The sequence below is a fragment of the Oncorhynchus nerka genome, linkage group LG3 (assembly GCF_034236695.1).
Source record: "Oncorhynchus nerka isolate Pitt River linkage group LG3, Oner_Uvic_2.0, whole genome shotgun sequence".
NCBI lineage: Eukaryota > Metazoa > Chordata > Actinopteri > Salmoniformes > Salmonidae > Oncorhynchus > Oncorhynchus nerka.
The window spans coordinates 50,848,609-51,069,836 of record NC_088398.1 but is presented as its reverse complement, the minus strand read 5'-3'; the positions used below and the strand labels follow the sequence as shown (position 1 = coordinate 51,069,836).

The following is a 221,228-nucleotide window of genomic DNA, read 5'->3' as shown; positions in this document are numbered from 1 at the left end:
TAGTGTGTCATATGTTTATTTTCATTGGGTACTAAGTACAATTGTTGTTTTCATGTACAGTATGCTTACAACATTTTTGTTTGCTGCCATACTGAGACATTTCTCTTGTGATTTAAAAAAAATGTCCATGGGCTCACCTGTATGATACAACAGACCCTCACAATTCTTTGTTTGATATAAGTACCAAGTTTCCTGACTGTTTCCTGACTGAGATTTGACTTTGCTATCCCCAGTTCAAGAAGGTGCTGTTACCATACACCAGCACACGGGTAGCAGTGGCCAACACCAAACTACAGGAGCTTTACACTGCTATCCCCTTCCCTGACAAAGAGAGTAACTCATACAGCCTCTGTGAGAACCCAGTAGAACAGCCTGTTACACATTAAAACATTTCTCATGGTGTGACTTTGACCCTGTGTCTCTGAGTTTCTATTTGAGAATTAAATATATATATATATACAGAAGTAATGCACTCACACTAGTGACTCACAGGTGGTCAAAATCAAATGTTGTTCTCAATAAACTGCAGGAGTATTCAATATTATGACTTACTTGACTTAAACCTCGTGGCCCCCCTGGGTAAATAGGGCATCCACTATGACTCTCCTCTCAATTCAACAGTGTGTGGGTATCTGTTCTTCTTTCAGAATTGAGTGTATCCCACTGAAGCAGCAGATCTCAGTGAGGAACATAGTGGGCTTCATGGAGTCCTTCTCCATGTACCAGGCCTTACAGAGGGCCGAGCCTGATGCTGCCACCGCACTGCTGCAGAGAACACTTGACAGGTAACAACCCTGATCAATCAACGGATGAATGAATGACTGAATGGATGGATGAATGGATTATGGGTGAATGAATGAACTAATGAGATTATTTAAACAAATGATTGAACAAATACAAACGTCATCCATGTCACTTTTATGGTCCATCCGACATGGAATTATTTTATCAAATATATTGACGTCATATTGCAGGTTTCTGAAGGAGATGGGAGTCACATCACCAGACACACTCATGGAAGTGACGCTGGAGTATTTCTGTGTCCTGGCGTCTAAACCGGAGTGAACACTCTTTACAGTGTGAATGTGTTTGTGTGTAGACAGATGTTTCTTAAGCTTGTGTTTAGGCTTGTGTGAATCATGTTCAAGCTGTTACTAGGAATGTTATTCTGTTCACATAAGATGTCATTGAAGTCCCTTTGGTTTGTCTGCTCTTTTCTATTATACATTGTAATGTAGAGCAAACTATTCACCTTAGTCACATCATTATCAAAATGCTTGCCACATTTAGTATCTTCCTTGCCTGAGATTGACAATAAAATGTGTCTGTAGACACAATTGTAAATGTTGAATATTATTTAACTTCAGGGCCGTATCAAGTGTCTCAGAGTAATATTAGGGTGTGGGATTTTAGGATCGGTTTTGCCTTTTAGATCACAATGAAAAATATAACATGGACAACAGGATCTGATCCTGGTCTGAGACACTTGATACTTAGGCTGCATTTAGACAGGCAGACCAATTCTGATACTTTTCACTAATTTGTCTTTTGAGGAATCAGATCAGATCTGAAAAAGACCTGATGTGAAAAGATCTGATGCGAAAACATCAGAATTCGGCTGCCTGTCTAAACGTAGCCACACTGCCCCAGATGTTCTTTAAAAATAAAAATAAATGCTGTATGCATGTGTTCAACCAAATTCACAACATCATGCAAACTTTGAGAAGACCTTTAATCGGTTCTTGGACCAGTCCTTCAGACATTGACTGTTTATGATTAACTCTTTCAATGATCTAGTGGTAGTGCAGCTCAGGATAAAGCCTGTTGTTGTTGATCTATGGCTCAGTGATCAGTTGGAATAAGGTTTTTATCTGAGTAAGGAGACTGAACTCATCAGGCTTTTGTATTTTCCCACATCAATCACAACAAGGAAAGCATCTCATAGGAAAACAATTTTATGATCCTTCCCCCATCCCATCTCCATGGGACTTCTTATTGGTTCTGACACAGCACACAGCCCTCTTTGACCCCATGAGCCCAGCCTCATTCGCAAACACACATTCCATGAAGCTGCTGCTCTGCCCCTTCCTCTCTCTATCTGGGGCCTGTCTCATACTAGCCTGGCCAAGCACCTAGTGGTTTCCTGGAACTGGCCCTATGAAGAAAGATAATCTCCTGCGATGAGTGAGGTAGTGTGTGTGTGATCACATTCCTTAACGTAGCCTCCACAACCCAGTGAGAAAGAAAGCTTGCATGAGTTTAGTAAAATCTGTAAGAGAAACAGGTCTCTTTCTGGGCTGGAGAAAACCTTTTTGTATTCCTGTTTTCTCCTGTAGTATAGCTCAGTGGCATGGCACGACATCTGTTTGAAGGTAAGGTGCATGTTGCCTCCTACTGGAAATACAGAGTCTCAGCTCATTGAAGAGGCCTTGTCCTTCCTGAAGAGAAGGTAGTCGTGACATATACCTGTTACACAGGATACAGACCGTTTGTTTTTCTTAAATCAAATATCATGGAATATGCATGCTCAGATGATATGGTTACAGTCTTCTGTGGACATAAAATATAAACGCATCAAGTAAAGTGTTGGTTTCATGAACTGAAATAAAAGATCCCAGAAATATTTGATACCCACAAAATGCCTATTTCTCTCAAGTATTGTGCACAAATTAGTTTACATCCCTGTTAGTGAGCATTTCTCCTTTTCCAAAATAATCCATCCACCTGACTGGTGTGGCATAACAAGAAGCTGATTAAAGAGCATGGTCAGTACACAGATGCACCTTGTGCTGGGGAAAATATAAATCCTCTCTAAAATGTGGAGTTTTGTCACACAACATAATGCCACAGATGTCTCAAGATTTGAGGGAGTGTGCAATTGGCATGCTGACTGCAGTAATCTCCACCAGAGCTTTTGCCAGAGAATTGAATGTTCATTTCTAAACCATAAGCTGCCTCCAATGTCATCTTAGAGAATTTGGCAGTACGTCCAACTGGCCTCACAATCGCAGACCATGTGTAACCACGCCAGCCCAGGACCTCCACATCTGGTTTCTTCACCTGCAGCCAACCGGACAGCTGATGAAACTGAGGAGTATTTCCGTCTGTAATAAAGCTCTTTGTGTGGAAAAACAAATTCTAATTGGCTGGGTCTGGCTCCCAAGTCGGTGGGCCTCTGCCCTGCAGCCCTTTGACCTGGAAGTAGATGTAGTCTGTGGGTCAGGGTACTGTGCTCCTGGCCTCCTCACTTCTCCTCAGTGTTGGGGACCGCCATGAGACCTGCCCAGCAGGAGGTGGCCCTGGAGCATGTAACCGCCCATAACATCTCTTACAGGTCAGAGTCACCACCCCTAACATCTCCTACAGGTCAGTCACCTCCCCTAACATCTCTTACTACAGGTCAGAGCCATTCGCCCCTAACATCTCTTACACGTCAGAGTCACCGCCCCTAACATCTCCTACAGGTCAGAGTCACCGCCCCTAACATCTCCTATAGGTCAGAGTCACTGCCCCTAACATCTCCTACAGGTCAGAGTCACCGCCCCTAACATCTCTTACAGGTCAGAGTCACTGCCCCTAACATCTCTTACACGTCAGAGTCACCGCCCCTAACATCTCTTACACGTCAGAGTCACTGCCCCTAACATCTCCTACAGGTCAGAGTCACCGCCCCTAACATCTCTTACAGGTCAGAGTCACTGCCCCTAACATCTCTTACACGTCAGAGTCACCGCCCCTAACATCTCTTACACGTCAGAGTCACCGCCCCTAACATCTCTTACAGGTCAGAGTCACTGCCCCTAACATCTCTTACACGTCAGAGTCACCACCCCTAACATCTCCTACAGGTCAGTCACCTCCCCTAACATCTCTTACTACAGGTCAGAGCCACCGCCCCTAACATCTCTTACACGTCAGAGTCACTGCCCCTAACATCTCCTACAGGTCAGAGTCACCGCCCCTAACATCTCTTACAGGTCAGAGTCACCGCCCCTAACATCTCTTACAGGTCAGAGTCACCACCCCTAACATCTCCTACAGGTCAGAGTCACCGCCCTTAACATCTCTTACAGGTCAGAGTCACCGCCCCTAACATCTCTTACAGGTCAGAGTCACCGGCCCTAACATCTCTTACAAGTCAGAGTCACCGCCCTAACATCTTACAGGTCAGAGTCACCGCCCTAACATCTCTTACAGGTCAGAGTCACCGCCCTAACATCTCTTACAGGTCAGAGTCACCGCCCTAACATCTCTTACAGGTCAGAGTCACCGCCCCTAACATCTCTTTACAGGTCAGAGTCACCGCCCTAACATCTCCTACTGGTCAGAGTCACCGCCCTAACATCTCCTACTGGTCAGAGTCACCGCCCCTAACATCTTTTACAGGTCAGAGTTACCGCCCCTAACATCTCTTACAGGTCAGAGTCACCGCCCCTCACATCTCTTACAGGTCAGAGTCACCGCCCTAACATATCCTACAGGTCAGAGTCACCGCCCCTAATATCTCCTACAGGTCAGAGTCACCGCCCCTAACATCTCTTACAGGTCAGAGTCACCGCCCCTAACATCTCTAACAGGTCAGAGTCACCACCCCTAACATCTCCTACAGGTCAGAGTCACCACCCCTAACATCTCCTACAGGTCAGAGCCTCCGCCCCTAACATCTCCTACAGGTCAGAGTCACCGGCCCTAACATCTCCTACAGGTCAGAGTCACAGCCCCTAACATCTCCTACAGGTCAGAGTCACCGCCCCTAACATCTCTTACATTTCAGAGTTACCGCCTCTAACATCTCCTACAGGTCAGAGTCACCGCCCCTAACATCTCCTACAGGTCAGAGTCACCGCCCCTAACATCTCTTACAGGTCAGAGTCACCACCCCTAACATCTCCTACAGGTCAGAGTTACCGCCCCTAACATCTCTTACAGGTCAGAGTCACCGCCCCTCACATCTCTTACAGGTCAGAGTCACCGCCCCTAACATCTTTTACAGGTCAGAGTTACCGCCCCTAACATCTCTTACAGGTCAGAGTCACCGCCCCTAACATATCCTACAGGTCAGAGTCACCGCCCCTAACATCTTTTACAGGTCAGAGTTACCGCCCCTAACATCTCTTACAGGTCAGAGTCACCGCCCCTCACATCTCTTACAGGTCAGAGTCACCGCCCTAACATATCCTACAGGTCAGAGTCACCGCCCCTAATATCTCCTACAGGTCAGAGTCACCGCCCCTAACATCTCTTACAGGTCAGAGTCACCGCCCCTAACATCTCTAACAGGTCAGAGTCACCACCCCTAACATCTCCTACAGGTCAGAGTCACCACCCTAACATCTCCTACAGGTCAGAGTCTCCGCCCTAACATCTCCTACAGGTCAGAGTCACCGGCCTAACATCTCCTACAGGTCAGAGTCACAGCCCTAACATCTCCTACAGGTCAGAGTCACCGCCCTAACATCTCTTACATTTCAGAGTTACCACCCTAACATCTCCTACAGGTCAGAGTCACCGCCCTAACATCTCCTACAGGTCAGAGTCACCGCCCTAACATCTCTTACAGGTCAGAGTCACCACCCCTAACATCTCCTACAGGTCAGAGTTACCGCCCCTAACATCTCTTACAGGTCAGAGTCACCGCCCCTCACATCTCTTACAGGTCAGAGTCACCGCCCTAACATCTTTTACAGGTCAGAGTTACCGCCCTAACATCTCTTACAGGTCAGAGTCACCGCCCCTAACATATCCTACAGGTCAGAGTCACCGCCCTAATATCTCCTACAGGTCAGAGTCACCGCCCCTAACATCTCTTACAGGTCAGAGTCACCGCCCTAACATCTCTTACAGGTCAGAGTCACCGCCCCTAACATCTCTTACAGGTCAGAGCCACCGCCCTAACATCTCTTACAGTTCAGAGTCACCGCCCCTCACATCTCTTACAGGTCAGAGTCACCGCCCTAACATATCCTACAGGTCAGAGTCACCGCCCCTAACATCTCCTACAGGTCAGAGCCACCGCCCTAACATCTCTTACAGTTCAGAGTCACCGCCCTAACATCTCCTACAGGTCAGAGTCACCACCCCTAACATCTCCTACAGGTCAGAGTCACCACCCCTAACATCTCCTACAGGTCAGAGTCACCGCCCCTAACATCTCTTACATTTCAGAGTTACCGCCCCTAACATCTCCTACAGGTCAGAGTCACCGCCCCTAACATCTCCTACAGGTCAGAGTCACCGCCCCTAACATCTCTTACAGGTCAGAGTCACCGCCCCCAACATCTCCTACAGGTCAAAGTCACCGCCCTAACATCTCCTACAGGTCAGAGTCACCGCCCCTAACATCTCCTACAGGTCAGAGTCACCGCCCTAACATCTCTTACAGGTCAGAGTCACCGCCCCCAACATCTCCTACAGGTCAAAGTCACCGCCCCTAACATCTCCTACAGGTCAGAGTCACCACCCCTAACATCTCCTACAGGTCAGAGTCACCGCCCCTAACATCTCCTACAGGTCAGAGTCACCGCCCCTAACATCTCTTACAGGTCAGAGTCACCACCCCTAACATCTCCTACAGGTCAGAGTTACCGCCCCTAACATCTCTTACAGGTCAGAGTCACCGCCCCTCACATCTCTTACAGGTCAGAGTCACCGCCCCTAACATCATTTACAGGTCAGAGTTACCGCCCCTAACATCTCTTACAGGTCAGAGTCACCGCCCCTAACATATCCTACAGGTCAGAGTCACCGCCCCTAATATCTCCTACAGGTCAGAGTCACCGCCCCTAACATCTCTTACAGGTCAGAGTCACCGCCCCTAACATCTCTTACAGGTCAGAGTCACCGCCCTAACATCTCTTACAGGTCAGAGTCATCTCTTACAGTTCAGAGTCACCGCCCCACATCTCTTACAGGTCAGAGTCACCGCCCTAACATCCTCTTACAGTTCAGAGTCACCGCCCCTAACATCTCTTACAGTTCAGAGTCACCGCCCCTAACATCTCTTACAGGTCAGAGTCACCGCCCTAACATCTCTTACAGGTCAGAGTCACCGCCCCTAACATCTCTCTTCACAGGTCAGAGTCACCGCCATCTCTTAACATCTCCTACAGGTCAGAGTCACCGCCCCTAACATCTCCTACAGGTCAGAGTCACCGCCCTAACATCTCCTACAGGTCAGAGTCACCGCCCTAACATCTCTTCAGGAGCCACACGCCCTAACATCTCTTGCAGTCAGAGTCACCCCCTAACAGGTCAGAGTCACCGCCCTAACATCTCTTACACATCTAACATCTCTTACAGGTCAGAGTCACCGCCCTAACATCTCCTACAGGTCAGAGTCACCGCCCCTAACATCTCTTACAGGTCAGAGTCACCGCCCCCAACATCTCCTAAGGTCAAAGTCTCTCCTACAGGTCAGAGTCACCGCCCTAACATCTCTTACAGGTCAGAGTCACCGCCCCTAACATCTCCTACAGGTCAGAGTCACCGCCCCATCTCTTAACATAACATCTCTTACAGGTCAGAGTCACCGCCCTCACATCTCTTACAGGTCAGAGTCACCGCCCCTAACATCTCCTACAGGTCAGAGTCACCGCCCCTAACATCTTTTACAGGTCAGAGTCACCGCCCCTCACATCTCTTACAGGTCAGAGTCAACGCCCCTAACATCTTTTACATGTCAGAGTTACCGCCCCTAACATCTCTTACAGGTCAGAGTCACCGCCCCTAACATCTCTAACAGGTCAGAGTCACCGCCCCTCACATCTCTTACAGGTCAGAGTCACCGCCCCTAACATATCCTACAGGTCAGAGTCACCGCCCCTAATATCTCCTACAGGTCAGAGTCACCGCCCCTAACATCTCCTACAGGTCAGAGTCACCGCCCCTAACATCTCCTACAGGTCAGAGACACCGCCCCTAACATCTCCTACAGGTCAGAGTCACCGCCCCTAACATCTCTTACAGGTCAGAGTCTCGGCCCCTAACATCTCCTACAGGTCAGAGTCACCGCCCCTAACATCTCCTACAGGTTAGAGTCACCGCCCCTAACATCTCTTACAGGTCAGAGTCTCGGCCCCTAACATCTCCTACAGGTCAGAGACACCGCCCCTAACATCTCCTACAGGTCAGAGTCACCGCCCCTAACATCTCCTACAGGTCAGAGACACCGCCCCTAACATCTCCTACAGGTCAGTCACCGCCCCTAACATCTCTAACAGGTCAGAGACACTGCCCCTAACATCTCCTTCAGGTCAGAGTCACCGCCCCTAACATCTCTTACAGGTCAGAGCCATCGCCCCTAACATCTCTTACAGGTCAGAGCCAACCCCAGAAGGGAGAGGAGAAACGTGGACTGGACTGGAGGGTCATGTTTTGTTTTGAGGAACACTAACATGGACTCAAACTCTCTTTACATTACATTCATAGAATACAAAAAGAGCAGAAACAGATCTGAGACTAGGCTAGCAAATATCTTTACAGCTCTGAGACTAGGCTAGCAAATATCTTTACAGATCTGAGACTAGGCTAGCAAATATCTTTACAGATCTGAGACTAGGCTAGTAAATATCTTTACAGATCTGAGACTAGGCTAGCAAATATCTTTACAGATCTGAGACTAGGCTAGCAAATATCTTTACAGATCTGAGAATAGGCTAGCAAATATCTTTAGAGATCTGAGACTAGGCTAACAAATATCTTTAGAGATCTGAGACTAGGCTAGCAAATATCTTTACAGATCTGAGACTAGGCTAGCAAATATCTTTACAGATCTGAGACAAGGCTAGCAAATTACTTCAGTATAGCCTGTATTATGTAGCCCTGATTTTTATGTCTCTCGTTTCTTTATATTCAGTCTCTCTTGTCTCTGTCTGTCAGACAGTGTCCGGCTATAGAGCTGCCCTTCGCAGCTCAGTGGACCTGGTGACGGCCATGACTGCCTGACCGGCCGCAGTTCCTCCAAGGAAGCCCTTAGGATCCTGCATCCTAAAGGCCGTCTCTATCCGCTCAACTGTACCATGGACATGGAGATCCATTATGGCGACTGCTACCACACACTCAACAGTCCTCAAGAAGGTCTGGACAACTCTAGAGAATTTAATAAAAGTATATTATCCATAAACAGTGGAAATGTACCATTCTAAACACTGTAGAAAACAAAACGCAATGCACATTTTTGATAGATTGACGATGTACAAATTCTCAATGCATACAGTAGATTTGATGTGTGTTTTTCAACAGCATTTGTCTTTTTTTATCTCATCAGTTTTATGCTGCCCTCCTGCCCTATCGTAACCTCTGCCTGGGCACCCAACTCTGTGGCTCTCTACAAACAGTCCTACAAATCCATCCCCTACACAGAGAAAGAGTGGTGAGGCCTGAGTACCATTGCATCCACTGTTATATCTGCCATTGTTACTATTGTATTCCCATGTACAATAATTGTTGAATTGGTTCACAATTCAATGCTAGCCTCGATTTCAGGGTTCCTCCAGTAGCCGATTGATTAACAACAATTGGAAGGATTGCATTGCGAGACTAACTCATTGCTCATTTTGTGTTGAACAGATGTGTCTAGGCAGGAGTGTGTTTAGATGAACAGCCAGGTCTCATAGACTAGACATAACATAGTAAGCCTACTCTTCCCTAACCCTAACCTTACCCTTACAGCTAACCCTAACCCTAGCCTAGCTAACATTAGCCAGCTAGCAAATTTGTAACTATTGTACGTTTTGTAAATTGCAACATATAATAAGAAGTGTAATTTGTAACATATCATACGAAATGGGTGATGGACATCCACAAATTAATACATACCATATGAAACGTAACATATCTTACTAAATGGAGCTTCCCCAGATGTACGTACAGAATAATATGAAATGTAAAGGCATCATTTAACGTTACATCTGACATCTCTCTGTCCTCTCCAGACTGTTGGCTGTGATGGAGGTGAGCTCCCCAGAGACTGAGGTTGTGGTCAGAGTCAGGTATTTCTACCTGCTAGCCTGCAAGCCAGAGGACTAGCTACAGATAACTGAGACTATGATGTTTCCCCTGTGGAAACTTAAATATTTAGTTAGTGATGAACAATTAAGGAAGTTGTTATTACTGTTGTCACGTCCTGACCATAGAGAGCTGTTTATTCTCTATGTTGGTTGGGGCGTGACAGTGACTACGGTGGGTTATCTAGGTGATTAATGATTTATGTTGGCCTGGTATGGTTCCCAATCAGAGGCAGCTGTTTATCGTTGTCTCTGATTGGGGATCATATTTAGGCAGCCTTTTTCCCCATTGTGCTTTGTGGGATCTTGACTATGTATAGTTGCCTGTGAGCACTATTGTAGCGGCACGTTTTGTTCGTTTATTGTTTTGCGGTTCACATAGCAATAAAGATGTGGAGCCCAGATCACGCTGCGCTTTGGTCCAGTTATTATGACGATCGTGACAACTGTGTACATTTATATTACTAAAGCTTGCCAATGAGTGGTATCTTATCTAATATAGTTTGTCATTCTGGCTCCAGTTTTACGTACTTCACAAGCAGACAAACACAGCCCGTGATATGAGATGTGTGTGTGTGTGGATAGCATAGGATCCCTCAGAGGAGTGATCTCGAGAGACCAAATTACCCAGTTTGTCACTGAGACAGGAGGACATTGATTCCTTACATTGGGACTCAAAGCAGAGGGAATAGTATATACAGGGAAAAGTACCTAGCATAGCACTTTCAGTCTCTAAAGGTTTTGCTTCATGGACACAAGTTTGTTTAGATAACTTTCCAGCATGGTTTCTCATTTTGTGTGAGTGTGTGTGTAAGCCTGCATGTGTGTATCTGTGTGTGTGGTAAGCTGTAGAGAGAGTGGATGTCACAGGAGCTTGTCCTAACTGTATGGGCATAGCAGGGGACATCTGTAAAACAATCACAGAAGAAACAGTAAATAACATTGCCTTATGAAAATATGCCTCTCCATACCCCTTGAGTCCATCACAATGTTTGGTAAAATATAGCCAACCAGAACATTCAATAGAAAGTGGGTTCCACTCCTGGAACAAAATAAGCAGCTTGCTGTGCCAGATTTCCACCCCCACAAGTCATGGAAAGTGTGTGTGTCTGTGCGTGTGTGTGTGTGTGTTTGTGTGTGATATAGGGCAGGGAACAGCAGGTTGTTTCGCATCCATACTTTCTCTGAAAAAGGGGGCCAAACTGGGGCAAAAGAGGGATGAACTCCTATCCCTCAGTCCCACATCACTTCTGGAGACACTGTCACACCAGGTGATCAGAGTCCAGACCAGGACCAGACCACAGGAGTAAAGAATGTATAGATACACCCTCAGTTCTGGGATATTTATTGCGTTCTGCATTAGCATCGAACAGCCCCCGTGATATGCAGCTGTTCAGGGAGGCTAGAAACCATTATACACAGACAGTTAGAAAAGCCAAGGCTAGCTTTTTCAAGCAGAAATTTGCTTCCTGCAACACTAACTCAAAAAGGTTCTGGGACACTGTAAAGTCCATGGAGAATAAGAACACCTCCTCCCAGCTGCCCACTGCACTGAAGATAGGAAACACTGTCACCACTGATAAATCCACCATAATTGAGAATTTCAATAAGCATTTTTCTACGGCTTGCCATGCTTTCCACCAGGCTACTCCTACCCCGGTCAACAGCACTAAACCCCCCACAGCATCTCGCCCAAGCCTTCCCCATTTCTCCTTCTCCCAAATCCAGTCAGCTGAAGTTCTGAAAGAGCTGCAAAATCTGGACCCCTACAAATCAGCCGGGCTAGACAATCTGGACCCTTTCTTTCTAAAATGATCTGCCGAAATTGTTGCCACCCCTATAACTAGCCTGTTCAATCTCTCTTTCGTGTCTTCTGAGATTCCCAAAGATTGGAAAGCAGCTGCGGTCATCCCCCTCTTCAAAGGGGGGGACACTCTTGGCCCAAACTGCTACAGACCTATATCTATCCTACCCTGCCTTTCTAAGGTCTTCGAAAGCCGAGTCAACAAACAGATTACCGACCATTTCGAATCTCACCATACCTTCTCTGATATGCAATCTGGTTTCAGAGCTGGTCATGGGTGCACCTCAGCCACGCTCAAGGTCCTAAACGATATCTTAACCGCCATCGATAAGAAACATTACTGTGCAGCTGTATTCATTGATCTGGCCAAGGCTTTCGACTCTGTCAATCACCACATCCTCATGGGCAGACTCGACAGCCTTGGTTTCTCAAATGATTGCCTCGCCTGGTTCACCAACTACTTCTCTGATAGAGTTCAGTGTGTCAAATCGGAGGGTCTGCTGTCCGGACCTCTGGCAGTCTCTATGGGGGTGCCACAGGGTTCAATTCTTGGACCGACTCTCTTCTCTGTATACATCAATGATGTCGCTCTTGCTGCTGGTGAGTCTCTGATCCACCTCTACGCAGACGACACCATTCTGTATACTTCCGGCCCTTCTTTGGACACTGTGTTAACAACCCTCCAGGCAAGCTTCAATGCCATACAACTCTCCTTCCGTGGCCTCCAATTGCTCTTAAATACAAGTAAAACTAAATGCATGCTCTTCAACCGATCGCTGCCTGCACCTACCCGCCTGTCCAACATCACTACTCTAGACGGCTCTGACTTAGAATACGTGGACAACTACAAATACCTAGGTGTCTGGTTAGACTGTAAACTCTCCTTCCAGACCCACATCAAACATCTCCAATCCAAAGTTAAATCTAGTATTGGCTTCCTATTTCGCAACAAAGCATCCTTCACTCATGCTGCCAAACATACCCTTGTAAAACTGACCATCCTACCAATCCTCGACTTTGGCGATGTCATTTACAAAATAGCCTCCAATACCATACTCAACAAATTGGATGCAGTCTATCACAGTGCAATCCGTTTTGTCACCAAAGCCCCATATACTACCCACCATTGCGACCTGTATGCTCTCGTTGGCTGGCCCTCGCTTCATACTCGTCGCCAAACCCACTGGCTCCATGTCATCTACAAGACCCTGCTAGGTAAAGTCTCCCCTTATCTCAGCTCGCTGGTCACCATAGCATCTCCCACCTGTAGCACACGCTCCAGCAGGTATATCTCTCTAGTCACCCCCAAAACCAATTCTTTCTTTGGCCGCCTCTCCTTCCAGTTCTCTGCTGCCAATGACTGGAACGAACTTCGAAAATCTCTGAAATTGGAAACACTTATCTCCCTCACTAGCTTTAAGCACCAACTGTCAGAGCAGCTCACAGATTACTGCACCTGTACATAGCCCACGTATAATTTAGCACCAAACAACTACCTCTTTCCCTACTGGACTTATTTTATTTATTTATTTTGCTCCTTTGCACCCCATTCTTTTTTTGCACATTCTTCCACTGCAAATCTACCATTCCAGTGTTTTACTTGCTATATTGTATTTACTTTGCCACCATGGCCTTTTTTTGCCTTTACCTCCCTTATCTCACCTCATTTGCTCACATCGTATATAGACTTGTTTATACTGTATTATTGACTATGTTTGTTTTACTCCATGTGTGTCATTGTATGTGTCGAACTGCTTTGCTTTATCTTGGCCAGGTCGCAATTGTAAATGAGAACTTGTTCTCAACTTGCCTACCTGGTTAAATAAAGGTGAAATAAATAAATAAAATAAAAATTGTCATTGGGGCCTCAGTCTACAGAATAATGCTGACTCATAAGAACAAAAGTATAATAAATCTGACCCCTAGCCTGCTCTGTGGCTGTATATCGTGGAAGGGGATGGCCATTAATCAGACACTGACTTGTCGTGTTGTTTGAGAGAGAGAGCAGACCCTCATTGCACCAAGACGTATTTGCTTTGTGAGAGGGCCAATTGGCTAGTAGCTCTATCATGGAACTGATGATGACATAGAGGGGAAAGCATTGACATCTCATTCAATGTTGGTGAAAATATGACGCATTTAAGAAAATAGATTGAAATGCATTTTTATGTTTTGTTCACAGCAGCAGATTTCAACAAACAAAAAGTATGAGTTCCTCACTTCAGCAATGACTGAAATGCCTGAATACTGCTGAAAACCCCATAGATGCTTAAATGTTCATGTGCCAGATGTGGAAAAATAGGGATTTTAGTGATAAGAAGTAATAAGTTATTTCAGATACTGCCCAGAGGCCCTTCTTATCATTATTCCCCAAATGTAAACTAAGGGTGGCAGCCTTGCTGAAGAAATAATCCCTTTGGAAAGGGTGGGTAGCCGAAGACCATTGTGTCATTGTTAGAATGAGCGGTTCAGGATTGAGGGATTCTCTGCTGCAAATGCACTATGATATAACATGCAAAGAGGAACTGGCTGGCCAGCCTCCTGATAACATCTTTCCAATTATAACAGCACTTCTCTCCAACATCTTCGTCTGATTCCAACAAGTGGCAAAAACAACATAGAAAAGCAGTGCTGGTTCGCAGAACTTTTTATTTTAGGTTTATTTGGATCGTGGATTGCTCCTATTCTCTCATGCTCATAATTTCTGAGTTTTTATTTAGCTCTGCTGCCTGTAACATTGGGTAAAACAACAAAGGTATCACTTGGCACTAACAGACAGTGAAGCCCCATTCATGATACACCAAATGCTGGCCTTGACAGTCAGAGCAAGAGGGCACTGTTGCTTGGGAATCAGAAGGCTAATTGGTACAGAAACCCGAACACTGCAAGTCTTGTGTCAGTGTGTGTGAATATAGTAGGCTTATGAAGCATTGTGAGGATTGGGTCATTTCTAGTGTGTAGAAGTTAGCTGAGGCTGTAAGATTTTGTGAATGGGTGAGGAGAAACAGGTTTTTTTTTCTAATAACAAAAAGTATAATGTTGTCTCTTTGGTTTGGCTTTTAATTTAATCTAATAGGAACTTTTACATGGTATGTAACTAGAAACCATCATTTCCAAAACAGTTCTTAGGGCGATTTCACCTAACTGAACATAATAATGTGTTACTTATTTTGACCAACTGTGTTGCCTATTTTCTTTGCTTTGTCTAGCAGAACTAATGTTTTCACGTGATATTTGGCCGGACAACAGTAACAAACGGAACAATCCCTCACCTCCTTTAACGACACTGGCAGTAGAGTTGTTACAGCTGGCTTTACAAGTGGGATGCACTGTTGAGCGCTACATCCCAAGGGGTTTATGATTGTATGGAGATTGTGACAGCTGGTTAAATGGCATCTCTTGACAAGGCAAGAACAAGATGTATGTCAGAAGAAGTGCAGTATTATCATAAGGAGAATTATACTTGGAATACAGAGGAGGAATGGAGGCAAGAGTGGCAGAGGAGGTCTAAGAGAGAGAGGGAGGGTGAAGTATCGAAGGTGGCAGGTGTGAAGTTCTCAGAGCCTGAGGCTTGCACTGAGGGTCAGGATAAAGATGAGTCTGTGACAGTAGGTGAAGTTGTGGAAGAAGTGTACCCTTGCCTTTTGGCAGATCCATGTGTGGTTTCAGGGTGGGTGAAAACAGAGTTGGGTGCTGTGGAATCAGTATAGGTAACCAGAAGTGGTCTTGTAATAATTGTTTGTGTTTCTGCTGGTCAGAGGGAGCAGGCGCTCCGTGTTAAACAAATGGGGGCAAGAGATGTGAATTGTTTTGCTCTCAAGAAAAGGGTGCCATTGAAAGGTGTGATTACTGGGTAGAAGTAAATGTGAAAGCTGACCAACTGAAGGGGAAGATTCCCGGTGTTTTTGATGTTTGTCGTTTGGTGTAACGCAGAAAGGGTGGCATGAGTGGAGAAACAGAATAGTCATTGTCTTTTCTTTTGAGTTTTAATGTAGAGTCTTTGCCCGACAAAGTGATATTGGGATATATCAATTATCCTGTACAAGCTTTTGTGCTGAATACATTACGTTGTTACAGGTGTCAAGCTTATGGGTATGTGGCAGCAGTGTAGGAGGGAGGTTCCTAGGTGTGAGAAGAGTGCAGAAGGGCATGAGACAAAAGAATGTGTAGCATTGGGAAAAATAGTGGTATTTGTTAATTGTAGGGGTGCCCATGGCGCTGGGTATCAGAAATGTCCTGTGCGAGAGAGGCAGGTTGAGGTTTCCAGGGTTAGAGTAGTGCAGAAGTTGTCATATGCTGAGGCAGTGAAGAAAGTAGAGGAAGATGGGTCAAGGGATCCTGAGAGGAATGGTGTGAGTAGGGAAAGGGGGATACCTAGTCAGTTGTTCAACTGAATGCCTTCAAATGAAATGTCTCTTCCGCATTTAACCCAACCCCTCTGAATCAGAAAGGTGTGAGGCGCTGCCTTAATTGACATCCACGTCTTCTGCGTCCGGGGGAACAGTGGGTTAACTGCCTTGCTCAGGGGCAGAAAGACAGATTTTTACCATGTCAGCTTGGGGATTCGATCCAGCAATCTTTACCAGTACTGAGGGATAAACCAACAAGTGATATACGTTTGACATTTATAGCAATGGTTATCAACTGTACTGCAGGGATGGACCGTAAGTCGCAGAAAATAGAGGTTGTGGCTGTTGACACCAGAAGAGTTACGCAGGTGTGGGCATTTCCAGTCCTCGAGGGCCTGATTGGTGTCACAGTTTTGCCCCAGCCCCAGCTAACACACCTGACTCCAATACTCACCTAATCATGATCTTCAGTTTAGAATGCAATTTGATTAATCAGCTGTGTTTGCTAGGGATGGAGAACAAGTGTGACACCAATCAGGCCCTGGAGGACTGGAGTTGCCTGACAGGGGTGTGTCCTTTCAGGCTGTTGGCTTGAAGTAGGACTAAATAGTGGAGTATGGTATTTTTTCTGAGTGTAGCGTTAGATGGTAGGGTGTATGTTGTATTTTTTTTAAAGAAACGTATGAGCGTTATACTCCAGTCTAGTAGGTGGCGGTAATGTAACATTTGTTGGATGCCAATCGCCGTTAAACCTCATCGAATAAGAAGCTGTTACCGCTGTTTGGCACCTTTTTTACGTTTCAATATTAACATTTGTCTTTATATTCGTGAGGTTGTTTGGCGACTGAAGTTTACTTCCAGAGGCTTGCTTCCGAGTGTCGTTGATTAGGGTGTGGACGGAGCGCTTTCTGTGAGACAGCAGGTAAACAACCGTGCCGACATTAACTCGTTTATGTGGTTTTTATGTCACATAACTAACCGCATCAACGTAAAGTATTTTCTAGTTATGTAACTAGGAATTGTTTTCGCTATCTGTTGCAAGTCTCCCTATCCTTGCCACGCTCTACTGTAACTACATCCACATAACTGAGGGTGTATTTGTAAATTCAATCTGGAGTGCCAGAGTGCGCTCCTGACGTTCTAATTTTCAGAATGTTATCAGATTGTCGGTTCGTAAATTCAGAGCATTTCGCTCTCTGTGTTCAGAGCGCACACTGGACGCTCTGGCCGAGTAGTAGTGTTGATCTGAGCGTTCTGCCCAAACAATGCAGTCAAGTACCCAAGCTAACTGTCTAGCTTTCTAGCTAACGTTAGACACATGAGAGAACACATCTGACCATTTTACTTGCCCTAACAGAACTGGTTAGGCTGTTTTCATGTTATCCAGAGCATTGGTTACTGTGCTGCTGGCAACAATTTAATTACGCCTTTTCACCGAGGTTTACTGACACCGGCCATATTCAAGGGGTGTTGAGCTTTCGTAAATGTGTCAGTTATGTCTGAATGTGAGACGATACATCCGCAGGAAGGTATAATGAAATCAACTTTTCAATGTGTTGGTAGTGTATTCAGATTTGTCATCTGAAGGATGTGCAGAACCATGTAAACACGTGCACCATCTCGGCAAATGTCCATGCATGACTTACATGTATTTTCATTCTGTTTGCATTTTTCAGGCACTACCAGGGGTTTGAAAATGATTTAATTATACTTTCGTGTGGATGTATTGTCTCGCATTCCTACCTGCAAAAAGACCAACCAGTCCTGGCAATGTTCGTGGTGAAATTTTCAGATGAGAGAAACAGTTTTACAAGCTGCATTAAAATTGTGTAAGGTGATTTTGTTATTTGACATTACAATTGCGTATAACTTCATTGCAGACTTTCAGGAGACTAATTAAATGTCTGTACTTGTTCTTCTGTTTTGCTATTGTTTAGAAAATGTTCTGTTCATTAACCTAATCGCTGCATCATAGTACCCAGTCTAGTTTCACAATTTGTCTTAATGCATAATCTACACTGAACAAAAATGTAAACACAACATGTAAAGTGTTGGTTTAATGAGCTGAAATAAAAGATCCCAGACATTTTCCGAATGCACAAACTTGATTGCATCCATGTTGGTGAGCATGTCTCCTTTGCCAAGATTATCCATCCACTTGCCAGGTGTGACATATCAAGTAGCTGAATAAATAGCATGATCATTACACAGGTGCACCTTGTGCTGGTGACAAAATGTGCAGCTTTGTCACAACACAATGCCACAGATGTCTCAAGTTTTGAGGGAGTGTGCAATTGACATGCTGACTACAGGAATTTCCACCAGGGCTGTTGCCAGATAAGTTCATGTTTATCTTCCATAATCCTCCAACGTCGTTTTAGAGAATTTGGCTGTACAACCGCAGACCGTGTGTGGCGAGTGGTTTACTGATGTCAGCCTTGTGAACAGAGTTCCACATGGTGGCGGTGAGGTGATGGTATGGGCAGGCATAAGCTACGGACAACGAACACATTTGCATTTTATCAATGACAAACTGAATGCACAGAGATACCGTGATGAGATCCAGAGGCCCATTGTCATACCATTCAGCCGCCACCATCACCTCATGTTTCAGCATTATAATGTACGGCCCCATGTTGCAAGGATCTGTAGACAATTCCTAGAAGCTGAAAATGTCCCAATTCCTCCATTGCCTGCATACTCACCAGACATGTCCCCCATTGAGCATGTTTGGGATGCTCTGAATTGATGTGTACGACAGCGTGTTCCAGTTCCCACCAATATCCAGCAATTTCGCACAGCCGTTAGTGCATCCCACGATCAACAGCCTGATCAACTCTATGCGAAGATGTCACCCTGCATGAAACATGGTCGTCACACCAGATACTGACTGGATTTCTGATCCACGCCCATACCTTTTGTAAGATACCTGTGACCAACGGATCCATATCTGTATTCCCAATCATGTGAAATCCATATATTAGGGTGTAATACATTTATTTCAATTGACTGATTTCTTTATGAACTGTAACTCAGTAAAATCTTTGAAATTGTTGCACACATCACACACAAATCAGTGTTTTGCAATTTGTCAAGAGGTGACAAGTTATTATTACAAGCACTAACCAAGATGGCATAGCAGTTCAGATGTCTTTTGTCCTCGTCTTGTGTCCTGTATATATATATATATATTTACAACTTTTTTCACATATTTTATTTTTATTTTCCATCAACTCATCTTCAAAACACTCTCCTGCAACCCGCCTCACCAATTTATATTTATAAAAAAGTATTATTTACCTCAAATCTGTAATCCTCCAAGAAGCTAGCCAGAAACTCCAAGAAGCTAGCCAGAAACTAGCCAGAAGCTAGCCCATTAGCTAATCAGAAGCTAGTTCAGAAGCTAGTTAGCTTCTTTACTGGCAAATCGTTAGTATTCAGCTAACCACGGTTTGTGGTCATCAGCTATCCTTTAGCTCGAAAATCTAGCGCCAGTTTTGTACGGCGCGGCTCGAACGGAACATACCGGACCAATTTTTCTCCATGTCCCTGGATTTCAACTGCTCTCTGGACATTCATACCCGGATCTCACAGCTAGCTAGCTGCTATCCGTGTGACTATCGGCTTTCGTCGATTCCGAGCAAACATCAATTATTCCGGAGCTATCCAGCTCCGTCAATCACTCCTGAGTTCCATCAATCACTCCTGGGCTGCAGTCACCTATCCGGACCCGTTTTACTGCCTACGCGGAGCCCCACCGGCCTTCACAACTGGACTGCCGACGTTATCTACCCGAAGGAGATCCGGGCCTCTATAACTATATCTATTGTTTTTATTTTTGTTGTTGTTGTGTGATTTGGATTAATCCCCTCTACCACACGGAACCCCACTAATCTACTGACGGAACGCAAGAGGTGGCTAACAACAGACCTCCATCCTATGCTAGCTTGCTACCGATGGCCTGGCTAGCTGTCTAAATCGCCGTGACCCCTACCAACCTCTCCACTCACTTGACCCTTTTAATCACTCGACTAAGCATGCCTCTCCTTAATGTCAATATGTCTTGTCCACTGCTGTTCTGGTTAGTGTTTATTGGCTTATTTCACTGTAGAGCCTCTAGTCCTGCTCACTATACCTTATCCAACCTATTAGTTCCACCACCCACACATGCAATGACATCTCCTGGTTTCAATTATGTTTCTAGAGACTATCTCTCTCTTCATCACTCAATACCTAGGTTTACCTCCACTGTATTCACATCCTACCATACCTTTGTCTGTACATTATACCTTGATGCTATTTTATCGCCCCCAGAAACCTCCTTTTACTCTCTGTTCTAGACGACCAATTCTTATTGCTTTTAGCCGCACCCTTATTCTACTCCTCCTATGTTCCTCTGGCGATGTAGAGGTGAATCCAGGCCCTGCAGTGCCTAGCTCCACTCCTATTCCCCAGGCGCTCTCTTTTGACGACTTCTGTAACCGTAATAGCCTTGGTTTCATGCATGTTAACATTAGAAGCCTCCTCCCTAAGTTTGTTCTATTCACTGCTTTAGCACACTCTGCCAACGTGGATGTTCTAGCTGTGTCTGAATCCTGGCTTAGGAAGACCACCAAAAATTCAGAAATGTTTATTCCAAACTACAACATTTTCAGACAAGATAGAACTGCCAAAGGGGGCGGTGTTGCAATCTACTGCAAAGATAGCCTGCAGAGTTCTGTCCTACTATCCAGGTCTGTACCCAAACAATTTGAACTTCTACTTTTAAAAATCTACCTCTCTAAAAACAAGTCTCTCACCGTTGCCGCCTGCTATAGACCACCCTCTGCCCCCAGCTGTGCTCTGGACACCATATGTGAACTGATTGCACCCCATCTATCTTCAGAGCTCGTGCTGCTAGGCGACCTAAACTGGAACATGCTTAACACCCCAGCCATCCTACAATCTAAAATTGATGCCCTCAATCTCACACAAATTATCAATGAACCTACCAGGTACCTCCCCAAAGCCTTAAATACGGGCACCCTCATAGATATCATCCTAACCAACTTCCCCTCTAAATACACCTCTGCTGTCTTCAACCAAGATCTCAGCGATCACTGCCTCATTGCCTGCATCCGTAATGGGTTAGCGGTCAAACAACCTCCACTCATCACTGTAAAACGCTCCCTGAAACACTTCAGCGAGCAGGCCTTTCTAATCGACCTGGCCGGGGTATCCTGGAAGGATATTGATCTCATCCCGTCAGTAGAGGATGCCTGGATATATTTTTTAAATGCCTTCCTAACCATCTTAAATAAACATGCCCCATTCAAGAAATTTAGAACCAGGAACAGATATAGCCCTTGGTTCTCCCCAGACCTGACTGCCCTTAACCAACACAAAATCATCCTATGGCGTTCTGCATTAGCATCGAACAGCCCCCGTGATATGCAGCTATTCAGGGAAGCTAGAAACCATTATACACAGGCAGTTAGAAAAGCCAAGGCTAGCTTTTTCAAGCAGAAATTTGCTTCCTGCAATACTAACTCAAAAAAGTTCTGGGACACTGTAAAGTCCATGGAGAATAAGAACACCTCCTCCCAGCTGCCCACTGCACTGAAGATAGGAAACACTGTCACCACTGATAAATCCACCATAATTGAGAATTTCAATAAGCATTTTTCTACGGCTGGCCATGCTTTCCACCTGGCTACTCCTACCCCGGTCAACAGCACTGCACCCCCAACAGCAACTCGCCCAAGCCTTCCCCATTTCTCCTTCTCCCAAATCCATTCAGCTGATGTTCTGAAAGAGCTGCAAAATCTGGACCCCTACAAATCAGCCGGGCTAGACAATCTGGACCCTTTCTTTCTAAAATTATCTGCCGAAATTGTTGCCACCCCTATTACTAGCCTGTTCAACCTCTCTTTCGTGTCGTCTGAGATTCCCAAAGATTGGAAAGCAGCTGCGGTCATCCCCTCTTCAAAGGGGGACACTCTTGACCCAAACTGCTACAGACCTATATCTATCCTACCATGCCTTTCTAAGGTCTTCGAAAGCCAAGTCAACAAACAGATTACCGACCATTTCGAATCTCACCATACCTTCTCTGCTATGCAATCTGGTTTCAGAGCTGGTCATGGGCGCACCTCAGCCACGCTCAAGGTCCTAAACGATATCTTAACCGCCATCAATAAGAAACATTACTGTGCAGCTGTATTCATTGATCTGGCCAAGGCTTTCGACTCTGTCAATCACCACATCCTCATCAGCAGACTCGACAGCCTTGGTTTCTCAAATGATTGCCTCGCCTGGTTCACCAACTACTTCTCTGATAGAGTTCAGTGTGTCAAATCGGAGGGTCTGCTGTCCGGACCTCTGGCAGTCTCTATGGGGATGCCACAGGGTTCAATTCTTGGACCGACTCTCTTCTCTGTATACATCAATGAGGTCGCTCTTGCTGCTGGTGAGTCTCTGATCCACCTCTACGCAGACGACACCATTCTGTATACTTCCGGCCCTTCTTTGGCCACTGTGTTAACAACCCTCCAGGCAAGCTTCAATGCCATACAACTCTCCTTCCGTGGCCTCCAATTGCTCTTAAATACAAGTAAAACTAAATGCATGCTCTTCAACCGATCGCTACCTGCACCTACCCGCCTGTCCAACATCACTACTCTGGACGGCTCTGACTTAGAATACGTGGACAACTACAAATACTTAGGTGTCTGGTTAGACTGTAAACTCTCCTTCCAGACCCATATCAAACATCTCCAATCCAACGTTAAATCTAGAATTGGCTTCCTATTTCGCAACAAAGCATCCTTCACTCATGCTGCCAAACATACCCTTGTAAAACTGACCATCCTACCAATCCTTGACTTTGGCGATGTCATTTACAAAATAGCCTCCAATACCCTACTCAACAAATTGGATGCAGTCTATCACAGTGCAATCCGTTTTGTCACCAAAGCCCCATATACTACCCACCATTGCGACCTGTACGCTCTCGTTGGCTGGCCCTCGCTTCATACTCGTCGCCAAACCCACTGGCTCCATGTCATCTACAAGACCCTGCTAGGTAAAGTCCTCCCTTATCTCAGCTTGCTGGTCACCATAGCATCTCCCACCTGTAACACACGCTCCAGCAGGTATATCTCTCTAGTCACCCCCAAAACCAATTCTTTCTTTGGCCGCCTCTCCTTCCAGTTCTCTGCTGCCAATGACTGGAACGAACTACAAAAATCTCTGAAATTGGAAACACTTATCTCCCTCACTAGCTTTAAGCACCAACTGTCAGAGCAGCTCACAGATTACTGCACCTGTACATAGCCCACCTATAATTTAGCCCAAACAACTACCTCTTTCCCAACTGTATTTAATTAATTAATTAATTTTGCTCCTTTGCACCCCATTATTTTTATTTCTACTTTGCACTTTCTTCCATTGCAAAACTACCATTCCAGTGTTTTACTTGCTATATTGTATTTACTTTGCCACCATGGCCTTTTTTGCCTTTACCTCCCTTCTCACCTCATTTGCTCACATTGTATATAGACTTGTTTATACTATATTATTGACTGTATGTTTGTTTTACTCCATGTGCAACTCTGTGTTGTTGTATCTGTCGAACTGCTTTGCTTTATCTTGGCCAGGTCGCAATTGTAAATGAGAACTTTTTCTCAACTTGCCTACCTGGCTAAATAAAGGTGAAATAAATAAAATAAATAAAAATTTGATCTTAGCAGCCCAGGTGTCTCTTTAAACCTCTCTGTGACTGAGTGACTACTACCAGTAGCCTCCTCTGTCCTACTCATGTGTATCCTCTTTTTATGTAATGATTAAAATGTCCTAAGTGAAGGAGCAGGTCTGTCTGCTGAGTCACTGCAAGCAGGAAAGAGCACTAGGCTAGCGGAGCAGACGACCGCAGAGCACCATGACCTACCGGCTGTTTGAGGAGAAAGACCATGCCTCCATCTACCAGAGGTACCGCTTTGTACCCCCAGAGGAGATCAGAGACATCATCCTGCATTACCTGGAAAGGAAGGTGAGCCAAGCAAAGACAATATTACTGTTATAGACTTTGTCTTTTACATGACGTTAGATTTTTACAGTTGAGAAATCTTAGGTTGTCTAAGATAAATCTTTGGTGTAATGCTTCCACACAGTGTCTGAGAAGGGCATTTTTTACTTTAATTTCTATTGCATAATATTTCAGGATTATGACATTTTAAATCAGATATAAACATTATCTCAACCGTTTCCTGTTTCTAAATGCTTTTGAGTATTGCGACAATAGGTCACTAAACACTGTCATCCATTATCTTACGTTATTACCGTAAGCTTGAAATACCTATTTAGCAAAGACCAGAGTGTTATATATAATAACACACACACTACCGTTCACAAGTTTGGGGTCACTTAGAAGTTTCCTTGTTTTAGAAAGCAATGCAATTTATTGGTCCATTTTAAAATAACTTCAAATTGATCAGAAATACAGTGTAGACATAGTTAATGTTGTAAATGACTAATGTAGCTGGAAACGGCAGAATTTAAGGGAATATCTAGAAAACCCTTTAGCTGTGCTAACATAATTGCAAAAAGTTTTCTAATGATCAATTAGCCTTTTTTAAATTATAAACTCTGATTAGCTAACTCAACGAGCCATTGGAACACAGGAGTGATGGTTGCTGATAATGGGCTTCTGTACGCCTATGCAGATATTCCATTAAAAATCAGCCGTTTCCAGCTACAATAGTCATTTACAACATTAACAATGTCTACTCTGTATTTCTGATCAATGATGTTGATGTTATTTTAATGGACAAAAAGGTGTTTTTCTTTCAAAAACAAGGACATTTCTAAGTGACCCCAAACTTTTAACTGGTACTGTATATTATCTGTATTGAACATCACATTTACACTCACTAGCTATCACTCTCCTTTAGTGAAGGCTAGATATATAGTGTCTCACTGGTCCCCCCTCTTTAGAAAGTCCAGCCTCATGCCCTAGCTGTGGACCTGGGCTGTGGGACAGGACAGAACTCACGCCTGATGGCCCCACACTTCCAGGAAGTGGTGGGCATTGACATCAGCGAGTGCCAACTGGAGGAGGCCAGGGCAGTGACAGGGTTCAACAACATCACCTACAGGTATTTGAATGTGTCTATGTGTGTTTAACTTTACTATCCGTTTGAGGTCCAAAAGTCCTCACACGGATAGTAAAACAAGGAAAATGTGACAAGTGGGGACATTTTGCCATTCCCCATACATTAAGAAAAACTGCTATTTTAGAGTTTGGTTAGGGTTATTTAGGGTTTAGGGATAATATGATTTTGAATGGGAATAAATGTTTTGGTCCACACTTGGCTCGTAAAACCAACGTGTATGTTGTTTAAAAAGAAACAGTGATGACAATCTGCAGAGACGGTCAATTACACTCAGGACAAAGGTCAGCAGGAGCTTCCCACTTTCAATAGGCCCCTAGTTAATATGTTAGTTTATGTAGAAATCCTCAATGTTTGGTGCTGTGTCTTAATACTTACTATACAGGAAAGGGACAGCTGAGGAGCTGCCGTTTCCGGATGCTTCTGTGGACCTACTGACTGCAGCCTCAGCGGCCCATTGGTTTGACCAGCAGCGGTTCCTCTTGGAGGCAGGCCGGGTCCTGAAGCCTTGTGGCTGCATGGCTCTGCTTGGCTTTGCTGATAATTTCAGACTCCATTACGGCTCATGTGGGGACAGACTCACTGACATCTGTGATGAGGTGAAAAACACAGAACTAGAATGACATTCTATTTTTATGGGGACAAACCAATGCCACTTAATCTGTTTAGTGTGTCATGTTTATTTTCATTGGGTACTAGGTACAATAGTTGTTGTCATTTACAGTATGCTTACAAAATGTTTGTTAGTTTCCTGACTGAGATTTGACTTTGCTATCCCCAGTTCAAGAAGGTGCTGTTACCATACACCAGCACACAGGTAGCCGTGTCCAACACCAAACTAAAGGAGCTTTACACTGCTATCCCCTTCCCTGACAAAGAGAGGTAACTCATACAGCCTCTGTGAGAACCCAGTAGAACAGCCTGTTATATATATATATATATATATATACACATACATACACAGAAGTAATGTACTCGCATCTAGTGACTCTCAGGTGGTCAAAATCAAATGCTGTACTCAATAAACTGCAGGAGTATTCAATATTATGACTTACTTGACTTAAACCTCTTGGCCCCCCTGGGTAAATAGGGGATCCACTATGACTCTCCTCTCAATTCAACAGTGTGTGGGTATCTGTTCTTCTTTCAGAATTGAGTGTATCCCACTGAAGCAGCAGATCTCAGTGAGGAACATAGTGGGCTTCATGGAGTCCTTCTCCACGTACCAGGCCTTCCAGAGGGCCGAGCCTGATGCTGCCACCGCACTGCTGCAGAGAACACTTGACAGGTAACAACCCTGATCAATCAACGGATGAATGAATGACTGAATGGATGAATGAACCAATTAATGAATGGATGAATTAATGAACTAATTAGCTAATTAACAAATTAACCTGGTGGAGTCGCTTGATAAACCGGTGTGTCGGTCTAAGTTGCATAACAAAAAAAAATCCCCATCAAAATCTGTCAGTTTACGCTAGAGATACGCATCCGCAAGTGTCACACTTCCGCATCTGCAGTGAAAGGTGACAGAGCTAGAGCGATGTTTGTCAGACCATGAGACATCCCGAAAATCATCTGTAGCGTCCGAACAGTTTGACCTACAAACTATTGACCATTGTATGTATAGACTCTCATGAACACGATGGTGTTCTCTTCTTTGCTCTACGATCCCCACAAGTGCCAGGAGTCTCGTCTGAAGTCAGTACCGTTGATGTGCTAAATTCTGTTTGGTAACGTCCGGACCGTTTGGGCTACAATCTAATGGACGCCCACAAGTGTCACGGGACTGGTCTGAAGGTAACCAGTACCGGTTTAAAAAACGGATGGAAGTGTGCAGGTAGTTTTGTGCCTACCCCAAAAAAGGGGTTAAATATGTGTAAAAAATATATATATTTCCAGAGTTTTTAAATTTATTGTATTATTATTATATTATTATTCTGTTTTTTTGTATTTTACACACTTTTCCCCGTCTCATCGCTGCAACTCCCCAATGGGCTCAGGAGGCGAAGGTCGGGTCACACGTCCTCTGCAACATGATCCGCCAAACCGCATTTCCTTACAATCTCCCGCTTAAACCGGAAGCCAGAAGCACCAATGTGTTGGTGGAAACACTGTTCAACTGACGACCAAGATCCGGGAGGCTGCCTCAAGCCTTAGACCGATGTGCCACTCGGGAGGCCCCATACCTGAGTTTTTATTTATTTATATCTCCTAGATTTAGGACAGACACTTCAAAACCTTGTTTCTTCTGATACATTTTTTGACAGTCCTTTTAGCCATTTATGAATGTGTTATTCAATGCATTTCTATTGGTTTTAGTAGTCATTTTCCAAAATAAATACTTTAAAAAATCATATATATATATATATATATTTTTTTATACCTAAAGGGGTCCTAAAATTCTCAATCAAATAGCTAAATGATCCATAGGTATGACCAATTTAAAACAATTCCATCTGTCAGTCTTAAACTAAAGATTAAATGAACAAAAAAAATGTGTGAGGAAATGAACAAATAATCAAAATAATTAATTCTATTTACTTGTATGCCACTTATGGTCCATCCCACATGGAATTATTTTATCAAATATATTGACGTCATATTGCAGGTTTCTGAAGGAGATGGGAGTCACATCACCAGACACACTCATGGAAGTGACGCTGGAGTATTTCTGTGTCCTGGCGTCTAAACCGGAGTGAACACTCTTTACAGTGTGAATGTGTTTGTGTGTAGACAGATGTTTCTTCAGCTTGTGTCAATCATGTTTAAGGTGTTGATAAGTAGTATTCTGTTCACATAAGATGTCATTGAAGTCCCTTTGGTTGTCTCTTTTATACATTGTAATGTAGAGCAAACTATTAGCCTTAGTCACATCATTATCAAAATGCTTGCCACATTTAGTATCTTCCTTGCCTGAGATTTACAATAAAATGTGTCTGTAGACACAATTGTAACTTTTGAATATTATTTAATTTCAGGGCTGTATCAAGTGTCTCAGAGTAATATTAGGAGTGTGGATTTTAGGATCAGTTTTTCCTTTTAGATCACAATGAAAAATATAACATGGGCAAGGGGGTATCTGATCCAAGATTAGCACTCCTAATCTGAGATAATTATACTTACACAGCCCAATTCTGATTTTTTTATTTTTTTTCACTAATTGGTCTTTTGATCAGGTCTGAAAAAGATGTGGTTGTGATTAGTAAAAATATCAGAATTGGGCTGACTGTCTAAACGCAGCCATACGGCCGCAGATGTTTTGTTGGTTTCTTTTTAATATGCTGTATGCATGGGTTCAACCCAATTCATTACATTATGCCAACTGAAAGACCTTGGGTCGCTTCTTGGATCATTCCTTCAGATATTGACTGTTTATAATTAACTCTTTTAATGAGCTAGTAGGAGTAGTGCAGCTCAGTACAAAGCCTATTGTTGTTGATCTATGGCTTAGTGATCAGTTGGAATAGGGTTTTTATCTGAGTAAGGAAACTGAACTCATCAGGCTTTTGTATTTTCCCACATCAATCACAACAGAGAAAACACCCTTTGGGAAAACAAGGTTCTGATCCCTCCCTCTCCCATCTCCAGGGGACTTCTTATTGGTTCTAACACACCACACAGCTCTCTTTGAACCCATGTAACCCTGGCTCCCTTCATAAACATCCTCATTAGCAAACAACCCACATTCCTTATGAAGCCGCTGCACCGCCCCTTTCTCTATCTCTCTCATATTAGCATGGCCAAGCACCTAGTGGTTTCCCTGAACATGCCCTGTGAGGTAAGGGAATCTCCTGATCACATTCCTTAATGTGGCCTCCACACCCCAGTGAGAAAGAGTTTTCCTGAATAAAAAAAACAACTTATGAATAGCACGTCTATTTCTGGGTTGGAGAACACCTTTTGTATTCCTGTTTTTTCCTGTAGTACAGCTCAGTGGCATGGCCAATCGTATGTAAGGAGCATGAAGGTAAGGAGCATGCTGCCTCCTACTGGAAATAAAGAGTCTCCCTCAGCTCAATAAAGAGTTTGTGTCCTTCCTGGAGAAAAGGTAGGATCAGTTGTGTGTATTCATGGAAGCCAAGCTTCCCCCACAATTGTACCTAGAAAAAAATCTAAATATAGAATAATGTATCTTTCGCCTCGGTTTCATAATTTTCCTTCAATTCGCTAGAGGCTGAATGAATCTCACAGAAGAAAGAATCCGAGCGGGCGAAACAGCGTCCCCTGTCTTTACGTGTGAATTGTCCTGGCTGAAGGAAAGGGAAGCGAGTTTGGATTTGTCGTATTTTTCAAATCGCATTGAGGGCATACGTCAATGACAGAAACAATTTGAATTGTTGCATCTCGTTGTGTTACTGTTCTTCAGTGTCTCGCTAGCTAGCTAAATTTGGGCCTTTCCAAAATTAGTTATGGATGTAGATAGGGATTTGGACTTGTGGTTTTACTTAATTCTCCGTACTGGCCAATGATTTATAACGGCGATTCTGAACTAAACATGAATTCATACATTGTTGTACTACTGACCTGAGAGGATGGAAGTTCAATATGTAGCTCGGCGTAGAAGGCTAACGTTAACTAGCTAATGTTGCCCATTGATGGAAGATAGGCTAGCGAGCAAGCATTTAGCCAGGTAGCCTAGGATAACAAAAAAACTAAATATTGTATTGTATGACATAGTGATAGACCGTTTCGTCAACATGAGAGGTGGATTGCATTGGCGTTTCTCTACAAGTAGGGTGAGAACATGTTCTATTTGCACTCACACACACATATAGAAAGCAGAACCATGTAACCATATTCGGCTTACGTTCATTTGACCAAATAGTTTATGGTATCTTTTAGTTGTCACTGTATTAGACTTGGCAGAGATTATTTGATGTTGAAATGGTGCTGGCATACAAGAGGCAGCTCCTGTTTTCTTTGCAACTTTCGGTAACTGTGGTTCTACATCAGTAGTTTTTTAGTGGTCTGAAAACGGCGGAAACATTAACTTGCGTGACCATGCTGTAGGTCATGTAACTGTCTGTTACATGCAATATTCTTTGTGGACTTCACCGGACTGAGGTTGGTATCCGGTTTTGTGATAAAACAAAAAGGTGTAGTTGAATTTATTCTGCCACTGTTTTGTCTCCGCCTTTAGGCCACCAAGGTAAATGACAGTTTCAGGTTGGATATGCGACACATATTCGCCTATAGTTTTCCTTATGTCCACCAACAGCAGTTAGGGACCGTCAACATAGTGACAAATCACATTTTTCACATTTCAATAGCTCTTTAACCATTACTCCAAACACTTTCAAAACTGGTTGTAGCTAACCCGATGGCATAGACACACATTACACACCCTTTAGTTTGTCCATTGTTTTTTCATTTTTTAAAAATCTCACATGGTTTTACATTAATTTTTCTAAATGTAGAATTTCAATAGCTCCTTGGTCATCTGACCTAGTGACTTCCAACAAGGTTCAGAATGTCCACTCAGTGGGCCTACACATTGTTCACCCGTTAGTTTGTCCATTTTCATCTCATGTGGTTTTACTTGAATTTTTCAACATTTTACAATAACTCCTTGATCATGTGACCTAATGTCCGCTGACTACTCTTCTATATTGCACACTCTTGTTTGTGTACTGTAAAATCACGCGGTGTAACGTACATTTTCATAGTTTCAAATTTGCAATAGCTCCTTGGTCATGTCAATTACACACCTAAGAAGCGTGCAGTGGATATACACCCATATTGCATAACCTCTAGTCTATATTGTTGTACATTAATATTAGTTTGACAATTAAGGGGTTCAGTCCAGTGTTGTTTACCCTTTTCTTTAATATTTATCTACAATAATTGGTAGTTCTAAGTACTTATTTTTAACAATAGGAGAGCGACAGATATCTCCTTTCGTCGTTAATATCAACCATAAAGGAAAAGGGCAAAGTACGAGAGTCATGCTATTAATTGTCCAAAGCAGGGATGGAGAGTGAGGTAGGCTGGTCAATACATATACTGAACATGTAACCACAGTAATGGTGGCCAGTAAAACAATGAATACAAATATAATATTGACAAATTAAACATTGTAGAACTTTAATCTTTTCCAACATGTCAACAGACACTTAACTTCAAATAAGTATGAAACATTTCACAGTGTTAACTTTCTCTTTATCCCTGGTTGATGTACATGTCAGAGCCTCTTCAGTATGGATGGGGTATAGAATACATTTTCAACAACAACCGACTGCACTTCCAGTTTGTGTTCTTTACTCTGTTGAACTATTTTGTCTTCATTCCTAGTTACAGCACGTGGAACCACCGTTGGCATGCAAAACAAAGTGTAACACGTTATAAATAATATCAATGCAGTATGACGAATTAGTCATCCATTGTGTTATATCATAAATTGCCATACATGCTGTCACTGTTGTCAAAAGATTTTAAGTATGTTAAATAAAGTTACTAACCCAGTCAGTCTTTGGGCCACATCCAGGTTCTTTATCAGTGACACACATGAAGCAGTTGTTGGCTTTGTTGAACTCTGAAATCATAGGCATGAACTGAATATATGGCTCTCCCACACAACTACATAAAAATAAAGAATTTACATTCACTTTGAATTAAATGTCATTACCAGACATTTTTAGTATATCCTCAGCAATTTCTTTTCGCAGTTGCTCCGTGTGTTTTTGAAGGTTCTATATCAATTTGGGAGGGGATGTTGGAGAAGTTCTGTTCAACTTCCTTGGCCTTCTACACCACAAAATAAAATGTAGTTTTTTTAAACCTAATTCTCACATAACAGCTAACCATTCATTATTGATAATATAACTACCAAACCTGCATTATAAAGACCCCACAGCTGAAGGTGTCCTGCTGCATGGTGTGAGTTATTTCCCCTCCTTTCCACTTTATGTCCACCCAGTCGTCTTTTCCATGGCAGGATCTTCTCATTTTGAAGTATTCTCTTTTTTATGTCAAAATAATGGAATTATGATTAGTTATAGGCAAATGAATACACAAGCCACATTTGTATGCTGTTTTCCTTATCACTATAATGTAGTAGTAATTTATTAGAGGTCATTTCCTTTATGCCCCATTCTACACACAGCCTAAATTTTAGGCACTGAACCATTTACAGGACAATAAAAGTAGCATATGGGATCCAACCCTATCACAGAGTGAATAAATGTACAGTCGTGGTCAAAAGTTTTGAGAATGAGACAAATATTAATTTTAACAAAGTCTGCTGCCTCAGTTTGTATGATGGCAATTTCCATATACTCCAGAATGTTATGAAGAGTATTCAGATGAATTGCAATTTATTGCAAAGTCCCTCTCTGCCATGCAAATGAACTGAATCCCCCAAAAACATTTCCACTGCATTTCAGCCCTGCCACAAAAGGACCAGCTGACATCATGTCAGTGATTCTCTCGTTAACACAGGTGTGAGTGTTGACGAGGACAAGACTGGAGATCCCTCTGTCATGATTGAGTTCGAATAACAGACTGGAAGCTTCAAAAGGAGGGTGGTGCTTGGAATCATTGTTATTCCTCTGTCAATCATGGTTACCTGCAAGGAAACATGTGCCATCATCATTGCTTTGCACAAAAAGGGCTTCACAGGCAAGGATATTGCTGCCAGTAAAGATTGCACCTAAATCAACCATTTATCGGATCATCAAGAACTTCAAGGAGAGCGGTTCAATTGTTGTGAAGAAGGCTGCAGGGCGCTCAAGAAAGTCCAGCAAGCGCCAGGACCGCCTCCTAAAGTTGATTCAGCTGTGGGATCGGGGCACCACCAGTACAGAGCTTGCTCAGGAATGGCAGCAGGCAGGTGTGAGTGCATCTGCACGCACAGTGAGGCGAAGACTTTTGGAGGATGGCCTTGTGTCAAGAAGGGCAGCAAAGAAGCCACTTCTCTCCAGGAAAAACATCAGGGACAGACTGATATTCTGCAAAAGGTACAGGGATTGGACTGCTGAGGACCGGGATAAAGTAATTTTCTCTGATGAATCCCCTTTCCGATTGTTTGGGGCATCTGGAGAAAAGCTTGTCCAGAGAAGACAAGGTGAGCGCTACCATCAGTCCTGTGTCATGCCAACAGTAAAGCATCCTGAGACCATTCATGTGTGGGGTTGCTTCTCAGCCAAGGGAGTGGGCTCACTCACAATTTTGCCTAAGAACACAGCCATGAATAAAGAATGGTACCAACACATCCACCAAGAGAAACTTTTCCCAACCATCCAGGAACATTTTGGTGACGAACAATGCCTTTTCCAGCATGATGGAGCACCTTGCCATTAGGCAAAAGTGATAACTAAGTGGCTCGGGGAACAAAACATCAATATTTTGGGTCCATGGCCAGGAAACTCCCCAGACCTTAACCCCATTGAGAATTTGTGGTCAATCCTCAAGAGGCTGTTGGACAAACAAAACTCCACAATTCTGACAAACTCTAAGCATTGATTATGCACGAATGGGCTGCCATCAGTCAGGATGTGGCCCAGAAGTTAATTGACAGCATGCCAGGGCAGATTGCAGAGGTCTTGAAAAATAAGGTTCAACACTGCAAATATTGACTCTTTTCATCAACTTCATGTAATTGTCATTTAAAGCCTTTGACACTTATGAAATGCTTGTAATTATACTTCAGTATTCCATAGTAACATCTGACAAAAATATCTAAAGACACTGAAGCAGCAAACTTTGTGGAAGTTAATATTTGTGTCATTCTCAAAACTTTTTGCCACGACTGTAGAGCGTTTGTAGACTTTAAGAAAAATAAATTAAGTGACAGTTTCATCAGTACATGCTTAAAGAAAGTCATATCACAAAGATTACAGATGACAGTGCCCACCAAATCTATGACAATAGAGAATGAATTGTAAGCACCAAAGTGTGTTTGTCAAAATAATATCTGAAAATGTCAGTTGTTGAACATAATACTTCTATTTACAATAGCAATTTATGATATATGCAGTTGAGGAATATAACATGTACCAACACTAGATGTAGGACGGACATACCACATACAGTATTTTAAAAATATTTTTTTAGATAAAGCAAAGCAGTGACACAAACAACACAGAGTTACACATGGAATAAACAAATGTACAGTCAATAACACAATACAAAAGTCTATATACAGTGTGTGCAAATTAAGTAAGATTAGGGAGGTAAGGCAATAAATAGGCCGTAGTGGCAAAACAATTACAATTTTGCAAATAAACACTGGAGTGAGATGTGCAGAAGATGAATGTGCAAGTAGAGATACTGTGGGGCAAAGGGGGAAAATATATATATATATGTAAGTAAAATAAATAACATGGGGGTGAGGTAGTTGGATGTGCTATTTACAGATGGGCAAGATACAGGTGCAATGATTTGTAAGCTGCTCTGACAGCTGATGCTTAAAGATAGTGAGGGAGACATGAGTCTCCAACTTCAGTGATTTTTGCAATTCATTCCAGTCATTGGCAGCAGAGAACTGGAAGGAAAGGTGGCAAAAGGAGGAATTGGCTTTGGGAGTGACCAGTGAAATTTACCCCTGCTGGAGCGTGTGCTATGGGTGGGTGCTGCTATGGTGACCAGTGAGCTGAGATAAGGCAGGGCTTTACCCAGCAAGGACTTATAGATGACCTGCAGCCAGAGGGTTTGGCAACGAATATGAAGCGAAGGCAAGCCAACGAGAGCATACAGGTCACAGTGGTGGGTAGTATATGGGGCTTTGTTGACGAAAAGGATGGCACTGTGATAGACTGCATCCAATTTGTTGAGTAGAGTGTTGGAGGCTATTTTGTAAATGACATCGCCGAAGTCAAGGATCGTCAGTTTTACGAGGGTATGTTTGCCAGCATGAGTGAAGGATGCCTTGTTGTGAAATAGGAATCCGATTCTAGATTTAATTTTGGATTGGAGATGCTTAATGTGAGTTTGGAAGGAGAGTTTACAGTCTAATCAGACACCTAGGTAATTGTAGTTGTCCACATATTCTAAGTCAGAACTGTCCAGAGTAGTGATGCTATGCAGGTGGGCAAATGCGGGCTGCGATCGGTTGAAAAGCATGCATTTAGTTTTACTTGCATTTAAGAGCAGTTGGATCCCACGGAAGGAGAGTTGTATGGCATTGAAGCTCGTTTGGAGGTTAGTTAACACAGTGTGCAAAGAAGGGCCAGAAGTATACAGAATGGTGTCGTTTGCGTAGAGGTGGATCAGAGAATCACCAGCCGCAAGAGCTACATCATTGATGTATACAGAGAAGAGAGTCGGCCCAAGAATTGAACCCTGTGGCATCCCCATAGAGACTGGCAGAGGTCTGGACAACATGCCCTTCCATTTGACACACTGAACTCTATCAGAGAAGTAGTTGGTGAACCAGGCGAGACAGTCATTTGAAAAACCAAGGCGGTTCCTTCTGCCGATAAGAATACTGTGATTGACAGAGTCGAAAGCCTTGGCCAGGTCGATGGATAAGGCTTCACAGTATTGTCTTTCGTCGATGGCGATTATGATATCGTTTAAGACCTTGAGCGTGGCTGAGGTGCACGCACGACCAGCTTGGAAACCAGATTGCATAGCGGAGAAGGTACGGTGGGATTCGAAATGGTCGGTGATCTGTTTGTTAACTTGGCTTTCGAAGACCTTAAAAAGGCAGGGTAAGATAGATATACAGTGGGGCAAAAATTATTTAGTCAGCCACCAATTGTGCAAGGTCTCCCACTTAAAAAAATTAGAGGCCTGTAATTTTCATCATAGGTACACTTCAACTATGACAGACAAAATGAGAAAAAAATATCCAGAAAATCACATTGTAGGATTTTTAATGAATTTATTTGCAAATTATGGTGGAAAATAAGTATTTGGTCAATAACAAAAGTTTATCTGAATACTTTGTTATATACCCTTTGTTGGCAATGACAGAGGTCAACCGTTTTCTGTAAGTCTTCACAAGGTTTTCACACCCTGTTGCTGGTACTTTAGCCCATTCCTCCATGCAGATCTCCTCTAGAGCAGTGATGTTTTGGGGCTGTTGCTGGGCAGCACGGACTTAAGCAGGGGGACAAGTACTGGCTTAAGCAGGGGGACGCGTCTGGCACTGCAGGATTTGAGTCCCTGGCGGCAGAGTGTGTTACTGATGGTAGGCTTTGTTACTTTGGTCCCAGCTCTCTGCAGGTCATTCACTAGGTCCCCCCGTGTGGTTCCGGGATTTTTGCTCACCGTTCTTGTGATCATTTTGACCCCACGGGGTGAGATCTTGCGTGGAGCCCCAGATCGAGGGAGATTACCAGTGGTCTTGTATGTCTTCCATTTCCTAATAATTGCTCCCACAGTTGATTTCTTCAAACCAAGCTGCTTACCTATTGCAGATTCAGTCTTCCCAGCCTGGTGCAGGTCTACAATTTTGTTTCTGGTGTCCTTTGACAGCTCTTTGGTCTTGGCCATAGTGGAGTTTGAAGTGTGACTGTTTAAGGTTGTGGACAGGTGTCTTTTATACTGATAACAAGTTCAAACAGGTGCCATTGATACAGGTAACGAGTGGAGGACAGAGGAGCCTCTTAAAGAAGAAGTTACAGGTCTGTGAGAGACAGAAATCTTGCTTGTTTGTAGGTGACCAAATACTTATTTTCCACCATAATTTGCTAATTAATTAATTAAAAATCCTACAATGCGATTTTCTGGATTTTTTTTCTCATTTTGTCTGTCATAGTTGAAGTGTACCTATGATTAAAATTACAGGCCTCTCTCATCTTTTTAAGTGGGAGAACTTGCACAATTGGTGGCTGACTAAATACTTTTTTGCCCCACTGTAGGTCTGTAATAGTTTGGGTCTAGAGTGTCTCCCCCTTTGAAGAGGGGGATGACCGCGGCAGCTTTCCAATCTTTGGGGATCTCAGACGATATGAAAGAGAGGTTGAACAGGCTAGTAATAGGGGTTGCAACAATTGCGGCGGATAATTTTAGAAAGAGAGGGTCCAGATTGTCTAGCCCAGTTGAACATCAGCTATCTGGATTTGGGTGAAGGAGAAATGGGGGAGGTTTGGGCAAGTTGCTGTGGGGGGGTGCAGAGCTGTTGACTGGGGTAGGGGTAGCCAGGTGGAAACCAAGCCCAGCCTTAGAAAAATGCTTATTTAAATTGTCGATAACCGTAGATTTATCGATGGTGACTGTGTTTCCTAGCCTCAGTGCAGTGGGCAGCTGGGAGGAGGTGCTCTTATTCTCCATGGACTTTAGTGTCCCAGAACTTTTTGGAGTTTGTGCTACAGGATGTAAATTTCTGTTTGAAAAAGCTAGCCTTAGCTTTCCTAACTGCCTGTGTATATTGGTTCCTAACTTCCCTGAAAAGTTGCATATCACGGGGGCTATTCGATGCTAATGCAGTACACCACAGGATGTTTTTGTGCTGGTCAAGGGCAGTCAGGTCTGGAGTGAACCAAGAGCTATATCTGTTCCTGGTTCTACATTTTTTTAACGGGGCATGCTTATTTAAGATGGTAAGGAAAGCACTTTTAAAGAGCAACCAGGCATCCTCTACTGACGGAATGAGGTCAGTATCTTTCCAGGATACCCGGGCCAGGCCGATTAGAAAGGCCTGCTTACTGAAGTGTTTTAGGCAGCGTTTGACTGTGATGAGGGGTGGTCGTTTGACCGCGGACCCATTACTGACGCAGGCAATGAGGCAGTGGTCGCTGAGATCCTGGTTGAAGACAGCAGAGGTGTATTTAGAGGACAGGTTGGTCAGGATGATATCTATGAGGGTGCCCAAGTTTACGGATTTGGGGTTGTACCTGGTAGGTTCCATGATAATTTGGGTGAGATTGAGGGCATCTAGTTTAGATTGTAGAACGGCCGAGGTGTTAAGCATGTCCCAGTTTAGGTCACCTAACATTACAAACTCTGAAGATAAATGGGGGGTAATTAATTCAAATATGGTGTCCAGGGCGCAGCTGGGCGCTGAGGGGGGTCTGTAACAAGCGGCAACAGTGAGAGACTTATTTCTGGAAAGGTGGATTTTTAAAAGTAGAAGCTCGAACTGTTTGGGCACAGACCTGGATAGCATGACAGAACTCTGCAGGCTGTCTCTGCAGTAGATTGCAACTCCACCACCTTTGGCAGACCTGTATAAACATACATAAAGGCATTTTTCAGCTATGATTTTACCACTCAGAATCCAGAATGGATATGACAATGGGGCCAGCACAGGACATAATGGAACATTTGTTGCCTTAAAAGTTTTTTTTTTAAATCACCCATGTAAAATGAAGGCCTGCAAAGCTTACAGATTTAAGTTTAATAGCATGAGATGAAAGTAGACAAACATCAGAGTGTGCAATATGAAGGTATAATCAGTGGTCATTCTGAACCTTGTTTGAGGTCAGTAGGTCACATGACCAAGGAGCTATTGAAATTCTAAATTTTGAAAAATTCATGGAAAACCATGTGAGAAAAAAATAGACAAACTAAAGGGTGTGCAATGTGTAGGCCCACTGAGTGGACATTCTGAACCTTGTTTGAAGTCACTAGGTCACATGACCAAGGAGCTATTGAAATTCTACATTTTGAAAAATTCATGTAAAAACGTGTGAGATGAAAATGGACAAACTAAAGGGTGTGCAATATAGAAGAGTAGTCAGTGGACATTCTGAACCTTGTTTTGGAGTAAGTATGTCACATGACCAATGAGCTATTGAAATTTGAATGTAAAAAAAGTTTGTACTTTGTTCACGCTCCCTAACTAATTCAACTAGGAATACAAGACGCTGCTCACATTTCCACATGTTTATTAGCTTTGGAAAGCAAATGCATGTCTAAATCGTGAAAATAAGACCTGTGCAATGTTGTGCGCAATTTTTCCAACATCATGACACTTATTTGGAGTCTGTGGCTCAAGTGGTTTGAAAGCTATTGAGGTTTGAAAGTGCGAATATCCGTCAAATATCGAACTTGAAACTGTTTTTACCTCGGTCTTTAGGCCTATATATCACGGTCGCAAGGCTTGTTAATTAATTACACTGCTTGCTCTATAACCTGTTATCACAACACAGATTTTAATACAGGGAGGGCCTTGGCTTCCCCAGTGATTTTACCAACGCACCGCTACAGGGAAGCAGACTGTTTTTTATTTTTTTAAATCAAATACCATGGAATATGCTTGCTCAGATTATTTGGTTATGGTCTTCTGTGGATGTAAAATATAAACGTAACATGTAAAGTGTTGATCCCGTGTTTTATGAACAGCAATAAAATATCCAATTAATGTTCCATACGCATTTCTCTCTTGTGCACAAATTTAGTTCACTGTTAGTGAGCATGTCTCCTTTGCCAAGATACTCCAGCCACCTGTCGTGACTTTGTATTAGTTAATGTGATGACTGTTGCTCATCGAATGATTACAAGTTTCTAAATACGTGATTAACTGAATCAAGCAATTAATAACTCATTAACCTGGGGCACCATGGGAAAACTAGTTTTTATTGAGTTTCTATTTTCTAGAATATCAGAATATCGATTTTACAGCAGCTGCTAATTAACCAGTTGCCTTTAACAATCTCGTTCTGAGCGTCGTATAGCCCGTGAATCTGCACGGACCTGGGTCTCACTAATGAATTCGTACCACACCAATCTTAGTTGAATATTTATTTACTAAAAAGCTAAAATGATGATAAAATATACACATAGACAAAACACATTATAGGCTTGATTAGAACTTAGTATAACGGGCACACACACTGTGGCACGTGTTACCCACAATGGGAATTTCAAAAGAGAGAGAGAAAAAGAAGTACACGAGAAATATACATTTGGGTGAATTTGTCAGCTATGCTATTCTAACCCTAGCCTTGCCCAAACTGCCACTCTTATGGGTCAGAATATTGTTAGAGTTTCGTCAATTCGAATCTGGTATCAGGATAAATATGACAATGAGTCACCGATTGTATACTATGTATTTTTTATTAGCTAAGCAATAAGTGGTAAATGCAATTTTCGTATATACGGGCTCTCTGTCCCACCTCGCAGGGCAAAACAGAGAACTGACAAGATGTATGTAAACAGTACTCTTTATACTGTGATAGACAGTTCCAACCCGTCTGTTGGCCTATCACAGTAGAGACTGGGCGTGGTTTAAACTTGCTCAGCCTATTGCAGGCGCTCAGGCGGGTCCCCGCCTCTTGGCGCTTCTTTGATAGATGTAACTTGCTTGTGAAGAACATCCAGGCTCTCATGCTCCATACCGTTATCTCGCACCTGGCTCCTGTTATCTAACAAAAGACCGCTTGTTCTCACCCCCCCCCCCTTAAAAGATTTAGATGCACTATTGTAAAGTGGCTGTTCCACTGGATGTCATAAGGTGAACGCACCAATTTGTAAGTCGCTCTGGATAAGAGCGTCTGCTAAATGACTTAAATGTAATGTAAATGTAAACACCCCGCTCTGAATGTGCCCCCCTCCCAACTCATTGAACAGTTCCTGTCTTCATGCTACTTTTCCATCATGAGAAAGGCCCATGGCCTTGAAACAATGTTTCAAGTCAGCTATGTTGCATAACACATACATACATCCACACAAGCAAACAGCAGATAATATTTAATGATATATATGGTAATGGCTATAGTGTAAAACACAGAAACCTCATAATATAATGATGTAATTACGTGGGGAAGATCTCCGGGGATTCTCTGCATGGACCGTTCCGTTGTTCAATGACGCACTTCTCCTGCGCACCTCCCTGCTCATCCTCCCGGTGTCAGTGTCCTTTTTGGCTTAGGAGTCTGTTCCCTCACCCCTTTCTCTGGAAGGGGTCTTCTGAGGACAGACAGCTCTGTAGCTCAGAGCTCACAGCATAGGAATGAAACCCTTTAGATACCACGATTCGATGGGAGATGGAGGCCAGGTGGTTCAACTTAAATTCACCCGCTTAGACCGTAGCTTGGGTAGAAAAGGATGTCTTTGTCCTCAAACTTGCTTTGTGTTCTGGGTTGGTTGACCTTTTCAGATCCTGCTGCAGCTGGGGTCACGTAGTCCTGTCGTAAATTCTATACTCACAGGTTTTATACCCTTGGGTCAGAAGTGGGCGTAGCCGCCTTTAGGGCAATTCTCTGGGCGTACCAAGTTAATGAGGCAAGGGCTAGGTTTTTCTCAAATCCCATTTTAGACAACTAACTTAACATTTCATCTTCCCCAAAACATTCTCTTTGATTTGGATATTTTCCATACAACTTACAATGTATAAACATCAAACATATACTAGGAAAACCCTCCACATTTGTTAAGGGATTTTTTTTAATCTATAATGACTAATTATGTATACATTTCAATCAGGATGTACTAATCAGAATACTATTATGTTACTGTATATGTACTAATCAGAATACTATTATGTTACTGTACATGTATGGATTTTCTTTCTTGATCCCAGTACTGAATATAATGTGTGTGAATGTGGTCAAGAGTTAGAACAATGACGGTCTGTTCCTTGGTACAAATGAATGAACGATATCTTCAGACTGGCTAGAATGCTTATCTACACGAGAACCTTGACTCGTAAATTATATTAAATTGGTAGGGAGACGGATGGTGGAAGGCTTGAGATACAGCCTTTGTACTGGAACGGAGATGGCACGGGTTGGTGTTGAAACTAATGACGTAATTTTCAGTTTATAACCTGTGGTAAACTGTATCGTATTCAGTACTCTCGTGAATAAAGGCTGCTATTTGACTTTAAGACCGGGCTCTGTCCATTTCTATAAAATAAGGGTCTTACAAATTCTTATGAATTGACAGAGTGTTTAATTTTAATTGGGTATTAGAACAGAGGAATTAAATTCCTGTAACAACATTACAATGTTTTCGTAATAACGTCATCTATTAACCTTTAATAACAGAACAAAAATGACATACATTTTCATATTCCATCTATCGTCATGACCACCATTGTGGCTGACGAAAACCATTGTTCCAAAGTCCCTTTAGTTCATGTTTAATGTTCTGAGGCTGGTTCTCCATAGTGACGGGACAAAGGAATTTGTCTGTGGCCTGAGATTTACCAGGGGCGTGGGGGGCCATAAAACCCCACACATCTTCAGACCCCTAGATCTCTCCTCTTTTTTTAAATTTATTTTTATTTCACCTTTATTTAACCAGGTAGGCTAGTTGAGAACAGGTTCTCATTTGCAACTGCGACCTGGCCAAGATAAAGCATAGCAGAGTGAACAGACAACACAGAGTTACACATGGAGTAAACAATTAACAAGTCAATAACACAGTAGAGAAAAAAAGGGGAGTCTATATACAATGTGTGCAAAAGGCATGAGGAGGTAGGCGAATAATTACAATATTGCAGATTAACACTGGAGTGATAAATGATCAGATGATCATGTACAGGTAGAGATATTTGTGTGCAAAAGAGCAGAAAGGTAAATAAATAAAAACTGTGGGGATGAGGTAGGTGAAAATGGGTGGGCTGTTTACCAATAGATTATGTACAGCTGCAGCGATCGGTTAGCTGCTCAGATAGCTGATGTTTGAAGTTGGTGAGGGAGATAAAAGTCTCCAACTTCAGCGATTTTTGCAAATCGTTCCAGTCACAGGCAGCAGAGTACTGGAACGAAAGGCGGCCGAATGAGGTGTTGGCTTTAGGGATGCTCAATGAGATACACCTGCTGGAGCGCGTGCTACGGATGGGTGTTGCCATCGTGACCAGTGAGCTGAGATAAGGCGGAGCTTTGCCTAGCATGGCCTTGTAGATGACCTGAAGCCAGTGGGTCTGGCGACGAATATGTAGCGAGGGCCAGCCGACTAGAGCATACAAGTCGCAGTGGTGGGTAGTATAAGGTGCTTTAGTGACAAAACGGATGGCACTGTGATAAACTGCATCCAGTTTGCTGAGGAGAGTGTTGGAAGCCATTTTGTAGATGACATCGCCGAAGTCGAGGATCGGTAGGATAGTCAGTTTTACTAGGGTAAGCTTGGCAGTGTGAGTGAAGGAGGCTTTGTTGCGGAATAGAAAGCCGACTCTTGATTTGATTTTCGATTGGAGATGTTTGATATGGGTCTGGAAGGAGAGTTTGCAGTCTAGCCAGACACCTAGGTACTTATAGGTGTCCACATATTCAAGGTCGGAACCATCCAGTGTGGTGATGCTAGTCGGGCAAGCGGGTGCAGGCAGCGATCGGTTGAAAAGCATGCATTTGGTTTTACTAGCGTTTAAGAGCAGTTGGAGGCCACGGAAGGAGTGTTGTATGGCATTGAAGCTCGATTGGAGGTTAGATAGCACAGTGTCCAATGACGGGCCGAAAGTGTATAGAATGGTGTCGTCTGCGTAGAGGTGGATCAGGGAATCGCCCGCAGCAAGAGCAACATCATTGATATACACAGAGAAAAGAGTCGGCCCGAGAATTGAACCCTGTGGCACCCCCATAGAGACTGCCAGAGGACCGGACAACATGCCCTCCGATTTGACACACTGAACTCTGTCTGCAAAGTAATTGGTGAACCAGGCAAGGCAGTCATCCGAAAAGCCGAGGCTACTGAGTCTGCCGATAAGAATATGGTGATTGACAGAGTCGAAAGCCTTGGCAAGGTCGATGAAGGGGTTGAGAGATAATCTGTAAGGTAGTGGTCTCCTATAACCTGACCTGATCAAGACAGTCATGACCCACCTGAAGCTGATTAAACAGCATGATCATTACAGAGGTGCATCTTGTGCTGGGGACAATAAAAATGCCAAACTAAAATGTGCAGTTTTGTCACAATGCCACAGATGTTCCAAGTTTTGAGGGAGCGTGCAATTGGCATGCTGACTGCAGGAATCTCCATCAGAGCTGTTACCGCAGACCACATGTAACCCTGCCTGATGAAACTGAGGAGGTCCGTCTGTAATAAAGCCCTTTTGTGAGGAAAAACTCATTCTGATTGGCTGGGCCTAGCTCCCAAGTGGGTGGGTCTCTGCCCTTCCAAGAGCACCCATGGCTGCACCCCTGCCCAGTCATGTGAAATCCATAGATTACGGCCTAATGAATTTATTTAGATTGACTGATTTCTGGATTTCTTTCCTGTAACTCAGTAAAAAAATTGAAAATGTTGCGTTTGTATTTTTGTTCAGTAAAGTTACAATGGCAAAAATTATTGCAATACATTACAGTACCAGACAAAAGTTTGGATACACCTAATAATTCCAGGGTTTTTCTTTATTTTTTACTATTTTCTACATTGTAGAATAATAGTGAAGACATCACAACTATGAAATAACGCATATGGAATCATGTAGTAACCAAAAAAGTGTTAAACAAATCCAAATATATATTTTAGATTGTTCAAAGTAGCCACCCATTGCCTTGACAGCTTTGCACAGTCTTGGCATTTTCTCATCCAGCTGCGTGAGGTACTCACCTGAAATGCATTTCAATTAACAGGTGTGCCTTGTTAATTTGTGGACCGTCTTTCCTTCTTAATGCATTTGAGCCAATCAGTTGTGTTGTGACGTGACGAGGTAGGAGTGGTATACAGAAGATAGCCCTATTTGGTAAAAGACCAAGTCCATATTGTGGCAAGAACAGCTCAATTATGCAAATAGAAACTACAGTCTATCATTACTTTAAGACATGGTCAGTCAATCCAGAAAATTTCAAGAAGTGCAGTTTCAAAAACTATCAAGTGCTATGATGAAACTGGATAACATGAGGACCGCCACAGGAAAGGAAGACCCTGTGTTACCTCTGCCGCAGAGGATGAATGCATTAGAGTTACCAGCCTCAGAAATTGTATACCAAATAAATGCTTCATAAAGTTCAGGTAACAGACACATCTCAACATCAACTGTTCAGAGGAGACTGTGAATCAGGCCTTTATGGTTGAATTGCTGCAAAGAAACCACTACTAAAGGACGCATAACAATGGACATTAAACCAGTGTTTTTTATCAGTGATTTACTTAGAATTCAAGGCACACTTAACCAGCATGGCTGTTTTGATGTCTTCCCTATTATTCTACAATGTAGACAATATTAAACATAAAGAAAAACCATTGAATGAGTAGGTGTCCAAACTGTGGACTGATACTGTATATCAATGCATGTTTCATTCCTGCGTTTACATTTTTTTGCTGCAGAAAAAGATGATCTATTGACATTCTCATGCCTTTAAAAATGTGTGCATGTACTAACAATGTCACATACATGTGTGTGACGTTGATGTGTCCTGTTTGACAGAGGGGCATGCAGGCCTTTGACCTGGCAGTAGATGTAGGCTGTGGGTCGGTTCAGGGAACTGTGCTCATGGCCTCCTTACTTCTCCTCTGTGTTGGGGACCGATGTGATCCCTGCCCAACTGCCCTGGAGCATGTAACCGCCCATAACATCTCTTAAAGGTCAGAGTCACCGCCCCTAACATCTCCTACAGGTCAGAGTCACCGCCCCTAACATCTCTTACAGGTCAGAGTCACCGCCCCTAACATCTCTTACAGGTCAGAGTCACCGCCCCTAACATCTCCTACAGGTCAGAGTCACCGCCCCTAACATCTCCTACAGGTCAGAGTCACCGCCCCTAACATCTCCTACAGGTCAGAGTCACCGCCCCTAACATCTCCTACAGGTCAGAGTCACCGCCCCTAACATCTCTTACAGGTCAGAGTCACCGCCCCTAACATCTCTTACAGGTCAGAGTCACCGCCCCTAACATCTCCTACAGGTCAGAGTCACCGCCCCTAACATCTCTTACAGGTCAGAGTCACCGCCCCTAACATCTCTTACAGGTCAGAGTCACCGCCCCTAACATCTCTTACAGGTCAGAGTCACCGCCCCTAACATCTCTTACAGGTCAGAGTCACCGCCCCTAACATCTCCTACAGGTCAGAGTCACCGCCCCTAACATCTCCTACAGGTCAGAGTCACCGCCCCTAACATCTCTTACAGGTCAAAGTCACCGCCCCTAACATCTCTTACAGGTCAGAGTCACCGCCCCTAACATCTCTTACAGGTCAGAGCCACCGCCCCTAACATCTCTTACAGGTCAGAGCCTCCGCCCCTAACATCTCTTACAGGTCAGAGTCACTGCCCCTAACATCTCTTACAGGTCAGAGTCTCCGCCCCTAACATCTCTTACAGGTCAGAGCCAACCCCAGAGGGGAGAGGAGAAAGGTGGACTGGACCTGAGGATCATGTTTTGTTTTGAGTAACACTAACGTGGACTCAAACCCATTACATTACAGTCAAAGAATTCGTTTTTTTACAAGTAGGCCTACTAGACTTGTAGGTACAAAATAATTTTATTCAGTGTGAAATTGACATGGATTTACCAATACCGTCTGACGGGTGGTCAAAACCACAGTGTGATGGGGACTGTAGGGTTAAAGTCCTTTCTTGATGGGGACACAGTGAAATTAGGCCAACGGCCAAGCTGGACAATGGGACTCTTGTCTGCTCAGACTCGTGCATGTTTCCCTCTGGTGACCACATAAAGCTACAACTTCCAATACTATTCTGGAACAGTGCCATCTGAAATACATCTCAGGAACCAAACCAAATCACAAAGTTGTCTGCAAATGCTGGCCTGGTTCCCAATCGGTTTGTGCTCTTTTGCCAAGTCCTATCGTGAACTACTAAAGAAAGTCGCAGAGGAGACCAGGAGACTGTCCACAGACGTCACCCACAGGTTGGTCCCTCACAACATAACCTCCCAAGGCCTTGTTGATGCTGGTTGTGCTGTTATATTAACTTTTATACCTAGTAATTGTGTAAAAATGTCAAGGTGTCAGTTAACATGATATCACAGAAACAAGAGGACATTGGGCCTCAAAGCAGAGGGAATAGTATGTACAGGGAAAAGTACCTAGCATAGCACTTTCAGTCTCTAGAGGTTTTGCTTCGTGGATACAAGCTTGTTTAGATGACTTTCCAGCATGGGTTTTCATTTTGCGTGTGTGTGTGTGAAGTCAATCACACAATTCTCTATTTACAATTGCTATATTCCAATGATGCAGTGTCTTTAACTACAAAATATTGTCATGACATTTTATTGTTGCCATTATTGAATGTGTCTTTTTGCGTCTGCTTCCATGCCATTTGTATAGCTGCTACCTGCGCTCTAATAATCTCTCCTGAACAGATCCCCTTTTACATAATCATATGCAATTATGTGAGATTTTAGTTCTGGGTGTTTCAAATTAGCACTCTACTGACTATGGTGCCGTTCCAACTATGATCAGTAGAGGTCAGTGTTTAATCACAGTGATCTACAGTAGCTACACAACCTCTGATGAAAGTGGCATGTTTTCCCCCCACACACACAGACTGCCTTGGAGAAGTATATGTCCACATATTCAGATTATGAGCCAGATCATACCATTACTTTCCACGTCGTTGCATTTGATAAGCATTAATGGAGTTTCTGTGGGGCCAAGTGAAGATGCGCTGACCTAGAGAAACAGAATAGTCTGTGGTTTGTATTAGCTCTACATATCAAATATCCTAGTGATTCATTCTCTTTTTTAATTTTTTAAAATTTAAATCACAAAATATGTGAATTCCGCTAGAGAGGTATTGTAATCTGAAATAATGTGGCACCAGGTGATATAATCGTAGTAATATTTAATGGCAATATAAATGTTTCTTTACCCAAGTATACATTACTGTCACGTTCTGACCATCGTTCATGTGTGTTTTCCTTGTTTTAGTGTTGGTCAGGACGTGAGCTGGGTGGGCATTCTATGTTGTGTGTCGGGTTTGTCTATTTCTATGTTTGGCCTGATATGGTTCTCAATCAGAGGCAGGTGTTAGTCATTGTCTCTGATTGGGAACCATATTTAGGTAGCCTGTTTTGTGTTGGGTTTTGTGGGTGATTGTTCCTGTCTTTGTGGCACCAGATAGGACTGTTTTGGTTTTTTCACGGTTCTTGTTTTGTAGATTGTTGTACTTTCATCTTTATTAAAGATGCACAAAACTAACCATGCTGCATTTTGGTCCACCTCTCTTTCCCCGGAAGAAAACTGTTACAATTACATTGATCTCTCATGACACTAGTGTCAACTTTCCCCATGGCAGAGGAGCTGGTCATTTCAAGGTTCTTTTGGTGCTCTATCCATTACCTGCGATAACAATACATATGTATTTTCCATATTGTGTGATATGCATAAAGTCTACATTTTTCCTGACATATAACATTTGTTTCATTGAAAACAATTATATAACAAGGTTAAATGAAATATCATACACCCTCAATGTTTTCTGCAGGATATATATGATAATCCACTGTGAATATCAGATGAATAACTACAGTGGCTTCACAAAAGGTGCTATGTTGCAAGCCCACTTCAAGGCTGTATACTAATTACTATCATTCTCAGTAGTAGAGAGATCAGTGGCAAATGGTAGTGCAGTAAAAAACGTTTTACTATTCAGTGTGATAACACAGACCCTGTACAGCACTATTACAGTGGGGAGAACAAGAATTTGATACACTGCCGATTTAGCAGGTTTTCCTACTTACAAATCATGTAGAGGTCTGTCATATAAAAAAAATCATAGGTACACTTCAACTGTGAGAGACGGAATCTAAAACAAAAATTCAGAAAATCACATTGTATGATTTTTAAGTAATTAATTAGCATTTTATTGCATGACATAAGTATTTGATCACCTACCAACCAGTAATAATTCCGTCTCTCACAGACCTGTTAGTTTTTCTTTAAGAATCCCTCCAATCATTACCTGTATTAACTGCACCTGTTTGAACTCGTTACCTGTATAAAAGACACCTGTCCACACACTCAATCAAACAGACTCCAACCTCTCCACAATGGCCAAGACCAGAGAGCTGTGTAAGGACATCAGGGATAAAATTGTCGACCTGCACAAGGCTGGGATGGGCTACAGGACAATAGGCAAGCAGCTTGGTGGAAAGCCAACAACTTGGTGCAATTATTAGAAAATGGAAGAAGTTCAAGATGATGGTCAATCACCCTCGGTCTGGGGCTCCATGCAAGATCTCATCTCGTGGGGCATCAATGATCATGAGGAATGTGAGGGATCAGCCCAGAACTACACGGCAGGACCTGGTCAATGACCTGAAGAGAGCTGGGACCACAGTCTCAAAGAAAACCATTAGTAACACACTACGCCGTCATGGATTAAAATCCTGCAGCGCACGCAAGGTCCCCCTGCTCAAGCCAGCGCATGTCCAGGCCCGTCTGAAGTTTGCCAATGACCATCTGGATGATCCAGAGGAGGAATGGGAGAAGGTAATGTGGTCTGAGACAACTAGAGCTTTTTGGTCTAAACGCCACTCGCCGTGTTAGGAGGAAGAAGAAGGATGAGTACAACCCCAAGAACACCATTCCAACCGTGAAGCATGGAGGTGGAAACATCATTCTTTGAGGGTGCTTTTCTGCAAAGGGGACAGGATGACTGCACCGTATTGAGGGGAGGATGGATGGGGCCATGTATCGCAAGATCCTTTCCTCAGTAAGAGCATTGAAGATGGGTCGTGGCTGGGTCTTCCAGCATGACAACAACCCGAAACACACAGCCAGGGCAACTAAGGAGTGGCTCCATAAGAAGCATCTCAAGGTCCTGGAGTGGCCTAGCCAGTCTCCAGACCTGAACCCAATAGAAAATCTTTGGAGGGAGCTGAAAGTCCATATTACCCAGCGACAGCCCCGAAACCTGAAGGATCTGGGTAAGGTCTGTATGGAGGAGTGGGCCAAAATCCTTGCTGGAGTGTGTGCAAACCTGGTCAAGAACTACAGGAAACGTATGATCTCTGTAATTGCAAACAAAGGTTTCTGTACCAAATATTAAGTTCTGCTTTTCTGATGTGTTAAATACTAATGTCATGCAATAAAATGCTAATTAATTACTTGATTTTCTGGATTTTTGTTTTAGATTCCGTCTCTCACAGTTGAAGTGTACCTATGATAAAAAAAAATTACAGACCTCTACATGCTTTGTAAGTAGAAAAACCTGCAAAATCGGCAGTGTATCAAATACTTGTTTTCCCCTCTGTACTTCTTAGGCTACCTATGTTACTTTCTATTGTTGTAGCTAGCCAGTTAGTGAATCTGTCTGTGTTAGCCATGTGTTCTGACTCTGATCCTGTATGACACTATCCACAGATGCCCAAAAGTGGCAGACCCCTCCACCTCTGGTCTTCTTTAACTGGGTCATATGAGTCTGTCAGGCCTCTGGTAAAGCCTGGTCCTAGACCATTAGATACAGTCCACGTCCTGAAGTTATGACCATGATCTTATATGACGCACAGGTTTTACTCTGGTCCTAGACCAGTAGACTACGGTCCTCATCAGGTTGTCACAACATAATCTTGTATGACAGACAGCTGTCACTCTTCTAAAGGGCTGTCCTGTCCCCTGTTAGTGGAAACACTGTTTAGCGAACACAATGAAAACTGTGACACATATCAGCCAAATTTGCAGTAGGGGTCTGTCTACACCCAGATCTCACCTTATCGTCATACCCTTTTCCTAAGCAACATTGGCCTATATAGCGCCTATCTTAATATTCTGTAAACTGAATCCTGGCAGGGAGGAAGAGCCAAGAGAGAGTGCTGGTGACTTTCATTTGTAGCAGGAAATGATGTTGGCTGCAGTGTTGACTGACTGACTGGTTGGCTTGTTTCTAATCTAACTTGGGTCAAATCCACATTGGGGTGTAAATATTGAAAATTGTTTTCCCTTGCCTGCCAGTATCACAGTGTGTTGAAATGTCACAATGGTGGTCTGACCAGCAGAAATACCATAGGCAAACATAGTTTGACAAAATATTGTTTTTGATTGCCTATTAAGTTTGAGTTTTTGGTTCATGACTGATGACACTGACTGTATAAAAAATAAGTTTCCATGCCTGTTATCATCATTTCAAAATAAACTGCAAATACTCAATAGCAGAAATGCGATGAGTTTTTTTTCCTTTCACCATCTGAAAACAAGCTTTGCCCTCTGTCCTGTTCTATAATTCATTCTTAGGATGAAAACAGTTTGTATTTTTGCAGAGGTTTTATTTGTTTAGCTTATGCTTTTTATTCATTCAGTGAATACAATTTCCTCAGACCCGAAAGGCAATAAAAATAATCCATCATTGGATATATTTGATTTAAATGTCAGTCACCTTCTCTTTTCAATGGCTCAGCCTTGGTTCCTTTTTTTCTTTATTCAAACATGGCGTTGTCCATTGTTATATGCTCATATCAACTGTTGTATTTTTCTTTCCCTTTGAGATTTTTTTATGATACAAAATCATGGAAAGTCTCTCACAGCTCTGTATTATCACCAATATAAATAGGGATGAATGAAGATCTCTGTGTGTATAAGCCTGCATGTGTGTATCTGTGTGATGAGATGTAGAGAGAGAGAGAGGATGTCACGGGAGCTTGTCCTACCTGTATGGGCATAGCGGGGGACATAATTACCTCCATCTGTAGAAACAATCACAGAAGAAACAGTAAATAACATTGCCTTAGGAAAATATGCCTCTCCATACCCCTTGAGACCATCACAATGTTTGGTAAAATATAGCCAACCAGAACATTCAATAGAAAGTGGGTTCCACTCCTGGAACAAAATAAGCAGCTTGCTGTGCCAGATTTCCACCCCCACAAATCATGCAAAGTGTGTGTGTCTGTGCATGTGTGTGATATAGGGCAGGGAACAGCGGGTTGTTTCGCATCCATACTTTCTCTCAATAAGGGGGCCAAACTGGGGCAAAAGAGGGATGAACTCCTATCCTTCAGTCCCACATCACTTCTGGAGCCACAGTCACACCAGGGGATAAGAGTGAGTCCAGACCAGGACCAGACCACAGGAGTAATACATGTATAGATACACCCTCAGTTCTGGGACATTTATTGTCATTGGGGCCTCAGAGTCTACAGAATAATGAGACTCAGACTCATAAGAACAAAAGTATAATAAATCTGACCCCTAGCCTGCTCTGTGGCTGTATATCGTGGAAGTGGATGGCCATTAATCAGACACTGACTTGTCGTGAACACATGTTGCTTGAGAGAGAGAGCAGAGAGCAGACCCTCATTGCACCAAGTCGTATTTGCTTTGTGAGAGGGCCAATTGGCTAGTAGCTCTATCATGGAACTGATGATGACATAGAGGGGAAAGCATTGACATCTCATTCAATGTTGGTGAAAAGATTACGCCTTTAAGAAAATATGTGTTGTTCACAGCAGCAGATTTCAACAAACAAAAAGTATGAGTTCCTCACTTCAGCAATGACTGAAATGCCTGAATACTGCTGAAAACCCCATAGATGCTAAATAGGGATTTTAGAGATAATAAATACATTGTTTCAGCTACTGCACCGAGGCCCTTCTTATCAACATTCCCAAAATGTAAACTAAGGGTGGCAGCCTTGCTGAAGAAATAATCCCTTTGGAAAGGGTGGGTAGCCGAAGACCATTGTGTCATTGTTAGAATGAGTGGTTCAGGATTGAGGGATTCTCTGCTGCAGATGCACTATGATATGAAATGCAAAGAGGAACTGGCTGGTCAGCCTCCTGATAACATCTTTCCAATTATAACAGCACTTCTCTCCAACATCTTCGTCTGATTCCAACAAGTGGCAAAAACAACATAGAAAAGCAGTGCTGGCTCGCAGAACTTTTTATTTTAGGTTTATTTGGATCGTGGATTGCTCCTATTCTCTCATGCTCATAATTTCTGAGTTTTTATTTAGCTCTGCTGCCTGTAACATTGGGTAAAACAGAAAAGTTATGACTTGGCATTAACAGACAGTGAAGCCCCATTCATGAGACACCAAATGCTGGCCTTGACAGTCAGAGCAAGAGGGCACTGTTGCTTGGGAATCAGAACTGACATTGGTACGGAAACCCAAACACTCCAAGTCTTGTGTCAGTGTGTGTGAATATAGTAGGCTTATGTAGCATTGTGAGGTTTGGGTCATTTCTAGTGTTTAGAAGTTAGCTGAGGCTGTTAGCTTTTGTGAATGGGTGAGGAGAAGCAAGGTTTTTCCCACAAAAGTATTTACATTTTCTAATAAAAAAAAGTAAAATGTTATCTCTTTTGACTGTTTTGAGGCCACTCACTGGGCGGTCCTGGCGGACAGCGCCGATGACCTGGAAGAGGCAGTGGATACCGTCTCTGAGGACATCCGTTTCTGTGAGGATCTCATTATTCAAAAGAGAGTCAACATCTTCCCCAATAATAAACTGTGGGTAACTTAGGAATTAAAAGAGCTCCTCAACCAGAAAACAAATGTGTTTAAACCAGGTGGCAGGAAAGAAGAAATGAAAAATATTAAGGCAAATCAAAGGCAAAATCAAGTAGTGAAAGGCAGCATACAAAGACAAATTAGAAAACCTTTTCAAGGACAAGGACATTTGGAAAGCCTGGTAAGTGCTACATATCATCACAGGCTACAAACCAAAGAGACATTGTGTGACCGTCGAAAATAACCTTTTGCAAATCCTTTGAACAGTTTCTATTGTACAGTCGTGGCCAAAAGTTTTGAGAATGACACAAATATTAATTTTCACAAAGTTTGCTGCTTCAGTGTCTTTAGATATTTTTGTCAGATGTTACTATGGAATACTGAAGTATAATTGCAAGCATTTCATAAGTGTCAAAGGCTTTAATTGACAATTACATGAAGTTGATGCAAAGAGTCAATATTTGCAGTGTTGAACCTTTTTTTTCTTCAAGACCTCTGCAATCCGCCCTGACATGCTGTCAATTAACTTCTGGGCCACATCCTGACTGATGGCAGCCCATTCTTGCATAATCAATGCTTGGAGTTTGTCAGAATTTGTGGGGTTTGTTTGTCCAACAGCTTCTTGAGGATTGACCACAAGTTCTCAACGGGATTAAGGTCTGGGGAGTTTCCTGGCCATGGACCCAAAATATTGATGTTTTGTTCCCCGAGCCACTTAGTTATCACTTTTGCCTTATGGCAAGGTGCCCCATCATGCTGGAAAATGCATTGTTCGTCACCAAACTGTTCCTGGATGGTTGGGAGAAGTTGCTCTCTGAGGATGTGTTGGTACCATTCTTTATTCATGGCTGTGTTCTTAGGCAAAATTGTGAGTGAGCCCACTCCCTTGGCTGAGAAGCAACCCCACACATGAATGGTCTCAGGATGCTTTACTGTTGGCATGACACAGGACTGATGGTAGCGCTCACCTTATCTTCTCCGGACAAGTTTTTTTCCGGATGCCCCAAACAATCGGAAAGGGGATTCATCAGAGAAAATGACTTTATCCCAGTCCTCAGCAGTCCAATCCCTGTACATTTTGCAGAATATCAGTCTGTCCCTGATGTTTCTCCTGGAGAGAAGTGGCTTCTTTGCTGCCCTTCTTGACACCAGGCCATCCTCCAAAAGTCTTCGCCTCACACCTGCCTGCTGCCATTCCTGAGCAAGCTCTGTACTAGTGGTTCACCGATCCCGCAGCTGAATCAACTTTAGGAGATGGTCCTGGCGCTTGCTGGACTTTCTTAGGCGCCCTGAAGCCTTCTTCACAACAATTGAACCGCTCTCCTTGAAGTTCTTGATGATCCGATAAATGGTTGATTTGGATGACGGCATGTGTTTCCTTGCAGGTAAACATGGTTGACAGAGGAAGAACAATGATTCCAAGCACCACCCTCCTTTTGTAGCTTCCAGTCTGTTATTGGATCTCAATCAGCATGACAGAGTGATCTCCAGCCCTTGTCCTCGTCAATACTCACACCTGTGTTAACAAAAGAATCACTGACATATGATGTCAGCTGGTCCTTTTGTAGCAGGGCTGCAATGCAGTGGAAATGTTTTTTTGGGATTCAATTTATTTGCATGGCAAAGAGGGACTTTGCAATTAATCTGATCACTCTTCATAGCATTCTGGAGTATATGCAAATTGCCATCATACAAACTGAGGCAGCAGACTTTGTGTCATTCTCTTAATTGTGTCATTCTCAAACTTTTAGCCACGGCTGTAGGTTTGACGTGTGATTTTACATCGCAGCAGAAAGTGGCCTTGGACAGTATAGACAGCATACCAGCTGTTGATATACAGATCTCTGTGAATGACGTCAAGCAATACTTTCAACGTGTCAACCCACGATAATCATATGGTACCGACGGCGTCAGCAGCAAGGCACTTCAGGCATGCGCAGACCATCTCGCTTAACTGTTCCAGAAGATGTTCCAGCTGTCACTGAACATATGGCCAATTTACCACAGCTAAGGGTTGTTCTTATTCATGACTCAATGCGGAGTGCCTGGAAACAGCCCTTAGTGTCACGCCTGCACCCGCTCCCCCTCCTTGGTGCTCGAGGGAGTCAGGCTGCCGATCACTACGCACACCTGTCACCATCATTACTCACATGGGCGCTCATTGGACTCACCTGGACTTCTTCACGTTGTTGATTGCCCTCTCTATGTCTGTCTGTTCCTCAGTTTTGTTCCCTGTGTCAGCATTATTGTCGTAATGTCGTTTTGTTCCCCCCATCCAGACGCCGTTCTTGTTTTGTTTGATGTCCGTTTTCCATCACTCCCTGTACTTACTTCTCATCTTCAGCGTCGGTCCTTACACTTAGCCTTGGTATATTTACCATATACCACAAACCCCCGAGGTGCCTTATTGCTATTATGAACTGGTTACCAACGTAATTAGAGCAGTACAAATAAACGTTTTGTCATCCCTGTGGTATACGGTCTGATATACAACAGCTGTCAGCCAATCAGCATTCAGGGCTTGAACCACCCAGTTTATAAGAACATTTATAAACTGGGTGGTTTGAGCCCTGACTGCAGATTGTCTGAAAGCCATTGTAAATCAGACCGTATACCACAGGGATGACAAAACATTTATTTGTACTGCTCTAATTACGTTGGTAACCAGTTTAAAATAGCAATAAGGTACCAAAGGGTTTGTGATATATGGCCAATATACCACTGCTTAGGGCTGTGTTCTAGCACTCCGCATTGCATCGTGTATAAGAACAGCCCTTAGCCGTGGTATATTGGCCATATACCAAACCTCCTCTGGTCTTATTGCTTAGTTAAAAAAGGCAAATAGCCTAGTGAAAATGTTATTAATTGACTTCAATAGCTCATTTAACACCATCCAACCCCACTTACTGGTGGGGTTTCCTTGTGAACCATACTCAACAAGTAAAGTTTAACTCCGCCTTCTCTACATCTAGAACGGTGAACACGGTAGCCCCTCAAGGTTGTGTACTTTCACCGATACAGTACAGCCTGTACTCAAACGACACAGCCCACACATTTCTTTTAATATACAGATGACACCGCTTTTGTGGGTTTCCTCCACCCAGACCAGGCCTCTGTTCAATGTTTTGACAGAGAAACTGCAAAATGTGTCTAGTGATGCGCAGATAACTTTCTTGAAATAAACGTTAAGAAAACAAAAGAGAAGGAAATTGATTTCAGATTAAACAAAACTCCACTACCCTCTACAAAGATCAATGGGGATTCAGTCGATAGAGTGACCACCTATAAGTACCTGGGAATTGAAATAGACAATAAACTGAAATTAAATGACTGTGCCTTTGCAAAGATGAAGAAATTGCAACAATGTTTTTTTTAACACAAACTGAACCATTATAAAGTTGACTGCAATGTCTTACAAATGTTCTATAAATCTGTCCTGCAGGGTTATGAAACCGTCTTAGGCCTCACAACCCTCTATCTGAGATACCTTCTGCAGCCCTCATCCTCCACATACAACACCCGTTCTGCCAGTCACATTCTGTTAAAGGTCCCCAAAGCACACACATCCCTGGGTCACTTCTTTTTTCAGTTTGCTGCAGCTAGCGACTGGAACGAGCTGCAAAAAACACTAAAACTGGACTGTTTTATCTCCATCTCTTCATTCAAAGACAAGACTCAATCATGGACACTCTTACGGACAGTTGTGGCTGCTTCACATGATGTATTGTATTGTCTGTAACCAATAATGTTTGTACCATGTTTTGTGCTGCTACCATGTTGCTGCCATGTTGTGTTGCTACCATGTTGTTGTCATGTTGTGTTGCTACCATGCTGTGTTTTCATGTGTTGCTGCCATCCTATGTTGTTGTCTTAGTCTTCTCTTTATGTAGTGTTGTGGTGTCTCTGTTGTCGTGAAGTGTGTTTTGTCCTATATTTTTATTACATTTTTTATTTTTAATCCCAGCCCCCATCCCTGCAGGAGGCCTTTTGCCTTTTGGTAGACCGTCATTGTAAATAAGAATTTGTTCTTAACTGACTTGCCTAGTTAAATAAAGGTGAAATAAAAACAGAGTGTGCTGTCCTTTGGTCTGATATGCGTGTTTTTAAACATGCGAGTGCAAGACCAAGTCAAGCTTCAGCGCTTGATAGGGACAGTGGTAAGGATAATTGGTATAGATCAAGAATCAGCTACCAATCTGTACACAAAACTCATCCTCCTAAAACTTGAAAGCATTTTACAGGACAGTACTCATCATCTTCATTCAAAATTCAGTCACAACAGCAGCCGGACAAGAGGAAAGAGACTTCTTCAAAGTAAATTAAAACGGATAGCTATATAGACTATTTTATTCCAACTGCCATTAGGCTGTGTAATAGATAGTATTTTGGTCCCTCGAGTATACAGTATATTGCACTTTCACTTTAAATGTTTAGCTAAAGCACTTTGAATGAATTATATTGTGTCGTTTCTGTGTTTTCATGTTTTATGCACCGTCTCTTTAAGCATATGAGCATATGTGCTTCAAATGACAACATATTGTGAGATAAAGCCATGATGAACATGCTGGCATATTTTTCCAACAAATAATCACATTGCCATTTAAAAAACAATAAAATATTGTGTTGTCTACATAACATAATAATGATGTGTTACATATTTTGCCCAACTGTGTTGCCTATTTCATTTTATTTGTCTAGCGGAACACATGTTTTATTTGATATTTGGCCGGACAACAATAACTAACGGAACAATCCCTGCACTTCCGTTAATGACACCGGCAGCGGAGTTGTTACAACTGATTGTCAGCTTTTTTACATTTCAGTATTAACATTTCTCATTATATATTTGAGAGGTTGTTTGGCGACGGAAATTCAGTTTTAATCTGTCGCTGCAGGTGCAGCAAGAGGCTTGATTCCGAGTGTCGTTGATTATGGTGTAGAGGGAGCGTTTCTCTGAGACAGCAGGTAAACAACGGGGCAGACATTAGCTAGCATGTTCGCCTAGCTTGCTAGCAAGCCAAGTGACATTTTATTCGATAAAAACAATAGCTATATAACTAGATATCTCTGGTAGAAACATAGCTATCACCCATAGGTGTGTTTTTATGAATCGCTCCAGTTGTCATCCCAGTCTAACATTGTAACACTGAAAGTTAGTGCATATTTTGATGGCTAGCCAGTTGGTAGCTACTTTTCCTGCTACCTACCTAGGTTTCTAGCGGCTAACGTTAACATCTTAACTACTCTACTATGTTGGTATGTAGCTTACTAAAGTTAGCTAACTAAACTAAACCCATAGCTAACTAGATTGCGGGAGTGATTAAATAAGTAGCTTCCTAAATATTTACTTGTCTAGCTACCTAGTTAGCTTCATATGTGATGTCATTGCATTTTTAGCACTACAGTAGCTAACTTTAGCTACTACACAGGAAACGTTGTGTAAAGTTAGCTAGTTAACGTTAGCTAAATATGTTTACTACACTGATGTCACAACTAATCTTAGCTAACGTTATTTATCAGGGTTTTCTTGCTGTGTAACTAGCTATGCTTTAGCTATCTGTGCAAGTATCGCCTTCCTTGCTTGCCACACCCTAACTAAGTCCTGAGTTTCACTTATAGTTTATTTGTCAAAAGCATCCTAATCCTGGCATTACATAACTATATGGGGAGTCTTAGCTTGTTGGCTGCCTGCCTTGGTGCAGTGCAGCTCTGCCCTGCTTTCATTTAGCTGAGAAACTAGTAGCCTGGAGACCCAAAGGTGAATTTTATTGGATTCAACGTCTGACATAAATGAGTGCTAGGAACAGGCAAACGTTTCCTTGCACTATCTCTACAAACCATAATGTTGAATACAATGATATTTTATCTTACTTTACCTGTTGTCTGGTTTCCACAGGAAAGTATAATTCAATCAACTTTTCAAGGTGCTGGTAGTGCTTTCAGATTTCTATCACCTGAAGCTTGTGCAGACCCATTTAAACTTGTGCACGAGCTTGGCAAGTATCCTTGTGTGGCATGCATGTATTTTCTTCTTTTGCCCATGCTTCAGGTGATAGAAATCTGAAAGCACTGCCAGTACTTTGAAAATTGTAGTTCATTCTACTTTCCTGTCGATATATTGTCTCACATTCCTACCTGCAAAAGGACCAACCGGAAAGTAAGTACAATGCAATGAAATTAAGAAATAAAGACACTGGTAGCTGTGCTATGGGAAATTAACAACCAATCTATTGTGAACATGCTGTGGAATGACTTACATTGTCTGTCTGTTAACATAGCTAGGACAAGTGGCTTTTAAGTTAGGCCTAAATGTAGGCCCTGTGCAGACTGCACTTTGAGCTAGCTTCGTGCCGCAACGAGAGATTTGGTTGGGACATTGGGCCGATACAGATCGTTGGCTATGTGTAGATCCAGTTGTATTAGCTTCCATTAATGTGGTTTTTTTTCTTTCCTTTTATAGAACCACAAGATTACTTCTTTGTTGTATGTGTGTACAACTGTGTGGTGGTGAGAATAAAACTCTGGATATGGAACATCTGCCTTGTTCTTGCCGGACAACCTGTAGTGAGTCAGAAATGTAGTCAATCAGCATTAAGTCACTAGCAGGTAAGGGAATCTATAGCCAACCGCTCAGATGGCTCCACCAAGCCATTTTTACATGCCCAATGTCCCAACAACAGAATCCCTTGTCGGGGGACAAAGCTACAGTACGTGAGCCTGCCCTGTAGTGCTGGCAGGCAGGCAGTGACAGCTGAAGCAGGTGGGGGTCATACTGGGCACATTTCATGGACACACTGATATCTGATACCTAGGCCTCTGTCACTCCTATAAACACAAGCACTCACTCTACATAGGCACAGGCAGCCTAGTGCGGCAGTGCCTATTCATTTTAAGATTTGGGGGTTGATATTCTGGTTCAGGTGCAGACATCCCAGGCCTGGTGGTTTTTGTTCCTTTTACATTCAGAACAAGGATGATTTGATGGATTGAAACAACTTCATCATAGTCTGGTATAAACTCTGCCTTGAACTTGTTCAAGAACAGGCTTGACTGCAGTTCTTAGTGCAGCATGAATGCATGCCGATTCAGACACATTCCTTTGTTTGAAACTGAGTAGGCTAGTCAGTCAGTGATTCTTCAAATCAAGCTGAACTATTTTAATTATCCCGGGTAGTAGTCCTAGCCAAATATGACATCCACTCAGAGCTGAACTAAGAGTATAACCCTATCGGGATGGCCAGTCTCATAGCGGGCGAATGACTCATACAGAAATTACAAGTTGTCACTGAGCCGCTGTATTTCTGTGCTGCATCACCCCTGACAGTTTGTCGTCTGCTGCCAAGCATTTTGGGGGGATTTCAGCAACACAGCTCCTCAATGGCCCTAAATAACAGTGCATCCAGGTGTGTTGACAGAGTTTTAAACCTGCATCATGCCAACCATCTTCTCATTGTAAGACTGAGCTGACTACTGAGAACACAGTAAACAAGCTGATTAAAGTCAAGAGTCCAAAGGCCCATACAAGCTTCACTCAATTGATCTACGCTTGTGGGTGGAGTTGGATTTTTGGAGCATTGGACACCTTTTAGCCCTTTTAAATTATAGGATTCGCATAATATTCGACAAATATAGTACTCAACATCCAATATGGACCAAACTTCTTCCTGCCATTGAGTAAAATGTGTGGTAGCCAATAAAATGGTCCAAAGCCACCCATGGTCCCCCTCACACACCATGCCAATCCCACCCCAACAACCACGACAGTATCATTTCTCTGTATCTGACAAGTCGTTTGGAGCTCCAGCTTGAAGTATAGCTTTTTCATCCTTTGAAGTGCATTCCTGGTGATTTAAATGTTTATTTATTTTTATCCCCCCCCCCCCATTTAGAGAAATGAGCCATTGAAGTTGCTTGCATCATTTACCATAAATCAGTGTGAAAGTGGTTTCCTGTGTTTATTAAATGGATCACAATATTTTCTTTGCAACTTTGTGTAAAAAAAACAACCTTTAAACAGGTCAACATTCACAAAGCCGCTGGGCCAGAGGGATTACCAGGACGTGTACTCAAAGCATGTGAGGACCAACTGTCAGGTGTCTTCACTGACCTCTTCGACTTCTCCCTTACCGAGTCTGTAATACCTACATGTTTCAAGCAGACCACCATAGTCCCTGTGCCCAAGGAAGCAAAGGTAACCTGCCGAAATGACGACCGTCAGTAGCCATGAAGTGCTTTGAAAGGCTGGTCATGGCTCACATCAACAGCATCCCCTCGGGACACCTTAGACCCACTCCAATTCGCATACCGCCCCAACAGATCCACAGATGACGCAATCTCAATCGCACTCCACACTGCCCTTTCTCACCTGGACAAAAGGAACACCTATGTGAGAATGCTGTTCATTGACTACAGCTCAGCGTTCAACACCATAGTGCCCACTAAGCTAAGGACCCTGGGACTAAACACCTCCCTCTGCAACTGGGTCGTGGACTTCCTGACAGGCCACTCCCAGGTGGTAAGAGTAGGCAACAACACATCTGCCACGCTGATCCTTAACACTGGGGCCCCTCAGGGGTGTGTACTTAGTCCCCGCCTGTATTCCCTGTTCACCCACGACTGCATGGCGAAACACGACTCCAACACCATCATTAAGTTTGCTGACGACACAACAGTGGTAGGCCTGATCACCGACAACGATGAGACAACCTATAGGGAGGATGTCAGAGAACTAACTGTCAGTGTGGTGCCAGGACAACAACCTCTCCCTCAATGTGAGCAAGACTACGTAGCTGATCGTAGACTACAGGAAAAGGCGGGCCGAACACACTGTTTTATTTAACACATTTACGTTAAATAATGCAATCGACTTCAATGGCTAATTTCTCCAAACGGGAAATATAACAACACCAGCTTCACATGGATTACATTACGAAGGATGACACGGAGACATAACTGATACTTTATACAGGTTGTTGGGGTGGGATTGGTGTGGGGTCCGTTGGCAGCTTTTGATCATTTTATTAGAATCCTCATTGTTGGGAAGAATTAGACCAATGGTCCAAATCGGATGTTAGGTTATATATATATATAGATGGATGATTGTGAGTCCTATAAATTAAAATGGCCAATTTCGGTGCAATCAATTAGTTTAATTTCTTTAATTATATTTCAACATAATGTTTCAGGAATGCAAATGTTACTTTTCTAACTACAGTGTAAACTCTTTATTATTTCCTCTTAATTAGCCTGGCTGTGATTAGTCTACTCATTGTGATCAAAGGCGGGAACAGCTGGGAAGTTAATACTACCTCTCCCCTTAATGTTTTTAAGCACTTATGTCGTTTTCTGTTATGTCTGGGACAAACATGAATTAGACTAGGGCGAATCTGGGTCCATAAGGACTGACTTGGGAAATGGTTACTGTTGGGACTTGGTTTGAAAACAACACCTAACCTCTATGCCTTTACCCTAGCCTGCCTCCTGCCCAAGCCACTGGGACATTGCTTACACCTGGCCCATATCCAACGAATGCAAGGTGTAAGTTGTTAGCTAGAGTTGTTCTTTTGGACAACAGTGTTTCTGTTGGCTGAAGGTCAAGTGCTGGTTGGTTGGTCTCTTCTCTGTGGTGGTAGAATGTAGCCTAGGGAAGTGATTGAGGAGAAGTTCAGCCCATTAAAACACACAGAGGAGCTATCAGACATGGGCTTTGTGTTTTAGAGTAATGCTTGAATTAACTCTGACTTAAATGACTAATCACTATTAAACTGTCAAACTCTATGTAGGCTAAGTAACAGCACTGGCGAAAGTACAATGGAAGGTAGCTCCACAAAGAAGTCTTGTTATAACTGAATACCACTGATTTTGTGGTCTCGCATGACAGTGTTAACATCAAGTAGCTGACTTGGGTTCTGGCTGCCGGTGGCCAAGCTAAGTGATTTTTGTATTCATTCCGTTAGGTGTGCCACTGCGCCAGTCTATCAGACATGTTTCACATGACATCGACAGTGAATGTTGCAGGTGCATGAATAAGTCATCAGGTTATGTGATTGAGCAGCCACTGCTGTTCTCAGCAACTTTGTTGCTGCAGTGGCTTTTGGGGGATGCAGTGACTTTTTGAGTCCCAGGGGTGCTAAGTGTCCCAATTCCACTGGGCCTGCAGGGGACAAGAAGCCACAACTAACACACCCAGCCACACGCTGGTGGGACAATGGGCTTTGTGGGTAGCAGTTAGCACCTGTACATGCTCTGGCAAGACCTCACTTCATGTAATATGAACATCAAGCAAAGGGAAGTGTATTCAGGGTTTTGAGTGCTTATTTCATTCTTTTATTTCTCCTTTCATGTTGTCTATAGCCTACTACTATTATGACTTGGTCATATTTTATTGTAATATCACTACATCCCTGTCTCTTATGCATCATGTCACACACTGATCCACTGCTGTTATTGTGTGTTTTCAAGAGAGAGTGTAGGGTAGCCATGCTGACGTTGGCCAGTAAACTGAAGAGGGACGAGGGGGTGAAGACTGGCAGGGCCCCTGGGGGCCCCTCCGACTCCTCTCACAGGGTCTCTATCAGGGACCGGCTGCTCATCAAAGGTACAACATACATGACCTTCTATAAATGTATCTATCCATCTCCTCCAGTTTAGTCTTTTCAGACTTCTAGCATCTGGGTGACCCTAATGCTCTTCTCATGAATTTCAAAGAAATTCAAATCTGTCTGTCTTTATTTTTTAATCTTTTCATACTGTCTTTAGTTCTTTACATTTTGATCCCTGTATTCCTGTTGCTCACTCTTCTTCTTTATAGTCTCACCATCCCAGTCCCTTAATCGTCTGTCCTTGACCAATCTCCTCTAGTTTTATTCCTCAACACTCCATGTTCTGTTTCAAGCTCTGTAGTTCTGCTTTCTTTAAAAATCCATTCAAATTCAAGGTCAGAAGCCCATCTTATGCAAAGGAGAATGGATGTCTTTCTGTTCAGTCACTGTGGATGTTCTTTCATCAGTCTCTTCTCTGTGGTTCCTCCAAGTATTGTTTTTTTCTTTCTTTTGAGTTACATTAATGGCTTATTCTTTTTGTTAATTTCCTGTGTTGGTCAGGTCAATACAAATTCCCCCTCAAGGGCAGAAAAAGTTGTCAAATTCTCTCTGTCATTTGAGTTGTCTGTTATGTTTGGATGCTCTTAGCCTACACAGTGCAGAGCCGATACCGTCGCAAGGTCACATTTTACCACTTCCTCTAGACTTTCCTGAATAGCTAGCTAGAGTCAAACATCTCTGGTTGTGCCTATCTGTCTAGTGATTGAGGAGGTGGGCTTTGAACGTTAGCAGAACAGGAACACTGTCCGGATGTAGCTTCGTCGTCATCCGCTCCTCTAGACTCCCTGACAGATTCACATGTGTCCTCCCTCCCTCTTTCTCCACCTCCCTCCTTCTCCACCTCCTTGTCTGTAGCTATTACTGTTTTGTATCTTACCACTGGGGCATAATGTCCAACGTTTATCCTCTTTTAATCATTCACCCTAACATCCACTGAAGGCAGTTTGCCACAAAGTACACAGTCCAACACTCCCTCTGAGGGAGGGAACATGCTTTTCTTTCTGTAAAGGTGTGGAGCTGAAACTGCATCAGTCCAATGAATTGTATTGGTGGAAATAGCCCAGTACCCATTCATAATACATATGCAGTACAGACAGTCCATTCACAATTGTGTCATGATTTATTGTTTTAATATTGATTGCACAGCACTGTATCGAAGCTCCTAAGCTGTACCTAGAGCAAGATAAGTTACTTCTCACCTCAGCACCGGCAGAGATGGTAAGGAAAGGGGAACACAAAAGAGTAACCCCTTCTCTCCCCACAGGACTCCCTAGTGAGGTTGAGGTTACAGTTACTGTACAGTCATCTGAGTTGACCCTTGTATTTATTTACTTTTTTGCACTGTCTCTATGCACATTCTCAGGGCCCTACACACACACTGACACTCCAACACACATACAAGCACTCATTCCATCATTTGCTCACACACACATAATATAATATATCAGCAAAAAAAGAAACAGCCCCCTTTTTAGGACCCGGTCTTTCAAAGATAATTTGTAAAAATCCAAATAACTTCACATGCTCATTGTAAAGGGTTTAAACACTGTTTCCCATGCTTGTTCAATGAGCCATAAACAATTAATGAACATGCACCTGTGGAACGGTCGTTAAGACCCTAACAGCCTACAGACGGTAGGCAATTAAGGTCACAGTTATGAAAACGTAGGACACTAAAGAGGCCTTTCTACCGACTCAGAAAAACACCAAAAGAAAGATGCCCAGGGTCCCTGCTCATCTGCGTGAACGTGCCATAGGCATGCTGTAAGGAGGCATGAGGACTGCAGATGTGGCCAGGGCAATAAATTGCAATGTCCGAACTGTGACACGCCTAATAGGCTGACCACACCGCTTGTGTGCTTGCGCAGGCGTTTTTTATTTTTTTTATTTAACCAGGTAGGCAAGTTGAGAACAAGTTCTCATTTACAATTGCGACCTGGTCAAGATAAAGCAAAGCAGTTCGACACACAACGACACAGAGTTACACATGGAGTAAAACAAACATACAGTCAATAATACAGTATAAACAAGTCTATATACGATGTGAGCAAATAAGGGATGTAAAGGCAAAAAAAGGCCATGGTGGCAAAGTAAATACAATATAGCAAGTAAAACACTGGAATGGTAGATTTGCAGTGGAAGAATGTGCAAAGTAGAAATAAAAATAATGGGGTGCAAAGGAGCAAAATAAATAAATAAATTAAATACAGTTGGGAAAGAGGTAGTTGTTTGGGCTAAATTATAGGTGGGCTATGTACAGGTGCAGTAATCTTTGAAGAGGGGGAGGACCGCAGCTGCTTTCCAATCTTTGGGAATCTCAGACGACACGAGAGGTTGAACAGGCTAGTAGTAGGGGTGGCAACAATTTCGGCAGATAATTTTTAGAAAGAAAGGGTCCAGATTGTCTAGCCCGGCTGATTTGTAGGGGTCCAGATTTTGCAGCTCTTTCAGAACATCAGCTGACTGGATTTGGGAGAAGGAGAAATGGGGAAGGCTTAGGCGAGTTGCTGTGGGGGGTGAAGTGCTGTTGACTGGGGTAGGGGTAGCCAGGTGGAAAGCATGGCCAGCCGTAGAAAAATGCTTAATGAAATTCTCAATTATAGTGGATTTATCAGTGGTGACAGTGTTTCCTATCTTCAGTGCAGTGGGCAGCTGGGAGGAGGTGTTCTTATTCTCCATGGACTTTACAGTGTCCCAGAACTTTTGAGTTAGTGTTGCAGGAAGCAAATTTCTACTTGAAAAAGCTAACCTTGGCTTTTCTAACTGCCTGTGTATAATGGTTTCTAGCTTCCCTGCTGCATATCACGGGGGCTGTTCGATGCTAATGCAGAACGCCATAGGATGTTTTTGTGTTGGTTAAGGGCAGTCAGGTCTGGGGAGAACCAAGGGCTATATCTGTTCCTGGTTCTACATTTCTTGAATGGGGCATGCTTATTTAAGATGGTTAGCATTTAAAAAAAATAATAATAATAATGAAAAACAATAACCAGGCATCCTCTACTGACGGGATGAGATCAATATCCTTCCAGGATACCCCGGCCAGGTCGATTAGAAAGGCCTGCTCGCTGAAGTGTTTCAGGGAGCATTTGACAGTGATGAGTGGAGGTCGTTTGACCGCTGACCCATTACGGATGCAGGCAATGAGGCAGTGATCGCTGAGATCTGCGTTGCAAAATAAATGTAGAAATCTATGTTATTTAATTATTGCACCCACACTGCTCGTGCGCCCCAACGAGCATCTGCGTTGCCAAGGGCTAAAATAGACATCAGTTCTATTTCTGATGCAGATCACGCTGCAAGTCCTGCCTCTCCCATTTCCTCGTTGGTTTATAGAAGCGGGTACCCACGTGCCATCTCCTCATTGGTTTATAGAAGCAGGTACCCACGTGCCATCTCCTCATTGGTTATACCCACATGGGTGACTGAAAGACGAACGAGGTCAGTGACGGTAATGCACCTAATTTATAAAAGTTGCCAATCGCATTATAAATCCAAGAGAAGAAAAAAAGCCTGGAATGAGGAGAGATGACTAGAAACGATTCGGTTGACCGTTTAATGTGTGGATTAATTGTCGGAGTAGAGGACCTTGTGCATTTCATGGAAAATAACAACTCAATGTTTATCCCAGGACAAAATAGTTAGCTAGCAACAGCAAGCTAGCTAAATAGGACAAATTAGCTAGCAAGCTAAGTAACTAAAGTACCATAAGTGTTTAATGCTTTTCGACCTGTCCCCAAATTAATGTAATTGGTATAGAGTTTGTTTTGATATTTTAACCTGCGTGTCGTGATCGCATTTGGTGTCGGGAGACAAAATAAATGTATGCACAATGGCACAGGATGGCACACTCGCGCAGCCGGTTTGGGTTCTGTGTAAGACAGCACTACAGGGAGACGGGATGGACAGCTGATCGTCATCGCAGTGGCAGACCACGTGTAACAACACCTGCACAGGATCGGTACATCCGAACATCACACCTGCGGGTCAGGTACAGAATGGCAACAAAAACTGCCCGAGTTACACCAGGAACGCACAATCCGTCCCTCAGTGCTCAGACTGTCAACAATAGTCAGAGAGAGGCTGGACTGAGGGCTGGTAGGCCTGTTGTAAGGCAGGTCCTCACCAGACATCACCGGCAACGATGCCGCCTATGGGCACAAACCCACTGTTGCTGGACCAGACAGGACTGACAAAAAGTGCTCTTCACTGATGAGTTGCGGTTTTGTCTCACTAAGGGTGATGGTCGGATTCGCGTTTATCGGCGAAGAAATGAGCTTTACGCCGAGTCCTCTACTCTGGAGCAGGATCGATTTGGAGGTGGAGGCTCCGTCATGTTCTGGGGTGGTGTGTCGCAGCATCATCGGACTGAGCTTGTTGTCATTGCAGGCCATCTCAATGCTGTGCATTAACGGGAAGACATCCTCCTCCCTCATGTGGTACCCTTCCTGCAGGCTCATCCTGACATGACCCTCAGCCATACTGCTCATTCCAGCCATACTGCTCATTCTGTCAGTGATCTGCTATGGCCAGCGGAGAGCCCGGCACTCAATCCCATTGAGAACGTCTGGAACCTGTTGGATCGGAGGGTGAGGGAGTGCTAGGGCCACCCACCCCCCACAGAAATGTCTGGGAACTTGCAGGTGCCTTGGTAGAAGAGTGGGTTAACATCTCACAGCAAGAACGGGCAAATCTGGGGCAGTCCATGAGGAGGAGATGCACTGCAGTACTTAATGCAGCTGGTGGCCACACCAGATACTGACTTACTTTTGATTTGGACCCCCCTTTGTTCCGGGACACATTATTCCATTTCTGTTAGTCACATGTCTCTGGAACTTGTTCAGTTTGTCTCAGTTGTTGAATCTTATGTTCATAGAAATATCTACAGATGTTAGGTTTTCTGAAAATAAATGCAGTGAGAGGACGTTTCTTTTTTTAATGTGTTTACATTTATACTCAACTTTTCATACAATCATCATATACACTGCTGCTACTCTGTTTATCATACAGTATATACTGATGCCTAGTCACCTCACCACTGTACTGTACATCTCCCTACATCACTCCAGTGTCCCTGTCCATTGTAATTATGGTTCTGGAACTGACCCTGTATATACTTGTGTTCTTTTTTTTTATTGCTTGTTTTGTTTTTTCTAATGTTGAGTGCTATATTGATTACTGTATTTTTGATTTGGAGTTTGCAAGAAGTACACAAGTACAGTGAAATGCCTGTGACATTAACTTGAAACTGTAGACAACCTGACTGTGGTACAAATTATTTGCTGAACTGTCTGCAGGTTTATCAATCATATTGTCTTTGTTTCGATTAATTTACAACCCGATTTATGAGGTAAATAATTACTGTAGCTACCATTTCATAATATTTGTTTCAGTCATACATTCAGCCTATGAATGATAAGGTAACTTTTTTTGCAGGGCTGTTTTCTAGTAAGTTTGTAGCATTCCAACAACACAGGGCTGAGAGAGAAGGGAAGGGAGCGTGGGATATGATGTTGTTCCCTTAGGATTTGGTGCACACTACTGACTGCGCTCTCCTAGCTACCCACACAATCAAGATTCTTAGTTTTAGTCTGACGACTCACTCTCTCTCTCTCTCTCTCTCTCTCTCATATTGCAGAAGTTGCAGAACTTGAAGCCAACCTTCCTAGTAAGTGTATGCAGTGCAACATAAAAAAAGTTGCGGATTCATGTGAATGATGTGTTTGATGTTCCCATGGCTCATTAGTAACTGAAGAGTCAGTTGCAGGCAGCGGTGGATGGCTCGGCTGTAGTGCTCCTGTCTGAACACCAGGGGGAGATTAAGAGCCACTGGAAAATGGATGATGATCATAGACCAGTTACTTCTTACTTTTATAGCCACATACAGTGCTCCATTGATATATACACCACCGGTCAAATGTTTTAGAACATCAAAGGGTTTTTCTTTATTTTGACTATTTTCTACATTGTATAATAATAGTAAAGACGTCAAAACTATAAAATAACACATGGAATCATGTAGTAACCAAAAAAGTGTTAAACAAATTCAAATATATTTGAGATTCTTCAAATAGCCATCCTTTGCCTTGATGACAGCTTTGCACACTCCTGGCGTTCTCTCTCAACCAGCTTCATGAGGTAGTCACCTGGAATGCATTTCAATTAATGTTGCGTCCTATTAAAAGTTAATTTGTGGAATTTCTTAATGCGTTTGAGCCAATCAGTTTTGTTGTGACAAAGTAGATAGCCCTATTTGGTAAAATACTTAGTCTATATAATGGCAAGAACATCTCAATAAATAAGCAAAGAGAAGGTCAGTAAATACGGAAAATTTCAAGAACTTTGAAAGTTTCTTCTAGTGCAGCCGCAAAAACCATCAAGCGCTATGATGAAACTGGCTGTCATGAGGACCGCCACAGGAATGGAAGACCTAGAGTTTCCTCTGCTGCAGAAGATGCGTTCATTAGAGTTACCAGCCTCAGAAATTGCAGCCCAAATAAATTCTTCAGAGTTCAAGTAACAGACACATCTCAACATCAACTGTTCAGAGGAGACTGTGTGACTCAGGCCTTCATGGTCGAATTGCTGCAAAGAAACCACTACTGAAGAGACTTGTTTGGTCCAAGAAACACAATGGACATTAGCCCGGGGAAATGTGTCCTTTGGTCTGGAGTCGAAATTGGAGATTTTTGGTTCCAACTGCCGTGTCTTTGTGAGACACGGTGTGGGTGAACGGATGATCTCTGCATATGTGGTTCCCACTGTGAAGCATGGAGGAGAAGGTATGGGGGTGCTTTTCTGGTGACACTGTCAGTGATTTTATTTACAATTCAAGGTACACTTAACCAGCAGGTTTACCACAGCATTCTGCAGTGATACGCCATCCCATCTGGTTTGGTCCCATTATCATTTGTTTTTCAAAAAAAATGAAGAAAAACTCTTGAATGAGTAGGTGTTCTAAAATGTTTGACCGGTAGTGTATTAGCATAACATAGAGATAACAAAGATAGTGTAGACCAAGATTTATAATGTACACATAGATTCAAATATATTAAGATAACTATGTACATTTCCCAGAAAATATCAATTCAACTGTAAATGTTGGCTAATAACAACTGAGAGATATGCCCTTATCCTCTCTCTCACCACCTCCCCACCTTAGGTACGTGTAAAGCCAGCTTCCCTGATGAGAACAAGCTACATCACTTTCAGCTGGCTGTCTCTCCAGGTAAGACCCCACCAGCCCCCATCTCACTAATAGCCAACCTGTGTGTATGTAGACCTACATAAATAACAATTGTATAACACAAGTGTGCAGTGAGCTAGTTACTAGGATAGTAAGGTATGATGACAGTCTGGAAGCTGTTTCTAATCCCTTCAGTCAACCTTTAGAAGTAGGCTCTTAATAAGTGGCAGCGCTTAAGTAATTGTATTCTCCAAACCGTTGACCTCCTCTGAGAGTTAAACTGGATCAGTGAGGTCAGGAGGTCAAGTCTAAGATGGACTACATCAGCGATTTCTCTAATTGCTGCAGACTGCAGTGCTTTTAAAGGGCATAAACTCCATGCCAGCTGAGTATCACACTGATAAAAATAAAATAATGTGCTGTTCTTTCTGACTATTGTCACTATTATCCAAAGTTGTAGCTCACACCAATGACAAGCTGTACCAGTACAAACTTATTATTGAGTATTCTATAGTCCCCTATTGAGAACTGCTCTCCAGGCAAAAGTTCTGCTTCTCAGGAAGGTAATTGAGAGTCCTGGATCACGTCTGTGACAGCACGTCCTGTTCTAGCCTAAGTGGTTGTTCCCTGTATTTAAATGCAGGCTGTCTCCAGCAGGATGGCAGGCAGGCAGCCATCATTATTCCCCAGGCAGGTCCTGTCTTAGAGCGCTGCCTAGTGCATACCTGCCCTGTATACTGTAGTCTGAAGACGTACTGTTACTGGAGCAGCCTGGAATTATTCATGCCTTAGGAGACTTTGTTCTCCTAACTCTGTGTGTGTGTGTGTGTGTGTGTGCCTGCTTGTGTGAATTTCATCACGCACACACCCACCCTTCTCCAGGTATGTGCACCTCATTTATTCTCTTGCTAAATGAGCTCAGTTCCTTCCTTTAGCCTTCATAAAGTGCAGTATCAGCAGATTCTCTGATACTGCGCTGTTGGTTGTCACCATTAGAGCAGTGTTATTCTGGAGTATTCAAAGACAGCCTGTTTGGAGGTCACAGAGGGCAGTGTGGTTTAGCTGGGGAGTGAGTAGTAGGAACTGGGGACAGGATAGCTGTTGTTCTCCCTCTGTGGAGCCAGGAGACTTGGCTAGCTGCCCCATGCGTTTAGCCTGCCCTGTCCAGGCTCAGGAGGATGGGCACAGCAACATGCATGTTTAATGCAGTGCATTTGTAATGTTTTGCCACTTTCCTCACATCTGCTGCATTTTTTTTCTCAGACCTTTTTTGTTTTTAAAGAGAGCCTTTACCATTTCAGTAATATCTCCGTGTCAGCAGGGGGCACCTGTAATGCTCAACTCTGTTTGAGAGCTTGATCTAGCATGGAGATAGTGGATAGCATCTCATTTCACCAACTGAACTGTTTTAGAACCAAGCTCCTCAATACCTTGCATGGGTTGGAACATTGAGGTGCCTCCATAGTCCCTGTTCGAGGGGTGATTTAACAATTACCCTCATGCTGTACTTTGGTACGACAAGCTCCAAAATGTCCCTATGCTGTCAGGCCCGCATTCCTCGAGGTCTATGAAGTTTTTGGTTGAAAAGATTCCGATTGGGAGGACCTAAATAATCTGCTCTGCACAAAGCCCAGGGCTAAGATCATGCAGTGTGAAAAGCCCTCTAATACTAGCTCCTCATTCACAGTCTGTGTCAGTGCCCCAGAGCATGATTGAGAGGACCGCCCAGCCCCAGCAGTTGACTCTCTTTAAATTCACAGCCTGTGGGAATGATAATGGTGATTAATTGCGGAATGACCCGTAGATAAATTATCCTTAGAGTTTCTACTACACAGGTGATTGTTGGCAAAACCCACAGGTTCTCCCGGCTTCTCCCAAGAGAAGAGGTAATGTCATGAATTTGGATGTGGTGTGTTTAGGAGCCACCTCTCTATCACCTCTCTATTTCTGCAGTGCTGTCAGCCAGTCACTCTCGAAAGGAGGCATATTTTATATGCTGAGCAGTCATTTTAGTGTGTGTGCGCGTCTGTTTGTGCACGGGTGCTCTCTGAGCCCTTTTAACGCTGAGTCAAGTGTATTCTCACCTCTTGAGCCTGCTATTGTATTAACTTACTAAAGGCATGGCTCTCCTGCTCTGGAGTTGACCTCTAATGACCGGTAGAGAGGTGAGTGACTGTCTGGGAGTCTCAGCCTCAGAATTACAGTGCCTAAGGATAGTATTTAGACCCTTTGACTTTTTCCATATTTTGTTAGGTTACAGCCTTATTCTACAATTTAATACATTCCCTCAATCTACATACAATACCCCATAATTGTGAATTTATAATAAACGGAAATACCACATTTACATAAGTATTCCGACCCTTTATGCAGTAATTTGTTGAAGCACCTTTGGCAGTGACTACATCCTCGAGTATTTTTGGGTATGACACTACAAGCTTGGCACACCTGTATTTGGGGAGTTTCTCCCATTCTTCTCTGCAGATCCTCTCAAGCTCTGTCAGGTTGGATGGGGAGCGTTGCTGCACAGCTATTTTCAGGTCTCTTCAGATATGTTCAATCAGGTTCAAGTCCGTGGCTCTGGCTGGGCCACTCAAGGATAATCAGAGACTTGCTGCATGCTTAGGGCCATTGTTCCGTTGAAGGTGAAACTTTGCCTCTGTCTGAGGTCCTGAGCGCTCTGGAGCAGGTTTTCATTAAGTATCTCTCTGTACTTTGCTCCATTCGTCTTTGCCGGCCAGTCCCTGCTGCAGAAAACCATCCCCACAGCATGATGCTGTTTCTTTCAGACGTGACACTTGGCATTCAGGCCAAATAGTTCAATCTTGCTTTCTTCAAACCAGAGAATCTTGTTTCTCATGGTCTGAGAGTCTTTAGGTGCCTTTTGGCAAACTCCAAGCGGGCTGTCATGAGGAATGGCTTTTGTCTGGCCACTCTACCATAACGGCCTGATTGGTGGAGTGCTGCAGAGATGGTTGTCCTTCTGGCAGGTTCTCCCATCTCCACATCGGAACTCTGTAAATCTGTCAGTGACCATCTGGTTCTTGGTCACCTCCCTGACCAAGGCCCTTCTCCCCTGAATGCACACTTTCTAGGAAGAGTCTTGGTGGTTCAAAAGGTATTCCATTTTAAGAATGATGGAGATCACTGTGGTCTTTGCGGACCTTCAATGCTGCAGAAATGTTTGGTACTCTTCCCCAGATCTGTGCTTCAACACAATCTTGTTTCGGAGCTCTACGAACAATTCCTTCGACTTCATGGCTTGGTTTTTCCTCTGACATGCACTGTCAGCTGTGGGACATTATATAGACAGGTGTATGTGCCTTTCCAAATAATTTCCAATCAGTTGAATTTACTACAGATCTCCAATCAAGTAGTAGAAACCTCTCAAGGATGATCAATGGAAACAGTATGCATCGGAGCTCAATTTGAGTCTCATAGCAAAGGTTCTGAATACTTTTTATTTTTTATTATTAATACACTATCCCTACTTTTGTAAATATATATTTAAAAAAAAATCTGTTTTTGCTTTTCATTAAGGGGTATTGTGTGTAGATTGCTGTTTTCGCCTGCCATATCAGTTCTGTTATACTCAGACATTATTTTAACAGTTTTAGAAACTTTAGAGTTTTCTTTCCAAATCTACCAATTATATGCATATCCTAGCTTCTGGGCCTGAGTAACAGGCAGTTTACTTTGGGCATGCTTTTCATCAGGACGTGAAAATACTGCCCCCTACCCAAGAGAGGTTAAAGAAGAAATGTCTTTGTTTCTTGCCGTTTTGAGCCTGTAATCGAACCCACAAATGCTGATGCCTCAGATACTCAAGTAGTCTAAAGGACAGTTTTATTGCTTCTTTAAACCTGTTAGGGATGATGCGAATTTTCGCAGCTTTTTGTTAAAAATCGCGCAACATTTCAAAGTCCTGCTACTCATGCCAGGAATATAGTATATGCATATGATAAGTATGTGTGTATAGAAAACACTCTGAAGTCTCTAAAACTGGTTAAATCGTGTCTGTGGCTGTAACAGAACGTGTTTAGGAGTAAAAATCCCTGGGAAAACTGTTCACCAAAAACACAAAAAAAATATTCATCCGCCAGTCAATGTATTGTTTAAGGCGAGAGAAAATAGATGAGGATCCGATTCGAATCCCTACAGCTTCCACACGATGTCGCCAGTACTGGCATTTCATGGCTGCTTTATCCTTGGTGAGATGACGTATAGGCACTTCCTGTCTTGGGGCGCACCGCAGGATGTTATGAAAGTGAAAACATGGACGATGATTTCAAGACTTGCTGCTATCGAATACAGATCGCCCCGTGATCAATTTGATAGATTATTAACGTTTATTAATACCTAAAGTTGGTTTAGAAAAGTAGTTTGAAGTGATTTGTACAAGTTTATAGGCAACTTTTGTCATTTTAAAAAGTGACGTTGCGTCTTGTAAGGGGGAATTTTCCTGGATCAGACTGGCCTTCATAAAATGACATTTTGGCTATACAATGACGGATTTAATCGGGAAAAAGACCCAATTGTGATGTTTATGGGATATATAGGAGTGCCAACAAAGAAGCTCGTCAAAGGTAATGAATGTTTTATATTTTATTTCTGCGTTTTGTGTAGCGCCGGCTACCGCAAAATCTTTTGTTTAGGTGTCGTTCAGGTATTTTGGGGGGTGCATGCTATCAGATAATAGCTTCTCATGCTTTCGCCGAAAAGCATTTTACAAATCTGACTTGGTGGCTAGATTCACAACGAGTGTAGCTTTAATTCAGTACCGTGCATGTGTGTTTTAATGAAAGTTTGAGTTTTATCGAAAACTATAGGTGGCGCTCTGAAATTTCCGCTGATTGATGTTCCTGCACAGGAACTATATTCCGCGTCATTCCTAAGAGTATTTATTAATCAGGACAACAGTTTCAGCTGTGCTAACATAATTGCAAAAGGTTTTTCTAATGATCAATTAGCCTTTTAAAATGATCAACTCGGATTAGCTAACACAACATGACATTGGAACATAGGAGTGATGGTTGCTGATAATGGGCCTCTATACGCCTATGTAGATATTCCATTAAAAATCATCTGTTTCCAGCTACAATAGTCATTTACAACATTAACAATGTCTACACTGTATTTCTGATCAATTTGGTGTTATTTTAATGGACAAAATAATTGATTTTCTTTCACAAACAAGGACATTTCTAAGTGACCCCAAACTTTTGAACTGTAATGTACTTACCACACCATCATCTAATTGGACTTTCCTCTATACGTCCATGCTTGTGGTTAAATTACTCTATCATAACATTTTGTCTGTCATATCTAGGGCGGTCATACTTAGTGGTGTGTTGCTTAGGGCACTATCCTAAGTTGATAACTACAGCTGTAAGGCACCAGCTTCGGACAGTCTAGAGGGATGACCTATGGACAGTGGTGTAAAAATACTTAAGTTGTTTTTTTTGTGGTATCTGTACTTTACTATTTATATTTTTGCCTACTTTTACTTCACTACATTCCCAAAGAAAATGATATACCTTTTACTCCATACATTTTCCCTGACACCCATAAGTTCTTGTTACATTTTGACAGGAAAAGGGTCCAATTCACGTACTTATCAAGAGAACATCCCTGGTCATCTGCCGTTGATCTTGCGGACTCACTAAGCACATGCTTCGTTCATAAATTATATCAGGTTTTCCTAATATAAGGATTTTGAAATTATTCATACTTTTACTTTTGATACTTAAGTATATTTAAAGCCAAATACTTTGACTTTTACTCAAGTAGTATTTTACTGGGGTATTTAACTTGAGTCTTTTTCTATTAATTTATCTTTACTTTTACACCAACAATTAAGAGAATGAACTAAAGGGAAAAAAACAGAACAGCAAACAACAATGCCAAAAACAACACACAAAAAAACGAAGGACATCAAGGACAACTAAAATCATAACAGCAATGCCAACTGTATATGTTTGTGTGCATGTCTGGCACATACATGTACAGTGGGGCAAAAAAGTATTTAGTCAGCCACCAATTGTGCAAGTTCTCCAACTTAAAAAGATGAGAGGCCTGTAATTTCATCATAGGTTCACTTCAACTATGACAGACAAAATGAGAAAAAAAATCCAGAAAATCACATTGTAGGATTTTTAATGAATTTATTTGCAAATTATGGTGGAAAATAATTATTTGGTCACCTACAAACAAGCAAGATTTCTGGCTCTCACAGACCTGTAACTTCTTCTTTAACCTGTAGTGACACCCCAACCTGTGAACAGGACCGTTGCCATCATCTGACACTACTTAGCATAACGCAACGGACATAAATCTTCCTAGAAAATATTCCTATTCATGAAAATCACAAGTGAAATATATTGGAACACAGCTTAGCCTTTTGTTAATCACCCTGTCATCTCAGATTTTCTAAATATGCTTTACAGCCAACGCTAGACAAGCATTTGTGTAAGTTTATCATAGCCTATCATAGCATTATGCCTTGCTAGCAGCAGGCAACCTTGTCACGGAAATCAGAAAAGCAATCAAATTAAATCGTTTACCTTTGATGAACTTCAGATGTTTTCACTCACGAGACTCCCAGGTAGACAGCCAAAGTTCATTTGTTTCCCAAAAGAGTATTTTTGTAGGCGAAATAGCTCCGTTTGTTCTTCACGTTTGGCTGAGAAATCGCCCGGAAATTGCGGTCACCACAACGCCAAATTAGCTCCATAATATCGACAGAAACATGGCAAACGTTGTTTAGAATCCATCCTCAAGGTTTTTTTCTAATATCTATTCGATAATATATCCATCGGGACAATTTAAAACGGGAATGTTTTTTCCCCAAAAATGAAAATACTGCCCCCTAACACCAAGAGGTTGAGGCTCCTCTGTCCTCCACTCGTTACCTATATTAATGGCACCTGTTTGAACTTGTTATCAGTATAAAAGACACCTGCCCACAACCTCAAACGGTCACATTCCAAACTCCACTATGGCCAAGACCAAAGAGCTGTCAACGGACACCAGAAACAAAATTGTAGACCTGCACCAGGCTGGGAAGACTGAATCTGCAATAGGTAAGCATCTTGGTTGGAAGAAATCAACTGTGGGAGCAATTATTAGGAAATGGAAGACGTACAAGACCACTGATAATCTCCCTCGATCTGGGGCTCCACGCAAGATCTCACCCCGTGGGGTCAAAATGATCACAAGAACGGTGAGCAAAAATCCCAGAACCACACGGGGGACCTAGTGAATGACCTGCAGAGAGCTGGGACCAAAGTAACAAAGCCTACCATCAGTAACACACTACGCCGCCAGACGTAGTGCCAGACGTGTCCCCCTGCTTAAGCCAGTACATGTCCAGGCCCGTCTTAAATTTGCTAGAGAGCATTTGGATAATCCAGAAGAAGATTGGGAGAATGTAATATGGTCAGATGAAACCAAAATAGAACTTTTTGGTTAAAACTCAACTCGTCGTGTTTGGAGGACAAAGAATGCCATACCTACTGTGAAGCATGGGGGTGGTAACATCATGCTTTGGGGCTGTTTTTCTGCAAAGGGACCAGGGCGACTGATCCATGTAAAGGAAAGAATGAATGGGGCCATGTATCGTGAGATTTTGAGTGAAAACCTCCTTCCATCAGCAAGGGTATTGAAGATGAAACATGGCTGGGTCTTACAGCATGACAATGATCCCAAACACACCGCCCGGGCAACGAAGGAGTGGCTTCGTAAGAAGCATTTCAAGGTCCTGGAATTGCCTAACCAGTCTCCAGATCTCAACCCCATAGAAAATCTTTGGAGTGAGTTGAAAGTCCATGTTGCCCAGCAACAGCCCCAAAACATCACTGCTCTAGAGGAGATCTGCATGGAGGAATGGGCCAAAATACCAGCAACGGTGTGTGAAAACCTTGTGAAGACTTACAGAAAACGTTTCATTGCAAACAAAGGGTATATAACAAAGTATTGAGAAACTTTTGTTATTGACCAAATACTTATTTTCCACCATAATTTGCAAATAAATTCATTAAAAATCCTACAATGTGATTTTCTGGATTTTTTTTCTTCTAATTTTGTCTGTCATAGTTGAAGTGTACCTTTGATGAAAATTACAGGCCTCTTCTTTTTAAGTGGGAGAACTTGCACAATTGGTGGCTAACTAAATACTTTTTTGCCCCACTGTATGTGTGTGTTCTTGTATGTGTTTATTTGAATGAGTGTGTGTGTGTGTACATGTGTACAAACACCTGCACGGCATCAGCCTCAGGCAAACCGGCATTAGCTGTAAAAACACTGCCCCTCAGTGTCATTCAAACTGACTTTATTATGTTTTATTTTTACTTTATTTTTTACTTTGACTTTACTAGTTTTAAACTTTGACCATCATTATCTCCCGCACATCAACTCTACTCCCACTTGTCTCCAATACCACATCCCAACCCTCAGCTTCCCTCAGCCCTTCCCACCTATCTCTGCTGGCCACCCTCTTCGGATTTCTATGCAACATATCTTTCAACTACAAGTTCTATCTAATCTAATAGAATCCACAGATTACGAATTGAAGATCATTATTTTTTATTAAGAATATTAGTAATTGACTGACCAAGTCTCTCCAGATCTCCTAACAGTACTATTTCAGATCAATGCTATGCATTTTCAGCCATTCCTGAACCTGAGACCAGAAACGGGCTACCTGAGGGCAATACCCTGAGAAATCAGACCTTCCTGCTGAGTACCTGACAGACTACCATTTCTATAGGAGTAGTTAAAACCATCTAACAATGGAGCTTTTAGTATATAAAAAGGCTTGATATACCTCTACCGGTATGCCATCAAGCCCTGGGGTTTTTCCAGGCTGAAAGAATTTAATAGCCTCTAATTTGGCCTTCTCACTGATCTTTCTGTAGATTTGTTAATTTTCCATTATTATGGAATTTGGAAATGATTCCTTACCGTAATCTTCATTCAGTGGGAGAGGATGAGACGGAAAAGAGAACATCTGCCTAAAATATTTAGCTTCCTCTTTTAAAACATAATTCGAAGAGTATGATGTATAGATGACTGTCTTCAGCAAATGTATTTTTGTTAGCATTCCTGTATTTGAGATTCGGGAAGAATTTAAAATTTTTCTCCATATTCTATCCAGTTTGCTTGAATAAATTCCTCAAGTTCTTTTTGTTTTTCCTCTAACTTATTTTGCATCTCTGTGGTATCATTTTTTATTGCTATCTACATGTACTATTAGTTCATGGATTTCCCTCGTTAGTCCCTTTAGCCAGAAACTGCTTTGTTATTATTGATGAATATTGAATGACCCCTGAAGGTACGTTTTAAAGGTATCCCAATCAATAAGGGGATTTTCTGAACCTATGTTATACTGGAAAAATTCAATTCTAAAATATTTTGTCTTGGTTAAAAATGTTGTCCTCCAGTGAACTTTGATTACATTTCCAATATCCCCGTCCACGTGGACAATCTGAGTTATGTGAATGCCAATTAGATGATGATCCGATCACATTCTGTCTTCTATTAAAACTTTTTGAACCTTTATGCAAGAGAGAAAGAGACAAAGTAGGCAAGACGACTAGCTTGATTAAATCTCCATGTATATCTCACTAGGTCAGGGTTTTTTAGTGTCCAAATATTCACTATTTCTAATGTGTCCATAATATTTGTGATTTCCTAAAGGGCATGGTGATAATAGTTTGTAGAATGATTACCTTTACGTCCAACTTAACACCTGTGTTAGTCTCCTACCATAATGATTTGATCATTTGTTGCCTGTAAGTTCAACAAATTGCTATAAACAAGTATGGATCATCCTGATTTAGACCAGATAGATTAATGAGCCAAATCTCTTTTTCATCCATTTTCATAATCAAAAAGATCCACCTTTCTTGCGAATCATCATTCCTGACTATTTGCACATTCCGATTGAAATGTTTGTTAATTCATATCACACCTTTTGAGTTCCTTTGTCCATGACAGAGAATTATTTCACCACCCCATTCCTTTTTCCACACAACTTCATCTAAGGATGTAGAGTGAGTTTCCTGTAAACAGTATGTGTTATATTCCTTTTCTTTTAGCCACGTAAAGACTGATCTTCTTTTTTTATAATCTGCTAAACCATTATAATTAGAACTGGCTATGCTTATTTCCCCCCTTACCATCACTAGATACTATTCTCAGTCTAAATTGACCATAATTAGTGCTTGTAAAGTTACTGCCATCAGAGGTATTGTGATGGTCAAAATTAGAGCTTTCAAATGTCTGATATTTAGAATTGAAGAAATAGTTCTAGCAATATTTGTTTTATTCCCTTGCCTGTTTGCCTGTGAGCCAATGCCACAGATGTTACAAAATTAAGACAAGATATTTTATGTGTAGTAAATCTGAGTAGGTTGATGTGTATGGTATTGGATGTGATTTAGTGAGAGTGTGTACAATGTCTGTGTAAGAGTAAGACTATAATGTGATGTCCAAATAAATATTAACTCCGACAATTTGCATGGTTGAGTGTCTTTGTGTAACATGTAGTGGGTATAGCCTTAATATTCATGATGATAATTGTAATTCATATCGTACCACTGTCATAGTTTCATCATAATTACCTTTAACATCATTGCAATTCATGTTTCATATGATCATGAAAGAGACCATGCGTTACTCTAGAGACGGCTTTACAGTACAAACGTATTCTATACAATATGTTATTATTCCCCAATGCCCCTGATATCTTCCCCTTGCTTGTTGTAAACATATATAAACTTGTAGACGAATACATAAAAAAGAAACAAACATATTAAATTATAAAACAGTTCTCGACAATAGAGAGATGGCGAGAAGAGAGCAAGATCAGGGGTGTGTGTGTGTGTAAGTCCGTATGTGTAAGAGAGCATGTAATTGAGTACGTGTGTGTTGATATCCACTTCATAGTATTCAGATATTTGTTCAGTTCTATTTGTCAACGGCATGTGTGTTAACATCAGAAGAGTGTTTTGGCGATTCCCTTCCACGTGGTGCAATCTGAGTGACTACTACCTCATCTGTTGCTGTTATCAAGGGTAATTTGACCTGTTAGGTTTCTAACCTGCTGACTGTTTCTGGCATTGGTACTGGTTCCAAAGGGGACTAACTATTCTACCGATTTTATTCCGTATTGTTGTCCTACCGGAACGCATGTTTAGAGTATTTTACTATTTGCATTGTAGTTGAGACTATGCATGGCTACGAATTATTATTGTTACCATTTTTTGGGGGAGATGGAAAGTGTGGGACACCTCAGTGATCTCTTTTACGACCAGTGTGGGACACCTCTGTGATATCTCAATATGTATTCCAAGGTTATCCCCGTCGAGGGGCTTGTCCGCCCCTTTCTGTTCTCGTGGGCGGCCTCGCACAGTGTTGCACGTAGCCTCGACCCACCCACTGGCCTCAACGAGGCTCCTCATGGAGCTGGGCTAGTATTCACCCCCCCTTTTTGTCTCCGGACACCCCAACCAGCGGTTGGTGTTGGTATCCGAGGCACAAACAAAAATATTGTGCACTTTGTACAAGTTGTCAGCAGCTGCGTTGTTCGTAGATTGGCTGTAACCTTTCAACCAAATCTCCTGGTGTTTTTGCTTCAAAATGCTTAGTGACTGTCATGGCCCGCATTTTCCACAGCATCCACGTGTGGGAACCGTTTCAGTAACTGCGAACTGAGACGAGGATATCTTTCGGCGATATCACACAGTGTTATACTAGTTGGAGTTACCGGGTCAGTGGCGGGACTGAAGCTGTTTGTTACGGGGTCTGTCGCCCTCAAAGCGTAAAATGTATCATCGGAAGCAGAGTCCACTCTGAACATTGACACTTAGTTTCCTGAGACTGCTGCACTGCTTGCAGAAGCTTGCAGAAGTGTCTGAAGGAAGTTCATCTTAGCTACAGTATTGCATGATTCCAATGAGGACGGAAGTTGCTCACTCAGACTGCTTCCTCGAAATCATGGAAATAATAGTCTGAGGTTTGCTGATTTGTATGTGTTGAGATATTGTAATATCCGCTTGAGTCAGATTCTGTACCAAGAGGTATCAAAAAGTATTTTTCCCAAGGGGTCCTGTCGACAGATACTCCTTGTGGATGACTGTGATGCAGCAAACATTAGGAGAACACAGTGTGGTCGGTGGAGGCAGCACGGTTACTTGTGACCACAATTGGTTGTTTTTCCAATCAATCAGTGGGACCAAACGATCCATCAAGCCTGCTTAGAGTAGCAGGTGTTCAGTTTTGTGGCTGGTAACATACACAGGGTGAACAAGCGATACGTTTTGGAAGTGTAGTTTCAGCATGAGTCGCTTTGTGAGTGGCGAAGTAGTTTGAGTGAAACCTCAAAGTTTAGTGTTGTTTTTAACCAAAGTTTAGCGAGGTTCACAGCCCTTTTGAGATCATTTTATCCATATTTGAGAGATGAGTGTTATTGTCGAGCCGAATGAATTAGTGCATCACAGGGCTCTACGCAATTCTTTCCCCCAAGGAGTACATGTGCTCCTAAATGAAAAAATGTAGGCGCACCCAGAAATTGAGGCGCACAGTGTAAAATGTTAAAGTATAACAAAGAATTTATTACATATATATTTATACTGCTTGTGTGTGTGCATGTACCAAGGGGCACACATCTATGCAACAGCACATACCACCAAAACCACACATTGACCCATGCCTACTAGTCGCAAAGGATATCAGTTGTCCAGCTGCTTTTGTATGTTGGCCACCTGGCACGCTAAGAGGTCAGCCAGAGGTCCACGGCAGGAGTGGGATCAAACTCCTCGACTGAAGGCCCCTCCAGGCTGATCAGGTCTTCCCTGGTGGAGACCCCAAGGCAGCTTCTTGTCGAATTCTTAATCCGGTTCTGCGCAGAAAAGCCTCGCTCACACTGGGCGACTGAAATGGGCAGCACCAGCATAAGCTGTACCAACTCCAGTATGTTCTAGGGAAAATATGACATCTTTCAATTTCATTTAAACTCTTACCATTAACTTATCAAAACCAAACATAGAAGGATACCATACATAACCACTCAGGACTGTTAGCCTGCCTTGTAATCGTGCCTGTAGGGGTCCTTTGTCAACATGGTCTCCCACAGGCCACTGTAGGACTTGTCCTACAGCCCCTGCCACTCAAAGGTGAGAAGGCTGGCCTGGTCTTCTGGCCATGTGTCAGGGTTTAGCACTCTGAAAGACTCCACTGCGGTCTGGACACCCTCATCCTTCAGCAAACCACCAAACCTGGCTTTGAGATCATCCACGCTGATGTTGATGGCCGCCTCCATGTGCTGCTTCAGTTGTGGATTGGTGAGGTCTTTGAAGACTTTCAGATTCCCCTTCAGTGTTATTCTCTTTAACAGAAACACACCAACACACAATGAAATGTCTGGGCATTTGTCTGTCTCCCATATATATATATATTTTTTTTTAAAGACTTCTCCACTGCATTTCCCTCCTTATCCTCGTTGTTCTATTAGGCAACGAATACATTGATTCTCACACTGAGAATCTGTCTTAATCATCGATTTCTCTTGCATCCTAACAAGCTGTCATCCTAACACACCTGGAATCTCCTCTCATCACCCTGCTGCTGAGCAAGCATGGTCTGGATCTTCTCCAGCATGCCTCCTGCTTTTGCCCTAAGCTTTAGTGCTTCCAGTCTGGTCACTGTCTTCCTCAAGTCTGATGTGGCTTGGGGGAGGATCAGGTCATTCCTTTGCAGGGTGATGCTAAGTATAGCTCCTCAAACATGTCTGAAAGAAAATGGCAGAATACACATACTCCATTTCCCGTATTATCTGTGAAGTAGTGAGTAAATAAACTGTCACCTGTTCAATTACTTGATTCTGACAGTTTATAGTCTTGTGGTATTACATTTTCTGTGTAAAACTTACCTCCTTTGCCCGCCCTTGAACTTCCGCTGTTGTTGATGCTACGGCCAGGTGCTGCAGAACAACGGAGTACTGGCCTTTGTCAGTGGCAAGGTCCTTGTCTTTTCCATGCTGCAGGAACACTTTTTGAGGGCTCTGTAGACATGGGGGATCTAGTGAGTGCCCTTGACGCTAGAGGGTGTGCAAATATCCACACAGCGCTCTCGCCCGAAAACATAGAGCTCTTGTTTGGATTTTCCGCTGAAGTGATACATCTTCCTTTTCAGATTCAGAAGATCGCACACGGCAGACACCTTTTGGCTCTTTCTTCTGAAAGTATTGCCAGCCCTAGCCTGGCAATACATTCAGGTCTAGCCTGTGAAAGTCAGAACAGAATCTTCCAAACAATTCAACCCCCCCCTGTCTCTTGTGCCAGCAGAAAACAATAATTCTGTGGTATTTACCATTCCAGCACTTAGAGCGCGCTCACACACACACACACACACTGTTTAACATTCTCTGCTTGCAAATAAAACTCAATCATAGGTTTGTAACTAATAAATTATCTTTGTGGCATACAGTGGATTGGAATTATATGCCCCCCTGCCTCTCTCTGCAGATGGGCAATCACTCCCCCATGGTGGCCCATGTTCACGGAGGCACCATCTGCCCCGAAGGAGATGCAATTCTTCATCCATGACCATCCAATGAGCAAACAGCACGAAATGCGGCCTTGGTGGCATCCAAAACACCTTGAATGACAACACAAAAAAAGTATTCTACAAAAGTATTTCTGACAAACAAAATTATATCTCCATTACGAATAATGATTCAACTTTACACAAGAATAAAGCCTGTAAAGAGAAACAACTTACCAATGGTATGGGAGTGCTCAAGAGTCTGTCTGACCAGGAGATTGACTGGCTTCCCATCTTCCAACAAGCACATGAAGACAATCTCGCATTCGGTGTTGGATATATCAGTGTCTCCGTCTATTAGAATGGCAAAATGCTTCGCGGCTTTCAGCTTCGCTGACAGGCCCTCTCATTATGTCAGCAATTTTACCAATCATCTCCGCACATCTTACATCATTGTCATATGTGGGATTAATGTCAACTTTGTGGTCTGATAAGCGTCCCAAATTTGATGAAAGGTTCTTCTTTCGCAATGAAGTATGCAATGTTTATCTTTAATTTCAGATGCCTCCTCTTCTTCTCCTCAGACAGCAGCACTTGCTCTCTCAAGGCTGCTGACACAGTGCCTGATGGTTTCTCCTGTCTCAACAGGGACAGATATCTGTACTGGATATTCCGCTGCGAGATGTTATGTTTCGTAACATCATCTCTTTTCAGATGCGGGTTTCCTGACACGAAAGACTAGCTGCCCGCCTGTTTCTGCCCTCTACAATATTTGCAGAACATGACGTTGTTTTCTAAATCTAGCAATGAGATCATTTTGAGCAAATTCGCATTGAAATCTATATGTTCTCCTTCCGCCAGGCTACAGTGGACGTTGAAGTGACAGCAAGGGTCACGGTAGCTTCGCTAACATTGTTCTCAGCAGCTTAGCTAACGTTTTTCTCAGCATCCCTTATGTTAGCTGCCATGTCAACATTAGCCGCCTCAGGTAAACCTTGTGAAGAGGTTAGTTAGTTGAAACTTGCGAATCCCCCTCGCTGGATTCCTCTTTCTCCTCATTGCTTTTTCACTTAAAATAAAATTGAATGGCTTCATTTTTATCGATGACTGCACGTTAACTTATAGCCTATACCGATTCTTTTTTTTCCAGTGTTCACCTTTCTCTCACTCTGACTGACTGGACTGCGTCATCACAGAACTCTACTGTGGTTGGCGTATACCGCTTGTAAAATGTGGGACTTGTAGTTTTTAAACAATTCGCAGCGGGGGGGGAAATCGATTACGGTTGGTTGTAATCTTTACTCACACACTGCTCGTAAAAGCTTTTTCTGGTTCGCGCACACCTATTTTTAGGGCCATATGCGAGTGAAATACTCTCACTGTAGAGCCCTTCATCATGGGTTAAGCAGTCCTCCAGGACTGTTTCCATGTAGCGACTTACAGAGTTGTGTTTTGTGGTCATATTCTCCACAAAGTGGAAGGGTTATTCGCACCAATGTGATGTGCCATTTGTGTTCATGGTGAAAACAGATCGGAGTTTGTGTGGAATTGGCTATAGTGATGTGGTTTACCTTGTGACACATCGTTTGTGTCTATAGAGTCCGTCGTCGAAGCTTGTGGGCTTGTAATTTGATTGTTTACATCCTTGCTAATGGTGTTAATTTCAGCAGACCTTTTCGCTCTTTCTCAAACATTTTTTTCTCTTCTGTACTTCTCTTAACTTCTAGAGTGCATCGGTTTACGTTTTGATCGTCATTGAACTCTTTGTTACCCATGTGGGTTGTGGGCAGGATCATAGCGACCAGGTTGATTGTAGTGGTAGTCTTTTCACTGGCAATGTTCTTTATAGTTATTTTGACCTCGGTGGTTGTTGGTATCGTGGTTTTGTGGTAGATACCATTGTTGTGCGTCATCACTCCACGCTCCTATCCCTGATGCTGCACCCTCTAACTGGAGTGAGTGCTCCTGCTCAATATTGAAAAACGAGATGTCAGGGCTCTTAGCGCGGCTCACTTTTGATGCCTCAAAAGCTGTTCTCGTCAGCTCTCTGAGTTCTGAGATTGGCAAACCAACGTGGGCTGTAGGGCCCAAGTAGTTAATGAAGTTAGGATACATTTTCTACAGAAACATTTGTTTGAATGGTAATAACTCTTCCATTCCTGTTTCAGTGAGTAGTTTTGCACGTGTTGCTGTTGTCGACGGACTAACCATGTTGTTTGTTTCAACAGATAAAGCCTGTCAGTACCCGTTGCGTTCAGGTAGCCGTCAAAGGCGTCCTCCATGTTTGCTAAGAACGTATGTGTCGTTTGGCTTCCCTGGAACGGGGTCAAAGGTGCAAAGGTTTTTGATTTTGTCAATGTGTTCCACGCTAAGAACGTTTTGGCTTTGTTGGTGACGAGGCGCCAAATTACTCTGTGCCGAATGGCCAAGAGGAAAAGACTAGGGACACCTGAGAGAGGTAAAGTCTGAAACCTTCTGTCGTCTTCACTCCTTTGTGTACCGAGCTCAGTTTGCAAACTTGGTTGCTTTGTTGGGTAGTCACGCTGTAGTGGTGCCAGGTGGTACCTAAGGGTGGTATTCTGCTGCATAGCAGAGTCCAGTTTGGAGCTTAGAGTGCTTATTTTAGACACGCTAGTGTCATACTTGCTCTGTTCGGCCACATACTTAAATGTCATGGTTTGCAGGTAAAAGTCTGAGTGCGGTGGGAGAGATTCAGTAATGAGATTTCCTCTGCTTGCTTTTTGTCTGTATTCCTCACCTGGGTTCTCCCATCATTCATTTGGTCAGCGACTTCAAGGAGTTCCGCTGTTTTGTCATCCAACTTGTTCATTGTGTTCATTAAATGATCTTTGGTCTGCAGCATTTGGACTAGAAAATTGTTGCTTTGAGTGTTGAGCATCAGAACTGCATGCATGTTATCAAGTTACACGCCCCTGTTTGTAGCTAACTCATCCATTTTATCTAGTTTGGTGTGGACTTGTTCGGATTTTATTTTGGCTAAATCGAGTTGTTCCTGTAGATGTTCGAGAGTTTGCTTGTTTGTCGTCAAGTTTGATTTTCTCCCCCTGTCCCTTCATCTCAACCATTTCTAGCTCATGCTTCTGCTGTGCACCGCGGTACTGCATCTATGTCAATCTCTGCTGACGACCATACTTCAGGGCTAAACTGGAGATAACCTTTACAAACCTGATGGTTTATTTTGGATGGCGTTATTTGCATATTATTTCTCTTTTTTTTCACTTATGGCGTTGTGATCTAACATTCTCAGTCCTTTGGCATAGCTTGGGTTTATGGCGCTGCTGAGTTCAGTGACCAATCAATCCATGGGAGAGGGTTCACTCATTAGCAGGGGAATGGGGGACAGCCCCTTTGATAACTTGATTATTATTTTTTGGGGTTTACCCTCGTTGGAAGCTGCAAAACGATTTAAATAAATGTATAGACGTTAATGACTCATCAATAGTGGATCATTAAAGTAGGAGTTGGACTTCAATGAACTTGCAAATGGAATTGATTTAGCCTATACAGGTATGATTAATCATTAACATTGCTATCTGGGAATTAAACTTTAACCTGAAAGTGTCGCTGTATCTAGGTTAAGATTGACAAGTTTAAAATGTTTCATTGGTTGGAACAAATTAATTGGATCCTTAGCTGAATGATCAACCTGGTAAAAAGGTTTGTTTGGCAATTTAACTTCCTTGTTAAATCGAACGAGACAACAATATCCAATCAGTTGAGATTGGTACGATATTATAAAGTGTAACCAGTTGTTACAGATGTGTGAACTTTTTGCCCCTGAATGCTGAAATCACACGGGATTCCAGAAAAGGTGGGACTTCTGTTGCCCAAAGCGCGGGATTTCCGCTGTAAAGAAAGGCGAATGGCTTCTCTCTGTTCGTTAGCTAATATTCTAATGCAAAGCTAGCCGTACAATCATTTTTAAATCAAGAACAAAAGGGACCCCTTCAATTTGGGAATGGGGGTTTACTAACGACGTCTCACGTTCAACCCAATCTGCGTTTCTTGCTAGCAATGTTACTGGAACATAAAGAAATACTCGCCGTATCTACTCGCACTCATGAAGTGCGAGAGAGACCGATAATACTTCGCTCCAGACAAACAAATATATCTTCTCAAATTTCCTTAATAGGCTGGCCATTATGTCCTAGCTCTGGAAATTAATAATTACCCTACACACTCTGACCCTTTGTCAGGTATACAACACCGGAGTCAATCTCTCCCTGCTATCTGGGTCGAAAGGAAACTCTCACACTCAACGACAATCCTGCCTACTGCTCTTTTGGTGTATAACGTCATTTGCTACGCAATTCCCGTAGACTGAATTCAACAGTAAGACCTAATTGTTATTAAAAATACATTTTTAAAAGTCGGAACCTCCTTGCATCTGCAAAACCCAAGCCTTACTTATGATTCAGTACAAAACAAGTTGGTTTAATTATTTATTTACTAGCTAAATAAATGGTAACACAGGATAAACACACACTTATTACGGTAAAAACAGTTCCCTAGCACACCGACACAACATGGCTGCTTGTTACAAAAGAGATGATGAGGGGGGGCAGAGAGGGACAGAGACACTTAACATTGATACATTTAGAAACTCCTCTCACTTATAGTAATCATATACTTTGCACACAAACCGCCAACCTCTGAGTAAGAAATCATTCAAGTATTTCGGGAAATGTCTTTGTTCGCCGTCTCTCTCTTGGTGGACAGGGCTGCCTTGGAAAGGGAGTTGGGACTTTTCGCTGCACACTTGTAAGGCTTTGATCTACCTAGCTTCCATTAAAGCAATCTCAGATGGATGAGTTAGTACATGCCGGTTTCATGATGTAGTTTACCCTAACAGTGAACCCAAAGGGAGATGGCAGAACTGTTCCCTGGCTCATCCCCTCAACCCTTGTCCCCTGTATTCTTACATCACTGTATATCTCAGTGTCTCTCTTCAGAACTGGGACACTGACAGCTTGGGTTCACTCGATGCTTTGTTCTGGGCTATGTGTAGCCATTATGAGTGGAGACCTTTCCCCATTTGTGCCTGGTTTGATATGAAGCCATTAGCAGAAATCACAATGCTTTTTTATACAGGGGATTAGCTCTAAACAATTGGAGCAACATGCTGGGAGTTGCCTGAATAGGCCCAGTCCAGTTTGGTGTTCTTATGAGATCATTGTGACGTTGAGCTCTGGGCCCGTATTTACAAAGAACAACTCAGATTAGGAGACACTGCTGATCTAGGATCAGTTTAGTTTATAACAAACGGAAGGGGGGGACCTGATCCCAGATCAGCACTCATCCTACTCTGAGACGCTTTATGAATATGGGCCCTGAAATGAATAACCTTTTCACTACTATATTCATAGTATGACACATTTAGAAACATACAGTACCAGTCAAAAGTTTGGACACACCTACTCATTCCAGGGTTTTTCTTTATTTTTTACTATTTTCTACATTGTAGAATAGTAGTGAAGACATCAAAACTCTGAAATAACACATCGAATCAAGTAGTAACCAAAAAAGTGTTAAACAAATCAAAATATATTTTATATTTGAAAACCTTCAAAGTAGCCACCCTTTGCCTTGATGACAGCTTTGCACACTTTTGGCATTCTCTCAACCAGCTTCAAGAGGTTGTCACCTGGAATTATTCTTTGCAAAATTTGAGTTGGGCCATCCGGACCTCAGTGAAGACCGACTACAGCCCGTTGGGGGAAATTAGTTTGACACCCCTGCTGTAATGTATGCATGGTCAGAGACGACAAGTCTGAGGAACCCTGGATACATCCCAAATGGCACCCTATTTCCAAAGTGCCTCTGGTCACTAGGGAATTGGGCTCCATTTGGAACTCGTATGTAAAGCCTGTCAAATAATAACCTACAGGGGAGCGGACAGAGATTTATTGTGGATAATACAAGGACTCTCCTCTCTATGTTCCAATGTGATTAGTGTCAGGCATGGACCTGTATGCTGAGCATAACTTTAACACTCAGGGCCAGTGTATGCATGTGTGCTATGTCTAGACTAAAGGGTTGGCATTACCTAATGAATGTGTGTAGCAGAGAAAAAGGTTATCAATTTATCCTGCTTTAACCCCACCATGCTACTAGTTGTAATAGTAGCATGCACAAGGTGCAATTTCGAATTTGGAAGTGCATGGGCAGTTTTCCTCTTGTTACATTGTCATTCATTAACAGACCTTAGAGAAATGTCCGGTTGATCAACTAGCTCATGTTATCTTAAGTTCTGGAAAACCAGCTACAATATATATACAAAAGTATGTGGACTTCCCTTCAAGTTCACAGAATGGGATCGCAGAGTGCTGAAGTGCTTAGTGTGTAAAAAAATAAATTCTGTCCTCGGGTGCAACATTCACTATCGAGTTCCAAACATCCTCTGGAAGCAACGTCAGCACAAGAAATGTTTGTTGGGAGCTTCATGAAATGGGTTTCCATGGCCGAGCAGCCGCACACAAGCCTAAGATCACCATCCGCAATGCCAAGCGTCGGCTGTAGTTGTGTAAACCTCGCAGCCATTGGACTCTGGAGCAGTGGAAACGCGTTCTCTGGAGTGATGAATCACTCTTCACCATCTGATAGTCCGACGGATGAATCTGAGTTTGGCGGATGCCAGGAAAACGCTACCTGCCCCAATGCATAGTGCCAACTGTAAAGTTTGGTGGAGGAGGAATAATGGTCTGGGGCTGTTTTTCATGGTTCGGGCTAGGCCCGTTAGTTCCAGTGAAGGGAAATCTTAACTCTACAGCATACAATGACATTCTAGACAATTCTGTGCTTCCAACTTTGTGGCAACAGTTTGGGGAAGGTCCTTTAAAAATCTAAATGTATTGGTCACATGTATTTAGCAGATGTTATTGCAGGTGTAGCAACATGCTTGTGTTCCTAGCTCCAACAGTGCAGTAGTATCTAACAATTCACAACATACACAAATCTAAAAAGTAAAATAAAGGAATTACCGAAATATCAAAATTAGGATGAGCAATGTTGGAGTGGCATCAACTAAAATACAGTATAATAGAATACATTATATAGAAATGAGATGAGTAAAGCAGTATGTAAACAACATTATTAACCTTTTACGGCTGAAATACCGTTAACGGAATCGATTTGACAACAGCCAGTGAAAGTGCAGGGTGCCAAATTCAAACAGAAAACTCATAATTAAAATTCCTCAAACACAAGTATTATACACCATTTTAAAGATAAACTTGTTGTTAACCTGTTGCTTCTACTCGGGACGCTTGCGTCCCAACTAGAGCTCTGGAAATGCAAATGCGCTACGCTAAATGCTAATAGTATTAGTTAAAACTCAAAAGTTCATTAAAATACACATGCAGGGTATCGAATTAAAGCTACACTCGTTGTGAATCCAGGCAACAAGTCAGATTTTTAAAATGCTTTTCGGCGAAAGCATGAGAAGCTATTATCTGATAGCATGCAACACCCCAAAAGACCCACAGGGGACGTAAACAAAATAATTAGCATTTCGGCGTTAAACAAACCGCACAATAAAATAGAAAACATTCATTACCTTTCACCATCTTCTTTGTTGGCACTCCTAGATGTCCCATAAACACTATTTGGGTCTTTATTTCGATTAAATCGGTCCATATAAAGCCTAGATATCGTTATATGTAGACTGTGTGATAAACGAAAAAAACATCGTTTCAAAACGTAACGTCATTTTTTAAAATTCAAAAAGTCGACGATAAACTTTCACAAAACACTTCGAAATACGTTTGTAATGCAACTTTAGGTATTAGTAAACGTTAATAAGCGATAAAATTCATCAGGAGGCGATGTAAAGATCATTAGCTGTCCGTCTGGAAAAATGTCCGGCTAGAAACTCAACGAAAATATCCGGTCCTAGACCGGAGGAGATACGGTGTCCTGTATGTGTTTGACCAAGAAAAAAGTCGAAGGGAAATGACAAGACTCTAGACACCGTGTGGAAGCTGTAGGTACTGCAACCTCAGTCAATTAATTGTGGTTCACGTTTATCAATGGGTTCAAGTAGCGCATGGATATATTTTCCCATTTTCAGTGATCAGTTTTTCCTGTGCTTTTCGATGTAAATGCCGTTCTGGTAAAGCCACAGCAGTGATTTAACCAGTTTTTAAAACGTCTGAGTGTTTTCTATCCACACAGACTAAGCAAATGCATATACTATATTCCTGGCATGAGTAGCAGGGCGCTGAAATGTTGCGCGATTTTTAACAGAATGTTCAAAAAAGTAGAGGGTCGACTTAAGAGGTTAATCCCACCACAGTGTCCGATTTCAAAAAGGCTTTACGACGAAAGCATACCATGCAATTATGTTAGGTCAGTGTCCAGTCACAAAAAACACAGCCATTTTCCAGCCAAAGAGAGGAGTCACAAAAAGCAGAAATAGATTAAATTAATCACTAACCTTTGATGATCTTCATCAGATGGCACTCATAGGACTTCATGTTACACAATACATGTATGTTTTGTTCGATAAAGTTCATATTTATATCCAAAAATCTCAGTTTACATTGGAGTGTTATGTTCAGTAATGTTTTGCCTCCAAAACATCCTGTGATTTTGCAGAGAGCCACATCAATTTACAGGAATAATCATCATAAACGTTGATGAAAGATACAAGTGTTATTCATGGAATTAAAGATATACTTCTCCTTAATGCAACCGCTGTGTCAGATTTTAAAAAAGCTTTAAAGCAAAAGCACACCATGCGATAATCTGAGTACAGCGCTCAGCCACCATACAGATACCCGCCATGTTGTGGAGTCAACAGAAGTCAGAAATAGTATTATAAATATTCACTTACCTTTGATGATCTTCATCAGAATGCACACCCAGGAATTCCAGTTCCACAATAAATGTTTGTTTTGTTCGATAAAGTCCATCATTTATTATCCAAATACCTCCTTTTTGTTCCCGCGTTTAGTCCAGTAATAGTGCCCACGCCTTGTGCATTTCTAAGTCCAGATGAAAAGTCAGTTCTATTACAGTTTGTAGAAACATGTCAAACGATGAAAATAATCAATCTTTAGGATGTTTTTATCATAAACCTTCAATGATATTCAAACCGGACAATTCCTTTGTCTTTAGAAATGAAAAGGAACAGAGCTTGCGCGCGTGACTAAACTCAAGGCTTTCTGCCAGACCCCGGATTCAAACCGCTCTTATTCGCTCCCCCTTCACAGTAGAAGCCTGAAACAACGTTCTAAAGACTGTTGACATCTAGTGGAAGCTTTAGGAAGTGCGATCGGACCAGATTTACACTGTATATTGGATAGGCAATCACTTGAGAAACTACATCTCAGATTTCCCACTTCCTGGTTGGATTTTTCTCAGGTTTTCACCTGCCATATGAGTTATGTTATGCTCAGACATCATTCAAACAGTTTTAGAAACTTCAGAGTGTTTTCTATCCAAATATACTAATAATATGCATGTCTTGTTTCTGGGCCTGAGTAGCAGGCAGTTTACTTTGGGCACACTTTTCATCCGGATGTGAAAATAGCGCCCCCAAGCCGTAAGAAGGTAAGTGACTAGTGTTTCATTATTAAAGTGGCCAGTGATTCCATGTCTATGTATATAGGGCAGCAGCCTCTAAGGTGCAGGGTTGAGTAACCAGGTGGTAGCCAGCTATTGATGGCTATTTAAAAGTCTGATGGCCTTGAGATAGAAGTCTCTCTCGTCCCAGCTTTGATGCACCTGTACTGACCTTGCCTTCTAGATGAAAGCTGGCTGTGGCTCGGGTGGTTGATGATCTTTTTGGCCTTCCTGTGACATCGGGTGCTGTACAGTGGTTACTCCTTTAAGTAACACTTTAGAGTACTTAAGCATCGAATACAGTGCAAGTTTGAGGGATTCTCACAACAGTAGCTAGGCTATAAAAAGTCTGTCCTGCTACTAGAAATCATTGTATCTACCTTTCCAATTACTTTTAGAGTTTGGGAATTACAAATGTGTGCTTTTTAGTTACATTTGTAAAAATTTGAGTTACAATCTTTAAATTATTGTTTTATGTAGAATGCTACATTTTTGACCAGTTGCAATCGTAAGTAGGCCTAATAAAAAATGTAATAAACCCTACTTCTATTAGGCTGTTAAGCGTCAGCCAGTTAAGTTATTTTATATAGGTCTTGGCTCCAAAGAAATAGACTCCAATTAAGCCCTCTTGTTGTTTGTAAATTCAAAAGGCACTCGCACATCTGAGCTATCTTTTTTGCAGGTGCATGGCAACACCCGGATAAGATGAGGAAAAAGAAGGAACCCGCACACTGCTCTTGATCGTGTCACTGATCTTTAATAAGCTTTACGTATCGGCCTCATGGTCTCAGAGCTTTTTGTGAGTAAAAAAAAAAACATGTGCACCCTTATGTAGACCTAGCCACACCCACATCCATTCCATGCATCAAAAGGGGTTAAAAGCAAAGGAGAAACAAATAAGTGCTACCGAATATAATTATATGCATTTCATAAATATTCAAATAGTGTGTACATAAAACGTATTAAACACGTCTGTAAAACCACAATGAAGACATTGACCTACCAAGCAAGTTTTCATAAATCATTGGGTACAGTGTAAGAAAAAAGTCAGAGTAATCTGAAATGGGGGCATAATTAATGTTAAAATGTATAACATATATAGGCATTTCATCATTAAGACCTTTTATGAAATTTCTGGATGGTTAAAATCCCAAAACATTCTGGCTGATTTTCTTTTGTGGCTGGTAGTTTGCATGCTCAAGTTGGGGAGGGTGGGTTCACACCTAGCTCGGCTATTAGACAATTCTTTAGTAAAGGTTGAATAGTCTTGTTCAGCTAATAGCCCATCCTGCTTTGCTTGTGAAAAACTAATAATAATTTTTCCCCTTTCCACACGTTAAAGATTCCAATAGATAAGTGTTTTTAGCCACAATCGGCCCCAACCCAAGTTAATAGATTTGGGCACAGTCGATAGCATGCTGGACTTCGGGCTAGAATGTTAAGGGTTCAAAATCTGCTCCCTGCTTGCTATAATGAATGAGTTTGATACACCTGGTATTGGATATGGCTGAAAAAAAAACTGACTAAATAGCCATTTTCATAAACTAACTTTATGACGAAATATGCACAATTGTTTGTCTTTACATTAACTAACATATTCCTCTCAAATATACACTTTTTGCTTGTCTCGTTATGACGGTATAATTACTTAAATTTGTTTCCCCGTAATGTTTTGTCAGCCATCTTTGCTGAAGTCACCAGGGATGGCTGGCCCACGTCAAATTTGTCATTGGAACCACTCGATATGATTGGTCATATATAAACCTCGGGACCCAAATGCATAATGAGAGCTGTAACTCCCCCTTGTGGTGGTCTGGAGCAATGAATCCGTGACGCTGGGTACCTCTAAGTCCCGCGGTGTAAGCTCACTACTTTTAAAGGAGGAACCTCTGAGCAGCCACTGGGATAAGTTTGATTGCCTTTGGGGTACGAACAAAGGATCCAATTTGGGAAAGTCGTAATGCTGGTAAGTTACCATTGCCCTGATATCCAAAAGTTATTTCCGGCTGTATGTAGTAACACAAAATGCATTGTGGTTTAAAAATGTAAGAAATAACACCCCAAAAAAACTAAATACTGCAAAGTTGCTTAGGAGCTAGAAGCAGAGCTTCCATGTGTATCGGCACCATCTTACATCATCCTGTTTCAGCATGAAAATGCCCCCATGCACAAAGTGAGGTCCATACAGAAATGCTTTGTCGAGACTGGTGTGGAAGATCTTGACTAGCCTGCACAGAGCCATGACCTCAACCCCATCGAACACCTTTGGGATGAATTGGAACGTTGAGTGCTAGCCAGGCCTAATCGCTCAACATAAGTGCCCGACCTCGCTACTGTGGCTGAATGGAAGCAAGTCCCTGCAGCACTGTTCCGACATCTAGTGGAAGACCTTCCCAGAAGAGTGGAGGCTGTTGTAGCAACAAAGGGGGACCAACTCCATATTAATGCCCATGATTTTGGAATGACATACTTTTGATCATGTAGTGGATCTAAATCCATAATTTTCTAATTGTGTTGAGTCGCTCAGGTATCATATGAACACACACAAAACATGGCCAAATGTTTAGAATTGTAGGAAATCCGCTTTAAATCTGCAACATTTTCACTCCGCCCAAAGCAAAATGTGTACAATTGAACTTAACTGAAAATGTTTATTTCTGCCAGTAAGAGGGGCGTGTGGAACTCTTTGGGATCACGTGGTTTGCGAGGTGGGGGATTTATTACTATGCCGAAAAATGACCATATCCATCTGGACCTTTACCACCTAGAAAATGTGTGTAACCTGACCTACTAAATTAGGAGTTGAGTACCTCTGATCTATAGGCTAGTACCAGATGTGATGCATCATTAAACCTCTCCACGCCATAAGGTTCTTGTTCACAATTTGTTCAAGATTTCACGATTTCCCCATGTTTCCATCAGTTGGTCACCTCTTTGTTGCTGTTATTCAACCATTACTATTTTCTGTCAGAATGATATTCATTGGCTCTCTGTTTTTAATTTAGTGGGTCTGAGGTTCACCTTGAAAGGGAGAGGGGGGGTGCAAGTCAATAGTAGGATGGTGTTCTTAATGTTTGGTACACTCAGTGCATTTTACATTTTTAAAAGTTATTCATGTATAAATTACCAAAGTTACAATAGATTGCTAAAGATTTTCTGTTAATTACAAAAAATTAACATTATCTTTGGTAAATTACCGGTAGCTTTGCAACCTTAGGAATGGTGAATACAAGGCTGGCTTGCTGATTGAATGTTTACTGGACTTCAGTCAGTCTCTGAGGGAGGCTGGGGAAACGAGAAGTTTTTGATGAAGGCTATTGACTGAGGCATTTCGCCTTGAAGCAAAGTCCACAGGAGAGAGGGGAAGAGGGGAAAACGTTTCACAAATTAGTTTCAAACATCAATCAAATGTATTTTTAAAGCCCTTTTTACATCAACAGATGTCGCAAAGTGCTATACATGGAGCACATGCCAGATTTCCTCTACTGGTACGGTCCTTCTGTATGAGCTCTCCACATGGTTACGTCAGTATCGATCAGCATCGAAGACGAAGAGGTGCTAGACAACAGATATTTTGGGAGACTTGCCTAGGCTATTATCCGCTTGATCCAAAACAACAAAGGTTATCTTTCAAGTAAGCTGGGATATAGAAGTAGATCATTGATTTGCAATTATTGTTTGCAAAGCATTGGAATGCCTCCCTGGTCTTTGGTTGAGTCTGTGTTTGAAATTCACTGCTTGACTGAGGGACCTTACAGATAATTGCATGTGTGGGGTACAGAGATGAAGTAATAAAAAAATAATATTAAACTCTATTATTGCACAAAGAGTGCCACGAATGTGACTTGTTAAGCAAATGTTTACTCCTGAACTTATTTAGTCTTGCCCTAACAAAGTGGTTGAACACATGTTGACTTTTGAAAAAAATAATTCCACTTTGACATAATCTGGTATTGTGCATAGGCCAGTGACAAAATCTAAATTTAATCAATTTTAAATTCAGGCGGTAACAAACAAAATGTGGAGAAGGTGTAGGCGTGTGAGTACTTTCTGAAGTCACTGTAGGTATCAGCCGTTGCTAGCTTAGTTGCTAGCGTTCAAAGCTAGCTAGCTAGCTAACAACACAAATATCTGGAATAGTGACAAAGCAGTGGACGGAAGCAACTCAGACGGATTAACAGGATGTGTACTCAAAGCATGCGCAGACCAACTGGCAAGTGTCTTCGCTGACTTTTTCAACCTCTCCCTGACCAAGTTTGTAATACCTACATGTTACAAGCAGACCACAATAGTACCTGTGCCCAAGAAAGTGAAGGTAACCTGCTTAAATGATTACCAAAAGGCTGGTCATGGCTCACATCAATGGCATAATCCCGGATACCCTAGACCCACTCCAATTCGCATACCTCCGCAACACATCCACAGATGACTCAATCGCACTCCACATTGCCCTTTCCCACCTGGACAAAAGGAACACCTATGTGAGAGTGCTGTTCATTGACTTTAGCTCAGCATTCAACACCATAGTGCCCACAACATTCATCACTAAGCAAAGGACCTTGGGACTAAACACCTCCCTCTGCAACTGGATCCTGGACTTTCTGACGGGCCGCCCCCAAGGTGGTAAGGGTAGGCAATAACACGTCTGCCACTCTGATCCTCACCACTGGGGCCCCTCAGGGGCGCGTGCTTAGTCCCCTCCTGTACTCCCTGTTCACCTACGATTGCGTGGCCAAACACGACTCGAACACCATAATTAAGTTTGCTGACGACACAACAGTGGTAGGCCTGATTTACCGACAACATTGAGACAGACCTGGCAGTCTCTGACCTCAACCTCTCCCTCAATGTGACCTATACAAAGGAGCTGGTCGTCGATTACAGGAAAAGGCGGGCTGAACAGTCCCCCATTAACATCGGTGGGCTGTAGTGGAATGGGTCGAGTGTTTCAAGTTCCTTGGTGTCCACATCACCAACGAACTATCATGGTCCAAATGCACCAAGACAGTCGTGAAAAGGGCACGACAATACCTTTTCCCCCTCAGAGGAGACTGAAAATATTCTACAACTGCACCATCGAGAGCATCCTGACCGGTTGCATCACTGCCTGGTATGGCAACTGCTAAGGCGCTACAGAGGGTAGTGCCTGGGGCCAAGCTTCCTGCCATCCAGGACCTATATACTAGAGGAAAGCCCAAAAAATGGTCAAAGACTTCAGTCACCCTAGTCCTAGACTGTTTTCTCTGCTACCGTACAGCAAGCGGTCCCAGAGCGCCAAGTCTAGGACCGAAAGTCTCCTTAACAGCTTCTACCCCCATTCCTTCAGACTGCTGAACAATTAATCAAATGGCCACCCGAACTATTTACATTGGTACCAGTACCCCCTGTATATAGCCTCGTTATTGTTATTTTATTGTTACTTTTTTATTTTTTACTTTGGTTTATTTGGTAAATATTTTCTTAACTCTTTAACTGCATTGTGCGTTAAGGGCTTGTAAGTATGCATTTGACGGAAAAGTCTACACCTGTATTCGGCATAAGTGACAAATACATTTTTGATTTGATTTACATGTTTTCAAAATGCGTACTGCCTCCAGCTCATTGTAAAGTCGTGTGTGATGCACTGATGAAGTCTGCCTTCCATTGCCTATGTTTTCAATGTTTGTAACAGCAGCTCTCGCGCTGTCTGACAGATTTTCCTCTCAAAGACTGTGTGCTGTACGCGTGTTATAAATAAGATGCATAATGAATATACTGTACATGCCCCAATTTAAGTCCACACAATTATGCAAATTATCCTATAGACCGATAAGAACGACCAGTTAAATGTGCTGTACCAGTCAGAAGTTTGGACACCTACTCATTTAAGTTTAATTTAATTTACATTTTTAAATCCGTTATTTTACCAGGTAAGTTGACTGAGAACACATTCTCATTTGCAGCAACGACCTGGGGAATAGTTACAGGGGAGAGGAGGGGGATGAATGAGCCAATTGTAAACTGGGGATTATTAGGTGACCGTGATGGTTTGAGGGCCAGATTGGGAATTTAGCCAGGACACCGGGGTTAACACCCCTACTCTTACGATAAGTGCCATGGGATATTTAATGACCTCAGAGTCAGGACACCTGTTTAACGTCCCATCCGAAAGACAGCAGTTAGTAGTTATTTTGAATATCCCCAAAAATTCTCAAATAAATTGCAACAAAAGGCTGGCATTTTGAGTTTGGGATGTTAAAAATCATTTATCGACAGGCTTTTGTCTCTGTTGACAATGCTGCCATACAGGAATGCCTGCCTAACATGAATATTAGACTAGGCCTATATCTCCTTTGTAAATATAATATTAATGGTAATATTAGGCTACTCTTTATTGTAATATATGTTTAGGAGATTTAGCCTATCACCAACTGTTGCTGTGTGGATAGCTCCTCTGGAATGATCTTTCAGTAGTCCACAAGATAAATGAGTTCTTCAACTGCCTCCGTATCAGTCTTTTCCTCTCAACAGCTGTTGCTCTATGCAGCCTGTTGCAATATCTAGCTATTTTTAAACCGGAAGAATATGATTGCTCTGGATAGTTAGTCTTGTCCCTGGCCTAACCCCTGATGGAAAGAATGATAATCCTTGTGCCCACCATTACTAATTCATCCTATTTTACTATTAGCCACGAGACAGTTTATCTCCGTTTACACACGTCCATAATGAATGAAGGCCCTTTGTGTTCCCTGATTAGGTACCACACTGCCACTAAAGTTACAGTGCATTCAGGAATTATTCAGACCCCTTGACTTTTTCCACATTTTGTTTACGTTACAGCCTTATTCTAAAATGTATTACATTTTTTAAATCCTCATTGATCTACATGCAATACCCCATAATGACATAGTGAAAACAGGGTTTCAGAATTGTATACCTTATTTACATAAGTATCCAGACCCTTTGCTATGAGACTCTTAATTGAGCTCCGGTGCATCCTGTTTCCATTGATCATCCTTGAGAGGTTTCTACAACTTGATTGGAGTCCACCTGATGTAAATTCTATTAATTGGACATGATCTGGAAAGGCACATCTGTCTATATAAGGTCCCACAGTTGACAGTGCATGTCAAAGCAAAAACCAAGCCACGATGTCGAAGGAATTGTCCGTAGAGCTCCGAGACCGGATGGTGTCGTGGCACAGATCTGGGGAAGGGTATCAAAACATTTCTGCAGCATTGAAGGTCCCCAAGAACACAGTGACCTCCATCATTCTTAAATGGAAGAAGTTTGGAACCACCAAGACTCTTCCTAAAGCTGGCTGCCCGGCCATACTGAGCAATCGGGGGAGAAGGGCCTTGGTCAGGGAGGTAACCAAGAACCCGATGGTCACTCTGAAGGAGCTCCAGAGTTCCTCTTTGGTGATGAGAGCACCTTCCAGAAGGAACACCATCTCTGCAGAACTCCACCAATCAGTAGTATATAGACAGAAGCCACTCCTCAGTAAAAGGCACAGGACAGCTTCTTGGAGTTTGCCAAAAGGCACCTCTTAGACCATGAGAAACAAGATACTCTGGTCTGATGAAACCAACATTGAACTCTTTGGCCTGAATGTCAAGCGTCACGTCTGGAGGAAACCTGGCACCATCCCTACGGTGAAGCATGCTGTGGGGATGTTTTTCAGCGGCAGGGACTGGGAGACTAGTCAGGATCGAGGGGAAAGATGGAAGGAGCAAAGTACAGAAATATCCTTGATTTAAAAACCTGCTCCAGAGTGCTCAGGACCTCAAACTGGGGTGAAGGTTCACCTTCCAACAGGACAACGACACTAAACACACAGCCAAGATGACGCAGGAGTCGCTTCGGGACAAGTCTCAATGTCCTTGAGTGGGCCAACCAGAGCCCGGACTTGAACCCATTTGATCATCTCTGGAGATACCTGAAAATAGCTGTGCAGCAACGCTCCCAATCCAGCCTGACAGAGCTTGAGAGGATCTGCAGAGAAGAATGGGAGAAACTCTCCAAATACAGCTTGTAGTGTCATACCTAAGAAGACTTGAGGCTGTAATCGCTGACAAAGATGCTTCAACAAAGTACTGAGTAAAGGTTCTGAATACTTATGTAAATGTGATATTTCAGGGTTTTTTTGTATAAATTTGCAACATTTTCTAAAAATGTGTTTTTGCTTTTGAATTATGGGGTGTTGTGTAGATTGAGAAAAAAGACACAATTGAATCCATTTTAGAATAAGGCTCTAACGTAACAGAATTTGGAAAACTTGAAGGGGTCTGAATACTTTCCGAATACACTATATATCTAGCTTGTGACAGTAGGTGGCTGGTTTGTCCTCGACGTTCTGGTGGACAGAGAACATTGTGGGTCACATCTGGAACGTCTTGGTTGTTGTTTTTCCATTATGTTAGTCATACTGGCTGGCACTAATCTCAGCTGCTAGTCAAACATGGACATAATCGGAAGATGATATACCTGGGCCATGGTATGATCCTGCATTGCTACACCATTCATGGTCCAAATCCACACTTTAGCCTACTTCAAACCTAGGCTAGATTTCTGCCTCGTAAAAAATATATTCAGAAGTACTTTGGGTTACACTTTTTTTACTCTTCTAAATGCTAACTCACGGTGCTCAAAAACTGTTCTACTTAACGCACAGAGAGATCCCCATCTGGTAGGTGAGGCTAAGCGTCCTGCTCTGACTACCCAAAGAAATATGGTTTGTGAGATAGGAGCCCTAAATATTCCTTCAGTGAGAACCCTCTGCAGTTATTAGGACACAGTAGGCATGGAGAGAGCAGAGTAAAGACCAATGTATTAATATCCCTGGCCTGCATCTGTGCCATCCTCATTCTCACAGCATTTTGTCTGTCATTATTCAACCCTATGCCAAATAGGCAGATGAGAATATTGTCCTAAATTTGCAAGGGAAATGCAGACATCACACCTTAAGGGCCAGGAATTGGATTGACTTTTTAACCTCTGTGAGATGACTGAGAAAATGTGCTTGGAAGGTGTAGCTTGGTGTCAACCTAAAGGTGTAAAGGTAAGGAGGGGTTCTTTACCCAGTCGTATCTGTACACATCTGTGTTCTCGCCGTGTTAAAATAGTGTGTGGAAATCAATCTCTCCATCAATCCTGAGCTGTGTGAAGATGTCTGACCGGTGTGGGGACTGGATAGAGAAAGTGGGATTACGCCAGATAGAAGACCGCCCCCTAATAGCCTACCCCTGTGAGGTGAGCAGGAGGGAAAACGTTGGAACGGTGTGTGTTTGCCTGTGCGTGCATTGCATGCGTGCTGCGAGAGACTAGATCGGCTTTCAGATAGACTTTAGAGCAGGGTCCTTTATGCTCCACAGGCTCAGTAGACAGTCTATTCTCCTTATAGTGGTCCAGGCTGTAGAAATGCAATAGGCTTTGGGGGCTGATCGCTCGTTCAGGGCATCCGATCCCTCTGGTTCTGCTGCACCCACCCTACATCTCAGTGAAATAGGTTTGAAGGAGCAGGGCCAACTGTATCAAGGCTGAATACCTGGACATGGAAAAGTTATGGCATTCAGTGTTCACAAAGGTGATTCAGCGCTCTGTGAAATGCAACAGTGTAGGTTGGTTTTATTTTATATCAAGCAAGTCCCTCTCTCTGTAGATGCTAATATAAGGAATCGAACTAATACATTGTTGCCAAACATGTAAGAGCATTTCACAGCATCCAAGTGCAAAGTGTCATTAAAAACGCTCTTATCTACAATCTTTGACTGCATGGAATCTTCAGTGGAGGCATCTGGTAGGCTTCTACTGGTGTGTGGGAGTGTCAACTGGAAAGGAACATGGCCCTGGACCCTGTTCACTTCTGGCATCTTTGCTGTGCCATTTGTGCACTCCTGCACTTTATTACCCCTTGTACCCATGTGCCAGTGCAGCTGGAGGAGGGCTCTCTAGCCGTCATGCCTGCAGCACACTGGCTACTTCTGCCAGGAGATGGCCTGGCGATGCAGCTGCTTCTTTTTGGCTCGGACTCCCCAGTCAGTGTCTCTGCTCTCTACGCCTACTGTCTCTGACTCATACTTTGGTGATACGGGTGATGGGGTCAGACCTGATGATTTCACAGTGCCTGAAGTTTTTTGTGAACCAGCCAACCTCCATATCCCACAGAAATTGCAGGGAAATCTGCCTTAACCTGAAATTATGGGTCAATTATAGCTTTTTAGAAAACGGTTTAGGTTGAGACACTTCCAGGTTTGAAGATGTTCTATTGGTCGACGCTTTATTATCCAGATTGTTCTGTTATTTCACAATGATTTATTTATCCTCCGTAAGGTTGTACACATTCTGAACGCCATATAGCGTAGCCAGTGTGTGTGTGTGCCTGCGCATGCGTGCACTAATAATAGGCTGCACAACATATTAAAAGTCGTTAAAGCAAGTGGCTAATATTTTTTAAGGGCTTAAGATGTGTTTAACAGAGCAGAACCTGTGTTTTCTCAGAAGGGTTCCAATGCTGATTCGTAATGAGTATGTCTGGTGTCAAGCTGCTGCTAATTAGACCTAGCAGTCCGTTTCCTTCTGCTCGGATCAGGGTTAGGGAGGGAGGGAACAGCTCTGGTTTAATAGCCATCTCTCAATCACAGGTCCATCATGGCTCAGGATCACACGGGATTTTATTGGACTTCATCCCAATTAATTGACCTCTTAAGACAACCCTGTATGCTGGAGACCGTGCCTAGAGAACAGCTCATTACTGGGACATGGTTGCTCAACCAGTGCGTTAGACTAGAGTAACTTGAGCCTGGCCCCGCCATCAAACCTTCCTGCTGATAGACAACACAGGTCCCCCAGGAGACTGCTGGGAATTCCACCGGCTAAACTGCTGCTGTTCACTGTATCTCTCACTCTCTCTCCTCTTCTTTCTCTCTCGTTCTCTCTCTTTCTCGTTCTCTCTCTTTGTCTCTCTCTCGCTCCCTATTTCTCTCGCTCTCTTCATCTGCAGATGAAGGCTACTATCAGAGTGGAAAATTCCAGTTTGAAATAAACGTCCCTGAAGCTTACAACATGGTGGTAAGTGGTCATGTCTCATTAGAAATGGTGTCTTTATGTGTTTGTGCGTGCGTGGTGTGGGGTACGATTGAGGTGCTACTGAGCACTGAGAACAGGTGATGAGGGATGCAGAGGAGGACTCTCCGTTTAGTGGTTTCCATTTCCATTGTCAATTCTTAGTTTAATAACACCCGCACACACACACCAGAGGCCTTACAATCATACAGTCCACCTAAGTTAGGACAGCTCAGGGTCATGAAATCATTCCGATCCTCCCTCCCATTTGAATGTCCCCATGGCCAATACATACCAGGGCTGTGTCTGAAATGGCACCCTATTCCCAACATAGTGCACCACCTTTGAGCAGAGCCCTTGTCAATAGGGTTCTCTTTTGGATTTAACGCAAAACTTCTGTGGCGATTAAACCCTGGTGCTGTGCAGCACTGTGGGTAATTTACACTCTCCCAGTTTGCCTCCCGTCCACAGCTCCATCAGGAGAAAGTGAGTACAGGTCCTCTCGGTAAACGGCCTGGCATGGAGTTGTAGGTGGCAGGGATGCAGGGTAAGTTACAGCCCAACACAGAACAGTCTCAGCCTTTAGTTTTCCCTCCATCCCTCCATTCTCTTCCTTGTTTTTAATGCCACCCATCCATCCTGGATGCCGTTTTATCTCACCTCCACACTGCTCGTCTTAATACACAAACACGCGTGCACGCACGCACACACTCCTGTGTGTCATCAGGAACAGTCCAGGCTTTGAATTTACAGCCTGTTTATTCCAAAACCTTACGCTCTGTGCTTTACAGCCTGTTTCTATTGAAGACCTTACGCTTTGTGCTTTACAGCCTGTTTCTATTGAAGACCTTACGCTTTGTGCTTTATCTTAATGGTGACTTTGCAGCCTGTTTATACAAAAACGCTGTGCTTTATCTTAATGGAGGCTAATTAGACAGGCAGTAAAGGCTTTGTATGGATTTACCTGCCTTTTATGAGAGCTCATAAACGGCCTGAAAGAGACTCATAAAGAGCATGAGTTTTATTTGTATTTTTTAGGCCCTAGATACTCAACACATCTGACCATTCTAGCAAACTGGGCCACAGTTTTAAGCAAATATTTTCAATCGATATATTATTTATGCATTTTGAAATGACTTGATCCCAGCCTTTAATAATGAATTTGACTGGTTATTCTAAGCCTTCTCAGGTTGTTGTAAGGTGGTCAACTGAGGAGTTTGATAATGGTGTAAGATGACAGTAGGGTCAGCATTTTAAGGACTGGCTCTTAGCCAGGACTGGCCTCATTAGCATTCAATTCTGGTTATCTCAATTCCCATTTTGGGACTTCAGACGAAACGTTTGCACTGCACATCACAGGACTTAGTTATTGTCATCTCCGAGTATTGGCATAGCCAACTGGTCACTTTTTCATGAATCTTTCCCTATCTAGTTCACCTTCGTTAGAAAATGGGCAACGGCTGCTTTAGAGAAAAGTAGTGGCTTAATGTTCCCGAGGCCCTTGCCTTTCTCACATGCTTGACAACCTAACATAAGATAAACAAGATGGAGCAAAAGTTGTGATTTAGCAAGTTATTTCATTTAATGTCTCTCATGGAATATATCATTGTGCACGGTAAAAAAAAGGCAAGATTTGGGAAATTGACTGGAGCAGAGAGTGGTATTTTAAGAAAAGTGTAGTCCGTTGTGAGCCCAAACACTTCCAAAGTGGTGTTGTCCTCTTATCAAATTGCCTAGGACTCTGTCTTCTAGAAGCCTCTTTGAAGAACTATTGCAGACTGACGCTTCTATTTCTCTCTCTATACTGTGTGTATAACGATGTATTTATCTCTCACGGTGCCACCCTCTTCTCACAGTTTTGAGGAGCACTAATGAGGTCTAAGGCTGACGTATGATCAAATAAACAATGTTAAAGAAGAAGGCACTGCTTTTTTTTTGTGGCGTTTTGTCTTGTTTGTTTTTGTTTTCATGTTTGGTTCAGTTTGGGGGAGAAAATATACAAGGGTTTCTTTTGAAGATTCTCAGCACCATATGAAAGTATGTCTCCTCCTGAGCTATGCTGTGCTTTGTATGTTGGTTTGTGGAGGTTGGTTTTCCTCAGGCAGTATTCCATACTGTCCCAATCAAACCTTGTGATAAAATGGGTCTTAACCTCTTCCTCAGGCTGTGGCTGTTGACGAGATTAATCCTAATCTGTTCCATGTTTCTCTCCCCAGCCTCCCAAAGTGAAATGTCAGACCAGAATATGGCACCCCAACATCGCTGAGACGGGGGAGATCTGTTTGAGGTAATGAACTCTTTCTCACATTGCCAAACACTGATTGGCTTTCATCCTCTGTGTGTGTATTTAAAGGATGGCGATTCAGAAGTGGACTACATGGACAGATTCCAAAGTGTGGTTAATGGACACAGGAGCCCCAGCAGTGGTCAAGCAGTTTTGTATGTGTGTGTGTGAGATATATATGCTGGGGCTGGAGAGAGGAAAACATTTACAGGCAGATTTGATGTCTGACTAGTCTCTAGTTATTCTCAGAACCTTGGAGAGCAGCTAATGACCATACAACAAGAGTGCTGCTGTAAAAATACATCTCTTTATGATAACAAACTGACATCTAGTCATCAGCACATGAAAGGTCAAGAAAAGTAGATATTTTAAGATGCCTGGCTGGCTGACTTTCTTTTGGGATGTCCAATCATTTACAGAGCAATAAATATCACAGGTGAGAATGTCATGGGGGTACAGGTCTGACTGTAGTAGTAGGCTATTTCTATATTGTGATTTCTGACTTGATGGAGATTTTGATTTCTTCTGGTTTCTATTTTCCCAGTTTGTTGCGGGAGCACTCTATCGACGGCACTGGCTGGGCCCCTACGAGAACATTAAAGGTGAGTCTCTAATCACTGTATCACCAGCACCTTTAGCTCAGACTATCAGTGACCATCTTAATGAACCTCTGTGGTCCCAACGCCCCCACTCTTAAACTAGTAGTGGATCTTTAAAGCACCGTTCACCCTCCTACCCCTGCTCTGAGAGGGAGATGGATACTGCTGCAGGGGGAGGAGAACATGGGAGCCCTAGTCTAAAAGGAGCTTTGTACGTCATAAAAGTATGCAAGGAGTGGACATTGCCATTCATTGTGGAAGTAGCGATTGCGAAGCGCTTTCAAAATCCCTTACCTGCTTCTTCAGGTTCTTTCTAAGATCTCAACAAGCACAGTGTGTTCTGTAAACTAAGCAGTAACCATGACATTCTATTTCCCACCTGACTTTCTCATCTCTACTACTGAAAGAACACAGTCTTCTCTTGAAAGGAGGGCACTTTCAATTGTGTGAGAGTTTAATGCCATTAGCCCTAATTTCCAGTTGGTAGACTGCAAAACTGAGAATGTAGGATACATCTCACTCGGTTTGACCTGGTGAACTTTGCTAAACTTTTCTCGGTTGTGGGGTGTGTGTTATTGAACCAAAGAAACTGATTTCTCTGAACGAGGCCCCATTCTACTCTGTGGTGGTGGTCTGCTGCTAACAGGTATTGCTCCTGAGGGAGTTGGCTCACTATGAAGCAGGGCTCCTTGCTTGAAAACCACAATGGTTTTCCTTTGATAAATGGCACGTCCTTGACCCGAGAGCCAATATGTTGAACATGTGCTATGCATTGAACTTGCTTTGCATTTCCAGATAGATTTAAGATCCCTTGTCAAAAAGTCATTGGGTGTTTCAAATTCCAAACCTAAAGTGAGGGGGGGAAAGTATTTGATCCCCTGCTGATTTTGTACATTTGCCCACTGACAAAGAAATGACCAGTCTATAATTTTAATGGTAGGTTTATTTGAACAGTGAGAGACAGAATAACAACAAAAAAATCCAGAAAAACACATGTCAGAAATGTTATAAATTGATTTGCATTTTAATGTGGGAAATCAGTATTTGACCCCCTCTCAATCAGAAAGATTTCTGCCTCCCATGTGTCTTTTATACAGGTAATGAGCTGAGATTAGGAGCACACTCTTAAAGGGAGTGCTCCTAATCTCAGTTTGTTACCTGTATTAAAGACACCTGTCCACAGAAGCAATCAATCAATCAGATTCCAAACTCTGCACCATGGACAAGACCAAAGAGCTCTCCAATGATGACAGGAACAAGATTGTAGACCAACACAAGACCATCGCCAAGCAGCTTGGTGAGAAGGTGACAACAGTTGGTGCAATTATTTGCAAATGGAAGAAACCCAAAAGACCTGTCAATCTCCCCCGGCCTGGGGCTCCATGCAAGATCTCACCTCGTGGAATTGCAATGATCATGAGAAAGGTGAGGAATCAGCCCAGAACTACACGGGAGGATCTTGTCAACGATCTCAAGGCAGCTTGGACCATAGTCACCAAGAAAACAATTGGTAACACATTACGCCGTGAAGGACTGAAATCCTGCAGCGCCCGCAAGGTCCCCCTGCTCAAGAATGCACATACAGTGCCTTGCGAAAGTATTCGGCCCCCTTGAACATTGCGACCTTTTGCCACATTTCAGGCTTCAAACATAAATATATAAAACTGTATTTTTTGTGAAGAATCAACAACAAGTGGGACACAATCATGAAGTGGAACGACATTTATTGGATATTTCAAACATTTTTAACAAATCAAAACTGAAAAATTGGGCGTGCAAAATTATTCAGCCCCCTTAAGTTAATACTTTGTAGCGCCACCTTTTGCTGCGATTACAGCTGTAAGTCGCTTGGGGTATGTCTCTATCAGTTTTGCACATCGAGAGACTGAAATTTTTTCCCATTCCTCCTTGCAAAACAGCTCGAGCTCAGTGAGGTTGGATGGAGAGCATTTGTGAACAGCAGTTTTCAGTTCTTTCCACAGATTCTCGATTGGATTCAGGTCTGGACTTTGACTTGGCCATTCTAACACCTGGATATGTTTATTTTTGAACCATTCCATTGTAGATTTTGCTTTATGTTTTGGATCATTGTCTTGTTGGAAGACAAATCTCCGTCCCAGTCTCAGGTCTTTTGCAGACTCCATCAGGTTTTCTTCCAGAATGGTCCTGTATTTGGCTCCATCCATCTTCCCATCAATTTTAACCATCTTCCCTGTCCCTGCTGAAGAAAAGCAGGCCCAAACCATGATGCTGCCACCACCATGTTTGACAGTGGGGATGGTGTGTTCAGGGTGATGAGCTGTGTTGCTTTTACGCCAAACATAACGTTTTGCATTGTTGCCAAAAAGTTCAATTTTGGTTTCATCTGACCAGAGCACCTTCTTCCACATGTTTGGTGTGTCTCCCAGGTGGCTTGTGGCAAACTTTAAACAACACTTTTTATGGTTATCTTTAAGAAATGGCTTTCTTCTTTGCCACTCTTCCATAAAGGCCAGATTTGTGCAATATACAACTGATTGTTGTCCTATGGACAGAGTCTCCCACCTCAGCTGTAGATCTCTGCAGTTCATCCAGAGTGATCATGGGCCTCTTGGCTGCATCTCTGATCAGTCTTCTCCTTGTATGAGCTGAAAGTTTAGAGGGACGGCCAGGTCTTGGTAGATTTGCAGTGGTCTGATACTCCTTCCATTTCAATATTATCGCTTGCACAGTGCTCCTTGGGATGTTTAAAGCTTGGGAAATCTTTTTGTATCCAAATCCGGCTTTAAACTTCTTCACAACAGTATCTCGGACCTGCCTGGTGTGTTCCTTGTTCTTCATGATGCTCTCTGCGCTTTTAACAGACCTCTGAGACTATCACAGTGCAGGTGCATTTATACGGAGACTTGATGCTTTGGGGGTGTTTTTCTGCTAAGGGGACAGGACAACTTCACCGCATCAAAGGGACGATGGACGGGGCCATGTACCGTCAAATCTTGGGCGAGCACCTCCTTCCCTCAGCCAGGGCATTGGAAATGGGTCGTGGATGGGTATTCCAGCATGACACTGACCCAAAACACACGGCCAAGGCAACAAAGGAGTGGCTCAAGCCAGTCTCCGGACCTTAATCCCATAGAAGATCTGTGGAGGGAGCTGAAGGTTCGAGTTGCCAAACGTCAGCCTCAACCTTAATGACTTGGAGAAGATCTGCAAAGAGGAGTGGGACAAAATCCCTCCTGAGATGTGTGCAAACCTGGTGGCCAACTACAAGAAACGTCTGACCTCTGATTGCCAACAAGGGTTTTGCCACCAAGTAATGAGTAATGTTTTGCAGAGGGGTCAAATACTTATTTCCCTCATTAAAATGCAAATTAATTTATATCATTTTTGACATGCATTTTCCTGGATTTTGTTGTTGTTATTCTGTCTCTCACTGTTCAAATAAACCTACCATTAAAATTATAGACTGATCATTTCTTTGTCAGTGGGCAAACGTACAAAATCAGCAGGGGATCAAATACTTTTTTCCCTCCCTGTAGGCCTATTAAAGATGTGTTAAATCTTTTCATATGACTTATGACCAGCACCATACCACTTTTTTTTTACCATTTTCATCTTAATAGTAATATTCTAATATATTTCCAGACAGGAGACAGGGAAGTGACTTTGAAGTCAACCCTGAGGCCTTGATTGTGTCTCACTGGTGTTTCTCTTATCAGAAGCCACTGTGAGTCACAACCCAACCCATCTCTCTGCGTAGCGCCTACGCCACATCTTCCGTCTCCTCTCTTCCCCTTTGACACACTGAGATACAGTACCGCTCGAATGGATTCAGTTTGTAGTGTCACAGCCACTCTATTTAGGCCCTGAGCTCAAAACTATTGATTACATTGACGGCGAGGGAGATGAGGTGACACTGAAAGGCGACAATATGTTATTGTTGTGCGGTTGCTCGTCTCCTAGACGTCACAGTTGCAATACCTTATACCACACACACACACACACACACACACAGGCACACGGAAAGACACACACACAGGCACACGGAAACACAGATACAAGCACACACACACACACATTCTCCCTGGCTCGCTCATCGTCTTCTGTTTCTGCAATTCAGGTGTAATTAACAGCTCTGATATCCCCATGACGACGTCCTCAGGTGGTTCCCTGGCTAACTAACGTCTTACTTAGCTACCGATGACACCCACAGCCAGCCAGGGTCATTTACTGCATGATGACTGTTTCAAAAGCCGTTACCGTGGCATGTTTAAAATTCTTATGATATGAAGTTATTCTCATTAGCCTGACTCAGTTCGTTTTTATGCTGTGATAACATCCAGAATAACCTCCAAGCCTAGCTAAGGTGTGTAAGAAGGATAGGACCTGACTTGAGGCAGTGATGTACAGTAACTATTAGAGAGAATAGGATGCACTGGAGGAATACTAACTGTCAGTTCTGAGGAAAAGATTGGAATTATTAGTCTTTAGGAGGAGGTGATTTAAAAGTCAGTCCCTAAAGTGATGGCCATGTTCTGTTTCCTTGCCTGTTCAGGCTCTTTCTACTGGACACCTGTGCTTTTGCGTGTCAGTTAGCCAGCCTAGTAATTGAAGTAATCTTCTGCTGTACAAGGTCTGCTTTCCAAATGGCACCCTATTCCTTAAATAGTGCGCTACTTTTGACCAGCGCCTATACAGTGGGGCAAAAGTATTTAGTCAGCCACCAATTGTGCAAGTTCTCCCACTTAAAAAGATGAGAGAGGCCTGTAATTTTCATCATAGGTACACTTCAACTATGACAGACAAAATGAGAAAAAAATCCAGAAAATCACATTGTAGGATTTTTAATGAATTTATTTGCAAATTATGGTGGAAAATAAGTATTTGGTCAATAACGAAAGTTTCTCAATACTTTGTTATATACCCTTTGTTGGCAATGACAGAGGTTAAACATTTTCTGTAAGTCTTCACAAGGTTTTCACACACACTTGCTGGTATTTTGGCCCATTCCTCCATGCAGATCTCCTCTAGAGCAGTGGTGTTTTGGGGCTGTTGCTGGACAACACGGACTTTCAACTCCCTCCAAAGATTTTCTATGGGGTTGAGATCTGGAGACTGGCTAGGCCACTCCAAGACCTTGAAATACTTCTTACGAAGCCACTCCTTCGTTGCCCGGGCGGTGTGTTTGGGATCATTGTCATGCTGAAAGACCCAGCCACGTTTCATCTTCAATGCCCTTGCTGATGGAAGGAGATTTTCACTCAAAATCTCACGATACATGGCCCCATTCATTCTTTCCTTTACACGGATCAGTCGTCCTGGTCCCTTTGCAGAGAACTTGCACAATTAGTGGCTGACTAAATACTTTTTTGCCCCACTGTATGTCCTTTAGCGCTCAAAAAGTACTACAATATATAGGGAATAGGGTGCCATTTGGGATGTAGCCTACTTACTATTGGCAGTAGCGGGACCGCAACAGGAAGAGACTGTTGCCGTGTCTGAATACTCATTCTTGTGTTCTAAATAGTAGGCTTTTTGGGTATGAAGAAAATAGAGCTTTATAGATAAAAATAGAGCTTTCTTTAGGCAATGAACGATATTAGTCAGAAACATTTATTCTACTGTCAAATGTACTACAAAGTGTAAATGGGGATCATTTTTGTCACAAGGTCAGTCTCGTCCAAAACAGAGTTTTGTAAGTGAGTTTGTCATGACTTGAGGTTTGGGTTTTGATTTCGACAACGCTCACTTGCCCACTAACATAAGATACACAGCTGTGGTCAATCCACTCTATCTATCCTACGGCAGAACACAGACAGCAAGAGAGACTTCCCAGCAGCGGTTCAGACATCCAGTGCCTTTTAGAAAGTATTCAGACCCCTTTACGTCTTCCACATTTGGTTTTGTTACAGGTTGAATTTTAAATAGATTCAATTCAGATTTTTGGGTCTCTGGCTTACACACTATACCCCATAATGTCAAAGTGGAATTATGATTTTTACAAATTTTCACTAATTAATAGCTGGAATGTCTTGAATCAATCAAGTATTCCACCCCTTTGTTATGGCAAGCCTAAATACATTCAGGAGTAAAAATGTGCCTAACCAGTCACAAAATAAGTTGCATGGACTCTTTGTGCAACAACAGTGTTTAACATTTATTTTTTTATGACAACCTCATCTCTCTACCCCACACATACAATTATCTGTAAGGTCCCTTAGTTGAGCAGTAAATACAGAGAGACTCATCCATGCTTTTATTACAAGCAAAATTGACTACTGTAATGCTCTCCTGTCTGGTCTAAGAAAGCGATTGGGCAAATGCAAAACATACAGAATGCTGCAGCGCGTGTACTGACCAAGACCAGACGGAGAGCACACATTACACAGGTTTTAAGGTCTCTGCACTGACTGCCTGTGAGTTTTAGAATACATTTTAAGATTGTTCTATTGGTTTTTAAATCAATCCACAATTGTGCACCCCAATACATGTCAGATATGCTTTTAAGTTCTGTACACAGTAGGTCCTTCAGGTCCTCTGGCACTGGCCTTTTAACTATCCCAAAGCCCAGGACCATGATGCAGGCTTAAGTTATTATGCCCCCAGCCTCTGGAATAGCCTGCCAGAGAACCTGAGGGGGACCGAAACTGTGGGCATATTTAAGAGATCTTAAAACACATCTTTAACTTTGCTTTTCCTCAGGGTGCTTTTTAGTTGTTCAGTTTGTCATTCTTCTTTTTTTTTTATATATCTTATGTTTGTTGTGTAGAGATATTTCAGCTTTTATTTTCACAATTGTTTTTATTAATTCATTTATTGACATGAAATATCCCTTTGAGCATGGTGAAGTTGTTAATTTCACTTTGGATGGTGAATCAATACACCCAGTGACAACAAAGATGGACTATTTGCCCCCCTTACACTGCTGCTACTCTCTGTTGTTATCGTCTTTGCATAGTCACTTTTAATAACTCAACCTACATGTACATATTACTTCAACTAACCGATGCCTCTCGCACATTGACTCTGTACCGATACACCCCTGTATATAGTCTCGCTATTGTTATTTTGCTGCTGCTCTTTAACTACTTGCTACTTTTATTTCTTATTCTTATCCATATACTTTTTTGAACTGCATTGTTGGTTAGGGGCTCGTAAGTAAGCATTGCACTGTAAGGTCTACACCTTTTGTATTTGGCGCATGTGACTAATAAAACTTGATTTGAACAAAGATGCAGGCATCCTTCCTAACTTAGTTGACGGAGAGGAAGGAAACCGCTCAGAGATATTCAAGCATAGTGGTGGCTACATCATGTTGTGTGTGATTGTAACCATTAAGGACTGGGGAGTCTTTCAGGATAAAAAAAACTTAATGGAGCTAAGCACAGGCAGAGGAAAACCCAGTAGTCTGCTTTCCACCAGACTGGGAGATGAATTTACCTTTCAACAGGACAATAATGTGACTCTACATATACATTTGGTGTGCAAATTACATTGCGGTGCTAAGTACTCTCAGCCAGCAAATGCTATTTGTGTGTCTGAGCCATCAGCTGCCAGTAGCTGGCCCATTGGAACAAGCTCTCTATTAGCTACCAGTAGCTGGTCCATAGGAACAAGCTGTCTATTAGCTACCAGTAGCTGGTCCATAGGAACAAGCTGTCTATTAGCTACCAGTAGCTGGCCCATAGGAACAAGCTGTCTATTAGCTGCCAGTAGATGGCCCATAGGAACAAACTGTCTATTAGCTGTCAGTAAGAGGATTCAGGAGGGCTCTGGATAAATGAGCTAGACACTCCCTCAGCACCTAAGGTGTTGGCAGCTATAATAGATTTTGGTACATCTCATTCTCGCTCGCTCTCGCTCTGTCTTTCTCACAGGGTACACAGACCAAGATGAGAAGGAACTATCCCAGTCCTTTATGTTCCAAAGCTCCTACTCTAGTAAATCATGCGAGTCTATTTAAATGCTGGGAAAGACTTTTGTTAGCATGCATAGAGTTTCAACTTTGCCTGTGCATATGTTGTTGCGAGTCTCTGACAATGTTGTGTTTATTAGATTCAGTCCCCTCAAAATATTACAGAACAAAATGTCAGTGAGACTGGGTGAGTGTGATCAGCCTGCGAGATTAGCTAGATGAAAATAACAGGGACGCAATGCTTGCTCCTTTCAAATCTTACATTTTTCAGCTTCAGCCCCCCTCAAGATATTTTTTGGCTCAAAATATCCCAGCACAAAATGTCACAGCGAGACTGGATGAGTGTAATCACCCTCTGAGATTAGCTTGATGAAAATACAAGAAACGCAATGCATGCTGCTTTCCAATCACATATCTTCAATGTGACAAATAGTTCAGATGTCACCCCAAAGTCACACAACACGCCAAAGACAGTGCAGTCGGAAAGTATTCAGAGCCCTTGACTTTTTTCCACATTTCTTTACGTTACAGCCTTCTAAAATGTATTAAATAACTGTTTTTTCTACAATCAATCTACAGACAATACCCCATAATGACAAAGCGAAAACAGGTTTTTAGAAATGTGATATATTTACATAAGTATTGAGTCCCTTTTCCTTTTGAGCTCAGGTGCATCATCTTTGAGATGTTTCTACAACCTAATTGGATTCCACCTGTCTATTTAAGGTCCCACGGTTGACAGTGCATGTCAGAGCAAAAACCAAACCATGAGGTCGAAGGAATTGTCCGTAGAGCTCCGAGACGACAAGATTGTGTCGAGGCACACATCTGGGGAAGGATACCAAAACATTTATGCAGCATTGAAGGTCCCCAAGAACACAGTGGCCTCCATAATTCTTAAATGGAAGAAGTTTAGAACCACCAAGACTCTTCCTAGAGCTGGCCGCCCAGCCAAACTGAGCAATCGTAGAGAAAAAGAGCTTTAGTCTGGGAGGTGATCAAGATACCCAATGGTCACTCTGATAGAGCTCCAGAGTTCCTCTGTGAAGATGGGTGAACCTTCCAGAAGGACAACCATCTCTGCAGCACTCCACCAATCAGGCCTTTATGGTAGAGCGGCCAGGCAGAAGCCTCTCCTCAGCACATGACATCCCGCTTGGAGTTTGCCAAAGGGTACCTAAAGGACAAGATTCTCTGGTCGATTAAACCGATATTGAACTCTATGGCCTGAATGCCAAGTGTCACGTCTGGAAGAAAACTGGCACCATCCCTACTGTGAAGCATGGTGATGGCAGCATCATGCTGTGGGGATGTTTTGTCAGCGGCAGGGACTGGGAAACGAGTCAGTATTGAGGGAAAGATGAACCGAGCAAAGTACAGAGAGATCTTCGGGACAAGACTCAATGTCCTTGAGTGGCCCAGCCAGAGCCCTGACTTGTACCCGATCTAACATCTCTGGAGAGACCTGAAAATGGCTATGCAGCGACGCTGCCCATCCAACCTGACAGAGCTTGAGGGGATCTGCAGAGAAGAATGGGAGAAACTCCCCAAATACAGGTGTGCCAAGCTCATAGCTTCATACCCAGGAAGACTTGGGGCTGTTATCGCTGCCAAAGGTGCTTCAACAAAGTACTGAGTAAAGGGGTGGAATACTTATTTAAATGTGATATATAATAATATATATATATATTAGTTTTTGCTTTGTCATTATGGAGTATTGTGTGTCGATTAATGAGGGAAAAATACGATTTCATCCATTTTAGAATAAGGATGTAATGTAATAAAATGTGGAAAAAGTCAAGGGTCTGAATACTTTGAGTGCACTGCATCCCCTGCTCCATTAAATCTTTAATTCCATGTTTCCTAAAGGCTTTTCATCCAATTGAACCATCGGTCTGTGCACCGATGGGTCAATTGAGCTTGGTATGAGCGAAACAAAAGAGACTATCATTCAATCCTTATGCGGTGACCCATGGCCAATCAATTGAGAATAACTCCAGCCTCTGAAAGTCTCCTTTCAAACACAAGGCTATCAACAGTTATCAGTTTTTGTATCCTTGAGCGTTGAGGAAGTCTGGATTTCCTCTCCTGTCCTCTTCCCTCCTTTTCTCTGTCCTGTCTTCCATCCGTGACAAACAGTACAGGCCAAAACATGAGTCATTTTGGCACTATGCCATTTTCATTATTTTTCCATTAAATGTCTCATCAGAGGTATGTGAAATTTGAAATGCACGTTTTGAGGTGAGGGGGGGGGTCCCTCCAATTTATGCCTTGGACACAAATCGGTATCGGATGAGTCAAAATTATTTGGGTATGAGTTTTAAAAGTGAGATTTACACAGGATAGTTACTTTTAAGGCAGAGCTCAAAGATTTCTTAAACCTGTTCCCAGACTATTGGCTGTGCTCTGCAGACCACAGTTCCTAACCTTGCACGATTACAGACAGACAAATAGCCTGTGGCTCTATCTGCAGGTGTAATTAATTCCATGGTTCCTGTCCTTCGATGGCGCCATGATCTGGTGGCCACTTAGCCTCCTGCTTAATCGGTGTATTGACTAGGGGTGTGAACATTTAAACTGAATTGGGATCTTTAACTTTTAGAGAAAAATCTCTAACCGAAAATAACTTTATTTGTGTATTTTATTTTTTACACAATTAAAATCAGTTTGGTAAACACAAATATACAACTAACAGGTCCAGATCATCATCATAAAGGGAAAACATTTTTTTAAACAATTTTTATTTTATTTGACCTTTTATTTAATTAGGCAAGTCAGTTAAGAACAAATTCTTATATTTTCAATAACGGCCTAGGAACAGTGGGTTAACTGCCTTGTTCAGGGGCAAAACGACAGATTTTCACCTTGTTAGCTCGGGGATTCGATCTTGCAACCTTTCAATTACTTGTCCAACGCTCTAACCACTAGGCTACCTACCACCGTAACGCAACAACGCTGTAATGGTAGGAGGAGATATGCATATATCAAATGATTTTCCATGGATATAAAGCGCTCTACACGTTACATATCTTTAACAATAATAATGGCAGAGAGTGAGACAGGGAAGTGACTGCAGCGATGTCCTGTATGGCAATACTTAGAGAACTTAAATGAAAAGGTGGTGAAATGCAAACTTTGCGAGGTGGAATTGAGCTACAGTGGTAGCTTAACCATCTGAAAGGGAGGCACCATGGGACCCCAGCCATTGCTGGCAGCAGCGCAGGCCCCCCCAACAACAGACGTTAGACAGGTTTTTCACACAAACAAGTGCGATAAGGGATGGCGTGAGAAAATCACAGCTCTGATTACTGAAATTATTGCAGTTGATTTGCAGCCATTGTCAATGGTAGAGCATGTCGGCTTCAATGGGCGCTGATGGCATATCTAGAACCAGACTACAAGATGCTACGTGATGTCCCGGGTGGAGAAATTGTACTATGATTGGTCTGCAAGTACAAAGTGCGAGCTCTCAAACACCATACGTGGCGTTAACAGATTGTTGGACGTCTATGAACACGCTGCACTGCAACGAGCCATCACATTGATGAGAAGTGGGGCATGAAGTCCCATGTACTGACCATTGAGAACATGGAGAGGCAGCAGAGAACCCAAAAGCATCATTAATCACCATCATTGCTGAGTGGATGGGGGACAGCAGCTGTTTGGTAGCCAGGACTGCAGTAGATTGAACTGCATCACACCCTAGCTGTCATACTCAGGACCATATCTGCATTGTGAATTCACATGTCATTTTATGATTTATCGTTTTAACCCCCTAACGTCAATGTCCACGCCCCCGCGGAAATCTAATCGCCATAATAAATCAATCCCTATGATGTGTTTTTTTGCATTGGATGTAACGCGCTTCCGCGTCTGCAGTGAAAGGTGACCGAGCTAGAATGGTGTTTGTCAAAATCGTCTGTAGCATCGGAATGGTTTAGCCTACACAATATTATGATCCCTCTATTGACCCCTCTATGTGCGAGACTCTCACGAACACAATGTTTTTTGCAGTTTTTGCTCTACGACCCCCACAAGTGTCTCGGGTACTCGGTACAGCTGATCTGCCAACTTCTATCTATAGCATCCGAACAGTTTGGTCAACACACTAATATGACCCCTTTGTGGAAAGGTGAGAGACTCTCACAAACACGTACATGTTGGTTGATTTGCTCTAGAACGGCCCCAGGCCTCTGTCAAGAGTGTGCAAAGCTGTCTACAAGACCACGGGTGGCTACTTTGAAGAATCTAAAATATATTTTGATTTGTTTAACACTTTTTATGGTTACTACATGATTCCAAATGTGTTATTTCATAGTTGTGATGTCTTCACCATTATTCTACAATGTAGAAAATTATACAAATAAAGAAAAACCCTTGAATGAGTAGGTGTGTCCAAACTGTTTTTAACTTCAAGGGGTCTTAAAATTCCAAATCAAATAGCAAAATAATCTTTGGTATGACCTTCTTAAAACAATTCCATATAGCTTAGTATAACCCCACATCCCCCTGCTTAGACGAGGCTTACGAGAGTCTTATGAGTTAAACAGGAAAAAAATGGCAGTTTAAATGTTAAGACAAATTGTACATTTGTCACATCCCTAGTTATTGACAGGCCAATATCCTATGTCCCTTGTCGATGAGCACTGAGAGTGTATGAGAGGACTGCACCTGACTGTTTTAACCACTGTGGGGGAGAGAGGGGGTGCTGGATGACACACACACACGCACTAACACTGTCTTGTTGGGTAGATTAATCCAAGCAAGTGCTGTTTTGGAACATCCAGGTTACCATATTTTGTATAATAAAGCCCTCAGACTGTTCATCCATACAGTACATCCTAACCCTAGCCTCGGGTGCACTGTTTGGGAGTTTATACCTCTGTTGAGCACCCTGCTATCTCCCTCTGTCCAGCACTTTTCCCTGCTACTCTCTGCACCACTCTCCCAGCCTCTCCTACTGTCCCCCACCAATCAATACAGTATGGATCACTGGCCCTCTCTCTGAACCTGTAGTCTACTGTGAGATTTGACTTTGTTCTGTGACCCGGAACTCAAACGTCTAATAACAGACTAGGGTCAAATGTTTTCCTCTGATTAATCCAGCCTACACACTGGTGTGTTTGGTGAGAGTTTTACCCTTGACCACTGCCTTGTACTCCCCCTCATGTGTGCTAAAGAATGATGAGAAATTGATTTCACTAGAGCGACATACACCTTTTATCAGGTAGTTGCGGTAGACAGAAGTGTATATTGTTACTTTGCAGTCCTACCAGGTTGCTTTAAATGAAGGTCAAACTAATTCTAGAAAAGAGCAGGTAAAAAAAAATGGAAGCTTTTTTTGTATTGTAGAAGTTGGCCTGGGGCATTCTCTATGATAAGTGTGTTGTGTTGTGGAGAGGGTGACACTGTCCCTCTACGCTGTCACCTCTCCTGTGCAGCACAGCTCCAACCCACGCAGCTACTGTCACCTTTCCCCTCCTCGACCAGGCAGCACACACACACACACACACACACACACACACACACACACACACACACAAACACACACACACACACACACACACACACACACACACAAAGTGCCTTCCGAAAGTATTCATACCCCTTGACTTATTCCACATTATGTTGTTACAGCCTGAATTCAAAATGGATTAAATGTTTCTCAACCATCTACACACAATACCCCACAATGACAAAGTAAAAACATGTTTTTAGAAATGTTTGGATATATATTGAAAAGGAAATAGGTCTGTATCTCATTTACATAAGTAATTACACCCCTGAGTAATTTCTTGGCAGAAGCACCTTAGGCGGCTTTTAGTATGTTTTTATCAGCTTTGCGCATCTGTATTTGGGGATATTTTTTTTCTCATTCTTCCCTGCAGATTTTCTCAAGCTCTGTTAAATTAGATGGTGAACTCCGGGGAACAGCAATCTTCAAGTCTTTCCACGGATTTTCAATGGGATTCAAGTCTGGGCCGCTCAAGAACTTTCTTGTTCTGAAGCCATTCTAGCGTTGCTTTGGCTGTATGTTTGGGGTCATTATCCTCTTGGAACGTAAAATCTTGGGCCCAGTCTATTGTCATTTGCACTCTAAAGCAGCTTATCCTCAAGGATTTGCCTGCATTTGGCTCCATTCATTGCCAACTCTATCCTGACCAGTCTGAGTCCCTGTCTCTGGAAAGCATCCCCATAGCATGATGCTGCCACCACCATGCTTCACGGTAGGGATGGTGTTTGACATGTAATGAGCTGTGTCTGTTTCTTTTTCTCCAGATATATAGCGCTTTGCATTCAGGCCAAAGAGTAACATTTTTCTCTCATCAGACCACATAATCTTTTGCCTTATAGTCAAAGTCTTTCACGTGCCTTTTTGCAAACTCCTGGTGTACTGTCGTGCCTTTTTTCTCAGGAGTGGCTTCCGTCTGGCACTCTCCAATGAAGCTCAGGGGCCGGATTCACAAAACATTACTTATGAAAAAACATAAGAAGTTCATGAGTTCATAAATGCAATTCCTCAAAATGTTCTTAGGAATTCGTCAATATCTTCTTATGTGGCATTGACGTTAGTGATGTGCTTGAAACCAATAAATAACCCTATGTGACAGGAATGATTGGATTTGGTTATTTCGTAATTTTTCACACATTATAGCCATCAGACTAGCAATGTCAAAATCAAAAATGGATAACCAAGAAAATATTTTTGAAGTGATGGAGGAAATAGCAGCCAGGAAAAGGTTGCTGCTGGGGAGACTCGATAACTGCGGGGTCACTGCAGACCAAAAAGAACGGATCGGTGTGAGTTGCAGAGTCTGTCTCTGCCGTCAGGGGTATGGCAAGGGACAGTGACGCCGTAAAGAAGTGGTCCGACATCAAGTCGGCTGCTAAGAAGGGAGCTGAGAGACCATTCATGTGGACCAGCTGGAGGAGAAGGTGACGTCCATCATGACAATGGTGGTAGAGTGACTGTGCGACTGGTAAGTTAGTTAGCTGCGTTAGCTAGCTGACGTGTAAAGATATTATAGCCAAAATAGCTAACGACTTCAACGTTGGCCAAGTTTTCTTTGCAAATTGACGAGATAGCACTAGCTATTTAACACTTCTAGAATATTGTAATATATTGTTAATTACTAGCTATCGAGATCATTTGTGTTCTTGCTGTATTTAAATATTAGGTAACCAACTGTGTCTGTGGCACAAGAAAATGTTCATGGTTACAAAAGTATCCATTTGTCTCATGACAAGGGTTTAGTTGTCCTAAAGTTAAGTACATTTCCAAGAAGAAATCCTAAAGCATTATTTTTAAGAATCCCATTTCTTAACTTTTTTCTTAGGAAGAAACTTAGGATAAACCTTAAGAACATTTCCAATAACTTTATTGAGAAATAGCAACTTTGCTCAACTAAGAAGAAATTTCTTCTTAACAAGGTTTTGTGAATCCGGCCCCAGATTGGTAAAGAGCTGAGGAGATTGTTGACCTTCTGGCAATTTCTCCCATCTCACCCAAGAAACTCTGTAGTTCTGTCAGAGTGGTCATTGGGTTCTTGATCACCTCCCTGTGCAAGGTCCTTCTTGCCTGGTTGCTCAGTTTGGCCTTACAGACAGGTCTAGGCAGGTCTGCGTAGTTCCATATTTTTAAATTTCCCAATGATGGAGACCACTGTGCTCTTGGGAAACCTTCAACACTAGAAATAGTTGTATACCCTTCCCTCAGAGATCTATGGACAGTTCCTTGGACATCATGGTGTAGTTTCTGCTCTGACATGCACTGTCAGCTGTGGGAGCTTGTATTGTGTTTTCTCATGTCCAAACAATTGAATTGGCCACCAGTGGACTCAAATCAAGTTGTAGTGACATCTCAATGATGATAAAAGGAAATTGGAGGCACCTGTGCTCAATTTGGAGTATCATAGCACAGGGGTGTGAATACTTAAGTACAGTTCATTCGACCCTTGACCTTTTACACATTGTGTTACGTTACGGCCATATTCTAAAATGAATTCAATTGTTTTTTTCCCCTCGATCTACACACAATACCCAATCATGACAAAGCAAAAACATAAAAAATAAAAAAATGTATTTAACATAAACTGATATCATGTTTACATAAGTATGCAGACCCTTTACTCAGTACTTTGTTGAATCGCTTTTGGATGGGGAGCATCGCTGAACAGCAATTTTCAGGACTCTCAGAGATGTTTGATCAGATTCAAGTCCGGGCTCTGGCTGGGCCAATCAAGGACATTGAGTCTTGTCCCGAAGCCACTGCGTTGTCTTGGTTGTGTGCTTAGGGTCATTGGTGAACCTTGGCCCCAGTCTGAGGTCCTGAGTGCTCTGGAGCAGGTTTTCATCAAGGATCTCTCTGTACTTTGCTCTGTTAATATTTCCCACGATCGTGACTAGTCTCCCAGTCCCTGCCGCTGAAAAACATTCCCACAGCATGATGCTGCCATCACCATGCTTCACCGTAGGGATGGTGCCAGGTTTCCTCCAGACATGACGCTTGGAATTCAGGCCAAAGAGTTCAATCTTGGTCTCATCTGACCAGAGAATCATGTTTCTCATGGTCAGAGTCCTTTTGGTGCCTTTTGGCAAATTCCAAGTGGACTGTCATGTGCGTTTTACTGAGGAGTGGCTTCCGTTTCGCCACTCTACCATAAAGGCCTGATTGGTGGAGTGCTGCAGAGATGGTTGTCCTTCTAGAAGGTTCTCCCATCTCCACATAGGAACTTTGGAGCTCTGTCAGAGTGACCATTGGGTTCTTGGTCACCTCCCTGACCAAGGCCCTTCTCCCCCAATTGCTCATTTTGGCCGGACTGCCAGCTCTAGGAAGAGTCTTGGTGGTTCCAAACTTCTTCCATTTAAGAATGGTGGATACCACTGTGTTCTTGGACTTTCAATACTTTTTTTGGGTACCCTTCCCCAGAGCTGTGCCACGACACAATCCTGTCTCGGAGGTCTACGGACAATTCATTCGACCTTGTGGCTTAGTTTTTGCTCTGACATGCACTGTCAACCGTGGGACCTTATGTGTGTGCCTTTCCAAATCATGTCCAATAAATTGGATTTAGCACAGGTGGACTCCGATCAAGTTGTAGAAACTCTCAAGGATGATCAATAGAAACAGGATACACCTGAGCTCAATTTCAAGTCTCATAGCAAAGGGTCTGAATAGTTACAGGGGGGAGAACAAGTATTTGATACACTGACAATTTATGCAGGTTTTCTTACTTACAAAGTATGTAGAGGTCTGTAACTTTTATCATAGGTACACTTCAACTGTGAGAGACTGAATCTAAAACAAATATCCAGAAAATCACATTCCAGAAAATTATGTCATGGCTTTAGAAGCTTCTGATTGACATCATTTGAGTCAATTGGAGGTGTACCTGTGGATGTATTTGAAGGCCTACCTTCAAACTCAGTGAAAATAAAAAAAATCAGCCAAGACTCCAGAAAAAAAATTGTAGACCTCCACAAATCTGGTTCATCCTTGAGAGCAATTTCCAAACGCCTGAAGGTACAACGTTCATCAGTACAAATAATAGTTCACAAGTATAAACACCATGGGACCACGCAGCGATCATACCGCTCAGGAAGAGGACTCCGTCTGTCTCCTAGAGATTAACATACTTTGGTGCGAAAAGTGCAAATCAATCCCAGAACAACAGCAAAGGACCTTGTGAAGATGCTGGAGGAAACGGGTACAAAAGTGTCTATATCCACAGTAAAACGAGTCCTATATCAACATAACCTGAACTGCTGCCACTGCTAAAAAAGCCAGACTACGGTTTGCAACTGCACATGGGTACAAAGATAGTATTTTTTGGAGAGATGTCCTCTGGTCTGATGAAACAAAATTAGAACTGTTTGGCCATAATGACCATCTTTATGCTTAGAGGAAAAAGGGGGAGGCTTGCAAGCCGAAGAACACCATCCCAACCGTGAAGCAGCATCATGTTGTGGGGATGATTTGCTGCAGGAGAGACTGGTGTACCGTGAGGTAGGAAAATTGTGGATATATTGAAGCAACATCTCAAGACATCAGTCAGGAAGTTAATGATTGGTTGCAAATGGGTCTTCCAAATGGACAATGACCCCAAGCATACTTCCAAAGTTGTGGCAAAATGACTTAAGGACAACAAAGTCAAGATATTGGAGTGGCCATCACAAAGCCATAGAAAATGTGTGGGCAGAACTGAAAAAGCGAGCAAGGAGGCCTACAAACCTCAATTTTAGGATAAGGCTGTAACGTAACAAAATGTGGAAAAAGTCAAGGGGTCTGAACACTTTCCAAATGCACTGTAAATTAGATTTCTGTATTTTATTTTCAATACGTTTTTCAGAAATCTCTAAATACATGTGGTCACCTTCTCATTATGGGGTATTGTGTGTAGATGGGTGAGAAAATTATATTTAATCCATTTTCAATTCAAGTTGTAACAGATCAAAATGTTTAAGTCAAGGGGTATGATTACTTTCTGACGGTGGGGGAAAAAAGTATCAAATTGTCAAAAGTATAAATCATTTTAAATGTCTAATGTTAAGCAAACCAGACAACACGATTTTCTTGTTTTTTTTAATTTACGGAAAGCCAGGGGCACAGTTCAACACTAAGACATCATTTACAAACAAAGCATTTGTGTTTAGTGAGTCTGCCAAATCAGAGGCAGTAGGGATGACCAGGGATGTTCTCTTGATTACTGTGTGAATTAGACCATTTTCCTGTTCTTAAACAAGTACTTTTGGGTGCCAGGGAAAATGTAGTGGAGTAAAAGTTGTCAAAAATATAAATGGTTAATTATAGATACCCCCAAAAAACGACTTAAGTAGTATTTAAAAGTAGTTTAACTTAAGTACTTTACACCACTGACTGTACACACGAACACAGTCACTCAGACGCACAACATCTGTGCAAATAGATAAACAAAGCTAAATGTGTGTGTATGCCTATCTCACACACAAAGACAGCATACTTGACTCATTTTGGAGCGACAGCCTGCCTGGCAAAAATAGTTTTTCCTAATTTGTCTATCCATCCTATTCACCACTCACATGCCCAACACTTACTTCTGCCAATATAAAGTGCTCTCATTTCTCTTTCATAACCTCAGTTCTTCCTCCTCCACAATTTCTCCCACGGTCTCACTATTCACTGAAAATAGACTCCTTTGGCTTATGCAAGTGGTTATGTTATCCTTATCACTTTGTTAGTGCGGGTTAGTTTCACTGTAGGATATCACCTTAGAAATAACAGGAACAGAGGAAGAGCAATGACTGGTGACTGTCTTCCTATTTGTTAATGTGTGTTGTTGGTTCTCTTATTCATCATTCTAAACGGATACGGTAGGCTATCTGATGGACGGTGCATTGGTAACAAGTCATAGGCCACTACTCCCGTTTATTGTTATTTCTCATGGTCTACATCAAGCTGTGGGTCCTGCATTAGAATCAAGTCAGATATTTGTAAGGCATTTAAACATCAGGCTAATTATGCACAGTAGTTGTTTCAAGGTCAAGAGCTGGATCTTGTTAAAAAAAAATATCCCAGATGGGGGGGATCAACCGTATGGAGATATAAGATCATTAAAATAGAGGGCAGGTCCTGTAGAGAAAGGTATTGACTATATTTCATTTAAATGCAAATCCACCAACTGTCAAACATGGCCTCTGCCAGCACTGCAGTTTGCATCACAGCCCAGGAAAATATTTGTTTTTATTCCAAGTACGTTTATTTCTTCACTTGCAATCAATTGTCTTCTGCTTTTGGATGGCACCATCCTTTGTTTTATAATGAAATGGCAAAGTGATAAGAGCAAATTTGGCCCATCGCCTTTGAAAAGCAGATATATGCCTCACATTAGAAATCGCCGTTAGGGTTGGTATCCATTAACAGTAGTGTTTCCTTGTTCTAATGAGCCTTTCATTCTCATCCTCCCCTTCAATGCATTGACTGTCTTTGGTTTAACCCCATCAATATCATGCCAAATGTATTGAACACACAGCATGTATTTTGTATTCGTGTATCATCATCTGTATAAATAAGCACCAATCCACAAATGTAAAAATCCTTTAAAAATCAGGCCAGCTAATTCAACTATTTGGGCCAGCTAATACAACTGTACACCGCAATAGTGTTGCAAATATAGAGTAATATAGGGCTAGGGTTTCAATTATTTACGTTGGACTTAGTGGTTAACATATTATGGCTACCACACTATAGTTTCTACAGCCTTGAAAGGCAGGCATCAACATGGCCGAATGAGAGGCTGCCAGCGATTTATAGAAATCGCTTCTATGGGTACACATCTTTTTCAATGAATTCAAGTCCCTTTCTACGCGTGAGAACATTCATTTTCTTGTTGTTAAATTCCTGCCAAAAGGCAGGTGACCTAAGCGCTTCCAAATATGGATTTGCAGGTTTGCCATATCTGTCATGTTTGCGCATATCTCTCCTATGAGCAAATCTTTATGCCAGTCATTTTAATTAAGACCCTTGGAAATGACCTGCATATCTGCAGGTACACTATTTTTTGGAATGCAATATTTCGATTTACAAATCAAAAGGTGTTTGTTTGTGGATAGTGATTTACATTTGTGCATTGCTACTAATTTGTATAGATCATGATACACACATACAAAATGCATGTGTGTGTTCACAATACATTTGGCTTGATATTGATCCCGTACATCACTCCCTGTGGGGTCTACTTGATTTAACCGAGTGTTCTTGATTTAACCTTATGACTCCCTGTGGAGTACACTATATTTGACCCTTTCATTCCCTGAGGAGTGTCCTCATGTTAACCCTGTTACTCAAACAAATACGTTTGGAACTGGACAGGGCTTTGGATCATAGCCAACTGACAACTAAATAGAAAACAAAAACATGTTTTTTCCCCCCCCCCATTAGTTTGTTTATTCTCCAGAATGTGTCAATACGTATTAAACCTCCATGTGGCACAAGTCTATGGCATTATCAGTTGGCAGGGGAATAGAGTTGAATGTCCACACTGACGTCCTCTAAGTGAAGCTAGCATACATTAATACATTAAGAGCTATTTTGTAAGGGTAATTGTTTACAGGTCGCCCGTCGACATCTCTTTATGTTTAATGATTCATGAATTAACACACCCTTTGCAAAGACGGAGACGCTCAATTAAAAGAGCCAGTGTCCTCTTTTTTATTTTTTATTTTTATTTTGTCCTCAAAATATATATGTTAATGAATACCCATCATACCGTTCTTCTGTGTTTTAATCATCAAGGATATTTGCCTAATACGTTCCCAGAGGCAAACCACTTGCATAATCAGAAAATGTTCCATCTTCATTAGATACAATAGAACTAATCAGATGATATCCAATTAGGGCATTCAACGATTTTGTTTGTGTTAATTTGTTGGCTCAAAAATGTTCACCGATTGGCCTGGTTATTACTGACAAGTTTTAGTTTGACTTTTAATGGGACATACAACTATGATGATCTATGGATGTCTGCTGATGTTTTGTCTGTTGCTTCTGTGTCTTTCAGGATGTAGTCTGGGGATTGAACTCCTTGTTTACCGTAAGTACCTTTTTTTTTTAAATCTAAACCATTTGACATATACAGTACCTTCGGAAAGTATTCAGACCCCTTGACTTTTTCCCAATTTTTTGTTACGTTACAGCCTTATTCTAAAATGGATTAAGTAAATAAAAAAAATAAAAAGAATCCTCAGCAATCTACACACATTACCCCATAATGACAATGCAGAATTTTTGGGGGGACATTTTTGCACATTTATTAAAATAAAAAAACAAATACCTTATTTACATAAGTATTCAGACCCTTTGCTGTGCGACTTGAAATTGAGCTCAAGTTCATTCTGTTTCCATTGATCATCCTTGGTGTTTCTACAACTTGGAGTCCACCTGTAGTATATTCAATATATTGGACATGACTTGGAAAGGCACACACCTGTCTATAATATATTGTCCCACAGTTATCAGAGCAAAAACCAAGCCATGAGGTCAAATGAATTGTCCGCAGAGCTCCGAAACAGGATTGTGTCGAGGCACAGATCTGGGAAAGGGTACCAAAATATTTCTGCAGCATTGAAGGTCCCCAAGAACACAGTGGCCTCCATAATTCTTAAATGGAAGAAGTATTGAACCACCAAAACTCTTCCTAAAGCTGGCCGCCCAGCCAAACTGAGCAATCGGAGGAGAAGGGCCTTGGTCAGGGAGGTCACTCTGACAGAGCTCTAGAGTTCCTTTGTGAAGATGGGGGAACCTTCCAGAATGATAACCATCTCTGCAGCACTTTATGGTAGGGTGGACAGACGGAAGCCACTCTTCAGTGAATGACAGCCTGCTTGGAGTTTGCCAAAAGGCACCTAAAGACTGACTGTTTTGTATTTATTTATTTAACGTTTCTTTAACTAGACAAGTCATTTAAGAACAAATTATTATTTACAATGATGGCCTAGGAAGAGTGGGTTAATAACTGCCTTTTTCAGGGGCAGAAATACATATTTTTACCTTTTCAGCTCGGGGATTCGATCTAGGTACCTTTCGGTTACTGGCCCAACGCTCTAACCACTAGGCTATCTGCTGCCCCAAGATTCTCTGGTCTGATGAAACCAAGATTGAACTCTTTATCCTGAATGCCAAGCATCACGTCTGGTTGAAACCTGGCACAATCCCTACGGTGAAGCATGGTGGTGTCAGCATCATGCTGCGGGGGTGTTTTTCAGCGGCAGGGACTGGGAGACTAGTCAGGATTGAGGGGAAATATGAAAGGAGCAAAGTACAGAGAGATGATGAAAACCTGCTCCAGAGTGCTTAGGACCTCAGACTGAAGCGAAGGTTCACCTTCCAGCAGGACAACGACCCTAAGCACACCGCCAAGACAACGCAGGAGTGGCTTCGGGACAAGTCTCAATGTCCTTGTGTGGCCCAGTTAGAGCCTGATCGCACATCACTGGAGAGACCTGAAAATAGTTGTACAGCATTGCTCCCCATCCAACCTGACAGAGCTTGAGAGGATCTACAGAGAAGAATGCGAGAAACCCCCCCAAATACAGCTGTGCCAAGCTTGTAGCGTCATACCCAAGAAGAGTCGAGGCTGTAATCACTGCCAAAGGTGGTTCAACAAAGTACTAAGTAAAGGGTCTGAATACTTATGTAAATGTGATATTTCAGTTTTATTTTATTTTTTTGCACAAAATTCAAAAAAACTTTTTGTTATTATGTGCTATTGTGTGTAGATTGATGAGGGGGGAAAAACAATTTCATCCATTTTAGAATAAGGCTGTAACTTAACAAAATGTGAAAAAAGTCTAGGGGTCTGAATACTTTCCAAAAGCATTGTATGTTAAAATGTGTTTCTATGCTTATGACAACAGGTATAGACTGAGTTGTTACTGTATCTATTTTTTAAATAAAACCATACAAACCTGTTTTTATGAGCAATTCCCCAAGCATTTTCTGTGAACATTGAGGAGAAAGCAGGTAGGTAAGGAGAATGAGCGTGTTAAGTGTTCCAGTAAGCGACTGTTGTTGATTGGGTTGATAGCATCTCTTTCGCTCCTCTCCTGGCTGCTTCCCACAATGATGATTCAGCCTGATGCTCAGTCATGCCCTGAGGCTTAGCTCTTAATCAGGAAGTGAGGCGCTCTACACACAGGCCTAGCCGCCATTTTTATCTCCTTAATAACACACCGCGCCTCGCCAGCCACGCACGCCGTCTCTACGGCAACCGGCTAATTACACTACTTTGTTTTTTAACTTAAATCCAGGGTGACATTGCATACTGCCAGTGGCTGTTAGTCAGGCAAATGTTGTCTGATACTGTTATGTTTGTTGTTTTCATCTGGGTTAGCGGGTTTTAGTTTATCTGAAACTGTTTTTAGTAAACTTTTGCTGACTCAAGCTCATTTTCTCTTTCTTTTCATTCAGGATCTACTGAACTTCGATGACCCATTGAACATCGACGCGGCCGAGCATCATCTGCGCGATAAGGTAACGACACCAACCAGCCCACCTGGAGGGAGGTCATCTTCCCTATGTCCTGTCCATGACCTTACATGGGCAGCAGTAAGTAGGACGTGTTTAGAAGGTCTGAAAGCTCTAGAAGTGGAATGTGGGGCTATTCTGTAGAACTCACTAATGACCACTTTGTTCACAATCATTGGGTACTGTGTACTGTGTAGTCTGTCTCACTGTGTGTCTAAGTAGTGCCCTATATAGAGAATTGGGTGCCATTTGTGATTCACGCTATGTCTCATTCTGCCTGGGCTATTCATGCCCGGCAGGAGACAGACCTCTCTGGGACCTCTCCCTCCCAAGTGGTGCTCGGCTGGGACTTGCAGTACTCCCCAGTCCCCAGACAGACAGTGTATGCTAAACTTCAGAGAGCAAGAGCAACTTAGTATGTCAACAGCAGGGCTATGGTTTACATTTAAGATCATGCCTGATGCCTCATTACTGTTTGCCACTCGCAGCGGGTCGATATCTGCACAGTCTTCAGCGCACCCTCTTCGCCTGTGTAGAGTGGAGTCTAATATGGTCACTCTGGTTGGTTTCACACACCAACACCCCAAGCCCCGTCCAAAAACCCAGACTGGGCTAGCGGAACATAAACCAGAGGAAAAGAGGCCAGAGAAAGTAAGTGAAGGACAGAATAGGCCAAACTAATGTGTGAGAGGAGATGAGGCAAGACCTACAGGAAGTATTGATTTCAATGGATGGTTTCCTCTGGTCTCTTCTAACATGCTGATTTCACCGGGCACGCGCGCATTGTTGATTTTGTCCGTCTACACCAGACGTGATCAGGACATGAAATATCAAAACGAACTGTGAACCAACTATATTCATTTGGGGACAAGTCGTAACACATGAAACATTCATGGACATTTAGCTAGCTTGCTGTTGCTAGCTAATTTGTCCTGGGATATAAACATTGGGTTGTTATTTTACCTGAAATGCACAAGGTCTTTTTTTCCTGGATCTTTGTAGAATTTTGAGTCACACATAAAATTGTGTGTTCTCTACTACGACAATGAATCCACAGGTAAAAGGGAAAACTTCTAGTAATCTCTCCTCCTTCAGTCTTCTTCCTTCCGTCCTCCTTTTCATTCTGCTTTTTAATCTTCCTTTTTCTTTTCTTTCTTTTTTCTTTTCTCCTTCTCCTTCTTTCTCCTCCTCTTTCTCCTCCTTTTCCTCCTTTCTTCTTTTCCTTCTCCTCCTTTCCCTTCTCCTCCCTTCCCTTTTTCTCCTTCTTTCTCCTCCTCTTTCTCCTCCTTTTCCTCCTTTCTTCTTTTCCTTCTCCTCCTTCCCTTCTCCTCCCTTCCCTTTTTCTCCTTCTTTCTCCTCCTCTTTCTCCTCCTTTTCCTCCTTTCTTCTTTTCCTTCTCCTCCTTTCCCTTCTCCTCCCTTCCCTTCTCCTCCCTTCCCTTTTTCTCCTTCTTTCTCCTCCTTTTCCTCCTTTCTTCTTTTCCTTCTCCTCCTTTTACTTCTCCCTTCCCTTCTTTTTCTCCTTTTCCTCTTCCTTATAATAATTACAGATTTATAATTTTGACGAAGTGTGTACTGACTATGGCGTTTCGAGGGACCTTTATTTATTTTTTCCAAACAAAGGGTATTTTAGTTACTATGAGAGGCACAGACGTTCACTTTGCCTTGCCAAGTTCTGCTAGGAGCAAACCAAACCTAGTATGCAGACGCCTGGTTGTTGTTCATAGGAGCCTTTCCGACCAATTACAGAGAGAGTAGTGGACACAGTGGGCTTCCAAACACTCAGGGAAACATGTCACTGCCTTTTAACTACACTGGGATGTTTTTTTGTTGCAAAGGTGAGTTAAAATAAAAGGAAGGGAGAAAGACGTCCTCTTGTGTTAGAACAGTGGTTCCCAAATGTTTTTGCTTCGTGACCCAACAATTGAGCTGCCTTTTGAGTCGAGACCAACCATAATGGTTGAGCGGTGAAAAAACATCAACAGACCAAATAATAAGTAAAAAATATAATCTTTGCAGCGGAGAGAGGATGTTGTTTTAATGCGAATTCCCTGCAATTCTATACATTTTGCTGTGGAGCTGAGAGAAAATGTTGATGTCTTTACGTTAATTTGTACGCATTTTGACATGGCAAATGCTGTGTTCTTATGCTCAACATTTTAATCAAATCAATAGGGGTCTGATTGTATAACCCACAGTTTAGGAAGCACTGTGTCAGACCACCTTTAGTTAAGTTGCCATTAATACACTACTGTAACAGGTTCCCCTTGATAGTATCACTGTACCTACAGTGCTTTCAGTATTACAGTCTGATTTAAAAATGTATTCAAAATAAATACAAATCTCACCCATCTACACACAATACGCCATAATGACAGAAATAGGTCATTTACATAAATATTCACACCCCTGAGTTAATACATGTTAGAATCACCTTTGGCAGTGATGACAGTCTTTCTGGGTAAGTCCCTAAGAGCTTTGCACTCCTGAATTGTAAAATATTTTAGCATTATTCTTGTCAAGTTGGTTGTTGAGCATTGACAGCCATTTTCAAATCTTGCCATAGATTTTCAAGCCGATTTAACTCAAAACAGTAACTAGGCCACTATTGGTAAACAATTCCAGTGTATATTTGGCCATGTGTTTTAGGTTATTGTCCTGCTGAAAGGTTTATTTTTTTCTCCTGTAACTCCCCAGTCCTTAATGATTACAAGCATAACCCATAACATGATTCAGCCACCACTATGCTTGAAAATATAGAGTGCGCTACTCAGTGTTGTATTGGATTTGCCCAAAAAATGTACTTGCTTCGCCACATTTTTTGCAGTATTACTTTAGTTCCTTGTTGCAAACAGGATGCATGTTGTGGAATATTTTTACTCTGTACAAGCTTCCTTCTTTTGTTGATTCATCCTCAGTTTTCTCCTATCACAGCCATTAAACTCTGTAACTGTTTTAAAGTCACCATTGGCCTCATGGTGAAATCCCTGAGAGGTTTCCTTCCCCTCCAGCCACTGAGTTAGGAAGGATGTCTATCTTTGTAGTACCTGGGTGATTGATACACCATCCAAAGTGTAATTAATAACTTCACCATGTTCAAAGGGATATTCAATGTCTACATTTTTATTTGTTTAAATGTTGCCCTTTGCGAGCCATTGGAAAACATCCTTGCTCTTTGTGGTTGAATCTGTTTGAAATTCACTTCTTGACCTTACAGTATGTGTGGGGTACAGAAAAGGTAGTCATTCAAAAATCATGATGAACGCTATTATTGCACATAGAGTCCATGCAACTTATTATGCTACTTGTTAAGCAAATGTCTACTCCTGAACTTTTGACTTCCCATAATAAAAGGGTTGAATACTTATTGATTCAAGATATTTCAGAGTTTCATTTTTAATTTGTAAAAGTCTCAAAAAACATAATTCCACTTTGACATTAAATAGTTCCAGCAAAACACCAGTCAATGTCAACAGTGAAGAGGCGACTCCGGGATGCTGGCCTTCTAGGCAGAGTTCCTCTGTCCAGTGTCTGTGTTCTTTAGCCCATCTTAATCTGTTCTTTTTATTGGCCAGTCTGAGATATGGCTTTTTCTTTGCAACTCTGCCTAGAAGGCCAGCATCCCGGAGTCGCCTCTTCACTGTTGACGTTGAGAATGGTGTTTTACGGGTACTATTTAATGAAGCTGTCAGTTGCGGACTTGTGAGGCGTCTGTATCACAAACTAGACACTCTAATGTACTTGTGCACCTGTTGTGCACCGGGGCCTCCCAGTCCTCTTTCTATTCTGGTTAGAGCCAGTTTGCACTGTTCTGTGAAGGGAGTAGTACACAGCGTTGTACGAGATCTTCAGTTTCTTGGCAATTTCTCGCATGGAATAGCCTTCATATCTCAGAACAAGAATTGACTGATGAGAGTTCTTTGTTTCTGGCCATTTTTGATATATTATCAAAAAATCAAAAATACATATAATATAAAATATTATATATATATTATATAAAGTGTAAAGTGACTATGCATCAAGGATGGATAATAATAACATTAAAAATAAAGAACAGAGTAGCAGCAGCATATATATCTGACTGAGCGGTGATAGGCAGAAACAGACGCGTTTTGCCAGCAGCTCTTCGTTGTGCGTCAAGCATTGCGCTGTTTATGACTTCAAGCCTATCAACTCCCGAGATGAGGCTGGTGTAACCGAAGTGAAATGGCTAGCTAGTTAGCGTGCAAATAGCGTTTCAAACGTCACTCGCTCTGAGCCTTCTAGTAGTTGTTCCCCTTGCTCTGCATGGGTAATGCTGCTTCGATGGTGGCTGTTGTCGTTGTGTTGCTGGTTCGAGCCCAGGGAGGAGCGAGGAGAGGGACGGAAGATATACTGTTACACTGGCAATACTAAAGTGCCTATAAGAACATCCAATAGTCAAATGTTAATGAAATACAAATGGTATAGAGGGAAATAGTCCTATAATTCCTATAATAACTACAACCTAAAACTTCTTACCTGGGAATATTGAAAACCACCAGCTTTCATATGTTCTCATGTTCTGAGCAAGGAACTGAAACGTTAGCTTTCTTACATAGCACATATTGCACTTTTACTTTCTTCTCCAACACTTTGTTTTTGCATTATTTAAACCAAATTGAACATGTTTCATTATTTACTTGAGGCTAAATTGATTTTATTGATGTATTATATAAAGTTAAAATAAGTGTTAATTCAGTATTGTTGTAATTGTCATTATTACAAATAAATAAATAATCGGCCGATTAATCGGTATCTGCTTTTTTGGTCCTCCAATAATCTGTATCGGCGTTGAAAAATCATAATCGGTCGACCTCTACTAGAAAGGCAGGAACCTAGAGAGGAACCAGGCTCTGAGAAGTGGCCGGTCTTCTGGCTGTGCCGGGTTGAGGTTATAACAGTACATGGCTAAGCTGTTCAAACGTTCATAGGTGACCATCAGGGTCAAATAATAATAATTATTATTACAGTGGTTGTAGAGTGTGCAACAGGTCAGCACCTCCGGAGTAAATGTCAGTTGGCTTTTCATAGCCGAGCATTCAGCGTTAGAGACAGCAGGTGCGGTAGAGAGAGAGAGAGTCAAAAACAGCAGGTCCAGAAAAAGGTAGCACGTCCGGTGAACAGGTCAGGGTCCCATAGCCTCAGGCAGAACAGTTTAAACTGGAGCAGCAACGCGACCAGGTGGTCTGGGGACAGCAGTCATCAGGCCAGGTAGTCCTGAGGCATGGTCCCAGGGCTCAGGTTCTCTGGGAGGAGAGAGAGAGCGAGAGAATTAGAGGGAGCATACTTAAATTCACACAGGACACCGGATAAGACCGGAGAAATACTCCAGACATAAGACTGACCCTAGACCCCCGACACAAACTATTGCAGCATAATGGCAGTGAGTTCGGCCCCAATGGTGTAATGGGCTGTATGCACCACCCTCTAGCACTGAGGTCAAGGACGGTACATTTGCCATAACAAGCGGTGATGCAGCCAGTCGAGATGGTGCATCTGTAGAACTTTCTGAAGAGCCAAGGGACCATGACAAATATGTTCAGCCTCCTGAGGGGGAAGGGGCGCTGTCATGCCCTCCTCACGATTATGCGGGTGTGTGGACCATGTTAAATTCTTAGTGATGTGGACGCCAAGGAACTTAAAGCAAAGGAGCAGGAGTTCATGTACTCTGCATACTCCCTCACACTAACACAGATATGCACAGTAGTTGTCCCAGCTGCCTCTCGCAAGCCCCTGCCGAGTGTGATGTCCACAGTTTGTGGTTCTCGACGTGAGGGCTGTGGCATTTGTGAGGAGTGTCCAATTTCTTGGTCTCCCCTGACTCTGTAGCTTTGTGGCATGCCGACTGAACATCAAGTCTTTGTGCGGAGGGAACTGTGAGATGTGTGTCAGAGGGTACTGGGAAACCACGCCTCACACGTCCGCCACATAGCATACTGATGCTAAATGACCATGTAATCACCATACTGATGCAGCGGTCTCCCAGCTGACTGTCTCGTCACAGGAAGCTTGGCCTCAAACTCTCTCTCTCTGAGAGGAAACTAGGGCTTTTAATAGTAACGGAGTCATGTTGCAGCAGTGGTGTTGCAGAATCCCCATCCCACAGTAGGAAAAACAACAGCCAGCCAGTCAAATGGATCTGACCTCCTACTGAGAAACAGCCCCTTTTCCAGCTTTATTGTTGGTTCAGCAACAACCGTAGAGAGAGTAGGCTTAAAGTGGAACTCCCCCAGTGCTCAATGCTCTCTGACTGCGTTGTTATTCTATTGTCAGCTGGGAGGGGTTAGGGGCGGGGGGGGGCATACAGTAGTGCTGTGGAAGATGGAACATACCAGAACGGAACAGACCGAACCCACACGGGGCTGCCATTTGACTGTTGACCTTAAAACTAAAGAGGCCGATGATTAGCCAGGCATGATGACTTTCTTGACCTTATCTTATGTCTTTGTCAGCAACACAAAAGCATATTGGACTTATACTTTGTCATGTCATTGTGGTACATGTCATTGTGAGGTCCAAATGTATTTGGACAATGGCACATTTTGTTGTTTTGGCTCTGTACTCCAGCACCTTGGATTTGAAATGATACCATATGAGGTTAAAGTGCAGTCTGTCAGCTTTAATTTGAGGATATTTTTATCCATAACGGTTTAGAAATTACAGCACTTTTTGTACGTAGTCCCCCCATTTGAGGTGTTTCAGATTATGTTGTGCCCAATGGTAAATAATGTAGTGTGTTATTTTAGTCACTTTTATTGTAAATAAGGAAATATGTTTCTGAACATTACGGATAATCATGAATGCATGATGAGTGGGAAAGGCATAAATATCATACCCCCACAAAAATGCTGACCTCCCCTGTTATTGTAAAAGGTTACCATGTCTTGGGGGTATGATCTTTGTGCCTCTAACTTTCTCACTCATTATTCACGATTCATTCAGGATTATCCGTAATAATGGTACCATCCACATGAATGTAGAAGTGTTCAGATTAAAACACTTTTTTTTTTTTTCAATAAGTGTCTCCAAAATGGAGCAGTAATTACTTACCATTCATTTCAATTGGGCACAACATAATCTGAAATACAACCAAAACAAACTGCAAATGATTCCAAGTCTTGTAGAGTCACAAGCTTGATGTAGTCATTGTGTGTTAGGTATATCGGACCAAATACTAAACTTTTGATGACTTTAATACACACACAGTGCATTCGGAAACTATTCGAACCCCTTGACTTTTTCCACATTTTGTTACGTTACAGCCTTATTCTAAAATTGATTTTCATCAATCTACACACAATGCCCCTTAATGACAAAGCAAAAACAGTTTTTTAGATATTTTTGCAAATGTATTAAAAATAAGTATTCAGACCCTTTGCTATGAGATTCGAAATTGAGCTCAAGTGCATCCTGTTTCCATTGAGCATCCTTGATGTTTCTACAACTTGATTAGAGTCCACCTGTGGTAAATTCAATTGATTGGACATGATTTGGAAAGGCACACACCTTTTCTATATTTTTATTTTACCTTTATTTAACTAGGCAAGTCAGTTAAGAACAAATTCTTATTTTCAATGACGGCCTAGGAACAGTGGTTAACTGCCTGTTCAGGGGCAGAACGACAGATTTGTACCTTGTTAGCTCGGATTTGAACTTGCAATCATCCGGTTACTAGTCCAACGCTCGAACCACTAGGATACCCTGCCTAGTGGTCCCATGGTTGACAGTGCATGTCAGAGCAAAAACCCAGCCATGAGGTTGAAGGAATTGTCCATAGAGCTCCGAGACTGGATTGTGTCGAGGCACAGATCAGGGGAAGGGTACCAAAACATTTCTGCAGCATTGAAGGTCCCCAGAGCACAGTGGCCTCCATCATTCTTAAATGGAAGAAGTTTGGAACCACCAAGACTCTTCCTAGAGCTGGCCACCTGGCCTAACTGAGCAATCGTTGGAGAAGGGCCTTGGTCAGGGAGGTGACCAAGAACCCGATGGTCACATTGACAGAGCTCCAGAGTTCCTCTGTGGAGATGGGAGAACCTTCCAGAAGGACAACCAATCAGGTCTTTATGGTAGAGTGGCCAGATGGAAGCCACTCCTTAGTAAAAGGCACATGACAGCCCGCTTGGAGTTTTCCAAAAGGCACCTAAAGAACTCTGACCATGAGAAACAAGATTCTCTGGTCTGATGAATCCAAGATTGAACTCGTTTACCTGAATGCCAAGTGTCACGTCTGGAGAAAACCTGGCACCATCCACACGGTGAAGCATGGTGGTGGCAGCATCATGCTGAGGGGATGTTTTTCAGTGGCCTGGACTGGGAGACTAGTGGTGATTGAAGGAAAGATGAACAGAGCAAAGTACAGAGAGATCCTTGCTGGAAACCTGCTCCAGAGCGCTCAGTACCTCAGACTGGGGCGAAGGTTGAACTTCCAACAGGACAACGACCCTAAACACACATACCCTAAGACTTTGAATGTCCTCAAGTGGCCCAGCCTGAACTTGAACCCGATTGAACATCTCTGGAAAGATTTGAAAATAGCTTTGCAGCGACGCTCCCCATCCAACTTGACAGAGCTTAAGAGGATCTGCAGAGAAGAATCAAATCAAATCAAATTTATTTATATAGCCCTTCGTACATCAGCTGATATCTCAAAGTGCTGTACAGAAACCCAGCCTAAAACCCCAAACTGCAAACAATGCAGGTGTAAAAGCACGGGAGAATGGGAGAAAGTCCCCAAATACAGGTGTGCCAAGCTTGTAGCGTCATACCCAAGAATACTCAATGCTGTAATCGCTTTAACAAAGTACTGAGTAAAGGGTCTGAATACTTACCTAATGTGATTATTATTATTTTTTTATACATTTGCAACAGTATGGGGTATTGTGTGTAGATTGCTGATGAAAAAAAAGATTTAATCCATTTTAGAATAAGGCTGTATTGTAACAACATGGAAAAAGTCAAGGGGTCTAAATACTTCCCGAATACCCTGTATACCTGAATTTGTCCAAATACTTTTATTTCCATAAAATGGGGGGGACTATGTACAAAAGTACTGTATTTTGATCCTGATGTAGATGACAATACCCTCAAATTAAAGCTGATCACCACTACTACAACCTAGTAATTGTATCATTTAAATCCAAATTGCTGGAGTACAGAGCCAAAACAACAAAAAATGTGTCACTGTCCAAATACTTTAGGACGTCACATTAACTATTGCAATGCCACAGAAAATGGTAGATTTAAGGTTGGCCACAAGCAAACTAACAGCCACGTTTTGACTGATATGATTAGTCACTCCGGTATTCTAGCATGGTCAGCCATACTGCACCATTGATGATCCCCAGTCCGATGGCTTAACGAAGGCCTTGCATAATGATCTCTTGAGGGACCCTGTGGTCTTCTGACTGCATGCTACTGCATGCTGTAGCTAATCTATGGCTCTCCAACCACTACAGGACCAGTATCTTTACTGTGCTAACAATCTGTCTCACACTGGATCAATAGCCAATCAACTGGCTGTTTGTTTGCACGTGAAAACAACCCAGCATCCACGTGACTGGGTCTGGCTCGACATGGTTCTGGATGGTTGAACCACGGTGATCTTTAGCGCTTAGTATAGACCGTGTCAGTTTTGTGAAGTGAAAACTTTGACGGTATGGAAATGTTGTAGTTTTGTCAACTTTCTTTCTGTCAATAATTCTTTGAAATCACTAGCTCATCTGGCCTCTGTGTGATCTTCTGTTAGACTATCTAGTATTTGTAACACCTTGCTGGCTGTGGGCCACCTTCAGCGCTAGTTCTACCTGACGTGATCTGACCTGAATCGGTACAAACTGATCACGTTACCAGGTGAGCCAGAGGGCTCTGAAATGTTCTATCCCTAGTCCTGATGGGGAGGAAAGAGGAAGAGGGGGATTCGAAGTGATAGAGTGCGAGATGAGTGCCATCAGGAGGTCTCGTTTTCTACCACTCCACCCCTTCCGCCCTCCCACCCCTGTGGTCTACCCTGACAGCGTCTGCTGAGTTGGTGTTCAGGGGATGTGATTGCCTTTTACATAGCTTGACTGCTGCTCCTACCCTACCTGTAGCAGTGGTGGTGTGTGCAGCTGGTCTAGCACTTTAGGTGCTGTCCCGACACAGTAGTGTCTAAGCATTGAGGTTGCCCCACCTAGCAATCTTTAGATGAATGCACTAACTGTAAGTCACTCTGGATAAGAGTGTCTGCTAAATGACTATGTAAATGTAAAGGACATGGAGGAGAGGAGCCATGCAGCCCTGTGTTCTGAAGTAACCTTGTTTGGTGTTACAAATCATGTCACAGGGTTACTGAAGGCCATTGATTGGTCAGTTTGGTTTCTGAAAACGTCTGAATGGCCAAACCCAAGAGTGACTGAGGGTTTCAGAGTGCATGTCATCTCTGCCAGTCGTGTGTAATAGACATGTCCCTGGGAGTCAAAACAGTGACATTGATGCGATCTGACAGGAATTCAACTTGTCTCTTTTCCTGTATTCGCTGTAGCAGGGAAGGGACAGTATGTAGTTTTGACCTATTCCCTGAGGAAAATGGTTTATAAATCTGCAGGACTAGGTTGAGTATATCTGCACTTTTACTTTTGAATTTGTTTGAGGACATTGACTTGTTTGTCAAAGAACTGTTCTGGATGTCATCATTCATCTCCATTGTTATGTTGTGTTATGTCATGTCGTAGTATAGCCTAATATAAATCTCCCCCCAAATATCTGTTTCTTTGTAACATTCTGCATACAGAGGTATATCAAAACGCTTTTAGCCAGGGAAAAAAGGTAAGGCCCACACGACCACAAACCCTTCAGATTGTTATAATGGGGCAGATTAATACGCAGAACTACGTAGGGGGGGGGCTATTTCAAGCTCTGTGCTGCGCTCAGCTCGCTGCCAAAATATTTAGCAAGGCTGCAGAGTTATGTAAAGTAGTAGTGTGGGGGGGGTGCAGCAGTTGAATCCCCAAGGTCTCAGCTTGGAGTGTTCCGGGCTCCCTGTTCTAACTGTTCGTTCTAAGTCTGTTCTGTCTGCCTAGCTGTGCTGAGGGCTCTTTAACGTAGTGATGTTTTCTTTGCTCTGTTGCTATAGCCTGACTGTAAAGCTGGAGCACATTCCACCCAGGGTGAAGTACAGCCATTTGCATTAATTCATTTACCTCTTGAAGAGGTGTTTTGAACACTGGTGTACCTGCCTGCTGGGAGGATGTGAGCTAATTCAGTAGGAAAGGTTACATGGTTCAGTTCACTAATGGATGGCCGCTAACGCTAGTCCGTCAGTCAGTGTCTGCTTCAACTACAGGCTTTGTTTGGTTGGTTTCCGCACTGCTTTCCTCCTTCATATCAGTGTCTGTCTCTGTCCTCCCCACGTCCTTGGAGTTTCACAGAAGATCAACGTCATAATCTACCCCCCAGGTCATCTGCCCTCTGGCTTTCATCTGCCCTCTGGACTGTAGAGACCCAGTAGGATGGATTAAGACTCAAAAAGCAGGTTACTAACCAGCCGTCTGATTGTGATATTCATCCCCATTTACATACAAGCTTTCATGCAATGTCAGACAGAGAGCGAGATCTGTAGAGCTAATTGTTTTTCCCTGAGGGTAAAGTAAGCTATTGAGTAGCAGGCACAGGCTCTTTTAGATGGCATGCTAGGAACTAAGTCTTGTACTAATTGTAAGTCTCTCTGGATAAGATCGTCTGCTAAATGACTAAAATGTCAATTGTAAGTCGTCACCATTTTAAAGCATTATGTCTCGCGCTTATCTCCATAAGTTGTTGTTGGCATGGTTGACGTTGTTGTTGTCTGAGACTCTTCTGGCCTTTTCCAGCCCCGACCAAGCCTCATTCTGAGCTTATTCTCAAAGGACTTAATCCTATCTTGGGAAACGTGCATCTTTGAAACTGGAGCTTGATGGGTAAATAATGCGTTGATGTCCCTGTGCAGATTGGAGGAGAGTTTACAGTTGCTTCTTTCACTTGCCTTGGCTCCTGATACCAGGGCTGTGGAGTCTTTTAGTGGACTCCACCCCCTTCTACCCTCATCAATTCCCAATCGAACCCAAATCCTGGACCACTAATGAGAAGAGAAGAAAATAGGCTTTTGTTGGATGCGTTTGTTGTTGCTCTCAGAATTGTGCTGTGCTGTGCATGACCTGAGCTGGTGTGGTTTAATAAAGCTGGCCCTGGAAAAGGAAAAGGGCAGGGGGCAAGCTGACCCAGGAGAGACAAACAGAGCCAAGGATATCAATCGCCTTGAGCTCCTCCTGCCACCTGTGCCACTACGTACGCTGCCATGCCAACCTGGCTCCATTTCTCCTCTCAATCATCTAACTGTCCCCAGACAGGCTCATGGGAATTAATTTCATTTGACTTTATTTCATTTAAACTCCACGCACAGAGTACACACACTCTCTCTCTCACAGACACACACGCACACACACACACATACACTCTGGCCCAGGCTTTAACTCCCCAGTTCTGTAGTGGAGGTACTGCACTATAGTGTTCCATACCATTCAGAAGGATCAATTAGGCCCAGATACTGTGTATACACCGGCTGGGGAAACCGAGGTTGTCACAGACAGGCAAAGATGGGTTGTTCACTGTGTTCCTCCAGACTCCCTGTAGACTGGGGTTATTTACAGCCTGGTACTGGGTACAGAACAACAGGCCAGCAGAGCTAATTGAGGAATCCTGAGCCCTCCTGGGTTCCTCTCAGGCATCTTGTTGTTGGAGGCTGTTTACCCGGAGCCAGAGCTTTAGCAGTGCAGCATGGCCCTCCGTATCTACCTACATCTCCACTGTCTGGCAATGGGGACCATATTCCCTGGCCGGACGGACGCTCTGCGGGTAATGTTTTCATAGCTCTTGTTGTCGCCGTGCCCTCAGTGGTCGTATCATGTTTTGCTTGACAGGAAGTGCGCAGGGTTTGTTGGTAATGCTTTCATCCCACTGTATCACTGCCATCAACCCCTGATGCAGCTTACTGCATTGTTATTGAATGTCTCGCTCAGTCATTTAAACTGATGAACACACTGTATATTGGCCTAAAGATTTTCAGAGCAGTTGGAGGTAAGATGTTTGTAAAAAATTCAACAAGGATATACAGTAGATCCAGAAAAGCTCACTGATGTTGTTTGTGTGTCTTGTTCTAGGAGGATTTCCGTAATAAGGTTCAAGATTACATCAAGCACTATGCCAGATGATGACTGCGTCAGCTGCGCCGGCTGCCTGCAACCCTCCCCTTTCTTCGACTGCGCAGCTGAACCCCGCCCCCTAACGTCTCGTCAACCAACCAACCGCTGCACCTTGCTGACACGCCCTGACTGCAATACAATGACGCTGAAAGAAAAAAAAAGATTTACAAGAAAAATTGTTTTTTTAAAGTTTGAGGGATTATGCTTTAATTGCCCTGAGTGGCCTAGAGTAATCATGCTGCGTCACCGCAGGGATTGTCCAATGACGGGCCCTCTCTGTGTGTCTGAGCCAATAATAGTGAGCGCATGTGGCAGTGAGGACCCGGGATTTAACCAATCCACTTAGCTGTTATTTAAGAATTGACGAATCAAAGAGAAAGATTATCTGTTAGTGTTTCTCAGTTCTAGTGCCTGCCATGTCTGGTTGCAAAGAAAATGCACACGAGCACACACACACACACACACACACACAGAATCCCTTCACACACATTGCAAAGCAAACGCACTCAACTAGTTACTCACAACACACAGCACTTGGTTGTGCATGCACACCCACCCAGCCACACAAAAACACACACAGCTGGAAAAACAACATCTCTGTTATGTCACTCATTCAAGGCCTGCACTCCCCCGCCCACACCCACCTCATCAGACAGCATGTGAATGACAAGTGCCACCGACCCAGTCAGTCCCCATTCTGTTGTCCACTTCACTTAGCGTCTGAAATGGCACCCCTTTATATTACCCTACTTTTAACAAGAGCCCTATAGGCCCTGGTCAGAAGTAGTGCACTACATAGGGAATAGGGTACCACTTCAGACACACCCACTTCCTGTCTGTTCTGTTCACTCATCCACAGGGGGAACACAATTTACCGGTGCCCCAGACACAATGTAACACTGTCCAGATCAAGCTCCTAGGAAAAGACTCAAGCTGTACCACAGTACAAGTTCTACCACCACACCTGAACCTTGACCTTATCTCAGCTCCCCTGACCTCTGGGGAAGCCAAGCGTAGAGGGCACTGTGCCTCTGATAGTCTGTCTGTCTTGCTCCATCCCTCCATCCTGACGTTTCTCCTTCCACTCTCTTAGGCCCCACCACCCTCATGCATTCTCCTCTGCCCCCATGGAGGTAGAGGGAATACGAGGGCTCTCTTCTCTGCTAGGTAGTGTATGAGAGTTCTCTGTTTTGAGGCAAGTGAGTGGGGTCTCCTCTGTATGCATGTCCTCATGTGTCTGAATGTCCCCCTGTGTGTGTGTGTATGTGTGTGTGTGTGTGTGTGTGTGTGTGTTTCTGAGAGATATGTAGATCTTTGAGTGTGTGGGTTTGTTGCTTCGCTTTGCCTGGGCTGGCTTTGTGCCTGTATGTGTGCATATTGGAACATTAGATTCAGTGTCATCACTGTATTAAAAAATTGTATTCACATGTTTGCATGAGGCAAAATGTATGTGGCCAGGAGGTGGTGTATTTTACAGTAGGTATGTTAGAAGTGTGTGTGTGTGTGTGTGTGTGTGTTCAAATGGACAGGGGTTCATGTGACTTGTTTTTAGCATGCTCTGGTTCCTAGCCCCACACTCCTTATTTTACTGGTCCAGCTAGCCTAATTATCTGTGGGGCTCGGGAGGGTCTGTCTGTTCCTCAGTTTAAATCCTCCTTTTCTTTCTCAGATTGTATATCCATTTTTTAAGATATATTAAAGAGGATGTAATAAGGAAAAACATTTACTTATTGTGTTTTTTCTTTCTTTCCACATTCAATGTCCTTATCACACATTCATGGATTGTAATTGCTGGCAACAATTATAATTGAAAGTTTTTTTGCAATGTTATAACTAGTGGTGCAACAGATCACAAAACTCACGGTTTTGGGTTGCAGAGCGGATGATTTTTCCGATCAGCAAAAAAATAAGAGACAAATATAACTTTGCTTTCCATTTATTACTTAAAGAACACTTACAGCAAGGAACTTTTCAATGTTTAAATAAAATATTCAATACTCAATTGTTAAATTAAAGTGCAATATGAGACATGATACCTCCTTCCTTTGAACAATAGTGAATGAAAAAGAATTGCCTGTGTCCACATCATCAAAAAGAAAGAAAGAAAGCAGACCTGAGCTTATAACTTCAAATTCTCTAATGGCAGCCTTGACATCTCTAGTAATGGTGCGGTCTTCCTTACTTGGGGCCATGGATTGTAGAATCCTTGTTTTCAGAGGTAGGATCATGGACACAGACGGTGCAGTTTCAGTGCTCAATAGGGTTGTAACCGTTTTGAGAGGTTTGAGCACCTGGAGGACCTCCTCTGCCACTTTCACATCATCAGACAAGGTGACGATGTCTTTATTTTTTTGTTCAAGGTCTGTCAGTGCAGAGTATACAGCTGCCTGCTGCTCAAGATGGAATTCCACTTATGACATGTTGGAGAGCTATCTTGTTGTGACATGGTGTACGAGCTCGTGGGTCAGTAGCTGTAGCATTTCCTGCTTGGTCTTAAGCACATGAGCGGCTGTTGTTCTTCGGTGGAAAAAGGAAACCACCTCCCTGATCCTCCCAAGGAGGCGGTCCATCTGGTTCACTGAGATTCCCCTTTGGGATGCTAAATTGATCACAAGTGCAAAGCAAGCTATCTGTGGCCCCATCCCAGCTTCTATCACTGCATTTACTTGGTTCTGGCATTATCTGTGATTGGGATATTGCTATTGAGCCTCTCTAGCTTCCACTCTGCTACTGCTCCTAGAAGTACCTGCGCCAGATTTGTGCCTGTGTGACTCGTAGAGGGGGTGTGTCTGTAGCACCGGACTTCGCATCTCCCACTCCTCTGGTTTAGTGAGCAGTCACGTAGCTTTCCGTTGCCCTGGAGGTCCACTCCTCTGTGGTGCAGTGAGCAGTCGTATAATTTTCCGTTGCCCTGGAGGTCCACTCCTCTGTGGTGTAGTGAGCAGTCACGTAGCTTTCCGTTGCCCTGGAGGTCCACTCCTCTGTGGTGTAGTGAGCAGTCACGTAGCTTTCCGTTGCCCTGGAGGTCCACCCATCTGTGGTGAGGCTAACAGAGGATGCCTTGAATAATTCGACGACAATTTTGATATTTTCCTGTTCTTAAAGGTCTTGCACGATCTTCATACTGAAGTGGGTGCGCGACGGGATTTCGTAGCGTGGCTCAAGCACTTTCACCATATTTTTGAACCCTTTGTTTTCCACAACAGAGTATGGCCTCGTGTCTGCGGTGATAAACGTCCCAATAGATTTGGTGATGGCTGTAGTCCGGTCGGATTCTGCAGCAAAGGGCTTAAATGTCGCAGTGAGAAGTTGTCTCTTAGCTGAGTTGGCTCCCGTCACTGACACACCAGGGTGATGACGCTTTAAATGTGTGGCCACGCTCCATGTATATCCATGATCATACGGCTTTCTTGTGGCACAATGCCTGCAGAATGCCTACACACCGTAATGGTATTGTCCACCACCCTTCTTCTGTCATCATATTTGACAGGGAAGCCAAAATGCTCCCATACATGAGACTTAAATGAAGCGGGAGGCTTTTCCAGTTCTTCAGCTCCTCCGCCAGCCACGGCTGTCACTGCTCTTTTTTCTTCTTGGCTTTTTGCAACGCGAGCATCCAGGATTGATTCGTTGGGATTCAACATGCCCCGTTCACATGAACAGAACACACAACTGCTTTAAAAATAATAAACCTTCAGGCTTCAGAGTAAAACACAGCATCTGTCTTTATCTTGTCACTGCAACTCTGCATCAAGATTTAGGGAAGTATTACTTTAAAAAGTATAAGCGGCAGTAAAAGTGTTTCACATTATGACGGTTAAACTTTGCAATTGATCTGCGGTTCACATGTGTGCCGAACCGTGGAGGGTGACCCGTATGGATCACGGATTAACTACAGTCCCTTACACCACTAGTTATAACTGTCCTGTGTACGACAATGTTAATGACATATTAAGCTAATTACTCATGTTGACACATTAGTTCTCAGGGGTGTATTCACTAGGAAGCACACGCTACTGTTTAGTGTTAACTAACTCTGTGCTGAAATGATGATGACCATAGCAGAATGTTAATCCAGGCTGTCAGATAGTGAGTCAGTCTCCTGAGAAAGAGGGCGGTCAGTGTCAGCAGCCTGGACCACCTCCCCTCACCTCTCTCTCTCACACACACACACTCCACTGGACAACCTCTCTCACACACTCCACTGGCCATCTCTCTCACACATATATACACACACACTCCACTGGCCATCTCTCTCACATATATACACACACACTCCACTGGCCATCTCTCACACATATATACACACACACTCCACTGGCCATCTCTCTCACACATATATATACACACACACTCCACTGGACAACCTCTCTCACACATATATATACACACACACTCCACTGGCCATCTCTCTCACACATATATACACACACACACTCCACTGGCCATCTCTCACACATATATACACACACACACTCCACTGGCCATCTCTCTCACATATATACACACACACTCCACTGGCCATCTCTCTCACATATATACACACACTCCACTGGACAACCTCTCTCACACACTCCACTGGCCATCTCTCTCACATATATATACACACACACTCCACTGGCCATCTCTCTCACATATATATACACACACACTCCACTGGCCACCTCTCTCACACATATATACACACACACTCCACTGGACAAGCTCTCACATATATATACACACACACACTCCACTGGACAACCTCTCTCACACATATATACACACACACACTCCACTGGCCATCTCTCTCACATATATACACACACACTCCACTGGCCATCTCTCTCACATATATACACACACACTCCACTGGACAACCTCTCTTACACACTCCACTGGACAACCTCTCACACACACTCCACTGGACAACTTCTCACACACACTCCACTGGACAACCTCTCACACACACTCCACTGGACAACCTCTCTCACACACTCCACTGGACAACCTCTCTCACACATGCAGTGGGGAGAACAAGTATTTGATACACTGCCGATTTTGCAGGTTTTCCTACTTACAAAGTATGTAGAGGTCTGTAATTTTTATCATAGGTACACTTCAACTGTGAGAGACGGAAACTAAAACAAAAATTCAGAAAATCACATTGTATGATTTTTAAGTAATTCATTTGCATTTTATTGCATGACATAAGTATTTGATCACCTACCAACCAGTAAGAATTCCAGCTCTCACAGACCTGTTAGTTTTTCTTTAAGAAGCCCTCCTGTTCTCCACTCATTACCTGTATTAACTGCGCCTGTTTGAACTCGTTACCTGTATAAAAGACACCTGTCCACACACTCAAACAGACTCCAACCTCTCCACAATGGCCAAGACCAGAGAGCTGTGTAAGGACATCAGGGATAAAATTGTAGACCTGCACAAGGCTGGGATGGGCTACAGGACTATAGGCAAGAAGCTTGGTGAGAAGGCAACAACTGTTGCCGCAATTATTAGAAAATGGAAGAAGTTCAAGATGACGGTCAATCACCCTCGGTCTGGGGTTCCATGCAAGATCTCACCTCGTGGGGCATCAATGATCATGAGGAAGGTGAGGGATCAGCCCAGAACTACATGGCAGAACCTGGTCAATGACCTAAAGAGAGCTGGGACCACAGGCTCAAAGAAAACCATTAGTAACACACTACGCCGTCATGGATTAAAATCCTGCAGCGCACGCGAGGTCCCACTGGTCAAGCCAGCGCATGTCCAGGCCCGTCTGAAGTTTGCCAATGACCATCTGGATGATCCAGAGGAGGAATGGGAGAAGGTCATGTGGTCTGATGAGACAAAAATAGAGCTTTTTGGTCTAAACTCCACTCGCCGTGTTTGGAGGAAGAAGAAGGATGAGTACAACCCCAAGAACACCACCCCAACCGCGAAGCATGGAGGTGGAAACATCATTCTTTGGGAATGCTTTTCTGCAAAGGGGACAGGACGACTGCACCGTATTGAGGGGAGGATGGGGCCATGTATCGTAAGATCTTGGCCAACAACCTCCTTCCCTCAGTAAGAGCATTGAAGATGGGTCGTGGCTGGGTCTACCAGCATGACAACGACCCGAAACACACAGCCAGGGCAACTAAGGAGTGGCTCCGTAAGAAGCATCTCAAGGTCCTGGAGTGGCCTAGCCAGTCTCCAGACCTGAACCCAATAGAACATCTTTGGAGGGAGCTGAGGAAGACGGCCATCTTGCTTGAGGCTGTGAAACCCTGCTGTACTGTCTTTTACAGTGGATCGAAGCTTCTTCCTCTCCCCATGAAAGATTTCTCTCATTGCTACTGCCTTCTTAACTAGTATTCACCCAGAACTGTTCAGCCACACACTTTCGCTTCCTCTGCACGTAGCCTGTACCTTCTTTAACACACTACAACTTTGAGGACAGTTTTCATTTAGGAAAAGTGCTGATTCCCCTCAAATGTTTCTGGCCCCTTTGTACATGGCCGTCTGAATGAGATGTTATCAATTTAGTGTAGAACAGGGCCAAAATGTTTGTTATCAAATCAGTTAGCCTAAACACGCACAAACGCTGGCAAAGATTTTCAGCATGCAGGCAGACACTGGAATATGTTTCTGAGTAACAGAGGGCTTTGCATAGGGGCTTTGTTGCGTTTTTTATTTTATTTTTTAAATTAAATTACGTTGAACCAACGTGGAATTGACGTCAGTGGGTAGTTGGTACTCCCACTCCTCTCCCACACAGTGTCCTGAAAGAGATCGTCAGGAGGATGCCTCTCAAAGATGTATCAACCCACTTACTGTACAAGTTCTCATTGAAATAACCCATGTTCCATATTCATAGTACTGCCTTCGGATCCTTGAAAAGCGCTGATATAAATTCAGTGTAGCATTAGTCTATTTCCGTAATATGCTTTTATATCAAAATATGAATCTCTAGTAAAGTAATAGGTGTTACAAAGTGGAGTGGAGAGATTCTATTTTTTATTCTGATTCCCCTAATAAATGTATTTGGTTTTAGCTTGTTTCAAATGTAGGCTCTTAGCACTGAAAATTAAAGGTACAATGCAGCTGTTTTTATCTCAATATCAAGTCATTTCTGGGTAACAATTAAGTAATGTGATTGTTTTAAATTGTCAAAAAGAAACTAAATATATTTTGTTATTGGCAGAGAGGTTTGGAACTGTCTTATTGTTCTATTAACTAATTTTCCACCTGGTGATATCACCAGGAAGCCCAAAACTCCATCCCACCAAAATAGGCTGAAATTTCAGGCAGTCTTTTCAAACAGCTCTTACACTAAAGGGGCATTTTCAGAATTTCACGGTGTTATACACCTCGTAGTGTGTAAATATATATAAAACGCAGAAAATCACGTTTTTGGCTGCACTGGGCCTTTTAAAGAGGTGCTCAAAAATACACAATTATGTTGTTTATTGATCGTACCAGTTTACTTCGGTGGGTGTTAAATTGCTGTACAGTAATTGTGATGCTAATGACAAGTGAAGGTCTTACGCAAACAAAGCAAAACAACCTCCACATTGTGTTAAACTGGGAGAGCATGGTATCTGAACAGTCAGTCAGTTATGTCTATACCCATACAAACCCATCTCCCTCAATCACTCACTCCCTCACTCACCCACTCTCCAGTTTCTAAAAACAGTGCCGTGAAGAGTGTAGTTTTAGTCATCAGTCAAATCTATGGGTGGCCATCCTCAACCACCACATCCAAATCCAGCACTAAAGACCAACCACTGTCTGTCTGCAGTGCACAGTGTGTTATGTCACATTATCTGCTTTCAAAATAGATTTTCACCCATTTCACAAAGTGGAAGCCATTAAAACAACGATGCCCCCATTCACACCTGTGGGCACATAGTTGACCTGGTCGTCACTGACTCCACCCCCATCAAAAACATTAGGGTCTATGACCTCTGTGTCTGACCACAAGGTTGTCGCACTGGACTTGACATTCTTTCCTCGTCTAGCCAAGTCCAAGCATCCCATGTGTTTCGGGAACTGGAAAAACAGACCCAGTCAGCCTGTCAGAGGACATCTTGAACATGTCTTCTACATCTTTTTTCATCCGTGGATGAAACTGTGGGGTTTTACAACCAATCCCTGGGCAGTGCGCCTGACTTCCATGCCGTTATAAAAATATGGGAGGTCGCATTTGCTCACTGAGAAATATGAAATCCACTGGACGCATCCTAGAGCAGGCGTCTCAGAAACCCGTGCCTCACCTTCCACAAACTTACCTTTCAAGAGCACCAAAATGCCTATTCCAAGGCCCTGAAAGAGGCATGGTCAACATTCTACTCCAATCTCATCAGAAACAATCTGTGAAACTCAACAAACCTGTTTTCCACCATAAACAATCTTTTACAACCCCAGTCCCAGTTGCCCATCGAGACAACGGAGAGCAGTGTAACAGCTTCATTTACTTTTTTAAAACAAAGGTCCGCAAAATAAGATCTTTCATCTCCAGCTCTACTACTCTCTCCTCCCACCCTTGACCCAACGCCAACTTGGTCTCTCTCCCGCTTCCTTGAAGTCACCCAAGGATCCTATTCCAACAGCCCTGCTCAAATTATGCACCCCTGCGCTCAGCCCTCTGATAATCGAGATTGTTAACCACTCCCTCCAATCTGGCAGTGTTCCACCCGCATTTAAGACCACTGTCATCAGCCCCCTTCTGAAGAAACCCACCCTGTACACGGAAGTGCTGGCCAATTACAGGCCAATACCCAACCTCCCCTTCCTCTCCAAGGTGTTGGAAAAAGTGGTTGCTGTACAGCTCTCAATCATAACCTATTTGAGGGCATGGATGAAGCATAACTTCCTTCAACTGAACCTCAGCAAAACTGAGTCCCTACACCCCCACCAGGTCCAGGACTCACCAATAATAACACACCTCAACATTACAGGATAGAACATCCCTCTCTCCAACTCCGTTTCCAATATGCATGTAAAGCTTGATTCCTCCCTAACCTTTGACAGCCACATCAAACAACTGTGTAAAGCGTCATTCTATCACCTTAAGAACATTGCCAAACTCTGTCCCACCCCCTCACTCAGTCTGATGCAGAGAAGTTTGTCCGTGCATTTATCTCCTCAAGGCTGGACTACTGTAACACACTCTTCATCGGGATCCCCGGCCGGAGTCTCAGAAAGCTCCAGTACATCCAGACCAGAGCTGCCAGGATCCCGATGGGTGCGGAAACACAATCACATCACCCCCATCCTGGCATCTCATTCTGGATTGAATTCAAAACCTTCCTACTGATTTTCCAGACCCTCCTTATCTCAAAGAACTGCTCTCCCTCCATAACCCCACCCACACCCTCAGCTGGACCAAGCACCGTTCCTTGGGGGATCAGGCTTTTAGCCCACAGCCTCCAGAATGCCCTCCTGAAGGCACCACAGACTCTGGGCTCCTTTAAAACGGACCTAAAGACCTTTCTCTTTAGGAAGGCTTTATGATGATAGCTGTGCTTCGGGGTGTCCTTGTCCCTTGTAGCGTCAGCTGGGATCTTTATGTCAGTTGCCCTGTTTAGTTATGTCCAATGTTTTCCTTTAAAAAAATTTTTTAGATCATTTATAATAATTCTGTAATTGTCCCTTTAAACATCCTATGGTCAACATCCCCATCCCCACATTTCTCTCATGTAAATGTTGTAGCTACATAGAAAGATTAAACCATTTATTTGGGAAATATCTAGTGTTTGCAATTTCTTTATTACCATGCTGATTTCAAGTTGTATTGGATTTATTTGTATCCGTTAAAGACATTGAATACATGTTGTTTCGTATATATTTCCAACATTTAGTATGTTTAATTTTTTTCTCTGTGAAGTAATTTAATTTAAAGTTGTGATTTGGTTTATGTAGATACATTTCAATGTTGTTACCACACAGTAACCAGAAACCTGATCTTATTTGCATATTAATACTGAGTTTGCAGCGAACAGAATGTTCGCCACAAGTTAACCTGGATTGTTTGCCAGACGTTCACAAATTGCCGCAAATATACCTGAACAATTTTGCCAAAATACTCATTTGCATGTGAAAATATGAGCTTTCTGCAAATTGGCCAAAGGTTTGCCACACTTGTTTGCCAGAAGCCAGTTTTTTTTGGTAATGGTAAGTTATGAAATGCCTCTGTAAAAACACACTAAATTATTCCCAGTCACACAGTAGCCATGGTTTTACAGGGAACACAGATATTCAGGAGCTAGCAGTGTAACCTGTTTTTACTGAGAACACCCAGGTCATGAGAGGAGACAATGTGCCATACAATGTCAAGGGCAAAGAAGACACTTTCTGAGACACACACATAATGCCTTATAGGTGCATTTATAATGCAGAATGATGCACTTACAATGCATTAGAACACTTACTATAAGCTGTTTGCAGGAGACACTGTACCATGTCAAGGGCAAAAAAGGAGCTTCCATAATCCATCTACCCTTATTTTACCTAATGATCATCATAGACTTTTATAGCCATTGAAGGACATACAGTAGCAACAGGACTCGGGCCAGGAGGTGGAATAAGTCTTTTGACATCCATCCTGACCAAATGGAGAAAAGGGTTCTCCTTCCCAGCATCATAGGTTGACCTGGAGATCCCAGCATCCTTCATAGTGCAGGGAAAGGAAAGGAGACACTGTTCCTCTCACATCGCCACCGCGACCGCCACTGCTGGGAAGTGCTGAGCAGATGTAGTGTGATCGGGTGAGACGGCGGCGATCAATACGTCCCTCCGTAACCTCCCCCGACCCCAAGTCGTCCGACAGCAGTCAGGAGAAACAGCCCATAAATCACTGGGGGATTATGTAGGGAAGTCTGTGTGTGTGGATAGTGAGAAAAGTTTATCAAGAGCTTCAGCTGGCTATTTCTGTTCGTGTTCTAACCCCCCGTTACAGCCTCTCCAGGATCAAATAACCCTTGGAACACTACTAGTCTACTGAGCTGCTTTATGTGTCAGGGTCCAACTCTATATGAGTTCCTGTTACTTTACCATTTGATATCAGAAAGTGTGCCTGCCATACCATGTCAAGGACAAACAAGGAACTTTTTTGAGGCACACACAAAATGCCTCTGAAGTGGGAAGTTTACATACACTTAGGTTGGAGTCATTAAAACTTGTTTTTCATCCACTCCACAAATTCCTTGTTAACAAACTATAGTTTTGGCAAATCATTTAGGACATCTACTTTGTGCATGACGCAATACATTTTTCCAACAGATTTTCACCCTATCACAATTCCAGTGGGTCAGAAGTTCACATACACTAAGTTGACTGTGCCTTTAAACAGCTTGGAAAATTCCAGAAAATGTCCAGTGTCATGGCTTTAGAAGCTTGACATAATTGACATAATTTGAGTCAATTGGAGTTGTACCTGTGGATATATTTCAAGGCCTACCTTCAAACTCAGTGCCTCTTTGCTTGACATCATGGGAAAATCAAAATAAATCAGCCAAGACCTCAGAAAAAAATTGTAGACCTCCACAAGTCTGGTTCATCCTTGGGAGCAATTTCCAAACACCTGAAGTTACCGCGTTCATCTGTACAAACAATAGTACGCAAGTATAAACACCATGGGACCACGCAGCCGTCATACCTTTGAGGAAGGAGACGCATTCTGTCTCCTGAGATGAACGTACTTTGGTGCGAAAAGTGCAAATCAATCCCAGAACAACAGCAAAGGACCTTGTGAAGATGCTGGAGGAAACAGGAACAAAAAGTATATATATTCACAGTAAAACGAGTCCTATATCGACATAACCTGAAAGGCCGCTCAGCAAGGAAGAAGCCACTGCTCCAAAACCGCCATAAAAAAAGCCAGACTACGGTTTGCAACTGCACATGGGGATGAAGATTGTACTTTTTGGAGAAATGTCCCCTGGTCTGACGAAACAAAAATATAACTGTTTGGCCATAATGACCCTCGTTACGTTTGGAGGAAATAGGAGGCTTGCAAGCCAAAGAACACCATCCCAACTGTGAAGCACGGGGGTGGCAGCATCATGTTGTGGGGGTGCTTTGCTGCAGCAGGTACTGGTGCACTTCACAAAATAAATGGCATCATGAGGAGGGAAATTATGTGGATATATTGAAGCAACATCTCAAGACATCAGTCAGGAAGTTAAAGCTTGGTCGCAAATGGGTCTTCCAAATGGACAATGACCCCAAGCATACTTCCAAAGTTGTGGAAAAATGGCTTAAGGATAACAAAGTCAAAGCATTGGAGTGGTCATCACAAAGTCCTGACCTCAATCCGATAGACAATTTGTGGGCAGAACTGAAAAAGCTGGTGCGAGCAAGGAGGCCTACAAACCTGACTCAGTTACACCAGCTCTGTCAGGAGGAATGGGCCAAAATTCACACAACTTATTGTGGGAAGCTTGTGGAAGGCTACCTGAAACATTTGACCCAAGTTAAACAATTTAAAGGCAATGCTACCAAATACTAATTGAGTGTATGCAAACCTCTGACCCACTAGGAATGTGATAAAAGAAATCAAAGCTGAAATAAATCATTCTCTCCACTATTATTCTGACATTTCACATTCTTAAAATAAAGTGATCTTGACTGACCTAAGACAGGGAATTTTGACTAAGATTAAATGTCAGGAATTGATAACTGAGTTTAAATGTATTTAGGTGTATGTAAACTTCTGACTTCAACTGTAGGTGCACTTATAAAGCCTAATGATATACTATATTTATTTAAGCAATAAGGCACGAGGGGGTGTGGTATTTGGCCAATATACATTGCCTTGCAAAAGTATTCATCCTCTTGGTGTTTTTCCTATTTTGTTGCATTACAACCTGTAATTGAAATGGATTTTTATTTGGATTTAATGTAATAGACATACACAAAATAGTCCAAGTTGGTAAAGTGAAATAAAATAAATGGAAAAGTGGTGCGTGCGTATGTATTCAACCCCTTTGCTATGATGCCCCTAAATAAGATATTGTGCAACCAATTCAGTAGTCACATAAATAGTTAAATAAAGTCCACCTGTGTGCAATCTAAGTGTCACATGATCTGTCACATGGTCTCAGTATATATACACCTGATCTGAAAGGCCCCAGAGACTGCAACATCACTAAGCAAGGGGCACCACCAAGCAAGCTGCACCATGAAGACCAAGGAGCTCTCCAAACAAGTCAGGGACAAAGTTGTGGAGAAGTACAGATCAGGGTTGGGTTATAACAAAAATATCTGAAACTTTGAACATCCCACGGAGCACCATTAAATCCATTATTAAAAAATGGAAGGAATATGGCACCACAACAAACCTGCCAAGAAAGGGTGCTCACCAAAACTTATGGACCATGCAAGGAGTGAATTAATCAGAGAGGCAACAAAGAGACCAAAGATAACCTTGAAGGAGCTGCAAACCTCCACAGCGGAGATTGGAGTATCTGTCTATAGGACCACTTTAAGCTGTAAACTCCACAGAGCTGTGCTTTACGGAAGAGTGTCGAGAGAAAAAAGCCATTGCTTAAAGAAAAAAATATGCAAACACGTTTGGTGTTCGCCAAAAGGCATGTGGGAGACTCTTCAAACATATGGAAGAAGATACTCTGGTCAGATGAGACTAAAATGCCATCAAGGAAAACGCTATGTCTGGCGTAAACCCAACACCTCCCATCACCCCAAGAACTTCATCCCCACAGTGAAGCATTGTGGTGGCCGCATCATGCCGTGGGGATGTTTTTCATCGGAAGGGACTGGGAAACTGGTCAAAATTGATGGAATTATGGCTGGTGCTAAATACAAGGATATTCTTGAGGGAAACCTGTTTCAGTCTTCCAGAGATTTGAGACTGGGACAGAGGTTCACCTTCCAGCAAGACAATGACCCTAAGCATACTGCTAAAGCAACACTTGAGTGGTTTAAGGGGAAACATTTAAATGTCTTGGAATGGCCTAGTCAAAGCCCAGACCTCAATCCAATTGAGAATATGTGGTATGACTTACAGATTGCTGTACACCAGCAGAACCTATCCAACTTGAAAGAGCTGGAGCAGTTTTGCCTTGAAAAATGGGCAAAAATACCAGTGGCTAGATGTGCCAAGCTTATAGAGACACCCCAAGAGACTTGCAGCTGTAATTGCTGAATTGTTTTGCACGCTCAAGTTTTCAGTTTTATTTTGTCTTGTTTCTTGTTTGTTTCACAATAAAACATATTTTGCATCTTAAAAGTGTTGGGCATGATGTGTAAATCAAAAGATACAATGCCACAAAAAAAATTATGCCAAGGGGGGTGAATACTTTTGCAAGCCACTGTACCACGGCTAAGGGCTATTCTTATGCACGTCACATCGCAGAGTGCCTGGACACAACCCTTAGCCGTGGTATATTGGCCATATTCCATAAACCCTTTAGGTGCCTTATTGCTATTATAAACTGGTTACCAACGTAATTAAAGCTGTAAAAATAAATGTTTTGTCATACCCGTGGTATGCCTCCCCAATCTTACTACATTTGCACACACTGTACATAGATGTTTCTATTGTGTTATTGTCTGTACATTTGTTTATCTCATGTGTAACTCTGTGTTGTTGTTTTTGTCATACTGCTTTGCTTTATCTTGGCCAGGTCACAGTTGTAAATGAGAACTTGTTCTCAACTGGCCTACCTGGTTAAATAAAAAAAAATAAAAAAATACGATCTGATATAACACGGCTGTCAGCCAATCAGCATTCAGGGGTCGAACCACCCAGTTTATAAAATGAATTATAACACTTGCTATAAGCTGTCCACCGGAGACACTGTAAGGGCAAACAAGGAGCTTACATAATTCATCTCCCCTTAAGTTACCGATGTTCATCATAGACTCTTATTATTGTGATTCCACTAATACATGTAATCCCCTTTAGCTTGTGATTCAAATGCAGGCTCTTAGCGCTGAGTATTAAAGAGGGGCTCATATATGCCATTATGTTGTTGTTGTTGTTTACTGATTGTGTCAGTTCACTTCGGTGGGTGTTAAATTGCTGTACAGTAATTGTGATGATAATGAGAAGTGAAGGTCTTATGAAAACAAAGCAAAACAACTCTCCATGTTGTGTTAAACTGGGAGAGCATGGTATAAGATGTTTTATTTATTTAACTAGCAAGTCAGTTAAGAACAAATTCTTATCTACAATGACGGCCTACCCCAGCCAAACCCTGGGACAATTGTGCGCCGTCCTATGGGACTCCCAATCACGGCTGGATGTGATGCAGCCTGGATCCGAACCGATGCAGTGCCTTAGAAGGCTGCGCTACTCAGGAGCCCCAAATCAGTCCGTTAGCCTGCCAGAAAGTGTTTTTCATTGTGCCTATATCCATAATAATATATACCATTCAGCAGACACTTTTGTCCAAAGAGACTTACAGTCAAGCATGCATACATTTTACATATGGGTGGTCCCAGGAGTCAAACCCACTATCCTGGCGTTACAAGTGTCCTGCTCTACCAACTGAGCTACAAAGAACCATAGAAACCCATCTTCCTCACTCATTCCCTCACTCTCCCGTTTCTAAAAACCATACAGCTATGTAATCTGATTTCAGAGCTGGTCATGGGTGCACCTCAGACACGCTCAAGGTCCTCAACGATATCATAACCGCTATCGATAAGAGACATTACTGTGCAGCCGTATTCACCGACCTGGCGAAGGCTTTCGACTCTGTCAATCACCACATTCTTATTGGCAGACTCAACAGCCTTGGTTTCTCAAATCACTGCCATGCCTGGTTCACCAACTACTTCTCTGATAGAGTTCAGTATGTCAAATCGGAGGGCCTGTTGTCTGGACCTCTGGCAATCTCTATGGGGGTGCCACAGGGTTCTTCTCTGTATACATCAATGATGTCGCTCTTGCGGCTGGTGATTCTCTGATCCACCTCTACGCAGACGACATCATTCTGTATACTTCTGGCCCTTCTTTGGACACTGTGTTAACTAACCTCCAGACGAGCTTCAATGCCATACAACTCTCCTTCCGTGGCCTCCAACTGCTCTTAAATGCAAGGAAAACTATATGCATGCTCTTCAACCGATCATTGCCCAAACCTGCCTGACCGTCCAGCATCATTACTCTGGACAGTTCTGACTTAGAATATATGGACAACTACAAACACCTAGGTGTCTGGCTAGACTGTAAACTCACATTAAGCATCTCCAATCCAAAATTAAATCTAGAATCGGCTTCCTATTTCGCAACGAAGCATCCTTCACTAATGCTGCCAAACATACCCTCGTAAAACTGACCATCCTACCGATCCTCGACTTCGGCGATGTAATTTATAAAATAGCCTCCAACACTCTACTCAACAAATTGGATGCATTCTATCACAGTGCTTACACATCACTGCACCTGTACATATCCCATCTGGAAACAGCCCATCCAACTACCTCATCCCCATACTGTATTTATTTATTTATCTTGCTCCTTTGCACCCCAGTATCTCTACTTGCACATTCATCTTCTGCACATCTACCATTCCAGTGTTTAATTGCTATATTGTAATAACTTTGCCACCGTGGCCTATTTATTGCCTGTATATAGACTTTTCTTTTGTTCTACTGTATTATTGACTGTATGTTTGTTTATTCCATGTGTAACTCTGTGTTGTTGTATGTGTCGAACTGCTATGCTTTATCTTGGCCAGGTGGAAGTTGTAAATGAGAACTTCTTCTCATCTAGCCTACCTGGTTAAATAAAGGTGTTCTCATCTAGCCTACCTGGTTAAATGAAGGTGTTCTCATCTAGCCTACCTGGTTAAATAAAGGTGTTCTCATCTAGCCTACCTGGTTAAATGAAGGTGTTCTCATCTAGCCTACCTGGTTAAATGAAGGTGTTCTCATCTAGCCTACCTGGTTAAATGAAGGTGTTCTCATCTAGCCTACCTGGTTAAATGAAGGTGTTCTCATCTAGCCTACCTGGTTAAATGAAGGTGTTCTCATCTAGCCTACCTGGTTAAATGAAGGTGTTCTCATCTAGCCTACCTGGTTAAATGAAGGTGTTCTCATCTAGCCTACCTGGTTAAATGAAGGTGTTCTCATCTAGCCTACCTGGTTAAATGAAGGTGTTCTCATCTAGCCTACCTGGTTAAATGAAGGTGTTCTCATCTAGCCTACCTGGTTAAATGAAGGTGTTCTCATCTAGCCTACCTGGTTAAATGAAGGTGTTCTCATCTAGCCTACCTGGTTAAATGAAGGTGTTCTCATCTAGCCTACCTGGTTAAATGAAGGTGTTCTCATCTAGCCTACCTGGTTAAATGAAGGTGTTCTCATCTAGCCTACCTGGTTAAATGAAGGTGTTCTCATCTAGCCTACCTGGTTAAATGAAGGTGTTCTCATCTAGCCTACCTGGTTAAATAAAGGTGTTCTCATCTAGCCTACCTGGTTAAATAAAGGTGTTCTCATCTAGCCTACCTGGTTAAATAAAGGTGTTCTCATCTAGCCTACCTGGTTAAATGAAGGTGTTCTCATCTAGCCTACCTGGTTAAATGAAGGTGTTCTCATCTAGCCTACCTGGTTAAATGAAGGTGTTCTCATCTAGCCTACCTGGTTAAATGAAGGTGTTCTCATCTAGCCTACCTGGTTAAATAAAGGTGTTCTCATCTAGCCTACCTGGTTAAATGAAGGTGTTCTCATCTAGCCTACCTGGTTAAATGAAGGTGTTCTCATCTAGCCTACCTGGTTAAATAAAGGTGTTCTCATCTAGCCTACCTGGTTAAATGAAGGTGTTCTCATCTAGCCTACCTGGTTAAATGAAGGTGTTCTCATCTAGCCTACCTGGTTAAATAAAGGTGTTCTCATCTAGCCTACCTGGTTAAATGAAGGTGTTCTCATCTAGCCTACCTGGTTAAATGAAGGTGTTCTCATCTAGCCTACCTGGTTAAATGAAGGTGTTCTCATCTAGCCTACCTGGTTAAATAAAGGTGTTCTCATCTAGCCTACCTGGTTAAATGAAGGTGTTCTCATCTAGCCTACCTGGTTAAATGAAGGTGTTCTCATCTAGCCTACCTGGTTAAATAAAGGTGTTCTCATCTAGCCTACCTGGTTAAATGAAGGTGTTCTCATCTAGCCTACCTGGTTAAATGAAGGTGTTCTCATCTAGCCTACCTGGTTAAATAAAGGTGTTCTCATCTAGCCTACCTGGTTAAATGAAGGTGTTCTCATCTAGCCTACCTGGTTAAATGAAGGTGTTCTCATCTAGCCTACCTGGTTAAATGAAGGTGTTCTCATCTAGCCTACCTGGTTAAATAAAGGTGTTCTCATCTAGCCTACCTGGTTAAATGAAGGTGTTCTCATCTAGCCTACCTGGTTAAATAAAGGTGTTCTCATCTAGCCTACCTGGTTAAATGAAGGTGTTCTCATCTAGCCTACCTGGTTAAATGAAGGTGTTCTCATCTAGCCTACCTGGTTAAATGAAGGTGTTCTCATCTAGCCTACCTGGTTAAATGAAGGTGTTCTCATCTAGCCTACCTGGTTAAATAAAGGTGTTCTCATCTAGCCTACCTGGTTAAATAAAGGTGTTCTCATCTAGCCTACCTGGTTAAATGAAGGTGTTCTCATCTAGCCTACCTGGTTAAATAAAGGTGTTCTCATCTAGCCTACCTGGTTAAATGAAGGTGGAATACAAATACATGGCAAAAAAAAATATGGCCAGTCAAATCTGTGGGTGCACTCTTAAAAATAAATGTGCTGTCTAGAACTATGAAGTTTTTTGGTTGCAGGTAGAAAGCATTTGAGTTCCATTTACACTGTAAAACCATAAAACGTAACACGTTTATAACCTTAATGTCAGTGTAGATGTGTTATTAAGTGTTCTCATCGTAAACACAAGCGTTTAGATTAAACATCATAGTCAGCTTTTTCCAGTCTGTTCAACCTTTTTCCAGTCTGTTCAACCTTTTTCCAGTCCAACCAGGAGAACACCTATATCTCCTAAGTCTTCAGATTTTAAACACTATTGTTTACTTCCCCATTGTCCCGTTTTATAACGCATTTAGTCATTAGAAATTGATGTGACATTCCATGCCTTTTATTAATATCAGTGTTAGGAATGTCTTTCACCTTACCTAAATTTCAGCACAACTGAACAGGTCATTTGATTCAAGAAATATTTTCAATCGGATGGTGGTGTTACTTGACTGTGTTGAGTTCATTTTTTTTGTTAACTCTCTGAGTGAAAAAGACGTGGAAGCGGCCTCATCATATTTCCCAGCATGCTGTGTTGCAGGTTGATTTTTAGAATAGTTTATTTTAATATCTATGTTTCATCATGCACATTGATTGATTAATTGGTCTCATACTATACAAAAATAAAGTTACATTTTTCTAAAGTATTCCAACTTGTAAGTCATGCTGGGAAATATGTAAACACAGCTTTACACCCTAGAGTGTTAAAACACTGTTAAAGTGTTGTGTTTAACAGTGTTAAAGCTATTTCCCCTTAGATAAGCCAGCTGCAAAGAAAACATTTGCTATATTGTAAAAATGTTGATCTTCATTTAGGGTTAGGCATTAGTGTTAGCATGGTGGTTAAGGTTAGGGTTTAAAATCAGATTTTAATATTCATGACAAAAAAAATGCTAAACATAAGAATCGCCTTTTATGATAATCTACCCGCCACACAAACCCAGATATGGGATGGCAGATGAAGTCAGTCATTTTTTCAGACCAGGAGCAGAACAACAATTCCCTCCTTTCAAATAAGGAAGTGATGACATGCTTCTTGGTCAAAGACGCTGGCAGATTGTGTTGTTTCAGATAGAGGCGTTTTGAATGATTGATTGATTTGTTTACACTTCCTGGCGGTTGAGTTAACTGCTTCACCAATCACAGGGGTTTGTTTTGTTTCTGTGGGAGGTCGGGTAGGGGGCCAGGGTGTTTGTGTGTGAGGGGGGATGGGGGCATTTTGATATGAGAATGCTAAGTCTCTGTGTGTGTGTGTGTGTGTGTGTGTGTGTGTGTGTGTGTGTGTGTGTGTGTGTGTGTGTGTTTGTGTAGGGGTGTTGTAAGCATACCATCCAGCTAGACAAAGGTTTGGTTTAACAGCTTTTGACTCCCTCTCTCGAATCTTCAATCAAATGTATTTATTAAGCCCTTCTTACATCAGCTGATGTCACAAAGTGCTGTACAGAAACCCAGCCTAAAACCCCAAACAGCCAGCAATGCAAGTGTAGAAGCACGGTGTCTAGAAAAAATTCCCTTGAAAGGCCAAAACCTAGAAAGAAACCTAGAGAGGAACCAGGCTATGAGGGGTGGCCAGTCCTCTTCTGGCTGTGCCGGGTGGAGGTTATAATAACAGAACATGGCCAAGATGTTCAAATGTTCATAGATGACCAGCAGGGTCAAATAATAATGATCACAGTGGTTGTAGAGGGTGCAACGGGTCAGCACCTCAGGAGTAAATGTCAGTTGGCTTTTCATAGCCGATCATTCAGAGTATCTCTACCGAACAGTTGAAACTGGAGCAGCAGAACGAACAGGTGGACTGGGGACAGCAAGGAGTCATCAGGCCAGGTAGTCCTGAGACATGGTCCTAGGGCTCAGGTCCTCCGAGAGAGAGAAAGAAAGAACGAGAGAGAGAGAATTAGAGAGAGCATACTTAAATTCACACAGGACACCAGATAGACAGGAGAAATACTCCAGATATAACAGACTGACCCGAGCCCCACAACACAAACTATTGCAGCATAAATACTGGAGGCTGAGACAGGAGTCGGGAGACACTGTGGCCCCGTCCGACGATAACCCCGGACAGGGCCAAACAGGCAGGATATAACCCCACCCACTTTTCCAAAACACAGCCCCCACACCACTAGAGGGATATCTTCAACCACCAACTTACCATCCTGAGACAAGGTCGAGTATAGCCCACGAAGATCTCCCCCACGGCACAATCCGGACAGGGTGACTATGAAAGAGCACCAGTAAGCCAGTGACTCAGCCTCTGTTATAGGTTTAGAGGCAGAGAATCCCAGTGGAGAGAGGGGAACCGGCCAGGCAGACACAGCAAGGGCGGTTCGTTGCTCCAGTGTCTTTCCATTCACCTTCACACACCTGGGCCAGACTACACTCAATCATAGGACCTACTGAAGAGATGAGTCTTCAATAAAGACAAAGGTTGAGACCGAGTCTGCGTCTCTCACATGGATAGGCAGACCATTCCATAAAAATTGAGCTCTATAGGAGAAAGCCCTGCCTCCAGCTGTTTGCTTAGAAATTCTAGGGACAGTAAGGAGGACTGCGTCTTGTGACCGTAGCGTACGTGTAGGTATGTACGGCAGGACCGAATCGGAAAGATAGGTAGGAGCAAGCCAGATAGGTAGGAGCAAGCCCATCTTCTCTTTATTCCGTTGGTGTTTGTTCTCTCTCTCTGTTCTCTCTTTCTCTGTTAGTTGTGTAATGACCCAGTAGGCGTATGGGCCAGCTTCTAGTTGCGCAGCTGAATCCCTGCCTTAACGCCTCCATCACTCAACACTGGTGTCTGCTTCAATCATGGATCTGTACTGCTTGGAACTTAAACAACATTGCTTTGTTTTTAATTAAACGATTTACCTATTTAAGGCATTGAAAGTGGTCATGTTCAAGTCTTTATGTAGCATTGTCTCTGTAGTCTTTGATTCCCTTTTTCTCTTGTCATGTTCCTAATTTTCTTCGAGCATAGTCTTTAGTTAGGGCAAGGTTATGATCACAGGTTAACCTTTCAGCAAGAAAATGCCCCAATAAAACTTGATGCATTTACCCCCTGTAAGTTTAAGCCCTTGGTAAACTAACATATGGAATTGTTTGTGCTAAGATAATCACACCATGGATCATTTAGCTATTACGTTTGGCATTTTTAGACCCTTGTAGGTATAAAACAAAAGTATAGAACAAATGTTTAATAAAATATTGCATTTGGATTTTACTGCTATAGCCACAGAAACACTTTGAATAGCATATTCATGAATGGGAAAACAGACTGTCGAAAAATAAATCATAAGGAATAAGGTTTTGAAGTGTCTGTCCTCTATCTGGCGGATATTTGTTTATCAATCAGGGATGATACATTTTTTAGATCCATATTTAGTCACTTTAGTTACAGCACTTTTCACCTCCGATTCACTTCTGTGCCATTTTTACTGCGGTACTGGATTAACTTCCAACAACCCCTGAAGATTGTGTGTGTGATAGAGCAAAACAAGGCAGCGCGAAATGTTTGTGTCGATGTCGGTATTCATTTTGTAGTTCAAACTGTTCAGTCTGGGCAGTTGGTTTCGTCAGAAGACATCTTCGAAATTAAAATGTGGCCTTCTGACAGTTCAGACGACTGCCGTAAAGTTGTTTGCTCAAACGGTTTGGGTTTTACAGAAAATGTTGTGACGATTTTTTTATCTGGATCCTCTCGTGTGTAGGAAACACCGCTTTCACAAGCCCCGTGTTATTCCCAGTCACGCAGTAGCCATGGTTTTACAGGGAACACAGATCTTCAGGAGCTAGCTGTGTAACCTGTTTTTACTGACAGGAGACAGTGTGCCATACCATGTCAAGGGCAAACAAGAAACTTTTTTGAGGCACACACATAATGCCTTATACAGTTGAAGTCGGACGTTTACATGCACTTAGGTTGGAGTCCTTAGAACTTATTTTTCAACCACTCTACACATTTCTTGTTTACAAACTATAGTTTTGGCAAGTCGGTTAGGACATCTACCTTGTGCATGACACAAGTCATTTTTCCAAGAATTGTTTACAGACAGATTATTTCACTTATAATTCACTGTATCACAATTCCAGTGGGTCAGAAGTTTACATACACTAAATTGACTGTGCCTTTAAACAGCTTGGAAAATGTCCAGTGTCATGGCTTTAGAAGCTTCTGATTGGCTAATTGACATCATTTGACTCAATTGGAGGTGTCCCTGTGGATGTATTTCAAGGCCTACCTTCAAACTCAGTGCCGCTTGCCATCATGGGAAAATCAAAAATAAATCAGCCAAGACTTCAGAAAAAAATTGTAGACCTCCACAAGTCTGATTCATCCTTGGAAGCAATTTCCAAACGCCTGAAGGTACCGCGTTCATCTGTACAAACAATAGTACGCAAGTATAAACACCATGGGACCATGCAGCCGTCATACCGATCAGGAAGGAGACGTGTTCTGTCTTCTACTTTGGTGCGAAAAGTACAAATTAATCCCAGAACAACAGCAAAAGACCTTGTGAAGATGCTGGAGAAAACAGGTACAAAAGTATCTATATCCACAGTAAAATGAGTCCTATGTCGACATAACCTGAAAGGCCACTCAGCAAGGAAGAAGCCACTGCTCCAAAACCACCATAAAAAAGCCAGACTACGGTTTTCAACTGCACAAGGGGACAAGGATTGTACTTTTTGGTGAAATATCCTCTGGTCTGACGAAACAAAAATAGAAATGTTTGGCCATAATGACCATCATAACGATGAACACCAAAGAACACCATCCCAACCGTGGTGGCAGCATCATCTTGTGGGGGTGCTTTGCTGCCGGAGGGAATGGTTCACTTCACAGAATAGATGGCATGAGGTAGGAAAATGATGTGGATATATTGAAGCAACATCTCAAGAAATCATTCAGGAAGTTAAAGCTTGGTTGCAAATGGGTCTTCCAAATGAGCAATGACCCCAAGCATACTTCCAAAGTTGTGGCAAAATGGCTTAAGGACAACAAAGTCAAGGTATTGGAGTGGCCATCACAAAGCCCTGACCTCAATCCGATAGAAAATTTGTAGGCAGAACTGAAAAAGTGTGTGCGAGCAAGGAGACCCACAAACCTGACTCAGTTACACCAGCTCTGTCAGGAGGAATGGGACAAAATTCACCCAACTTATTGTGGGAAGCTTGTGGAAGGCTACCCGAAACGTTTGACCCAAGTTAAACAATTTAAAGGAAATGCTACCAAATACTAATTGAGTGTATGCAAACTTCTGACCCACTGGGAATGTGATGAAAGACATAAAAGCTTAAATAAATAATTCTCTCTACTATTATTCTGACATTTCACATTCTTAAAATAAAGTGGTGATCCTAACTGACCTAAAACGGGATTTAATGTCAGGAAATGTAAAAACTGAGTTTAAATTTATTTGGCTAAGGTGTATGTAAACTTCCGACTTCAACTGTAGACAGGTGTGTGCCTTTCCAAATTCTTAAAATAAAGTGATGATCCTAACTGACCTAAAACAGGGAATTTTTAGAAGGATTAAATCTCAGTAATTGTGAAAAACTGAGTTTAAATGTATTTGGCTAAGGTGTATGTAAACTTCCGACTTCAACTGTAGACAGGTGTGTGCCTTTCCAAATTACATTTACATTTACATTTAAGTCATTTAGCAGACGCTCTTATCCAGAGCGACTTACAAATCATGTCCAATCAATTGAATTTACCACAGGTGGACTTCCGTCAAGATGTAAATCAATGGAAACATAATGCATTGGGGCTCAATTTCGAGTCTCATAGCAAAGGGGTAGAATACTTATGTATTTCTGTTTTTTATTTGTAATAAATTTGCAAACATTTCAACAACAAAAAATGCTTTGGATTTCCCCACAGAAAAGTGAGGTGAGCGAAAATGAATAAATAATAATAATTAGGTGGATAAGGAGTAGCAGTACTTTATGACATTGTCCTAGGCTATATGGACATGAACAATAGGCGAAATATTCAATTTCAGACTGATTTTCAGATTATTATTATTAATACACAAATTAACATTAATGAACATTATTCACATAGGATGTATAATAGAATGCAGTATTCTATCATATTCAAAAATGATTTTTTTTAAAGTAATGCATGAATGTATTATCAGTTCATTTATTTACTTACTTAATTGTATGACATCATTGAACAGGACTAGCATGTCTCTCCTCCCCCCTTCTTTAAAAGAAGGGAACTGTTGTCATACGCCGTTACTCTTACCAAACATTTGCAAATAATAATGTACAAAACTGTTAAGTTTGCTGGTTATTTGAACTATACAAATTCAAGAATGATTAACAATATATAATTGTAATCAAATTAAAATGTTGATGTATAATAATGAGTTCATTACCTTGATGCATCTCTATAGCCTAAGAGTTAACAAAATATCCATACAAATATGATTGGGCCTCTCATAGAGGAGGCCTTGTAGAAAGAGGCTCAATCAAGTTAAATGAATGTAGCATTGGATAAAATACATAAATCCAGCCATAGAATTGAACCTTTAATCATCAAAAAGAAATGTTGTTTATAACTTGCACAATTAGAAGCAACAACCTATATAGACCAAGAGTGACTAAATTCGAGCCCAGTAACTTTGCTTACCACATCCTCCTTCGATTGTCTCTTCTGGCTGCCACGAAAAAACCCCACCTGCTGATCTGCACGAAGTGTGTGCGTGCCACTGGCGATGTACTTTGCTGGACATGCTAACTGTCCTCGGTGGCACGTCATCACTTCAAATGCATTCTGTCGTGAATCACAAATCCCCATACAGACGACACACTTTGATTTCATCAATCATTTTTACTTCAATTTGGTTGTCCAAAGTTCTATCAGCTTGCACTGCGTCTTTGCTGATGAATGCCCTGATCTGTGGCCAGTCAATTGGTTCGATTACACTGTTGTTTCGTCTATTAATCACTTCTAATAGATCTGAAAATGACGCAATAACCATGAATTTAGCCGACTGTGTGTTTATAATGAGGGACGTCCCACGTTTAACCTGGACACATAAATGGTAGGAATTTGCGCTGGCTTCAGCCATGACGGCATGAGAGAGAAATGAAACCTCTGCACGTCGCCTGCAGGTGCCAGCGTGTGTGTTTCACTGTCCAATCCGAGGCTCGAACATGATCTGAGCGCGTGCTCTGAGGATGTTTGGTCTCTTGGGCATCAACTTAGGAAAGCCTCAAGCGTGAGCGTACAATGCATTGTAAACAAAGAGCCACATATATTGTCCACAAAATAACACATAGACAGAGTTTTAAAGAAAAAGCCATATATTAAGATGGGCAAAAGAACACAGACACTGGACAGAGGAACTCTGCTTGGAAGGCCAGCCTCCCGGAGTCACCTCTTCACTGTTGACATTGAGACTGGTGTTTTGCGGATACTATTTAATGAAGCTGCCAGTTGAAGACTTGTGAGGAGTCTGTTTCTCAAACTCAACACTCTAATGTACTTGTCGTCTTGCTCAGTCCCACTCCTCTTTCTATTCTGGTTAGAGCCAGTTTGCATTGTTCTGTGAAGGGAGTATAATACAGCGTTGTACGAGATCTTCAGTTTCTTGGAAATTTCTCACATTGGAATAGCCTTCATTTCTCAGAAGAAGAATAGACTGCTGAGTTTCAGAAGAAAGTTCTTTGTTTCTGGCCATTTTGAGCCTGTAATCAAATCCACAAATGCTGATGCTCCAGATCCTCAACTAGTTTAAAGAAGGCCAGTTTTATCGCTTCTTTAATCAGGACAATAGTTTTCAGCTATGCTAACATAATTGCAAAAGTGTTTTATAAAATGATAAACTTGGATTAGCTAACACAACGCGCCATTGGAGCATAGTAGTGAGGGTTGCTGATAATGGGCCTCTGTACGCCTATGTAGATATTCCATAAAAAATCTGCCGTTTTCAGCTACAATAGTCATTTACAACATTAACATTGTCTACACTGTATTTCTGATAAATTTGATGTTATATTAATGGACAAAACATGTAAAAAAAAACTTAAACAAGCACTAAGTGACCCCAAACTTTTGTACTGTACAGATAGATACAGTAGTCCTTCCTAACTCAGTTGCCGGAGAGTAAGGAAACTGCTCAGGTATTTCACCAATGGTGACTTTAAAACAGTTACTTGCTGTGATAGGAGAAAACTGAGGATGGGATCAACAACATTGTAGTTACTCCACAATACTAACCTAATTGACAGAGTGAAACTGAAGGAAGCCTGTACAGAATAAACATTTTCTAAAACATGTGTCCTGTTTGCAACAAGGCACTAAAGTTCAGTCTAAACCACTAGGCCAAATCTACACTGGAGTTGCATACCAAGAAGACAGTGAATGTTCCTGACTTAAATCTACTTGAAGATCTATGGCAAGACCTGAAAATGGTTGTCTAGCAATGATCAACAACCAATTTGACAGATCTTAAAGATTTTTGAAAATAATAATGGACAAATGTTGCACAATCTAGGTGTGGAAAGTTCTTAAATACACCCAGAAAGGCCAGAGGAGTTTCTACAAAGTTTTGACTCAGGGGTGTGAATACCTATGTCAAATATATTTCTGTATATAATTTTCAATACATGTTAAAGAAATGTCTAAAAACATGTTTTCACTTTGTCATTATGGTGTATTTAATCCATTTTGAATTCACACTGTCACACAAAACAGAATGTGGAATAAGTCACTGGGTAAAATACTTTCTGAAGGCACTGTACATACATTTCAATATTCTCTTTATTTTTTCCCTTTCTCTTTCTCGATCTCTTTCACTCTCTCTCTCTCATTCACACTCACTTTGAAAAGTAGCAAAGGTATTATTTCAAACCAAAATCATAATTCAATCATTAATATTCATATACTGTACCTTCCCATCAATTTGTCTTTACCATACCATGGTTTTTATATCAGACAATCCCCATTCACAAAGAAATGATGGAGTGCTGAAATGATTATAACTGCTCTGAAACAACAGGGGATTCAGAGGTTATACCCAGAGAAGTGAAATGTGACAATGAATATGCCTACAATAGTACTTTGAAAGTACATCCTCTCCAATGAATATGAATGTCTATGACTCTGAGTCAGCATCCCAAATGGTGCCCTAATTCCCTAAATAGTGCACTACTTGTTAGCATTACTTTTGATCAATGGTTAAAAATAATGCACTTTAAAGGGAATAGGGTGCCATTTGGGACGCAGATTCGAGTCTCTTGTGATATCAGCAGTCTCAGCCCGTGCCTTGTGAATCTGGGCCACTGGACATAGCTGCAAGGCCGGATCCAAATGTGCTCAATTGAAAAATTGAATTTGTGCTCATCCTCTGCTAGCTAATCTGAGCTGTCTGTGTGACGGATAAATTATATTACTGGAGACAGAGATAATGCTTCATGCTTCTTCCAGGGCTTTGATCCAGAAGGTTGATTTTATTATTATTATTTATTTTAATATGCTAGTTATTATTGTATATTATTGTATATATTATTATTGAAGATAGAAGGAACTCCGGTCAAACTACATCTTTGACCATTTGATATGTATATTTTCTGGCAACATCCATCCCATGATGATGAGATATGTTGTGGATTATGAGTTCTGTGTTATGTGAAATACTAAGACTAACTGACCTTTTCCTTTGGTTCCAAGTCTGATTATTAAACAGTGTGAAGCTGCATTTCCAGTCTCCAATGACCATTTTGAAGTCATCAGCTAAGGTCAGGTCTGGGTTCAGTTCTTACTGATTTCTAATGCATCAAAGTGACTACTTACACTCTCATTATGAGTTCTGCTCATCTCCACTTCATTCCACTCCTCATCTCTCTCTCTCTCTCTCTCTCTCTCTCTCTCTCTCTCTCTCATTCAATTCAATTCAAGGGGCTTTATTGGCATGGGAAACATATGTTAACATTGCCAAAGCAAGTGAAGTAGGTAATATACAAAAGTGTAATAAACAATCAAAATTAACAGTAAACATTACACTCACAGAAGTTCCAAAATAATAAAGACATTTCAAATGTCATATTATGTATATGTAGAGTAATGATGTGCAACTGGTTAAAGTACAAAAGGGAAAATAAATAAACATAAATATGGGTTGTTTACAATGGTGTTTGTTCTTCACTGGTTTCCCATTTCTTGTGGCAACAGGTCACAAATCTTGCTGCTGTGATGGCACACTGTGTTATTTCACCCAGTAGATATGGGAGTTTATCAAAATCGGGTTTGTTTTCAAATTCTTTGTGGATCTGTGTAATCTGAGGGAAATATGTGTCTCTAATATGGTTATACATTTGGCAGGAGGTTAGGAAGTGCAGCTCAGTTTCCACCTAATTTTGTGGGCAGTGTGCACATAGCCTGTATTCTCTTGAGAGTGCCTACGGCAGCCTTTCTCAATAGCAAGGCTATGCTCACTGTGTCTGTACATAGTCAAAGCTTTCCTGAGGTTTGGGTCAGTTACAGTGGTCAGGTATTCTGCCACTGTGTACTCTCTGCTTAGGGCCAAATAACATTCTAGTTTGCTCTGTTTTTTTTGTTAATACTTTCCAATGTGTCAAGTAATTATCTTTTTGTTTTCTCATGATTTGGTTGGGTCTAATTGTGTTGCTGTCCTGGGGCTCTGTGGGGTCTGTTTGTGTTTGTAGGACCATCTTGCTTAGTGGTCTCTTCTCCAGGTTCATCTCTCTGTAGGTGATGGCTTTGTTATGAAAGCTTAGGGAATTTAACGTCTCTTTTCTGGATTTTGATCATTAGCGGGTATCGGCCTAATTCTGCTCTGCATGCATTATTTGGTGTTTTACGTTGTACACGGAGGATATTTTTTCCAGAGTCTCAATTTTGTGTTTGTCCCATAATGTGAATTCTTGGTTGGTGAGCAGACCCCAGACCTCACAACCATAAAGGGCAATGGGTTCTATAACTGATTCAAGTATTTTTAGCCAGATCCTAATTGGTATGTCAAATTTTATGTTCCTTTTGATGGCTTAGAAGGCCCTTCTTGCCTTGTCTCTCAGATCGTTCACAGTTTTGTGGAAGTTACCTGTGGCACTGATGTTTAGGCCAAGGTATGTATAGTTTTTTGTATGCTCTAGGGCAACGGTGTCTAGATGGAACTTGTATTTGTGGTCTGGCAACTGGAACTTTTTTGGACAGAAGCACCAGATCATCAGCAAACAGTAGACATTTGACTTCAGATTCTAGTAGGGTGAGACCATGGGCTGCAGACTGTTCTAGTGCCCTTCGCAATTCCTTGATATATAAATGTTGAAGAGGGTGGGGCTTAAGCTGCATCCCTGCCTCACCCCACGGCCCTGTGGGAAGAAATGTGTGTGTTTTTTGCCAATTTTAACCGCACATTTGTTGTTTGTGTACATGGGTTTTATAATTTTGTATGTTTTTCTCCCAACACCACTTTCCATCAATTTGTATAGCAGACCCTCATGCCAAATTGAGTCGAAGGCTTTTTTGAAATCAACAAATTATGGGAAGACTTTGCCTTTGTTTTGGTTTGTTTGTTTGTCAATCAGGGTGTGCAGGGTGAATACGTGGTCTGTCATATGATAATTTGGTAAAATGCCAATTTAACATTTGCTCAGTACGTTGTTTTCACTGAGGTAATGTATGAGTCTGCTGTTAATGATAATGCAGAGGATTTTCCCACTGTTGCTGTTGACGCATATCCCACGGTAGTTATTGGGGTCAAATTTGTCTCCACTTTTGTGGATTGGGGTGTTCAGTCCTTGGTTCCAAATATTGGGGAAGATGCCAGAGCTAAGGATGAAGTTAAAGAGTTTAAGTATAGCCAATTGGAATTTGTTTTCTGTATATTTGATCATTTAATTAAGAATACGATCAACACCACAGGTCTTTTTGGGTTGGAGGGTTTGTATTTCGTCCAGTAGGTCATTCAAGGTATGTCACACCCTGACCATAGTTTGCTTTGTATGTTTCTATGTTTTGGTTGGTCAGGGTGTGATCTGAGTGGGCATTCTATGTTGGATGTCTTGTTTGTCTATTTCTATGTCTGGCCTGATATGGTTCTCAATCAGAGGCAGGTGTTAGTCATTGTCTCTGATTGGGAACCATATTTAGGTAGCCTGGGTTTCACTGTGTGTTTGTGGGTGATTGTTCCTGTCTCTGTGTTTTGCACCAGATAGGACTGTTTTAGGTTTTCGCACGTTTGTTGTTTTGTTAGTTTATTCGTGTACAGTTTCTTTATTAAAGTACAATGAATAACAACCACGCTGCATTTTGGTCCGCCTCTACTTCACCTAAAGAAAACCGTTACAAGGTAATTTAATAAACCAGTGGGTTCTGGTAGTCTTTAATAGTTGATTCTAAGATTGTATTTGCTGATTGTTCTTTGTTATATAGCCAAAAAGATTGGAGATGCCCGCACCCGCCCGCCCGACTAGCATCTCTACTCTGGACGGTTCTGACTTAAAATATGTTGACAACTATAAATACCTAGATCAAATCAAATGTATTTATATAGCCCTTCGTACATCAGCTGATATCTCAAAGTGCTGTACAGAAACCCAGCCTAAAACCCCAAACAGCAAGCAATGTAGGTGTAGAGGCACGGTGGCTAGGAAAAACTCCCTAGAAAGGCCAAAACCTAGGAAGAAACCTAGAGAGGAACTAGGCTATGAGGAGTGGCCAGTCCTCTTCTGGCTGTGCTGGGTGGAGGTTATAACAGAATATGGCCATGATGTTCAAATGTTCATAGATGACCAGCAGGGTCAAATAATAATAATCACAGTGGTTGTAGAGGGTGCAACAGGTCAGCACCTCAGGAGTAAATGTCAGTTGGCTTTTCATAGCCGATCATTCAGAGTATCTCTACCTCTCATGCTGTCTCTAGAGAGTTGAAAACAGCAGGGTTCCATAGCCACAGGCAGAACAGTTGAAACTGGAGCAGCAGCACGACCAGGTGGACTGGGGACAGCAAGGAGTCATCAGGCCAGGTAGTCCTGAGACATGGTCCTAGGGCTCAGGTTCTCCAAGAGAGAGAAAGAGAGAAAGAAAGAGAGAGAATTAGAGAGAGCATACTTAAATTCACACAGGACACCAGATAGACAGGAGAAATACTCCAGATATAACAGACTGACGCAAGCCCCCCGACACATAAACTATTGCAGCATAAATACTGGAGGCTGAGACAGGAGGGGTCGGGAGACACTGTGGCCTGTCCAATGATACCACCAGACAGGGTCAAACAGGCAGGATATAACCCCACCCCCTTTGCCAAAGCACAGCCCCCACACCACTAGAATGATATCTTCAACCACCAACTTACCATCCTGAGACAAGGCCGAGTATAGCCCACGAAGATCTCCTCCACGGCACAAACCAAGGGGGAGCACCAACCCAGACAGTGAGATCACGTCAGTGACTCAACTCACTCAAGTGACGCACCCCTCTTAGGGATGGCATGGAAGAGCACCAGTAAGCCAGTGACTCAGCCCTTGTAATAGGGTTAGAGGCAGAGAATCCCAGTGGAGAGAGGGAAACCGGCCAGGCAGAGACAGCAAGGGCGGCTCGTTGCTCCAGTGCCTTGCCGTTCACCTTCACACTCCTGGGCCAGACGACACTCAATCATAGGACCTTCTGAAGAGATGCGTCTTCAATAAATATTTAAAGGTTGAGACTGAGTCTGCATTTCTCACATGGATAGGCAGAACGTTCTATAAAAATGGAGCTCTATAGGAGAAAGCCCTGCCTCCAGCTGTTTGCTTAGAAATTCTGGGGTCAGTAAGGAGGCCTGCGTCTTGTGACCGTAGCGTACGTGTAGGTATGAACGGCAGGACCAAATCGGGAAAAATAGGTAGGAGCAAGCCCATGTAATGCTTTGTAGGTTAGCAGTAAAACCTTGCAATCAGCCCTGGCCTTAACAGGAAGCCAGTGTATAGGCTAGCACTGGAGTAATATGATCAAATTTTGGGGTTCTAGTCAAGATTCTAGCAGCCTTGTTTTGCACTACCTGAAGTTTATTTAGTGCTTTATCCATGTAGCTGGAAAGTAGAGCATTGCAGTAGTCCAGTCCTTCTCAAACAGTGGGGCGCGCCCCCCTGGGGGGCTCGGAGCGATAACAGGGGGGGGCGTGTGTGTGACCCCGGGGAACATGCTTTTTTTTGCCGCAGGGAGTAGTTTTTTTTGCACCGAACAAGAGCACACAGCACAGAGCAGGAGATATGAAGTGCAGATAACAAACCCTTAAGAGACACCATGGAAAAATATTTAACAGGGATGAAAAGAAAGACAGAGAGAGACGGAGATAATGAGACAAACGTAAGTCTCCCGAAAGCTAAGACAAAGCGTATGTAGCGCTTGGCTTCACTGTGACAATGGTGGGAGACGAGGAAAGACCGGTATGTTTACTGTGTCTAAAAATGTTGGCAGCGGACAGCATGAAGCCAAATAAATGAAGGCTTCACTTAAAGACATTACACCCCAATCAAGCCGCTTGAGTTTTTTCAGGGAAAACGTGCCGAATATTGCCAACAATCGTCCCACTTTGTGAATGCCATTTCAGTAAACCAGCGAGCACTGTTAGCATCATATAAGGTGGCATACCAAATTGCTCAGTGCAAAAACCCCACTCCATAGCAGAGGAGCTGATACTGCCTGCAGCATTAGATATGGTCTCTGTCATGCTGGATGACGCAAGTGCTGCAAAAATAACAACTATCCCTCTGTCCAATGACACTGTCGCCAGACGTATAAATGACATTGCTAACGATCTTAAAGAACAGCTGGTAGGTAAACTCAAAGACAAACGTTTTGCCTTACAGTTCGATGAAGCAACTGACAGTTTATGGCTTATGTACGTTTTGACATGAAAAACTCCTGTGTGAGGATCTACTTTTTTGTAAATATGTCAGAGACAGAGCCACAGCTGAAGAGCTATTCAAAATGCTGGACTGCTTCCTGACTGAGGATGGGCTAAAGTGGGAGAACTGCATTGGTGTTTGCAGTGATGGTGCACAGACCATGGCAGGGATGAGAAAAGGACTTCGGGCACTCATCAAGAAGGCCTCACCTAATGCTGAGTGGACACACTGTGTTATACAGACCATGTTGCTTGCCTACGGAGCTGTGAGGGGAACAGCACCTCAGTACCTCCAGGCTCTGATCAGGCCCTACACCCAAACAAGGGCACTGTGTTCATCCACCTCTGGCCTGCCCGCCTCCCTACCACTGAGGAAGTACAGTTCCCGCTCAGCCCAGTCAAAACTGTTCGCTGCTCTGGCCCCCCAATGGTGGAACAAACTCCCTCACGACGCCAGGACAGCGGAGTCAATCACCACCTTCCGGAGACACCTGAAACCCCACCTCTTTAAGGAATACCTAGGATAGGATAAAGTAATCCCTCTCACCCCCCCCCCCCCCCTTAAAATATTTAGATGCACTACTGTTCCACTGGATGTCATAAGGTGAATGCACCAATTTGTAAGTCGCTCTGGATAAGAGCGTCTGCTAAATGACTTAAATGTAAATGTAAATGTATACACAGAGAAGCATTGGCATCAAGGTACCTTTCCTCTGAATTAAGTGAGGTTATGACTGACATTGTAGGTGTAGTCAATTTTATAAAGACCAGACCACTGAAAAACAAGAGTCTTCTCTGCTATCTGTGAGGAGATGGGAGCTGAACATCAAGCTGTGCTGTTTCAGAGTGAAGCAAGGTGACTGTCTCGAGGAAAAGTCTTGTCCCGAGTTTTTGAGCTCAGAGAGCAGATAAGAATGTTTTCAGAGCAGGAGCACAAGGGAAAGATAAACACCTCCCTCAGGTCACAGACAAGATCAGCTCTTTCACTCGAAAGCTTGCAATGTGGGGCAGGCGACTTGATGAAGGAAATACTGATTCATTCGAGAACCTGCATGAATTTGTTGACACTACTGACTATGATGCCACCTCAGTGATTCCATATATTAAGGAGCATATTTCATCACTGATTCATTCATATGACGTCTTACTCCACATTGAGACTGAGGTTGACATCACATCACAGACACTGAGTGAATTCTGGCTGAGTGTAGAGAGGCAGTATCCACTCGTAGGGCAGAGGGCCATGGGCATTCTTCTTCCTTTTGCAACATCTTATCTTTGGGAGACTGGCTTCTCTGCTGTTGCTGCACTGAAGACCAAGTACAGGTCCCAGCTAAACATTGAGCAGGAGCTGAGAGTTGCAGTATCATGCTTCAAACCCCGCTTCGGAAAGCTGTGCTCTGCAAAACGTGCTCATTGTAGCCATTAATCCTGACTTCCTCATTTTGATTTTAAAAAATCAGCACAAATTGTCTTATTCATTTTTGTTTTATAAGTAAAAGTGTTTCATATATTGTGCTCCTGAGTTAATGTTGCTGATCAATTTTAATTTATTATTATTTATTGATTATATTACATTTTATTTTTCAGTATCAAATGGTCAAAAAATGTTTACAGTTTAAATAAGGATTTAATTTGGTTTTAAATTGCAGGCAAATTGATGCACTTTAAGTCTTTTCTGTTACAGACTAAAAAACAATGTTAATAAAGTTATTATTTGTCGTAAGTTGAGCTATATTTTTCTTTTTTCTTTTTTCTTTTCTTTAATGTTAATAAGGATACAATGTTATGCAGAGGTGTACTTCTAACAATTTAACAGAAAATAATTGAGAAGCACTGTAGTAGTCTAACCTAGAATTGACAACAGCATGGATGAATATTTCTGCATAATTTTTGGACAGAAAGTTTCAGATTTTTACAATGTTAAGTAGATGGAAAAAAGCTGTCCTTGAAACAGTCTTGATATGTTTGTCAAAAGAGAAATCAGTGTCCAGGGTATCGCTGAGGTCCTTCACTGTTTTATTTGAGACAACTGTAAAGCCATTAAGATCAATTGTCAGATTCAACAGAAGATCTCTTTGTTTCTTGGGACCTAGAACAAGCATCTCTCTTTTGTCCGTTATGTCTGAAACACAGGAGGACAATGTTGGGGCTTCACCTGTCACGAACCGGCTCAAAGCCCGTAACAAAGGGAGACAACGTGGAGATAATGAGTAGAAAGATATATATTTATTAACTAAAACAAATAAATATAATATATAATGGTGTGTGTAATCAGTAAGCAGTAGTGTAAGTGAGTGTTTTGCATGCGTGAATGTGATAATGCAGGGTGATGAAAGGTGCCAAAGCAAACAAACAAACAAACGGCCATCAAGAACCACAACACAATCTACAGAGGGTGTCTGCATGGAGAGAGTCTCTCCAACACAGCACACAAACCAAACAACAAAAGGCAACCAATACTGGGCCTATCAAACTCAAACAAAATATGCAAACCAAACACGTACCTCCACGGTCTCCCAAACCAATAGTTCACCATGTTTCATCGAAATGTACAGCTGTGTGTCATCCGCATAGCAGTGAAAGTTAACATTATGTTTCCGAATGACATCACCAAGAGGTAAAATATATAGTGAAAACAATAGCTGTCCTAAAATGGGGCATTGAGGAACACCGGAATTTACAGTTGATTTGTCAGAGGACAAACCATCCACAGAGACAAACTGATATCTTTCTGACAGATAAGATCTAAACCAGGCCAGAACTTGTCTGTGTAGACCAATTTGGGTTTCCAATCTCTCCAAAAGAATGTGGTGATCGAAGGTATCAAAAGCAGCACAAAGGTCTAGGACCATGAGGACAGATGCAGAGCCCCGGTCTGATGCCATTAAAAGGTCATTTACCACCTTCACAAGTGGAGTCTCGGTGCTATGATGGGGTCTTAAACCAGCGTTTTGTATACATTGTTTGTCTTCAGGAAGGCAGTGAGTTGCTGCTTAACAGCTTTTTCAAAATTCTTTGAGAGGAATGGGAGATTCGATATAGGCCTATAGTTTTTAAAAATATTTTCTGCGTCAAGGTTTGGCTTTTTCAAGACAGGGCCAAGCACAGGGAGCAGCTCTTTCAGTAGTTTAGTTGGAATAGGGTCCAGTATGCAGCTTGAAGTTTTAGAGGCCATGATTATTTTCATCAATGTGTCAAGAGATATAGTACTAAAAACTTGAGTATCTCCCTTGATCCTAGGTCCTGGCAGAATTGTGCAGACTCAGGACAACTGAGCTTAGGAGGAATACGCAGATTTAAAGAGGAGTCCGTAATTTCCTTTCTAATGATCATGATCTTTTCCTCAAAGAAGTTCATTAATTTGTCACTGCTGAAGTGAAAGCTATCCTCTCTTGGGCAATGCTGCTTTTAAGTTAGCTTTGTAAAAGTATCAATAATAAATTTTGGATTGTTCTTATTTTCCTCAATTAAGGTGGAAAAATAGGATGATCGAGCAGCAGTAAGGGCTCTTCGATACTGCACGGTACTGTCTTTCCAAGCTAGTCAGAAGACTTCCAGTTTGGTGTAGCGCCATTTCCGTTCCAATTTTCTGGAAGCTTGCTTCAGGGCTCGGGTATTTTCTGTATACCAGGGAGCTAGTTTCTTATGACAAATGTTTTTTGTTTTAATGGGTGCAACTGCATCTAGGGTATTGGGCAAGGTTAAATTGAGTTCCTCAGTTAGGTGGGTAACAGATTTTTGTACTATGACGTCCTTGGGTAGGTGAAGGGAGTCTGGAAGGGCATCTAGGAATCTTTGGGTTGTCCGAGAATTTATAGCACGACCTTTGATGATCCTTGGTTGGGGTCTGAGCAGATTATTTGTTGCGATTGCAAACGTAATAAAATGGTGGTCCGATAGTCCAGGATTATGAGGAAAAACATTAAGATCCACAACATTTATTCCAGGGGACAAAACTCGGTCCAGAGTAGGACTGTGGCAGTGAGCAGGTCCGGAGACATGTTGGACAAAACACACTGAGTCGATGATGGCTTCGAAAGCCTTTTGAAGTGAGTCTGTGGACTTTTCCATGTGAATATTAAAGTCACCAAAAATTTGAATTTTATCTGCCATGACTACAAGGTCCGATAGGAATTCAGGGAACTCAGTGAGAAACGCTATATACGGCTCAGGAGGCCCGTAAACAGTAGCTATGTCACGCCCTGACCTTAGAGCCTTTTATGTCTCTATTTTGGTTTGGTCAGGGTGTGATTTGGGTGGGCATTCTATGTTCCTTTTTCTATGTTTTGTATTTCTTTGTTTTGGCGGGGTATGGTTCTCAATCAGGGACAGATGTCTATCGTTGTCTCTGATTGGGAACCATACTTAGGTAGCTTTTTCCCACAGGGTTTTTGTGGGTAGTTCATTTCTGTTTAGTGTTTGCACCTTACAAGGACTGTTTCAGTTATGTTCTTTGTTATAGTAGTCAGTTTTAATAAAGAAAGCATGAACACTTACCACGCTGCGCTTTGGTCCGATGATTCCTCATCTTCCGACGACGAATACCCTTAGAAGCTATATCAAGTGATTGAGGAGGCTGCATAGATTTCATGACTAGAAGTTCAAAAGACGAAAATATCTTTTTTTTGTCAATTTAAATTTGCTATTGTAAATGTTAGCAACACCTCCGCCTTTGCGGAAGTGGTTTACCCATACATCTCCATTTTGGATAGATAATTATTTGTGGTGTTTAGTGTTTTCCAATTTTACCAGAAGTGGATAGAGTCTATTGAGTGTAAAACTACATTGGGCTGATTTCAGATGTGCTGTTCCTTCTTTTTCTGTAGTGTATTTCTGTATTGTTTTAGAGATTCAGCATAGTGAAGGCATAGACTCATGTTTTCTGGGTCTCTATGTTTTTGGTTAGACAGGTTTCTCAATTTCTTTCTTAGGTTTTTGCATTCTTCATCAAACCATTTGTCATTGTTTGTTTATTTTCTGTTTGAATTTTTTTTATTTGCTAGGGAAGCCGAGAGGTCAAATATACTGTTAAGATTTTCAACTGCCAAGTTGAACTTCCTGGATAAAATTGAATTAGTTGTTGCCTAATTGTTTTTTGGTAGGTTTCCACACACTACATTCCTTCTATCTATAGCATTTCTTAATATTACTCAGTTTCTTTGGCTTTGATGCCTCATGATTGATTATTGCTCTATTCAAGTAGACTGTGATTTTGCCGTGATCTGATAGGGGTGTCAGTGGGCTGACTGAACGCTTTGAGAGACTCTGGGTTGAGGTCAGTGATAAAGTAGTCTACAGTACTACTGCCAAGAGACGAGCTATAGGTGTACCTACCATAGGATTCCCCTCGAAGCCTACCATTGACTATGTACATACCCAGCGTGCGACAGAGCTGCAGGAGTTGTGACCCGTTTTGTTGGTTATGTTGTCACAGTTGTGCATAGGGGGGCATATGGGGGAGGGAATGATGTCATCCCCAGGCAGGTGTTTGTCCCTCTGTGTGCTGTGGGTGTCAGGTACTTGTCCGGTTCTGGCATTTAGGTCGCCACAGACTAGTACATGTCCCTGGGCCTGGAAATGATTTATTTCCCCCTCCAGGATGGAGAAGCTGTCTTCATTAAAGTATGGGGATTCTAGTGGGGGGATATAGGTAGCACACAGGAGGACAGTTTTTTCCTGTTCAGGTTCCTGAAGTCCAGGTTCCTGCTCTTTAGGCCAAAGGCAGATGACCTCAGGCTTTAGACATTCCAGGATAAGATAGTGAAGGCTTTGTGTTCCATAAAGTGTCCAATGTTGTTGGTCGTGTGGTTTGGCCTCAGGCCAGTAAGTGTGAGCAGAGCCTGCTGAGCATCTGGTACATTCCATTGGCTTGGGCGTAAGAGTGGGGGTTGGGCCTGTCAGCCCGCTCACGGCCTGGGCGTATCTTTGACTTCCATGTTGAGGCCCTCTTTGCGGGAGTGGGGGGCATGGAGTGGGCAGGAGAGGCATAGGTCTGATCTGAGGAGGTTTAATTGGGGCGTGGGCATGGTTGACTTGAGAGGGGGGGGGGGTGTTGATAGGTTGGGGTGGGGGTGTGGATGTGGCTGGTGGTGGTGTTGTGGTCTGGATGTAGGTCCTCTCGGCGTGGGTCCTCTATGTGTAGGGAAATACTTGTGTTTACCCGCTGTATGGTAGCAGGGTGGAAGTCTTTTTGTGGTATCAGGGTGGAGATAACCACTTGTGCGTTGGGGAAAGTAGAAGAAGCTTTTTTCAATCACTCCCTTGAGTGCTGTGGCCACCCTTTACTGCTGTGCTCTCAGGTCGTTTGTGCCTGTGTGTATTATTATGTGGTTGGGTGACCCTAGTTGGTCCTCCGACAGAAGGTCTAGGGCACGCTGGGTGTTTGGACACCAGAGTTTTTGTATATATTTCCCATTTGAGTCCATAAGGAGTACAATCTGTGTCTTGTGTATGTCCTCAGTGGGTGTGGGGGGGGGGGGGGTGTCAGGGGGCTATCAGGGTGGCTGACAGGGTGGTGAGATCCCCTGGGCTTGGGGGTTCTATTCCTTTATCTGTGCCGCTGTGATTTCAACGCTATGGTCAGGGGTGGATTGTTCTGCTGTGGTGTCGAGACTTTTGTTGGGAGCTGAGGTGGGCTGTTCTGCTGGCTTCTCTGTGGAGGTGGCCACCTCTCTAGTGGGTTGTTCTCTGTCACACGCCATCTCCCTCACCTTCTCCTCCAGCAGTCTGATCCTCTCCTCTAGTGCTCTGTTCTTCCCCTGCTACTGCTCTTTGTCCTGTTTATGTTGTCTCACTACAGTCCAGAGTGCATATATGTCTCTCTCCACCTCCAGCTCTCCAGGTCGAGTTAAGTTGTTGTGCTGGACTGTTGTCTGGGTCTGTACTGACTGGAGTGTAATCACCTGCTGTTCCAGCTTCACCTGCCTTACCTCCAGCTCATTTCAATGAGGGAGTAGTACTCTGTGCTGGGAGGTTGACTTTCCGCTTGGGGTTGCTCGTCTGTGGGGTTATATAATGAAGAGGTCTGGTCTGACCCGCTCGGCGTGGGGGTGTCTTTCTCAAGGGAGAGCTTCTCCTGCTGAGCTAATTATTTGATTAGGTGAAAGTCCAGCTGAAACTGTTTGGGGTTGCCCTGTACCATTACTGTTCCAGACTTATAGTGATTTATATTAGCTGACTCAGGGTCCTCCTTGTCTAATATCCTGAGTTTCCACCCATCGCTAACACCTCCCATCTTAACAGAGAAGTAGTTTATTAATATAGCACTGTGCCATGCCAGGGGATTGTCTGTGTGGAATAATAAGTTGCTTATGTTCCCATTTTTATAACAGTCAGCAAAAAGTCTCTCTTGATTTTCCATAAGGAGCTTCCTTTTGTACTCTTTTCATGCCTGATCATTTTTTACATACACAGGCTACTGTAGTTTAATTACCTCTGAACAGCGTGAGGCAGCTTCAAAGCCCTCTGCATTTGGTTGGGGGTAGCCTGTTTGATTATCCTGCCATTGTTGGGCTAAAGGACTTTGACACCTCTCACTTGACACGTCAGTGCTAATTGAAGTGGTATCTCTTTGTCCTAGCAGCTTGGTAGCCTTAATTTAGCATTCAGTCCTTATAAAGTCAAATGTATCATTATAATGCATTTTTCTTCTTGGCTTTTGAATATAATATATACAGTAGCTTCAGATTAAACATTACTCACACAGTTCCAGGTTGGATGGTGTTTTCAGGTTTCTGTTTGTTTGTCAGAGCATTTGCTGTATAGTTTGGGAATAATAATCTTTGGTAGTTGAAAGCCTTCCAGGTAATTCTGTAATTCTGTCCAAAATCAGGTTGTAGGTTTTGAGTTTTGATTTGGAGTGAAGGTTATGTTGTGAAAGGTAGAATCCTGTATATAATCCTGTATAGATCAAGGTTTATCTAACTCTAAATGTTATATTTTCTTAAGAACATGCTGAAAAATGCAGGAGCTCATCTGACCCCTCTCTCTCTCTCTCTCTCTCTCTCTCTCTCTCTCTCTCTCTTCCACTCCATCTCTCTCATCTTCCCTGTCTGTCTCTCTCTCTCTTCCTCTTTCACTCCATCTCTCTCCTCGTCTGTCTGTCTGTGTCTGTCTGTCTGTCTGTCTGTCTGTCTGTCTGTCTGTCTGTCTGTCTCTATCTCTCTCTCTCTTCCTCTTTTCTCTTCTCTCTATCTCTTTCTTTCACTCCATCTCTCTCCTCGTCCCTGTGTGTCTCTCTCTCTCTCTTTCACTCCATCTCTCTCCTCGTCCCTGTGTCTCTCTCTCTTACTATCTCTCTCTTCCTCTTTCACTCCATCTCTCTCCTCGTCCCTGTCTGTCTCTCTCTTCCTCTTTCACTCCATCTCTCTCATCGTCCCTGTCTGTCTCTCTCTCTCTTCCTATTTCACTCCATCTCTCTCCTCGTCCCTGTCTCTCTCTCTCTCTTCCTCTTTCACTCCATCTCTCTCCTCGTCCCTGTCTGGCTCTCTCGCTCTCTTCCTCTTTCACTCCATCTCTCTCCTCGTCCCTGTCTCTCTCTCTCTCTTCCTCTTTCACTCCATCTCTCTCATCGTCCCGGTCTGTCTCTCTCTCTCTCTTCCTCTTTCACTCCATCTCTCTCATCGTCCCTGTGTCTCTCTCTCTCTTCCTATTTCACTCCATCTCTCTCCTCGTCCCTGTCTCTCTCTCTCTCTCTCTCTCTTCCTCTTTCACTCCATCTCTCTCCTCGTCCCTGTCTGTCTGTCTCTCTCTCTCTCTCTATCTCTCTCTCTTTCACTCCATCTCTCTCCTCGTCCCTGTGTCTCTCTCTCTCTATTCCTCTTTCACTCCATCTCTCTCTGTCTCTCCTCTGTCTCTCTCTCTTCTGTCTCTCTCTCTCCTCGTCTCTCTCTCTCTCTTCCTCTTTCACTCCATCTCTCTCCTCGTCCCTGTCTGTCTCTCTCTCTCTTCCTCTTTCACTCCATCTCTCTCCTCGTCCCTATGTCTCTCTCTCTCTTTCTCCATCTTTCACTCCATCTCTCTCTCTCCTCTGTCCATCTCTCTCTCTCTGTCTGTCTCTCTCTCTTCCTCTCTCTCTCATCGTCCCTGTCTGTCTGTCTCTCTCTCTCTATCTCTCTCTCTCTCTCCATCTCTCTCTGTCCCTGTCTCTCTCTCTCTCTCCTCTTTCACTCCATCTCTCTCCTCGTCCCTGTCTGTCTGTCTCTCTCTCTCTTCTCTCTTCTTCCTCTCCATCCATCTCTCTCCTCGTCCCTGTCTCTCTCTCTTTCCTCTTTCACTCCATCTCTCTCCTCGTCCCTGTCTGTCTCTTTCTCTCTCTCTGTCTTCTCTTCTCTTCCTCTTTCACTCCATCTCTCTCCTCGTCCCTGTCTGTCTGTCTCTCTCTCTGTCTCTCTCTCTCTTCCTCTTTCACTCCATCTCTCTCCTCGTCCCTGTCTGTCTCTCTCTCTCTTCCTATTTCACTCCATCTCTCTCCTCGTCCCTGTCTGTCTCTCTCTTCCTCTTTCACTCCATCTCTCTCCTCATCCCTGTCTGTCTCTCTCTCTGTCTCTCTCTCTCTTCCTCTTTCACTCCATCTCTCTCCTCGTCCCTGTCTGTCTCTCTCTCTCTTCGTCTTTCACTCCATCTCTCTCCTCGTCCCTGTCTGTCTCTCTCTCTCTCTTCCTCTTTCACTCCATCTCTCTCCTCGTCCCTGTCTGTCTCTCTCTCTCTTTCTCTCTTCCTCTTTCACTCCATCTCTCTCATCGTCCCTGTCTGTCTCTCTCTCTCTTCCTATTTCACTCCATCTCTCTCTTCGTCCCTGTCTCTCTCTCTCTCTTCCTCTTTCACTCCATCTCTCTCCTCGTCCCTGTCTGTCTCTCTCTCTGTCTCTCTCTCTCTTCCTCTTTCACTCCATCTCTCTCCTCGTCCCTGTCTGTCTCTCTATCTCTCTTTCTCTCTTCCTCTTTCACTCCATCTCTCTCATCGTCCCTGTCTGTCTCTCTCTCTCTTCCTATTTCACTCCATCTCTCTCTTCGTCCCTGTCTCTCTCTCTCTCTTCCTCTTTCACTCCATCTCTCTCCTCGTCCCTGTCTCTCTCTCTCTCTTCCTCTTTCACTCCATCTCTCTCCTCATCCCGGTCTCTCTCTCTCTCTCTTCCTCTTTCACTCCATCTCTCTCCTCGTCCCTGTCTCTCTCTCTCTCTCTTCCTCTTTCACTCCATCTCTCTCCTCGTCCCTGTCTCTCTCTCTCTTCCTCTTTCACTCCATCTCTCTCATCGTCCCGGTCTGTCTCTCTCTCTCTCTTCCTCTTTCACTCCATCTCTCTCATCGTCCCTGTGTCTCTCTCTCTCTCTTCCTATTTCACTCCATCTCTCTCCTCGTCCCTGTCTCTCTATCTCTCTCTTCCTCTTTCACTCCATCGCTCTCCTCATCCCTGTCTGTCTCTCTCTCTCTCTTCCTCTTTCACTCCATCTCTCTCCTCGTCCCTGTCTGTCTGTCTCTCTCTCTTCCTCTTTCACTCCATCTCTCTCCTCGTCCCTGTCTGTCTCTCTCTCTCTCTTCCTCTTTCACTCCATCGCTCTCCTCATCCCTGTCTGTCTCTCTCTCTCTCTTCCTCTTTCACTCCACCTCTCTCCTCGTCCCTGTCTGTCTGTCTCTCTCTCTTCCTCTTTCACTCCATCTCTCTCCTCGTCCCTGTCTGTCTCTCTCTCTCTCTTCCTCTTTCACTCCATCTCTCTCCTCGTCCCTGTCTCTCTCTCTCTCTTCCTCTTTCACTCCATCTCTCTCCCCGTCCCTGTCTCTCTCTCTCTCTTCCTCTTTCACTCCATCTCTCTCATCGTCCCGGTCTCTCTCTCTCTCTCTCTCTTCCTCTTTCACTCCATCTCTCTCCTCGTCCCTGTCTCTCTCTCTCTCTTCCTCTTTCACTCCATCTCTCTCATCGTCCCGGTCTGTCTCTCTCTCTCTCTTCCTTTTTCACTCCATCTCTCTCATCGTCCCTGTGTGTCTCTCTCTCTTCCTATTTCACTCCATCTCTCTCCTCGTCCCTGTCTCTCTCTCTCTTCCTCTTTCACTCCATCTCTCTCCTCGTCCCAGTCTGGCTCTCTCGCTCTCTTCCTCTTTCACTCCATCTCTCTCCTCGTCCCTGTCTCTCTCTCTCTCTTCCTCTTTCACTCCATCTCTCTCATCGTCCCGGTCTGTCTCTCTCTCTCTCTTCCTCTTTCACTCCATCTCTCTCCTCGTCCCGGTCTCTCTCTCTCTTCCTCTTTCACTCCATCTCTCTCCTCGTCTCTGTCTGTCTGTGTCTGTCTGTCTGTCTGTCTGTCTGTCTGTCTGTCTGTCTGTCTGTCTGTCTGTCTGTCTGTCTGTCTGTCTGTCTGTCTCTATCTCTCTCTCTCTTCCTCTTTCACTCTCTCTATCTCTCTCTCTCTTTCACTCCATCTCTCTCCTCGTCCCTGTGTGTCTCTCTCTCTCTCTCTTTCACTCCATCTCTCTCCTCGTCCCTGTGTCTCTCTCTCTTACTATCTCTCTCTTCCTCTTTCACTCCATCTCTCTCCTCGTCCCTGTCTGTCTCTCTCTTCCTCTTTCACTCCATCTCTCTCATCGTCCCTGTCTGTCTCTCTCTCTCTTCCTATTTCACTCCATCTCTCTCCTCGTCCCTGTCTCTCTCTCTCTCTTCCTCTTTCACTCCATCTCTCTCCTCGTCCCTGTCTGGCTCTCTCGCTCTCTTCCTCTTTCACTCCATCTCTCTCCTCGTCCCTGTCTCTCTCTCTCTCTTCCTCTTTCACTCCATCTCTCTCATCGTCCCGGTCTGTCTCTCTCTCTCTCTTCCTCTTTCACTCCATCTCTCTCATCGTCCCTGTGTCTCTCTCTCTCTTCCTATTTCACTCCATCTCTCTCCTCGTCCCTGTCTCTCTCTCTCTCTCTCTTCCTCTTTCACTCCATCTCTCTCCTCGTCCCTGTCTGTCTGTCTCTCTCTCTCTCTATCTCTCTCTCTTTCACTCCATCTCTCTCCTCGTCCCTGTGTCTCTCTCTCTCTATTCCTCTTTCACTCCATCTCTCTCCTCGTCCCTGTCTGTCTGTCTGTCTCTCTCTCTGTCTCTCTCTCTCTTCCTCTTTCACTCCATCTCTCTCCTCGTCCCTTTCTGTCTCTCTCTCTCTTCCTATTTCACTCCATCTCTCTCCTCGTCCCTGTCTCTCTCTCTTCCTCTTTCACTCCATCTCTCTCCTCGTCCCTGTCTGTCTCTCTCTCTCTCTTCCTCTTTCACTCCATCTCTCTCCTCGTCCCTGTCTGTCTGTCTCTCTCTCTGTCTCTCTCTCTCTTCCTCTTTCACTCCATCTCTCTCCTCGTCCCTGTCTGTCTCTCTCTCTCTTCCTATTTCTCCATCTCTCTCTCGTCCCTGTCTGTCTCTCTCTTCCTCTTTCACTCCATCTCTCTCCTCATCCCTGTCTGTCTCTCTCTCTGTCTCTCTCTCTCTTCCTCTTTCACTCCATCTCTCTCCTCGTCCCTGTCTGTCTCTCTCTCTCTTCGTCTTTCACTCCATCTCTCTCCTCGTCCCTGTCTGTCTCTCTCTCTCTCTTCCTCTTTCACTCCATCTCTCTCCTCGTCCCTGTCTGTCTCTCTCTCTCTTTCTCTCTTCTCTTTCACTCCATCTCTCTCATCGTCCCTGTCTGTCTCTCTCTCTCTTCCTCTTTCACTCCATCTCTCTCTTCGTCCCTGTCTCTCTCTCTCTCTTCCTCTTTCACTCCATCTCTCTCTCCTCGTCCCTGTCTGTCTCTCTCTCTGTCTCTCTCTCTCTTCCTCTTTCCTCCATCTCTCTCCTCGTCCCTGTCTGTCTCTCTCTCTCTCTCTCTCTTCCTCTTTCCTCCATCTCTCTCATCGTCCCTGTCTGTCTCTCCTCTCTTTCTCTTCCTCTTTCACTCCATCTCTCTCATCGTCCCTGTCTGTCTCTCTCCTCTTCCTATTTCACTCCATCTCTCTCTTCGTCCCTCTCTCTCTCTCTCTTTCCTCTTTCACTCCATCTCTCTCCTCGTCCCTGTCTGTCTCTCTCTCTCTCTCTCTCTCTTCCTCTTTCACTCCATCTCTCTCCTCGTCCCTGTCTGTCTCTCTCTCTCTTTCTCTCTTCCTCTTTCACTCCATCTCTCTCATCGTCCCTGTCTGTCTCTCTCTCTTCCTATTTCACTCCATCTCTCTCTCGTCCCTGTCTCTCTCTCTCTCTTCCTCTTTCACTCCATCTCTCTCCTCGTCCCTGTCTCTCTCTCTCTCTTCCTCTTTCACTCCATCTCTCTCCTCATCCCGGTCTCTCTCTCTCTCTCTTCCTCTTTCACTCCATCTCTCTCCTCGTCCCTGTCTCTCTCTCTCTCTCTTCCTCTTTCACTCCATCTCTCTCCTCGTCCCTGTCTCTCTCTCTCTTCCTCTTTCACTCCATCTCTCTCATCGTCCCGGTCTGTCTCTCTCTCTCTCTTCCTCTTTCACTCCATCTCTCTCATCGTCCCTGTGTCTCTCTCTCTCTCTTCCTATTTCACTCCATCTCTCTCCTCGTCCCTGTCTCTCTATCTCTCTCTTCCTCTTTCACTCCATCGCTCTCCTCATCCCTGTCTGTCTCTCTCTCTCTCTTCCTCTTTCACTCCATCTCTCTCCTCGTCCCTGTCTGTCTGTCTCTCTCTCTTCCTCTTTCACTCCATCTCTCTCCTCGTCCCTGTCTGTCTCTCTCTCTCTCTTCCTCTTTCACTCCATCGCTCTCTCATCATCCCTGTCTGTCTCTCTCTCTCTTCCTCTTTCACTCCACCTCTCTCCTCGTCCCTGTCTGTCTGTCTCTCTCTCTTCCTCTTTCACTCCATCTCTCTCCTCGTCCCTGTCTGTCTCTCTCTCTCTCTTCCTCTTTCACTCCATCTCTCTCCTCGTCCCTGTCTCTCTCTCTCTCTTCCTCTTTCACTCCATCTCTCTCCCCGTCCCTGTCTCTCTCTCTCTCTTCCTCTTTCACTCCATCTCTCTCATCGTCCCGGTCTCTCTCTCTCTCTCTCTCTTCCTCTTTCACTCCATCTCTCTCCTCGTCCCTGTCTCTCTCTCTCTCTTCCTCTTTCACTCCATCTCTCTCATCGTCCCGGTCTGTCTCTCTCTCTCTCTTCCTTTTTCACTCCATCTCTCTCATCGTCCCTGTGTCTCTCTCTCTCTTCCTATTTCACTCCATCTCTCTCCTCGTCCCTGTCTCTCTCTCTCTCTTCCTCTTTCACTCCATCTCTCTCCTCGTCCCAGTCTGGCTCTCTCGCTCTCTTCCTCTTTCACTCCATCTCTCTCCTCGTCCCTGTCTCTCTCTCTCTCTTCCTCTTTCACTCCATCTCTCTCATCGTCCCGGTCTGTCTCTCTCTCTCTCTTTCCTCTTTCACTCCATCTCTCTCTCGTCCCTGTGTGTCTCTCTCTCTTCCTCTTTCACTCCATCTCTCTCCTCGTCTCTGTCTGTCCCTGTCTCTCTCTCTGTCTGTCTTCCTCTTTCTGTCCATCTGTCTGTCTCGTCCTGTCTGTCTGTCTCTCTCTCTCTCTTCCTCTTTTCTCTCTCTATCTCTCTCTCTCTTTCACTCCATCTCTCTCCTCGTCCCTGTGTGTCTCTCTCTCTCTCTCTTTCACTCCATCTCTCTCTCGTCCCTGTCTCTCTCTCTTCTCTCTCTCTTCCTCTTTCACTCCATCTCTCTCCTCGTCCCTGTCTGTCTCTCTCTTTCCTCTTTCACTCCATCTCTCTCCTCGTCCCTGTCTGTCTCTCTCTCTCTTCCTATTTCACTCCATCTCTCTCCTCGTCCCTGTCTCTCTCTCTCTTTCTCTTTCACTCCATCTCTCTCCTCGTCCCTGTCTGTCTCTCTCTCTCTCTTCCTCTTTCACTCCATCTCTCTCCTCGTCCCTGTCTGTCTCTCTCTCTTCCTCTTTCACTCCATCTCTCTCATCGTCCCGGTCTGTCTCTCTCTCTCTCTTCCTCTTTCACTCCATCTCTCTCCTCGTCCCTGTCTGTCTCTCTCTCTCTTCCTCTTTCACTCCATCTCTCTCCTCGTCCCTGTCTCTCTCTCTCTCTCTCTTCCTCTTTCATCCATCTCTCTCCTCGTCCCTGTCTGTCTGTCTCTCTCTCTCTCTCTTCTCTTTTCACTCCATCTCTCTCCTCGTCCCTGTGTCTCTCTCTCTCTATTCCTCTTTCACTCCATCTCTCTCCTCGTCCCTGTCTGTCTCTCTCTCTCTCTTCTCTCTTCCTCTTTCACTCCATCTCTCTCCTCGTCCCTGTCTGTCTCTCTCTCTCTTCCTATTTCACTCCATCTCTCTCCTCGTCCCTGTCTCTCTCTCTTCCTCTTTCACTCCATCTCTCTCCTCGTCCCTGTCTGTCTCTCTCTCTCTCTTCCTCTTTCACTCCATCTCTCTCCTCGTCCCTGTCTGTCTGTCTCTCTCTCTGTCTCTCTCTCTCTTCCTCTTTCACTCCATCTCTCTCCTCGTCCCTGTCTGTCTCTCTCTCTCTCCTATTTCACTCCATCTCTCTCCTCGTCCCTGTCTCTCTCTCTTCCTCTTTCACTCCATCTCTCTCCTCATCCCTGTCTGTCTCTCTCTCTCTGTCTCTCTCTTCTTCCTCTTTCACTCCATCTCTCTCTCGTCCTGTCTGTCTCTCTCTCTCTTCCTCTTTCACTCCATCTCTCTCCTCGTCCCTGTCTGTCTCTCTCTCTCTCTTCCTCTTTCACTCCATCTCTCTCTCGTCCCTGTCTGTCTCTCTCTCTCTTTCTCTCTTCCTCTTTCACTCCATCTCTCTCCTCGTCCCTGTCTGTCTCTCTCTCTCTTCCTATTTCACTCCATCTCTCTCCTCGTCCCTGTCTCTCTCTCTCTCTTCCTCTTTCACTCCATCTCTCTCCTCGTCCCTGTCTGTCTCTCTCTCTCTTCTCTCTTTCCTTTCTCTCTCTCTGTCCCTGTCTGTCTCTCTCTCTCTTCCTCTTTCACTCCATCTCTCTCCTCGTCCCTGTCTGTCTCTCTCTCTCTCTCTTCTCTTTCACTCCATCTCTCTCATCGTCCTGTCTGTCTCTCTCTCTTCCTATTTCACTCCATCTCTCTCCCTCGTCCCTGTCTCTCTCTCTCTTTCCTCTTTCACTCCATCTCTCTCCTCGTCCCTGTCTGTCTCTCTCTCTCTTCCTCTTTCACTCCATCTCTCTTTCCCTGTCTCTCTCTCTCTCTCTTCCTCTTTCACTCCATCTCTCTCTCCCTGTCTCTCTCTCTCTCTCTTCCTCTTTCACTCCATCTCTCTCCTCGTCCCTGTCTGTCTCTCTCTCTCTCTCTTCCTCTTTCACTCCATCTCTCTCCTCGTCCCTGTCTGTCTCTCTCTCTCTCTTCCTCTTTCACTCCATCTCTCTCCCTCGTCCCTGTCTCTCTCTCTCTCTTCCTCTTTCACTCCATCTCTCTCCCTGTCTGTCTCTCTCTCTCTCTTCCTCTTTCACTCCATCTCTCTCCTCGTCCCTGTCTGTCTCTCTCTCTCTTCTCTTCTCTTTCACTCCATCTCTCTCCTCGTCCCTGTCTGTCTCTCTCTCTCTTCCTCTTTCACTCCATCTCTCTCCCTCGTCCCTGTCTGTCTCTCTCTCTCTCTTCCTCTTTCACTCCATCTCTCTCTCGTCCCTGTCTGTCTGTCTCTCTCTTTCCTCTTTCACTCCATCTCTCTCTCGTCCCTGTCTGTCTCTCTCTCTCTCTTCCTCTTTCACTCCATCTCTCTCCTCGTCCCTGTCTGGCTCTCTCTCTCTTCCTCTTTCCTCCATCTCTCTCCTCGTCCCTGTCTCTCTCTCTCTCTTCCTCTTTCACTCCATCTCTCTCATCGTCCCTGTCTGTCTCTCTCTCTCTTCCTCTTTCACTCCATCTCTCTCCCTCGTCCCGGTCTCTCTCTCTCTTCCTCTTTCACTCCATCTCTCTCCTGTCGTCTGTGTCTGTCTGTCTGTCTGTCTGTCTGTCTGTCTGTCTGTCTGTCTGTCTGTCTGTCTGTCTGTCTGTCTGTCTGTCTGTCTGTCTGTCTCTATCTCCTCTCTCTTCCTCTTTCACTCTCTCTCTCTCTCTCTCTTTCACTCCATCTCTCTCCTCGTCCCTGTGTGTCTCTCTCTCTCTCTCTTTCACTCCATCTCTCTCCTCGTCCCTGTGTCTCTCTCTCTTACTATCTCTCTCTTCCTCTTTCACTCCATCTCTCTCCTCGTCCCTGTCTGTCTCTCTCTTCCTCTTTCACTCCATCTCTCTCATCGTCCCTGTCTGTCTCTCTCTCTCTCTTCCTCTTTCACTCCATCTCTCTCCTCGTCCCTGTCTCTCTCTCTCTCTTCCTCTTTCACTCCATCTCTCTCCTCGTCCCTGTCTGTCTCTCTCTCTCTTCCTCTTTCACTCCATCTCTCTCTCTCCCTGTCTCTCTCTCTCTTCCTCTTTCCTCCATCTCTCTCATCGTCCTGTCTGTCTCTCTCTCTCTTCCTCTTTCACTCCATCTCTCTCATCGTCCCTGTCTCTCTCTCTCTTCCTATTTCACTCCATCTCTCTCCTCGTCCCTGTCTCTCTCTCTCTCTCTCTTCCTCTTTCACTCCATCTCTCTCCTCGTCCCTGTCTGTCTGTCTCTCTCTCTCTATCTCTCTCTCTTTCACTCCATCTCTCTCCTCGTCCCTGTGTCTCTCTCTCTCTATTCCTCTTTCACTCCATCTCTCTCCTCGTCCCTGTCTGTCTGTCTGTCTCTCTCTCTGTCTCTCTCTCTCTTCCTCTTTCACTCCATCTCTCTCCTCGTCCTTTCTGTCTCTCTCTCTCTTCCTATTTCCTCCATCTCTCTCCTCGTCCCTGTCTCTCTCTCTTCCTCTTTCCTCCATCTCTCTCCTCGTCCCTGTCTGTCTCTCTCTCTCTCTTCCTCTTTCTCCATCTCTCTCCTCGTCCCTGTCTGTCTGTCTCTCTCTCTGTCTCTCTCTCTCTTCCTCTTTCACTCCATCTCTCTCCTCGTCCCTGTCTGTCTCTCTCTCTCTTCCTATTTCACTCCATCTCTCTCCTCGTCCCTGTCTGTCTCTCTCTTCCTCTTTCATCCATCTCTCTCCTCATCCCTGTCTGTCTCTCTCTCTGTCTCTCTCTCTCTTCCTCTTTCACTCCATCTCTCTCCTCGTCCCTGTCTGTCTCTCTCTCTCTTCCTCTTTCCTCCATCTCTCTCCTCGTCCCTGTCTGTCTCTCTCTCTCTCTCGTCTTTCACTCCATCTCTCTCCTCGTCCCTGTCTGTCTCTCTCTCTCTTTCCTCTTTCACTCCATCTCTCTCCTCGTCCCTGTCTGTCTCTCTCTCTCTTTCTCTCTTCCTCTTTCACTCCATCTCTCTCATCGTCCCTGTCTGTCTCTCTCTCTCTTCCTATTTCACTCCATCTCTCTCTTCGTCCCTGTCTCTCTCTCTCTCTTCCTCTTTCACTCCATCTCTCTCCTCGTCCCTGTCTGTCTCTCTCTGTCTCTCTCTCTCTTCCTCTTTCATCCATCTCTCTCCTCGTCCCTGTCTGTCTCTCTCTCTCTCTTTCTCTCTTCCTCTTTCACTCCATCTCTCTCATCGTCCCTGTCTGTCTCTCTCTCTCTTCCTATTTCACTCCATCTCTCTCTTCGTCCCTGTCTCTCTCTCTCTTTCCTCTTTCACTCCATCTCTCTCCTCGTCCCTGTCTCTCTCTCTCTCTTCCTCTTTCACTCCATCTCTCTCCTCATCCCGGTCTGTCTCTCTCTCTCTTCCTCTTTCACTCCATCTCTCTCCTCGTCCCTGTCTCTCTCTCTCTCTCTTCCTCTTTCACTCCATCTCTCTCCTCGTCCCTGTCTCTCTCTCTCTCTCCTCTTTCACTCCATCTCTCTCATCGTCCCGGTCTGTCTCTCTCTCTCTCTTCCTCTTTCATCCATCTCTCTCATCGTCCCTGTGTCTCTCTCTCTCTCTTCCTCTTTCACTCCATCTCTCTCCTCGTCCCTGTCTCTCTATCTCTCTCTTCCTCTTTCACTCCATCTCTCTCCTCATCCCTGTCTGTCTCTCTCTCTCTCTTCCTCTTTCACTCCATCTCTCTCCTCGTCCCTGTCTGTCTGTCTCTCTCTCTTCCTCTTTCACTCCATCTCTCTCCTCGTCCCTGTCTGTCTCTCTCTCTCTCTTCCTCTTTCACTCCATCTCTCTCCTCATCCCTGTCTGTCTCTCTCTCTCTCTTCCTCTTTCACTCCCTCTCTCCTCATCCCTGTCTGTCTGTCTCTCTCTCTTCCTCTTTCACTCCATCTCTCTCCTCGTCCCTGTCTGTCTCTCTCTCTCTCTTCCTCTTTCACTCCATCTCTCTCCTCATGTCTCTCTCTCTCTCTTCCTCTTTCACTCCATCTCTCTCCCGTCCCTGTCTCTCTCTCTCTTTCCTCTTTCACTCCATCTCTCTCATCGTCCCGGTCTCTCTCTCTCTCTCTCTCTTCCTCTTTCACTCCATCTCTCTCCTCGTCCCTGTCTCTCTCTCTCTTTCCTCTTTCACTCCATCTCTCTCATCGTCCCTGTCTGTCTCTCTCTCTCTCTTCCTTTTCACTCCATCTCTCTCATCGTCCCTGTGTCTCTCTCTCTCTTCTATTTCACTCCATCTCTCTCCTCGTCCCTGTCTCTCTCTCTCTCTTCCTCTTTCACTCCATCTCTCTCCTCGTCCCAGTCTGGCTCTCTCTCTCTTCCTCTTTCACTCCATCTCTCTCTCGTCCCTGTCTCTCTCTCTCTCTTCCTCTTTCACTCCATCTCTCTCATCGTCCCGGTCTGTCTCTCTCTCTCTCTTCCTCTTTCACTCCATCTCTCTCCTCGTCCCTGTGTGTCTCTCTCTTCCTATTTCACTCCATCTCTCTCCTCGTCCCTGTCTCTCTCTCTCTCTCTTCCTCTTTCACTCCATCTCTCTCCTCGTCCCTGTCTGTCTGTCTCTCTCTCTCTCTATCTCTCTCTCTTTCCTCCATCTCTCTCCTCGTCCTGTGTCTCTCTCTCTCTATTCCTCTTTCACTCCATCTCTCTCCTCGTCCCTGTCTGTCTGTCTGTCTCTCTCTCTCTTCCTCTTTCACTCCATCTCTCTCCTCGTCCCTGTCTGTCTCTCTCTCTCTTCCTATTTCACTCCATCTCTCTCCTCGTCCCTGTCTCTCTCTCTTCCTCTTTCACTCCATCTCTCTCCTCGTCCCTGTCTGTCTCTCTCTCTCTCTTCCTCTTTCACTCCATCTCTCTCCTCGTCCCTGTCTGTCTGTCTCTCTCTCTGTCTCTCTCTCTCTTCCTCTTTCACTCCATTTCTCTCCTCGTCCCTGTCTGTCTCTCTCTCTCTTCCTATTTCAATCCATCTCTCTCCTCGTCCCTGTCTGTCTCTCTCTTCCTCTTTCACTCCATCTCTCTCCTCGTCCCTGTCTGTCTCTCTCTCTCTTTCTCTCTTCCTCTTTCACTCCATCTCTCTCATCGTCCCTGTCTGTCTCTCTCTCTCTTCCTATTTCACTCCATCTCTCTCTTCGTCCCTGTCTCTCTCTCTCTCTTCCTCTTTCACTCCATCTCTCTCCTCGTCCCTGTCTGTCTCTCTCTCTCTCTCTTCCTCTTTCACTCCATCTCTCTGCTCATCCCGGTCTCTCTCTCTCTCTCTTCCTCTTTCACTCCATCTCTCTCCTCGTCCCTGTCTGTCTGTCTCTCTCTCTCTATCTCTCTCTCTTTCACTCCATCTCTCTCCTCGTCCCTGTGTCTCTCTCTCTCTATTCCTCTTTCACTCCATCTCTCTCCTCGTCCCTGTCTGTCTGTCTGTCTCTCTCTCTGTCTCTCTCTCTCTTCCTCTTTCACTCCATCTCTCTCCTCGTCCCTGTCTGTCTCTCTCTCTCTTCCTATTTCACTCCATCTCTCTCCTCGTCCCTGTCTCTCTCTCTTCCTATTTCACTCCATCTCTCTCCTCCTCTTTCACTCCATCTCTCCTTCGTCCCTGTCTCTCTCTCTCTCTCTCTCCTCTTTCACTCCATCTCTCTCCCATCGTCCCTGTCTGTCTCTCTCTCTCTATCTCTCTCTCTTTCACTCCATCTCTCTCCCTCGTCCCTGTGTCTCTCTCTCTTCTATTCCTCTTTCACTCCATCTCTCTCCTCGTCCTGTCTGTCTGTCTGTCTCTCTCTGTCTCTCTCTCTCTCTCTTTTACTCCATCTCTCTCCTCGTCCCTGTCTGTCTCTCTCTCTTCCTATTTCACTCCATCTCTCTCCTCGTCCCTGTCTCTCTCTCTTCCTCTTTCACTCCATCTCTCTCCTCCCCTGTCTCTCTCTCTCTGTCTCTCTCTCTCTCTCTCTCTCTTCCTCTTTCACTCCATCTCTCTCCTATTTCACTCCCTGTCTGTCTCTCTCTCTCTCTCCTCTTTCACTCCATCTCTCTCCTCGTCTGTCTGTCTGTCTCTCTCTTCCTCTTTCACTCCATCTCTCTCCTCATCCCTGTCTGTCTCTCTCTCTCTCTCTTCTCCATCTCTCTCTCTTCCTCTTTCTCTCTCTTCTCTCTCCATCTCTCTCGTCCCTGTCTGTCTCTCTCTCTCTTCCTCTTTCACTCCATCTCTCTCCTCGTCCCTGTCTGTCTCTCTCTCTCTTTCTCTCTCTCCTCGTCCCTGTCTCTCTCTCTCTCTTCCTCTTTCACTCCATCTCTCTCCTCGTCCCTGTCTGTCTCTCTCTTTCTCTCTTCCTCTTTCACTCCATCTCTCTCCTCGTCCCTGTCTGTCTCTCTCTCTCTCTCTTCCTCTTTCACTCCATCTCTCTCCTCGTCCCTGTCTGTCTCTCTCTCTTTCCTCTTTCCTCCATCTCTCTCCTCGTCCCTGTCTGTCTCTCTCTCTCTTCTTCCTCTTTCACTCCATCTCTCTCCTCGTCCCTGTCTGTCTCTCTCTCTCTCTCTTTCTCTCCTCTTCTCTCCATCTCTCTCCTCGTCCCCATCTCTGTCTGTCTCTCTCTGTCTCTCTCTCTCTTCCTCTTTCACTCCATCTCTCTCCTCGTCCCTGTCTGTCTCTCTCTCTTCCTATTTCAATCCATCTCTCTCCTCGTCCCTGTCTGTCTCTCTCTTCCTTCTCTTTCACTCCATCTCTCTCCTCGTCCCTGTCTGTCTCTCTCTCTCTTTCTCTCTTCCTCTTTCACTCCATCTCTCTCATCGTCCCTGTCTGTCTCTCTCTCTCTTCCTATTTCACTCCATCTCTCTCTTCGTCCCTGTCTCTCTCTCTCTTCCTCTTTCACTCCATCTCTCTCCTCGTCCCTGTCTGTCTCTCTCTCTCTCTCTTCCTCTTTCACTCCATCTCTCTGCTCATCCCGGTCTCTCTCTCTCTCTCTTCCTCTTTCACTCCATCTCTCTCCTCGTCCCTGTCTGTCTGTCTCTCTCTCTCTCTATCTCTCTCTCTTTCACTCCATCTCTCCTCGTCCCTGTGTCTCTCTCTCTCTATTCCTCTTTCACTCCATCTCTCTCTCTCGTCCTGTCTGTCTGTCTGTCTCTCTCTCTCTGTCTCTCTCTCTCTTCCTCTTTCACTCCATCTCTCTCCTCGTCCCTGTCTGTCTCTCTCTCTCTTCCTATTTCACTCCATCTCTCTCCTCGTCCCTGTCTCTCTCTCTTCCTATTTCACTCCATCTCTCTCCTCGTCCCTGTCTCTCTCTCTCTCTCTCTTCCTCTTTCACTCCATCTCTCTCCTCGTCCCTGTCTGTCTGTCTCTCTCTCTCTATCTCTCTCTCTTTCACTCCATCTCTCTCCTCGTCCCTGTGTCTCTCTCTCTCTATTCCTCTTTCACTCCATCTCTCTCCTCGTCCCTGTCTGTCTGTCTGTCTCTCTCTCTGTCTCTCTCTCTCTTTCTCTTTTACTCCATCTCTCTCCTCGTCCCTGTCTGTCTCTCTCTCTCTTCCTATTTCACTCCATCTCTCTCCTCGTCCCTGTCTCTCTCTCTTCCTCTTTCACTCCATCTCTCTCCTCGTCCCTGTCTGTCTGTCTCACTCTCTGTCTCTCTCTCTCTTCCTCTTTCACTCCATCTCTCTCCTCGTCCCTGTCTGTCTCTCTCTCTCTTCCTATTTCACTCCATCTCTCTCCTCGTCCCTGTCTGTCTCTCTCTTCCTCTTTCACTCCATCTCTCTCCTCATCCCTGTCTGTCTCTCTCTCTGTCTCTCTCTCTCTTCCTCTTTCACTCCATCTCTCTCCTCGTCCCTGTCTGTCTCTCTCTCTCTTCCTCTTTCACTCCATCTCTCTCCTCGTCCCTGTCTGTCTCTCTCTCTCTCTTCCTCTTTCACTCCATCTCTCTCCTCGTCCCTGTCTGTCTCTCTCTCTCTTTCTCTCTTCCTCTTTCACTCCATCTCTCTCATCGTCCCTGTCTGTCTCTCTCTCTCTTCCTATTTCACTCCATCTCTCTCTTCGTCCCTGTCTCTCTCTCTCTCTTCCTCTTTCACTCCATCTCTCTCCTCGTCCCTGTCTGTCTCTCTCTCTCTCTCTTCCTCTTTCACTCCATCTCTCTCCTCGTCCCTGTCTGTCTGTCTGTCTCTCTCTCTGTCTCTCTCTCATCCTCTTTCACTCCATCTCTCTCCTCGTCCCTGTCTGTCTCCCATTCTCTTCCTATTTCACTCCATCTCTCTCCTCGTCCCTGTCTGTCTCTCTCTTCCTCTTTCACTCCATCTCTCTCCTCGTCCCTGTCTGTCTCTCTCTCTGTCTCTCTCTCTCTTCCTCTTTCACTCCATCTCTCTCCTCGTCCCTGTCTGTCTCTCTCTCTCTCTTTCTCTCTTCCTCTTTCACTCCATCTCTCTCATCGTCCCTGTCTGTCTCTCTCTCTCTTCCTATTTCACTCCATCTCTCTCTTCGTCCCTGTCTCTCTCTCTCTCTTCCTCTTTCACTCCATCTCTCTCCTCGTCCCTGTCTCTCTCTCTCTCTTCCTCTTTCACTCCATCTCTCTCCTCATCCCGGTCTCTCTCTCTCTCTCTTCCTCTTTCACTCCATCTCTCTCCTCGTCCCTGTCTCTCTCTCTCTCTCTTCCTCTTTCACTCCATCTCTCTCCTCGTCCCTGTCTCTCTCTCTCTCTTCCTCTTTCACTCCATCTCTCTCCTCGTCCCTGTCTCTCTCTCTCTCTTCCTCTTTCACTCCATCGCTCTCCTCATCCCTGTCTGTCTCTCTCTCTCTCTTCCTCTTTCACTCCACCTCTCTCCTCGTCCCTGTCTGTCTGTCTCTCTCTCTTCCTCTTTCACTCCATCTCTCTCCTCGTCCCTGTCTGTCTCTCTCTCTCTCTTCCTCTTTCACTCCATCTCTCTCCCCGTCACTGTCTCTCTCTCTCTCTTCCTCTTTCACTCCATCTCTCTCATCGTCCCGGTCTCTCTCTCTCTCTCTCTCTTCCTTTTTCACTCCATCTCTCTCCTCGTCCCTGTCTCTCTCTCTCTCTTCCTCTTTCACTCCATCTCTCTCATCGTCCCGGTCTGTCTCTCTCTCTCTCTTCCTTTTTCACTCCATCTCTCTCATCGTCCCTGTGTCTCTCTCTCTCTTCCTATTTCACTCCATCTCTCTCCTCGTCCCTGTCTCTCTCTCTCTCTTCCTCTTTCACTCCATCTCTCTCCTCGTCCCTGTCTGGCTCTCTCGCTCTCTTCCTCTTTCACTCCATCTCTCTCCTCGTCCCTGTCTCTCTCTCTCTTCCTCTTTCACTCCATCTCTCTCATCGTCCCGGTCTGTCTCTCTCTCTCTCTTCCTCTTTCACTCCATCTCTCTCATCGTCCCTGTGTGTCTCTCTCTCTTCCTATTTCACTCCATCTCTCTCCTCGTCCCTGTCTCTCTCTCTCTCTCTTCCTCTTTCACTCCATCTCTCTCCTCGTCCCTGTCTGTCTGTCTCTCTCTCTCTCTATCTCTCTCTCTTTCACTGCATCTCTCTCCTCGTCCCTGTGTCTCTCTCTCTCTATTCCTCTTTCACTCCATCTCTCTCCTCGTCCCTGTCTGTCTGTCTGTCTCTCTCTCTCTTCCTCTTTCACTCCATCTCTCTCCTCGTCCCTGTCTGTCTCTCTCTCTCTTCCTATTTCACTCCATCTCTCTCCTCGTCCCTGTCTCTCTCTCTTCCTCTTTCACTCCATCTCTCTCCTCGTCCCTGTCTGTCTCTCTCTCTCTCTCTTCCTCTTTCACTCCATCTCTCTCCTCGTCCCTGTCTGTCTGTCTCTCTCTCTGTCTCTCTCTCTCTTCCTCTTTCACTCCATCTCTCTCCTCGTCCCTGTCTGTCTCTCTCTCTCTTCCTATTTCACTCCATCTCTCTCCTCGTCCCTGTCTGTCTCTCTCTTCCTCTTTCACTCCATCTCTCTCCTCGTCCCTGTCTGTCTCTCTCTCTCTTTCTCTCTTCCTCTTTCACTCCATCTCTCTCATCGTCCCGGTCTGTCTCTCTCTCTCTCTTCCTTTTTCACTCCATCTCTCTCATCGTCCCTGTGTCTCTCTCTCTCTTCCTATTTCACTCCATCTCTCTCCTCGTCCCTGTCTCTCTCTCTCTCTTCCTCTTTCACTCCATCTCTCTCCTCGTCCCTGTCTGGCTCTCTCGCTCTCTTCCTCTTTCACTCCATCTCTCTCCTCGTCCCTGTCTCTCTCTCTCTCTTCCTCTTTCACTCCATCTCTCTCATCGTCCCGGTCTGTCTCTCTCTCTCTCTTCCTCTTTCACTCCATCTCTCTCATCGTCCCTGTGTGTCTCTCTCTCTTCCTATTTCACTCCATCTCTCTCCTCGTCCCTGTCTCTCTCTCTCTCTTCCTCTTTCACTCCATCTCTCTCCTCGTCCCTGTCTGTCTGTCTCTCTCTCTCTCTATCTCTCTCTCTTTCACTCCATCTCTCTCCTCGTCCCTGTGTCTCTCTCTCTCTATTCCTCTTTCACTCCATCTCTCTCCTCGTCCCTGTCTGTCTGTCTGTCTCTCTCTCTCTTCCTCTTTCACTCCATCTCTCTCCTCGTCCCTGTCTGTCTCTCTCTTCCTCTTTCACTCCATCTCTCTCCTCGTCCCTGTCTGTCTCTCTCTCTCTTTCTCTCTTCCTCTTTCACTCCATCTCTCTCATCGTCCCTGTCTGTCTCTCTCTCTCTTCCTATTTCACTCCATCTCTCTCTTCGTCCCTGTCTCTCTCTCTCTCTTCCTCTTTCACTCCATCTCTCTCCTCGTCCCTGTCTGTCTCTCTCTCTCTCTCTTCCTCTTTCACTCCATCTCTCTCCTCATCCCGGTCTCTCTCTCTCTCTCTTCCTCTTTCACTCCATCTCTCTCCTCGTCCCTGTCTCTCTCTCTCTCTCTTCCTCTTTCACTCCATCTCTCTCCTCGTCCCTGTCTCTCTCTCTCCCTCTTCCTCTTTCACTCCATCTCTCTCCTCGTCCCTGTCTCTCTCTCTCTCTTCCTCTTTCACTCCATCTCTCTCATCGTCCCGGTCTGTCTCTCTCTCTCTCTTCCTCTTTCACTCCATCTCTCTCATCGTCCCTGTGTCTCTCTCTCTCTCTTCCTATTTCACTCCATCTCTCTCCTCGTCCCTGTCTCTCTATCTCTCTCTTCCTCTTTCACTCCATCGCTCTCCTCATCCCTGTCTGTCTCTCTCTCTCTCTTCCTCTTTCACTCCATCGCTCTCCTCGTCCCGGTCTCTCTCTCTCTTCCTCTTTCACTCCATCTCTCTCCTCGTCCCGGTCTCTCTCTCTCTTCCTCTTTCACTCCATCTCTCTCGTCCCGGTCTCTCTCTCTCTTCCTCTTTCACTCCATCTCTCTCCTCGTCCCTGTCTGTCTGTCTCTCTCTCTTCCTCTTTCACTCCATCTCTCTCCTCGTCCCTGTCTGTCTCTCTCTCTCTCTTCCTCTTTGACTCCATCTCTCTCCCCGTCCCTGTCTCTCTCTCTCTCTTCCTCTTTCACTCCATCTCTCTCATCGTCCCGATCTCTCTCTCTCTCTCTCTTCCTCTTTCACTCCATCTCTCTCCTCGTCCCTGTCTCTCTCTCTCTCTTCCTCTTTCACTCCATCTCTCTCATCGTCCCGGTCTGTCTCTCTCTCTCTCTTCCTCTTTCACTCCATCTCTCTCATCGTCCCTGTGTCTCTCTCTCTCTTCCTATTTCACTCCATCTCTCTCCTCGTCCCTGTCTCTCTCTCTCTCTTCCTCTTTCACTCCATCTCTCTCCTCGTCCCTGTCTGTCTGTCTCTCTCTCTCTCTATCTCTCTCTCTTTCACTCCATCTCTCTCCTCGTCCCTGTGTCTCTCTCTCTCTATTCCTCTTTCACTCCATCTCTCTCCTCGTCCCTGTCTCTCTCTCTTCCTCTTTCACTCCATCTCTCTCCTCGTCCCTGTCTGTCTGTCTCTCTCTCTGTCTCTCTCTCTCTTCCTCTTTCACTCCATCTCTCTCCTCGTCCCTGTCTGTCTCTCTCTCTCTTCCTATTTCACTCCATCTCTCTCCTCGTCCCTGTCTGTCTCTCTCTTCCTCTTTCACTCCATCTCTCTCCTCGTCCCGGTCTCTCTCTCTCTTCCTCTTTCACTCCATCTCTCTCATCGTCCCTGTCTCTATCTCTCTCTTCCTCTTTCACTCCATCTCTCTCATCGTCCCGGTCTGTCTCTCTCTCTCTCTTCTCTTTCACTCCATCTCTCTCATCGTCCCTGTGTCTCTCTCTCTTTCCTATTTCACTCCATCTCTCCCTCGTCCCTGTGTCTCTCTCTCTCTATTCCTCTTTCACTCCATCTCTCCTCGTCCCTGTCTGTCTGTCTGTCTCTCTCTCTGTCTCTCTCTCTCTTCCTCTTTCACCCCATCTCTCTCTCGTCCCTGTCTGTCTCTCTCTCTCTTCCTATTTCACTCCATCTCTCTCCTCGTCCCTGTCTCTCTCTTCCTCTTTCACTCCATCTCTCCTCGTCCTGTCTGTCTCTCTCTCTCTCTCTTTCCTCTTTCCCATCCATCTCTCTCCTCGTCCCTGTCTGTCTGTCTCTCTCTCTGTCTCTCTCTCTCTTCCTCTTTCACTCCATCTCTCTCCTGTCCCTGTCTGTCTCTCTCTCTCTTCCTCTTTCACTCCATCTCTCTCCTCGTCCCTGTCTGTCTGTCTCTCTCTCTCTCTCTTCCTCTTTCACTCCATCTCTCTCCTCGTCCCTGTCTGTCTCTCTCTCTCTTCCTCTTTCACTCCATCTCTCTCCTCGTCCCTGTCTGTCTCTCTCTCTTTCTCTCTTCCTCTTTCACTCCATCTCTCTCATCGTCCCTGTCTGTCTCTCTCTCTCTTCCTATTTCACTCCATCTCTCTCTTCGTCCCTGTCTCTCTCTCTCTCTTCCTCTTTCACCTCATCTCTCTCCTCGTCCCTGTCTGTCTCTCTCTCTCTCTTCCTCTTTCACTCCATCTCTCTCCTCATCCCGTCTCTCTCTCTCTCTCTCTCCTCTTTCACTCCATCTCTCTCCTCGTCCTGTCTCTCTCTCTCTCTCTTCCTCTTTCACTCCATCTCTCTCCTCGTCCCTGTCTCTCTCTCTCTCTTCCTCTTTCACTCCATCTCTCTCATCGTCCCGGTCTGTCTCTCTCTCTCTTCCTCTTTCACTCCATCTCTCTCATCGTCCCTGTGTCTCTCTCTCTCTCTTCCTATTTCACTCCATCTCTCTCCTCGTCCCTGTCTCTCTCTCTCTCTCTTCCTCTTTCACTCCATCGCTCTCCTCATCCCTGTCTGTCTCTCTCTCTCTCTTCCTCTTTCACTCCATCTCTCTCCTCGTCCCGGTCTCTCTCTCTCTTCCTCTTTCACTCCATCTCTCTCCTCGTCCCGGTCTCTCTCTCTCTTCCTCTTTCACTCCATCTCTCTCCTCGTCTCTCTCTCTCTTCCTCTTTCACTCCATCTCTCTCCTCGTCCCGGTCTCTCTCTCTCTTCCTCTTTCACTCCATCTCTCTCCTCGTCCCGGTCTCTCTCTCTCTTCCTCTTTCACTCCATCTCTCTCCTCGTCCCTGTCTGTCTCTCTCTCTCTCTTCCTCTTTCACTCCATCTCTCTCCTCGTCCCTGTCTCTCTCTCTCTCTTCCTCTTTCACTCCATCTCTCTCCCCGTCCCTGTCTCTCTCTCTCTCTTCCTCTTTCACTCCATCTCTCTCATCGTCCCGGTCTCTCTCTCTCTCTCTCTTCCTCTTTCACTCCATCTCTCTCCTCGTCCCTGTCTCTCTCTCTCTCTTCCTCTTTCACCCCATCTCTCTCCTCGTCCCTGTCTCTCTCTCTCTCTTCCTCTTTATCTCTCTCATCGTCCCTGTGTCTCTCTCTCTCTTCCTCTTTCACTCCATCTCTCTCCTCGTCCCTGTCTGTCTCTCTCTCTCTCTCTCTCTCTTCCTCTTTCACTCCATCTCTCTCCTCATCCCGGTCTCTCTCTCTCTCTCTTCCTCTTTCACTCCATCTCTCTCCTCGTCCCTGTCTCTCTCTCTCTCTCTTCCTCTTTCACTCCATCTCTCTCCTCGTCCCTGTCTCTCTCTCTCTCTCTTCCTCTTTCACTCCATCTCTCTCATTGTCCCGGTCTGTCTCCTCTCTCTCTTCCTCTTTCCTCCATCTCTCTCATCGTCCCTGTGTCTCTCTCTCTCTCTTCATTTCTCCATCTCTCTCCTCGTCCCTGTCTCTCTATCTCTCTTTCCTCTTTCACTCCATCGCTTTCATCCCTGTCTGTCTCCATCTCTCTTCCTCTTTCACTCCATCCCTCGTCTCTCTCTCTCTCTTCCTCTTTCACTCCATCTCTCTCCTCGTCCCGTCTCTCTCTCTCTTCCTCTTTCACTCCATCTCTCCTCAACCCGTCTCTCTCTCTCTTCCTCTTTCACTCCATCTCTCTCCTCGTCCCTGTCTGTCTGTCTCTCTCTCTTCCTCTTTCACTCCATCTCTCTCCTCGTCCCTGTCTGTCTCTCTCTCTCTTCCTCTTTCACTCCATCTCTCTCCTCATCCCTGTCTGTCTCTCTCTCTCTCTTCTCTTTTCCTTCCTCCATCTCTCTCTCGTCCCGGTCTCTCTCTCTCTTCCTCTTTCATCCATCTCTCTCCTCGTCCGGTCTCTCTCTCTCTTCCTCTTTCCTCCATCTCTCTCCCGTCCCTGTCTCTCTCTCTCTCTTCCTCTTTCTCCATCTCTCTCATCGTCCCGTCTCTCTCTCTCTCTCTCTTCCTCTTTCACTCCATCTCTCTCCTCGTCCCTGTCTCTCTCTCTCTCTTCCTCTTTCACTCCATCTCTCTCATCGTCCCGGTCTGTCTCTCTCTCTCTCTTCCTCTTTCACTCCATCTCTCTCATCGTCCCTGTGTCTCTCTCTCTCTTCCTATTTCACTCCATCTCTGTCCTCGTCCCTGTCTCTCTCTCTCTCTTCCTCTTTCACTCCATCTCTCTCCTCGTCCCTGTCTGTCTGTCTGTCTCTCTCTCTGTCTCTCTCTCTCTTCCTCTTTCACTCCATCTCTCTCCTCGTCCCTGTCTGTCTCTCTCTCTCTTCCTATTTCACTCCATCTCTCTCCTCGTCCCTGTCTCTCTCTCTTCCTCTTTCACTCCATCTCTCTCCTCGTCCCTGTCTGTCTCTCTCTCTCTTCCTATTTCACTCCATCTCTCTCCTCGTCCCTGTCTGTCTCTCTCTTCCTCTTTCACTCCATCTCTCTCCTCGTCCCGGTCTCTCTCTCTCTTCCTCTTTCACTCCATCTCTCTCCTCGTCCCTGTCTGTCTGTCTCTCTCTCTTCCTCTTTCACTCCATCTCTCTCCTCGTCCCTGTCTGTCTCTCTCTCTCTCTTCCTTTTTCACTCCATCTCTCTCCTCGTCCCTGTCTCTCTCTCTCTCTTCCTCTTTCACTCCATCTCTCTCCCCGTCCCTGTCTCTCTCTCTCTTCCTCTTTCACTCCATCTCTCTCCTCGTCCGGTCTCTCTCTCTCTTCTCTTCACTCCATCTCTCTCCTCGTCCCGGTCTCTCTCTCTTCCTCTTTTCACTCCATCTCTCTCATTGTCCCGGTCTGTCTCTCTCTCTCTCTTCCTTTCACTCCATCTCTCTCATCGTCCCTGTGTCTCTCTCTCTCTTCCTCTTTCCTCCATCTCTCTCCTCGTCCCTGTCTCTCTATCTCTCTCTTCCTCTTTCCTCCATCGCTCTCCTCATCCCTGTCTGTCTCTCTCTCTCTCTTCCTCTTTCACTCCATCTCTCTCCTCGTCCCTGTCTGTCTTCCTCTTTCACTCCATCTCTCTCCTCTCCCGGTCTCTCTCTCTTCTTCTCTTTCACTCCATCTCTCTCCTCGTCCCGGTCTCTCTCTCTCTTCCTCTTTCACTCCATCTCTCTCCTCGTCCCTGTCTGTCTGTCTCTCTCTCCTCTTTCACTCCATCTCTCTCCTCGTCCCTGTCTGTCTCTCTCTCTCTCTTCCTCTTTCACTCCATCGCTCTCCTCATCCCTGTCTGTCTCTCTCTCTCTCTTCCTCTTTCACTCCATCTCTCTCCTCGTCCCGGTCTCTCTCTCTCTTCCTCTTTCACTCCATCTCTCTCCTCGTCCCGGTCTCTCTCTCTCTTCCTCTTTCACTCCATCTCTCTCCCCGTCCCTGTCTCTCTCTCTCTTCCTCTTTCACTCCATCTCTCTCATCGTCCCGGTCTCTCTCTCTCTCTCTCTTCCTCTTTCACTCCATCTCTCTCCTCGTCCCTGTCTCTCTCTCTCTCTTCCTCTTTCACTCCATCTCTCTCATCGTCCCGGTCTGTCTCTCTCTCTCTCTTCCTCTTTCACTCCATCTCTCTCATCGTCCCTGTGTCTCTCTCTCTCTTCTATTTCACTCCATCTCTGTCTCGTCCCTGTCTCTCTCTCTCTCTTCCTCTTCACTCCATCTCTCTCCTCGTCCCTGTCTGTCTCTCTCTCTCTTCCTATTTCACTCCATCTCTCTCCTCGTCCCTGTCCCTCTCTCTTCCTCTTTCACTCCATCTCTCTCCTCGTCCCTGTCTGTCTCTCTCTCTCCCTATTTCACTCCATCTCTCTCCTCGTCCCTGTCTGTCTCTCTCTTCCTCTTTCACTCCATCTCTCTCCTCGTCCCGGTCTCTCTCTCTCTTCCTCTTTCACTCCATCTCTCTCCTCGTCCCTGTCTGTCTGTCTCTCTCTCTTCCTCTTTCACTCCATCTCTCTCCTCGTCCCTGTCTGTCTCTCTCTCTCTCTTCCTTTTTCACTCCATCTCTCTCCTCGTCCCTGTCTCTCTCTCTCTCTTCCTCTTTCACTCCATCTCTCTCCCCGTCCCTGTCTCTCTCTCTCTTCCTCTTTCACTCCATCTCTCTCCTCGTCCCGGTCTCTCTCTCTCTTCCTCTTTCACTCCATCTCTCTCCTCGTCCCGGTCTCTCTCTCTCTTCCTCTTTCACTCCATCTCTCTCCTCGTCCCGGTCTCTCTCTCTCTTCCTCTTTCACTCCATCTCTCTCCTCGTCCCTGTCTGTCTGTCTCTCTCTCTTCCTCTTTCACTCCATCTCTCTCCTCGTCCCTGTCTGTCTCTCTCTCTCTCTTCCTCTTTCACTCCATCGCTCTCCTCATCCCTGTCTGTCTCTCTCTCTCTCTTCCTCTTTCACTCCATCTCTCTCCTCGTCCCGGTCTCTCTCTCTCTTCCTCTTTCACTCCATCTCTCTCCTCGTCCCGGTCTCTCTCTCTCTTCCTCTTTCACTCCATCTCTCTCCTCGTCCCGGTCTCTCTCTCTCTTCCTCTTTCACTCCATCTCTCTCCTCGTCCCTGTCTGTCTCTCTCTCTTTCTCTCTTCCTCTTTCACTCCATCTCTCTCATCGTCCCTGTCTGTCTCTCTCTCTCTCTTCCTCTTTCACTCCATCTCTCTCCTCGTCCCTGTCTGTCTGTCTCTCTCTCTTCCTCTTTCACTCCATCTCTCTCCTCGTCCCTGTCTGTCTCTCTCTCTCTTTCTCTCTTCCTCTTTCACTCCATCTCTCTCATCGTCCCTGTCTGTCTCTCTCTCTCTTCCTATTTCACTCCATCTCTCTCCTCGTCCCTGTCTGTCTCTCTCTCTCTCTTCCTCTTTCACTCCATCGCTCTCCTCATCCCTGTCTGTCTCTCTCTCTCTCTTCCTCTTTCACTCCATCTCTCTCTCGTCCCGGTCTCTCTCTCTCTTCCTCTTTCACTCCATCTCTCCCTCGTCCCGGTCTCTCTCTCTTCCTCTTTCACTCCATCTCTCTCCCGTCCCTGTCTCTCTCTCTCTCTTCCTCTTTCACTCCATCTCTCTCATCGTCCGGTCTCTCTCTCTCTCTCTCTCCTCTTTCACTCCATCTCTCTCCTCGTCCCTGTCTCTCTCTCTTCCTCTTTCACTCCATCTCTCTCATCGTCCCGGTCTGTCTCTCTCTCTCTTCCTCTTTCACTCCATCTCTCTCATCGTCCCTGTGTCTCTCTCTCTCTTCCTATTTCACTCCATCTCTCCCCCTCGTCCCTGTCTCTCTCTCTCTCTTCCTCTTTCACTCCATCTCTCTCCTCGTCCCTGTCTGTCTGTCTCTCTCTCTCTATCTCTCTCTCTTTCACTCCATCTCTCTCCTCGTCCCTGTGTGTCTCTCTCTCTATTCCTCTTTCACTCCATCTCTCTCCTCGTCCCTGTCTGTCTGTCTGTCTCTCTCTCTGTCTCTCTCTCTTCCTCTTTCACTCCATCTCTCTCCTCATCCTGTCTGTCTCTCTCTCTCTTCCTATTTCACTCCATCTCTCTCTCGTCCCTGTCTCTCTCTTCCTCTTTCACTCCATCTCTCTCCTCGTCCCTGTCTGTCTCTCTCTCTCTTTCCTATTTCACTCCATCTCTCTCTCGTCCCTGTCTGTCTCTCTCTTCCTCTTTCACTCCATCTCTCTCCTCGTCCCTGTCTCTCTCTCTCTTCCTCTTTCACTCCATCTCTCTCTCGTCCCTGTCTGTCTGTCTCTCTCTCTCCTCTTCACTCCATCTCTCCTCGTCCCTGTCTGTCTCTCTCTCTCTCTTCCTTTTTCACTCCATCTCTCTCCTCGTCCCTGTCTCTCTCTCTCTCTTCCTCTTTCACTCCATCTCTCTCCCGTCCCTGTCTCTCTCTCTCTTCCTCTTTCACTCCATCTTCTCCTCCATCTCTCTCTCTCTTCCTCTTTCACTCCATCTCTCCTCGTCCAGTCTCTCTCTCTTCCTCTTTCACTCCATCTCTCTCCTCGTCCCTCTCTCTCTCTCTTCCTCTTTCACTCCATCTCTCTCTCGTCCCTGTCTGTCTGTCTCTCTCTCTTCCTCTTTCACTCCATCTCTCTCCTCGTCCCTGTCTGTCTCTCTCTCTCTTCCTCTTTCACTCCATCTCTCCTCATCCCTGTCTGTCTCTCTCTCTCTCTCTTCTCTTTCACTCCATCTCTCTCCTCGTCCCGGCCTTCTCTCTCCCTCTTTCACTCCATCTCTCTCCTCGTCCCGGTCTCTCTCTCTCTTCCTCTTTCACTCCATCTCTCCTCGTCCGGTCTCTCTCTCTCTCCTCTTTCACTCCATCTCTCTCCTCGTCCCTTCTGTCTCCATCTCTCTCTCTTCCCTTTCACTCCATCTCCCATCCCCCTGTCTGTCTCTCTCTCTCTCTTCCTCTTTTACCTCCATCTCTCTCCTCGTCCCTGTCTGTCTGTCTCTCTCTCTTCCTCTTTCACTCCATCTCTCTCCTCGTCCCTGTCTGTCTCTCTCTCTCTTTCTCTCTTCCTCTTTCACTCCATCTCTCTCATCGTCCCTGTCTGTCTCTCTCTCTCTTCCTATTTCACTCCATCTCTCTCCTCGTCCCTGTCTGTCTCTCTCTCTCTCTTCCTCTTTCACTCCATCGCTCTCCTCATCCCTGTCTGTCTCTCTCTCTCTCTTCCTCTTTCACTCCATCTCTCTCCTCGTCCCGGTCTCTCTCTCTCTTCCTCTTTCACTCCATCTCTCTCCTCGTCCCGGTCTCTCTCTCTTCCTCTTTCACTCCATCTCTCTCCCCGTCCCTGTCTCTCTCTCTCTCTTCCTCTTTCACTCCATCTCTCTCATCGTCCCGGTCTCTCTCTCTCTCTCTCTTCCTCTTTCACTCCATCTCTCTCCTCGTCCCTGTCTCTCTCTCTTCCTCTTTCACTCCATCTCTCTCATCGTCCCGGTCTGTCTCTCTCTCTCTCTTCCTCTTTCACTCCATCTCTCTCATCGTCCCTGTGTCTCTCTCTCTCTTCCTATTTCACTCCATCTCTCTCCTCGTCCCTGTCTCTCTCTCTCTCTTCCTCTTTCACTCCATCTCTCTCCTCGTCCCTGTCTGTCTGTCTCTCTCTCTCTCTATCTCTCTCTCTTTCACTCCATCTCTCTCCTCGTCCCTGTGTGTCTCTCTCTCTATTCCTCTTTCACTCCATCTCTCTCCTCGTCCCTGTCTGTCTGTCTGTCTCTCTCTCTGTCTCTCTCTCTTCCTCTTTCACTCCATCTCTCTCCCCTCGTCCCTGTCTGTCTCTCTCTCTCTTCCTATTTCACTCCATCTCTCTCCTCGTCCCTGTCTCTCTCTCTTCCTCTTTCACTCCATCTCTCTCCTCGTCCCTGTCTGTCTGTCTGTCTCTCTCTCTGTCTCTCTCTCTCTTCCTCTTTCACTCCATCTCTCTCCTCGTCCCTGTCTGTCTCTCTCTCTTCCTATTTCACTCCATCTCTCTCCTCGTCCCTGTCTGTCTCTCTCTTCCTCTTTCACTCCATCTCTCTCCTCGTCCCGGTCTCTCTCTCTCTTCCTCTTTCACTCCATCTCTCTCCTCGTCCCTGTCTGTCTGTCTCTCTCTCTTCCTCTTTCACTCCATCTCTCTCCTCGTCCCTGTCTGTCTCTCTCTCTCTCTTCCTCTTTCACTCCATCTCTCTCCTCGTCCCTGTCTCTCTCTCTCTCTTCCTCTTTCACTCCATCTCTCTCCCCGTCCCTGTCTCCCTCTCTCTTCCTCTTTCACTCCATCTCTCTCATCGTCCCGGTCTCTCTCTCTCTCTCTCTTCCTCTTTCACTCCATCTCTCTCCTCGTCCCTGTCTCTCTCTCTCTCTTCCTCTTTCACTCCATCTCTCTCATCGTCCCGGTCTGTCTCTCTCTCTCTCTTCCTCTTTCACTCCATCTCTCTCATCGTCCCTGTGTCTCTCTCTCTCTTCCTATTTCACTCCATCTCTCTCCTCGTCCCTGTGTCTCTCTCTCTCTATTCCTCTTTCACTCCATCTCTCTCCTCGTCCCTGTCTGTCTGTCTGTCTCTCTCTCTGTCTCTCTCTCTCTTCCTCTTTCACTCCATCTCTCTCCTCGTCCCTGTCTGTCTCTCTCTCTCTTCCTATTTCACTCCATCTCTCTCCTCGTCCCTGTCTTTCTCTCTTCCTCTTTCACTCCATCTCTCTCCTCGTCCCTGTCTGTCTCTCTCTCTCTTCCTCTTTCACTCCATCTCTCTCCTCGTCCCTGTCTGTCTGTCTCTCTCTCTGTCTCTCTCTCTCTTCCTCTTTCACTCCATCTCTCTCCTCGTCCCTGTCTGTCTCTCTCTCTCTTCCTATTTCACTCCATCTCTCTCCTCGTCCCTGTCTGTCTCTCTCTTCCTCTTTCACTCCATCTCTCTCCTCGTCCCTGTCTGTCTGTCTCTCTCTCTCTCTCTTCCTCTTTCACTCCATCTCTCTCCTCGTCCCTGTCTGTCTCTCTCTCTCTTCCTCTTTCACTCCATCTCTCTCCTCGTCCCTGTCTGTCTCTCTCTCTCTTTCTCTCTTCCTCTTTCACTCCATCTCTCTCATCGTCCCTGTCTGTCTCTCTCTCTCTTCCTATTTCACTCCATCTCTCTCTTCGTCCCTGTCTCTCTCTCTCTCTCTTCCTCTTTCACTCCATCTCTCTCCTCGTCCCTGTCTGTCTCTCTCTCTCTCTCTTCCTCTTTCACTCCATCTCTCTCCTCATCCCGGTCTCTCTCTCTCTCTCTTCCTCTTTCACTCCATCTCTCTCCTCGTCCCTGTCTCTCTCTCTCTCTCTCTTCCTCTTTCACTCCATCTCTCTCCTCGTCCCTGTCTCTCTCTCTCTCTTCCTCTTTCACTCCATCTCTCTCATCGTCCCGGTCTGTCTCTCTCTCTCTCTTCCTCTTTCACTCCATCTCTCTCATCGTCCCTGTGTCTCTCTCTCTCTCTTCCTATTTCACTCCATCTCTCTCCTCGTCCCTGTCTCTCTCTCTCTCTCTTCCTCTTTCACTCCATCGCTCTCCTCATCCCTGTCTGTCTCTCTCTCTCTCTTCCTCTTTCACTCCATCTCTCTCCTCGTCCCGGTCTCTCTCTCTCTTCCTCTTTCACTCCATCTCTCTCCTCGTCCCGGTCTCTCTCTCTTCCTCTTTCACTCCATCTCTCTCCCCTCGTCCCGGTCTCTCTCTCTCTTCCTCTTTCACTCCATCTCTCTCCTCGTCCCGGTCTCTCTCTCTCTTCCTCTTTCACTCCATCTCTCTCCTCGTCCCTGTCTGTCTGTCTCTCTCTCTTCCTCTTTCACTCCATCTCTCTCCTCGTCCCTGTCTGTCTCTCTCTCTCTCTTCCTCTTTCACTCCATCTCTCTCCTCGTCCCTGTCTCTCTCTCTCTCTTCCTCTTTATCTCTCTCATCGTCCCTGTGTCTCTCTCTCTCTCTTCCTCTTTCACTCCATCTCTCTCCCCGTCCCTGTCTCTCTCTCTCTCTTCCTCTTTCACTCCATCTCTCTCATCGTCCCGGTCTCTCTCTCTCTCTCTCTTCCTCTTTCACTCCATCTCTCTCCTCGTCCCTGTCTCTCTCTCTCTTTCCTCTTTCACTCCATCTCTCTCCTCGTCCCTGTCTCTCTCTCTCTCCTTCCTCCATTTCATTCCCCTCTCTCTCATCGTTCCCTTTCATTCCATCTCTCTCATCGTCCCTGTCTGTCTCTCTCGCTCTATCTCTTTCACTTCATCTCTCTCCTCGTCCCTGTCTCTCTCTCTTCCTCTTTCACTCCATCTCTCTCCTCATCCCTGTCTGTCTCTCTCTCTCTCTTCCTCTTTCACTCCATCTCTCTCATCGTCCCGGTCTGGCTCTCTCTCGCTCTTCCTCTTTCACTCCATCTCTCTCCTCGTCCCTGTCTGTCTGTCTCTCTCTCTTCCTCTTTCACTCCATCTCTCTCCTCGTCCCTGTCTGTCTGTCTCTCTCTCTTCCTCTTTCACTCCATCTCTCTCATCGTCCCGGTCTCTCTCGCTCTTCCTCTTTCACTCCATCTCTCTCCTCATCCCGGTCTGTCTCTCTCTCTTCCTCTTTCACTCCATCTCTCTCCTCGTCCCGGTCCGTCTCCCTGTGAAACTGTCTCTTTGATAATTAGTAAGTTGCTGGGTCCCCTCCAGAATTGTTCATGTCAGTGTACCCCAAAAATAACAACTTCTGTGTGATTGCAATTAGGCCCCGTGCCACTTCACTGACTAACGACTCCTTGAATCATTAGCAAGGAGATGAGAGATTACATTTTCTGGCCTTTTATTACTGATTCTGAATGTGTCTTTCATCTTTATGATGTCTCTGACTGTAGTGTGTTTTGACTGTTGAATACATGTTGTTTCTCACCATTGGCCAGTTACGGAGCGGTCGACATTTACACAATTTCTACCCAGAGGAAAATGGGGGAGGGTCATGCTTTTTCAATTTCAGTCAGGGGTGGGGGGGGGGGGGTTTAGTCATTTCTGATTTAGTCCAGGGGAGTGTCATGTAATTTGTAATCGATTAAATGTCATATTGCTCAGTGTTTGAGATTGAGTTGCTTATTATATCTCTGTGTGCCCGGTGCTGCCCCTCATCCCTGATTCTCTGCTGTGGGTGCAATATAAAGTGTGCCTAGTGTGGTCTCAATCAAATGATCCGTAATCTATACTATAGGCTATAGACCTAGGCTATACGAAGAGCATAATCTGAGAAGCAAAAGGTTATATTTCTAAGAAAATGTACTTCCTTCCCAAGGTTTTCTGCTGCTAGGATGGTGTATATAAAACTCGGCTACACTGCATTACAGACTGCAAATCATAGGATATCCCAATCATGAGCCGTGCCCTGCCCTTGCTGATGTAAACCCTTCTGTCCTGCATCACCAATGGCTATGCTGTGTACGGTGGCACTTCAGGAGGCAAGTCAAAAGTTCCTTCCAAAAATATATTTTTATTTGTCCGAAGAATTATATATCTGTGCATGTGGACTAAGCCTACTCATATCCTGTTCAGTTTGAGAAGGACAGCGCGAAGATGAGAAGGGGAACCGGAGGTAAACTTGCAACTGCTATAATTGATATGAATGAACACAATATGTTTCGTTGCCCATAATAAAGCTATTTATTTGAGTTATTGACATCACAATAAGGCATACTTGAGTAATTTACATAACTTACATTGCTATGAGGCGGCAGCTGTGAAGATGGACAGCACATGGGTGCTGAAAGTAGGCTAATTCACGAAGGCCTTGTTCATTTAAACAGTATTTTAATTTGACAACAAGAGGGATTTGTGTTGGAGCCTATTTCTCCCTATTCAGGAAATAAGGAGGAGGCCTACCTGTTTGACAGAGGAAATTATAGTCTGCTGTCCATGGATTTGGTCAGCCATTTCCTTTAGTCACCATGCACTCCCTGAATATCTCAGTGTCAGTGGAAGACTTGGTGTGTTAAGTTAAAACCAGGGAATACAGTGCATTCGGGAAGTATTCCGACCCCTTGACTTTTTTCCCATTTTGTTACGTTACAGCCTTATTCTAAAATTTATGAAATTGTTTTTTATCCTCATCAATCTACACACAATGCCCCATAATGACAAAGCGAAAACAGGTTTTTAGATTTTTTTTGTGTAAATGTATTAAATATAAAAATCAGAAATATATTATTTACATAAGTATTCAGACCCTTTGCTATGTGACTCGAAATTGAGCTGAGGTGCATCCTGTTTCCATTGATCATCCTTGAGATGTTTCTACAACTTGATTGGTAATTCAATTCACCTGTGGTAAATTCAATTGATTGGACATTATTTGGAAAGGCACACACCTGTCTATATCTGGTCCCACAGTTGACATTGCATGTCAGAGCAAAAACGGTGAAGCAGGGTGGTGGCAGCATCATGCTGTGAGGATGTTTTTCAGTGTCAGGGACTGGGAGACTAGTCAGGAACGAGGGAAAGAAGAACGGAGCAAAGTACAGAGAAATCCTTGATGAAAACCTGCTCCAGAGCGCTCAGGTCCTCAGACTGGGGTGAAGGTTAAACTTCCAACAGGACAACGACCCTAAGCACACAGCCAAGACAACGCAGGAGTGGCTTCGGGTGAAGCCTGAATGTCCTTGAGTGGCCCAGCCAGAGCCCGGACTTGAACTTGATCGAACATCTCTGGAGAGACCTGAAAATAGCTGTGCACCGACGCTACACCAAGATTTACAATCCAACCTGACAGAGCTTGAAATGATCTGCAGAGAAGAATGGGAGAAACTCCCGAAATATAGGTGTGCCAAGCCCAGGAAGACTCTATGCTGTAATCGCTGCCAAAGGTGCTTTTACAAAGTACTGAGTAAAGGGTCTGAATACTTACGTAAATGCAATATTTTATTTGTTTGTTTTTAATACATTTGCAAACATTTCGAAAAACCTGTTTTTGCTTTGGGGTATCGTGTTTAGATTGATGAGGGGCGAAAAAACAATTTAATACAGTTTAGAATAAGGCTGTAACGTAACAAAATGTGGAAAAAGTCAAGGAGTCTGAATACTTTCTGAATGCACTGTATGTGTATCGCTGTTGCTAGAACAACAAGATCAGTGTTACACTGCTACATAGTGTGTTTATACAGTAGCATATATGCTTATTTTAGATTCAACATGCTTGGGCCACCTGGCATAAGAGAAGTCAGCCTTGGATCTGCCATACTGTACCGGTCCTGATAAGTCCAACAGGAGTTACTATAGATAGCAAACTGGACGTCTGATAGAGAGAGCATATTGAAGCATGAATGGTCAAACACTGTCTCCCCTGAGGTGTGTATTGACACAGAATCATGCAGTTGTGATTAGAATGTGCAATGTTGTGGTTTTGTATTGTGGTAGTGTGGGCATGGGTTGGGGAGTAATGGACTACATAAGAATGACAAACTGTCAATGTAATTATCTGCAAAAATATTTTTACTCAGATTACAGATAATTTTGAAAACCTAGAAGATTAGGCCTGCTTCTAGGATTACTTTTAAATTCATTAAGGATGTTTGTGTTGTAGTTTTTTTTACACCTTTCTGAACAAAGTCACACATTTTAGTTTGTTTTACGCCTGAGCAAGTCTAACCACATGTCAGAGACCACTATGATGACCAACACATGAAATACCTTTGATGTATCACGGGAAAAGAGCATGAATAGGCCACAGTCCGTGCTTTTTCTTACAATGGTGCGACTGCTGTCGACATCCAAAGATTATCCAACTGT

General features: G+C 43.7%; 3 protein-coding genes across 6 annotated transcripts in view; all 3 read left to right on the top strand.

Annotated features, from left to right (window-relative positions):
- LOC135565654 (putative methyltransferase DDB_G0268948) overlaps window positions 1-1,344 on the top strand; it is a 13,448-nt gene extending 12,104 nt beyond the window's left edge. Inside the window, exons 6-7 of the mRNA XM_065013225.1 lie at window positions 648-785; window positions 975-1,344. Of these exons, the coding sequence (XP_064869297.1) occupies window positions 648-785; window positions 975-1,065 (229 nt within the window). The 3' untranslated portion in view covers window positions 1,066-1,344. The remainder of the gene's footprint in view (window positions 1-647; window positions 786-974) is intronic.
- A 15,464-nt stretch (window positions 1,345-16,808) lies between these two features.
- On the top strand, window positions 16,809-31,775 carry LOC115110267 (putative methyltransferase DDB_G0268948). Of its 2 annotated transcripts, none has more exons than XM_029635781.2 (7): window positions 16,809-17,079; window positions 24,001-24,186; window positions 25,131-25,291; window positions 25,692-25,905; window positions 26,088-26,188; window positions 26,457-26,594; window positions 27,918-31,775. In XM_029635781.2, the coding sequence occupies exons 2-7, from the start codon at window positions 24,076-24,078 to the stop codon at window positions 28,006-28,008; spliced, it is 816 nt and encodes a 271-aa protein (XP_029491641.2). In that variant the 5' UTR covers window positions 16,809-17,079; window positions 24,001-24,075; the 3' UTR covers window positions 28,009-31,775. The 2 variants fall into 2 exon arrangements, with proteins under 2 accessions (XP_029491641.2, XP_029491633.2); XM_029635773.2 differs by having other exon boundaries at window positions 23,996-24,186.
- A 26,452-nt stretch (window positions 31,776-58,227) lies between these two features.
- On the top strand, window positions 58,228-148,178 carry LOC115110257 (NEDD8-conjugating enzyme UBE2F). 3 transcript variants are annotated; one of them, XM_065013221.1, is made up of 11 exons: window positions 58,228-58,451; window positions 59,947-60,050; window positions 63,948-64,083; window positions 69,723-69,752; window positions 71,247-71,312; window positions 106,381-106,448; window positions 108,659-108,729; window positions 109,271-109,328; window positions 130,755-130,787; window positions 133,163-133,225; window positions 146,415-148,178. In XM_065013221.1, exons 3-11 carry the CDS (start codon window positions 63,966-63,968, stop codon window positions 146,463-146,465), a joined length of 558 nt encoding a protein of 185 aa, XP_064869293.1. In that variant the 5' UTR covers window positions 58,228-58,451; window positions 59,947-60,050; window positions 63,948-63,965; the 3' UTR covers window positions 146,466-148,178. The 3 variants fall into 3 exon arrangements, with proteins under 3 accessions (XP_064869293.1, XP_064869294.1, XP_064869292.1); XM_065013222.1 differs by lacking the exon at window positions 59,947-60,050 and having other exon boundaries at window positions 63,950-64,083; XM_065013220.1 differs by lacking the exons at window positions 58,228-58,451; window positions 59,947-60,050 and adding an exon at window positions 60,070-60,092.
- Window positions 148,179-221,228: the final 73,050 nt, after the last annotated feature.

Excerpts from the sequence above, each read along its gene's own strand:
- LOC115110267 (XM_029635781.2), top strand. The coding sequence starts at position 24,076 with ATGACCTACCGGCTGTTTGAGGAGAAAGACCATGCCTCCATCTACCAG. Across the intron at positions 26,189-26,456 it reads CCCTTCCCTGACAAAGAGAG|AATTGAGTGTATCCCACTGA; the intron begins GTAACTCATACA and ends TTCTTCTTTCAG. Across the intron at positions 26,595-27,917 it reads CTGCAGAGAACACTTGACAG|GTTTCTGAAGGAGATGGGAG; the intron begins GTAACAACCCTG and ends GTCATATTGCAG.
- LOC115110257 (XM_065013222.1), top strand. The coding sequence starts at position 63,966 with ATGCTGACGTTGGCCAGTAAACTGAAGAGGGACGAGGGGGTGAAGACT. Across the intron at positions 64,084-69,722 it reads GGACCGGCTGCTCATCAAAG|AAGTTGCAGAACTTGAAGCC; the intron begins GTACAACATACA and ends CTCATATTGCAG. Across the intron at positions 133,226-146,414 it reads AGCATCATCTGCGCGATAAG|GAGGATTTCCGTAATAAGGT; the intron begins GTAACGACACCA and ends GTCTTGTTCTAG.